The sequence below is a fragment of the Brachycentrus maculatus genome, unplaced genomic scaffold (assembly GCF_059751285.1).
Source record: "Brachycentrus maculatus isolate JH-2025_06_01 unplaced genomic scaffold, ASM5975128v1 h1tg000259l, whole genome shotgun sequence".
NCBI lineage: Eukaryota > Metazoa > Arthropoda > Insecta > Trichoptera > Brachycentridae > Brachycentrus > Brachycentrus maculatus.
In genome coordinates this window covers 3315-291672 of record NW_028281010.1, presented here as the reverse complement: position 1 = coordinate 291672, position 288358 = coordinate 3315, and the positions used below count along the sequence as shown (strand labels likewise).

General features: G+C 38.6%; 15 protein-coding genes across 29 annotated transcripts; 8 read left to right on the top strand and 7 right to left on the bottom strand.

The window, feature by feature from the left end:
- Nucleotides 1–55392: 55392 nt before the first annotated feature.
- Nucleotides 55393–85108, bottom strand: LOC148305867 (uncharacterized). Of its 7 annotated transcripts, none has more exons than XM_088265912.1 (9): nt 85003–85108; nt 79470–79576; nt 77821–77945; nt 76806–76969; nt 76222–76281; nt 60438–61436; nt 58236–58428; nt 56956–57104; nt 55393–55982 (listed from the first exon to the last, which is right to left on the bottom strand). In XM_088265912.1, exons 3-9 carry the CDS (start codon nt 77943–77945, stop codon nt 55648–55650), a joined length of 2025 nt encoding a protein of 674 aa, XP_088122038.1. In that variant the 5' UTR covers nt 79470–79576; nt 85003–85108; the 3' UTR covers nt 55393–55647. The 7 variants fall into 7 exon arrangements, with proteins under 7 accessions (XP_088122038.1, XP_088122039.1, XP_088122037.1 ...); XM_088265913.1 differs by having other exon boundaries at nt 84765–85019; XM_088265911.1 differs by lacking the exon at nt 85003–85108 and adding an exon at nt 84649–84959.
- A 696-nt stretch (nt 85109–85804) lies between these two features.
- bcn92 (LYR motif-containing protein bcn92) lies at nt 85805–87329 on the top strand. The gene is made up of 3 exons (XM_088265918.1): nt 85805–85957; nt 86243–86363; nt 87141–87329. Exons 1-3 carry the CDS (start codon nt 85869–85871, stop codon nt 87201–87203), a joined length of 273 nt encoding a protein of 90 aa, XP_088122044.1. The 5' UTR covers nt 85805–85868; the 3' UTR covers nt 87204–87329.
- Nucleotides 87330–88299: 970 nt separating this feature from the next.
- Nucleotides 88300–91026, top strand: LOC148305865 (uncharacterized). Its single transcript, XM_088265976.1, has 3 exons — nt 88300–88462; nt 89031–89382; nt 90150–91026. The coding sequence occupies exons 2-3, from the start codon at nt 89064–89066 to the stop codon at nt 90932–90934; spliced, it is 1104 nt and encodes a 367-aa protein (XP_088122102.1). The 5' UTR covers nt 88300–88462; nt 89031–89063; the 3' UTR covers nt 90935–91026.
- Nucleotides 91027–91896: 870 nt separating this feature from the next.
- LOC148305864 (uncharacterized) lies at nt 91897–100761 on the bottom strand. The gene is made up of 4 exons (XM_088265955.1): nt 100220–100761; nt 96218–96372; nt 94457–94616; nt 91897–93925 (listed from the first exon to the last, which is right to left on the bottom strand). Exons 1-4 carry the CDS (start codon nt 100551–100553, stop codon nt 93780–93782), a joined length of 795 nt encoding a protein of 264 aa, XP_088122081.1. The 5' UTR covers nt 100554–100761; the 3' UTR covers nt 91897–93779.
- A 5027-nt stretch (nt 100762–105788) lies between these two features.
- Nucleotides 105789–109613, bottom strand: LOC148305863 (uncharacterized). Its single transcript, XM_088265956.1, has 2 exons — nt 109086–109613; nt 105789–107993 (listed from the first exon to the last, which is right to left on the bottom strand). The coding sequence occupies exons 1-2, from the start codon at nt 109447–109449 to the stop codon at nt 106129–106131; spliced, it is 2229 nt and encodes a 742-aa protein (XP_088122082.1). The 5' UTR covers nt 109450–109613; the 3' UTR covers nt 105789–106128.
- A 3284-nt stretch (nt 109614–112897) lies between these two features.
- On the bottom strand, nt 112898–116794 carry LOC148305862 (uncharacterized). Of its 2 annotated transcripts, none has more exons than XM_088265958.1 (3): nt 116777–116794; nt 115664–116079; nt 112898–114941 (listed from the first exon to the last, which is right to left on the bottom strand). In XM_088265958.1, the coding sequence occupies exons 2-3, from the start codon at nt 116028–116030 to the stop codon at nt 113260–113262; spliced, it is 2049 nt and encodes a 682-aa protein (XP_088122084.1). In that variant the 5' UTR covers nt 116031–116079; nt 116777–116794; the 3' UTR covers nt 112898–113259. The 2 variants fall into 2 exon arrangements, with proteins under 2 accessions (XP_088122084.1, XP_088122083.1); XM_088265957.1 differs by lacking the exon at nt 116777–116794 and adding an exon at nt 116238–116517.
- A 1333-nt stretch (nt 116795–118127) lies between these two features.
- LOC148305861 (uncharacterized) lies at nt 118128–123189 on the top strand. Its single transcript, XM_088265910.1, has 3 exons — nt 118128–118184; nt 120338–120728; nt 121625–123189. The coding sequence occupies exons 1-3, from the start codon at nt 118128–118130 to the stop codon at nt 122797–122799; spliced, it is 1623 nt and encodes a 540-aa protein (XP_088122036.1). The 3' UTR covers nt 122800–123189.
- A 17321-nt stretch (nt 123190–140510) lies between these two features.
- Nucleotides 140511–179039, top strand: LOC148305860 (uncharacterized). 4 transcript variants are annotated; one of them, XR_015838085.1, is made up of 17 exons: nt 140511–140884; nt 152474–153148; nt 154160–154241; nt 155089–155511; nt 155766–156624; nt 156888–157021; nt 157808–157982; nt 158717–159345; nt 160050–160208; nt 161829–161897; nt 164559–164655; nt 165216–166084; nt 166614–166690; nt 167726–167942; nt 170762–170819; nt 171130–176864; nt 176914–179039. XR_015838085.1 is itself a non-coding variant. In XM_088265924.1 (16 exons), exons 2-16 carry the CDS (start codon nt 153075–153077, stop codon nt 171177–171179), a joined length of 3972 nt encoding a protein of 1323 aa, XP_088122050.1. In that variant the 5' UTR covers nt 140511–140884; nt 152474–153074; the 3' UTR covers nt 171180–176877. The 4 variants fall into 4 exon arrangements, 2 of the variants coding, with proteins under 2 accessions (XP_088122050.1, XP_088122051.1); XM_088265924.1 differs by lacking the exon at nt 176914–179039 and having other exon boundaries at nt 171130–176877; XM_088265925.1 differs by lacking the exon at nt 176914–179039 and having other exon boundaries at nt 167729–167942; nt 171130–171330.
- A 180-nt stretch (nt 179040–179219) lies between these two features.
- On the bottom strand, nt 179220–191439 carry Bap55 (Brahma associated protein 55kD). The gene is made up of 7 exons (XM_088265923.1): nt 191110–191439; nt 188897–189036; nt 188408–188567; nt 186924–187108; nt 185490–185588; nt 183238–183625; nt 179220–181440 (listed from the first exon to the last, which is right to left on the bottom strand). Exons 1-7 carry the CDS (start codon nt 191315–191317, stop codon nt 181337–181339), a joined length of 1284 nt encoding a protein of 427 aa, XP_088122049.1. The 5' UTR covers nt 191318–191439; the 3' UTR covers nt 179220–181336.
- Nucleotides 191440–194026: 2587 nt separating this feature from the next.
- qsm (Zona pelucida superfamily protein qsm) lies at nt 194027–238321 on the top strand. Its single transcript, XM_088265994.1, has 10 exons — nt 194027–194174; nt 204308–204507; nt 231964–232059; nt 232144–232250; nt 233013–233155; nt 233614–233694; nt 234035–234184; nt 234687–234834; nt 235419–235551; nt 236151–238321. The coding sequence occupies exons 2-10, from the start codon at nt 204429–204431 to the stop codon at nt 236381–236383; spliced, it is 1170 nt and encodes a 389-aa protein (XP_088122120.1). The 5' UTR covers nt 194027–194174; nt 204308–204428; the 3' UTR covers nt 236384–238321.
- Nucleotides 238322–238808: 487 nt separating this feature from the next.
- Prosbeta7 (proteasome subunit beta type-4) lies at nt 238809–245212 on the bottom strand. 2 transcript variants are annotated; one of them, XR_015838103.1, is made up of 6 exons: nt 244968–245212; nt 243288–243494; nt 242538–242673; nt 241223–241530; nt 239985–240335; nt 238809–239631 (listed from the first exon to the last, which is right to left on the bottom strand). XR_015838103.1 is itself a non-coding variant. In XM_088265993.1 (5 exons), the coding sequence occupies exons 1-5, from the start codon at nt 245111–245113 to the stop codon at nt 238859–238861; spliced, it is 801 nt and encodes a 266-aa protein (XP_088122119.1). In that variant the 5' UTR covers nt 245114–245212; the 3' UTR covers nt 238809–238858. The 2 variants fall into 2 exon arrangements, 1 of the variants encoding a protein (XP_088122119.1); XM_088265993.1 differs by lacking the exon at nt 239985–240335 and having other exon boundaries at nt 238809–239021; nt 241382–241530.
- A 1148-nt stretch (nt 245213–246360) lies between these two features.
- On the top strand, nt 246361–248834 carry RpL23 (ribosomal protein L23). The gene is made up of 4 exons (XM_088265947.1): nt 246361–246409; nt 246618–246701; nt 247661–247788; nt 248572–248834. Exons 1-4 carry the CDS (start codon nt 246397–246399, stop codon nt 248767–248769), a joined length of 423 nt encoding a protein of 140 aa, XP_088122073.1. The 5' UTR covers nt 246361–246396; the 3' UTR covers nt 248770–248834.
- Nucleotides 248835–249941: 1107 nt separating this feature from the next.
- Nucleotides 249942–254353, bottom strand: CCT5 (chaperonin containing TCP1 subunit 5). Its single transcript, XM_088265908.1, has 5 exons — nt 254128–254353; nt 252231–252857; nt 251516–251662; nt 250820–251429; nt 249942–250731 (listed from the first exon to the last, which is right to left on the bottom strand). The coding sequence occupies exons 1-5, from the start codon at nt 254233–254235 to the stop codon at nt 250598–250600; spliced, it is 1626 nt and encodes a 541-aa protein (XP_088122034.1). The 5' UTR covers nt 254236–254353; the 3' UTR covers nt 249942–250597.
- A 1014-nt stretch (nt 254354–255367) lies between these two features.
- Nucleotides 255368–257863, top strand: Nacalpha (nascent polypeptide associated complex protein alpha subunit). 2 transcript variants are annotated; one of them, XM_088265928.1, is made up of 5 exons: nt 255368–255417; nt 256318–256472; nt 257011–257132; nt 257247–257627; nt 257698–257863. In XM_088265928.1, exons 2-5 carry the CDS (start codon nt 256364–256366, stop codon nt 257710–257712), a joined length of 627 nt encoding a protein of 208 aa, XP_088122054.1. In that variant the 5' UTR covers nt 255368–255417; nt 256318–256363; the 3' UTR covers nt 257713–257863. The 2 variants fall into 2 exon arrangements, with proteins under 2 accessions (XP_088122054.1, XP_088122055.1); XM_088265929.1 differs by having other exon boundaries at nt 255368–255699.
- A 2385-nt stretch (nt 257864–260248) lies between these two features.
- LOC148305853 (acyl-CoA-binding domain-containing protein 5) lies at nt 260249–275187 on the top strand. Of its 3 annotated transcripts, none has more exons than XM_088265922.1 (8): nt 260249–260414; nt 269157–269268; nt 269569–269650; nt 270176–270320; nt 271170–271249; nt 271863–272004; nt 272210–272322; nt 272557–275187. In XM_088265922.1, the coding sequence occupies exons 1-8, from the start codon at nt 260354–260356 to the stop codon at nt 272680–272682; spliced, it is 861 nt and encodes a 286-aa protein (XP_088122048.1). In that variant the 5' UTR covers nt 260249–260353; the 3' UTR covers nt 272683–275187. The 3 variants fall into 3 exon arrangements, with proteins under 3 accessions (XP_088122048.1, XP_088122047.1, XP_088122046.1); XM_088265921.1 differs by having other exon boundaries at nt 271170–271255; XM_088265920.1 differs by having other exon boundaries at nt 271170–271336; nt 272557–275181.
- Nucleotides 275188–288358: the final 13171 nt, after the last annotated feature.

Below are 288358 nucleotides of genomic sequence, written 5' to 3'. Positions count from 1 at the left end.
TTATCCTACAGCTGGCAAGACCTGTGATATTATCTTCTTCTTCCTGGCTACATCCCAACTATGGTCTTATGGTCTTTGTAGACTGCTGGGGTCAGCTCTCCTCGTCCTCAAGCTGTAGGACCTTCTGTCATGGACAACGTCACCTAGGCCATGCCTTCGAATCATGTTATCTCTCTGCAGCATCCATGAATTTCTGGTCTTCCTCTAGATGTCTTTCGAGGAAGATCCATGGCGATTGCCTGGTTCACAATATGATCAGATTCTCTGCGTCCTATGTGCCCATACCACCTCCAATTGCCTTTCCTCTACCTTACTATTGATGCCTGTTACAGCCAGGCTTCCACGAATGCGTGAACTCTTTATTTTTTCTCTAAGGGACACTCCAGCTGACCATCTGAGCATTCACATTTCAGCAGTTACTACAGCAGTGCCTAGAGCAGGGTAACAACCATCTTATCATTTCTTTCAAAATGCTTGCTTTGAGTGGTGGAATTGTCAATCATGGATAGAATCAGTGAATGTAACACGTGTGTAAAGTGATCACTTAAATCAGTCATTTTCATCTTCATCTATGTTAAGATGTCAAAAAATAATATGATAAAAAACTTTATTATTTTTTTATGAACTATACACATCCACAATCATTTTTAAGGCATATAAACTAAAAATTCTACGAAACCTTATACATTTTTGCAAAGAGAATTTTCTAAGGCAACTAATATATAAATATATATAGATGTATTTTTAAATAAAAATATAAAAATACGCATGTTTTAGAGTCCCCCAGTCCGATTTTCGTAAAATTCAATTTACGTCGGGTGTCTCGAAGAACGTAGCGAGATTTATGAGTCGTGTACGCATGTTGGGGTTCTCGTTATTTGTATTAGCACAATGCCGTGTAAAGATATGACATTACGAACATCTGTTGCCTTCTCTGTATCTATTCTTCCGCGTTCTGCGGTCTCATCTCTCAGATTCTATTCGCGACGGGGTCGTAGCCAGGGGTTCAAAATCCTAAAATAATAAATGGCAAAATACAGTTAGATGCAACAGAATCTTGGATCGTCTCAATCCAGAGTGTAACAGTCACAATGTAGCTTAGAACGGTTTTTATTTAGAGTGTAACCGTCACACTGTGGCTTAAAATGGTATCAATATAGAGTGTAACAGTCACAATGTAGCTTAGAACGGTATCAATATAGAGTGTAACAGTCACAATGTAGATCAGAACGGTCTCAATTTCGAGTGTTGCAGTCACAACCTAGCTCAGATGCATTCAGCCCACTTTCATCCTTCACGCTACACTCCCGCATATCGCATTGAGCACCCCTGACTCGGCTGGGTGCAGACGCCTCGTCCTCCCTATCGATCCGGCATCGCGGAGCGCTGGAGTACCCCCCCCTGCCCCCCTACCGGCCCCAGCCTAGAGGAGGGGTGACGCGTGACGTCACATGTTCACAGCTACGAGCCCATTCAAATGCTCCAAGGAGGTACTCAGCGGGACGGTTTTTCAAACTAATTCTGACACTAACTAATTAACCATCACGCTGCTTCCCCGCAGGGGCAGGCAGAGAGAATAGAATACACTACACCACTCTGTCTTTGCAAAAAAATCGCCTCTTCCGGGTTCATGCATTTCCTCATACATCTTCTTCTTCTTCTTTATGAGCCCTCTGACCTCCACTGCTGGATATAGGCCTCATCCCCTTCTTTCCATTTCCTACAAAATCGTACACCTAAGTAACTTCACTGCTAACTTAGAATCAATGAAGTGTATAAACTCATGCCTCTAGCGAGATTTTTGCCTAGAATTTTAACCCGCCTATTATTTCGACTCCTAACCTGACCACTTTCAAGTATTTGGCATACCTGACCTGGCCAAGTTTTTTTCGGTCTTCCTCTGCTATTTTTGCAACTACATTCGCCTCATAGGGTAGGTCAGGTACCAGTCCAGGGTAATATTGAATATATATTAGAGTGAAAAAACACTTATCGCTCAATCCTTTTAAGAACGTCATAAATCAAAAATTGCAAATTTTCAGTTGTGCATGTTTTCGGAATGCCCAGAAAATGTGCTATATCCCAGCAAAAAAGGTACACTTTCAACTTAATATTTACCCGCTACAGGGCAGAAAGTGTTGTTTTTGCATTTTGAAGAAAAGGTATTGTTTAATTTTTTTTTTAATAAACTAAATATTTTTCAAATGGAGAAAAACCTTGAGGTTTTACCTAAAAAGATCTGTTGCACAGTAAAAAGTTCAATAAGTGGCTCGATATTTATTTTTAATACATAGTATTATATTTTTAAACTTTAAAAACGTTCTCCTGAAAAATCAAGTTTTTTGATTTATGACGTTCTTGAAAGGAGTGACCGTTATATTTATTTGACCCTCCCTGGGAATCGAGCCCGGGACCTCCAGCACCATTACACTACGGAGGCGTACTAAATAAATAAAATAATTTAAAAATAAAAATAAATAAAAATTAATAAACTGTTATTGATAAAATGACCTAACGCGACATCTGCTCCTTGCGCTAATATTTACCCCCCCATTGTGACAAATGACACTTTCTTGCTGTAAACTTGAAAAGAAACATTATTTCTTGTGTACATACATTTATTGGGTAATGTGGGACATACCACGCTCTGCCGGAACGCCCCCGACGCGTGCGGCTGTTGACAAAACCGCGTATGTCATCTCTTCCGGCACAATGCACATAATTGGGTCCATTTAAAGGTATTCATAATACACATGGTTTTAAGACGTACCAAGAAATAGGTGTGTTTATTTCATATATTCATATAGATGAAGAAGAATATGGCAGTCTGGGCATTTACGGGGCTTACGACCGTCATACGCTGGTTTAACGTGTAACATTCACCTAAACTAACTAACTAACCATCACGCCGCTTCTCCGCAGGGGTAGGCAGAGAGAATAGAGCGCCACACCACTCTGTCCTTGCAAACATTCTTCGCCTCTTCTACGTTCATGCATCTCCTCATACATACCCGCCGATTGTTACGACTCCTAACCTGACCACTTTCAAGTATTTGGCATACCTGATCGTGCCATGTTTTTCTCGGTCTTTCTCTGCTTCTTTTCCCGCTAACATTCGCCTCATAAATTTGTTTTACCATTCTTTCCTCACTCATTCGTTCTACATGTCCAAACCATCTCAACACACCTTTCTTAATTTTATCGATAATGCTTATCTCAGCTTTGCATTCCTACCTTATTTCACTATTCGCACATCTATCATACATCGTTTTGTTACACATTCTTCTGAGAGATCGCATTTCGACTGCATTCAGTCTACTTTCATCCTTCTTTTGCCAACTCCATGTTTCACTTCCATACATTAGAGTTGTAACCAGGACTCCGTTGTGCACTGCCAGTTTAGCTTCCGCTGATAGGTTTTTATTTGCTATAACTGATTTCAGTGCACCGTTCACTTTGTTCCCAGCATTCACTCTCCTTTCTATATCTTTATCAATATTTCCATCCCTAGAAAACATACTACCCAAATACACGAAATCATCTACCTGTTCCTAATTTCAGTCTAATTTCAGTGAAGACATCTATTGGTGATTTTTTTATTCAAATTAAACTCTTGAATATACCACTTTAATGAGATTTATTTATATTTACGACTAGTTTCGACAGATGTTTTCATCTCCTGGTACAAATTAAAACAATTTTAGAAGATGAAAGCTTCTGTCGTTTTCGAAACTAGTCGTAAATATAAATAAAACTCATTAAAGTGGTATATTCAAGAGTTTAATTTTGATAAAATAATCATGTCACTCCACAAAGTTAATGCCGAACCAATAAATAATCTATTGTCGACATGAAAGAAGCTTTTTATTGAGCCAGAAACTCTTTTTTTTGTATGTGATCACTTTACACACGTGTAACATTCACCAATTCCACTCATTATTGACAACCACACTACTCAAATTCTTAGAAGTTCTATATATATGAACCAAATTAGAAACATTGTTCTTGAATCACTAGAACTTCACTAGAGACATCTATTGGTGAGATGAAAAGAAGCTTTTTATTGAGCAGAAACTTTTTTATTAGTATGTGAGGTCCGAATCCTGGATTATAATTATAGATGGATTATAGTTCTATATATATGAATTGGTTCATATATGTAGAACTTCCAAGAATTTGAGTAGTGTGGTTGTCAATAATGGGTAGAATTGGTGAATGTTACACGTGTGTAAAGTGATCGCTTAGACCAGATTATGACGGTCGTCAGCCCCGTAAATGCCCATACTTCCATATTTTTAATTAATTGGAGATAATCCAGATTTGTTAACAAAGTATTTGGACATACTCAAAATGTTGTAGATAAGGAGAGTGTTATATTACCATACCACAAACTTAACAAAACTTTTAATATAGAATACATAGATACTTATATATTTTTCAATGGGAATAAAAAAACTTACGAAATATCATTTCTGACCCGAAAATACAGATATTTCATGAAATGATATCTATTCATTCTGTGATTGGTTGTATCTGGAGACCATCTGTCGCATTTCGACCAATCGGGAGGCTCAATCTTCACCCCATGGTATGTACAGGGTTGTGAAATCACACACAAAGCAACATATATCTTGTCTCATACTAAATTTATTACAACATTCTGGCGTTTTTCATGTGTGTGATTATAATCCAGGATTCGGACCTCACATACTAATAAAAGAGTTTCTGCTCAATAAAAAGCTTCTTTTCATCTCACCAATAGATGTCTCTAGTGATGTTTTAGTGATTCAAGAATAATGTTTCAAAATTGGTTCATATAAATAAATTTCCAAGTATTTGAGTAGTGTGGTTGTCAATAATGGGTAGAATTGGTGAATGTTATACGCGTGTAAAGTGATCACCTAAACCAGCCTAAAACCACTTGAAAATCTGTGTTTGACTTAACATTTAATACATTCATTAAATGGAGTTATTATTTTTTTCCATCTCATCAAAGATGAAGAAGAATATGGAAGTCTGGGCATTTACGGGGCTGACGATCGTCATAGGCTGGTTTAAGTGATCTTTTTACAGAAGTGTGACATTCACCAATTCTACCCATTATTGACAACCACACTACTCAAATGTACTATGATGGTCGTAAATGCCCAGACTTCCATATTCTTCTTCATCTTTGATGAGATGTCAAAAAATAATATGAAATTAACTGCTGTAATTGGAGATAATCCAGATTTTGTGAACAAGTATTTGGACACACTCAAAATGTTGTTAAAATGTAATTCTTAAACAAATTAAATGCAAAATCAAAATAAATGAAAATACCCTATTTGATCTTTCAGTGTGAAGACACCCTGCTTGATCTCCCTTCATACAAAAAGCCACTTCATGTAAAAAACCAATAATCTCCGATAATGGTGTTAATGTTTCTCCGCTCGTCGCTAGATGGCGCCAGGTGCCGCTAAGTGCGGCGGAAGGGCGGCCATCTTGGAGGATTTATTGGCGGGAAAAGTGTCCGCACTATCTGTCAAATTTCTCACGGCGGCCATCTTTGACTCGGCGGAAAACTCATGTAACCTCAAAGTCGATTTTTTTATTTTAATATTTCAACCCCATGGTAGACGACTCCCGGGCAGACCACCAAAGAGATGGGTGGATAGCTGGGAATCGACGTCGCAGGAGGCTAATCCCTCTTAAAAACAGGCCGTAAGGCCTACAATAAGAAGAAGAAGAAGAAGAAGAATATTTCTTACTACTCCGCCTCCGTAGTGTAATGGTCAGCACGCTCGGCTACCGTTCTGGAGGCCCCTGGTTCGATTCCCAAGCCCCACCCCAACTTTTATACACATACGTATTCAACCTCAGTGAATAAAGTAAGTTATAAACGCAGTGTTATCTTGATCGTTATCACATGAAGGAAATGTGATCAGCCCTCCGCTTCAGGTACCAGCCCAGGGTAATATTGAATATAATATTAGAGTGAAAAAAAAAACACTTATATTTATTTGACCCCCCTAGGTATATTGAAAGCTTTTAAATGTCACATTTTCAGTAAATTTACTTAGTTAAAAGAAATAGCTTAGCAAGAGCAGATCTGTCAGGAAGCCCAGATGCTGTATCAGATCTGGGCATGCGGTGGGACAGCTTTCAATATATATACGAGAAATATATGTACCTACACAAATATTTATATATATATTATATATATATATATATATATATATATATATATATATATATATATATATATATATATATATATATATATATATATATATATATATATATATATATATATATATATATATATATATATATATATATATATATATATATATATATATATATATATATATATATATATATATATATATATATATATATATATATATATATATATATATATATATATATATATATATATATATATAAATATATATATATATGTATAAATAGAACTTAAATAGAGCTCCCCGGTAGGCAGAGAGAATAGAGCGCCACACCACTCTGTCCTTGCAAACATTCTTCGCCTCTTCCACGTTCATGCATCTCCTCATACATACCCGCCGATTGTTACGACTCCTAACCTGACCACTTTTAAATATTTGGCATACCTGATCGTGCCATGTTTTTCTCGGTCTTCCTCTGCTTCTTTTCCCACTGACATTCGCCTCATAAATTTGTTTTTCCGTTCTAAAAACCGTTCTTTCCTCACTCATTCGTTCTACATGTCCAAACCATCTCAACACACCTTTCTTAATTTTATCGATAATGCTTATCTCAGCTTCCTTATTTCACTATTCGCACATTAATCATACATCGTTTTGTCGCACATTATTCTGAGAGATCGCATTTCGACTGCATTCAGTCTACTTTCATCCTTCTTTTGCCAACTCCATGTTTCACTTCCATACATTAGAGTTGGAACCAGGACTCCGTTGTGCACTGCCAGTTTAGCTTCCGCTGATAGGTTTTTATTTGCTATAACTGATTTCAGTGCACCATTCACTTTGTTCCCAGCATTCACTCTCCTTTCTATGTCTTTATCAATCTTTCCATTTTTTAAGGATTTTCTAGGGATGGAAAGATTGATAAATATATATATATATATAAAACAAAGTGTTTTCTTTAATTATTATATATATATATATATATATATATATATATATATATATATATATATATATATATATCTGATGTTTTTCTGCGTTTCTCATATCTATTAAGATTTATTGTTTGAGATGTACAGTTGCGGTCATAAAAGTGTTATCAAAAAAGTTTATTACTTCTAAATATTGGATTTTGTGCACACTTGCGGATGTGGTTTTTGCACCCTGTTACCAGGAGGAATCCGGGTTGATACGCGATATATCGAAGCGAAAAAACAATCCCCAGCACTTCTCCCAAAGCGATGAGCAAGCAGTGAAGGAAATATTATATCACGGGTGTACTGGCAAAAAACTCTAAGTCAAAAATATGCAATTTTGACTTCCCTTCACTGCATGACTTTTTTTGCATGGCTGCATGTCTGCATTGACAGTTCGTCTTCGAGAGGCAAGTTAAGTTAATATTTTGGCGTTCATAGCGCGTTTTTTGTCTAAATTATGAACTATATACGTGAGATATGAGTTATGTATCCTATCAGTAACAACAAAGAATGATTGCTTATATTTTTAAAGACCATTTTAACACTAACTTTCTGGTATGTATCAAATTTGACACACTATGCAGTGAAGGGTTAATGATGCATATTATAAGATTTTCAACGTTCTATAGACTGGCAAAATACACTAAGTATGTAGTTTGAAATGTTATATGTGGTATAGCTCACTCCTTTCAACAATGTCATATATTTAAAAAAAAAACTGGATTTTGCAGGAGATCGTATTTAAAATTTGAAAATATAATTAAATGTATTAAAAATATATATCAAGCCACTTATTGAACTTCTAACTGTGCAACAGATCTTTTTAGGTAAAACCTGAATGTTTTTTCTCCATTCGAAAAATATTTAGTATATTTAAAAAAAAATAATTAAACAATACCTTTTCTTCAAAATGCAAAAACAACACTTTCTGCCCTGTAGCGGGTAAATATTAAGTTAAAAATGTGCTTCTTTTGCTGGGATATAGTACATTTTCTGGGCATTCCAAAAACTTGCACAACTGAAAATTGACAATTTTTGATGTATGACGTTGTTGAAAGGAGTGAGCGATATATGTGTTTTTTTTTAAAATAAATTCAACTTCAAGTTTAATAGCGGGTATTTTGTTCAGGCTAAAAGCTTTAAAAAACAGGGATTATTCAAACGGGGATTTTAGAGTTAACGTTTTTTGTCAGTATACCCACTATATACGTCTAATTCGAAAAATGTATCAAGTTCATTTAATTAATACATCAAATATAGAGAAGAAGAATATGAAAGTCTGGGTATTTACAGGGCTTATGGCTTGTCAAATGCTGTTTTAATCTAATCTTTAAAGACGTTATATGTAGGACTCAAAATACTTTTGCTGTCGGCTGTTAGCTTTTACTGTTAGGCTTTTATTTGCTATATATAACTTATTTCAGAGCACCCTTCACTCTCCTTTCTACATCTTTTTCAATCTTTCCATCCCTAGAGAACAAATATTATACACGAAACTTCTCTTACACGAAATCATGTAAGCATATTTATTTTTTTTTATTTTGTATTTATTTTTTTAGTTAGCTTATATTACATTTATTACATTATTAAACTATTAAGCTGAAATAAGCATTATCCATAAAATTAAGAAAGGTGTGTTGAGATGGTTTGGACATGTAGAACGAATGAGTGAGGAAAGAACAGTAAAACTAATTTATGAGGCGAATGTTAGCGGGAAAAGAGGCAGAGGAAGACCGAGAAAAACATGGCACGATCAGGTATGCCAAATACTTGAAAGTGGTCAGGTTAGGAGTCGTAACAATCGGCGGGTATGTATGAGGAGATGCATGAACGTGGAAGAGGCGAAGAATGTTTGCAAGGACAGAGTGGTGTGGCGCTCTATTCTCTCTGCCTACCCCTGCGGGGAAGCGGCGTGATGGTTAGTTAGTTTAGTTTTTTATTTTATTTACACTTAATTTACATCATATTTATATTTACATCTTCTTACACATTTATCTATTTTTAAACGTTTGTTTTTAAATTCTCTCAGACTCTTTTCATTCTTCATACATACAGGCATCTCATCATACATTTTCAAACTGTTATACACTAAAAAAAATTGCGAGTCTGTTTTTTTTTGTAAAATGGCAATCATATTTTATCCTTATTTCTAGTAGGTACTACAATCATGAAAATTTTTGTTGCAAACTATTTTATCCCTAAATCATTTGGGTTACATTTTAAAAAGTTACAAAAGTTACATTTCCAATATTGCACAAAAAATCCTTTAAATGCAAATCTGTTCTGTTGACTGTATTCTATCGAGATCTAAATTAAAGTTGCGACAAAACGTGACCAATCCTGTGTTAAACCAATATGAAATCATTCAATCGCACCAAAACGTAACAATTTTACAAACTAGAATTCCTGATTACTTCAAATCACTTATAATGGAAATGTACGTTTTGGTGAGGACCTCCACATATCGTAGTCATACAGGAGAAAGTGACCAAGTGCATTGTTTTACAAAAACGTGATCATTGACTATTTGATATCTTACTAGCTTAATATTGCCCTGAAAACATCCCAAAGGATTTTAAACTTGTAAGTATAATATATTGACTTGGTAAAAATGACTAACTGCATTGGTGTTTATTTTGTTGCCAAGCTAAAGTGACTTAAATGGCCCTCCTGAACATTTTACACTTTGTTAGTTGGTCACTTTCTCCTGTACGACTTCGATATGTAGGTACTATATAATATATCTGAAAACATGGGTGTTGCCCGGTCTGGCGCTAAATTGAATTCAGGCAGAGCTAAAAGGAGAGATATTGTATTATCCCAACATCTGGCAACTCTCCCTTGCCACGTCACAGGATCCATTAACAGGGAATGAAAATGCTTTTTGATAAATCTTATTCATAAAAAAATCTCGCCACCGTAGCGCGATGGATAGCAGACAGTAATAAATGCCAGTGGCGGTACGTGTATACAAGGGGATAATTCAATGCTTGCCTACCACTTTATTTGACAGTCAAAACGTAATAAATTGTATTTACAACATTTTGAGTGTGTCCAAATATCTTTATTCTTTAATCTGGTAATTTAATGTGGTTACAAAAGTTTTTTTTATATTTTCTTTCATTTTCTAAACATTTCTACTTGCAATCTTAAAATTAATAACGCAGTTCTCTCCAGTAAAGAGACTAAGCTCTTGTGCTTGGAGAGGAACTTACACTTGTTAGTTATATTTGTTGGTAATACAGCTTTTTTTTTTTTTTTTTTAGATTATTATTTATAAAATTCATTGAATTTATTTTTTAGTATTTTAATGTCTGTGGGAAAGTTGTTAAGTACTTGGTTTCCTAATATTTAAAGTTCTGTTGGAATTTTTTTGTATTGCATTTTGGTATTGTAGAGTCATGTAGAATCTGAAAGATGAATTGAATAAATAATCTTATACAAAGCTTTAAATTAATTATCCTATACAAAGTTAAAATTATTATCTTATACATTTTTTAAATTAATTATCCTATACAAAGTTATCCTATAAATTAATTATCTAATACAAAGTGTTGAATTAATTATCCTTTACAAAGTTATGATTTAATTATCTTTAAAAAGTTATGAATTAATAATCCAATACAAAGTTTTGAATTAATTATCCTATACAAAGTTAAAATAATTATCTTATACAATTTTTTCATTAATTATACTTTACAATGTTATCCTATAAATTAATTATCTAATACAAAGTTTTGAATTAATTATCCTTTACAAAATTATGATTTAATTATCCTTTACAAAGTTATGAATTAATAATCCAATACAAAGTTTTGAATTAATTATCCTATACACAGTTATAAATTGATTTTTTTACATCGTTATACATTGTTTTAAATTAATTATCTTATGCAAAACTTTGAATTAATAATCCTGAACAATGTTTCGAATTCATTTTCCTATACAAAGTTATGATTAAATAATCGCATACAAAGTTTTAAATTAATTATCATATTCAAAACGTTTAATAAATAATCTTCTACATGATATTCAATCAATAATCCTAAACAAAGCTATGAATCAATTATCTTATACAAAGTTTTGAATTAATTATTCTATACAAAGTTATGAATTAATAATCCTAAACAAAGCTTTGAATTAATTATCTTATACAAAGTTTTGAATCAATAATCTTTAACAAAGTTTTGAAATGAATATCTTATACAAAGTCTTGAATTAATAATCCTATAAGTATATAAACACAAATTCAACAACCTAATCGATAGTGCAATTCAAGCTGTATATTATTGTACATAGACACAATACGCCAGCATGGACTTTGTCATTTTTTTCCACCTGCATGCACAATAACAATACAAGGGTTTCTCGGCGATAAATCTGTCAATGAAATGAATACATACGCACTTTGTTGCGGTTATAAGCCGACAGACGACACTGGCGACTCAGGTGGGAACCTCTGACAATGTCGTCCAACCAACCACCACGCCGCTTCTCCGCAGGGGTAGGCAGAGAGAGTAAACGTCATACTACTATGTCTTTGCACACATTCTTCGCTTCTTACGCATTCGTGCGTCTCCTCATACATGTTTAAAAAAATTCTAATCTGCACCCGATGGTGCATAGGGCACTGCATCATAAAAACGCAGTGTTATCTTGATCATTAAAACAGCACCCTGGTCAGCACCCTAGGATACCGTTTAAAGTTTACAACAATACATCAATAAAGTGCAGACGTACCGTTTTGATTACCAAAGCAAACTTGTGTAAAAAGTGGTATTTTCTTGCCAATTGTCAAAAAAACATAGTCGAATACCTTCATATCGACTCTTCTTACCGGATACTCGTTAAACTGTGACACGGAACTGTGCAATAATAACATAAAAACATCATTTCGAAAAATATATAAACAAGCCATATCTAGTGTTCCTCGCTGATATTAAACGAAACTTCCGTGTGATTGGTTAACGATCGATCGTACCTACCAATACGCCGCTTCTATCAAATTGGACTTTGACCGGCAATTAGCGCTGAATATATCCAGGGGTACTCAACCTGAACTTATTTTAACTTTATTATGGAAACTGCTAGAAGTACTCGCCGCCAAGAGAGCTCAAGCTCAGAGGCAAATATGTCCAACTCTAATTTTAAGAAAGAAATTAATAATATAAAAAATGAACTTATGGGAGAGATGAAAAAAATCTTTGTTGAAATGAAAGAAATTAAATCTAGCATAGAATACTACCATGCCAAATTAGAAGACGTAACAAGCAAAGTCTTGATTCTCGACGAAAAGTATAAGGACGTCGATAGTATCAAGAGTCGCGTCGTAATATTAGAGAATACAATAACCTCGATGAAAAGGAAGCTGGAGCAATCGGAACAAACTAATTTAAACAAAAATATTGAAATTATTGGTATTCCAGAGAAAAATAATGAAAATCTTCCAAGAATAATAGAAATGCTTGCCGGAAAGATAGGCTCGAAAATAACTTCGTCAGACATTATTTCTGCTAACAGGGTGCGTGTAAAGGAAATACCTAAAAACCGCCCTAGTTTCACCAGGCCTATCATTATTAAATTCGCCTCACAGAAAACTCGCGACCATGTCCTGGCAGCAGCTAAGAAGAAAAAGGATATAACCTCTGGGGACCTTGCTCTTCCTGGAGATACTAGGATTTTTGTAAACGAACACCTGACTTCAACAACCCGCGCCCTCTTCAAAGAAGTTCGCAGTATTTGCAAAACAAAAAACTACAGATTTGCCTGGGTGAAATATGGCCAGGTGCTTGTTCGTAAGAGTGAAACTAGTCCTATTATTCCAGTGATGGCGGACTCTGTATTAAAAAACATTTTTTTATAATTTCTTCAAAATGCTTTCCATTTTTATTGAATATTTTTCTCAATTTTTACATTTTTTTCAATTTCTGTCTCACATATTGTAGTTTTGCAAAATATTTTTTTATAATTTCTTCAAAATTATTTTCATTTGTATTGAATACTTTTCTCAATTTCTACACTTTTTTAAATTTCTGTCTCACATATTGTAGATTTAATCTAGATAGTAAAACAGGGCCAAAGCTCAAATAAGGACTTATTACCAGAATGTTACTGGTCTGCGTTCGAAAACTAATGAATTTTACCTCAATGTAACTATCAACGACTATGACGTGATCCTTATAACGGAAACATGGCTTCTTGAAAGTATTAATAACTCTGAACTATTCGATGACCGTTATCAGGTTTACAGACGGGATCGAGAGAACTCTAGACGTGGTGGGGGTGTGATGATTGGATTGAAGAAGGAATACAAAGTTTACCATCAAATTTCCTGGGAATCTTCAGCTGAAGACGTTTGGATTACGTTAACAGTAAACAATAATGTTAAAATTAATTTATGCTGTGTCTATATTCCACCAGGAGGAAACCACTTATTAAACACTTACAATTTTTTTGATAGACTAAGTGAACTTAGAACCGCGCATCCTAATGAAGAATTTATTATTATAGGCGATTTTAACTTGCCCCAAGTTTCATGGTATCAAAGTGTCGATGGAATTATGTCTATTTTGAATAGTGATCAATCAATTATAGCAAAATTTTCAGATACTTTGTCATTTAGTGGTTTATCTCAATACTGTTCAATACCAAATAGTAATAATAAATACCTAGATCTTGCTTTAAGCTCTCTAAAATTAATCGTCACTAATTCTTCTCAAACTTTAATCCCCGAATGTCGTCATCATAAAGCTCTACTTATCGATATAGAACCTTTGGTTTATACTCCAATGCCAAGGCAATCCCGTACAATTAAATTGTTTAGAAAAGCCGATTATAACATCATTAATGAATGCATGAGGAATATTGATTGGAACAGTGAATTTTTGAACCTCTCAACCAATAAGGCCGTAAAACTTTTTTACTGTCATTTAAGGGAAATTATAGCTATTAATGTTCCCACGAGAGAGTGCAATGAACATAATTCTTATCCAGTGTGGTATAGCCCTGCTTTGATTAAATTATCCAGAGAAAAACTAAAAGTATTTAGAAAATGGAAGAAATTTAACAATCCTCTTGATAAATTTGATTTTGATATTTTACGCGCAAGACAAAAAAGAATGGCCAAGAACTGCTTTAAAATTTTTGTTAATAATGCCGAGTCAAAAATAAGCCAAGATCCTAAACAATTTTGGAATTTTGTTAAAAACAAGCGTAAAAATAAGGGTTTGCCGCAAACCATGACTCTTGGTGACAGTATAGCAGATGATCCCAAGGAAATATGTGAGCTCTTTTCCGAACATTTTGTTTCTTCATTCAATCATCATATCCCTAGTTTACCCTTACCTTATACAAATTTACAAATAAACAATGAGGTTATATCAATATCTACTATCTCCGTCTCTTTAAAAATGATTATTAGTATTATTAAAAATCTTTCTAACAATGCAAGTGGAGGAAGTGACAATATTCCTTCATATTTTATAAAAATGTGTTGCTACGAGATTGCAAAACCTCTTTTATTGCTTTTTAAAGTTTCGTTAAACGAAGGAGTATTTCCAGACCTATGGAAATGTGCAAACATAACTCCAATATTTAAATCTGGTTCAAAAAACGACATCAAAAATTATCGCCCTATCTCTAAACTTTGTATTATGAGTAAAATTTTTGAAAAAATTATTTACAATCAATTATATAGCGCTGTTAAGGGCTCAATAATAGAGAATCAACATGGCTTTGTAAAATGTAAATCTGTGACATCTAATCTCACGGTTTTTTTGGAGTTTGTGTTAGGGGCAATGGACAAAAGAAACCAAATAGACGCAATTTACACAGACTATTCCAAAGCTTTTGATAGCGTTGTACACAAGATACTATTAACTAAACTGTCGAGTTTGGGTATCCATGGTGATCTCTATAGTTGGTTGGTTTCCTACCTTAGTGACCGACTCCAGTCGGTGGCAATAAATGGGTTTGTCTCAGAGGTTGTAAGCGTACCCTCTGGAGTACCACAAGGATCACACTTGGGGCCCTTACTCTTTTTAATTTTTATAAACGATATTGGCCAATGTTTTAGATTCGCTGATTTTTTGCTCTTTGCCGATGACATGAAAATATATTTTGAAATTAAATCACTACAAGACTGTATTAAACTCCAAAGTGACCTCGAGAGACTTAGCGAATACTGCAAACTTAACCATTTAAAATTAAATACTAACAAATGCTTTGTGTTGACATTTTCTAGAAACAAACTTAAAATTAATCACAATTATAAGCTAGATAATCATATTCTCTCTAGAGTCACCGAGATCCGCGATCTCGGTGTTATATTGGACTCTAAATTAACTTTTGAAGCTCACGTCGACTCGATTGTCAAAAAAGCTTATCAAATGTTGGGCTTCCTGTTTCGTTTAGGCAAAGAATTCACCAATATACATACTCTTAGATTATTGTATTATACTTACGTAAGGAGCCATTTGGAATTTGCTTCCCCCGTTTGGAACCCTCAATATAAAAAATACATCGATCGAGTTGAATCTATTCAATCAAAATTTATATCATACTGTAAATTTGCGATGAAAGTTCCAGAAAGTGAAGCAAGTGACTTTATTACTAAACTTAACCTAAAATCACTTAAATTCCGACGAAGCATGGCCGATATTATATATATTTACAAAATCATTAATAATCTTGTTGACTGTCCACAGCTTTTGTCACAGATTGGGTTTAGGGTTCCTGGGACCCAGACAAGAAACAAAAGTATTGTTCACGTTCCGAAATGTAATACCAAGTCATATCAAAATTCTTTCATTAACAGAACCTGTTATTTAATTGATAATAAATACGAGAATACAGATATATTCAATATTACACTACAATCCTTTAAGAAAGAAATTGAAGAATCCTTTAATCTTGAAAATAGTATGTAATTATTATTGCTTATTTGTATATATATATATGTATGTGCACCGTGTACCTATGTGCGCATGCGCATGCATATCACGTTCATGAAATTTAATTTAATTATGTTTATGAAAAAATAAGTTACACTACTTTTCATTTAAGGCACTATCATACCAGTGAATGGTGTATGCATTTCTACATGTAATTATGAACATTGGTATGTATGCGCACAGAAACAAAAAGGTACCGCACTTATTTGTAACAATTATGTTAAAGCCTGTAATTGGACATTACAAATATTACTTAATTGAATGTATATTTATGTTATACTAAATTGTCTGTTGGCCTTACAATAAATAAATAAAAATAAAAAAAAATAGAGGTCCCGGGTTCTATTCCCAGGGAGGGAGTCAAATAAATATAAGTAATTTTTCACTACAATATTTATTCAATATTACCCTGGACTGGTACCTGAAGCGGAGGGCTGATCATTTTTCCTTCGTGTGTTAACGATCAAGATAACACTGCGTTTATATAATGCAGTGCCCTATGCACCACGGGGAGTCGAATAGGGATTAAAATAAATATACTAGAGTATTACTTCTTCGTAGCTGTTTAGATATAGGTAAAAACTTATATTTTTCAGTTTTTTTTAGTTTGTTTTAATAGCCTGACGTCTATTAATCATCCAATGTACAGGGGGGGTACAAAAAATCGTGTCGTTTTTATTTATTTATTGAAAAGCCTTACGTCACATAATAGATGGCGCTACAACAAAGGTGGCTGGTGCTTTATCTGAAATCTATCCTCAGTAAGTGGCATATTAGCCCCAAAGTGTCCAGCAGGGAGCCTGCGAGACATCGTCTTTTGACTAGGCCGCTGGACCACACACATCTGTAGCAGATACGGCCATGCTTTACGCCAATTATTCGCAAGGTAAATACTTCCTCTTCTTCTTCTTACATGTATGATATTTGCTCACTCCTTTCATGAACGTCATAAATCAAAAATCGACTATTTTCAGTTGTGCATGTTTTTTTAGAATGCCCAGAAAATGTACTATATCCCAGCAAAAGAAGCACATTTTTAACTTAATATTTACCCGCTACAGGGCAGAAAGTGTTGTTTTTGCATTTTGAAGAAAAGGTATGGTTTAATTATTTTTTTAAATTTCCTTAATATTTTTCAAATGGAAAAAAACCTTCAGGTTTTACCTAAAGAGATCTGTTACACAGTAAAAAGTTCAATAAGTGGCTTGATATTTATTTTTAATACATTGTATTATATTCTTAAACTTTAAAAACGTTCTCCTGAAAAATCATGTTTTTTGATTTATGACGTTCTTGAAAGGAGTGAGCGATATGTCGTAGTCGTACAGGAGAAAGTGACCAATGCGAGTGTTTTTGCCTAGAATTTTCACTCATGAATTACATGAAATTATAGTAACTTTAAACATAAAGAGTAAATCCACTCACGAGTAGGCATAGGCTATGAAACTTATAAAGTTGAAGCCTGAGTAGGGACATGATAAACGGTGTTGCATAAGCCGTAGCTAGATTTCCGAGTCACTTGGACGTTAGGTAAAAAAATTATATAAATAAAGATGACCAACTAAAAAAACGTAAAATGTTCAGGAGGGCCATTGAAGTCACTTTTGCTTGGCAACAAAATAAACATCAATGCAGTTAGTCATTTTTACCAAGTCAATATATTATACTTCCAAGTTTAAAATCCTTTGGGATGTTTTCAGGGCAATATTAAGCTAGTAAGATATCAAATAGCCGATGATCACGTTTTTATAAAAAATGCACTTGGTCACTTTCTCCTGTATGACTGCGATATTTATATGTATGTCCGCCTCCGTAGTGTAATATGGGTCAGCACGCTCGGCTACCGTTCTGGAAGTCCCGGGTTGAATTCCCAAAGGGGGTCAAATAAATATAAGTGATTTTTTCACTGTAATATTTATTCAATGTTACCCTGGACTGGTAACTGAAGCGGAGGGCTGATCACCTTTCCTTCATGTGTAAACAATCAAGATAACACTGCGTTTATATAAAGCAGTGCCCTATGCACCATTGGGGTGCAGATAAGGGTTCTATACTATTGTTATATAGTTAGTAGTTTTGAAATGGCCTCGAAATATTCCTCGCGTCAAGCGACGAACTCTCCGTTAATTTATTTTCCTTTGTCGAAAACCACAGTCGTGTTTTCGAAATCAATAACTCACGCCGAAAAGTCAAAACTTTCCACAAAAAAAAATCGGCACGCCTCAAAGACGTGCCGAATCGTAAACTGCACGAAAAAAATCCTCCCCCCCGCTATTCATACGGGGTGTATAGAAATATGAGTTTTTTCACGAGGGATTTTCGGGTACTATAAATATCCTCACATAAATAGACTTGACCATTTGATACCTTAAGCTTTTAATGCTTTTAAACATTGACAAAACCATTCGTGAATTCCGTGTTACCTTTATCTTCGATCTGTCACAATATTTGCCGCGCTTTTGACTGCGGGCGTTTACAAATTTGCCGACTGGCAACCTCGGTGGTCCTATTCGCTCTTGTTTTTTGTTTTGCGCGGCTGACAACACCGAAACCGCCATTGTCACGACAGGATAATGCCGTGTCGCGCGTCAGGGGAGTCGTTCAAACACCGATGCCTACCTGACGATTGAAAATAGATCCCGTTCAGGTTTTTATAAACATTCAACCCCGATTTTATCAGCCTAAGAATAATTGCTTTGCGATAGACGAAAACCAAAATAAATTATTGTAATCTAAGACCTTACGATACGTATTTTATATTAAATAAATCTTTTAAGACGGAATCACTATCTAAAGCTTCATAAAAAATGCTTCTTCAGCATTATCGTGAGATTACACAAAACACAATTTAAACCGTTTAAAGTCCTCCAATTTCACTCTAAAATAGGGACCTTTTTCTAACGTTAAATACTACAATACAGTGAATACGCGCGGAGCAGGTTACTCGTGAAACTATGCAATAAATTAGAGTACAATATTATCTGTGTTCCTATGTCTTATAACTATTGTAGAAACAGAATTATAATCATTTAAAGTCCTCCAATTTCACTCTAAAATAGGGACCTTTTTCTAACGTTAAATACTACAACACAGTGAATACGCGCGGAGCAGGTTACTCGTGAAACTATGCAATAAATTAGAGTACAATATTATCTGTGTTCCTATGTCTTATAACTATTGTAGAAACAGAATTATAATCATTTAAAGTCCTCCAATTTCACTCTAAAATAGGGACCTTTTTCTAACGTTAAATACTACAATACAGTGAATACGCGCGGAGCAGGTTACTCGTGAAACTATGCAATAAATTAGAGTACAATATTATCTGTGTTCCTATGTCTTATAACTATTGTAGAAACAGAATTATAATCATTTGAAGTCCTCCAATTTCACTGTATTCCGCCTGACTTGTGCAGTATAGACACAGCACGGTAATACAAGCATGAGAGTCTAGGCAATCTGAGGGTTGATCTTTATACTTGATCGTTGGGTCATTACACTAAATGGCCTCTTCTATTGTTCTATCAGCGTCTAATATTTCATCCCTCGGGATAATATTGAGGATGCATTATCCCTTTGTACTGCATAATGTCCCAATGCTCCTAGAACAACACGTCACGCTAATCACTGCGTTCAGCTGACACTATCGTAATCTTGAAAAACGACGTCATTGTTTCGACGACGGATGGATTATCGACATCGATTGTTTTTCAAATTTGATTTAAAGCGGTAATTACTAGACACGTGAAGTTCGTTCGATTTCCGGAGATTTTTATTCAATTTAGGTGTTTTTTACATGATAATTTTTCAGTTTTTTCTTTTTCGTTTTGTTCAGTCCTTTTTACGCTAAATTATCATTTAAAAAGAGCCCAAAATTTACATAAAAGGAAACATAAAAAAAGACAAAATTATTCTTAAATAAAGAGAAAAATATGAAACTAACTAACTAACCATCACGCCACTTCCCCGCAGGGGTAGGCAGAGAGAATAGAACGCCACACCACTCTGTCTTTGCAAACATTCTTCGCCTCTTCTACGAACATGCATCTCCTCATACATACCCGCCGATTGTTACGACTCCTAACCTGACCACTTTCAAGTATTTGGCATACCTGATCGTGCCATGTTTTTCTCGGTCTTCCTCTGCTTCTTTTCCCGCTAACATTCGCCTCATAAATTTGTTTTACCGTTCTTTCCTCACTCATTCGTTCCACATGTCCAAACCATCGGTAAATATACCTGTCTCAGACAAAATTTTAAAGGAGAGCAAAAACAAACTTGTGAAATTAAATAACCCAGTTGTTTTATGTATTTTTTATATTCATTTCTTCAAAAAAACTATAAAGTTGGAGTTGGCAAAAGAAGGATGAAAGTAGAGTGAATGCAGTCGAAATGCGATCTCTCAGAAGAATGTGCGACAAAACGATGTATGATAGATGTGCGAATAGTGAAATAAGGAAGGAATGCAAAGCTGAGATAAGCATTATCGATAAAATTAAGAAAGGTGTGTTGAGATAGTTTGGACATGTAGAACGAATGAGTGAGGAAAGAACGGTAAAACGAATTTATGAAGCGAATGTTAGTGGGAAAAGAACCAGAGGAAGACCGAGAAAAACATGGCACGATCAGGTATGCCAAATACTTGAAAGTGTTCAGGTTAGGAGTCGTAACAATCGGCGGGTATGTATGAAGAGATGCATGAACGTGGAAGAGGCGAAGAATGTTTGCAAAGACAGAGTGGTGTGGCGTTCTATTCTATCTGCCTACCCCTGCGGGGAAGCGGCGTGATGGTTAGTTAGTTAGTTAATTATAAATAATATGAATAAGAATGCTGATTCTTTATCGTGAGGAAATGCATTCACAGATTAGTGAAGTACAAATCGAACCACAATTTTGTTATTGCTGTTTTTGTGTGACCACGTCAGTGATATATTGTGACTATCATTTTACACCCTTCCTGGCAGCACTGGACGCCACAGGGTGCGGGTGTTTAACGCACATTACAACATCTCACAATGGCCCGATCGGTTGACAAGCTCCAGGTTTTATATACAACAGATAAAATGCTAATTCCCGTCATATAAAATAGACTCTATTCTCAAAGCAATCGAAGCGATGAGTCGAAAAACCCTGGATATCAAATTATCGATTATCATTTGAATTATTAATTATTTTGAATAGAGCATTTAATATGTGGATCATTGTAATATATTATTTGGATTCAAAATTGGTTCATATATCGCTCACTCCTTTCAAGAACGTCATAAATAAATTAAAAAATTCATTTTTCAGGAGAACGTTTTTAAAGTATCAAAATATAATACAATGTTTTAGAAATAAATATCAAGCCACTTATTGAACTTTTTACTGTGTAACAGATCTTTTTAGGTAAAACCTGAAGGTTTTTTCTCCATTTGAAAAATATGAATATATTTCAGAACATAATTAAACAATACCCTTTCTTCAAAATACGAAAAACAACACCTTCTGTCCTGTAGCGGGTAAATATTTAGTTAAAAATATGCCCTTTTGCTGGGATATAGTACATTTTCTGGGCATACCGAAAACATGCACAACTGAAAATTTACAATTTTTGATAAATGACGTTCTTGAAAGGAGTCATAGTCCTGATGACCGTCATAGGCTGGTTTAAGTGATTTGACTTGTGATGTGATTTCAAAAATATTTATTATATTTTTGAAAATAATTAAACAATACCTTTTCTTCGAAATGCAAAAGCAACACTTTCTGCCCTGTAGCGGGTAAATATTAAGTTAAAAATATGCCTCTTTTGCTAGGATAAAGTACATTTTCTGGGCATTCCGAAAACATGCACAACTAAAAATGGTCGATTTTTTATTTATGACGTTCTTGAAAGGAGTGAGCGATATATAGAACTTCCAAGAATTTAAGAAGTGTGGTTGTCAATAATGGGTAGAATTGGTGAATGTTTCACGTGTGTAAAGTGATGACTCAAACCGTCATAGGAAGGTCGTCAGCCCCGTAAATGCCAAAAAGATGTCAAAAAATAATAGTTTATATCGATTAGCGTATAATGAATACAATTTGTATTCATTAATACAATATTCATAACAATTATGTACCTACAAGAATTTATTTAGAGTAAGTTTTATTTCCGCCTCCGTAGTGTAATGGTCATCACGCTCGGGTTCGATTCTCAGGGGGGGGGTAAAATAATGATAATGATTTTTTCATTGTTTTATTTATTCAATATTACCTTAAACTGGTACCTGAAGCGGAGGGCTGATCACCTTTCCTTCATGTGTAAAACGATCATGATATCACTGCGTTTATAAGACACAGTGCCCTATGCACCATTGGGGTGCGGATAAGGGTTTTATATATATTTATATAAGTTTTATTTAATATTATACATTGAATTAGTTCCTTTCTGAATCGACCGATTGAAATCAAACGCACATATTTTTGAATCGGTCATATGCGTTACAAAAAAGGGTCTAGGTTATAAAATTCAGATCCGTGTAGTTTTTTCTGGAATAGGCTTTTAGGTAAATTAATAGCGGCTCTTATGTTGTACATATCTTTTATTAGGAATCTCGAACCATCCCCTCGCAACAGGGTTAGGGTGATAAATTGGAGTTTTTTCTTATAATTTATTCCTAGTTTCAATAAAATGGGAAATAAACGCTCGTTTAGTGTCAACTGGAGAAAACAGCGTGTGGTCGAGACTGTGCTAGGCAAAAAAGTACTAACTAACGCCGTGATTTATGACAATTTATGTATATATATATATATATATATATATATATATGTATATATATATATATATATATATATATATATATTTATATATATATAAATATATGTATATATATATATATATATATATATATATATATATATATATATATATATATATATATATATATATATATATATATATATATATATATATATATATATATATATATATATATATATATATATATATATATATATATATATATATATATATATATATATATATATAACGTGGTAATATTTTCCTTCGTAAATTGGGTGTAAATAATATGTAAAGTGGGTGTATAATAATAAAATAAACAATGTGTTGCTTTCTTATTAAAGAAACGACAATAAAAGTTTATTCTTAATTAATATTTACAATAATTTTCTATCTATTTGATTCTGACAGTTAACAATATTATATATATATATATATTATATATATATATATATATATATATATATATATATATATATATATATATATATATATATATATATATATATATATATATATATATATATATATATATATATATTGAAAGCTGTCCCACCGCATTCCCAGATCTGGTACAGAAGCATCTAGGCTTCCTGACAGACAATTTCTTGCAAAGAAATTTGAAACACAGTAAAAAACTGTTTTTTTTTCAAATTTTTTTTAGTAGTTTTCCCATGAAATGAAATTTTTTTCATTCATTGATTCGTCACTTTGTGGTAAAATCTATCCATTTTTAATTAAAGTTTTACTTGGTAAATACCACTATTTCTTGAAATCTACTGTGACACGTGTTTCGATGCATTTTCCATAATTTTCGAACACTGTATGTGAATATTATTATTTATTCTTTTGACATCTCAACATGGATGAAGAAGAATATGGAAGTCTGTGCATTGCGACAGCTGTCGACCGTCATAGGTTGTTTTAAGTGATCACTTTACACACGTGTAACATTCACCAATTCTGCTCATCTATTGGTGAGATGAAATAAGCTTCTTCATCTATGGTGAGATGTCAAATATAGTCAAATATATAATATAGTAATGTGAAAAATAACTCATATGATTAGAGATAATCCAGATTTGTGAACAAGAATTTGGACACACTCAAAATGTTGTTCTCAAAGAGCTCACTCAGTCAATACGAGTAAGTATCCGCCTATAAATTTAGAGTCTAAGCAATAAATATAGTCCCTTGCTCGCCGCTGGTTGGGCGCAGGCCGCAGGTTGGGCGCGGGGGGAGTATAAACATATTTGTGTAATTTCCCCGGTAAAAAGGCGCGGCAAATAGGAAAAACTGCTCGCTAATGAAGACGAACGCGCGCCGGACTTCCGGTTCCTACTCTGGCCGCCTTTTCTCGTCACGTGACAGCGCGATAGCCCAACCCCAGTGGACTTGCGCCAGACATGCCATTTTTAAAGGTGTCTCATTTTTTTTTTATTGATTTGGCGTAGTCATAAAAATCTCGGTGAGTGTTTGTATCAAAGCAATATTACTAACATTTTCGTAAAAAATACAAAAGTAAAAATGACTAACCACAAAGTAAATGCTTTATATATTTATTTATTTAAACTATATGTACAGAAAATAAATACGTACATTGGCGGGCTTATTGCTAAAAACCAATATCTTCCAACCAACCAAAAACAGACTATGTAGTGATATTGGTCAAAACGTTTGATACCATATATAGCCGTTTGTAATCAGAGGGTAGATAGTGATAGAACATTAAAAAAAACATAAATTACAAATTGATGATAATAAGGAGGGCAAAGGAAGAAGGGAGTTTAGGGAAGGAGGTAGAGGGAGGAGGTTTGATAGACAGTTAGGATGCTAATGACAGATAGTATTGTCTCAGACGTTTCTTGTTATTAGAGAAGGTGCATTTTTTACAAGGAGAGGCCAATATTAATATTTTTGAGAATACAAAAACCCATTTGTTCTCTGAATCATTTCCACTTTCTCTTTCTCCCTTATTCAATCACAGTGAAGCGTCCTTGAGTAAGTATCCGTTCCGTAATGTATAAAGGCAACTAGCCGTAACTCAAGTTGCAGCTGTTTGGCGTAACATGGCTCAAAGCATTCTTACAACTGACCTCTATCATATACAATCGGAGATTTTTCTCTGTCTATTTCCTTTACCGAGATATTCATTATCCAAATAGCCGCAAAATTTTATTAATTTGATTCATGTGTTGGCAAAAAGCATCATTTTAAGGTAGCTATACACCCGTTTATCTCATAACTACTATTTTTAACATTCGGCTATTTGGCTTTGGACATTAGTATATACGGTTAATTATATATTTATTGATTATTTTGTAAAGATTACAAACTTTTGTGTTAAGTCGCACAAGTCCACTGGGCTGCGCGCGCCGCGGCCGCCATGTTGGATCGGCTGTCACATTTCCCGCCGTTATTGCGAGCTGGCACGAGATTCGTGTTCCCGCGGATTTATTAGGCCGGGATTACTTCTTCTGCGTATTATTTTATATTTAGCTTTAAGTACTTAACTACGCGTTGCCTCGACTTGCCAGTAATTCCGCGGCGCTGCCTTATTATTAGCAAATGAATTCCCCGCGTACAATGTCGTTGTTTATGGTGCTATTCTCGAAGGGAAGGTTCGGAGGTGTATTTGTCGTGTGGTGGGTGCAACACACTAGAAGAGAAAGGGCAAATATGGGGCTTTTTTTGAGGTATCCAAATTCAAATTGATGGTGGCACCCGCCGTGTGTCATGTTGGGCCATCTCGTTGACACCACAGCTCTGTCACATCGATGACCATTCAACTGAGGAACGGATAAGTCAGTAATCATGGTTCTGTAGCGCTCTAAATTGACCGTAACATTCTGGCCGGTATGTATTTAAAAAATATGGGCCAATGATTCCACCTGCCCATAAAGCACACCAAACAGTGACTTTTAATGGATGTAAGGACATCTTGACTTCCGGGTTTTCTAAAAACACAGGGTGCAAGGGTAAGATGAGCATTATCCAGCAAATTAAGGAAGGTGTGTTGGGATAGTTAAAAAATTTTACGGAGGCGAACGTAATTGGAAATAGAAGCAGAAGAAAACGTGAAAAATTTAGCATGTTCAAATACTTCAAATACTTCAAAGGTAGGTAAGGAGTTGAAATAATCGGCGGGTATGAATGAAGAGATACATGAATGTGGAAGACGCCAAAATTGTTTGTAAATACAGTTTTTTGTGGCGTTCTATTCTCTCTGCCTACCCCTGCGGAGGAGTTGTGTTTGCTTCAACAAAAATCACGAAATTTTCAACTACGCAAGGCTAAAATTAGAGTAGTGTGGTTGTCAATCATGGGTAGAATGGTGAATATTACGTACAATTAAGAATAATGTTTCAAAATTGGTTCATATATATATAGAACTACCAAGAATTTGAGTAGTGTGGTTGTCAACAATGGTTAGAATTGGTGAATGTTACACGTGTGTAAAGTGATTAATTAAACCAGCCTATGACGGTCGTCAACCCCGTAAATGCCCAGACTTCTATATTCTTCTTCATCTTTGATGAGATGTCAAAAAATAAATAAAATTTTATACATCAAATTTTCGGTACATTTTGAGAATTCGTGCATTAAAATAATTACTTTAAAAAAATATAGCTTTAAACCTGACGATTCACACTCCTCAATAATAAATTAGGTTTTTTTTCAAAAGATAATGAAATTCGTCTTCCGTTTCACTTTTTCTTTGGTTAATTTAGTGCCTCGATAATTCCGCGTTTCCGCTTCCCGTCGCTGTACGTCTGCGGGCCGCGATCCAACATGGCGCCTTCCGCCCGCCGCCATCTTGGATTCTTTGCCGCCTTTTTTGAAAGAATGACGCAATTTACCGCCAATTAGGAGATTATACAAAGAAATACTTCGTTACTGAATTCATGTGCAAAGGTAAATAAATAGCCGCAAGTTAAAAACAGTAGTTTTGAGATAAACTAGTTTATAGTCAACTTAAAATGATGCTTTTTGCCAACACATGTCGCTCACTCCTTTCAACAAAGTCGTATATAAAAAAAACTTGATTTTTCAGGAGATCGTTTAAAGTTTGAAAATATAATAAAATGTATTAAAAATAAATATCAAGCCACTTATTGAACTTTTTACTGTGCAACAGATCTTTTTAGGTAAAACCTGAATGTTTTTTCTCCATTGGAAAAATATATAGTTTATTTTTAAAAAAATAATTATACAATACCTTTCCTTTAAAATGTAAAAACAACACTTTCTGCCCTGTAGCGGGTAAATATTAAGTTTAAAATATGCCGCTTTTGCTGGAATATAGTACATTTTCTGGGCATTCCGAAACATGCACAACTGAAATTTGACGATTTTTGATATATGACGTTGTTGAAAGGAGTGAGCGATGTATCAAATTAATACAATTTTGCGGCTATTTGGATAATGAATATCTCGGTAAAGGAAAGAGATGGAGCGAAATCTGTGATTGCATATGATAGACGCCAGTTATAAGAATGCTTTGAGCCGTGTTACGCCAAACAGCCGCAACTTGAGTTACGGCTTGTTGCCTTTACACATTACTGAAGCTCTGAGGTCTTAAATTAACTTAAAATGAAACATTTGTTATTATTTCTACTATCAGACAATGGATCATTGACCCTACGATGATATATCTATATTGTAGGTGTCTCGACTTGATATGAAGCATATATTTTGACAGAATGTCGTCATCTTGTCGACATTCTGTCATAATTTTGTCATCAACATATCGTCATTTTGTCTTCATATTATCTTCAACTTGTTATCACCTTGTCGTCGTTTTGTCATCATCTTGTCATCTTGTCGTCATTTTGTCTTCATCTTGTCATAATTAGTCGTCATCTTGTCGACATTTTGTCCTCATATTGTCATCACCTTGTCATCATCTTGTTGACATTTTGGCTTTATCTTATCATCATCTAGTCGTCATCTTGTCGAAATTTTGTCGTCATAGTGTCATCACCTTGTTATCGTCTAGTCGTCATCTTGTCGACATTTTGGCTTCATCTTGTCATCATCACCTAGTCGTCATCTTGTCGACATTTTGGCTTCATCTTGTCATCATCACCTAGTCGTCATCTTGTCAACATTTTGTCTTCATCTTGTCGTAATTAGTCGTCATCTTGTCGACATTTTGGCTTCATCTTGTCATCATCACCTAGTCGTCATCTTGTCGACATTTTGTCTTCATCTTGTCGTAATTAGTCGTCATCTTGTCGACATTTTGGCTTCATCTTGTCATCATCACCTAGTCGTCATCTTGTCGACATTTTGTCTTCATCTTATCATCATCTAGTCGTCATCTTGTCGAAATTTTGTCGTCATAGTGTCATCACCTTGTAATCATCTAGTCGTCATCTTGTCGACATTTTGTCTTCATCTTGTCATAATTAGTCGTCATCTTGTCGACATTTTGTCCTCATATTGTCATCACCTTGTCATCATCTTGTTGACATTTTGGTTTCATCTTATCATCATCTAGTCGTCATCTTGTCGAAATTTTGTCGTCATAGTGTCATCACCTTGTAATCATCTAGTCGTCATCTTGTAGTCATCTTGTCGATATTTTGTCAACATTTTGCCTTCATTTTGCCATCACCTAGTCATCATCTCACCATATCATCATCTCGTCATATCGTCATCTCATTTTATCGTCATGTGTTGTCGTTATCTTGTCACCAGTTTTTCGTCATGTGTCGGGTTGTGTTAGAGTTTCCTACTCTACCACAATTTGATACCCATTTCTAATAATGAGCCGCTTAGGCTCAAAGAAATTATTTTTTTTTGCAAATAATAAAATACACAAATACCTATTTAAAAAAATCTTTTCGTCATATCGTCGTCATGTTTTTTGTCATGTCTTTGGAACATTATTTTTTGACATCTCATGAAAGATGAAGAAGAATATGGAAATCTGGGAATTTACGGGGCTGACGGCTGAGCATTTGCTCAGACTTCCATATTCTTCTTCATCTTTGATGAGATGTCAAAAAGTGATATGAAAAAAATACTCATGTAATTGGAGATAATCCAGATTTGTGAACAAGTATTTGGACACACTCTTTGGTGTCATTAAAATCCTCGCACTTTAAAGTGTGACATGATTGATACGACCACAACCCCTATCGCCTCGCTCCCGGTTCAATTGCAGCTAACTGCAAGGCAGAGTGATGTGCGCCCAGTGGCCGGGAGGGGCGGGGAGGGGGCAGTGTGTAATTATGACACATAATTGTATCAAATTGTACATCCCACATTCACCGTCGAGCTTATTACGCGTGTTCCAGAGCTTCCCAAACGGTGACAACCAAAGTTTCCCATATTAGTTTTTTGACATCTCAACATGGATGAAGAAGAATATGGAAGTCTGGGTATTTACGGGGCTTACGACCGTCATAGGCTGGTGTAATTGATCACTTTACACACGTTTAATATTCACCAATTCTACCCGTGATACTACACTACTCAAATTCTTGGAACTTCTATATATCGCTCACTCCTTTCAAGAACGTCATATATCAAAAACCGACAATTTTCAGTTGTGCATGTTTTCGGAATGGCCAGAAAATGTACTATATCCCAGCAAAAGCGGCATATTTTTAACTTAATATTTACCCGCTACAGGGCAGAAAGTGTTGTTTTTGCATTTTGAAGAAAATGTATTGTTTAATTATTTATTTTAAATATATTAAATATTTTTCAAATGGAGAAAAAACCTTCAGGTTTTACCTAAAAAGATCTGTTACACAGTAAAAAGTTCAATAAGTGGCTTGATATTTATTTTTAAAACATTGTGTTGTATTTTTAAACATTAAAAAAGTCCTCCTGAAAAATCATGTTATTCGATTTATGACGTTCCTGAAAAAGAAGTGAGCGATATATGATCCAATTCGAAACATTGTACTTGAATCACTAGAAGTTTCACTATATAATATAAATTAATATTTAAAGTTCTTTTTTTTATTTTTTTTGTAAAACCTGTACTTAACACTATAACAAATATTTATAATAAAAATGTTTACGCTATTGAAAAGTCGCAACGTTTGAGTACCGCTGGTATTGTCTCCCCTCGAATTGAATTAAATACATTTTATATACTTGTAATTATGTCGGTATTCATGGATTATCATATTAGCTGAACCCTTATAGTGGGTAATAAACATTCTAGGGGTTTGTCATTTCACAAATTATTACTTACGCCAGATGTGTCGCCGAGTACTGCAGTAGGGGTGGGGGACTCTCCCAGGGGACACCCAGGAGCAGTAGGAAGGTCGCGGACTGGAGAGAGTGGCAGCACTTGCCAGGGAGGCCCATAGTGGATAGATAATACTGTCGGCTGAGATACAATACGAGTATGAGGACGTCCGGATGGGTAGAGGAGACTCCCGGAGCAGTAGGAAGGTCGCGGACTGGAGAGAGTGGCAGCACTTGCCAGGGACGCCCATAGTGGATAGATAATACTGTCGGCTGAGATACAATACGAGTATGAGGACGTCCGGATGGGTAGAGGAGACTCCCGGAGCAGTAGGAAGGTCGCGGACTGGAGAGAGTGGCAGCACTTGCCAGGGAGGCCCATAGTGGATAGATAATACTGTCGGCTGAGATACAATACGAGTATGAGGACGTCCGGATGGGTAGAGGAGACTCCCGGAGCAGTAGGAAGGTCGCGGACTGGAGAGAGTGGCAGCACTTGCCAGGGAGGCCCATAGTGGATAGATAATACTGTCGGCTGAGATACAATACGAGTATGAGGACGTCCGGATGGGTAGAGGAGACTCCCGGAGCAGTAGGAAGGTCGCGGACTGGAGAGAGTGGCAGCACTTGCCAGGGACGCCCATAGTGGATAGATAATACTGTCGGCTGAGATACAATACGAGTATGAGGACGTCCGGATGGGTAGAGGAGACTCCCGGAGCAGTAGGAAGGTCGCGGACTGGAGAGAGTGGCAGCACTTGCCAGGGAGGCCCATAGTGGATAGATAATACTGTCGGCTGAGATACAATACGAGTATGAGGACGTCCGGATGGGTAGAGGAGACTCCCGGAGCAGTAGGAAGGTCGCGGACTGGAGAGAGTGGCAGCACTTGCCAGGGAGGCCCATAGTGGATAGATAATACTGTCGGCTGAGATACAATACGAGTATGAGGACGTCCGGATGGGTAGAGGAGACTCCCGGAGCAGTAGGAAGGTCGCGGACTGGAGAGAGTGGCAGCACTTGCCAGGGAGGCCCATAGTGGATAGATAATACTGTCGGCTGAGATACAATACGAGTATGAGGACGTCCGGATGGGTAGAGGAGACTCCCGGAGCAGTAGGAAGGTCGCGGACTGGAGAGAGTGGCAGCACTTGCCAGGGAGGCCCATAGTGGATAGATAATACTGTCGGCTGAGATACAATACGAGTATGAGGACGTCCGGATGGGTAGAGGAGACTCCCGGAGCAGTGGAGTAAAGAAACATATTAGATATATAATAATAGAGACTGAATTCCTTTTCTGTTACACCCTTCAATAAAGAGGGTAGAAAATGAACGAAGTGAATTAAAAAAACCACACCCCTAACGCACTCTAGGGGGATGAATGTTTTGACGATACTATTTTGTATATATTACTAATACTTATTTACATAATCTCCCCTCGAGCGGACACACACATAATCCCCCTTACACGTGATAATAGAATTCCTAGAATATTTTGACAGTAATATCGAAATTTGAAGCCAGCCAGCCACAGTAGACTACATAATTTACAACATTTTGAGTGTGTCCAAATACTTGTTCACAAATCTGGATTATCTCCAATTTTAGGAGTTATTATTCATATTATTTTTTTGCCATCTCAACATAGATAAATAAAAATATGGAAGTCTGGGCAAGTATGAGTGTCGGGTTGTGGTCCCGTGGTTAGTGTTGCGGACTCTTGAGTCAGAGTTTCTCGTTTCTAACCCACTCTACCACTCTACCACAATTTGATACCTATTTCTAATAACGAGCCGCTTAGGTTCACAGAAATAGTATGAAATTGAAATATTTGTGTAAATAATAAAAACACAAATATTTTTCTTTGTAAAAAAAAAGAAAAGGATATTTTGTGGCGTTTCTCATGTATGTGATTATAATCCAGGATTCGGACCTCACGTACCTACAGATGAAAGAGTTTCTGCTCAGTAAAAAGCTTCTTTCATCTCGCCAACAGATGTCTCTAGTGAAATTCTAGTGATTCAAGCACACTGTTTCGAAATTGGATCGTATATATGTAGAACTTCTATATATAGAAGAATTTCGTAGATGGTCGATCATGGGTAGAATTGGTGAATGTTACACGTCTGTAGAGTGATCTTAAAATAACCTATGACGGTCGTTAGCCCTCTAAATGCCCATACTTCCATATTCTTCTTCATCTTTGTTGAGATGTCAGGGACTAATCCACGGTTATATTTAATAAATATTAGAATGTAAAATCGCTATCGTACTTATTTCCCCCCTGGGAATCGAACCCGGGACCTCCAACACGGTAGCGGAATATACATATATATATATATATATATATATATATATATATATATATATATATATATATATATATATATATATATATATATATATATATATATATATATATATATATATATATATATATATATGTGTATAATTAAAATTTTAAATTCAGGGTATAATTGGGTTTGGTCGACGGTCTGAGCCCCTAATTTGATTTTTTCGTACATCCAGCCCCATACACAATGGTGTATAAATGATTGGAGATGTCATTTCAACATCCTTCTTTTAATGGAGGTTACACGGGAAACCATGAATATCCCATATTGTATTGTAAAGACACGCCCTACGAATAATGTCGTATCTCTGAAAACCACGAAAAAATTAGTTATTTGTAGATAATACTGATAACATTTTGCGTGTGTCCAAATACTTGTTCACAAATCTGGATTATCTCAAATAATAGGAGTTATTTATCATATTATCTTTTTGATATCTCAACAAATGTGAAGAATATGGAAGTCTTGGCATTTACGGGGCTTACGACCGTCATATACTGTTTTAAGTGATCACTTTACACACGTGTAACATTCGCCAATTCTACCCACGATTGACACCCACACTACTCAAATTCTTTGAAATTCTATATATACTAACCAATTTTGAAATATTGTACAAGAATTACTAGAATTTTTCACTAGTGACATCTATTAGTGAGACGAAGAAGCTTTTTTGTTGAGCAGAAACTCTTTTATTTGTATGTGAGGTCCGAATCCTGGATTATAATCACCTAAGTACCTACATGAGAAACGCAAGAAAATATCATTTTCATCTTATTATTTTAGCTTATATTTGACCAGATAATTTATTAACAGACTTCCATTTTCTTCTTCATCTATGTTGAGATAAGTATTTTTTTAGATATTGCTGCACGATGAGCGTCATTTCGTACATTGGAAATATTGATTAGTTTCTTTCATTTTTTTATATTGAAACATGAAGCATTTCTTCATTATCCAAGGTGGGTACAGTAACAAACCTTCATATGTAACAATAATATTACCTAAGCGACCTCTGCCTACCCATGCAGGTACCTAGATCCAGGATATAAGACACTTATTACATAATTTAGGTTTGAATAAGAATTTTTTTCCGGACCATCTGCTTATTAAAACTAATCCCAGTAGACTTGAGGAAATAAATGTTTTTTACCAAAATTATGGCAGAATTTCTACTGTAGTAAAGAGTGAAATTGGAGGACTTTAAATGATTATAATTCTGTTTCTACAATAGTTATAAGACATAGGAACACAGATAATATTGTACTCTAATTTATTGCATAGCTTCACGAGTAACCTGCTCCGCGCGTATTCACTGTATTGTAGTATTTAACGTTAGAAAAAGGTCCCTATTTTAGAGTGAAATTGGAGGACTTTAAATGATTAAAATTCTGTTTCTACAATAGTTATAAGACATAGGAACACAGATAATATTGTACTCTAATTTATTGCATAGTTTCACGAGTAACCTGCTCCGCGCGTATTCACTGTATTGTAGTATTTAACGTTAGAAAAAGGTCCCTATTTTAGAGTGAAATTGGAGGACTTTAAATGATTATAATTCTGTTTCTACAATAGTTATAAGACATAGGAACACAGATAATATTGTACTCTAATTTATTGCATAGTTTCACGAGTAACCTGCTCCGCGCGTATTCACTGTATTGTAGTATTAACGGTAGAAAAAGGTCCCTATTTTAGAGTGAAATTGGAGGACTTTAAATGATTATAATTCTGTTTCTACAATAGGTATAAGGCACAGGAACACATATATATTGGACTCTGGGGTTCTGCATAGTTTCGTGAGTAACAGAAGTCCACTGCGGGTAACTGATTGATGGTATGACGAGGGCTGTCAATGGGCGTGGTTAGGTAACAAACCAATTCTACCTCCCGCCCCCCGTGCGCCCCCTACCGCAGCCGGACAGTACCTAAACTATGTAGTCCCTACTCTCTACTGGTCTGTGATCCATTATCTAGTCATAAGGGACCTTCAAATAATTCATATAATAATTATATATATATATATATATATATATATATATATATATATATATATATATATATATATATATATATACATCTCGCCGCATTCCCACAGGGGTAAGAAGAGAGAATAGAACGCCACACCAATCTGTCTTATCCACAGCCTCCTCAACACACCTTCCTCAGTTTGATGGATAACGCTTATCTCGAAAATGCTTATTCCGACTCCAGACCTGACTCCGAAGTTTTTGAAATACCATGCCAAGTTTTTCTCGGTCATCCTCTGCTTCTATTACCAACCACATTCACCTCTTCACCCATTCGATTCACATGCCCAAACCATCAAAACACACCTTCCTAAATTTTATCGATAATGCTTATCGTAGCCTTGCATGCTTTCCTTATATCACCATTAGAACATCAATCATACAACTTTTTGCCGCACATATCGTAGTCATGCAGGAGAAAGTGACCAAGTGCATTTTTTACAAAAACATGATCATTGACTATTTGACATCTTACTAGCTTAATATTGCCCTGAAAAAAATTCCAAAGGATTTTAAACTTGTAAGTATAATATATTGACAACTATGGAGAAAAAAAACGGAAAAATATAATGAATTTTAACCGAAAAATACACAACATGGGTAAAGGTAAATTGAGAATAAGTATGATGAAATGTAGAGAAAACAATCGTACATCGGATGCGGTATTCCTGCGGAGCTAGCTTTTCAGGAACACTGAGATGAATAAAGATGAACGGCCCGAGGGAGAAACCTTGTCAGGTTAAATTTTTAGTGATGTCAGAGGCGTTTGCCAAATGACTAGGTGTAAACTTGTAAAAAATGACTAACTGCATTGATGTTTATTTTGTTGCCAAGCAAAAGTGACTTAAATGGTCCTCATGAACATTTTACGTGTTGTTACTTGGTCACTTTCTCCTGTATGACTAAACTAACTAACTAACTAACCATGATTCCACACCACTCTGTCTTTGCAAATATTCTTCGCCTCTTCCACGTTCATGCATCTCCTCATACATTCCCTCCGATTGTTTCGACTCCTAACTTGACCGCTTTCAAGTACGACTATATCTGTACGACTTCTATATATATATATATATATATATATATATATATATATATATATATATATATATATATATATATATATATATATATATATATATATATATATATATATATATATATATATATATATATATATATATATATATATATATATATATATATTTTTTAGTATAAACAATATGATATCTAATTTATTATTAGATTAAAACCAATATTTTTAGCTTTTCCACTTTTTTATTTGACCAGCGACCGGGTTTCGTCGTTACCGACATCATCAGACTGGATGATGTCTGATGATGTCGGTAACGACGAAACCCGGTCGCTGGTCAAATAAAAAAGTGGAAAAGCTAAAAATATTGGTTTTAATCTAATAATAAATTAAAAATGCAATTCCATCACGAAGTGTCAGTGGATAATATAAATCTATTAATATGATATCTGTTCGAACACCCCTCAAGTAATCATCTGCCGGCTAGGAATATAAAACATATCCCATTTTTTGTATGCGTTTCTAATTCTCGATTCTTTTTTTGAGTACGCCCACAGCGATTGGTCGACGCCGGGTCGTCCATAGACAACGGAGTAACGTAGATGGGAGATGTCTGTATGTAGATAAACATCCCAAATCCCCGCGGCGAGAGGTAGGTACCTAGTACCTACCTAATAACAGCTTTTTTATTATTTCCATTTGAAATCGTTGAAACTCAATGACGTTTCTGATATTGTACTGTTTTATTCTATGACATATACCTTAATGGCGACTTTATTAATATATTATCGATGTTGCAAGTAAATTTTCTTGTCAACCCAGATAACATATAAAAGAAGTTCTAAAAGTTTTAGTAGTTTGTCAATCATGGGTAGGGTTGGTGTATGTTACACGTGTGTAAAGTGATCACTTACCCAGCCAATTCCATATTATTATGACGCTCACTCTTTTCAACAACGTCATATATCAAAAATCGTCAATTGTCATTTGTTCAATTTTCGGAATGCCCAGAAAATGTACTATATCCCAGCAAATGCGTCATATTTTTAACTTAATATTTACCCGCTACAGGACAGAAAGTGTTATTTTTACATTTTAAAGAAAAGGTATTGTTTAATTATTGTTTTTAAATAAACTTAATATTTTTCAAATGCAGAAAAAACCTTCAGGTTTTACCTAAAAAGATCTGCTGCACAGTAAAATGTTCAATAAGTGGCTTGATATTTATTTTTAACATATTTTATTAAATTTTTAAACTTTAAAAACGATCCTGAAAATTCAAGTTTTTTTATATATGACGTTGTTGAAAGGAGTGAGCGATATATAGGTACTTTCATATTCTTCTTCATCTTTGATGAGATGTCAAAAAATAATACATGAATAAACTCAAAAACTGGTATTATACAAGTGCCCTATGCACCCCAATGGTGTTATCTTGATCGTTAATTGCACGAAGGCAATGCGATCAGCCCGGTAACCGTCCAGGGTGATATTATAAAAGTATGAAAGTGAAAACCACGTATATTTTTGTTGGCCCCCCTGGGAATCGAACCCGGGTCCTCAAAGCACGGTAGCCAGATGCGCTGACCGCTACACTACGGAGACGGACTAGATTTATGACGACTGGACTCTTAAAATCGTGCGTCTGATCCGGTTTTGTATATGTGGGCTCAGCATACATACATATGTAGGTACGATTATTTGGGAATGATTTTGAAGGCGTTCACGATTTGAACCGTTACGAGAGAGAAAATAATGAATGCTTTTAATGAAATAATTATTCATTCTCGTAATAATTATTACTTCGATATTTATTTATCATTATCACTGACGGTTCTCCATTTACGAAACGTTTTATTACGTATATATATATATATATATATATATATATATATATATATATATATATATATATATATATATATATATATATATATATATATAGGTGCAATAATTTTTATACCTGGAAGCATGTTGGTTAGGACATGTAGAACGAATGAGTGAGGATAGAATGGTAAAACAAATTTATGAGGCGAATGTAATTGGAAAAAGGAGCAGAGGAAGACCGAGAAAAACTTGGCATGATCAGGGATGCCAAATACTTGAGAGCGGTCAGGTTAGGAGTCGAAACAATCGGCGGGTATGTATGAGCAGATGCATGAACGTGGAAGAGGCGAAGAATGTTTGCAAAGACAGAGTGGTGTGGCGTTCTATTGTCTTTGCCCACCCCTGCGGGGAAGCGGTGTGATGGTCACGATACACACACAAGGAAGCATGTTCACAATGGATGGAAAAGTGGATAAAGATATTGAGAGAACAGTGAATGCAGGGATTAGAATAAATGGCGCTTTGAACAGAGTGATTGCAAATAAAAAAAATGTCCATGAAAGCCAAACTAGCGGTTCACAACGGTGTGCTGGTACCGACACTAAGGCATGTATGACTAGATGTATGGATGTGAAGGAGGCGAGGAGTGTATGTCAGGACAGAAGAGTATGACGTTCCATCCTTTCTGCCTACCTCTGCGGGGAAACGGCTTGATGGCAGTAGTACCTAGTAGTCATAAAATGTAATAAAATACCTACCTATAGATTTTATTAAGTACCTACATATAGTACCGACACTCAATATTGTGACAGTCGGTAAAGCAGATCGCGCAAATCTACCACCAGATGTCGCCATGCGTCGCACTGGGAAAAACAAGAGAATCAGATGGATAGAAAAATATTGTGTTTTGTTGAACAGCCAAATTATATGTAATTTATAAAAGATGAATTAAGAATAAACTTTTATTGTCGTTACTTTAATTACAAAGCAACACATTATTTATTTTATTATTATACACCCACTAATTTACAAAGAAGAATATTACCATGTTATTATAACCATATTACCATATTACCAATTACATATATATATATATATATATATATATATATATATATATATATATATATATATATATATATATATATATATATATATATATATATATATATATATATATATATATATTCTTGGCACAATCAGGTATGTCAAATACTTGAAAGCGGCCGGGTCAGGAGTCGTAATAATCGTCGGGTATGTATGAGGAGATGTATGAATGTGGAATAGGCAAAGAATGTTTGCAAAGACAGAGTGGTGTGGCGTTCGATTCTCTCTGCCTACCCCTGCGGGGAAGCGGCGTGATGGTTAGTTAGTTAGTTAGTTAGTATATATATATATATATATATATATATATATATATATATATATATATATATATATATATATATATATATATATATATATATATATATATATATATATATATATATGTGTGTGTGTGTGTGTGTGTGTAAAAATACATTTGAATATACACATTATCTCTAAATTGATAAGTTTTCTTGTATATTTTAATTAAAATTTGGAAAACCGGTTAGTTTTTTATGCCCGAAACGTTTTTACAGTCCCGATAATATTACTCAATTATTCCCGCGCAGGCCGCTCGGCCTATAGAACCGGTCTTGTATTTTTTCACGAGTAATTCCATAATTATGAGTTTCGGAATAAATGTATACGAACACGCCCGCCCGGGCACTAACGACATAATAAGAGAAGCCATTATATCGCCCGAGAAGAGGAAGAAGAGGAAAATAAAGAAAACAAAATGAGCGCGTTTGAAATTTGAAGTTTGATGGCGGCTCAGCGGACTTGCGTTTCCTTACCCCTGTCAGATCTAGAGTCCGGATAGCTTATTTTATTATGTCCGCCTCCGTAGTGTAATGGTCAGCACGCTCGGCTACCGTTCTGGAGGTCCTGGGTTCGATTCCCAGGGGGGGGGGGTAAAATAAATTATAAGTGATTTTTACACTGTAATATTTATTTAATATTACCCTGGACTGGTACCTGAAGCGGAGGGCTGATCACCTTTCCTTCATGTGTATAATAATAATAATAAATAATAAAATCCTTATCCGCACCCCAATGGTGCATAGGGCACTGCGTCATATAAACGCAGTGTTATCTTGATCGTTTACACATGAAGGATCAGCCCTCCGCTTCAGGTACCAGTCCAGGGTAATATTGAATAAATATGACAGTGAAAAAATCACTAATATTTATTTTACCCCCCTTGGGAATCGAACCCGGGACCTCCAGAACGGTAGCCGAGCGTGCTGACCATTACACTACGGAGGCGGACAAAAATCATGTGTATACGATCAAGATAACACTGCGTTTATATGAAGCAGTGCCCTATGCACTATTTGGTGCTGATAAGGGTTTTTATTTATTATTATTTTAACTTCATGTACAGGAATCTCAGGATCTTTAACAACTATGCTTCTCTGCATTGTATGCAAGTCTCTACTAGAATCAACATCACACGCACACCCTTTTACAAACTTTACGCAATGTATGGAAGCGAAACATGGTGTTGGCGAAAGAAGGATGAAAGTAGACTGAATACAGTCGAAATGCGATCTCTCAGAATAATGTGCGACAAAACAATGTATGATAGATGTTCGAATAGTGAAATAAGGAAGGAATGCAAAGCTGAGACAAACATTATCGATAAAATTAAGAATGGTGTGTTGATAGGGTTTGGACATGTGGAACGAATGGGTGAGGAAAGAACGGTAAATGAGGCGAATGTAATTTTAAAAAAAGGAGCAGAGGAAGATCGGGAAAAACTTGAGACGATCAAGTATCTATGCCAAATACTTTAAAGCGGTCAGGTGAGGGGTCGAAACAATCGGCGGGTATGTATGAGGAGATGCATGAACGTGAAATAGGCGAAGAATGTTTGCAAAGACAGAGTGGTGTGGCGTTCTATTCTCTCTACATACCCCTGCGGGGAAGCGGCGTGATGGTTAGTTAGTTACGCATGCACATTTTCTCTCATAAATACGTGTTCTATCATGATCTACACTAAATATAATATTTTGTACTAATCTTTATGTTTCTGTGGTTAGCTATAATTGGCTTGTTTAATGTAAATCTTTTAATTGTTTTGTTTTACATATGTTGCTGTTGTCAACCCAAACAAATATATAAAATAAGATAATAAATACCGGAAATAAGTATATTATTAGAAAGGACACTTTCCGTTCCTCGCCATAACACATCATTCTTCAGCAATTCCTCCTCTGTCCAAGCGGCCAGACTATGGAATGAATTACCTCTCCGCGTAAACAAATGCACCTTCTCTAATAACTTTTAAGAAACGTCTGAGACATTACTATCTATCATTAGAATCCTAACTGTCCATCAAACCTCCTCCCTCTACCTCCTTCCCTAAACTCCCTTCTTCCTTTGCCTTCCTTATTATCATCAATTTGTAATTTATATTTTTTTAATGTTCTAGTACTATCTACCCTCTGATTGCAAACAGCTATATATGGTATCAAACGTGTTGACCAATATCACTAGTCTGTTTTTGGTTGGTTGGAAGATATTGCTTTTTAGCAATAAGCCCGCCAATGTACTTATTTATTTTCTGTACATGAAGTTTAAATATATAAATAAATAAAGATCAACGTTCGCATCAATGAAGCAAACATTAGCATAGCATATCGCTCACTCCTTTCAAAAACGTCATAAATCAAAAATCGTCAATTTTCAGTTGTGCATGTTTTCGGAATGCCCAGAAAATGTGCTATATCCCAGCAAAAAAGGCATACTTTTAACTTAGTATTTACCCCCTAAAGGGCAGAAAGTGTTGTTTTTGCATTTTGAAGAAAAGGTATTGTTTAATTATTTTTTTAAATATGCTAAATATTTTTCAAATGGAGAAAAAACGTTCAGGTTTTACCTAAAAAGATCTGTTGCACAGTAAAAAGTTCAAAATGTGGCTTGATATTTATTTTTAATACATAGTATTATATTTTAAAACTTTGAAAACGATCTCCTGAAAAATCAAGTTTTTTTTATTTATGACGTTCTTGAAAGGAGTGAGCGATATGTACAGCTATATAAATTATCCAAAATTATTATCATGATCTGAACGGTTTTGATACAGGAAACACGTCTCGATTTGGTGGGTAGCTAGCCCGACCTACCTGTAATACCCATAGTAATTCATAATGACTCTAGGAAACATCACAGACCCGCCATAGAAAAAACATATACATTAAAGGACTACATGTTATTTATCGGTACCTACTTTCCCGCGTTTGTTCGTTTTGGAACACGCAACAACAAAAAATATATAAATTACAATCTATTATTATCGTTTTTTCTATGGCCGGCGAGCCTACGCCTTCCGTCTCCCTCCGCCGCGTCTCCGGCCAGATAAGTGCGTCCCTCTCTCTCCCGTTACGCTTTATTTTTTCACGGTTCGGGGCGAGATCCAACATGGCGGCCGTCCGGGGATAATTTCGATTCGAGACGGACCAGCCGAGATGACTTTACGCGGCCTACAAGGACTATCTGTCTTTATCAACATCATCCTCCCATGGCCCGAGGAATACTCGGAAATATGACAGGCAAAAATACTCAATTTGTTTTAGAGAAATAGAGTTTTTCAAACTAATAAAGCAGCTGCAACGTCCGGATATCTTAGTAATATTGTCTGGTGCAACATATACGTGAGAACTGAGATGAAACCTTCCCTTGGAGCGATTATGTACTTACTACATGGAATTTTACAGTTCAGCATGCCGGACGGTAAAATGATTGGCTTGGATTGAATTATTTGTAATGTCATTATTTCAAACCTCTTATCCGCACCCCAATGGTGCATAGGGCACTGCAGTATATAAACGCAGTATTATGTTGATCGTTAACACACGAAGGAAAGGTGATCAGCCCTCGGCTTCAGGTACCAGTCCAGGGTAATATTGAATAAATATCAGAGTGAAAAAATCACATTTATTTATTTAACCCTCCCTGGGAATCGAACCCGGGACCTCCAAAATGGTAGCCGAGCGTGCTGACCATTACACTACGAAGGCGGACAAAATTATTTCTAATCTATTCATAAATAATTTCTTTGCCGCGGCAGTCCGGTTTTTTTTTAAAATAATATCGTACGACAGTTTATCGTATTCGAATTTACGCGCAACGTGTTCACGCACCGATCAAGAGCTCCGATCCGAAGAAAGATGGACAAAAGCACAAGCCAATCCAAGCCAATCATCCAGACGTGCCAGACGGTAAAAATCCGTGTAGTGCTCAAACCCTAACGGTGCTAAAAATTTTCGCGACCACGTAATAATTTAGATTTATTTGCTGTAAACATTAGAAAAACATCTGGCAACACTCATGGAACAAGCATAGGTCCACTCTTGTCGGAAGCCCAAAAGCTGCTGCCGCTAGCTCGCTAGCTAGCCAGAGAACATTGAGCTTTGAGCTCCTCACGCTTGCACAGTGCAAGTATGCAAGAGTGAGATGCGAATATAGTGTCGCGCTTCCCGCGCACGCGCTGTATAAACAGCGCTGTAAAAATTTATTTCCGATATTCACAAAATACCTCCCATGTACCCGATTAATTCTGATTATTATTAATATTATTTTTTTTAAAACTAACTAACTAACCATCACGCCGCTTCCCCGCAGGGGTAGGAAGAGAGAATAGAGCGCCACACCACTCTGTCCTTGCAAACATTCTTCGCCTCTTCCACGTTCATGCATCTCCTCATACATACCCGCCGATTGTTACGACTCCTAACCTGACCACTTTCAAGTATTTGGCATACCTGATCGTGCCATGTTTTTCTCGGTCTTCCTCTGCTTCTTTTCCCACTAACATTATTTTTAAATGAATGCGTAAATATGTTATGGAGAAATACCTAAATACCTTTGGACTAAGTAGAGTCTACTTAGTCCATAAATGCAAAAAAAACCTACTACAAAAAATGTCCCTTACTGTGTTTTAAATTTGGACAGCCGTACTAGTTAGCTGTTTATTGACTTTGTTAATACCTGTTATTTATATGTAAGAAGATGTGAACAGAAGAACGAAGAGAGCCGAAAAAGACTTGGCACGTTCAGATCAACCAGAACCTAAAAGCTGGTGGTGTCAAAAGTCGGAGGGTATATATGACTACATCGATGCATAGATGTGAAGGAGGCGAGGAGTTTGTGTCAGGACAGAAGTGTGTGGCGTTCAATCCTCTCTGCCTACCCCTGCGGAGAAACGGCATGATGGTAGTTGTAGTATTAGGTACATGTAAGTAGACGCCTGAAATATTATTTCCATTCTTCCACCGGAGACCATCGGAGAGGTCACAAGTCTCTTCACGCCCGATTTTTTTAAAGAATTTATAAATTTTTTCAAGAATATGAATGGAAATAATATTTTTTTAACTCTTAACCTTTAAATAACTCTTTCCTTTTCAAAACCATATAATTATTTAGAAGAAAAATTATTATTTTCTTTACCTGAATTTAGAGAAGATTAAATTGCGACTTAACGAATACTGGGCCTTAAACGTTATTTTTAAAACCATATTTCTATCGCATATAGTTTTCTTAGTATACAAACATATGTATGTGAATATAATCCAGGATTCGGGCCTCACATACAAATAAAAGAGTTTCTGCCCAATAAAAAGCTTCTTCATCTCACCAATAGATGAATTAGTGAAATTCCAAGTGATTCAAGTACAATGTTTCGAAATTAGATCATATACTTCCAAGAATTTGAGTAGTGCGGTTGTCAATCGTGGGTAGAATTGGTGAATGTCACACGTGTGTAAAGTAATCACTTAACCAGCCAATGACGGTTGAAAAAATGCCCAGACTTCCATATTTTTCGTCATTTATGTCGAGCAAAAAATAATAGTTATCTTAGTATTTATTATGTACAGACTGTTAGTTGTTTTTCTGAAATTAAATGGAATAAAATTATAGTTTATCTTTATAATTTTTAGTCTATCATATTTTATAATTAAGAATTCAATTAACTTGACATTGGCAAATGCATTGTATTACATGTGCAACGCCATTCCATATTACAATTCATTCAAACCCTTATCCGCACCCCAATGGTGCATAGGGCACTGCGTCATATAAACGCAGTGTTATATTGATCGTTTACACATGAAGGAAAGGTGATCAGCCCTCCGCTTCATGTACCAGTCCAGGGTAATATTGAATAAATATTACAGTGATAAAATCACTAATATTTATTTTACCCCCCCTGGGAATCGAACCCGGGACCTCCAGAACGGTAGCCGAGCGTGCTGACCATTACACTACGGAGGCGGACTATATATATATATATATATATATATATATATATATATATATATATATATATATATATATATATATATATATATATATATATATATATATTTATATATTGTAAGAAATCTCCATACTACCGCTATCTATATGTAAGTAGGATTAATATTTTTGAAAACAAATTATCATAATAAAAACTTATTGTGTTATAGCACCTTGTCAATAGATGGCAGTATAAAAATGTTTCAATTTAAATTAATGTAGAATTGTTTAATTGGCTTTATTATTATTAATGTAACTATTTTTGAAAATGTAACTATTTTTTTTATGTAAAGCTGTACAATAAAATACTTTTTGGAAAGATATATATGTGTAGTGTTTAGTCATATTTTCTTATATTGTTTTTACCTTATGTTATTTTAATTTTCTCATTTGTTTATTTTAAATATGCTTCTTACCTTATGTTTTTCTCATTTATTTCTTTTAAATGTGCTTCTCATGCCTCTTTATTATACCTGTTTATTGTTTTATATTTTGCCATGTATTAGTATTAGTTTTGGTTATTTAAAAAAGAACTTTTTTGTAATTTTATTATTTGTGTTCCAGTCTTGTTAGCCTTAATCCCATGTCCCAAAATGAGAAATACAAATTACTCATCGAGAATATTATATGTATGTATATATATGACTTATGTATGTAATATGTTTTAAAAAATAAATAAAATAAATAAATTCCGGAACAAATAAAATAAAATAAACCTTGGGTGAGTTTGACTGGGACCAAAATGGACTAGCAGCATGAAGCATTCCTTCACTCATTTAAATTTACTGCCAAATGGAGCGTTTAGTTTTAGCAGTTTCATTAATATGAAGTAATCTTTTTGACATCTCAACATAGATGAGGAAGAATATCGTGGGTATACTGGCGAAAAACGTTAACTCGAAAATATGCAATTTTGACTTGATGATCTTCTTCTTCTTCATCTTGAGGGATTAGCCTCCTGCGATGTCGATTCCCAGCTATCGACCCATCTCTTTGGTGTCGCCCGGGAGTCGTCTACCATGGGGTTGGCCGTACAGTGCGAAGTGGGGGATTCTGGATGGTGGATTCTCCTCACACTCGCATACCATTGTCTCCTTCGTTGCCTTCCCCACCTAACGACATCTTCCATCTCACATATTTCCCTTATCCTGGTGTTCCTTACTCTATCCCTACTCTTGCCTGATATGCTTCTTAGTCTTTATTTCTGACACTCTAAGCGCGTTTTTTGTGGCAACGGTGTCCGCTCTACTTTCGATTCCATACGCCATGATGATGATGATGCATATTATAAAGGTTTCAACATTCTATAAACTGGCAAAATACTCTAAGTGGTTTGAAATGTCATATATATGTGGTTTTACAAGTAAATTCAACTTTGAGTTTAATAGCGGGTATTTTATACAGGCTAAAAGCTTTAAATAACAGAGATTATTCCAACAAGGATTTTAGAGTTAACGTTTTTTGCCAGTATACCCACGATATGGAAGTCTGGGCATTTTTACGGGGCTTACGACCGTCATTGGTTGTTTTAGACGCGTGTAACATTCACCAATTCTACCCATGATTGACTATTGACATTACTCAAATTCTTGGAAGTCCTATGTATAGCTCACTCCTTTCAACAATGTCAAAAATCAAAAAACTCGATTTTTCAGGAGATCGTGTTTAAAGTTTAAAAATATAACAATGTATTAAAAATAAATATCAAGCCACTTATTGAACTTTTTACCGTGCAACAGATCTTTTTAGGTAAAACCTGAATGTTTTTTCTACATTTGAAAAATATTTAGTATATTTAAAAAAATAATTAAGCAATGCATTTTCTTCAAAAAGCAAAAACAACACTTTCTGCCCTGTAGCGGGTAAATATTAAGCTAAAAATATGGCGCTTTTGCTGGGATATAGTACATTTTCAGAACATTCCGAAAACATGTACAACTGAAAATTGACGATTTTTGATTTATGACGTTCTTGAAAGGAGTGAGCGATATGTATATGATCCAATTTCGAAGCATTGTACTTGGATCACTAGAATTTTCGCTAGAGACATCTATTGAAAACAAAATAAGAATATGAAAAATAACTCCTATGATTGGAGATAATCCAGATTTGTGAACAAGTATTTGGACACATTCAAAATGTTGTTAATATGTATTTTAATTTAAAAAGAATAATAAAAACATATCTGTAAGAAACTGAGATAATAAAACAGCAAAATAATAGTATTTTTTTATTTATTTATTTTAGAGATAATAAAACAGCAAAATAATAGTATTTTTTTATTTATTTATTTAATACTTTTATGAACGGGGACAACAATGGAAGTAATAGTCCCCAATGTCATTATAAGCACTCGTTTTCATTGCGTATACCTTCCCGACAATATCCATCAACGTTTTACTACAAAAAATAAAGAGAATCGCAAGATTGCCTAGAAAATTGTGTCTTATTATCATAAATGGGTGACTGAATTCATCGGATAGGTGGGACTATCAGGCAGGCAGGTTGAAGGCATTTGAGTTGTGGTGCTACAGGCGCATTTTGGGCATTCATCGGTCAGAGCATGTATAGACACAACGAGCTTGATAGCTGGGCTGATAAGTCTAGATGTGTAATATATTATGTATGATTTAGGAATTAATTATAAATACATATATATTCTTCTTCCTTCTTCTTCTTCTAACCCTTATTTGCTCTCAAAGGTGCATAGGGCACTGCATTATATTGATACAGTGCTATCATGATCGTTAACACATGAAGGAAAGGTGATCAGCCCTCCACGTCAGGTACCAGGTCAGGGTAATATTGAAGAAATAATATGGAGGAATTATTCACTTAGATTTATTTGGCCCACCTCCTGGGAATCGAACCCGGGACCTCCAGAACAGTGCTGACCATTACACTACGGAGGTGGACATATGGAAGTAAATTTTGTACAGATGGGTATTGGGTTTGCGGTTATTTGTGATTAGTATATAGGTTGATATCTGTCCGCCTCCGTAGTGTAATGGTCAGCACGCTCGGTCACCGTTCTGGAGGTCCCGGGTTCGATTCCCAAAAGGGGTAAAATAAATATAAGTGATTTTTTCACTGTCATATTTATTCAATATTACCCTGGACTGGTACCTGAAGCGGAGGGCTGATCACCTTTCCTTCGTGTGTAAACGATCAAGATAACACTGCGTTTATATGACGCAGTGCCCTATGCACCATTGGGGTGCGGATAAGGGTTTCATTATATAGGTTGATGAAAATACTGCCTTACAGCAATGCGTTAATATACAGAATGACACATTTTTCTAGGCAATCTTTAAAAAATCTCCAAATATTTACATCGAAACAATGTGTGAGTGTAAGAAACCCGCTTTGCGGCTAGTACAGCAGTCCACAAAGACGAGTATTATTTGATTTTAAACAAAAACTAATTTAAAAAAAAAGATCACATATTAATCCAATCATATCACGCTACACATATAATTAACGGAGAGACGTTTACAAACTTAATTCCGGACAGTTGTGAGTACATTGTTTCAACATTTTTAGAACTAATTAATAAAAAGAATGAAAAAAACAATTTGTTCGTATAAAACTAAAGGATTTTGAACATTTTCATTCTCTTTTTTTTAACAACTCTTAACAATTTGGTTCCAATCTTTCTTATATTTATATAATGTTACAACATAGGAGAATTACAAACACTAATTTGCTCGTGAATGTTCCCTTGTGCCAGCACGGTGACTCTTTTCCCACATCGCGGTTACCTAAACCACCGGTAAGGTGACTCTTTTCCCACATCGCGGTTACATAAACCACCGGCAAGGTGACTCTATTCCCACATCGCGGTTACATAAACCACCGGCAAGGTGACTCTTTTCCCACATCGCGGTTACATAAACCACCGGCAAGGTGACTCTATTCCCACATCGCGGTTACATAAACCACCGGCAAGGTGTCTCTTTTTCCACATCACGGTTACATAAGCCACCGGCAAGGTGACTCTTTTCCCACATCGCGGTTACATAAACCACCGGCAAGGTGACTCTTTTCCCACATCGCGGTTACATAAACCACCGGCAAGGTGACTCTTTTCCCATATCGCGGTTACATAAGCCTCCGGCAAGGTGACTCTTTTCCCACATCGCGGTTACATAAACCACCGGCAAGGTGACTCTTTTCCCACATCGCGGTTACATAAACCACCGGCAAGGTGACTCTTTTTCCACATTGCGGTTACATAAACCACCGGCAAGGTGACTCTTTTCCCATATCGCGGTTACATAAGCCTCCGGCAAGGTGACTCTTTTCCCACATCGCAGTTACATAAACCACCGGTAAGGTGACTCTTTTCCCATATCGCGGTTACATATACCAAAGGCAAGGTGACTCTTTTCAAACATCGCAGTTACGTTAACCACCAGAAAGATAACTAAACCATCGGCAAGGTGACTCTTTTCCCTCATTGTGGTTACATAAACCGCCAGCAAGGTGACTCATTCTACATTGTGGTTACATAAACCCCCAGAATGGTGATTCTTTTTCCATATTGCGGTTACATAAACGACCGTCAAGGTGACTCTTTTCCCACATCGTGGTTTCATAAACCACTATTTAGTAAGGTGACTGTTTTCTTTTTGTTACCTAATCCACCCATAAGGTGAGTAATTTGCCAACATCGCGGTTACATAAACCACCAAAAAGATAACTAAACCATCGGCAAGGTGACTCTTTTCCCACTTGGTGGTTACATAAACAACCAGAAAGGTGACTAAACCATCGGCAAGGTGACTCTTTCCCCACATCATGGTTACATGAACCACCAGCAAGGTGACTCTTTCCCCACATCATGGTTACATGAACCACCGGCAAGGTGACTCTTTTCCCACATCGCGGTTACACAAACCACCGGCAAGGTTACACAGAGGAACATCCACTAGCCGTATAATGAGAGCGATCAAAGCACTTTTTAGTAAACCTAGCTACTTAGAACTACGGTAATGGAAATATATATTCTGCACAATACATCTATCGTCATTAAACTATGCACATATTTACAAAGAATTTAAAAAGTCTAGTGCAAATTACAGCCTCACCAATAATAAGAAAATATCTCTGGAATTTTCTTCTTCTTCTTCAACCCCTCGCGGTGCATAGGGCACCAAATTTGGTGTATCGAATAATGTGATGAATCATGACATGACATCAACGCGGTGATGAATTGATCATTTATCATGATCAATATGAAGGCAAGGCGGATCAGCTCTGCGCTCTAGATCCTTAGATCTAAGACAGGAATATATCTGATGTGATAAGTCAAGGGGCTCAAAGATAAAACTCCTACACGGGAAAGGAAATGGAGGATGAATAATAGGCTGGAAAAGGAAAACAGCAGCATTGCAAGGACACTTGAGGTTGCATACCCGTACTAGTACACGCTTAAGTACACTGCTAACGCATCTAGGAGCGGAATATATTTGACGGGATACAGACGATGCGAGGAAGAAACTGTCACACGGGTTATGAAATGGAGGAGAATCAGCAGCGTAAGTACAATGACAACAATGGCTAAATAGCGCTCGGGGTTGCATACCAGTGTAAGAATGAATCTGCTCAGAGACAATTTACATTATCCTACGCTGATCACCTTGCCTTCATACAATCAAACGCTGCATTATCTGTCCTAGTGCCCTAAGCGCCGTTCGGCGTTATAACAGAGAAAGAGGAACTTTCTTATTAGTGGTTAGCTCAGTGTGAATGTTACCAAGTAAATAGTCGTATATCCATGCAGAAAAAAAAAACAAATATACACATATCGTAGTCATACAGGAGAAAGTGACCAAGTGCATTTCTTCCAAAAACGTGATCATTGACTATTTGATATCTTACTAGCTTAATACTGCCCTGAAAAATACCCAAAGCGATTTTAAACTTGGAAGTATAGTATGTTGACGAAGAATTGTAAAAATGACTAACTGCATTGATGTTAATTTTGATGCCAAGCAAAAGTGACTTAAATGGCCCTCCTGAACTTTTTACGTTTTGTTAGTTGGTCACTTTCATTATTTATTTTATTTTTTTACCTAACGTCCAAGTGACTCGGAAATCTAGCTACGGCTTATGCAACACCGCTTATCATATCCCTACTCAGGCTTCAACTTTATAATTTTCATAGCCCATGCCTACTCGTGAGTGGATTTACTCTTTATGTTTAAAGTTACTATGATTTCATTTCTGTCCGCCTCCGTAGTGTAATGGTCAGCACGCTCGGCTACCGTTCTGGAGGTCTAGGGTTCGATTCCCAAGGGGGGTAAAATAAATATAAATGATTTTTTCACTGTCATATTTATTCAATATCACCCTGGACTGGTACCTGAAGCGGAGGGCTAATCACCGATCCTTCATGTCTAAACCATCAAGATAACACTGCGTTTATATGACGCAGTGCCCTATGCACCATGTTTTGTTAGTTGGTCACTTTCTCATATTAACACAGACAAAACCTTTCTAAAAAATACCATATAATTAAATATTTTTAAAATTAACAGATCTTTTTAAATTGGTGTATAAGATATTAATTTGTTCAATTGCTATAACAGTAACATAAAATTATACATTTTCGAGCGAGATGTCTTAAAACTGTGTCCCAAAGATGATATATAGATATATATAGATATATATATATATATATATATATATATATATATATATATATATATATATATATATATATATATATATATATATATATATTTTGTTATTATCTAATATAATCAATGGAGACGGCATCCCATTGCACTCAAAATTCTAGTGTGCCTTTGGCAAAAAGCCGCCATTGGCACATGCCGAAACAGCCGTCACCAAAATTAAGTATAAATTGTAAATAGTATTCTTTAAAATTTAAAAAAATATTGAATAATTAAAAGTATACGCCGCAAAATTGGAATGCATATATATATATATATATATATATATATATATATATATATATATATATATATATATATATATATATGCCATTTTTTATTCGATATATGTAAGTTCTATAAGCACCTATGAAAAGAGTCGAATTTTTCATCCGTATTGGATTTCTAATACTTACGCTAAATATACTAAAAAAATTCAATAACAAATCTCTCAACCCAAACTCGGTAGTATTATTCTCAACTGAGTTGACAAAATTACTGCATCTTTTATCTATCACTAGACGCACCCGGCCGCGCGTCGCGGTGGCTCAGTCTGGTCAAATGGAAAAGAAAGAAATCAGACAGCGCACGTTTCTAACATGTACGATTCCGCGAGGCTGAAGCAATGAAAATCTACGAAAGAGACGGCAGCTATCAAGAAGCGCTCCGTCCGCCATGTGCAACGTTTAGAATCGCGTGTGTTGCTGTTACTTTCAACAGATGGCGCTGCCGTTGCGGTCAATAAAACTGGTTAAATAAAATCATGATTTTGCCTATTACAGATAAAATGATATAAAAATATGCATGTAATAAAATTCAACATTTTATTGAAATTTCAAAGCTAGGAGATATTCAAGCTGGCACACACTGCGTGCCGGAAGCACGGCCTACATTATCCGAGCAGGCGCAGACCGCGTGCCAAAGGCGGGTAAAGATTTTAAAATTTCAAACTTAAGAGCTGTTTTCAACGAATTTAAAATCCGCATATTCAAAAAAGCTAACTCCAGCAAAATATATATTTTTACCCTATTTTAAAATTATGTCAAAATATAATAAGGCGAATTTGACAAGGTTTAAAAAAACCTGTTTCTTTAAAACTAGAATTTATTTTAATAAATATATATATATATATATATATATATATATATATATATATATATATATATATAAATATATAACTATAGTATGATTATAGATACTACGTATGGACATGTTTTTTTAAAGATAAAAACTTAAAGCATAATTAAATTAAATATCAAATTGTAATTAAAAATTGTTTTATAACAATAATTGTTTTTCTCTTCGTTCCTTGAAAAGTGGTATTCATCCACCGAATAATTACACTCATGTTTGTGAGAATTGTCAGTTATGTGATTATTCATATCCATGTGGATAATCATACTCGCGGTGGATAATCATAATGGTGTGGATAATCATACTCGTGGTGGATAATCATACCCATGTGGATAATCATACCAGTGTGGATAATCATACTCGTGGTGGATAATCATACCCATGTGGATAATCATACCCACGTGGACAATCATACCAGTATGGATAATCATACTCGTGGTGGATAATTATACCAGTGTGGACAATCATACTCGTGGTGGATAATCATACTGGTGTGGATAATCATACTCGTGGTGGATAATCATACTGGTGTGGATAATCATACTAGTGGTAGATAATCACACCGGTGTGGACTATCATTCTGGTGTGGACAATCATACTGGTGTGGATAATGAAACTGGTGTGAATAATCATATTGGTGTGATAATTATACTGGTGTAGATAATCATACCGGTGTGGATAATCATTCCCAAGCGGATAATCATACTCGTGGTGGATAATCATACTGGTGTGGATAATCATTCCTATGCGGATAATCATACCCATGTGAATAATCATATCGATATAGGTAATCATTCCCGTGCGGATAATCGTACCCATGCGGATAATCATTCCCATGCTGATGATCATACCTATATGAATAATCATTCACTTGCTGATAATCATACCCGTGCGGATAATCATACCCGTGTAAACGGGAAATATAGAATCTTGTGATACATCACACCCATGAGAATAATCATTGTGATCTGAATACCATCCTTCACTTAATATTGTTTATATAATAGTTTGTAAATATATATTTATAAAATAAAAAATAAAAAGATTTATATATGAGTATTCCAAGAGTATTCGATAGTGATAGTAAATTTTATATTCAATAAAATATATATGTACAAAAGAAAATTCTTAAAAATTCTATCATAAGAAAAAATGTGACTTTTAAATATCACAAAATAAATTCTAATAAAATACCTATATAACTAAATATAACATGCTCTCTTAAAATATAGAACTTAAATTAGCTAATAGACACTTTTCTGGGTGGATGTTCATAGCCATGCGAATAATCATACTCGTCATAACACTACCACAAGTTGTCATAATCGTGTCAAAAATCATAATGGTGTGGCTGATTAATCATACCCATGTGAATGATCATAGTCATGTGGACAATCTGAATATTTGTAATCTCTTCTGAATAACCATACATGGGTATAAATATTCACGTGGGTGAATGATCATAGTCATGTGGACAATCATACCCATGTGAATAATGATAGTCATGTGGAGAATCATACCCATGTGAATAATGATAAGTAATGTGGAGAATCATACCCATGTGAATAATGATAAGTAATGTGGATAATAATACCCATGTGAATAATCATAGTCATGTGGACAATCATAACCATGTGAATAATCATAGTCATGTGGACAATCATACCCATGTGAATAATCATAGTCATGCGGACAATCATACCCATGTGAATAATCATAGTCATGTGGATAATAATACCCATGTGAATAATCATAGTCATGTGGACAATCATACCCATATGAATCAGTCATTTGGACAATCATACTCATATGAATAATCATAGTCATGTGGACAATCATACCCATGTGAATAATCATAGACATGTGGACAATCACAGTCCTTAGAGTATTTAAAATCACTTCTGAATAACCGTACACATGTGGACAATGCTACATCCGAGTATCGCAAATCTCTTACGAATAATCATACCCATGTTTACACGGGTATGACTGTTGATAATCATACCCGTGTGGATAATCAAAAATATTGGGAAAATACCGATCGAGGACATTTTTCTATTGCACTCATCAGGCCCTGGTATACATTTTTAAAAATGTATACAGAATCCAATGTGTATTTTTTGCTATAAATAAATTTTATTTAAAATCAGATCATTGCAAAATAAAATTAAAATTATAAAAAAAAAATAATTCTCTTAGAAAAAATCCCGCAAAAAGGGTAAAAAAAGAATATGTACAAAGTACATAAGGTTATCAATGGAATAACCCGATCTCACATATATAGACCAAAAGACCTCATAGATGAAATTCATAAAATTTCCGTCAATCATTAGGTATGTGAGAAAAAAAAATTAAAAAACATGATTTAAACGGTAAAAATATTGCATTCACATATTTCTCTGTCATCTCCTGGTAAATCCGAACCAATATTGCAGTTCTTCGGAAAAAAATAAGAGTAAAGTTGCATTCACGTGTTTCATTAATCACTTTTTACTTAATATTTTAGTATTTTCAGGGAAGAAACTGAGCAATTAGTAATAAATTGCATTCACAGGTTTCTCTATTCTCTTCTTCCTGGTATATTAAAGAATGAATAACATATTTCAAAAAATTGCATTCACGTGTTTCAAAATACATAAATTGCCTTCACGATTTTCTCTACCCTCTTCTACCTGGTATATCAAAAAATGATAAGCAGGGACTGCGTATTTTTAAAGCTAAATTGCATTCACGTGTTTCACGATAAATAAATTGTTTTCACGAGATTCACTGTTCTATACTTCCTGGTAAATCAAAGAATGATTAACAGGTATTACATATTTTTTTTAAAACAAACTTGATTTTACGTGTTCCAAAAAAAAAATACTTCACCATTTTCTCTTCTTCCTGGCATATCAATCAAAATTTACAAATGAGTAATACAAAATGTTGCATTCACGTGTTTCAAAATAAAGAAATTGCATTCACGGGTTTCAACATACATAAATTGCATTCACGTTAATGAATTTATTTACAAAATGAATAAATTGAATTCACGTGTTTCAAAGTGAATAAATTGTATCCACGTGTTTCAAAACGAATAAATTGCATTCACGTGTTTCAGCATGGATAAATTGGTCTGGCGGGTTTCACGAGCAGCCGTTGTTGGCCTTCTTGAGCTTCCGGCGACGGGCGTCGGCGTAGCCGTAGCCGGCCAGGCCGGTGATGATGCTCTTGGGGCTGCCGAGCAGGCCGGCGGCGCGCGCCAGCAGGCCGGGCGCGGCGCCCAGCCGGCGGCGCGCCTCGCACGCCTCTAGCGCGCGCGCCGGCCCGGCCAGCGCCGCGTGCACGGCGCGCATCTGCGCCGGCGTCACCTGGTGCGCGGTGATGAGGCGCGCGAACACGCACAGGCCGAGCTTGCGCGTCGCGTACGAGAAGCCCGGGTGGTCGGTCGGCCGGACGCCTGCCTTGCGGGAGCACATGCCTGCCATTGAGAAAAATCATTAATTTATACGTACATCTCTCAAATTCCTCATAATTCCTCTCCTTTCCTTTTCCTTCCTTCATATTCCATTTTATACCATAGCCTTACCCTTTTACTCGTACCCTCACCCTCAAACACACACGCACGCACACACACACACACACACAAACACACGTGCGCGAGCACACGCACACACGCACACGCCACTTTACTATGTACACTAATTAATACCTTCATTAATTGATTCGGCAGTCACTTTGTGGTAAAATGTATCCATTTTTAATTAATGTTTTACTTAGTAAATACCACTATTTCTTAAAATCTACTGTGACACATGTTTTGATGCGTTCCGCATCATTTTCAAACACGTATGATGCAGAATGCAACGAAACACGTGTCACAGTAGATTTTAAGAAATAGTGGTATTTACAAAGTAAAACATGAATTAAAAATGGATAGATTTTACCACAAAGTGACTGCCGAATCAATTGATGAAAGTATTGTTTGGTCTTGATAAAGAAGCGGTTAGCTTGGAAACCGGTAGACATTATAATTTAGTTATAATAAAATATTTATAGTTAAAACAAAGTTATATTTTCTTCAGACGAGATATGGTCTCATTAATGGTGGACAAGAGATGGTCTCATTAATGGTGGACGAGAGATGGTCTCATTAATGGTGGATGAGAGATGGTCTCATTAATGGTGGACGAAAGATGGTCTCATTAATGGTGGATGAGAGATGGTCTCATTAATGGTGGATGAGAGATGGTCTCATTAATGGCGGATGAGAGATAGTCTCATTAATGGTGGACGAGAGATGGTCTCATTAATGGTGGATGAGAGATGGTCTCATTAATGGTGGATGAGAGATGGTCTCATTAATGGTGGATGAGAGATGGTCTCATTAATGGTGGACGAGAGAGATGATCTCATTAATGGTGGACGAGAGAGAGAGAGAGAGGGTTGGTTACCGGTGATGAAGACGTCCTCAAGGTGGAAGAGGGGCGTGCTGAGCGCGGCGCGGTAGAGGAGCTCCGCGGCGCCCCGGGACATGACGTAGCCGGACCCGGAGAGGTAGCGCGGGTACACCTTGCCGCTGTACATGTACGTGGGGGAGTACCTGCCCGCAACACACAATTATAATAATAAATTTAAATAATTTATATAGTGCAATTTTCGTAAAATACTACCTAACAACACCTTGTCTAAAATGAGATTGTCGGAAACGGTATGAAGCATGCACGCGTACTCTAAGAAACGATTCTTTCCCCAGTTTTTTTTCAATTGATTTATTTCTGTCTCTGCAAATAAATAACTTTATACATATTGTAATACTTTTATTCAATAAAATGCGCAATGTCTGGGACTCACTGCAATACTCGACAAAAACCAGGTGTCGTCTCTTTAACGCCTGCATCCTAACAGTGTTGCGGTACGGATGTGAGTCGTGGCACCTCACCAAAGCTCAAAGCAAGAAACTAGCAAGTTTTGAAAATAGGTGCCCGAGGCGAATACTGGGTATAAAGTGGTATGACTTGGTCAGGAATGACGATGTGAGGAGAAGAACTCAACAGCCCCTCATACTGGAAGTCCTGAAGAGGAGAAGGTGGATATGGTTGGGACATGTCCTTAGAATGCCGCCTGAGGGCATCAACCCCTCGCGTCTCTTCTTCCAACCTTGAGAATTCCGGCGCCCATTCACCGACTATACTCAGCGGAACTTCCAGACGCCGGACTGACCTGGGAGGAAGCCAAGGAGATGGCGCGTGTTGGCCATATGCTCCACCTAGGGAGCGAACATGGAAAGAAGAAGAAGAAGATAATACTTTTATGTAACACGGAAAAGCATTACGGAGGAATACAAAAATTGTGAGCCCGTATCTATTATTTTTTGACATCTCATCAAAGATGAAGAAGAATATGGAAGTCTGGGCATTTACGGGGCTAACGACCGTCATAGGCTGGTTTATGTGATCACTTTACACACGTGTAACATTCACCAATTCTATCCATTATTGACAACCACAAAACTCAAATTCTTGGAAGTTCTATATATATGAACCAATTTACAAACCTTGTTCTTGAATCACTAGAACTTCACTAGAGACATGTATTGGTGAGATGTAATATTATATTTTATATTGATATTCTCATTTCAACTCAAGTTATAGTAAATACATATCACCGGGAGCGGAAGGTTAAAAAAAAAACCCTGTCAGATCCGACTAGGTTTACGGAAGTAAAAAGTTACCATTTGCTCTGCGTGTCGGATATGGGTCGCGCGTCGCAGATGAGGTCTCCCATGAGCAGCTTCTCCGGCTGCCTCTTCGCGGGCGGCAGCTGTCCCTGCGCGCGCTCAAACTCCCGAGTCTTGTTTTGTAGCGCGTCAATCAGCCGCGGGATGTTCACAAACATGTCGTCGTCTGTCTTCATGATGTAGCGCACTGAAAAGTCGCAATCCCCATCAAATCAATATATATATTTTATTAAAATATTTTGAGTGTCCAAATACTTGTTCACAAACCTGGATTATCTCCAATTATATAAGTTTTTTTCATATTAAATTATCTGGTCAAATTATAAGCTAAAATGATAAAAATGAAAATGATATTTTCTGGCGTTTCTCATGTGTGTGATTACAATCCAGGATTCGAACCTCACATACTAATAAAAGAGTTTCTGCTCTATAAAAAGCTTCTTTTCATCTCACCAATAGATGTCTCTCGTGAAGTTCTAGTGATTCAAGAATAACGTTTCAAAATTGGTTCATATATATAGAACTTCCAAGAATTTGAGTAGTGTGGTTGTCAGAATTGCTAGAATTGGTGAATGTTACACGTGTGTAAAGTGATCACTTAAACTAGCCCATGACGGTCATCAGGACTATGACTCCTTTCAAGAACGTCATATATCCAAAATCGTCAATTTTCAGTTGTGCATGTTTTTGGAATGCCCAGAAAATGTACTATATCCCAGCAAAAATGGCATTTTTTAACTTAATATTTACCCGCTACAGGAGAGAAAGTGTTGTTTTTGCATTTTGAAGAAAAGGTATTGTTTAATTAATTTTTTAAATATACTAAATATTATTCAAATGTAGAAAAAACCTTCAGGTTTTACCTAAAAAGATCTGTTGCACAATAAAAAGTTCAATAAGTGGCTCGATATGTATTTTCAATACATTTCATTATATTTTTAAACTTTAAAAATGATTTCCTGAAAAATCAAGTATTTTTGATTTACGACGTTCTTGAAAGGAGTGAGCGATATGTGATCCAATTTTGAAACATTGTACAAGAATCACTATAATTTTCACTAGTGACATCTATTTGATTTTTGACGTTGTTGAAAGGAATGAGCGATATGGGTAATTCCATAAATGCAGATTGTAATAGATAAAGATTGAAATGAAAATGTGGAGGTCCTCACCGAAATATTATAACAGTAATAATAAAACCCTTATCCGCACCCCAATGGTGCATAGGGCACTGCTTCATACATATGAACACAGTGTTATCTTGATCGTTTACACACGAAGGAAAGGTGATCAGCCCTCCGCTTCAGGTACCAGTCCAGGGTAATATTGAATAAATATTAATAATAATAATAATAATAAAACCCTTATCCGCACCCCAATGGTGCATAGGGCACTGCTTCATACATATGAACACAGTGTTATCTTGATCGTTTACACACGAAGGAAAGGTGATCAGCCCTCCGGTTCAGGTACCAGTCCAGGGTAATATTGAATAAATATTAATAATAATAATAATAATAAAACCCTTATCCGCACCCCAATGGTGCATAGGGCACTGCTTCATATGAACACAGTGTTATCTTGATCGTTTACACACGAAGGAGAGGTGATCAGCCCTCCGCTTCAGGTACCAGTCCAGGGTAATATTGAATAAATATTACAGTGAAAGAATCACTTATATTTATTTGACCCCCCTGGGAATCGAACCCGGGACCTCCAGAACGGTAGCCGAGCGTGCTGACCATTACACTACAGAGGCGGACATTACCAATATTGCACAAAAAAATCCTTTATTCATGATTGTAAACATATTTATTTAACTGTTCTGTTAAATGTTAGGTCTGTTAGGTGTGTTGAGATGGTTTGGACATGTAGAACGAACGAGTGAGGAAAGAACGGTGAAACAAATTTATGAGGCGAATGTAATTAGAAAAAGGAGCAGAGGAAGACCGAGAAAAACATGGCACGATCAGGTATGCCAAATACTTGAAAGTGTTCAGGTTAGGAGTCGAAACATCGGCGGGTGTGTATGAGGAGATGCATGAATGTGAAAGAGGCGAAGAATGTTTGCAAAGACAGAGTGGTGTGGCGTTCTATTCTCTCTGCCTACCCCTGCGGAGAAGCGGCGTGATGGTTAGTTAGTTGGTTAGTCATCTGTTAAATTTTCAAATAAATAAATTAATTAAAAAAACTTACCGTTTTTTTCGCAGTGCGTCACCACCCACTTGAGCAGCATCACGGACTTGAGGGTCAGGTTGTTGTACGCGTCCACGAATCCCTCTTGAATGATATCGCCGTGCATCGCGGCTTCCTCGTCGATCCGCGACTGCAGATCCGTCTCGTTGTCGTTCCCCGCCTGCCCGAGTAGAAAGAGAAACTTGATCTTGACAAAGCCGTCGTCGGCGGTGTCCTCCTCTCTGTGCAGATACTTGGACTCCGTCGCGTCGTCCGGCCTGTCCTTGGAGGACAGCTTTCGGGCGCTGGTGGTCGACTGGGAAAGAGACATCAGCTCCCTGGCGTCTTCCAGCGCCTTGTCGGAGACCTTGGCGCCCCGCGGCGGAATCCTCATGATGTTGGACTGCTCAGTCTGGTACTCGTAGTCCTGGAACGTCTGGTCTTCGACATCGCTACCTTCGAAGTTCCCCAGAATGTCGTCGGGGTTTTGGCTATCGTCGTAAGTCACCGCCGCCTTTCCGTTGTCAAAACGCGGGTCGTCCGCATCGGATCTTTTGCGCCTATTTTTTAAAAATCTACCTAATTTGGAAGCTACTATCCTAGGGTTAAACTCATCGCTAGAACTATCTTTAGAAGTTAAGGCTTTTTTATCCCTATCGCGGTTGATCGCGTCGTCCCGGTTCGGCGCCGCGTGTCGACGCACGCGCGTCTCTATGGCTGACAGATTGTCCCGGGAGTACCCCATCTCCGCGTACAGGTCCTCGGTCATGTTGAGGCGGGCCAGCTTGCTGGAGACGCTGAGGAACCTCTCGGCCAGGCGGCGGTAGCTGTCCCGCGCGGCCCAGGTCTCCCGGATGGCCGCGCGCCGGTCGAAGTGCGCCGTCGCGGAGCACACGACCACCAGCAGGAAGAGGTCGCCGCCGCAGCCATGTGACGGCTGGTTCAGCAGCGTCACGTTGTCGGGCAGCACGTACGTCCTCGTGTCGCGCGACGTGTTGTACGACCAGCCGACGACGGATCCTAAATGCCAAATAGAACAGTCACAATTTTACCTTATTTTAAAAAAAATATTTGGGTAATATATCAAAAATTAAACAAGGTCATTGGATTGAATTCTACTTTTATTTACATATATATGATAAGACATTATCAAACACTGTGTTAGCGAGATAGTTAGTTAGTTTAAAAATTTGAGAGAATCCACAGTCAATTATAAGAATTATATTACTTACTACATATTTTGAATAATCAAAATTCACAGTACATATTGGGTCCTGGTTCCACCCTAATGTATGGAAGCAAAGCGTGGAGTTGGCAAAAGAAGGATGAAAGTAGACTCAATGCAGTCGGAATTAAAAAAAAACAACAAAAAAAAGTCCGCCACACTAACCACGGGACCACAACCCGACACTGCATTCTCTCCGTGTATGGTAGATGTTGGAATGGTGATATAAGGAAAGGGTGCAAGGCTGAGATGAGCCCTATCCAGCAAACTAAGGAAGGCGGCTTGGGATGGTTTGGGAAGGATGAGAGTAGACTGGATGCAGTCGGGATGCCATCTCTCAGTGCGGCAAGACCATGTATGGTAGATGTTCCAATGGTGATATAAGGAAAGGGTGCAAGGCTGAGATGAGCACTATCCAGCAAACTAAGGAAGGCGGCTTGGGATGGTTTGGGAAGGATGAGAGTAGACTGGATGCAGTCGGGATGCCATCTCTCAGTGCGGCAAGACCATGTATGGTAGATGTTCCAATGGTGATATAAGGAAAGGGTGCAAGGCTGAGATGAGCACTATCCAGCAAACTAAGGAAGGCGGCTTGGGATGGTTTGGGAAGGATGAGAGTAGACTGGATGCAGTCGGGATGCCATCTCTCAGTGCGGCAAGACCATGTATGGTAGATGTTCCAATGGTGATATAAGGAAAGGGTGCAAGGCTGAGATGAGCCCTATCCAGCAAACTAAGGAAGGCGGCTTGGGATGGTTTGGGAAGGATGAGAGTAGACTGGATGCAGTCGGGATGCCATCTCTCAGTGCGGCAAGACCATGTATGGTAGATGTTGGAATGGTGATATAAGGAAAGGGTGCAAGGCTGAGATGAGCCCTATCCAGCAAACTAAGGAAGGCGGCTTGGGATGGTTTGGGAAGGATGAGAGTAGACTGGATGCAGTCGGGATGCCATCTCTCAGTGCGGCAAGACCATGTATGGTAGATGTTCCAATGGTGATATAAGGAAAGGGTGCAAGGCTGAGATGAGCACTATCCAGCAAACTAAGGAAGGCGGCTTGGGATGGTTTGGGAAGGATGAGAGTAGACTGGATGCAGTCGGGATGCCATCTCTCAGTGCGGCAAGACCATGTATGGTAGATGTTCCAATGGTGATATAAGGAAAGGGTGCAAGGCTGAGATGAGCACTATCCAGCAAACTAAGGAAGGCGGCTTGGGATGGTTTGGGAAGGATGAGAGTAGACTGGATGCAGTCGGGATGCCATCTCTCAGTGCGGCAAGACCATGTATGGTAGATGTTCCAATGGTGATATAAGGAAAGGGTGCAAGGCTGAGATGAGCACTATCCAGCAAACTAAGGAAGGCGGCTTGGGATGGTTTGGGAAGGATGAGAGTAGACTGGATGCAGTCGGGATGCCATCTCTCAGTGCGGCAAGACCATGTATGGTAGATGTTCCAATGGTGATATAAGGAAAGGGTGCAAGGCTGAGATGAGCACTATCCAGCAAACTAAGGAAGGCGGCTTGGGATGGTTTGGGAAGGATGAGAGTAGACTGGATGCAGTCGGGATGCCATCTCTCAGTGCGGCAAGACCATGTATGGTAGATGTTCCAATGGTGATATAAGGAAAGGGTGCAAGGCTGAGATGAGCACTATCCAGCAAACTAAGGAAGGCGGCTTGGGATGGTTTGGGAAGGATGAGAGTAGACTGGATGCAGTCGGGATGCCATCTCTCAGTGCGGCAAGACCATGTATGGTAGATGTTCCAATGGTGATATAAGGAAAGGGTGCAAGGCTGAGATGAGCACTATCCAGCAAACTAAGGAAGGCGGCTTGGGATGGTTTGGGAAGGATGAGAGTAGACTGGATGCAGTCGGGATGCCATCTCTCAGTGCGGCAAGACCATGTATGGTAGATGTTCCAATGGTGATATAAGGAAAGGGTGCAAGGCTGAGATGAGCACTATCCAGCAAACTAAGGAAGGCGGCTTGGGATGGTTTGGGAAGGATGAGAGTAGACTGGATGCAGTCGGGATGCCATCTCTCAGTGCGGCAAGACCATGTATGGTAGATGTTCCAATGGTGATATAAGGAAAGGGTGCAAGGCTGAGATGAGCACTATCCAGCAAACTAAGGAAGGCGGCTTGGGATGGTTTGGGAAGGATGAGAGTAGACTGGATGCAGTCGGGATGCCATCTCTCAGTGCGGCAAGACCATGTATGGTAGATGTTCCAATGGTGATATAAGGAAAGGGTGCAAGGCTGAGATGAGCACTATCCAGCAAACTAAGGAAGGCGGCTTGGGATGGTTTGGGAAGGATGAGAGTAGACTGGATGCAGTCGGGATGCCATCTCTCAGTGCGGCAAGACCATGTATGGTAGATGTTCCAATGGTGATATAAGGAAAGGGTGCAAGGCTGAGATGAGCACTATCCAGCAAACTAAGGAAGGCGGCTTGGGATGGTTTGGGAAGGATGAGAGTAGACTGGATGCAGTCGGGATGCCATCTCTCAGTGCGGCAAGACCATGTATGGTAGATGTTCCAATGGTGATATAAGGAAAGGGTGCAAGGCTGAGATGAGCACTATCCAGCAAACTAAGGAAGGCGGCTTGGGATGGTTTGGGAAGGATGAGAGTAGACTGGATGCAGTCGGGATGCCATCTCTCAGTGCGGCAAGACCATGTATGGTAGATGTTCCAATGGTGATATAAGGAAAGGGTGCAAGGCTGAGATGAGCACTATCCAGCAAACTAAGGAAGGCGGCTTGGGATGGTTTGGGAAGGATGAGAGTAGACTGGATGCAGTCGGGATGCCATCTCTCAGTGCGGCAAGACCATGTATGGTAGATGTTCCAATGGTGATATAAGGAAAGGGTGCAAGGCTGAGATGAGCACTATCCAGCAAACTAAGGAAGGCGGCTTGGGATGGTTTGGGAAGGATGAGAGTAGACTGGATGCAGTCGGGATGCCATCTCTCAGTGCGGCAAGACCATGTATGGTAGATGTTCCAATGGTGATATAAGGAAAGGGTGCAAGGCTGAGATGAGCACTATCCAGCAAACTAAGGAAGGCGGCTTGGGATGGTTTGGGAAGGATGAGAGTAGACTGGATGCAGTCGGGATGCCATCTCTCAGTGCGGCAAGACCATGTATGGTAGATGTTCCAATGGTGATATAAGGAAAGGGTGCAAGGCTGAGATGAGCACTATCCAGCAAACTAAGGAAGGCGGCTTGGGATGGTTTGGGAAGGATGAGAGTAGACTGGATGCAGTCGGGATGCCATCTCTCAGTGCGGCAAGACCATGTATGGTAGATGTTCCAATGGTGATATAAGGAAAGGGTGCAAGGCTGAGATGAGCACTATCCAGCAAACTAAGGAAGGCGGCTTGGGATGGTTTGGGAAGGATGAGAGTAGACTGGATGCAGTCGGGATGCCATCTCTCAGTGCGGCAAGACCATGTATGGTAGATGTTCCAATGGTGATATAAGGAAAGGGTGCAAGGCTGAGATGAGCACTATCCAGCAAACTAAGGAAGGCGGCTTGGGATGGTTTGGGAAGGATGAGAGTAGACTGGATGCAGTCGGGATGCCATCTCTCAGTGCGGCAAGACCATGTATGGTAGATGTTCCAATGGTGATATAAGGAAAGGGTGCAAGGCTGAGATGAGCACTATCCAGCAAACTAAGGAAGGCGGCTTGGGATGGTTTGGGAAGGATGAGAGTAGACTGGATGCAGTCGGGATGCCATCTCTCAGTGCGGCAAGACCATGTATGGTAGATGTTCGAATGGTGATATAAGGAAAGGGTGCAAGGCTGAGATGAGCACTATCCAGCAAACTAAGGAAGGCGGCTTGGGATGGTTTGGGAAGGATGAGAGTAGACTGGATGCAGTCGGGATGCCATCTCTCAGTGCGGCAAGACCATGTATGGTAGATGTTCCAATGGTGATATAAGGAAAGGGTGCAAGGCTGAGATGAGCACTATCCAGCAAACTAAGGAAGGCGGCTTGGGATGGTTTGGGAAGGATGAGAGTAGACTGGATGCAGTCGGGATGCCATCTCTCAGTGCGGCAAGACCATGTATGGTAGATGTTCCAATGGTGATATAAGGAAAGGGTGCAAGGCTGAGATGAGCACTATCCAGCAAACTAAGGAAGGCGGCTTGGGATGGTTTGGGAAGGATGAGAGTAGACTGGATGCAGTCGGGATGCCATCTCTCAGTGCGGCAAGACCATGTATGGTAGATGTTCCAATGGTGATATAAGGAAAGGGTGCAAGGCTGAGATGAGCACTATCCAGCAAACTAAGGAAGGCGGCTTGGGATGGTTTGGGAAGGATGAGAGTAGACTGGATGCAGTCGGGATGCCATCTCTCAGTGCGGCAAGACCATGTATGGTAGATGTTCCAATGGTGATATAAGGAAAGGGTGCAAGGCTGAGATGAGCACTATCCAGCAAACTAAGGAAGGCGGCTTGGGATGGTTTGGGAAGGATGAGAGTAGACTGGATGCAGTCGGGATGCCATCTCTCAGTGCGGCAAGACCATGTATGGTAGATGTTCCAATGGTGATATAAGGAAAGGGTGCAAGGCTGAGATGAGCACTATCCAGCAAACTAAGGAAGGCGGCTTGGGATGGTTTGGGAAGGATGAGAGTAGACTGGATGCAGTCGGGATGCCATCTCTCAGTGCGGCAAGACCATGTATGGTAGATGTTCCAATGGTGATATAAGGAAAGGGTGCAAGGCTGAGATGAGCACTATCCAGCAAACTAAGGAAGGCGGCTTGGGATGGTTTGGGAAGGATGAGAGTAGACTGGATGCAGTCGGGATGCCATCTCTCAGTGCGGCAAGACCATGTATGGTAGATGTTCCAATGGTGATATAAGGAAAGGGTGCAAGGCTGAGATGAGCACTATCCAGCAAACTAAGGAAGGCGGCTTGGGATGGTTTGGGAAGGATGAGAGTAGACTGGATGCAGTCGGGATGCCATCTCTCAGTGCGGCAAGACCATGTATGGTAGATGTTCCAATGGTGATATAAGGAAAGGGTGCAAGGCTGAGATGAGCACTATCCAGCAAACTAAGGAAGGCGGCTTGGGATGGTTTGGGAAGGATGAGAGTAGACTGGATGCAGTCGGGATGCCATCTCTCAGTGCGGCAAGACCATGTATGGTAGATGTTCCAATGGTGATATAAGGAAAGGGTGCAAGGCTGAGATGAGCACTATCCAGCAAACTAAGGAAGGCGGCTTGGGATGGTTTGGGAAGGATGAGAGTAGACTGGATGCAGTCGGGATGCCATCTCTCAGTGCGGCAAGACCATGTATGGTAGATGTTCCAATGGTGATATAAGGAAAGGGTGCAAGGCTGAGATGAGCACTATCCAGCAAACTAAGGAAGGCGGCTTGGGATGGTTTGGGAAGGATGAGAGTAGACTGGATGCAGTCGGGATGCCATCTCTCAGTGCGGCAAGACCATGTATGGTAGATGTTCCAATGGTGATATAAGGAAAGGGTGCAAGGCTGAGATGAGCACTATCCAGCAAACTAAGGAAGGCGGCTTGGGATGGTTTGGGAAGGATGAGAGTAGACTGGATGCAGTCGGGATGCCATCTCTCAGTGCGGCAAGACCATGTATGGTAGATGTTCCAATGGTGATATAAGGAAAGGGTGCAAGGCTGAGATGAGCACTATCCAGCAAACTAAGGAAGGCGGCTTGGGATGGTTTGGGAAGGATGAGAGTAGACTGGATGCAGTCGGGATGCCATCTCTCAGTGCGGCAAGACCATGTATGGTAGATGTTCCAATGGTGATATAAGGAAAGGGTGCAAGGCTGAGATGAGCACTATCCAGCAAACTAAGGAAGGCGGCTTGGGATGGTTTGGGAAGGATGAGAGTAGACTGGATGCAGTCGGGATGCCATCTCTCAGTGCGGCAAGACCATGTATGGTAGATGTTCCAATGGTGATATAAGGAAAGGGTGCAAGGCTGAGATGAGCACTATCCAGCAAACTAAGGAAGGCGGCTTGGGATGGTTTGGGAAGGATGAGAGTAGACTGGATGCAGTCGGGATGCCATCTCTCAGTGCGGCAAGACCATGTATGGTAGATGTTCCAATGGTGATATAAGGAAAGGGTGCAAGGCTGAGATGAGCACTATCCAGCAAACTAAGGAAGGCGGCTTGGGATGGTTTGGGAAGGATGAGAGTAGACTGGATGCAGTCGGGATGCCATCTCTCAGTGCGGCAAGACCATGTATGGTAGATGTTCCAATGGTGATATAAGGAAAGGGTGCAAGGCTGAGATGAGCACTATCCAGCAAACTAAGGAAGGCGGCTTGGGATGGTTTGGGAAGGATGAGAGTAGACTGGATGCAGTCGGGATGCCATCTCTCAGTGCGGCAAGACCATGTATGGTAGATGTTCCAATGGTGATATAAGGAAAGGGTGCAAGGCTGAGATGAGCACTATCCAGCAAACTAAGGAAGGCGGCTTGGGATGGTTTGGGAAGGATGAGAGTAGACTGGATGCAGTCGGGATGCCATCTCTCAGTGCGGCAAGACCATGTATGGTAGATGTTCCAATGGTGATATAAGGAAAGGGTGCAAGGCTGAGATGAGCACTATCCAGCAAACTAAGGAAGGCGGCTTGGGATGGTTTGGGAAGGATGAGAGTAGACTGGATGCAGTCGGGATGCCATCTCTCAGTGCGGCAAGACCATGTATGGTAGATGTTCCAATGGTGATATAAGGAAAGGGTGCAAGGCTGAGATGAGCACTATCCAGCAAACTAAGGAAGGCGGCTTGGGATGGTTTGGGAAGGATGAGAGTAGACTGGATGCAGTCGGGATGCCATCTCTCAGTGCGGCAAGACCATGTATGGTAGATGTTCCAATGGTGATATAAGGAAAGGGTGCAAGGCTGAGATGAGCACTATCCAGCAAACTAAGGAAGGCGGCTTGGGATGGTTTGGGAAGGATGAGAGTAGACTGGATGCAGTCGGGATGCCATCTCTCAGTGCGGCAAGACCATGTATGGTAGATGTTCCAATGGTGATATAAGGAAAGGGTGCAAGGCTGAGATGAGCACTATCCAGCAAACTAAGGAAGGCGGCTTGGGATGGTTTGGGAAGGATGAGAGTAGACTGGATGCAGTCGGGATGCCATCTCTCAGTGCGGCAAGACCATGTATGGTAGATGTTCCAATGGTGATATAAGGAAAGGGTGCAAGGCTGAGATGAGCACTATCCAGCAAACTAAGGAAGGCGGCTTGGGATGGTTTGGGAAGGATGAGAGTAGACTGGATGCAGTCGGGATGCCATCTCTCAGTGCGGCAAGACCATGTATGGTAGATGTTCCAATGGTGATATAAGGAAAGGGTGCAAGGCTGAGATGAGCACTATCCAGCAAACTAAGGAAGGCGGCTTGGGATGGTTTGGGAAGGATGAGAGTAGACTGGATGCAGTCGGGATGCCATCTCTCAGTGCGGCAAGACCATGTATGGTAGATGTTCCAATGGTGATATAAGGAAAGGGTGCAAGGCTGAGATGAGCACTATCCAGCAAACTAAGGAAGGCGGCTTGGGATGGTTTGGGAAGGATGAGAGTAGACTGGATGCAGTCGGGATGCCATCTCTCAGTGCGGCAAGACCATGTATGGTAGATGTTCCAATGGTGATATAAGGAAAGGGTGCAAGGCTGAGATGAGCACTATCCAGCAAACTAAGGAAGGCGGCTTGGGATGGTTTGGGAAGGATGAGAGTAGACTGGATGCAGTCGGGATGCCATCTCTCAGTGCGGCAAGACCATGTATGGTAGATGTTCCAATGGTGATATAAGGAAAGGGTGCAAGGCTGAGATGAGCACTATCCAGCAAACTAAGGAAGGCGGCTTGGGATGGTTTGGGAAGGATGAGAGTAGACTGGATGCAGTCGGGATGCCATCTCTCAGTGCGGCAAGACCATGTATGGTAGATGTTCCAATGGTGATATAAGGAAAGGGTGCAAGGCTGAGATGAGCACTATCCAGCAAACTAAGGAAGGCGGCTTGGGATGGTTTGGGAAGGATGAGAGTAGACTGGATGCAGTCGGGATGCCATCTCTCAGTGCGGCAAGACCATGTATGGTAGATGTTCCAATGGTGATATAAGGAAAGGGTGCAAGGCTGAGATGAGCACTATCCAGCAAACTAAGGAAGGCGGCTTGGGATGGTTTGGGAAGGATGAGAGTAGACTGGATGCAGTCGGGATGCCATCTCTCAGTGCGGCAAGACCATGTATGGTAGATGTTCCAATGGTGATATAAGGAAAGGGTGCAAGGCTGAGATGAGCACTATCCAGCAAACTAAGGAAGGCGGCTTGGGATGGTTTGGGAAGGATGAGAGTAGACTGGATGCAGTCGGGATGCCATCTCTCAGTGCGGCAAGACCATGTATGGTAGATGTTCCAATGGTGATATAAGGAAAGGGTGCAAGGCTGAGATGAGCACTATCCAGCAAACTAAGGAAGGCGGCTTGGGATGGTTTGGGAAGGATGAGAGTAGACTGGATGCAGTCGGGATGCCATCTCTCAGTGCGGCAAGACCATGTATGGTAGATGTTCCAATGGTGATATAAGGAAAGGGTGCAAGGCTGAGATGAGCACTATCCAGCAAACTAAGGAAGGCGGCTTGGGATGGTTTGGGAAGGATGAGAGTAGACTGGATGCAGTCGGGATGCCATCTCTCAGTGCGGCAAGACCATGTATGGTAGATGTTCCAATGGTGATATAAGGAAAGGGTGCAAGGCTGAGATGAGCACTATCCAGCAAACTAAGGAAGGCGGCTTGGGATGGTTTGGGAAGGATGAGAGTAGACTGGATGCAGTCGGGATGCCATCTCTCAGTGCGGCAAGACCATGTATGGTAGATGTTCCAATGGTGATATAAGGAAAGGGTGCAAGGCTGAGATGAGCACTATCCAGCAAACTAAGGAAGGCGGCTTGGGATGGTTTGGGAAGGATGAGAGTAGACTGGATGCAGTCGGGATGCCATCTCTCAGTGCGGCAAGACCATGTATGGTAGATGTTCCAATGGTGATATAAGGAAAGGGTGCAAGGCTGAGATGAGCACTATCCAGCAAACTAAGGAAGGCGGCTTGGGATGGTTTGGGAAGGATGAGAGTAGACTGGATGCAGTCGGGATGCCATCTCTCAGTGCGGCAAGACCATGTATGGTAGATGTTCCAATGGTGATATAAGGAAAGGGTGCAAGGCTGAGATGAGCACTATCCAGCAAACTAAGGAAGGCGGCTTGGGATGGTTTGGGAAGGATGAGAGTAGACTGGATGCAGTCGGGATGCCATCTCTCAGTGCGGCAAGACCATGTATGGTAGATGTTCCAATGGTGATATAAGGAAAGGGTGCAAGGCTGAGATGAGCACTATCCAGCAAACTAAGGAAGGCGGCTTGGGATGGTTTGGGAAGGATGAGAGTAGACTGGATGCAGTCGGGATGCCATCTCTCAGTGCGGCAAGACCATGTATGGTAGATGTTCCAATGGTGATATAAGGAAAGGGTGCAAGGCTGAGATGAGCACTATCCAGCAAACTAAGGAAGGCGGCTTGGGATGGTTTGGGAAGGATGAGAGTAGACTGGATGCAGTCGGGATGCCATCTCTCAGTGCGGCAAGACCATGTATGGTAGATGTTCCAATGGTGATATAAGGAAAGGGTGCAAGGCTGAGATGAGCACTATCCAGCAAACTAAGGAAGGCGGCTTGGGATGGTTTGGGAAGGATGAGAGTAGACTGGATGCAGTCGGGATGCCATCTCTCAGTGCGGCAAGACCATGTATGGTAGATGTTCCAATGGTGATATAAGGAAAGGGTGCAAGGCTGAGATGAGCACTATCCAGCAAACTAAGGAAGGCGGCTTGGGATGGTTTGGGAAGGATGAGAGTAGACTGGATGCAGTCGGGATGCCATCTCTCAGTGCGGCAAGACCATGTATGGTAGATGTTCCAATGGTGATATAAGGAAAGGGTGCAAGGCTGAGATGAGCACTATCCAGCAAACTAAGGAAGGCGGCTTGGGATGGTTTGGGAAGGATGAGAGTAGACTGGATGCAGTCGGGATGCCATCTCTCAGTGCGGCAAGACCATGTATGGTAGATGTTCCAATGGTGATATAAGGAAAGGGTGCAAGGCTGAGATGAGCACTATCCAGCAAACTAAGGAAGGCGGCTTGGGATGGTTTGGGAAGGATGAGAGTAGACTGGATGCAGTCGGGATGCCATCTCTCAGTGCGGCAAGACCATGTATGGTAGATGTTCCAATGGTGATATAAGGAAAGGGTGCAAGGCTGAGATGAGCACTATCCAGCAAACTAAGGAAGGCGGCTTGGGATGGTTTGGGAAGGATGAGAGTAGACTGGATGCAGTCGGGATGCCATCTCTCAGTGCGGCAAGACCATGTATGGTAGATGTTCCAATGGTGATATAAGGAAAGGGTGCAAGGCTGAGATGAGCACTATCCAGCAAACTAAGGAAGGCGGCTTGGGATGGTTTGGGAAGGATGAGAGTAGACTGGATGCAGTCGGGATGCCATCTCTCAGTGCGGCAAGACCATGTATGGTAGATGTTCCAATGGTGATATAAGGAAAGGGTGCAAGGCTGAGATGAGCACTATCCAGCAAACTAAGGAAGGCGGCTTGGGATGGTTTGGGAAGGATGAGAGTAGACTGGATGCAGTCGGGATGCCATCTCTCAGTGCGGCAAGACCATGTATGGTAGATGTTCCAATGGTGATATAAGGAAAGGGTGCAAGGCTGAGATGAGCACTATCCAGCAAACTAAGGAAGGCGGCTTGGGATGGTTTGGGAAGGATGAGAGTAGACTGGATGCAGTCGGGATGCCATCTCTCAGTGCGGCAAGACCATGTATGGTAGATGTTCCAATGGTGATATAAGGAAAGGGTGCAAGGCTGAGATGAGCACTATCCAGCAAACTAAGGAAGGCGGCTTGGGATGGTTTGGGAAGGATGAGAGTAGACTGGATGCAGTCGGGATGCCATCTCTCAGTGCGGCAAGACCATGTATGGTAGATGTTCCAATGGTGATATAAGGAAAGGGTGCAAGGCTGAGATGAGCACTATCCAGCAAACTAAGGAAGGCGGCTTGGGATGGTTTGGGAAGGATGAGAGTAGACTGGATGCAGTCGGGATGCCATCTCTCAGTGCGGCAAGACCATGTATGGTAGATGTTCCAATGGTGATATAAGGAAAGGGTGCAAGGCTGAGATGAGCACTATCCAGCAAACTAAGGAAGGCGGCTTGGGATGGTTTGGGAAGGATGAGAGTAGACTGGATGCAGTCGGGATGCCATCTCTCAGTGCGGCAAGACCATGTATGGTAGATGTTCCAATGGTGATATAAGGAAAGGGTGCAAGGCTGAGATGAGCACTATCCAGCAAACTAAGGAAGGCGGCTTGGGATGGTTTGGGAAGGATGAGAGTAGACTGGATGCAGTCGGGATGCCATCTCTCAGTGCGGCAAGACCATGTATGGTAGATGTTCCAATGGTGATATAAGGAAAGGGTGCAAGGCTGAGATGAGCACTATCCAGCAAACTAAGGAAGGCGGCTTGGGATGGTTTGGGAAGGATGAGAGTAGACTGGATGCAGTCGGGATGCCATCTCTCAGTGCGGCAAGACCATGTATGGTAGATGTTCCAATGGTGATATAAGGAAAGGGTGCAAGGCTGAGATGAGCACTATCCAGCAAACTAAGGAAGGCGGCTTGGGATGGTTTGGGAAGGATGAGAGTAGACTGGATGCAGTCGGGATGCCATCTCTCAGTGCGGCAAGACCATGTATGGTAGATGTTCCAATGGTGATATAAGGAAAGGGTGCAAGGCTGAGATGAGCACTATCCAGCAAACTAAGGAAGGCGGCTTGGGATGGTTTGGGAAGGATGAGAGTAGACTGGATGCAGTCGGGATGCCATCTCTCAGTGCGGCAAGACCATGTATGGTAGATGTTCCAATGGTGATATAAGGAAAGGGTGCAAGGCTGAGATGAGCACTATCCAGCAAACTAAGGAAGGCGGCTTGGGATGGTTTGGGAAGGATGAGAGTAGACTGGATGCAGTCGGGATGCCATCTCTCAGTGCGGCAAGACCATGTATGGTAGATGTTCCAATGGTGATATAAGGAAAGGGTGCAAGGCTGAGATGAGCACTATCCAGCAAACTAAGGAAGGCGGCTTGGGATGGTTTGGGAAGGATGAGAGTAGACTGGATGCAGTCGGGATGCCATCTCTCAGTGCGGCAAGACCATGTATGGTAGATGTTCCAATGGTGATATAAGGAAAGGGTGCAAGGCTGAGATGAGCACTATCCAGCAAACTAAGGAAGGCGGGTTGGGATGGTTTGGGAAGGATGAGAGTAGACTGGATGCAGTCGGGATGCCATCTCTCAGTGCGGCAAGACCATGTATGGTAGATGTTCCAATGGTGATATAAGGAAAGGGTGCAAGGCTGAGATGAGCACTATCCAGCAAACTAAGGAAGGCGGCTTGGGATGGTTTGGGAAGGATGAGAGTAGACTGGATGCAGTCGGGATGCCATCTCTCAGTGCGGCAAGACCATGTATGGTAGATGTTCCAATGGTGATATAAGGAAAGGGTGCAAGGCTGAGATGAGCACTATCCAGCAAACTAAGGAAGGCGGCTTGGGATGGTTTGGGAAGGATGAGAGTAGACTGGATGCAGTCGGGATGCCATCTCTCAGTGCGGCAAGACCATGTATGGTAGATGTTCCAATGGTGATATAAGGAAAGGGTGCAAGGCTGAGATGAGCCCTATCCAGCAAACTAAGGAAGGCGGCTTGGGATGGTTTGGGAAGGATGAGAGTAGACTGGATGCAGTCGGGATGCCATCTCTCAGTGCGGCAAGACCATGTATGGTAGATGTTCCAATGGTGATATAAGGAAAGGGTGCAAGGCTGAGATGAGCACTATCCAGCAAACTAAGGAAGGCGGCTTGGGATGGTTTGGGAAGGATGAGAGTAGACTGGATGCAGTCGGGATGCCATCTCTCAGTGCGGCAAGACCATGTATGGTAGATGTTCCAATGGTGATATAAGGAAAGGGTGCAAGGCTGAGATGAGCACTATCCAGCAAACTAAGGAAGGCGGCTTGGGATAGTTTGGGCATGTGAATCGAATGAGTAAAGAAAGGATAGTAAAAAAAAATTATCTGGCGAATGTAGAAGCAGAGGAAGACCGAGGAAAACTGGCATGATCAAGAATAACAATTACATTGGGCGTGGTCAGGTCAGGAGTCGAAATAATCGGCGGGTATGTATGAGGAGATGCGTGAATGTGAAAGAGGCGAGGATTGTTTACAAAGACAGGTAGGTGTGGCGTTCTAATCTCTCTGCCTACCCCTGCAGAGAAGCGGCGTGATGGTTAGTTGATCACAATAGTGTAAATATGTTATGAAAATTGCAAATTTGTGCATAATGTGTGTGCGAATGTTATTAACCGTATGGCAATTAGGTGATTGCAATATTTTGAGTGTGTACAAATCATTATTCATATAGATTTTTTTTTTTATTGATATCTCAACCTATGCTCATCTATATAGAAGAAGAATAAGATGAAAGTCCGGGCATCTACGGGGCTTACGACCATCATAGGCTGATTTAAGTGATCACTTTACACACGTGTAACATTCACCGATTCTACCCATGATTGACAATCGCACTACTCAAATTCTATATATATATGTGATCCAATTTTGAAACATTGTACAAGAATCACTAGAATTTTCACTAGTGACATCTATTGAGTGAGACGAAGAAGCTTTTTTTATTGAGCAGAAACTCTTTCATATGCCTGTGAGGTCCGAATTCTGGATTATAATCACATACATGAGAAACACCAGTAAATATTGTTTTCATTTTATTATCTTTTTATAAAAAAATTCCCTTTTTAACGGTCATGAACCCTGTAAATGCCCAGACATCCATTATCTTCTTCATCTATGTTTAGATGTAAAAAAAAACAACATGATAAATAACTCTTACAATTTGGAGATAATCCAGATTTGTGAACAAGTATTTGGACACACTCATGTCAATAAGATAAACGCCAAAATAACCCAGAAAAACGCAAATCAACCCTTGAATAGATGTGGAGTGGCGTGCGTGTTAGGTAGGCACATGTAGATGTAACACTCTCCTTATCGTTCATGAAGATGTATGTATATGTAACACTCTCATTATCATTCATGTAGATGTATAATTAATGTAGATGTAACACTCTCCTTATCATTCATGTAGATGTATGTAGCACTCTCCTTATTATTCATGTAGATATATCATTCATGTAGATGAATCACTCTCCTTATTATTCATGTAGATATATCATTCATGTAGATGTATCATATTATATATGTAGATGTATCATTCATGTAGATGCATAATTCATGTAGATGTATCATTCATGTAGATGTATGTAGATATAGATATAACACCCTCCTTATCATTTATATAGATGTATGTAGATATTGATGTAACACTCTCCTTATCATTCATGTAGATGTAGTATGTAGCGGTATGCGTGTACCTGTTTGGAAGATGCCCGCCAAGTTAGGGTGGGGGGGAGGTGTCATGCGATGCGTGCCATCTATGCAAAACCACAAAATAAACTCTACAAACCAAAGTATAAGACATGCAATCCAGACAAGTGCTATTTATATTGCGGAATGGATTCGCTTTACCCGAAAGATAACCTAATTTGGGTTTGTCGGCACACAGTATGTGCCAGCTCGAACAGCGCACGTCGCGACTTTGGCACACAGTCTGTGCCAGTCTGGAGTTTTACCGAGTTACCGAGTACGAGCTTTACTCGGTTTTATGTTTGCCCAACCGAGTACTCGGCCTGATAACTCGGTTCAATCAGACAAATGCTTTTGCATAAATAATTGAAAAGTAACATTGTTTTAAAATCACAATAAATATTTTATTATAACTTTATTAGTCCAGAGTAATATTGAATAAATATTAGAGTGAAAATATCACTTATATTTATTTGCTCCCCCCCCCCTGGGAATCGAACCCGGGACCTCCAGAACGGTAGCCGAGCGTGCTGACCATTACACTACGGAGGTGGCATCCACATATAAATTATATTAAAATGTGTGAGGTTACCTGGACCGATCCCGGAAGGCTTGTAGGTGGAGGAGTAGAGGACCATTATGCAGACGCAGGCGCAACAGAGGATGAAGAATTTCTGCATGAACCGGGGGTTCCTTCCCGGCGCCCATCTTGCCGATGACACGTCGTAGGGAACATCCATCGGGATCTTCTCCAAGCTGCGGAAAATAATTGCAAATTGCAAACATAGGAAATATTATTACAGATTACAACTTGTGACAGTTAAGCATTGTTGCGCGGTATGATGGATAAGCCTGAAATTATCCAGAACATTGGTCTGCATGTTCCCGATAGTTACCTAAGACGTAAGCATAACCTAACTATGAGTATTTCAATGTTTTAGAATTAGTACATAAACCCTGATGATGACAAGGTTCTTGTCGAAACCGGTTGGATAAAGTGTACCAATAAAAAGTGGTTAAAACAAATTGTTTCATTTTATAAAGTTTATAAAATGTGCCACAAAGTATCTGCGAAAAACATTCAAGAAATAAAATTCATGTGAAAAAAAATAAATAGTTCCACCAAGAAATGTCAGAACAAAACTTAAATTGTCACAATATTAATTTTTATGTGTTTTTAACAATAAAATTCAACTTGGTAGACTCGAAAATTCTATATTTGATTTTACAATTAATTAAATTCAAACCCTTATCCGCACCCCAATGGTGCATAGAGCACTGTATTATATAAATACAGTGTTATCTTGATTGTTAACACGAAGGAAAGGTGATCAGCCCTCCGTTTCAGGTACCAGTCCAGGGTAAGATTGCATAAATATTAGAGCGAAAAAATCACTTATATTTATTTGACCCCCCCTGGGAATCGAACCCGGGACCTCCAGAACGGTTGCCGAGCGTGCTGACCATTACACTACGGAGGCGGACATACATTACATAAATTAAAATGGAGTTCTATAAATTAAACGCCAAAACAACAAATAAATTGACTGGAAAAAATGAAATGATGACAAGAGGAAGATTGGCGAATATATTCCGAAGGGTCTCACCGGTCCGCGTCGTTGTCGTTGCGAGCGCGCCCTCTGCCGTCGCTGTTGTGGCGGTGCTCCGCCTGGCAGCGCTGCGAAGACGCCAGCAGCGGGACCAGCTCTCGCCCGGCGCGGTCCAGCACCATCTGACCATAGCTAACTTCAGTATTGCAAACAACGACCTCAACTACTCTCTTATGGTAGAGAAAGTCCAAAAGAATATGGAAACTTGTTATTTATTGTAACTGCAGACAGTTGGTAGAATACCCTTTTGTCACAATGTTTGATTATCCGGAACATTGGTCTGTATGTTCCCGATAGTTACCTAAGACAGCGTCGACATAGATTGTTTCACATTCCTATACACAGGCTTGACTCTGGCCAATATCTGTACCTGACGGATTCTCCAGTTCTTTGGACACGTTGCGCGTTGCAACGAGGATAGCCTGGAACGACTAATTGTGATCGGTAGCCTGGAGGGAAAGAGAGGGAGAGGAAGATCCCCCACACGATGGACCGATCAAATTAAGGCAGCAGCAGGCACCTCGGTGGTTGGAGCGCTACGTGCAGTGCAGTCAAGGGATAACTGGAGAAGAGTCATTGCTTCTGCAAGGGTCACAACCCTCAGCAATGAGAAATAAATCGGAGTAGAAGAAGAATACACAGGACCAACCTGCCGATGGTTATGCCTGTAGGAAGAGCTACCGCTATGTTGAACAATATCTCATTGGATATGGATCTGTTCCATGTGTCTGAAGGAGTTTTCCGAAGCGGGATTCTTCTACACCTTTAGCAATAGTATTCTTGCTTATTTTTTATTTTTGTTAATGTATACGATTTTAATTTAATTTACTGCCATTTACCGCATTTATCGTTTGAATTAAGCTGCATATTTGATACATTTTGTCTGTTTTTTTACACATTTTTTACATTTTCAATTTTCTTACATTCTACGGCAACTTATGGAATAGAAACTATCGAAAGCTTGTGTACCCGATAGCAGGAGAGGTCAATATTGATGAAAAGGAGCCGCTGCCTGTACCTGCATTTCCAGAAGCGTGTACACTCTTTGAAAGAAAACTTTTTACAACACACATTCAATAACCGATGCTGAAAACATACAATTTGCAAAGCCGAAAATATACTATTGACTTAAATTTAAAAATAAAACAGTTAAAATACAAAACTATTTTTTTTAAATTCTATTCAGGTTCGTATTTTTTTTAAATAAATACATTTGCATCTGAAACATGTATTCTTCTTACAATTTTAGCCTACGAATGGTTATGCAGATTGGGAGGACGGTACCTTTACTCGGTCGTATCTATTTGCGTATTGACCTCTTAATCCAGCATTCATTGTTTTCCCGCATTCATAGTTTATTTTAATAGGTCCCTTTAAAAACGATAGATAGAGGTTTCACTGTATATGATAATATGTGAGGCGTTTCCTCTTATTAAGACATTAGATGATGAAACGCATATTTATTTTAATTTTAAGTAAAAGACGCTGCGGATATAACACTGCGTTTATATGATGCAGTGCTCTGTGCACTATCAGGTGCGGAAGAGGGTTTGAAGAAGAAGAAGAAGAAAAGACGCACCCGAATTATGAGGATTTTTTTAAAGAAAAAATGCATTTTATAATCTGTAAATACAGCATTTACTTACTTCGAGTTGCCGTGCTGGCGTTGTATTAGTGGAAAGGTGTCAAAAAGGCGGTCGCCTTCCTATGCGGAGTCTTCGCGACGCCTCGGTGTAGAAAGGCGTCCGGCATTCTGCAATACAAACAATCTCATAGAAATAGTCCAAATGAAATACAAACTATCTCACAGAATAGTGCAAATGAAATACAAACTATCTCACAGAATAGTGCAAATGAAATACAAACTGTCTCACAGAATAGTGCAAATGAAATACAAACTGTCTCACAGAATAGTGCAAATGAAATGCAAACTGTCTCACAGAATAGTGCAAATGAAATACAAACTGTCTCACAGAATAGTGCAAATGAAATACACATTCACATTCTTTGAAAATGCCATAACTAGGCGAAACAATTGTCACAATATCAACTTTTATGTGTTTTTTTAATAAAATACAACTTAGTAGACTCAAAAAATCTGTGTTTAATTTTAAAATTAATACATAAACCAAGTTCTTGACTAATCTTCCTACAGACTCAAAAAATTGAAGACATTAAAATGCTAAAAAATGAATTGAATGGATTTTATACATCGCTCACTCCTTTCAACAATGTCAAATATCAAAAAACTTGATTTTTCAGGAGATCATTTTTAAAGTTTAAAAATATAATACAATGTATTAAAAATAAATATCAAGCCACTTATTGAACTTTTCACTGTACAACAGATCTTTTTAGGTAAAACCTGAATGTTTTTTCTAAATTTGAAAAATATTTAGTATATTTAAAAAAAAATTAAACAATACCTTTTCTTCAAAATGCAAAAACAACACTTTCTGCCCTGTAGCGGGTAAATATTAAGTTGAAAATATGCCGCTTTTACTGGGATATAGTACATTTTCTGGGCATGACGACCATCGTTCGGGAAGTCGTCCTGCTCAACACCTTGGTCATTCTCCAGCCCATGGGATCAAGAGGAAGGCGTTTTAATGTGTCGGCTCATCTTTTCCCCGCTCCAGACTCGAAAGCCCGAGATCGATTGACGACGTTTTAATCCATTTTTTTTTTATATCATTATCATCATAATCTTATTATTATTATTATTATCCATGTCTTTATAAGCGCCCTTGAGGTAGTATTTTACGAAAATGGCGCTATACAAATTATCCAAATTATTATTATTATTATTATTATCCCGAAAACATGCACAACTGAAAATTGACTTTTTTTTATATATGACGTTGTTGAAAGGAGTGAGCGACATGTTTTACATGTTAATGAAAGAAAAAAATATATACTAAAAATAAATTGTATTACCAACAAACATAAATAATAAGTGTAAGTCCCTCTCCAAGCACAAGAGCTCAGTCTCTTTATTGGAGAGAACTGCGTTATTAATTTTAAGATTTTAAGTAGAAATGTATAGAAAATTAATTGCAAAAACTTTTGTAACCATGTTAAATAAAAATAAATAAAAAGTCTAATTAAAATATAGGCAGGAGTTTCGAAGTAACCTTCAATATACAGTCGCGGTAGAGCACTTAGTTACGCCTGGTTTAGCAGGCGAACCACGGCTTACTTCTAGCGATAATAGTCGAAAATGTCTACTCACATCTGATTTGAGCGAATGCGCCGTTAAAATGTCCAATTTTTATGTGTTATTTCAAATCGGCGACGCGAGAACGAAAAACCGGACACCGCCAAGTGACAGTTCAAAACAGAAAACTGCAGGAATCTGCTTTACCGACGTGGCTTGTAATTTTTCGCTTTACCGACAGATTGGAGGGAATTTAAAAAAAACGGGGACGTATACGGTTTTATTTCATTATTTTAAATTCTTTGGCATTTCACAACATAATATAAATATAAGTACAAAAAAATATAAATATATTAATACAAAAAAAGATTCCACAAAGGCATGGACTGTGTGTGGGTATACATAAACTGACCCATTATTTTTGTCCTCAAAACGGGACATATACCAATTTTTACGTAATAGTATGTTTATTCACAGAAAAGCCTGGAGACAGTTTGTGGACTCCATACGCTCCACCTAGGGAGCGGATATGGTTTAGTAATAATAATAATGTTTATTCAAGAAAACACGTATTTATTCATATTTTTTTATGTAGGTATTAATAAAAAGAAAAGCAAGGTTTATAAAGAAAATAAGAGGCATAAATAATACAAATATGAAAAAATTATGTTGTTTTATATTTTTCTGAAGAACAAATTAATTTTCTTGAATCTTTTATAAATTTTATTAAGTGGGTTTTTCTTTTATAAATTAGTAAGTCTTTGCACATGACTCACCAGCCACCTGCTGCAGCCATATGCACCGAAATCCCGCTAGGATTTGTTGAAAAAACACATTTTGCTTGGCAAGAAAATAAACATCAATGCAGTTAGTCATTTTTACCAAGTCAATAAATATATTCTACTTTAATCCAAGTAATACCAAGTTTAATCCTTTAGGATGTTTTCAGGGCAATATTAAGCTAGTAAGATATCAAACAGTCAATGATCACGTTTTTGTAAAAAATGCACTCGGTCTACCAAAAATCGAAAAACATGGCAAGGGGTCTACGAAAAAGTTTGAGAACCTCTGTTTCAAATGAATGATCAAACAATTTGTTAGAATTTGTAAATAAAATTATGGGGGCTGTATCATACATCATTCCATTACGCTTATCAGACAGTTCAAAATACTAGTTTAATGGGACAAACTATATAAAATATTCAAATTTAAAAGGCAGAATGATAGGGGAAATGTATTATTACAGTTTTTGCATTTATTATATTTATATAAGTAAATGCTTTTATTATTTACCTTGCTTATTATGTACAAGGTTTATAGATCATTAAAGAATTTTCGTTTCTTCTAACTAAATAAATATGTTTTTTTTACAACATTTTGATTGGTCCAAATACTTGTTCACAAAATCTGGATTATCTCCAATTACAGGAGTTATTTTCATATTATTTTTTGACATATCATCAAAGATGAAGAAGAATATGGAAGTCTGGGTATTTATTTGAGTTTCTGCTCAATAAAAAGCTTCTTTGCATCTCACCAATAGATGTCTCTAGTGAAGTTATAGTGATTCAAGAATTATGTTCAATCGGGAACTTGACAGCATTTGCTCATTGCTGGGGGGAAACCACGTTGCACTCCTCAAGAGAAGGCGGACTGCTGACTGTCCTCGGCAGACCTACCGTTCCACTAGAAGAGGGTTAGACATTTGTATCCTATGTTAGTTTATCTTACCAATATCCTTCACTAGTTTTATCATGTGTAATTATAGTTATCTGAGAAACAGTTTATTTAGTATGAAGATCTATGATAGACGTTTGAATGGTGACATAAGGAGAGAATGCAGGCTGAGGTAAGAATAATCCATCAAGCTAAGAGTATGTTTCATATTATTTTATGAACGTGTTGGACAGTTTGGACACGTGGAATGAATGAGTGAGGAAAGAATGATAAAACAAATATACATTTACAACATTTTGAGTGTGCCCAAATACTTGTTCGCAAATCTGGATTATCTCCAATTATAGGAGTTATTTTTCATATTATTTTATGAAAAATAATAATATGTAATGTAACTCCTAATTGGAGATAATCCAGATTTGTAAACATGTATTTGGACACACTCAAAATGTTGTAAATAAATTGGCCAAATTATAAGTTAAAAATTAAAAGGATATTTTCTAGCGTTTCTGGGGTATGTGAATATAATCCAGGATTGGGACCACACATTCAAATGAAAGAGTTTCTGCTTAATAAACGGTTTTTTCCATCTTATCATGGATGTCTACAGTGAAATTCTAGGATTTCAAGCATTTTGTTTCGAATAGAAGGAGCCATTTCTTTGTAATGTAACATGTTACGATGCGACCATTCGTCTGTAAAGTCAGTACAGCAAGCCAAGTTGTCCATTCATAGTCGGAGGGCTCGCCGCAAACGATGTTATGATGAATAACTTGGTCAAATAAATATTAGAATATTATTTATATAGAAGGCAATATATACAAAAAAATATTGAAAAGGATTTCATTAATATTCATTCAAACATATATTTTTTTAAAGAGAAATATTTGTGTTTTTATTATTTACAAAAGTAATAAATAAAATAAATAAAAACCCTTATCCACACCAAATGGTGTATAGGGCACTGCTTCATATAAACGCAGTGTTATCTTGATCGTTTACACATGAAGGAAAGGTGATCAGCCCTCCGCTTCAGGTACCAGTCCAGGGTAATATTAAATAAATATTACAGTGAAAAAATCACTTATATTTATTTTACCCTTCCTGGGAATCAAACCTAGGACCTCCAGAACGGTAGCCGAGCGTGCTGACCATTACACTACGGAGGCGGACGAAATACTTCAATATAATACTATTTCTGTGAGCCTAAGCGGCTCATTATTATAAATAGGTATCAAATTGTGGTAGAGTTGGTTCGAACCGAAAAACTCTTGACTCAAGAGTCCGCGACACTAACCACGGGACCACAACCCTACACAAAGTGTTTGAAAGACGTTTTAGTGATGGAAAGAATTTTGCAAAATAAAATGGGATTAACCCTTACTGGTCCAATGGGGAATCTCATTCGACATGGATTTTTTCCTCTTAGGTCCCATGTCGGATGTTATTGGACATTTTTTTCATCTTAAGTATTATTTTTTTAAATTCCAAGCTTACATTTTTGTCACTCGTATCTAATACAACAGTATGTGGAGCAGAGGACAAAAGATTTTTTCCAATTGGATTGTAACTGAATACCTAGATATATTTTTTTTAATTTTGGGGGATTAATAGATTAATTTTTTTAATCCTGTCCGCCTCCGTAGTGTAATGGTCAGCACGCTCGGCTACCGTTCTGGAGGTCCCGGGTTCGATTCCCAAGGGGGGTAAAATAAATATAATTGATTTTTTCACTGTCATATTTATTCAATATTACCCTGGACTGGTACCTGAAGCGGAGGGCTGATCACCTTGCCTTCATGCAATTAACGATCAAGTTAACACTGCGTCACTACGATGCAATGCCCTATGCACCATTGGGTGCGGATAAGGGTTTTATTTTTTGTATTAATTTTGGGGGACCGGAAAGGGTTAAAAATAGGATAAAAGTAAGTTTTTGAAGAATTTTCAAGCTAGATAAATATAGGAATAATTTAATATTTTCGACTCACCAAGATTCATTGGGCTATCGCATTATTCCGAGTACATACTTTATATACAAACGAAACGGTAGCGAAAGTACGGTTATGGATACTTTATACTGAAAGCATTCAAAGTTATGACTTACTGAACAATCACAGAACACACTAGACTCAGATTACTAAGTCTATTGTTGCCTCTGCATAGTAAAATATACCAATTTAAATGCAAATTGCGAGCCAAACAGTGAAACTTTTAGCTATCAAAATGAATCCGCGGCCCGGGCGTCACGCAATTCACGAGGTGTTCCATACAATTAACACATTTTTCTATAAAACAAACTGGTTTTTATTCCGCAATAATTTAAAACATAACATAACACATACCTTTTTAAATATTTACTACCAATACAGACATATCGATGACAGATGACAGCCGATCGTGAATCATTACGCACACATACACAGACACATATTGCACATCATCCATGATACACATGCATCGTACGTTGAGTGCTACCAGTAGTAAAATTAGATCATATTCAGGGAAACAAAAAGCCACTTTTGTAATTTTTAATTCTAAATTCGAAGTAAGGTATTTTCACTTTTTTTTTTAAATAGAAATGTTAATAATATTAGTAAATAACCACTCACCGAGATTTTTATGTCTACCGGTTTCGAGACGTACCCGTTTCTTCATCAGGACAATCACTACCACAGCATGCAAACAATACTACCCTTCCCCACCAAAGCACCATTTATACACTTAAAACTACACAAAATGTTTAACACATGCGATTTTTGGTCGACCCGAAGACCAACATGCACTAAATGTTTCAGCACAAACATGCGTTACGAGCCGAGGTTAAACATGCAAAGTATTTTCATTGAGAAAAAATACTGAATTTGACATACGAACCGACTTTTTTTTACATACTCTTCGTTTTGATAAAATCAATCCTTTCATACTTTTTATTTTCAAAATTTGCTATATTTCTATAAACATACAAAACCACAGTTGGGACAAATTTTCTGCTGAGCTATCTCTCTTTGGCTTTGAACTAGGCTTTTATTAATTTAACACAATGCTTCAGCTTAAATTTGTGCCCGTGATGCGACAACAATATCAGCTTTGTCACCAAGATTGAGAAAGCTGGAACAACTGAGTAGGTACTAACATTAATAAAGTAGGGAAAAAATTCCCCACCACAGGTAGCCCCATTTTGACAGAAGAAATCGGAACAATAATAAAAATGGCGGCTTCCTCAGCGCGGAGTCAGGCGCTCTCGTTATACAAATTATTACTGAGAGAATCGGAGAAAATATCAGCTTATAATTTTCGGTAAGTTATCGAAACGTTATTTTCCAGATGTAGGAATTTCCTCGTCACCTTTTGTTGTCATTTTCATCGCAATTTTTGCGTCCGACTCGACAGTCAATTTGTTGCCTTTTCATAACATCGGCGGTAAATTTGAATTAAAAGTGTATTAATTTTTTAAGAACTAGCTTTTGATATTCCATTTTATGACTTATGTAATAAATAAGGTTAAAATCACTTAAAGTGTGTTGTTTAGTACGTTATGTACTTGTTTAATATAAAGGTTTTTTTGTTTGTTAATAAATACAGGATGTACGCAATCAGGAGAGTCCGCGATGGCTTTAAAGATAATAAAGAAATATCTGACGATGAAATTATAAGAAAACAAGTCGATTTTGCTCAGAAAAATCTAGAACTGATAAAAAGACAGGTTAGTATTGTACAAGTCTTATCTAAACAATAAAGATGAAATATTTTCAGTTAACTTTGTAAATATTTTTATATTCTCCATATTATTAATATTTAAAGCATTTACTTTGTGGTTAGTCATTATTACTTTTATATTTTTGAACAAAATATTAGTAAATATACACAGTGCATGTTTGACCTCGGCTCTTGATGCATGTTTATGCTGCAACCCCTAGTGCATGTTGGTCTTCAGGTAGACCAAAAACGCATGTGATACACATTTTGTGTAGTTTTAAGTGTGTAAATAATGCTGTCCGCCTCTGTAGTGTAATGGTCAGCACGCTCGGCTACCGTTCTGGAGGTCCCGGGTTCGATTCCCAGGGGGGTCAAATAAATATAAGTGATTTTTTCACTGTAATATTTATTCAATATTACCCTGGACTGGTACCTGAAGCGGAGGGCTGATCACCTTTCCTTCGTGTGTAAACGATCAAGATAACACTGTGTTCATATGAAGCAGTGCCCTATGCACCATTGGGGTGCGGATAAGGGTTTTATTATTAATAATGCTATGGTAGTGAAGGGTAGTAGTGTTTGCATGCTGTGGTAGTGATTGTCCTGACGAAGAGACGGGTACGTCTCGAAACCGGTAGACATAAAAGTCTCGGTGAGTGGTTATACACTAATATTTCTATCATTTTTGTGTAGTAAAAATTCAAAGTAATATTTTTTAATAAACGATATATTTGTTTGGAAAATATTTTATATAAATAAATGAATTATCTATTTTTATTTTCAGGCACTGATTGGGAACATGTACTCCTCGAATAAACTAGTTGTAGAGAACGAAGCAAAGAACTAACAAATTATTTTAAAAAATTAAAAAAGTTATGGTATTTCAAAAACAATTAGAAAATTTTGATATTTTTCAAACTAACACCATGAAATAAATGAAATAAATTAAATAAATCTAGTTATGTAATTAAAATTGTTTTTTTTATTTGTGTACAATATTTTAAGTGTGTCCAAATACTTGTTCACAAATCTGGATCATCTCCAATTATAGGAGTTTTTTTCGACTTCTCATCAAAAATGAAGAAGAATATAGAAGTCTGGGCATTAACGGGACTGACGACCGTCAGGCTGGTTTAGGTCATCACTTTACACGCGTGTAACATTCACCAATTCTACCCATTATTGACAACCACATTAGTCAAATTCTTGGAAGTTTTATACATATGAACCAATTTCGAAACGTTGTTCTTGTATCACTAGAGACATCTATTGGTGAGATGAAAAGAATTATTTATTTATTCTATCAACATCTTTTGTTATCATAACGTCATAAATCAAAAATCTAAATTTTCAGTTGTGCATGTTTTCGGAATGCCCAAAAAATGTACTATATCCCAGCAAAAGCGGCATATTTTCAACTTAATATTTACCCACTACAGGGCAGAAAGTGTTGTTTTTGCATTTTGAAGAAAAGTTATTGTTTAATTATTTTTTTAAATAATCTAAATATATTTAAAATGGAGAAAAAACATTCCGGTTTTAGCTAAAAAGATCTGTTGCACACTAAAAAGTTCAATAAGTGGCTCGATATTTATTTTTAATAAATTTTATATTTTTAAACTTTTAAAAACGATCTCCTGAAAAGTCCTTTTTTATGTATAATTATGTTGAAAGGAATGAGCGATATGTGCATTCGCGCGAAAATTAATTCTATCTGTTTTAAAAGTAATAGTCGAGCGCAAGAAAAGCCTCTAGATTAGGAATCTAGCAAAGTTCCTACCTATTTTTGTACCTACCTACGTACGCACGTTGGTAAGATAAAAAATTATCATCATAGACAAATAATGATACAGTACCTACGTCACAATATTCTATTAGCCTATGGTACACATTTTTTCCATGGCTAACTTTTTATTGACTGTCAATAGCAAATGTCAAAACATCTGAACGTCAATGTTGATAAAGTTCTGTATTTGTATTTTTTGTAGCGGTTTACGGTGTTATAATTGTTTGAATCCTAGAAAAATTCATATTTAAACATTAATTTACTTACGTAAACGGTACATACATAGTTAACGTCAAACAACTACTTTAGTAATGCCTAAGGTATAGTTTGAATTCAGTCTGATGCATGTTTAATATTTTGTACCGTATACGAGCGTTTCTTGTTTTAAAATTAAAGATTTTTTAAAAATAATTAATTAAAAATACGAAACAGCTTCTACCCCCTCTTCAACCTTCAACGTCCCAAGGACCCAACTCAAAAATTTAGAATCAGCTTCACATACGGTGTTTGAAAATGATGCGGAATGCATCGAAACACGTGTCACAGTGGATTTTTAAAAAAAAAGTAGTATTTAATCGGCGGGTATGTCCAATTCCGCAGTGTAATGGTCAGCACGCTCGGCCACCGTTCTGAAGGTCCCGGGTTCGATTCCCAGGAGGGATCAAAGAAAGAAATAAAATTGTTTTTTCACTCTAAAATTTATTCAATCTCTGGACTGATACCTGAAGCGAAGGGCTGATCACCTTTCCTTCATGTGTTAACGATCATGATAACACTGTGTTCATATGATGCAGTGCCCTGTGCACCATTGGGGTGCGGATAAGGGTTTGAAGAATTATTATATAAAAATTGTGATGTTTATATTTAACAATTAGTTTTTATTTCAAGGTCTTATGTTGGTAATCCAAGAAACAGGACACCATGAATTTTGATTATCCGGAGGTCGCGTTTATTGACTGTGGCTTGATGAAAAAGAAGTACAAAACTCAAGAAACCCAGACTGCACTAGTCGGAGATGTTACTAAGGCTCCTGCTGTTAAAGCGTTTTGCAGTATTGAAACCCAAACTGACGATATACTGGACTTTCCCTTCCCGGGTATCAAATGCCTCAAATCGGAACCGAGTACTAGCGGCGGAAGCGATAATAAGGACTACTATGATGATTCGTTCGGTGATGATTTTTTCTCTTCTTCTTGCGTAAATATCAAAGAGGAAGTCCTGGAAAAATATTCTACACATGGTAATATATTAGCATTTTTTAAATAAAATTTCCATAAAATAAAACGTTGTATACTAGATATTCGAATGGTGGTGTATGGTAAGGATGCAAGGCTAATAGTGGGGACTGACCGGAGCATTTCGTCGTAACATCGCTCGCAGCGAGCATCCGAAACTATGGACGGAGCGCTCGGCTCGCTGTACTGACTATACGAATGCTCGCATCGTAACGTGTAAAATTTAATCTATTTTTATTATGTGATTGGAAATAATCCAGATTTTGTGAACAAGTATTTGGACATACTCAAAATGTTGTAAATAAATTATCTGGTCAAATTATAAGCTTAAATAATAAAAATAAAAATCATATTTTCTCGTGTTTCTCATGTGTGTGATTATAATCCAGGATCGGACCTCACATACTAATATAAGAGTTTCTGCTCAATAAAAACCTTTTTTTTGTCTCACCAATAGATGTCTCTAGAGAAGTTCTAGTGATTCAACAATTATGTTTTTAAAATTGTTTCATATGTATAGAACTTCCAATAATTTGAGTAGTGTGGTTGTCAATAATGGGTAGAATTGGTAAATGTTACACGTGCGAAAAGTTATCACTCAAATCAGCCTATGACGGTCGTCAGCCCCGTAAATGCTAAGGCTTCCATATTCTTCTTCATCTTTGATGCGATGTCAAAAAATACAATTTATGCTGTTAGAAATTCGATGTACGCTGATAATAAATAAAGATTGCACATTTTGTCATGTAAGTGAATAAATATTTTTTTACAGATGAATTCGAGAATAAAAAGAAACGAAAAACGAAAAGAAAAATCCTCCTGAAGCCGCGGTCTAAAATCAAGGTCACGGAGGATAACCCCAACCCGTACAAGTGTGCCGATTGTGACTATTTGACTAAGAAGAAAAGCCGGCTAACGAGACACATGCTCATACACAGCGAAGTCAAACCGTTCCAGTGTTCGGTGTGCTCTTACAAATGTAGGCAGAAAGGCAATCTGACGCAGCACATGCGCCTGCATACGGGTGAAAAGCCCTTCCTGTGCTCCGCTTGTCCATATAAAAGCCTAACCAAAGACTCGCTGAAGAATCACATGTTGTCTCACACCGGCGAGAAACCGTTCCCCTGCTCTGATTGTACTTTAAAGTTCAAGACAAAATCGCAGCTCAAAGGACATTCTCTAACTCATCTAGCCGAAAAACCCTTTGGTTGTTCTATGTGCGCTTACAAAACCATCAATAAAGTCAGTTTAAAGTACCACACGCTCACCCATACTGGAGAGAAGCGGTTCGCCTGCGCCATTTGTCCTTACATGTGTATCACCAAGAGCAAGCTGAAGATACACCACAGCACGCATACTAACGACAAACCATTCGCTTGTCAGATTTGCTCAAAGAGGTTTATCATCGAAAGTTTGTTGAAAAAACACATGGTAACACACACTGGCGAAAAACCGTTCCTCTGTACGTACTGTCCGTACAAATGTTCGACCAAATTTTCATTGCAAAGACACATGCAGATGCACGAAAGAAAGAAAATGGCAGAATGTAATTCTTGATCACGTTTTTAATTAGTTTTAAGTCTGATTCAACTTCTTAAGACCCGTCACTATAAATCTACACAGGTTGTAATAACGTAACATAGTACTGACCTTCAACTTTTAAATATATATATATATATATATATATATATATATATATATATATATATATATATATATATATATATATATATATATATATATATATATATATATATATATATATATATATATATATATATATATATATATATATATATATATATATATATATATATATTTACATAAATTTATATATTTATGTGTGTAATATACAGTCACAAAAACCCCCTTTCTCTTATAAAAATAGATTTATTGTACTTGTGTTATTGTTATAAAAAATATTTCGTAAACTGTTTTATCATTTCAATTTTTCTATTTTTTTTTTGTTTCAATACTTTCCACTTATTATCATGCGATTGTTTTAATACAGTGACCTCCGCGAGGATGTAATCAAGATATTTTGAAAGTTTCAAACATTTCCTATGCTTAGCAATGCAACAAGTACCTACAAACAAACAAAAGGATGGGACATTTTTTAAATGTTTATTTATTTATATGGATTGGAGCCTGAAGCGGAGGGCTGATCACATTTCCTTCATATGTAAACGATCAAGATAATACTCCGTTTAAATGATGCAGTGTCCTATAAACCATCGGGTGTAGATGAGTGTTTGACAAAGAAATTGTTTATCTTTTTGTTATTCTAAACCATTTCAGCGTTGTGAGTTGAATTCTACAAATTTTACGATGTAATATGCATGTATTATAGTATATCAATATCACATTCAAATCTCAGCATATGTGAGGAAGCGTATTGAGAACTAAGTATTTAAGTTAGGGTGTTTACGACGTATCATTGGCTAGCCTAAGTGATTACTTTATACAACGATAAGTAAATACTTATTTTATATATATAAAATAAAAATAAAAACAACTAATTTATCAAATAATTTATTGTATAAACAGAAAAATACTTTCCAGGAAATAAATAAATATTGTAACAAGGATTTTGTTCCTTGGTTTTATCATTTTGCTAGCTAACCTTCTCCGCCACTTCACCGCAGGGGTGAGCAGAGAGTAAAGAATGCCACACCACTCTGTCTTTGCGTTCTTCGCCTTTTTTACATTAAAATATCTCATACATGCCCTCAGATTATTTCGACTCTTGGCTCGTCTACGCCAAAGTATTTGAAGTCCTTGATCATGTCAAGTTTTCCTCGATCTTTCTCTGCTTCCATTTCCAAATATATTTGACATATATTTATTTTACCGTTCTTTCCTTACTCATTCCTTCTCATGTCTAAACGATCGTAATACACCTTTCTTGATGAGATGGATAATGGTTATCTCAGCCTTCTTCTTCCTTCATTCACATTCTTTCCTTATTTCACCATCGTTCATACATCATACATCTATCATACATCGTTTTGCCGCACATTCTCATCGCGAGGTTTAACGTCAAAGCTTTAGTAACAATTAAGATGAGCTTTGAATAAAATATTCTCAATATTATTAACATTTTTTTTACAAGAATGTTAGTAATTTTAGTATATAACCACTCACCGAGATTTTTATGTCTACCAGTTTCGAGACGTACCCGTCTCTTCGTCAGGACAATCACTACCACAGCATGCAAACAATACTACCCTTCACTACCATAGCACTATTTACACACTTAAAACTACACAAAATGTTTTATACGAATATTACTAACATTTTTGTAAAAAAATAATTGATTTAAGTATTTCACTAAATCGTTTTTATGCATCTACCCACTCTTGGGTGAAGATCCTCTTCATTGCTTAAAATCTTTATGTTCCGAGTCATGTTAGCACTTACAATTGATCATAGTTATTCTATATATATGAACCATTAGAACTTCACTAGAGACATCTATATGAAATGTCTAGAAACGCCAGAATTTTCTGGCGTTTCTCTAGTGTGTGATTATAATCCAGGATTCAGACCTCACATACTTATAAAATTGTTTCTGCTCAATAAAAACCACCAATAGATGTCTCTAGATCATAGTTATCCTTACAATATAATTGTCGTAGTTGCTTAAATAAGAGTGGACAGTTACAAAATATAAGTCTTTATTTTTTAAGTAATATATAATAAAACTAACTACTTTATCCAATGGGATGGGGGCATTCATCCAAGATAAGTAGGTACCCTTACCCCCTCTACAAGACATCAAGCTTTATTCTAACTGTCGGTACACACATACACACAAACACACACACACGCGCGCACAAATGCATGCTACAGGACAAATTTTACGAAATTGCAACCTGGCAACGCTATTTTAATAATTCGTGGATCATGGGTAATGCGAAGACTGCCAGCCAAGGACTTTGTAGAAAATTCACTTCGGCTTTTTTTTAAACAAAAAAGGTCCCGGAACACACTAAAATGAAAATTAAAATATTATTTAAATATTCATTACAAACCATGTTTTATCATTTTGGCGAATTATGTGATTGTAATTAATGTCCGCCTCCGTAATGTAATGGTCAGCACGCTCGGCTACCGTCCTGGAGGTCCCGGGTTCGATTCCCAGGGGGGTCAAATAAATATAAGTGATTTTTTATTGATTGTTGGAAACAAAAAATGAAAAGACGCGACGGATGATATATGGTATGACAGAGACAGACTGATTTCCTGCATTTTGATGTGCGACCGAAGATCGATAGTGAACGGATCGCCCCAAAGTGCATGGCTGACGGGAAACACCATTGACAATTCCAAAAGATGGAGCGATTAGTGAGCCATGTGCACTCGTGAAGACATTCTCTTGTGTGTAGGAGCGAGACTGTTATTAAAATCCGGAAGTAGCGGTGGGTCCTCCAGTTCTGACATAATGTCCGTACGGGGTGTTTATGACCCCAGGCCCGGCGTGCGCTTCAGCAACGCTTGCAGCGATCCCGATAGGGTCTCTTCTACCCCATCCGCTAGATATGTCACCTGTAAGAAAAAAATAAACGATGAGTATTTTACTACAAGTTAAGCTTTCCCATCCAAAATTTAAACGTGAAAAGACCCCAGTTCATATTTGTATGAAAATCGTAGTGCGCAGCTCGCAACTCACAGAGTCACTTATTCTACGTCCTCTACAACGCGCCGCGGCGCGCCGACTGATAGCAGCCGTTTGATTAGTGACAGGCTGGAAATCGTATCAAATGGAAGCGTAGTAATATAATTGATCATTATCAGACAGGAAGATTATCTAATTTAACATACAAACCTATAAAGGATTGTGTTTGTAAAGACTCGTTTTGTGTTTGTAACAGCCGATATAATCAATATTTTCATTCATAATTTTCTTTTGGAAAATTCACCTTCGTAAATACGTTGTTTTCGTGAGTTGGTAATGAATGACGTCACAAAAACGATGGACTTATTTTAATATTGGTAACATTGCTAAATTATTGGTGGCTCTATTTGTTGATGTCTGTCGTCCATACAAACATATTAAAACGCGTACACAATACATACCATAGTGCTGTGGATTGCTGTATGAAGCGTAGCCCCCTCCACCGTGCGCCGAGACGGGCGTGTTGTGCAGGTGCACGTGGACTTGCTTTTGGCCCGACCACTCCTGTTGGCCGTGCCCTTGCTCCTTCAAGAAGAACAGCTTCCCGAACGCAGTCGCCAACTGCGAGAGGACAATTTATAACATTAGTGTTTTTATTGAGGCTGTTACGCGCTAGGTTGGGACCGTCACATGTCAGGTTGGAACCGTCACATGCTAGATTGGGACCGTCACATGCCAGGATGGAACTGTGATGTGCCAGGTTGGGACCACCACATGCCAGGTTGGGACCACCACATGTCACGTTGGGACCGACACATGCCATGTTGTAACTGTGACATGACAAGCTGGAACCGTCGCATGCTAGGTTCGAACTGTTACATACCAGATTGAAACTGTTATACGCTAGAACGACACTGTAACACGTTAGAACGATACTGTTACACGCTAGAGCGATACTGTTACATATAAAATTCACACTGCTCGGTAGGTCACGAGTATTTTGTTTATTACTTAAATACATTTTGAACACAAAAATGTTCTCTCAAAGACGCACTAGACCAGAGGTGCCAAACTCAAAAGGCACCAAGGGCCGCATAGGTATGTTGGGTACGCCGGCGGGACAAAAAACTCAAAAATCTCATTTTCATTTTTATCTAACTTTAAGTGAATAATTTAGTATCAAAGACAGTCACATGAGGTGCAGTAGATCCAACTTAATGACTTTGTAAAAGAATATCATATATTCCTGTACAAAAAAATGAATGATTTCAATGAAAAATTAAAATAATTAAAAAATATAACCGCGGGGATCCGCGGGCCGCAAAAAAATACTCGTGACATAAAATAGATGACATACTTGTACTAGACGATCATATGAGAAGGAAATAATTTTTAATGCGTATTTAATAGGGTCTTTAACCCTTAATTACTCGCACGAAGGATATAACTAACTGCTTATTATTTATTAAATACATATCGCTCACTCCTTTCAAGAACGTCAAAAATCAAAACACTTGATTTTTCAGGAAAACGTTTTTAAAGTTTAAAAATATAATACAATGTATTAAAAATAAATATCAAGCCACTTATTGAACTTTTTACTGTGCAACAGATCTTTTCAGGTAAAACCTGAAGGTTTTTTCTCCATTTGAAAAATATTAAGTATATTTAAAAAAATAATTAAACAATACCTTTTCTTCAAAATGTAAAAACAACACTTTCTGCCCTGTAGCGGGTAAATATTAAGTTAAAAATATGCCTCTTTTGCTGAGATGTAGTACATTTTCTGGGCATTCCGAAAACATGCACAACTGAAAATTGACGATTTTTGATTTATGACGTTCTTGAAAGGAGTGAGCGATATATAAGACAGTAAAACTTGCTTATTATTAAAGTGCTTTATTGATTTTATCATATTTAAAAGAAATAACATGAACTAAATATCAAATGCGGAGCAGAAATTGCTTCATTTTTTTATGCGAAATTGCTTTGACCCCATGCGACTAATTAAGGGTTAATAATGGGAGATTCTTCACCAACTCGATAAAACGTTTGCCAGTCAGTGGGTGACGTAGGTTTATCAAAGATTTTTTTAAATTGATATTTCAACATAGAGACAAAGAAGACATTTACAGGACTTACGACCTGTCACAGGCTAGGTTAATCGATGCATTTCGTCTTCATCTATGTTAAGATGTGAATTGATTGACCATGTTCCATACCTTCAGCATGAGCAGCATTTTACCGATGACGACCGCCTTCAAGGAGAGTAGGAACGTGAAGACGATCAGAGTGGATAGAATGCCAAGCTTGAACATAAGTGGAATCATCATGGCCTGCAGCTTCTTGATGGGACGACCGAAAGTCCGGCCCGATTCTGAAACATGAAAATATTTTTGCAATGTTCCTTCCAACGCTTCGCTGGATCCGAATGGATGCCAAGAGTTTCTATAGGACCAAGAGTTTCTATAGGACCAAGAGTTTCTATAGGACCAAGAATTTCTTAGGACCAAGAGTATTTAGAATTTCTTAGGTACCTGAAGCGGAGGGCTGATCACCTTTCCTTCATGTGTAAACGATCAAGATAACACTGCGTTTATATGACGCAGTGCCCTATGCACCATTGGGGTGCGGATAAGGGTTTTATTTATTTAGTAATTAACATTTTTTGTTTAAATTACCTAACGTCCAAGTGACTCTAAAATCTAGCTACGGCTTATGCTACACCGCTTGTATAATGACCCTACTCAGGCTTCAATTTTTTAAGTTTTATAGCCTATGCCTACTCGTGAGTGGATTTACTCTTTATGTTTAAAGTTACTATAGTTTAATGTAATTCATGAGTGAAAATTCTAGGCAAAAACACTCGCAGGGCCGTAAAACACTGTGTTGACTATGTTTTAATATTCGACTACCCCGGATTTTCACCGAAGTGATTCGGCTTTTAATCCGGTTTTTTGACCGAATCACTTTGGTGAGTCGGAATCACTGATGCGGATCTTTTTAACGACCGGATCTCTCCCCCACCTCCACGCCCAGTACCCGCCGCTACAGTACAAGAGATGTACTTAATAACTAACCTTGACTTTCTCCGAAAAGGAATTCGTAATCCAACTAAATTACGGTGAAATCGACGCTTGGGGCTCGTCTTTTAATCTTTGCCCAAAATTAGAAGCATTATAAATAATAAGTCGGCAAAAGAAGGGTGAAAGTAGACGGAATGCAGTCGGAATTCGATCTCTCAGACGAGTGTGCGGCAAAAAGATGTATGATAGATGTTCGAATGGTGAAATAAGGATAAAATGCAAGGCTGAAATAAGCATTATCGATAAAAATAAGAAAAGTGTGTAGGGATAGTTTGGGCATGTGGAACGTGTTTATAGTGTTTTTTTTTAAAAACATGTGTTTTTTTACAATACAATACAACTTAGTAGACTCAAAAAATGAGTGTTTAATTTCAATATTTAATAAATAAATTAAAATGGACTTCTACAAATTAAACGCCAAATCTTAAATAAATTATCCAGCAAACTAGGGAAGGTGCGTTGAGATGGTTTGGACATGTGGAACGAATGAGTGAGGAAAGAACGATAAAACAAATTTATGAAGCGAATGTAGTTGGAAAAAGCAGCAAAAGACCGAGAAAAACTTGGCGCGATCAGGTATCTCAAATACTTGAAAGCGGTCGGGTCAAAAGTCGAAAGGCGGGTATGTATGAAGAGATGCATGAATGTGGTTCCTCCGCGAAGAATGTTTGCAAAGACAGAGTAGTGTGGCGTTCTATTCTACGGACGTCTATCGTACGCCGTTTAGCCGCAAATTCGTCTGATAAATCGCATTTGTGAACGAATAATTAAAATAATCGTTTACAACTACTTTTTATAGTGTTGGGTAATATACCCAAAATTAAACTAGGTTATTGGATTGAATTCTTCTTTTACTTACATATATATATGATAATACGTGACGCGTTTCGTCTTATTATCATTTTTATGTAAATAAAAGTAGAATTAAATCCAATCACCTTGTTTAATATGTTACCCAAAAATTTTAAATGGAATTCTAAAAACTGTCTACAGTTACAATAAATACTTTTTGTAGGATTGGCCCACAAATCGTTTGGTCAATTCATTGGCTAGCTTTGAAAAACTGAACCAAGTAACCAGCTTCTCTTGACCGATATATGAAATTTTACTGGGCCGAGACGCACTGTGTGATTTCAAGTTCGTGAGCAAGAACACTTATCTCTCTCGTTATTATTAGGTGTTATGTTGTTTTGTTGTTAAGCCATCATTACTGAGTGTTATATGAGATTACCTTAAATAACGACGCTATCATTACTGGTGTTGTATGAGAAAACATTAAATAACGACGCTATCATTACTGGTGTTGTATGAGATTACCTTAAATAACGACGCTATCGTTACAGGTGTTGTATGAGAACACCTTAAATAACGACGCTATCATTACTGGTGTTGTATGAGAAAACATTAAATAACGACGCTATCATTACTGGTGTTGTATGAGATTACCTTAAATAACGACGCTATCGTTACAGGTGTTGTATGAGAACACCTTAAATAACGACGCTATCATTACTGGTGATGTATGAGAATACCTCAAATAACGACGCTATCATTACTGGTGTTGTATGAGATTACCTTAAATAACGACGCTATCATTACTGGTGTTGTATGAGATTACCTTAAATAACGACGCTATCATTACTGGTGTTGTATGAGATTACCTTAAATAACGACGCTATCATTACTGGTGTTGTATGAGATTACCTTAAATAACGACGCTATCATTACTGGTGTTGTATGAGATTACCTTGAATGTGGTCCCCACTAAAACGTTACATTTCCATTATAAATGATTTTGAGTAATCAGGAATTCTAGCTTGTAAAATTGTTACGTTTTGGTGCGATTAAATGATTTCATATTGGTTTAACACAGGATTGGTCACGTTTTGTCGCAACTTTAATTAAGATTTCGATAGAATACAGTCAACAGGACAGATTTGCATTTAAAGGATGTTTTGTGGTAAATTTATGTTTTAATTTTTAGATTTTTCTCACAAATTGCCATGTCAATAGATTCTTCCTTTCCCAGAAAATAAACATAAGTGTACGTACTTACATCGGCTGTCCAAATTTAAAACACAGTAAGGGACATTTTTTTGTAGTACATTTTTTTTGCATTTTTGGACTAAGTAGAGTCTACTTAGTACTACAAAAAAAATGTCCCTTACTGTGTTTTAAATTTGGACAGCCGACATGCCCCATTAACTATTGTCGTCTCCCGTAAATTATTACTGCACATGTTAAAACTATTACCTAAGTACCTAGAATTGTATAGCTATTTAAGGACCGTCAGTCCATTTAATCTTCACACGTTTGCCTAGAATTTTCACTCACGAATCACATGAAACTATAGTAACTTTAAACATAAAGAGTAAATCCACTCACGAGTAGGCTATGAAACTTAAAAAGTTGAAGCCTGAGTAGGGTCAGCTAGATTCCAGAGTCACTTGGACGTTAGGTAATTAAAAAAATAATCATCATCACATTCGTTTGAAAATGCCATAACTAGGCGAAACATCTGTCACAATATAAATTTTGATGTGTTTTTTTTAATAAAATACAACTTAGTAGACTCAAAAAATCTGTGCTTGATTTAAAAATTAAGGCATAAATTAAAATGGAGTTTTACAAAGTAAACCCAAATAAATAAATAAATAAATGAAAAATACACAGATAAGTCGGCTGTCCAAACTCAAAACACAGTAAGGGACATTTTTTGTAGTATATTTTTTTTTAGTAGTATAGTTTTTCTTGCATCTTTGGACTAAGCAGATTCTCTTTTTCGTTCGCCTCCGTAGTGTAATGGTCAGCACGCTCGGCTACCGTTCTGGAGGTCCCGGGTTCGATCCCCAAGGGGGTAAAATAAATATAAGAGATTTTTTCACTGTAGTATTTATTCAATATTACCATGGACTAGTACCTGAGGGCTGATCACCTTTCCTTCATGTGTAAACGATCGAGATAATACTGCGTTTATTTAACACAGTGCCCTATGCACAATTGGGGTGCGGATAAGGGTTTTTTATTATTATTATTAGATTCTACTTAGTCCAAAAATGCAAAAAAACGTACTTTTATAAAGTGTCTCTTACTGTTTTAAGTTTGGACAGCCGAAGTGTTGCAATATAAAAATCAAACCTTCTCCGGGGTACGATTCCAGCTTTCCCTCCGAGAGACCATCTTTAAAATCCGCAAAGACTCCAGAAAAAAGTTGAATGATACTTTTCCCCAGATCGGCACTCATCGTATCATTTTTGTCATCAGTCTTTTGCGAAAAATAGCGAGGCACTGCGGAAAGGTCCCATTCCTCAGATCCATTTGACAGTTCACTTTGACATTTGCAGGGCGGGAAAGCCGAAAAGACCGCCAAAACAAAAACCATAGAAAAACACACTTTCGAACACTTTTTAAAGGACTTTATCTCTGGCTTTTTGATTTGAAACAGCCACTTGACTAGTTCTCTCACATCCATTTTGGTTTTTTATCAGTTTTTACCGTTGCATCTGCATGTATGATCAGATTTGTAACTGTAATTTCGCCAGCGATGTTGCTAAGCCAAGTTTTCAGAGAAAGCGAGCTACATTAGTCAGCCGTTTATACGCGAAATATTTATTTATTTATTACTTTCATCGGGTACGGTCGTCAATACGAGCTCTCTGGTTCGTGTCGAGGAAGTGACTGCTTAAATGGAAGCAAGAAGATAATAACGCGGGCATTTCTTAAGGTTTTTGAAATGTGAGAGTTCTTATCGGTTAGGGCTGTACGAAAATCTATAAAAAATGTTTTTATTAGTTTAATCTTTTAAATATATGTGTATATATATATACATATATATATATATATATATATATATATAAATATATATATATACATATATATATATATATAAATATATATATATATATATATATATATATATATATATATATATATATATATATATATATATATATATATATATATATATATATATATATATATATATATATATATATATATATATATATATATATATATATATATATATATATATATATATATATATATATATATATATATATATATATATATATATATATATATATATATATATATTTATATTTATATATATATATATATATATATATATATATATTTATATATATATATATATATATATATATATATATATATATATATATATATATATATATATATATATATATATATATATATTATATATATTTACATATATATATATACATATGTATATATATATATAAATATATATATATATATATATATATATATATATATATATATATATATATATATATATATATATATATATATATATATATATATATATATATATATATATATATATATATATATATATATATATATATATATATATATATATATATATATATATATATATATATATATATATATATATATATATATAATATATATATATATATATATATATATATATATATATATATATATATATATATATATATATATATAATATATATATTATACACATTATACATATGTAAACATTAAAAAATACATTTTTTAGAGCAAGTGTGGGCAACCCTGCTTCAAGTTTACCAAAAGAAATGCCGGAATGGAGGTCAGACTCCCACATCCATACATTATGTATGTATGGACTCGTTCACGAGTCGTAACAGCGACTCATCTTCGTTCAGCTGCCTGCCAAACCCGCTCTACGTGACTCACGCCATCTCTCCAAACTCATCCGTCATCAAATACACCTACCTACCTACATATCGGCAGTGTAAAGACAAAGGGGTATATCTGTCTACTTTTTTAATTTCTTTTATTTGTATACATTTATTTAAATCACAATTTATACATATTTATAACTTTTTTTTGTAGAGACCCACCAAGCCACCTTGTGTGTCTTGTCGGTGGAGTTCTTTTTTAATACATTTTTATTGTTTTCAACGATTTTAACCTAATATACACACAAAAAAGAGAAAAAAATTAAGAATATAAACATTTTACAATTTTCATAAAATTACCTCTTGATCCCATTCCTTTATTTTGCCTTTGTTCCATATTTTATTTTGACCTCTAACCTCCGTCGGCAACAAATTAAAAATGTTCGGAACGATATATTGCAGTGTTGGACTCCCATATTTACGGTTAATTCTTGGGACTATCAAACCTTCGTTGTGGGTAAATCGTGTATCATGGTTGTGTACTAGAAGATGTGGATATTTTTGTCTAGTTTGTTGTTCAACGATGATACTCATCCACAATATTCCGCGTACCGGCAGTAATTTTAAATGTTTATATATCAAGATTGGATTGTCCCTTTGGTTATATATATGACAGGGCACAATTTTTTTGATTATGGGATATTACAGATCTATGAACCGCATACAGTGGAACCTCTTATAACGTAATTCGTTCCAGCATCTTACTCGTCAGCCCTCCCTTCCCGGTGTTGTGTACCTAGTACACATTTTTATTTTTTTTTTATTGATTTTTTTTAACTAAACACGTTGGAAAACCCTTATCCGCACCCCAATGGTGCATAGGGCACTGCGTCGTATAAACGCAGTGTTATCTTGATCGTTAACACACGAAGGAAAGGTGATCAGCCCTCCGCTTCACGTACCAGTCCTGGGTAATATTGAATAAATATTACAATGAAAAAATCGCTTATATTTATTTGACCCCCCCTTGGGAATCGAACCCGGGACCTCTAGAACGGTAGCCGAGCGTGCTGACCATTACACTACGGAGGCGGACAGATACAAATATAGTGATTTAATATTATTTTTTGAAGTAGAATATAGAAATCTGAACATTTACGGGGCTTACGACCGTCATTTAAACCAGTCACTCAAACCAGCCTATGACGGTCGTCAGCCCCGTAAATGCCCAGACTTTCATATTCTTCTTCATCTTTGATGAGATGTCAAAAATAATATTAATATTTTCTCCTTATAATGTAGTCATACAAGAGAATGTGACCAAGTGCAATTTTTTTTTTACAAAAACGTGATCATTGACTATTTGATATCTTACTAACTTAATATTGCCCTGAAAAACATCCCAAAGGATTTTAAACTAGGAAGTATAATATATCGACTTGGTAAAAATGACTAACTGCATTGATGTTTATTTTGTTGCCAAGCAAAAGTGACTTAAATGGCCCTCCTGAACATTTTACGTTTTGGCACTTTTTTCTGTACGACTACGATATGTAGATTATTTTGGCCCCTAGCGCGGCCGGCCGCGTTCTAAATTTGAACGTTTGAGATCTGAGCCTTAACATGAACAGTTACTAGTTTTCCCATGTTTTGAGATAACAATAGTACCTACAAACTCATAATGGGAGTTCATCGTCTTTACTGAATAATTATTGCGTTTTTTTTCTCAAACTCTTTGTTCATATACGGGTACCTACTTTTAACCCTTTGAACTCGAGTTTTTTTTTGTATGGCATACCAGTATTGACAGTCGAGTGTATTTTTTTGCAAATTTGAACAAAAATATGTAGTTGATTTTAGAAAAAAGTCTATAAAATACCTGGAAATGGGTATTATGCAAATGTCCAAATACTTGTTTACAAAATCTGGATTATCTCCAATTATAGGAGTTATTTTCAAATTATTTTTTGTTTTTTTTTTAGTAATCAAGGATTCAGACCTCACATAGTAATAAAGAGTTTCTGCTAATTCAAAAGCTTCTTTTCATCTCACCAATAGATGTCTCTAGTGAAGTGCTAGTGATTCAAGAACAATGTTTCAAAATTGGTTCATATAAGATGATTTATTTACAACATTTTGAGTGTGTCCAAATACTTGTTCACAAAATCTGGATTATCTCCAATTACAGGAATTATTTTCATATTATTAAATAATACGAAAATAACTCCTTATTATTTTCATATTATTAAATGATATGAAAATAACTCCTGTAATTGGAGATAGTCCAGATTTTGTGAACAAGTATTTGGACACACTCATGATGTTGTAAACATAACGGTACAGAGTGGCGACATATAGTCGCCAACCCATTTACTGAGGAATTTACCATGTCGACATATTGTCGCCATTCGAGTGCAAAGGGTTAAGTCGTCAATGTCTTAATGATAGTCATTAGTGATCTGCGAGATAATGAGGACACATCATCAAACCGTATCCATTCTCTGACGATTCACAATGTTTAGATTGTGTCCAAATCGTTGTCCACAAATCTGGATCTCTTCGTTCAGTTCTTCTTCTACTTTTTGGCTTGTGGCCTATTTTTAACCTTCCCATCCCGGTGATATCGCTCACTCCTTTCTGTCCTGTAGCGGGTAAATATTATTTTATTCCTCACTGCCAAACACTAACAACGCATTCTTCTTCTCTTTCACTAAATCTTTAACCTTATCATCCCACCACGCATCGCCTCTTTTCCTTCCTTGTACCGCTGTACCACACACTTCCTTTGCGGATTCACACACACTACCTTTCAGATGTTCCCACATTTCATTAATACTAAGTTCATTTACATCTTCCGCAATCAACCTGTTGCATACGTCTGTTTCAAACTTAACTCTTATGTCTTCATTCTGTAGTTTTTCTACTTTGACTCTAGAGGGAGCCGCCACCTTGTTCGTTTTGGCCCTCCACCCTTGGAACAGAATCACTCTTGAAACCAACAAAAAGTTATCTGTTTCCGTTTCGCCCCCCCTGAACACTCTTGTGTCTACTGTGGCGGATCTCAATCTAGAGTCAATGACGACATCTCTCCCCGATAATAGACCTTTCATCACATCTCTCCCAATTGATGGATTCCCTTGTGTGCAAAAACAGTATTTGACACAAAGAGATTCCATTCCAGACACACCTCTAACAATTCTTCCCATCGTTCACTCTCGCATCTCCATACAAACCGAGCGCTGATTCAAAACCGTCTCTCCTTGTACCAACCCAGCCATTCAAATCACCGGCCAGATTCACCTTTACATTATTCATTTTTCCATTCATCACACTCATTACATTCAACCAAAACTCATCCTTCTCAGACTCGCTGTCGGAGTTGACGGGAGCATATCCTATTAAAACAAGTAGCTTTGTTAACCCGACTTTGAATCTGACAAACATGAGTCTTGCGTTGACGAACAGATACGCTTTCATACATTCTACCATCCTGGGTGATAGAAGCGCGGCGACGCCCCGACAGACTGTATCTGACTCCGGGAGTCCAGACCAGAGAATCAAAGTGCCGTCGCGTTCCATCGATCCACTACCTTTTTTTCAGCTTTCAGTCACACATAATAAATCCAAACACCTACTTTCCATTACATCACACAGTTCATTCATTTTTTCATCTAATGTAACTATTTTTTATTATATACTTTTACAAAATATAAAGCTGTACTATACCCGAATAAAAAAAAAATAAAGGTGCCGCGTTGTATATTTATAATGCACCAGTGAAAAAAATGATTACCATATTCCATATCCATATCACAGCCAAGTGCGCATGCACTGGGCTCTAACGGTTGTATGAAGCGAAAAAATGCCTATTTCTATCGGCCACAGGAAGGAAAAGCTGCCAAATGATGTTTTAATCACACAAACAAAATTTCAAAAACATCGAACATCGTCGTTTGCCTCCAAACCGACGTAAAAACAGTTTTTTTCAAAAGCTGAAAAAGTTTTTTTTTAAGTGTAGGTATTAAGAAAATAAATGAAAAAGAATAGTAACATTTATTTACAATATTTGAAATATACGACAATGCCAAAGTATATATCATTTACAATTTATAATAACAGGTTTTTATGTTGAAAAAATGTCCGGATGGATTTCACGGCCCGAAAGCACGTCTTTGTGAATCGACATGTGTATCTTTTAAAACCCTAATGTAAACCTTGTTCATCTCTTAACAAGAGAAAGATCTCTTGTTAAGAATGAGATTAGATCTCACTCTTAAGTGTCAGTGGACATGTGAGTATTTAGAAACTTTTTACGTGAATAAGAGAAGGGATTCTAACGTGTAAGAGAGTGAACATGTGAATTCTTAAAGACCCTTAACATAAACATTTATAATCACACATTGAACAAGAGAAGGGTTTCTCACTTGTGTGAGTGGACAAATGAATCTTTAAATGCGATTTCTGTGAACATTTGTAATCACACTTTGAACAAGAGAAGGGTTTCTCATCTGTGTGAGTGAACATGTGATTCCTTAAATGCGATTTCTGTGAACATTTATAATCACACTCTGAACAAGAGAAGGGTTTCTCACCTTTGTGAGTGAACATGTGATTCATTAAATGCGATTTCTGTGAACATTTATATTCACACTCTGAACAAGAGAAGGGTTTCTCACCTGTGTGAGTGAATATGTGATTCATTAAATGCGATTTCTGTGAACATTTATAATCACACTCTGAGCAAGAGAAGGGTTTCTCACCCGTGTGAGTGGACATGTGATTCATTAATTGTGATTTCTGTGAACATTTATAATCACACTTTGAACAAGAGAAGGGTTTTTCACCAGTGTGAGTGAACATATGATTCATTAAATGCGATTTCTGTGAACATTTATAATCACACTCTGAACAAGAGAAGGGTTTCTCACCCGTGTGAGTGAACATGTGATTCATTAAATGCGATTTCTGTGAACATTTATAATCACACTCTGTACAAGAGAAGGGTTTCTCACCCGTGTGAGTGAACATGTGATTCATTAATTGCGACTTCTGTGAACATTTATAATCACACTCTGAACAAGAATACGGTTTCTCACCTGTGTGAGTGAACATGTGATTCATTAAATGCGATATCTGTGAACATTTATATTGACACTCTGAACAGGAGAAGGGCTTCTCACCTGTGTGAGTGAACATGTGATTCATTAATTGCGATTTCTGTGAACATTTATAATTACACTCTGAACAAGAGAAGGGTTTCTCACCCGTGTGGGTGGACATGTGATTCATTAATTGTGATTTCTGTGAACATTTATAATCACACTTTGAACAAGAGAAGGGTTTTTCACCCGTGTGAGTGAACATGTGATTCATTAAATGCGATTTCTGTGAACATTTGTAATCACACTCTGAACAAGAGAAGGGTTTTTCACCAGTGTGAGTTAACATATGATTCATTAAATGCGATTTCTGTGAACATTTATAATGACACTCTGAACAAGAGAAGGGTTTCTCACCTGTGTGAGTGAACATGTGATTCATAAATTGCGTTTTCCGTGAACATTTATAATCACACTTTGAACAAGAGAAGGGGTTCTCACTTGTGTGAGTGTACATGTGATTCTTTAATTGAAATTTCTGTGAACATTTATAATTACAATCTGAACAAGAGAAGGATTTCTCACCCGTCTGAGTGTACATGTGATTCTTTAAATGAAATTTCTGAGTACATTTATATTTACACTCTGAACAAGAGAAGGGTTTCTTACCTGTATGAGTGGACATATGAATACTTAAAGACCCTTGATGTGAACATTTATAATCACACTCTGAACAAGAGAAGGGTTTCTCACCGGTGTGATTGGACATGTGTTTCTTTAAAGAACCTTTCTGTGAACATTTATAATCACACTCTGAACAAGAGAAGGGTTTATCACCGGTGTGATTGGACATGTGTTTCTTTAAAGAACCTTTCTGTGAACATTTATAATCACACTCGGGACAAGAGAAGGACTTCTCGTCTGTATAATTGGACATGTGTTTCTTTAAAGACCCTGTACTTGAAAATATCTTTTCACACTCTGACCAAGAGAATCGTGCCATTCCTGTGTGTACAGACATATTACTCAACCCTAGATTCCGTTTCTTAGAACACGACGGTGTGATTTCTTGGAGACCATTAGGTGTAAAGTGCTTAATATTTGGTGAACGAGTAGATTTCATATCACTTTTAATTAAATCTGAAAACAAAAGAAAAATCAATGCACAAAATTTCAACAATAACACAGATGTGATCACCTCATCATCTCCATGTAATAAATGATCGAGTTACCTGTGCACCATTGTGGATAAACTCCAAAAAGATTTATGAAACAAAAAAATATATGCCTTCACTGGTTTTATGTAGTTATTATAAAGGCGATTCAGTTGGCTTGGTCACGGTACTCCGCATGCTTCCCGAGAGCCGCCATCAAGCTTTTCTCTTTTACAAGGCATCAGGTTCACGCCACCGAGGACAAACACTGCTGACAATTCGTCGGAAGTTCTCGTCAGAACTTCGGAACGCGTATCTGACTTGGGAGGACGCAAAGGAGCTGGCAGCCGACAAAAAAGTACTTTACCGAGGGAGCGGATATGGTTTAATATAAATAATCATGTTGGTAGGGAGAAGGTAGAAAGTGATTTGATTAAAGCCCAGGTATAATAATTTTTTTGTAAGACCTTTATACTGTAATTTGTAATTGTATCTGACAGTATTGAGCTTGGTTGGTTCAGTCGTGAACTATCGTGCTTCAAGTATGGAGGTCTCAAAGGAAAAAATTCGCCATATTTTACATTAATACTATCTAAAAGGGAAAAACGCGTCGACATTCATTTTTTTGTGTATGCGGGGTCGATACTCTTAAGGTTCGTGCTGCACAACAGTGGATCGAGCGAATTCATTCAGGTGTTGTAGCTTTGAATGATGCACCACGCTCTAGCAGACCTGTCGTCGAAAATGTCGATAAAATCATGGAAAATATCGAGATACACCACCATGTTAGCAGTCGTAGCATCGCCCTTGAGTCAAATATCGATCGTAAAACCATTTTTAACTTTTTGCATAAGACAGGGAATACTCTTTATAAAGCATTGAAACAAAGCTAAAAATACGAAATCACTTTTTACCCAACCCAATATTACTTCAGTTGGATGTTTAAGAGGTAAAAATGGTAGCCAGTTTTGAACAAGTCCTCCAGCATTGAAATGCGCTATGCTCGGCATCTCTCTCTGGAACCGCTTCATAAACGTGGAGATTGTGTATTTACTTATACTACAAGATGTTAACTTACTAGATTTGCCTTCGAGTCTGCTCGAGGATTCCGCGCATTCTTGTTTGATGTCAGGATGATCAATATCTATCTCAGTTATTATCGTGATATCGCTAGATATTACTTTGTAGTGCAGATCAGCAGCACCCGGTGCAGCTGGCTCCTCGTTCAGGCATTCCCCAGTATGGAGAGTATCATCATCACTTTCCGGTTCCTCCTTGATTTTAGGGTCATCTGGGCAAATAATCCCGGAGTACGAAGAGTCGACGTAACAATGTTGTAAATTGTAGTAACCCTCGAGAAGTGCCCCTTCTCCAGCAGAGAGGAGAGTATCCCCTTCTGCATCTCCCGGTTCAGCCTTGGAGGGAGCTACAGTGGGCTCCATCTGTTTTTCAACCTTCGAGGCCAGTTTTGATAGAAAATATTCGTTTATTTTGCAAATATCATAACAAAGTACTAGTTTTAAATTGTCAATAGTAAATATATAATTATTACGGCTTACTTTTCATTTTATTAATAATTATTGGATTTATTACCTTCAAGGCACAGAACGACGCAACCGATAGGTTAACATAGGCAATAATATGATTCATAGACAACATATTGGGTTTCAAATAGCAACGACTAAGTACTTACCATACCTTCGGCCAGCCGAAATCGATTCCGCTCGACTGCTCGGGGTTTGAGATTAATCTCGAGGAATTCCGTCAAACCGACCCGGAGGAGATGAATCTCTGTTCCCCCGCAGAGCTCGCACACATCATTAGGAATCTGCGCATTTATTAGGAGCATACATAAATGGAAACAAATATCATTGTATTCAAAATGCTTATTTTAGAACTAATAGCTCAATGAAATCTTTTAATTTTAAATGCTTATATTTATATTTTGTTAACTATTGGACGACGTGTTTTTGCTTTGTATTTTCACTTTGTATAAAGCGAGGCGGATTTAAACAAATTTACTTGATATGCCTACGAACCTTACTTTTCTTATATACCTATATACTACACTTGTACTCAACACAAACAATTCTAGTTTTCTTATTTTTACTACACACATCGTCTTAACTCACCAAACATCATTTAATCTAATATATATATTCATCTTAACCAAGAGGTTAAGATAAAGATGTCTTATACACTTATATCCCCAAAATCCAATCGTTTATCGTATACTCCTTCTTCCTTAATAACCCTTCCAACCTCATGTGCGAACTATTTAATAACGCAACTAACTATCTCATCACGGGCGCTCTGAACATTTACTACCAAAATGTGCGCGGCTTAAGAACCAAGCTTCTTAAATTTACATATAACTTACTTAGTAACGATTTCGATATTGTCGCCGTTACGGAAAGCTGGCTCACCGATGACATTGGTGATGCTGAAATAGTGGACGAGCGGTATGATCTGTTCCGATGCGACCGCAATATGTCTACTTCTGGTCGATCTCGCGGAGACGACACCTTTATCGCGGTGCGACGAACAATGCGCGCTAAGCACAACGTTAACTGGTTATGCGAAGCTGACAGCACTTGGATAACCATACCTTCTAATAATTTCAACCGACGTAGTCAACTCCATATAGCGTGCGTTTATATACCTGGAGGCCCTAGTCATACTGCTGAATTGCAAAATTTCTGCGATATGTTGGGCCAGCTCTCTGTAGACTATCCTGATGATCATTTTCTTATAATGGGAGATTTTAACCTTCCGCATATTGTTTGGAAATATAATCCTGATACATTCTCTCAAATGCCTCAAATTAGCGGTCATACTAATTTTATTTTAACTGAGTGCATGTCACTCTCTGACCTGCGCTAGTACAATGACATAACTAACGTAAACGGTCGTATACTTGATTTACTGCTTAGTAATAATTTGCAACTCAGAGTTCAGCACAGCGACGCCACTTTAGTAAAAGAGGACGGCCATCACCCAGCTCTTAAAATCGAAACAAATGCTCTGATCGTTTCACCAATACCTGATGTAGAGCACGTAACGTATAACTCTAAACGCGCACAATACGAACTTGTCTTTCTATTATAAACTGGGAACAAAAATTTTCTAACTGCAATTCTGTAAATTCTGCTCTTAACGAGTTTTATTTGTCTATTAAGGGTACTCTTAAAGCATTTTCACCACTTAAAATACTAAAAAAAGTTCTTACCCTCGTTGGTACAGCTCATCACTGATAAAAATTATTAAAGAGATTTGGAAATATCATTTTTAAAAAACAGAAAAATTACAATAACGCTCGTGATTACGAAACCTTTGCCTTACTCCGAACTAGACAAAAAAAGTGCAAAAGGAATGTTTCCAGAAATTTATTCTTGATTGCGAACAAGCTATACCTAAGTCTTTTTGGTCCTACGTGAAAAGTAAACGCAACTCCAACGATATCCCATTAAACATGCAATATCAAGTATCTCTTAATGCCCAGGAAGTCGTAGACAATTTTTCTAAATAGGTACTTCAACTCTGTCTATGCTGAAGGTGATTCAACTGAATAATGAGAAATGCATATACCTTTACAACAAACATGTAATTCTTTTGAATCTTCTATTACGATTTCTAGTACTGACGTTCTTGAAACTTTAAATTCTGATAAATGTATGAAAATATCATTTAATAGAAAGGTCAACACTATTGATTACAAATATAATCTCAATAACAGTAACATCAAATCTGTACAAATGGTTCGCGATCTAGGCATCCTTCTTGATAGTAAACTTAATTATACCTACTAGAAACATTGAAAGCATCACTAATAAATCATATAAGACACTTGGATTCTTACTTCGAACCTGTCAGCTTTTTCTAAAAACTCTTTGAAACTACTTTATTTTTCATATGTGCGTAGTATTCAAGAATTTTCGTATGTGCGTAGATCCACCTAAATTTTCAGGATTAACGTGAAGTATGCGCTTTTAACAACTTGCAAACTCTTTTAGATAGACGAACCGTGGCAGACTTCATGTTGCTCACCAAGATCCTTTCCAACAAAATTGATTCCCCCGACCTAGTAGCCCGTATTAATTTTAAGGTACCCCAAAGACGTACGCGTCCTACTCACCTTCTTCATGTACCAAAGTGCAACACAATCTTATTACAAAATACCACCCTAAACAGAATCATGGACACTTACAACATTTAATGACATTGATATTTTTGGAAAAAAACATGGCTACAATTAAAAACGAGGTTAGTAGAAAGTTGTCATGCTCTGTTTACTCTCCACCAATGACCTAGTTAGGTTATGGGTGGGGGGGTGAACCACTCTCATTAATTCCTGTCCTTTCCTTCTCCTTCCTGCAAAATCATACCATACCCTTACCCTTTTACTCCCTTCCTCACACACACACACACACACTCTTTTTTTATTTTATTTTTTATCCAGTGATATTTTTGATCGTTATTATAACATAAATGTGGAATTGTGTAATTGCCTTTTCTTATGAATGTAAAGATTTTTATGATATACTTTTACTAAATGTAAAGCTGTACAATTCCCGAATAAATATAAAAAAGGTGCCGCGTTGTATATTTATAATGCACCAGTGAAAATATGATTTCCATATTCCATATCCATATCCACTAGGATCTAACGGTTACAAGAAGCGAAAAAATGCCTATTTCTATCGGCCACAGGAAGGAAAAGCTGCCAAATGATGTTTTAATCACACAAACAAAATTTCATAAACATCGAATATCGTCGTTTGCCTCCAAACCGACTTGAAAACATTCATCGTTAGATTATTTTCTTGTTGAGTAATTTCAGTAAAGCTAAAAAAGTTTTTTTTAAAGTGTGGGTATTAAGAAAATAAATTAAAAAGAATAGTAACATTTATTTACAAAAAAATGAAATACAGGACAACGCCATTTTTAAAAATAGTATATTATTTACTTCATCATACAATTTATATTAACAAGTTCTAATGGTGAAAAAATGTGTCCGACTGGATTGCCCGGCCCGAGAGCACGTCTTTGTGAGTTGACATGTGTAACTTTTAAAACCCTTTATGAAAACCTTGTTAATCTCTTAACAAGAGAAAGATCTCTTGTTAAGAGTGAGATTAAATCTGTGTCAGTGGATATGTGAGTCTTTAAAAACTTTTTACTTCTCTTAAGAAGGAATTCTAACGTGTAAATGGGGACATGTGAATTCTTAAAGACCCTTAACATGAACATTTTTAATCACACATTGAAAAAGAGAAGGGTTTCTCACTTGTGTGAGTGGACATGTGATTTTTTAAAGAAGTTTTCCATGAACATTTATAATTACACTCTGAACAGGAGAAGGGTTTCTTACCTGTGTGAGTGAACATGTGTTTCATTAAATTCGATTTCTGTGAACATTTATAATCACACTCTGAACAAGAGATGGGTTTTTCACCCGTGTGAGTGAACATGTGTTTCATTAAATGCGATTTCTGTGAACACTTATAATCACACTCTGAACAAGAGAAGGGTTTCTCATCTCTGTGAGTGAACATGTGATTTTTTAAAGAAGTTTTCCATGAACATTTATAATTACATTCTGAACAGGAGAAGGGTTTCTCACCTGTGTGAGTGAACATGTGATTCTTTAAATGCGATTTCTGTGAACATTTATAATCACACTCTGAACAAGAGAAGGGTTTTTCACCCGTGTGAGTAAACATATGATTCATTAAATGCGATTTCTGTGAACATTTATAATCACACACTGAACAAGAGAAGGGTTTCTCACCTGTGTGAGTGAACATGTGATCCCTTAAATTCGATTTCCGTGAACATTTAAAATCACACTCTGAACAACAGAAAGGTTTCTCACCTGTATGAGTGAACATGTGATCCTTTAAATACCATGTCTGTGAACATGTAAAATCACACTCTAAACAAGAGATGGGTTTCTCACCCGTGTGAGCGGACATGTGATTCATTAATTGCGATTTCAGTGAACATTTATAATTACACTCTGAACAAGAGAAGGGTTTTTCACCAGTGTGAGTGAACATATGATTCATTAAATGCGATTTCTGAGAACATGTATAACCACACTCTGAACAAGAGAAGGGTTTCTCACCCGTGTGAGTGTACATGTGATTCTTTAAATGAAATTTCTGAATACATTTATAATCACACTCTGAACAAGAGAAGGGTTTCTCACCTGTGTGAGTGAACATGTGATTCATTAACTGCGATTTCTGTGAACATTTATAATGACACTCTGAACAAGAGAAGGGTTTCTCACCTGTATGAGTGGCCATGTGAATACTTAAAGACCCTTTATATGAACATTTATAATCGCACTCTGAACAAGAGAAGGGTTTCTCACCTGTGTGATTGAGCATGTGATACTTTAAATTCCATTTCTGTGAACATTTATAATCACACTCTGTACAAGAGAAGGGTTTCTCACCCGTGTGAGTGGACATATGAATCTTTAAATGCCATTTCTGTGAACATGTATAATCACACCCTGAACAAGAGAAGGGTTTCTCACCCGTGTGAGTGTACATGTGATTCTTTAAAAGAAATTTCTGAGAACATTTATAATTACACTCTGAACAAGAGAAGGGTTTCTCACCTGTGTGAGTGGACAAATGAATCATTAAATGCGATTTCAGTAAACATTTATAGTTACACTCGGGACAAGAGAAGGACTTCTCGTCTGCATAATTGGACACGTGTTTCTTTAAAGACCCTGTACTTGAAAATATTTTATCACACTCTGACCAAGAGAATCTTGTCATTCCTGTGTGTACAGACATATTACTCAACCCTAGATTCCGTTTCTTAGAGCACGACGGTGTGATTTCTTGGCAACCACTAGGAGTAAAGTGCTTATAATTTGGTGAACGAGTAGATTTTATATCACTTTGAATTAAATCTGAAAACAAAAGAAAAATCAATGCACAAAATTTCAACAATAACACAGATGTGATCACCTCATCATCTCCATGTAATAAATGATCGAGTTACCTGTGCACCATTGTGGATAAACTCCAAAAAGATTTATGAAACAAAAAAATATATGCCTTCACTGGTTTTATGTAGTTATTATAAGAAATTCGCCATATTTTACATTAATACTATCTAAAAGGGAAAAACGCGCCGACATTCATTTTTTTATGTATGCGGGGTCGATACTTAAGAGTATCGATACTTAAGAGGTTCGTGCTGCACAACAGTGCAGCACGAACAGTGGATCAAGCGGTTTCGCTCAGGTGTTGTAGCTTCGAATGATGCGCCACGCTCTAGCAGACCTCTCGTCGAAAATGTCGATAAAATCATGGAAAATATCGAGATAGACCACCATGTTAGCAGTCGTAGCATCGCCCAGGAGTTGAAAATCGATCATAAAACCACTTTTAACCATTTGCATAAGGCAGGGAATACTTCTTACGAACCATTGAAATAAAGCGAAAAATACGAAATCACTTTTTACCCAACCCAATATTTCTTCAGTTGGATGTTTTAGAGGTAATAATGGTAGCCAGTTTTGAACAAGTCCTCCAGCATTAAAATGCGCTATGCTCGGCATCTCTCTCTGGAACCGCTTCATAAACGTGGAGATTGTGTATTTACTTATACTACAAGATGTTAACTTACTAGATTTGCCTTCGAGTCTGCTCGAGGATTCCGCGCATTCTTGTTTGATGTCAGGATGATCAATATCTATCGCGGTGTAGCTCTCGATATCGCTAGATATTAACTTGTAGTGTAGATCAGCAGCACTCTCCGGTGCAGCTGGACCCTCGTTCAGGCATTCCCCAGTATGGAGAGTATCATCATCACTTCCCGGTTCCTCCTTGATTATAGGGTCATGTGGGTAAATAATCCCGGAGTGCGATAAGTCGACGTAACAATGTCGTAAATTGTAGTAACCCTCGAGTAGTGCCCCTTCTCCAGCTGAGAGGAGAGTATCCCCTTCCGCATCTCCCGGTTCAGCCTTGAAAGGAGCTAGAGTGGGCTTCATCTGTTTTTCAACCTTCGAGTCCAGTTTTGGCAAATTATGTTCGTTTATCCTGCAAATAGAAAACCTCAAATAAATTCAGAAAAGGACATGGTAATATGCATACGAGCTGTGGGGCACACATGTAGTGCCCACCCTTCCTTAATTGTACTACAAATATCACTTTATTTAAATAATAAAATGTTTTTATCGACAATCCAAGAAATTTACCATATCAAATAATTATTATAAGATACTAAAGGTATACGTTTTTTTTCGTCAAAGTCGTTTATAAAGATTATTCAAGAAATTCGACCAAAAATCGTTGAAAAATCAGCACGCGTGAAAAAGAGCATTCACATGAGAACATGGAAGTCTGGGCAAATGCCCAAATGTAAGGATGACGCCCTAACAAAGTCTTCCTTAGGCGATCACTTTATAAACTGCATGGCATTCGCCATTCTACCCATGATTGACGGACACATCACTGAAATTTCGAAATGTTCTTCAAGTTGCAAGTGACCACACACAACGCTCTCCCGTCTCGGTTATCACGAATCGTCTCCCCATTTTCTATATTTGAAACGTGAGAAATACACTGTTTCAATTTTGACAGCTCTAACTGTCATCACCAATTGTCGTTAAGGAATCACTTACTTTACCACGAATACTCATTATTATAACAAACTACTAGTTATAAATTGTCAATACTACATATATAATTATTACGGCTTACTTTTCATTATATTAATAATTATTGGAATTATTACCTTCAAGGCACAGCACGACGCCACCGATAGGATAACATAGGCAATAATATCATTCATAGACAATATATTGGGTTTCGAGGAGCAACGACTAAGTACTTTACCCTTCCTGCCGATACATTCCGTAAATACGTGTCCAAAATAATCTTGCAAAAAATATGTCCGATAAAATAAAATAATAACTTACTAACCATCCTGCTGCTTCCCCGCAGGGATAGGCAGAGAGAATAGAACGCCACACCACTCTCTCTTTGCAAACATTCTTCGCCTCTTCCACGTTCATGCATTTCCTCATACATACTCGCCGATTGTTACCTGATGGTGTTATGTTATTTGAACATTTATCATACATAATTTTGTCGTAAGACATATGAGTAGACTGAAGGCAGTCGAAACGCGATCTCTCAGAAGAAGAAAAGGATGTATGATAAATGTTCGAATAGTGAAATAAGGAAGGAATGCAAAGCTGAGATAAGCATTATCGATAAAATTAAGAAAGGTGTGTTGAGATGGTTTGGACATGTAGAACGAATGAGTGAGGAAAGAACGGTAAAACAAATTTATGAGGCGAATGTTATTGGAAAAGGGAGCAGAGGAAGACTGATAATAACATGGCTCCATCAGGTAAGCCAAATACTTGGGAGTGGTCAGGTTAGGAGTCGTAACAATCGGCGAGTATGTATGAGGAGATGCATGAACGCGGCGAAGAATGTTTGTAAAGACAGAGTGGTGTGGCGTTCTATTCTCTCTGCCTACCCTTGCGGGGAAGCGGCGTGATGGTTAGTTAGTAAGTTTTTATTTTATTTTATCGGACATACCTTTTGCAAGATAATTTTGGACACGCATTTATGGAATGTATTAACAACAACGCTCACTATTATGGTTATCTAATTCGACATAGAGGAGGGGTTTGATCGATAATTTCGGAGGTAAATTATACTGACGGCTGTGTTCCGAAGATAATGACGAGATCACCATGGATTATCTCGGAGGCGGCGAATTATGCGATTACTCGAAAGGGAGATAAAACACAATCTATCTCTCCATGGACCATGGGGCCATGAAGATATCCGGCAATCGTGAACTTGATTGTTCGCAAAAAAGCGCCTTGTATACCGCAGTACGCCGTGTTACCCCGATATGAATATCGCGCTTGTTTTAAAAAGAAGAACCCGCCGTTATTTTCCTGTGATAACAAACAAATGATGTGCGCGCCTAGAAGTGAAAATTTCTAGAAGGAAGTTTTTTTTTAATATTCTAAACATCCAAGTTATGGGATATATCAGTATCAAGTTCGGCAGGAAGGGTAAGGTAAGTACTTATTCGTTGCTCTTCGAAACCCAATATATTGTCTATGAATGATATTATTGCCTATGTTATCCTATCGGTGGCGTCGTGCTGTGCCTTGAAGGTAATAATTCCAATAATTATTAATATAATGAAAAGTAAGCAGTAATTATTATATATTTAGTATTGACAATTTATAACTAGTATTTTGTTATGATAATGAGTATTCGTGGTAAAGTAAGTGATTCCTTAACGACAATTGGTGATGACAGTTAGAGCTGTCAAAATTGAAACAGTGCATTTCTCACGTTTCAGTTATAGTAAATGGGGAGACGATTCGTGATAACCGAAATGGGAGAGCGTTGTGTGTAGTCACTTGCGACATGAACAACTTTTCGAAATTTCAGTGATGTGTCTGTCAATCATGGGTAGACGGCGAATGCCTTGCAGTTTAAAAAGTGTTCGCAAGACTTTGTTAGGGCGTCATCCTTACATTTGGGCATTTGCCCAGACTTCCATGTTCTCATTTGAATGCTCTTTTTCACGCGTTCTGAATTATCAGCGATTTTTGTTGTTGTTGTATTTCTTGAATATTCTTCATAAACGACTTAGATGAAAAATAACGTATATCGTTAGTACGTTACAATAATTATTTCATAAATTTCTTGGATTGTCGATAAATGCATTTATTATTTTTTCAAGTGATATTTAGACTACAATTAAGGAACGGTTTATTTTGTTCAATTTTTTTTCTTAGCCGTGAATTACATTTATTATTTACCTTGCTTATTATGTTGAGGTTTGTAGATCAATAAGTGGATTTTTGTTTCTTTTAACTAATTCAATATATTTTTATTTGAATCTATGTTGGGAACAGGAGGGATAATCTAGTGTGGGCCAATCGGGAACTTCTCAGCATTTGCTCATTGCTGGGAGGAAACCACGTTGCACTCCTCGGGAGAAGGCGGACTGTTGACTGTCATCAGCAGACCATCCGTTCCACTAGAAGAGGGTTCGGCATTTTGTGTCTTAGCTTGGTTTATGTTACCAATGTCCTTCACTATTTTTATCATGTATGATACCACCTCTCGTGACAGTTCCTTATGAACTATCACGGATATGATGTTGGATAGGTCCTCACTCAGGCTCCTGCAACGCGCCTCCAGCGGACAGGTCGCTGGTTTCGTTCAAATATCGATTGTCCCAGAGTTGGAGGGTCCTGCTTCTAATTTCCTTTTGGAAAAACTTAGCGGGAAGTTGGCATAGTCGGTGGCAGTGTTCTTGGGTGTTGCCTCCCGGGCCTTTTCATCCGCCTTTTCGTTGCCTAGGATACCGCAGTGACCCCTAATCCAGCATCGGCTGGATTAGGGGTCACTGCGTACATGTGTACATCGGTACACATTCTGGTGTCTGCATCTTAACTTTTGAATATCTGTTCTGATGTCCATGACAATAGGGTTGATCGAGTTTCGGTCCGCTATTGCGTGGACGCCAGATATACAGTCTGTCAGGATCGTTATCTGCTTCCATCTATTTGGAGGTTTTTTCAGGACATAAAACAAGGCTTCTTTGATCGCATAAAGTTCCACCTTGAACAAAGAACAGGAGTCGTCGAGTTTCAACTTCCACGACGGCAGCTCTCTCACGCCATCGAAGGGTACAAAAGCTGCACCTACTTTGCCGTTCAAGAGACTACTATCGGTGAAGATCCTCAACACCTGCAATGTCCTGATGTCCCAGGTAGAGTCTGGTCACCGTAGCCGTGATCTATGGAAAGTCGTTCAGCTAGATGAGGGAGGGAGAAGTAGTCTCCGCCTCCCTGGTAAAATCTGTTTTCCGGCAGGTCCTGCAAGATAAGGCTTTTCTTGCCTGTGTATGCCTCAGCAAGCGCCATGATCCTCAGTTCGTCATAAATCCACTCAAAACCTGAGCCGAAACTAGGGAGAGTATCCTGTAACCTTTGCGCGACCTGATGGCTATATGTCTTTGCATGGAGTCCAGTTTCTTTCTGATGACTTTCTTCCGAACCGCTTCCACCCACACGCTCGAGGCATATGTTATCAGAGGTTCTATAGCGCCTTTATATATTTGCTGCATAACCTCCGGTGACGCTCCCCGTGTCGGTTTGGCGGTTCTCAAGAGTTTATTCGTAATGCCAGCGGCTTCTTTACAAACGTTGTCAACGTGTTTAGACCTATTCAGGCTGCGGTGTATGGTGAGGTAAAATGTATATTACCACGTTCTTTACTAAATTTAATTCAGATTTTCTATTTCCAGGATAAACGAAAATTTTCTTCCAAACTCGACTCGAACGTTAAAAAACAGATGGAGCCTACTCTAGCTCCTGTCAAGACTGAACCGGGAGATGCAGAAGGGGATACTCTCCTCTCCGCTGGAGAAGGGGCACTTCTCGAGGGTTACGACTTGTCGCGCTCCGGGATTATTTACCCAGATGTTCCTATAATCAAGGAGGAACCGTTAAGTGATGATGATACTCTCCATACTGGGGAATGCCTGAACGAGGAGACAGCTGCACTGGGTACTGCTACTGATCTACACTACAAATTAATACCTAGCGATGTCGCGACACTCACCAAGATAGAGATTGATCATCCTGACATCAAACAAGAATGCGTGGAATCCTCGAGCAGACTTGGAGCTGAATCTAGTAAGTAACATTTTGTAGTATGAAGTAAATAATGTCCACATACATGACGCGAAACCGCGTCATGAATGTGACAGAGAGAGAGAGAGAGAGAGAGAGATGCCGAGCCTAGATTGAACCACGCTCCATCATTTATTTATCTTTCGCCGGACATTTCCATCTCAAGTCCATAATTGTTTGCTTATCTAAATATATTGTGATTGATGTCAACATCAATATCAATTTTGAACGATGACAAGTTATAATTTTATAAAGATAAGCTCTTAACTGATAAAAGATAACATTCATATAGCAATGCGGGTCCCGAGTCGGCGTGGTATATTTCAATGTGCGACACACGAGGCAGTTCTCTGTGTTAGTGCAACCCTTGAGGGTACGTTACGACCATAGTGTATTCATCCGAAAACCCTAGCTTCTCAAAGCTAAATATAACAACAATGCGCAATACACAATAACGATCCTAGAACATATGCTTAAACGGTTAAATTATATGAAATAGAACTACAAGTATCCGTTGGCAGAATTAGGATTTAAAATTTAAATAAAACAAAAAATAAACTGCAAAGAAAATACATTTATTTCAATAACTTTTACAAAGACGAAAAGTGCGGATTTTATTTCTTAAAAATTATTGCGTCTAAATATAGACGTCACGTCAGTCACACTCTTGGAATCTGGCGTCAGTATTCTGCGCCACTCGCTGGAGAAGTGACGTCGAGATGCCATTAACTTCGCGGACGATATTTTCTTTTAGTGCAGAGATGGTCGCGGGGTCGAGGTTTTGTCCATCCACACACAAATGGTACATTGATCATTTATTATATGAAGGTGATGAGATGATCACTTTTGTGTTGCTATTTTATTGTAGTTTTGTGCATTAATTTTCTTTTTCGTTTCAGATTTCACTAGAAGTGATATAAAATCTACTTGTTCAGAGAACACTAGGCACTTTCCTTTTAACGGTCTCGAAGAAATTTCATCATCATGTTCAATGAAACGGAAAATAGGGTTACGTAATGTGCCAGCTCATTTAGGAAAGACACGATTCTCTTGTTCCGAGTGTGATTATAAATGTTCACAGAAAAATAAATTAAATAATCACATGTCCACTCACACAGGTGATAAACCTTTCTCTTGTTCAGAGTGTGATTATAGGTGTTCATGGAAAGGTTCTTTAATGAATCACATGGTCATTCACACAGGTGAGAAACCCTTCTCTTGTTCCGTGTGTGATTATAAATGTTTCAAGAAATCAATTTTAAAGTATCACATGTCCACTCATACGGGTGAGAAACCCTTCTCTTGTTCAGAGTGCGATTATAAATGTTCACAGAAATCGTATTTAAAGATGCACATGTTCACTCATACAAATGATAAACCTTTCTCTTGTTCAGAGTGTGATTATAAATGTTCACAGAAATCGAATTTAAAGAGACACATGTCCACTCATACTGGGGAGAAACCCTTCTCATGTTCAGAGTGTGATTATGAATGTTTACAGAAATCAAGTTTAAAGAAACACATCTCGACTCATACAAGTGAGAAACCAAACAATCATACAGGGGGAAAACCCTTCTCTTGTTCAGAGTGTGATTATAAAAGTTTACATATAGGGTTTTTTAAGAATCACGTGGCCTCTCATACAGTTGAAAAACCCTTCTCTTGTTCAGAATGTGATTATAAATGTTCACGAAGAGGATCTTTAAAGTTTCACATGTCCACTCATACAGGGGAGAAACCCTTCTCTTGTTCAGAGTGTGATTATAAGAGTTCACATAAAGGGTTTTTAAAGATTCACATGTCCGCTCATACAGGTGAGAAACCCTTCTCTTGTTCGGAGTGTGATTATAAATGTTCACAGAAAGGGTCTTTAATGGTTCATATGTCCACTCATACGAGTGAGAAACCTTTCCCTACTTCAGAGTGTGATTATAAGAGTTCACCTAAAGGGAATTTAAAGATGTACATGTCCGCTCATACACGTGAGAAACCCTTATCTTGTTCAGAGTGTGATTATAAATGCTCTCATACTGGGTCTCTAAAGAAACACATGTCCACCCAACACAATCACTAGACTACGGAGTGTGAAAACAAATGGTCAGAGACTACTCCTGGTGGAGCTTTCACTTTATGAGAAGAATCACTAATGGTCAGCACGCTCGGCTACCGTACTGGAGGTCCCGGGTTCGATTCCCAGGGGGGGGTCAAATAAATATAAGCGATTTTTTCACTCTTATATTTATTCAATATTACCCTGGACTGGTACCGGAAGCGGAGGGCTGATCACCTTTCCTTCATGTGTTAACGATCGAGATAACACTGCGTTTATATGATGCAGTGCCCTATGCACCATTGGGGTGCGGATAAGGGTTTGAATGAAAAAATGAATTACCAGTTCGCTTAGATTGTATGTGTTAGAGTTTAAAGATGGGTTTTTAATAAATTAAGATTTTTCCACTAACCTTTCCTGTACTGATTATTTAAAACGCAAACTCTTTCTATCCAAGGTACATCTACGAAATTAAACAATTTCAGAGATGCATGTTTACCATATTATGGTAACATATTTAAGATATTATGTTTTATGCGAAAATGAGCCTACTTAACTGAGCGCAGGCAATCAAAATTTGGAGCAATTGTGTTATTTTCACAAAAGATGTTTTTTCCGTGGCAAACTAATCACCGCGGTACACCAGCGTGCCGCGGCACACACTTTGTGGAACAATGATTTAAAAGAATAGACCTTATTAGAAGGGCGATACCAAAAGACGCCATTTGTATGGAAATTTTAGTACTAACTCACTGCCAGCTGAGTCTTATGACTTATGGCACTTATGTGCCACGTCCGTCCCAACGCGCTGACTGAATGCGACCATCCGATAAGCGAGAGGCCAGAATGAAAGCTGAGTAGTCTAGTTTCTCGCTCTCTCCTTACGACGGTACCACATGTCTCGTGGTACCTACTGATTGTGCTCATTTAACAATTTGAAAATTTAAAAATCAAAAGCGTAACATTTTATTTTATATTTATTGTCAAGATAACAAAAAATATAAATTAAGTAGCATATATAATACTAAAGTTATCGAATTAAAATTTATATATGGGAGATTTCAATCTCCCTGTGAGATCCGGCTTAGGTATTTTAATGGAGTTGGAATAAAAGACAAGAGGACAGGCATCGACATACTGAGTACCTACCTTTGCCGGCCAACACGCTCACCCACGCTACGGGTAGATGGGTGAGCGCAGGAAAGGCATTCGGATGTGGATACCCGCTTCAAGTTCGGCACTCGGAGAGACATATTCGGACTCGAGGTGGCTCCCGACGCCGCTTGTGTACCACAGCGGAACACACACCTTCACAAGGCACTACGGATTTCATAAAGACATCTTTTTTACGCCATTTAATGCGCCATCAGCAGTAAAAGGGATGCCTCATGCAGCTATGCGTGCATACATGGTACCCAAAATGGATACCGTATGTACACTAGTGGGTTATCTATATACACCCATAGCAGCTGTGCGTGCATACAAGGTGCCCAAATGGATACTGTATGTACACTAGTGGGTTATTAATATATATACAGTCAACATTTAACGTAGGTAATTGAATTTATTTCTTAAAACACCGTTTTGATATTGAAAAAAAAAATTTTTTCTTCAAAATAAATATGTGGAACATTTTGAGTGTGTCCAAATACTTGTTAACAAAATCTGGATTATCTCCAATTACAGGAGTTATTTTCATATTATTTTTTGACATCTCATCAAAGATGAAGAAAAATATGGAAGTCTGGGCATTTACGGGGCTTACGACCGTCATAGGCTGGTTTAAGTGATCACTTTACACACGTGTAACATTCACCAATTCTACCCATTAATGACGATATGACGGTCGTAAGCCCCGTAAATGCCCAGACTTCCATATTTTTCTTCATCTTTGATGAGATGTCAAAAAATAATATAAATATTTGGTATTAAATATTTTTTCCATGTCTTCTTCAAACCCTTATCCGCACCCCAATGGTGCATAGGGCACTGCATCATATTATTATGTTATGTTATTTTGATCGTTAACACGTGAAGGAAAGGAGATCAGCCCCCCGCTTCAGGTACCAGTCCAGGGTAAGATTGTATAAATATTTAAGTGAAAAAGTCACTTACATTTATTTGACCCCCCTTCTGGGAATCGAAACCGGAACCTCCATAAAGGTAGCCGAGCGTGCTGACCATTAAACTATGGAGGTGGACAAATATATATTCTAAAAATAAAAAATATCCAATATACAGTTTTTTTAATTGTCGCCCTGAGTGCGACTAGAAAAATACCACAAAAAGACGAAATAATTTTTTAAAATTAAAATCAAATCAAATTTATTGACTTATAATTAATATATACATAACAAAGTAAAATTTAAAGCGCATACATCAAAAACTAAATAAGAAAGTAAGCAAGAACCTCTTGTTAAAGATGTAGAAGAATCCCTTACGGGAATACCCCCTTCGGCACATGGAACAGGTATTGTTCAGCATATCTTCCTACAGGCATAACCGTCGGCAGGTTGCTCCTGTATACAGGAATGGGAAACAATCTATACCTACGCTGTCCTTAACAGACAGACCGATGCTCCGGATAATTTGAGGAAGCATACTTGTGTCTTGAAACGGTCTTGTGTGTGGCTTGTCGGGATATACAACTTAGCCTCTGACAGGCTATGTCTGAGTATCGCTATCGCTTCTGCTCGACAGACAAAGCCTAGGAGAGGCTAAGCCCAGATCCCAAATGTAGATCTGCCTGTAGATCTTCCTGTTGCTCCTACAGATTTGATTCCGTCTCCTGGATTTCTTCTGTCTTCCTTCTAGCTTCCCCATCATGATTTGTAGACGGTAGTAATTGTCAACGAATGAGAGCAATTGATCGGGAGATCCAGTTTACACACAGCTTGTAACATAAATATATCGTTAATGTTTTCATTTTTAAATCAAACACGGAGTTTTTGAGTCTACTAAATTGTATGTTATCAAAAAAAACACGTAAAAATTCATATTGTGACGATTGTTTCGCCTAGTTATGGCATTTTCAAACAAATATTTGTGTTTTTACAACTAACTAACTAACTAACCATCACGCCGCTTCCCCGCAGGGGTAGGCAGAGAGAATAGAACGCCAAACCACTCTGTCCTTGCAAACATTCTTCGCCTCTTCCACGTTCATGCATCTCCTCATACACATAGCCGCCGATTATATTATATCTAGCTTATTCTTTCATTGCAATCAGTTTATTACAGTACGCTGTAGATGAACTAACTAACTAACCGTCAATCCGCTCTCCGCAGGGTAAGGCAGGGAGAATAGAACGCCACACCACTCTGTCTTTGCAAACATTCTTCGCCTCTTCCATGTTCATGCATCTCCTCATACATACCCGCCGATTGTTACGACTCCTAACCTGACCACTTTCAAGTATTTGGCATACCTGATCGTGCCATGTTTTTCTCGGTCTTCGTCTGCTCTTTTTTCCACTTACATTTTTTATAATAAAATAAAACTTGGTAGACTTAAAAAATCTGTGTTGGATTTAAAAATTAATACATAAATTAAAATGGAGTTCCACAAACTAAACGCCAAATCAATAAATAAATATATTGTGACATTACTTACGATCCGCTGCTTTTATTCATATGTTTAATGTTTTTGTTCGTTTAAATACCATTTCTTCTATTTCTCTTTTTTTTACACTAGTTTTAAGATATTTAATTTTATTAATTGATTCGGCAGTCACTTTGTGGTAAAATCTATCCATTTTTAATTTAAAGTTTTACTAAGTAAATATCACTATTGTGTATTTAATAATAATAAATCCCTTAACGCACCCCAATGGTGCATAGGGCACTGCTTCATATAAACGCAGTGTTATCTCGATCGATTACACATGAAGGAAAGGTGATCAGCCCTCCACTTCAGGTGCCAGTCCAGTGTAATATTGAATTAATATTAGAGTGAAAAAATCACTTATATTTATTAAACCCCCCTGGGAATCGAACCCGGGACCTCCGGAACGGAAGCTGAGCATGCTGACCATTACACTACGGAGGCGGACAAAAATTGTGCATTTACTAAATAAAATTATATATTTTTTATTATATATAAATACTAGAGAATAAGTCTTGCTTAGCTCCTTTATCAAATATATGTAATTTAGAACATACTCTTAGTATAGTCTTTCTACGGATATTATGTATTTTAATGTACTACCGTTATAATCGGTGGCAATATACATACCCAGAGGAGATGCATGAACGTTGAAGAGGCGAAGAATGTTTGCAATGACAGAGTGGTGTGGCATTCTATTCTCTCTGCTTCAGCATTCAAGAAATTATCTTTATTTGATAAATATATATTCACATAAATGCCGAATTTACTAATATAATTCAAGTAACTGAAAAAACATAGTTTTCAAATACAGAAAAGCTTACAGTAGTTAGTACATACAAACTAAGTAACCATCACGCCCCTTCCCGCAGGGGTAGGCAGAGAGAATAGAGCGCCACACCACTCTGTCTTTGCAAACATTCTTCGCCTCTTCCATATTCATGCATCTCCTTATACATACCCGACGATTATCACAACTCCTGACCCGGCCGCTTTCAAGTATTTGACATACCTGATTGTGCCAAGTTTTCCTCGATCTTCCTCTGCTTCTTTCTCCAATTACATTCGCCTCATGAATTTGTTTAACCGTTCTTTCCTCACTCGAACGTTCCACATGTCCAAACCATCTCAACACACCTTTCTTAATTTTATCGATAATGCTTATCTTAGCCTAAATGTATATCTAGGAATGTCATATTATCATTTATGTATATGTAAATAAAAGTAGAATTCAAGCCAAAGACTGTGTTTTTTTTCAATATTTTACCCAACAATTCAAAATGGAATTCTACCAACTGTCTGCAGTTACAATAAACATCCATAATAACACTCTGAAACTGTCAATATCCATTGCTTTACTCTAAATACTAGTAAAAATTCCGTATAACACCGCTGTAACAAAACACGCTAAGAGTAGCAGAAATGGAGACTCTATCTGGCAAGAGTCTATGGGACAGAATAAGGAACGCCAGGATAAAGGAAATATGCGAGATGGAAGATGTCGTTAGGTGGGGAAGGCAACGAAGGAGACAATGGTATGCGCGTGTGAGGAGAATGGACCCATCCAGACTCCCCCACGTCGCACTGTACGGCCAACTCGAGGCAGACCACCAAAGAGATGGATTGACAGCTGGGAATCCACATCGCAGGAGACTAATCCCTTTTAAAAACAGGCTACAAGGCCTACACTGGTGTGTATAAGCATATCTCTGCATGAAATATCTTAGATATTTATTTATTGAACGTCTAATGCCTTTAACATAATACATATATACAGTATATAATATAAAAATATAATATAAGAGTTTCTGCTTAATAAAAAGCTTCTTTACATCTCACCAATAGACGTCTCCAGTGAAGTTCTAGTGATTCAAGAAAAAGGTTTCTAAATTGGTTCATATATCGCTCACTCCTTTCAAGAACGTCATAAATCAAAAAACTTGATTTTTCAGGAGAACGTTTTTAAAGTTTAAAAAGAAATCACAATGTGTTAAAAATTAACATCAAGCCACTTATTGATTTTTTTACTGTGCAACAGATCTTTTTAGGTAAAACCTGAAGATTTTTTCTCCATTTGAAAAATATTTAGTATATTTGAAAAAATCATTAAACAATACCTTTTCTTCAAAATGCAAAAACAACATTTTCTGCCCTGTAGCGGGTAAATATTAAGTTTAAAATATGCCACTTTTGCTGGTATATAGTACATTTTCTGGGCATTCCGAAAACATGCACAACTCAAAATTCACGATTTTTGATTTATGACGTTCTTGAAAGGAGTGAGCGATATATATAGAACTTCCAAGAATTTGAGTAGTGTGGTTGTCAATGATGGGTAGAATTGGTGAATGTTACACGCGTGTAAAGTGAGCACTTAAGCCAGCCTTTGACGGTCGTAAGCACCGTAAATGCCCAGACTTTTATATTCTTCTTCATGTACATATCGGCTGTCCAAACAAAGCACAGTAAGCGACATTTTTTGTAGTACGTTTTTTTGCATTTAGGACTAAGTACTACTTAGTTCAAAAATGTAAAAAAAACGTAATAAAAAAAAATGTCCCTTACTGTGTTTTAAGTTTGGACAGCCATATTTAAATATATGCATATAATTTTTTTGTCTAGAGACGTCAACAGCTTTAACTGTAATCAGAATTATTTTTTAAATGTAGAGAATTATAATAAATATAATAAATGCTGATGTGTTGTTTATGCAAAGTTGAAACGTTGAAAATTGGGAAGATCTAATCGCCATTCCAATGTAGGCACAATTTGTTTTTTTTTTTTCATAAACGGTGACGCAAAATGAATCACTTTTTTTTTAAATTACCTACATAAATCGTTTACATATGTAAATAACGATTATAAACATATTTCAAATATTTTTTGCAGAGACCCACCAAGCCACCTTGTGTGTCTTGTCGGTGGAGTTCTTTTTACATACGTTTTTTATTGTTTTTATCCATTTTAACCTAATATACACACAAAAGAGAGAAAAAACTATTTAAAAATTTCATAGAATCAACGCTTGATCATTTACCCATTCCTTTATTTTGCCTATGTTAAATATTTTATTTTGACCTCTAACATCCGTCGGCAACAAATTAAAAATGTTCGGAACGATATATTGCAGTGTTGGACTCCCATATTTATTGTTAATTCTTGGGACTATCAAACCTTCATTGTGGGTAAATCTCGTATCATGGTTATGTACTAGAAAATCTCTATCGGAAGATGTTGTAATTTTTGCAAATGGTGTCGTACGTCAATCGTATTTGACATTTCGCTCACTCATTTCAAGAACGTTTATAAATAAAAAAACTTGATTTTTCAGGAGAACGATTTTAAATTTTAAAAATATAATATAGTCTATTAAAAATAAATATCAAGCCACTTACTTACTGACCTTTTTACTGCGCAACAGATATTTTTAGATAAAACCTGAAGGTTTTTTTCCATTTGAAAAATATTTAGTTTATTTAAAAAATAATTAAACAATACCTTTTCTTCAAAATGCAAAAACAACATTATCTGCCCTGTAGCGAGTAAATATCAAGTTAAAAATATACCTCTTGGGCATATATAGTACATTTTCTGGGCATTCCGAAAACATGCACAGCTGAAATTTGACGATTTTTTATTTATGACGTTCTTGAAAGGAGTGAGCGATATAAGTTAAGTTTGAAAATGGCTGCCGCTCTTCCTGAATGTGTGGAGTTTCGACAGTATGTGAAGACAGAATCCGGCAGATGACGCAAGTTGGTAGCTACAAGTTACAAAGGTCACACTCAATGCCAGCGGAAGGACTGTACCGCATTACCATACGGTCGCGACGCGAAGTCGCTTCTGCTCACTCACTTCCTCCCCGTGACAGTGGACAGACTCCTCCCTCTTGGACTTGCGCAGTTCTCTGCTGGACTCTCTTCACTCTCTTCACTCTCCTGAAGCCACGGGACCATCTTGTCTGCGGCCTTCTAGGCCTCCAGTCGAGCACCCGCTTCCTCCATCTATCCTCAGACTACCTGTGACCTGCCCAGCATTTCGCAATATATTATGGTTATAAGTACAAAAAATTTATGTTAACACAAAAAAATATCCCACAAAGACATGGCCTGTGTGTGGGTATATTATATTATAGGTTATAGTAAAGGGCACTGGCAAGAATACAATAGATACCAGAAATAAAATTAGATAAAAAGCGCTAATATTTAATTGTAATTGAAAACGAAATTCAAAAAGATGAAAATAAAAATAAAATTCAGCAAATATCGCTCACTCCTTTCACAACGTTATATAAAAAAACTTGATTTTTCAGGAGACGTTTTTAAAGTTTAAAAATACAATCAAATGTATTAAAAATAAATATCAAGTCATTTATTGAACTTTTTACTACGCAACAGATCTTTTTAGGTAAAACCTGAATGTTTTTTCTCCATTTGGAAAATATTTAGTATATTTAAAATAAAATAACAAAATAATATCTTTTCGTTCGTAAAAACGTTGTTTTCGTAAGTTGGTAATGAATGACGTCACAGAAACGATGGTCTTATTTTAATATTGGTAATATTGCTAAATTATTGGCGGCTCTATATGTTGATGTCTATGGTCCACCCTCCCACCCCCCCCCCCTCCCCTCATATTTGTATAAATGGTAGTGCAGTGGTAAACGATCTACACTACTACTATGACAGCTCTATAAAGCAGATACATAAAGGGATACGCCCCATAACACACCCGACGATTAGCGAGTGTTTTTGCTTAGAATTTTCACTCATGAATTACATGAAATTATGGTAACTTTAAACACAAAGAGTAAGTCCACTCACAAGTAGGCATAGGCTATGAAACTTATAAAGTTGAAGCCTGAGTAGGGCCATGATAAGCGGTGTTGCATAAGCCATAGCTAGATTTCAGAGTCACTTGGACGTTAGGTAATTTAAAAAACACACTCACACACCCGATGACGTATAGCGGTGTCCGTTTTTCGTTTTATCAAAAATATCTCAAGTTAAATCCATATCTCCCCTAGTTCCCATCAGATTTCAATAAGAATGTTACCGATAGTCTTGTGATTTTCATATTTATTTATTAGCCAATAATCACATCGTTAAATTTGTCCATTTGGATAGGCGGTAGAGGTAGGTAGTAAGGTAAGCTGGCACTACTTAGTAAGGTAGGGTAGGGACTGGTTGCGTTTTTATATCGCTCACTCCTTTCAAACAACGTCATTTATCAAAAAACTTGATTTTTTAGGAGATAGTTTTTAAAGTTTAAGAATATAATAAAATGTATTAAAAATAAATATCAAGGCACTTATTGAATTTTTTACTGTGCAACAAATCTTTTTAGGTAAAACCTGAAGGTTTTTTCTCCATTTGTAAAATGTTTAGTATATTTAAAAAAAAAAAATCGCCTCTGTAGTGTAATGGTCAGCACGCTCGGCTACCGTTCAGGAGGTCCTGAGTTCAATTCCCAGGGGGGTCAAATAAATATAAGTGATTTTTTCACTCAAATATTTATTCAATATTACCCTGGACTGGTACCTGAAGCGGAGGGCTGATCACCTTTTCTTCATTTAAGTAACAAGATAACAAGAAAACACCGCATCAATACGATGCAATGCCCTATGCACTATTAGGTGCGGATAAGGGTTAGAATATTTAAAAATAATAATTAATCAGTACCTTTTATTCAAAACGCAAAAACAACACTTTCTGCCCTGTAGCGGGTAAATATTAAGTTAAAAATATGCCGCTTTTGCTGGGATATAGTATATTTCCTAAAACATGCACAACTTAAGGTTGACGATTTTTTTATATATGACGTTGTTGAAAGGAGTGAGCGATATGTCACGCGGGTAAGTTAGGAAGGCACTGCTTTTCTGCCTATACGAAAGGCACGCCCCTGGACCACAGACACCCACACGCGCGCAAAATCTCCTTTGCTTTTTTATTTTTTTCCTAATTGGTAATTCAGTCCACGGCTCGGCTGTTTTTTTTAATCGTCTTGTAAATCCAGCTCCTAAATTAGAATGCAGTCGAAAAATGTCGCTGGACGTGTCGTTTTTTAATGTAAGAATATTTAAATATTATTTTATTGTATTATGACGAATTATATTATAATGAGATGTCCGCCTCCGTAGCGTAATGAAGAAGAATATGGAAGTCTGGGCATTTACGGGGCTGACGACCGTCATAGGCTGGTTTAAGTGATCACTTTACACACATGTAACATTCACCAATTCTACCCATTATCGACAACCACACTACTCAAATTCTTGGAAGTTCTATATATACATGAAATTTTTGAAACATTGTTCTTGAATCACTAGAAATTCACTAGAGACATCTATTGGTGAGATGTAAAGAAACTTTTTATTAAACAGAAACTCTTATATTAGTATGTAAGGTTCGAATCCTGGATTATAATCACACACATGAGAAACGCCAGAAAATACCATTTTCATTTTTATTATTTAAGCTTATATCAAATTATTTTTTGACATTTCATCAAAGATGAAGAAGAACATGGAGGTCTGGGCATTTACAGGGCTGACGACCATCACGGTGTAAGGTCAGCACGCTCGGCTACCGTTCTGGAGGTCCCAGGTTTGATTCCCAAGGGGGGTAAAATAAATATAAGTGATTTTTTCACTGTCATATTTATTCAATATTACCCTGGACTTCAATATACCTGAAGCGGAGGGCTGATCATCTTTCCTTCATGTGTAAACGATCAAGATAACACTGCGTTTATATGACGCAGTGCCTATGCACCATTGGGGTGCGGATAAGGGTTTTTGTTATTATTTATTATGTTATAATGAGATGTCAAAAAATAATATGAAAAATAACTCCTATGACCAATCCACATATGATAATCCAGATTTGTGAACAAGTATTTGGACACACTCAAATTATCTGGTCAAATTATAAGCTAAAATAATAAAAATGAAAATGGTATTTTCTGGCGTTTCTCATGTGTGTGATTATAATCCAGGATTCGGACCTCACATACTAATAAAATAATTTCTGCTCGATAAAAAGCTTCTTTTCATCTCACCAATAGATGTCTCTAGTGGTGTTCTAGTGATTCAAGAACAACGTTTCGAAATTGGTTCATATATGTAGAACTTCCAAGAATTTGAGTAGAATAGGTTGTCAATAATGGGTAGGATTGGTGAATGTTACACGCGTGTAAAGTGATCATCTTAAACCAGCCTATGACGGTCGTCAGAGTCCTAAATGCCCAGACTTGCATATTCTTCTTCATCTTTAATGAGATGTCAAAAAGCAATATGAATTATTACGATGGATGTAAGCCACGCCAGCGGTAGACGCCTCGACTGACATGAAGCATACGAGCATTCACATCGCTGATTTGAGTAATTATTTTGTATATTTTGTCATCTCAACATACGCAGATGAAGAAGAATATGGAAGTCTGGGTATTTACAGAGCTTATGGCCTGTCACAGGCTGGTTAGGTTATCATTTTGCGCACGTACGACATTCACCATTCTACCCATGATCGACCTGTTTTAATTACTTTGAATTATTTAATACGCTTTGTAACGTTTACAATTTTACCCGGACTAACTAACTAACCGTAATGCCTCTTCCCCGCAGGGGTAGGCAGAGAGAATAGAACGTCTCACCGCTTTGCAAACAGTGTTATTTTTGCTTCTCTTCCGCATTTTTCTATCTCGTCATATATTTTTATTTGTTTTTTAACAATTATTGATTTGCTCGAAAAAAAAACAATTAACTTGACAATGTTCTGAATTATAATCGGCTTTCTCTCTGCCTACCCCTTTTTACTGTGCAACAGATCTTTTTAGGTAAAACCTGAAGGTTTTTTCTCCGTTTGAAAAATATTTAGAATATTTAAAAAAATAATTAAACATTACCTTTTTTATTTCAAAATGCAAAAACAACACTTTCTGCCCTGTAGCGGGTAAATATTAAGTTAAAAATATGCCGCTTTTGCTGGGATATAGTACATTTTCTGGGCAATCCGAAAACATGTACAACTGAAATTTGTCGATTTTTGATTCATGACGTTCTTGAGAGGAGTGAGCGATATGTGAATAATTAATACCTTTTTTGATAAAGTTATCCAAAATTAGTTTCACAGGTTCTGCAGTCGGAACGTCGCACTGGTCACCTTGATCACGACATCTCTGAATCAGTTTAAAGTACGACATTTCACAATTTTTCGACACATTTTCCTCGTCGGTTTGGCGGCTGCCTTAAAATGCACGGCCCGGTCGTGTTTTAGTCGTTTTTATAAGGATTTCATCCTAGACATAACCTTTGCAAATTTGAAAAACCAGTTTGGGTGTTTTATCGGTCAGGCGAATTTGCCCGCGGTACGAATCGACACTCACAGTACACTAGGACGACGGGACCGCTTGGTATTCGAACCGCGTACCGCTGGCTCGAGATGTGCGCGGGAAATGGTGATCCAATCGCGCATTGTTCGGCGCGACCTTTATTAGGCGTCGTCCTAATACAACGCGAAAAGTAGGTGTCCTAATAAATAGGCTTAGGGCGCTTGTCCACTACCCGGAATCCCGTGGGATGACTGACCATTTTCTGTAAATGTCTGCACTGTTCCGTGCCTTCTGCTGTGCTGGTCGGGGTTGAGGGCGTCTGTGTACCGGCCAACGTCGGGTAGGAATCGGATCTAGCTGACTAATTGAACTAAACACTAATTCCCTTTCACTGCCTACACCGAGGTAGGTACTTCTAAAAAATATGGCGATGGACTTACAATCTTGTATTTATTTAGATTGGCAGTGACAGGTATATTGAAAGTTTTTAAATGTAAATTCGCAGTAAAATCGGGAAACAGTTTTATATTGTTTCACATTTTCAATAAATTTCGCAACTTAGTTTAAAAAATTGCTTAGCAAGAACAGATCAGTCAGGAAGCCTAGATGCTTCTGTATCAGATCTGGGCGTGCGGTGAGACAGCTTTCAATAATCCCGTGTGATTCCGTGTAATTTTACCGTCCGGCACGTCAGTTAGCGTTTTAAAACAACAATTGGCTTGTGCTTTTGTCCATCTTTCTTCGGATCGGAGCTCTTGATCGGTGCGTGAACACGTTGCGCGTAAATTCAATCACGCTAAACTGTCGTAGTCGTTTTCGTTTTTCAAAACCGGAATGTCGGACGGTGAAATCCCGTGTAGTGGACAATCGCCCTTATCATATGTCCCGGTTTGACCGGGATCGTCCCTGTTCCAGACACGGGTCTCAGTGTCCCGGCCGGGATAGATGTTGTGGTTAAGATTATGAGAACAGTTTCGGTAGCGCAGAGATTTAACTATTTGGCTTAACGAGTAAGATAGTGGAACGAATTATGCTCGTTATAAGAAGTTCGACTGTATTTTTTCCACTACTTTTTTTAGAGTTTCATAATGGATCTTTATCAAACGGGAGGATAGGTCCTATGTTGGATGTTATTCGACATTTTTTTCATAATTAATATTATTTATTTAATTTCCAAGCTTACATTTTTGTCACCCGTATCTATTACAACAGCATGTGGAGCAGAGGACATTTTTTTCCAATTGGAATGTAACTGTCTACCTAGTTTTTTTTTTGGGTACCAGAAAGGGTTAAACCTTCATATCTCCCTAAGTTCCCTACAATAATCCAACATCCTGATTTGTCAGGCCTATTACGGTAAGCCTACTAATGGATATACAGTGGCACCTCTTGTAACGAGTAATTCGCATAACGAGTAACAGAGGAAGGTCGAGTAAGACAGTAACGACATTAACTTGTGGACCGCGACTTCCGCGCCGGTCAAAACAACAAATGACGAGCGTTTTGTTCAACTCATTCGAGGTCTGTTGGTTTAATCGGTTGTATTGGGACGACGCCTTACATGCTACCAATACGCATCAATCTGCGACAAAATCTATTTGGAATTCCGCGCGTGTACGGTCGCCTAATTCTCAATTTCAGTTGCAGGAACAACTTCAAATTTCGTCATTGTATAGTAGGTTTTTTTTATGGGTATACAAATTCAAATTCAACTAACTAACAAACCATCACGCCACTTCCCCGCAGGGGTAAGCAGAGAGAATAGAACGCCACACCACTCTGTCTTTGCAAACATTATTCGCCTCTTCCACGTTCATGCATCTCCTCATACATACCCGCCGATTATTATTCAGAACATTTTTTAAACCCTTATCCGCATCCGATGGTGCATAGGGCACTGCATCATATGTTATCTTGATCGTTAACACACAAAGGAAAGGTGATCAGCCCTTCGCTTCAGGTACCAGTCCAGGGTAATATTGAATAAATATCAAAGTGAAAAAACACTTATGTTTATTTGATTCCCCCTTGGTAATCGAACCCGGGACCACCAGAATGGTAGCCGAACGTGCTGACCTTACACCGTGATGGTCGTCAGCCCCGCAAATGCCCAGACTTCCATATTCTTCTTCATCTTTGAAGAGATGTCAAAAAATAATATGCTTAATAACTCCTTTAATTGGTATTTGGACACACTCAAAGTGTTAATTGTTTTTTCGAACCAATTGGTAAGAAACAAATAAAAATATGTGAGGAGATGCATAAATGTGGAAGAGAAGCATAAATAAGGCTGTTTGCAAAGCGGTGAGGCGTTCTATTCCGGCGAATCTATGTGTGAGTTTATCAATCTATCTGCGTGTGATCACATCGCTCACTCCTTTCAAGAACGTCATAAATAAAAAAACGTGATTTTTCAGGAGATCGTTCCATATTCTTCTTCATCTTTGATGAGATGTCAAAAGATAACTCCTGTAATTGGAGATAATCCAGATTTTGTGAACAAGTATTTGGACACACTCAAAATGTTGTAAATAAATTATCTGGTCAAATTATAAGCTTAAATAATAAAAATGAAAATGTTATTTTCTGGCGTTTCTCATGTGTGTGATTATAATCCAGGATTCGGACCTCACATACTAATATAAGATTTTCTGCTTGATAAAAAACTTCTTTACATCTCACCAATAGATGTCTCTAGTGATGTTCTAGTGATTCAAGAACAATGTTTCGAAAATTTCATATATACATATATATAGAACTTCCAAGAATTTGAGTAGTGTGGTTGTCGATAATGGGTAGAATTGGTGAATGTTACATGTGTGTAAAGCGATCACTTATATCAGCCTTTGACGGTCGTCAGCCCCGTAAATGCCCAGACTTTTATATTCTTCTTCATCTTTAAAGTATTTGAACACACAAAATGACGAATTTTACTGTATTTCGATAAGTTTAAAAAATGTCCGATGCTGTTTCGATACCCAATAAACATCACATTAAAAATTCCTTCCCGTCATAAGAATAAATTATCTTAGCCAGTCTGTTCAACCAATTTTATTTATTTAAAATAATCCTATACCGGTTTTTCGCAGTGATTCTCAAACTGCCTTCAGTCTTGTCTCGGAGGGGCCGACAATACATAAAGCGAGTGTTATTCAATATTCTATCAACGCGAGTGTCTTTGCCTAGAATTTTCACTCATGAATTACATGAAATTATAGTAAATTTAAACATAAAGAGTAAATCCACTCACGAGTAGGCATAGGCTATGAAACTTATAAAGTTGAAGCCTGAGTAGGGACATGATAAACGGTGTTGCATAAGCCGTAGCTAGATTTCAGAGTCATTTGGACGTTAGGTAATTCAAAAACAAACAAAAAATTATCATTAGCATATGTCGCTCACTCCTTTCAAGAACGTCATGAATAAAAAATCGTCAATTTTCAGTTGTGCGTGTTTTCGGAATGCCCAGAAAATGTACTATATCCCAGCAAAAGCGGCATATTTTTAACTTAATATTTACCCGCTACAGGGCAGAAAGTGTTGTTTTTGCATTTTGAAGAAAAGGTATTGTTCAATAATTTCTTTAAATACACTTAATAGTTTTCAAATGGAGAAAAAACCTTCAGGTTTTACCTAAAAAGATATGTTGCACAGTAAAAATTTCAGTAAGTGGCTTGATATTTATTTTTAATACATTGTATTATATTTTCAAACTTTAAAAAGGTTCTCCTGAAAAATCGAGTATTTTGATTTATGACGTTCTTGAAAGGAGTGAGCGATATGTCGCTCACTCCTTTCAAGAACGTCATAAATAATAAATCGTCAATTTTCTTTTTTTTTATAATTTGATTTACATCTCACCAATAGATGTCTCTAGTGAAGTTCTAGTGATTCATGAACAAGGTTTCTAAATTGGTTCATATATATAGAACTTCCAAGAATTTGAGTATTGTGGTTGTCAATAATGGGTAGAATTGGTGAATGTTACATGTGTGTAAAGTGATCACTTAAACCAGCCTATGACGGTCGTAAGTCCCGTAAATGCCCAGACTTCCATATTCTTCTTCATCTTTGATGAGATATCAAAAAAAATAATACGTCAATTTTCAGCTGTGCATGATTTCGGAATGCCCAGAAAATGTACTATATCCCAGCAAAAGCGGCATATTTTTAACTTAATATTTACCCGCTACAGGGCAGAATGTGTTGTTTTTGCATTTTGAAGAAAAGTTATTGTTTAATTATTTTTTTTAAATATACTTAATATTTTACAAATGGAGAAAAAACCTTCAGGTTTTACCTAAAAAAATCTGTTGCACAGTAAGAAGTTCAATAAGTGACTTGATATTTATTTTTAATACATTTTACTATATTTTTAAACTTTAAAAACGATCTCCTGAAAAATCAAGTTTTTTGATATATGACGTTGTTGAAAGGAGTGAGCGATGTGTCCTCTTCGCATTAAAAGTGTACAATTTCCAAAAATATTCAAAATTGAATTAATATGCGGAGACGTTTAAAATCTATCAGCGAAAGCTAAACTGGCAATACACAACGGAGTCCTGATTCCAACGCTTATGTATGGAAGCGAAGCATGGAGTTGGTAAAAGAAGGATGAAAGCAGACTGAATGCATTCGAAATGCGATCCTTCAGACGAATGTGTGGCAAAACGATGTTTGATAGACGTTCGAATGATGAAATAAGGAAAGAGCTGAGATAAGCATTATCGATCAAATTAAGAAAGGTGTGTTGAGATGGTTTGGGCATGTGGAACGTACGAGTGAGGAAAGAACGGTTAAACAAATTTATGACGCGAATGTAGTTGGAAAAAGAAGCAGAGGAAGACCGAGAAAAACTTGGCACAATCAGGTATGTCAAATACTTGAAAGTGGCCGGGTCACGAGTCGTAATAATCGTCGCGTATGTATGAGGAGATGCGTGAATATGGAAGAGGTGAAGACAGAGTGGTGTGGCGTTCGATTCTCTCTGCCTACCCCTGCGGGGTAGCGGCGTGATGGTTTGTTAGTGTACGTTTGGTATCACCGTATGCTTCTCTTAAATATTGACAAACGAGCGTAGTTCAACAAACGCTCGCTTTGTTGCAAAGTTTCAGTCCATAATATAATAAATTAAATATTCATGTTTACAAAAAATAAATGTTGAAAATATGGTTATTTTTAAAAGTATTACACGTTAAACCTTTATACGCTCTCTTGTAAAATTTTACCGATTTTGCCATCGTTCAAAAAAACCGCTAATATTTTTTACTTTTTCATATTAGTTTACTACTTTTCCCAACAGATGGTGGTTTTCATCCGTGTGTTCGACTAAAAGTCACTTTTATGTAAATTTCGGATGTAGAAAAGGACAACAAATAAAACTTCTTATCTCAAGTGAGATTATTCGTGATTTTTTTAGTAGTAGCTTGCAATCTATTAAGATAAAAAGAGACACAAGTCGTTTTGTATTGCGCCATCTCCCACCTCAGTCAATACAGTTTGTCGAAAATAAAATATATCGCTTGCGACCTATGGATATTAAAAAGAGATAAGAACAACGTGTATTGCTTTATCTCTTTCTACAAATGAAAATAGTCGAAATCAGAATTTAGTAAATCTTGCCATCTATGTAATGAAAAAGGGAGACGGAGAGCGTTTTACTTGTAATTGAATGTAACAGCTTGCAAGTTTAGTTATGTTAAAAAGAGAAAGAGCATTCTTTGTATCGCGTACTCTTTGTATGACGAAAAATCGCCGAGATTCAAGTGAGCTTGCGACCTATATAGTGCGATAGGTGCCGCCAGGTGGCGCTGGTGTACGAAAATATTAGGCGCGCGCATGTCAAATGACGACTTGTCATTTTATTTTTATTATTACACCGAAAGAGAAAAGTGTGAAATCCGCTCGCGATATCCCGATTATTACCAATTTATAATTAGAAATACATCATCGCCGCCGCGCCCGATCGCCGACCGCCGCGCGCTCGCGAGTGGTTCCCGCGCGATTCCCGCGGGTCGGATCGCACGGCCCAGTCATGGCCCTCTCGGTTTATCGTCTCCCTTCCGAGTGCTCCGAGTGATTGGTTTTTCCCGAGGAAAATGAAGGATTACGGCGAGCGCACACCCCGTCGAGTTACTCGTCAGTCCGTCAGCGAAAAGGACTCCGCAATATTGCGTAAGTCGAATTTATTTTTACCTTTTTATTTATGTTTTACGCGATGACAGCTTGCTTAGACGGCCTACCTATATAATATAAAAGCGTTATACACGTTTCTCTGACGTAGAAAATAGATGTACATATACAAATTGGCATCGAATCGCTATTCTTAATGACATTTTTTATCTTTCTGGCGAAACGGCAATCTTTTCGCGAGTAGTTTTTCCAATTTCCACGTCTTTGCCGTGCTGAAATTTCGTTTTTATTATGTACCTCCGTCAAATCTGAGGCATGCGAACAAACATCATTCTCATTTCTCGTTTGTGTTCGCTGAAACGCTTTCATGAATTCATCTTCGCTCAAGTCTCGTTAAAAATTCGCAATTTTTTTTAATAATGGGATTTTTTCTCAATTTGACGTTAAATTCAGTGTTGCCAGAATCGGAACGTAATCGATACTTTTTTAATACAAATTAATTTCGCACGTCAAAAAATGTCTGAGATTTACAATTTTTGCATTATTGCAATAGACTAATATTTAAATATATCAAAATTTCAGGAGATCGTTTTTAAAGTTTAAAAATATAATAAAATGTATTAAAAATAAATATGAAGCCACTTATTGATCTTTTTACTGTGCAACAGATCTTTTTAGGTAAAACATGAATGTTTTTTCTCCATTTGAAAAATATTCAGTATATGTAAAAAAATAATTAAACGATACATTTTCTTCAAAATGCAAAAACAACACTTTCTGCCCTGTAGCGGGTAAATATTAAGTTTAAAATATGCCGCTTTTGCTGGGATATAGTACTTTTTCTGGGCATACCGAAAACATGCACAACTGAAAATTGACGATTTTTGATATATGACGTTGTTGAAAGGATTGAGCGAAATGTGAGAATAGTGTTAGGATATACTTGTTCGACTGTCAAAGTTGTAATTTGTTGAATACTTCCTGTGTGGGGGTTTGTATTACAGTGGAACCTCTTATAACGAATAATTCGTATAACGAGCAAAAAAATATGTGAAAAAGTTGCTCAACATTTTGAGTGTGTCCAAATACTTGTTCACAATTATAGGAGTATTGTTTATATTATTTTTTGAGATCTCATCAAACATGAAGAAGAATATGGAAGTCTGGGAATTTACGGGGCTGAGAACCGTCATAGGTTGGTTTAAGTGATCACTTTACACACGTGTAACATTCACCAAATCTATAATTCAATCTCACCAATAGATGTCTCTAGTGAAGTTCTAGTGATTCAAAAACAATGTTTCAAAATTGGTTTATATATTATATATATAGAACTTCCAAGAATTTGAGTAGTGTGATTGTCAATAATGGTTAGAATTGGTGAATGCTACACGTGTGTAAAGTGATCACTTAAACCAGCCTATGATGGTCGTCAGCCCCGTGAACGCCCAGACTCCCATATTCTTCTTCATCTTTGATGAGAAGTCACAGCAGTGAAGGAGAACTTCTTAATTTATTTTATTTTATTTGGAAATTTAACCGAACAGTTTGATAAATACATTTCCAGTAATGAGTAACAAAAAAACAGGTAAGTATAGTAAAAAAACAGGTAAGTATAGTAAAGTTATAGTAAAAATTTTAGAGATTTTAAAACAAAGTTACATTTTAATTGTAAAATCGAAAATCACAAAGTTGGGGCTTCAAATATAAATTAAAGTGATTTATTGTTAACCCGTAAGCTGCGGATCGCATCTATTGTCGTTTTTTTTTATAGAAGTACCGTTGACTGCGGATCGCATGCATAGTCGTTTTTTAACTTAACGTACAACACCTATGGATAATTTTTTGCACTTAAATTTGGTTCGAGGCATGGATAAATTAGTTCTCTTTGATTTACTGTCATAAAATATCAAAATTATTTTAATTTAGTGTCAACTTTATCGTGAATACTTCCGGTCGGCTCGTGCTCCGCAGATACGACAGCCGCGTCTTCTATACAGCCGCCATACTTTAGGCCGCGAGTCCGTAAATGTTAATATTTTTGAGTAAATACACCATAAAAACATAATAAGTAAAGTGCATTGTGTACTGTGAACATCTATGATGGATATCCGAAAGTTTCACTACAAAAATAGGCAAAAATATGCTTTATTGTCAAAAATATTGTAATGTAAAATAATCCAGCACGGGACGGAAAGTTTGACACTCGAAATCGAGCAGCTTAGAGGTTAAATGTCTCTTACATTCATTCCTAATACACCAAACGTAAGTGCCATGTAACCAGTTACTATTTTTCATAAATATTTTTTTTAATTTTCACGTTTTTAATTGCGTAGTCCGCCTGACGATTGTTTAGTTACTATGTATCTACAATGTACAAATATAGTTTAGTTATTTAGGGGTAAGCAAACAAATTTGATGAAAAATTGGCACGATCAAGTACCTATTATAGAAAAAAATCCTAACTAACTAGTTAGGAAAATTTTCTAACTAACTAACCATCACGCCGCTTCCCCGCAGGGGTAGGCAGAGAGAATAGAGCGCCACACCACTCTGTCCTTGCAAACATTCTTCGCCTCTTCCACGTTCATGCATCTCCTCATACATACCCGCCGATTGTTACGACTCCCAACCTGACCACTTTCAAGTATTTGGCATACCTGATCGTGCCATGTTTTTCTCGGTCTTCCTCTGCTTCTTTTCCCAATAACGTGCGCCTCGTAAATTTGTTTTACCGTTCTTTCCTCACTCATACGTTCCACATGTCCAAACCATCTCAAAACACCTTTCTTAATTTATCGATAATGCTTATCTCAGCTTTGCATTCCTTCCTTATTTCACTATTCGCACATCTATCGTACATCGTTTTGTCGCACATTCTTCTGAGAGATCGCTTTTCCTTGTTACCCCAAAAAAAATTACCCTATTTAGGGTAATTTACCCCGACCGTTGTTGTACACAGTCGGTAATCTAGTTCCGATTATGATTCGAGAACGGCCCATATTCGATAACGTGACGCACGTCCAAGGTCAGCAGTCGGCTGGGGGAGTTCCGAGAAGTCGCTCGACCTTTCAAGCAGCCGGCTGCAGACTATATGTACCCGCACAAGTAAATATTAACCTGTAAGTTTGTTTCGATTTCAAATTTTACCTAAATTACACTGGCCAACAATTTAAAACTTTTATTTAGTAACTGGCTTGAAAATACCTGATCTTTATGCACTTTGCAAAGCTGAATTCAAATACGAAAGCAAAAAAATTAGCACGTCAGATTTTTTAGTTTTAATTCTGATAATGACTAATAATAATAATAATAATAAAGCCCTTATCCGCACCCCAATGGATGCATAGGGCACTGTGTCATATTAACGCAGTGTTATCTTGATCAGTGTTATCGGCGGGTATGTATGAGGAGATGCATGAACGTGGAAGAGGCGAAGAATGTTTGCAAGGACAGAGTGGTGTGGCGCTCTATTCTCTCTGCCTACCCCTGCGGGGAAGCGGCGTGATGGTTAGTTAGTTAGTTAGTTAGCTTGATCGTTTACACATGAAGGAAAGGTGATGAGCCCTCCGCTTTAGGTACCAGTCCATGGTATTGAATAAATATTACAGTGAAAAAATCACTAATATTTATTTTACCCCCCTTGGGAATCGAACCCGGGACCTCCAGAACGGTAGCCGAGCGTGCTGACCATTACACTACGGAGGCGGATAGTGACTAAAGTCTATCTTATTATTTATGTATAAATATATATGAACATACAATGCTATCATATTATTTTTTGACATCTCATCAAAGATGAAGAAGAATATGGAAGTCTGGGCATTTACGGGGCTGACGACCGACTGGTTTAAGTGATCATTTTACACACGTGTAACATTCACCAATTCTACCCATTATAATAGAATAATATTCGCATACAAATGAAAGATACTCTGCTCAATGAAAAGCTTATTTCATCTCACCAATAGATGTCTAGTGAAATACTAGTGATTCAAGCACTACGTTTCGAAATTTGAACCACATACATACTCTGGGCATTTACGGGGCTGACGACCGTCAAAGGCTGGTTTAAGTGATCACTTTACACACGTGTAACATTCACCAATTCTACCCATTATTGACAACCACGCTACTCAAATTCTTGGAAGTTCTATAAATATTATATGAACCAATTTTCGAAACATTATTCTTGAATCACTAGACATTCACTACAGACATCTATTGGTGAGATGAACAAGTATTTGGACACATTAAAAATGTTGCATATAATGCTAAAAAAAAATTATAAAAAAATGTCCGCCTCCGTAGTGTAATAATGGTCAGCACGCTCGGCTACCGTTCTGGAGGTCCCGGGTTCGATTCCCAGGGGGGGTCAAATAAATATTAGTGATTTTTTCACTGTAATATTTATTCAATATTACCCTGGACTGGTGCCTGAAGCGGAGGGCTGATCACCTTTCCGTCATGTGTAAACGATCAAGATAACACTGCGTTTATATGACGCAGTGCCCTATGCACCATTGGGGTGCGGATAAGGGCTTTATTATTGATGCTATCGTTTGCAATATCAATTAGTTAATGTATTTCCGCTGTTACTCCATAATTATCAACAGTTTTTGTTGAATCTTTTAAATCTCTTTTATAAATATTAATCTAAGAAAGAAAAACATAATAATAATTTCAATAAAAATAAATTTTGGATGGAAAGATTGATAAAGACATAGAAAGGAGAGTGAATGGTGCACTAAAATCAGTTTTAGCAAATAAAAATCTATCAGCGGAAGCTAAACTGGCAGTACACAATGGAGTTCTGGTTCAAACCCTTATGTATGGAAGCGAAGCATGGAGTTGGCAAAAGAAGGATGAAAGCAGACTGAATGCAGTCGAAATGCGATCCCTCAGACGAATGTGTGGCAAAACGATGTTTGATAGATGTTCGAATGATGAAATAAGGAAAGAATGTAAGGCTGAGATAAGCATTATCGATAAAATTAAGAAAGGTGTGTTGAGATGGTTTGGACATGTGGAGCGTATGAGTGAAGAAAGAACGGTTAAACAAATTTATGGAGCGAATGTAGTTGGAAAAAGAAGCAGAGGACGACCGAGGAAAACTTGGCACAATCAGGTATGTCTTGAAAGCGGCCGGGTCAGGAGTCGTAATAAACGCCGGGTATGTATGAGGAGATGCATGAATGTAGAAGAGGCAAAGAATGTTTGCAAAGACAGAGTGGTGTGGCGTTCGATTCTATCTGCCTACCCCTGCGGGGAAGCGGCGTGATGGTTAGTTAGTTAGTTTTAATAAATTTTATTACCAACAAACATAACTTACAAGTGTAAGTCCCTCTCCAAGCACAAGAGCCCAGTCTCTTTATTGGAGAGAACTGCGTTTTTAATTTTAAGATTGTCAGGAGAAATGTTTTGAAAATGAAATAAAATTATACGAAAAAAACGTTTGTAACCATATTAAATTAAATTAAATACATAAAAAAAAATCCACCTTCAAGAAGTACCTTTGTGTAGGCAGTGAAAGGGATTAGTATTTAGTGTATGAATGTGGAAGAGGCGATTTATTTATATATTTTTTTGTATTACTTAACGTCCAAGTGACTCTGAAAACTAACTACGGCTTATGCAACACCGCTTATCATGACCCTACTCAGGCTTCAACTCTTTAAGTTTCATAGCCTATGCCTACTCGCGAGTGGATTTACTCTTTATGTTTAAAGTTACCATAATTTCATGTAATTCATGAGTGAAAATTCTAGACCGAAACACTCGCGGGAAGAGGCGAAGAATGTTTGCAAAGTGGCGTTCTGTCTCTCTGCCTGCCCCTGCGGAGGCGGCCGGTCCGGGTATCGCCGCACTTCCTAAAGGTCATATTCGCGCGGCCCCATATCGCTCCGGCGTGTGACGTCACCGTACCTCGCACCGCCTCTCCGCACGCGACTGTGAGCCTTACGGACTCGCGTGCTCGGCGCTTTGATTCTGAATCACGGGTAGCGGATAGCCCGGAACGCGTGACGTGGACCGCGAGTGTTTTTGCCGAGAATTTTCGCTCATGAATTACATGAAATTATATATAATAATAAATACCCTTATCCGCACCCCAATGGTGCATAGGGCACTGCATTATATAAACACAGTGTTATTTTGATCGTTAACACACGAAGGAAAGGTGATCAGCCCTCCGCTTCAGGTACCAGTCCAGGGTAATATTGAATAAATATTGAAGTGAAAAAATCACTTATATTTATTTGACCCCCCCTGGGAATCGAACCCGGGACCTCCAGAACGGTAGCCGAGCGTGCTGACCATTACACTACGGAGGCGGACAAACAGGAATTACATGAAATTATAGTAACTTTAAACATAAAGAGTAAATCCACTCACGAGTAGGCATAGGCTATGAAACTTATAAAGTTGAAGCCTGAGTAGGGATGTAATAATCGATGTTATACATACTCAACCTTTATAGGTTGAGTATGTCAAAACATACTCAACCTATTAAGGATTGTATTAGACTCGTAAAGTGTTTATAACAGCCGATATAATTAATATTTTCATTCATCATTTTCTTTTGGAAAAAAAATCCTTCGAAAAAAACGTTATTTTCGTAAGTTGGCATTGAATGACGTCACAGAAACGATGGAGTTATTTAATGTTGGTGTCATTGTTAAATTATTAGCGGCTCTATGGTCCCCCCTCCCCTCATATTTGTATAACACAAATGATAGTGTAGTGGTAAACAAACAATCCACACTACTACTATTACAGCTCTAGACAATAAATCATATGACGTCATAAAACGTTCGACGACGGAAATTCGATGACGTATGCGAACGCACGTTTTTCGTTTTATTCAAATATGTAAAGTTTAAACCTTCATATCTCCCTTAGTTACCTACAGATTTCAATAAGAATGTTATCGATAGTCTTGGGATTTTTCATATTAATTTATTAGCCAATAATCCAACATCCCGACAAAGGGCTATTCTGAAAATGCCGTGTGATCAGCCAAGTCATTCGTGTGTATGTACCGCCAAAAACATTTCATGAATGAATGAATAAGTGGCGTGTTTTTTCGCACACCGTGTACCAGTTCCGATTGCAAATTAGTTTTTTGTTCTTTCCTTGAAATGTTGATAAGTTTGAAGGTTTTACAAATGTAATGGCATCCTTGCTCAGTGGGCTGAACTAACATTAGGTCCATAATTCAGAGCTTTAGGCCGTATATGCACCACCCTTCCCGCTGATGAAAGTGTACAGAGAAGGCGATCTCTTGGTGTGGAGATGAGGGCTGAAGGATGCTGCGTTATGTGGAGGAATGGAAGGTGTTCTCTCCCGAGAAGTGGATAGAATATCTTCTTCCTTTTGTAGATCCTAGGGATCTGTACCTCCACATCTCGCTCTTGGGGTGTCGACTCCCAGCTTTCTTTTCATCTTTTCGGAGACCTGCCTGGGGGTCTGCGTCCTTCAGGGATGCCTTGGAGGGCGATACGTGGAAGTCTGTCTTCTGACATTCTGTTTATATGTTCCTTCCAGTATCGCCTTCGTTGTCGTCCCCACCTCACGATATCCTCCGTCTTACACATGCTCCGGATGTCGGTATTTCTTACTCGGTCTCGCAATGCGTTTCCGGTTATGGATCGGAGAGTCTTCATCTCGGAGGTTCCAAGTCGAGATTTAGCTCTGGAAGTATCTGGTCTTGCCTCAATCCCATAAGTGGCTATTGGTCGAACACATCGCTCACTCCTTTCAAGAACGTCATAAATCAAAATATATGATTTTTCAGGAGAACGTTTTTAAAGTTTAAAAATATGATACAATTAATTAAAATTAAATATCAAGCCACTTATTGAATTTTTTTACTGTGCAACAGATCTTTTTAGGTAAAACCTGAAGGTTTTTTCTCCATTTGAAAAATAACTTGTTTATTTCAAAAAATTAATTAATCAATACCTTTTCTTCGAAATGCAGAAACAACACTTTCTGCCCTGTAGCGGGTAAATATTTAGTTAAAAATATGCCGCTTTTGCTGGGATACAGTACATTTTCTGGGCATTCCCAAGACACGCACAACTGAAAATTTACGATTTTTGATTTATGACGTTCTTGAAAGGAGTGAGCGACATGTTTTGTATATTTTCATTTTACTTTCTATTCTCGTGTGTTTGTTCCTACACGGATAGAACTGTACTGCCTCATGGATAGAACGTAATAAATAAAAATACTGCAGAACTCATTTATAAAACAATCATTATTCCACACATAGACTACTGCTCAACGATATTAATTTTAGCAAATGTAGGAAATTTAAATAAATTAGAAATTTTACAAAATATAGCGATGAGTCAAAAATAAATCATTCAAAAAAATGAGAGAAGAACTTAACTGGTTTTCTATAAAAAAGAGACTTAAATTTAATATGCCTAGAAGCCTAGATGCTTCTGTATCAGATCTGGGCATGCGGTGGGACAGCTTTCAATATATATTTATATAAAAAAAAAAAAATCCTTATCCGCACCCAAATGGTGCATAGGGCACTGCATCATAACGTAGTGTTATCTTGATCGTTAAAAAATTAAGGAAATGTGATCAGCCCTCCGCTTCAGGAACCAATCCAGGGTAATATTGAATAAATATTTGAGTGAAAAAATGAGCTTTCAATATAGACTCAAAAAATCTGTGTTTGACTTAAAATTGATACATAAATTATGGAGAATATTATAGAATAATGAGAGAGATTACAGGAAATTAAGTCGTAAATCGTGTTTTGATGTATATTGACAATACAGGATTACGGAGTTTTCAATCAAAAAGATACGTCGGATAGCGAAAGGGGCGGTGCGCGCCATTTTCCATCAAGTCCTCGCGTGTCCGGGAGACGTTTGCCTCTAAGTGGATGAACCATAAAGTGGATATATTGTACAAGCATGTAGCTAACGGTGAATCGCCGTTGACCCTATGGCCGCTTGTGCACTACACGGAATTTTACCGTCCGGCAGTCCGGTTTTGAAAAATTAAAGCGACTGCGACAGTTTAGCGTGATGGAATTTACGCGCAACGTGTTCACGCACCGATCCGAAGAAAGATGGACAAAATCACAAGCCAGTCGTTTTAAAACGCTAACTGACGTGCCGGACGGTAAAATTCCGTGTAATTTCACCGTCCGGCACGTCAGTTAGCATGATAAAACGGACGATTGGCTTGTGATTTTGGCCGTCTTTTTTCGGATCGGTGCGTGATTGCGCGTGAACTCGATCACTTTTTAACTGTCGTAGTCGCTTTGATTTTAAAAAAATGTACTGCCGGACGGTAAAATTCCGTGTAGTACACAAGCGATCTATCACGAAATGACTGAATCTTCTTTCCGGCATACTAGGGTGAATCGGAACCTTAGGGGTGAATCGAAACGTCGAGGGGGGTAAATCGAAACGTCGAGGGGGGTGAATCGAAACGTCGAGGGGGGTGAATCAAAACGTTGAGGGGGGTGAATCGAAACGTTGAGGGGGGTGAATCGAAACGGACACTTACCACCGTGAATTACTTTACGAGATTTAAGACTGATAAATTGTCGACGAATGTGTGGCAAAACGTTGTTATTGCGAATATTGTTCGTAAAGACGCAGTGGTGTGGCGTTCTATTATCTCTGCCTACCCGCGTGATGGTTAGCTAGTTAATTATTATAAGTCACATTATTTTTGACATCACAAAGATGAAGAGGAGGAAGTCTGGGCATTTACGGGGCTGACGACCGTCATAGGCTGGTTTAAGTGATCTCTTTACACACGTGTAATATTCACCAATTCTACACATCACACTACTTAAATTCTTACATTTTGAGTGTGTCCAAAGGTGTTGTTTAATAATTTTTTTAAATATACTAAATATTTTTCAAATGGAGAAAAAACCTTCAGGTTTTACCTAAAAAGATCTGTTGCACAGTAAAAAGTTCAATAAGTGGCTTGATATTTGTTTTTAATACAGTGTATTATATTTTATACATTGTATTATCAAGTTTTTTGATTTATGACGTTCTCGAAAGCAGTGAGCGATATTGCACATTTCGAACGAAGCCGGCTGCGTTCGCTAGCGCTTTTTTGACAGGCGGGCCGGCGTTGCGAGAGGGGTCACGTTGGGACAGTCCCCCCCCTCCCCAGGGCTCCAGATTAGGTCGAGAATCGATCGCGTGAAACACCCGGCGATGACGTCACGATGACCTTTGCCGGCGCTACTCCGCGTGACGTCATCAAGTCATCGGTTTCGGCACTTAAGCCTTTCCGGTCCCCTGATATCAAAAAAAAAAATCTAGCTAGACTGTTACATTCCAATTGGAAAAAAATGCTTTGTGTCTGCTCCACATACTGTTGTAATAGATACTATCGACAAAAATGTAAGCTTGGAATTCAAATAAATAATACTAATGATGAAAAAGGTACCGCCTCCGTAGTGTAATGGTCAGCACGCTCGGCTACCGTTCTGGAGGTCCCGGGTTCGATTCCCAGGGTGGGGTCAAATAAATATTAGTGATTTTTTCACTGTAATATTTATTCAATATTACCCTGGACTGGTACCTGAAGCGGAGGGCTGATCACCTTTCCTTCATGCGTAAACGATCAAGATAACTCTGCGTTTATATGACGCAGTGCCCTATGCACCATTGGGGTGCGGATAAGGGGTTTATTATTATTATTAATGATGAAAAACCATGTGGAATAACATCCGACATGGGACCTAAGAGGAAAAAATCCATGTCCAATGAGATTCGATATTGGACCAGTAAGGGTTAAACATGTCATAAACCAAGTTTGCCGTTTCGTGTTTTTTTTTGTTAATATATTTTTTTAATGTCATTAAAATGCTCCTTCTTCGTCTTCCGACCCTTGTCCGCACACCGAATGGTGCATAGGGCACTGCGTCGTATTGACGCGGTGCTGTCTCGATCTTTGTAATGTTGAATAAATGTTAGGGCGATTATATTATCACTGATAATTATTTAACTCAGCGGAGGGCTGATCACCTTTCCTTCATGTATAAACGATCAAGATAACACTGCGTTGCCCTATGCAGCATTTGGGTGCGGATAAGGGTTTTATATATTTCTATATAATTATTTAGAATCGAACTTGGGATCTCCAGCATGGCTCGATTCCAAAAGAGATTCAATAAACTAATTTTATATTCAAACCCTTATCCGCACCCCAATGGTGCATAGGGCACTACATCATCTATACGCAGTGTTATCTTGATTGTAAACACATGAAGGAAAGGTGATCAGCGCTCCGCTTCAGGTACCAGTCCAGGGTAATATAGAATAAATATTAGAGTGAAAACATCACTTATATTTACTTGACCCTCCCTGGGAATCGAACCCGGGACCTCCAGTACGGTAGCCGAGCGCACTGATCATTACACTACGGAGGCGGACAAATTATCTGCCTTTTTATATTACACACTTTAAACTACATAAAATGTTTGACGCATTTATATATTATACACTTTAAACTACATAAAATGTTTAACATATGCGAATTGTCGATCCGAAGACCAACATGCACTAGAAGTTGCAGCACAAACATGCATTAAGAACCGAGGTCTAACATGCACTTTATTTCCTTTGTTCGCAGGTTTCACATCTCGTCAATAGATGGTGCTGTCCTCGCACTGATATATCGACAAGGGAGTATATATATACACATTAAAAAATTCGACTGCGTCAACTATACGTCCTTCACCGTCCCATCATCAATATCAAAATTTGAGATTGCATTTACACCGCAACGATTGAACTTATCGGCAGTGACTGAAAACCCCCTCGGATGAGATGCGATGCGGTCTGACTGAGTCGCGGCGGCCGTCTCGGACGGAGCTGGTGAGATGAAGATCAGAGAGAGGCAGCGGAGGCTGGAGATGGACCACGGAAGAGAGAGGAACCTCGGACAAAGAGAATACTAGTCTTCTTAAACCAAACGCACTAAGGAATTTCCAAACTAATTATAATACAAATAGTACTTTAAAGAACTGAGCTTTAAAATTATCGGCCCTTTTACTCGTTGCCTTCGAAACTATACAATGTCTCCCGGAAAGTCAACATGATATAATTTTAGGACAATAATTTTTGTCGGTTTTGAGTAGCGGGATTTGGACACTTATCTATTCTAGTCGGATTTAGTCACTGGAGAGTCGGGGACGGGCGCAGGATGAGCTGCTGAGGCCTCCTGGTCCCCGATGGATCCCCACAAGGACTGGCGGGCGGCTAGCATGAGGAAAACCCACGGGAACGGCACTTCAGGCAAAGACAAGTGAGTCCAAACTCTCCTTGTCATTCTTTTTCAGCTTGGTCATTTTGGATCCCTGACTGGGTTCTAGTTTATTTTTATTTTATTTTATTATATTTAAACTTCGTGTCTAGTCCGCCTCCGTAGTGTAATGGTCAGCACGCTCGGCTACCGTTTTGGAGGTTCTGGGTTTGATTTCCAGGGGGGGGTGATTTTTTCACTCTTATATTTATTCAATATTCCCCCTGACTGATACCTGAAGCGGAGGGCTGATCACCTTTCCTTTGTGTGTTAACCGTCAAGATAACACTGCGTTTGTATGATGCAGTGCCCTATGCACCATTGGGGTTCGGATAAGGGTTTGAATGAATAAACTTCATGTACAGAAAATAAAAAATACATTGATGGGCTTATTGCCAAAAAGCAATATCTTCCGACCAACCAAAAACAGACTAGTGATATTGATGAAAACGTTTGATACCATATCGCTCACTCCTTTCAAGAACGTCATAAATCAAAAAACTTGATTTTTCAGGAGAACGTTTTTAAAATTTAAAAATATAATACAATGTTTTAAAAATAAAATCAAGCCACTTTTTGAACTTTTTACTGTGCATCAAATCTTTTTAGGTAAAACCTGAAGATTTTTTCTCCATTTGAAAAATATTTAGTATATTTAAAAAAATAATTAAACAATACCTTTTCTTCCAAATGCAAAAACAACACTTTCTGCCCTGTAGCGGGTAAATATTAAGTTAAAAATATGCCTCTTTTGCTGGGATATAGTAAGTTTTCTGGGCATTCCGAAAGCATGCACAACTGAAAATTGTGGATTTTTTATTTATGACGTTCTTGAAAGGAGTGAGCGATATGTTATTCATAGCTTCGACTATGATATAAAATTATAAAATGTAAACAAAAAAACTGACTCCCCAGATACAGTTTTGTCCGCAGAAACTCACTCAAATTCCTCCATTGTGTGAATCGATCATAAATGTAAAAGAAAAGAAATAACCTTTCCCATTGTTGTTCCAGTTGGAGTATCCCTGACAGTTCCGCCTTCTCGAGCCTCCGGCGACTGAGCGACAGCTCTCCAGCTCCGTTCAACAGAACCAGGGTAGGCCGTAGCAGCGTTACTCTAACTGTATACACATACAGTCAGAGTAACGGTCTAACTGTACACCTATACTGTAAGAGTAACGGTGTAACTACACCTATACAGTCAGAGTAACAGTCTAACTACACCTATACAGTCAGAGTAACGGTCTAACTGTACACCTATACAGTCAGAGTAACGGTCCAACTGTACAACTATCTAAAGGTCTTAAGTCTAAAGTATGCAATATTGGGACTTTTTTCCGCAGATACTAAATAAATGAAAAATGTCACCTTTGAAATTGTCCAGTGGCATTTGTTATAGATGTTTCTTTGTATCTTGAAATAGATCCATTATTTTGGGTACTCGTTATATAATGCATCACCCTCTGTCGGTGTGATCAATGACTGATCACCCTTTGTCGGTGTGATCAATGACTGATCACCCTTTGTCAGTGTGATCAACGATTGCGATGTAGTTAACGACTGATCACCCTTTGTCGGTGTGATCAACGACTGATCACCCTTTATCGGTGTGATCAACGACTGATTTCCCTTTGTCGGTGTGATCAACGACTGATCACCCTTTATCGGTGTGATCAACAACTGATCACCCTTTGTCGGTGTGATCAACAACTGATCACCCTTTGTCGGTGTGATCAATGACTGATCACCCTTTGTCGGTGTGATCAATGACTGATCACCCTTTGTCAGTGTGATCAACGACTGCGATGTAGTCAACAACTGATCACCCTTTGTCGGTATGATTACTGACCAATCACCCGTTGTCGGTGTAATCAACGACTAATCAACTCTGCAGGCGCAGAGACGGCAGTCGCAGGAAGCGTAACGTGATCTTGTCTCGGCAGAGCTTCAAGAGCAAGCAGCTGGTGCGCAGCCAGGCCATCCGGGAGAGCCAGTCGCCGCCGCGGATGAAGAAGGAGTCCGGCGCGGACACGGAGGGCCGCCCGGCGGAGGAGGCGGCCCCCCGGGCACCGCCCGGCCCCAAGGGCGCCGCCGGAAGGGGCGCGGAGGCGGCGGCCAACAACAACGACGGCGACCGCAGCAACATGAACGTGGAGGGCGACAAGGCCGGCGGCGAGCCGTGCGCGGCGGACTGCAAGTGCTACGAGTGCCTCGTGGCCGGCGGCGTCAGGTGCATCCGCCTGGACGTAGGGGACCCCCGCGGGCCCGGCGAGGGGCTCCCGGAGGCGCTCCCGGGGGGGCTCGCGGAAAGCGACGGGAAGCAGAGCCCCGCGTTGAAGGTGGAATTTCAGCAGGTGGAAATTCAGGTGAGACGAAAATTGTTGTTAGATTAAATTTTGCACTGACATTGTGGAATTGCATTTTATGTAATAAAATAACAACCACGAGGTCTGTTCATAAGATATCGCAAATTTTGTGTTTTTTCAAAAATTATTATTTATTCACACACTGCGCGCCAAATGCACGGTGGGCACTTTCTAAGCTGGCACAGACTGTGTCCCAAATGCACGGCGGGCACTGTCTAAGCTAGTTCTGAACTGCGGGTGTTTGTGAGTTCCAGGTGACGTCGGGAGCGCCGCGGGAGGAGGAGGAGGGGGGGGCCGGCTGCCCCTGCAAGCAGGAGCCGGGCGTGTGCTGCTGGGAGCGCTGCGCCGGCTGCGGGCGGCTGTCCCCCGAGCTGCGCAAGCAGCACTCGGGCGGCAGCGCCGACAGCGGCCAGCACTCGGCGCTCAGCCGCGACAGCAGCCTAGAGGCGCCCGCCGAGCTCGACCTGGAGCGCTTCGTGCGCGAGACGCTCAACAAGAGCCCGCGGGACCGCGCCGCGCTGCTGCAGCTGGAGCGCGAGATGCTCGCGCTGCTGCGGGACCCCGCGCGCCGCGAGCTGCGCTTCCCGCAGGTGTCGTCCTACGGCCGCCTGCTGGTGCACCGCTGCGCCGAGCTGTTCGGCCTGCGCCACGGCCTGGACCACGCCGCGCGCCAGGTCGTGTTCGTCAGCAAGCCGCCGGGCGGCGGGCGCGTGCCGGCCGTCTGCCCCTTCCGGCGCTGGTGCGCGCCCGACGCGCCCGCCGCGCCCGCCGCGCCCGCGCCCTCCATCCTCAAGCGGGACGCGCTCTCGCTGGACGAGGAGGCGGCCGGCGCCCCGCGGCCCGCGCGCCCCGCGCCGCGCTCCAAGAGCTTCGAGCAGCGCGAGGAGGAGTACTCGCGCGCGCGGCGGCGCATCTTCGACTCGGAGGGCGGCGGCGAGCGCGCGCGCCTGCTCAAGGTGCAGTCGCTGGAGGGCGCGCCCGCCGCGCGCGCGGCCGTGTGCAAGGCGCACTCCTTCGGAGGCGTGGGCGCGGAGGAAGAGGCGCGCCCGGCGCCCGCGCGCGCGCTCTCCCGCAAGGGGGAGGCGGCCAGCCAGAACTGGAGACTGTCGCCGGGTGAGCGCCTTCTTCCATTATTACTACACCCACCCCCACCCTGTGCGCGGTCACTTGCTTGTTCGACACTCACACCACAAAGTGACGTTCTCCTAGAGCGCGTTCCTATAGCGCGTTCCAAAGAATGGCATCTTATTTTTATTTTAGATTAGTTTAATGTCAACTGTCACTCTGAATCCCGTGTGCTTGAAGAGCAAGCGTCCAGTCGTCAGTGCGTACCTCCTGAAGGGCCCCTAGCTATGTGAAGTGTGCGTGCGTTGCAGGCAACTCCTCGGGCTACCACACGCTGAGCGCCCGCAGCGACTCCATGGTGCAGTCGGCCCCGCCCACCGGGGTCCTGTGGGCCATCACGGACATGGCCGCCGTGCCGCCCGGCGCGCTCATCATACATCCCCAGGTGAGCTGTATCTCCCGCTAATAATCTAATAACATGATTTATTTATTTAAAATTCATGTACAGAAAATAAATAAGTACATTGGCGGGCTTATCGCTAAAAAGCAATATCTTCCGACCAACCAAAAGAGACTAGTGATATTGGTCAAAACGTTTGATACCATATATAGCTGTTTGCAATCAGAGGGTAGATAGTACTTGACCATTTAAAAAACATAAATTATAAATTGATGATAATAAGGAAGGCAAAGGAAGAAGGGAGTTTAGGGAAGGAGGTAGAGGGAGGAGGTTTGATGGACAGTTAGGATACTAATGATAGTAATGTCTCAGACGTTCCTTAAAAGTGATTAGAGAAGGTGCATTTGTTTACGCGGAGAGGTAATTCATTCCACAGTCTGGCCGCTTGGACAGAGGAGGATTACTGAAGAATGATGTGTTGTGGCGAGGAATGAAAAGTGTCCTTTCTTGGGAAGAACCAAGTGATGATCTGAAAATTACATAAAGTTTTCAGACTAGACTCTTTACACGGTACACCAGTGTGCCGCGGCACACGCGGCAGTACACTGATCTAAGCTCCGCCCTAAAAGCGTTATTTGTTTTTCCAAAAAAAATTATGGTCGGACACTTTTTAAACTGACCTCGTATAAGTTATTAGGAGCTCCGAGTGAGTGAACGCTTTTAAGGAGAGACTATTCTAGAACAACGATCACCAGACCATGTGGGTGTTATGTGCGCTTGATTGCGGGATATTGTTGTTACTGTTGACACCAACGAGGGACCTGCTTGCAGAGTGGGCAGCCGCTCACCAACCTGGACGGCTCGCTGTACTACTACGACCCGGCCAACCCGCCCACCCCGGGAGGGCGCGAGGTGCGCGTGCTGTGCAACCCCGAGCGGCGCCGCTCCCGCCTGGAGAAGCAGCGCGCCACGCTGAGCCCCGGCTCCGAGGGCCCTGCGCCGCCCGGTGAGACACGCATCCGCGCATCATCCCATACGAACCCCCCCTCACAATACAAATATGTACTGCTATTTACCAAATATTTGAATACTTGGTAAATTGCAGTACATATGGCAGTATTTGAATGGATACATCGCTCACTCCTTTCAAGAACGTCATAAATCAAAAATCGTCAATTTTCAGTTGTGTATGTTTTCCCAGAGATGCCCAGAAAAGTACTATATCCCAGCAAAAGAGGCATATTTTTAACTTAATATTTACCCGCTACAGGGCAGAAAGAGTGGTTTTTGCATTTTGTATTGTAATTTTTCTTTTAAATATACTAAATATTTTTCATATGGAGAAAAAAGGTCTGTTGCACAGTAAAAAGTTAAAAAAGTGGCTTGATATTTATTTTTAACACATTGTATTATATCCTTAAACTTTAAAAACGATCAACTGAAAAGTCAAGTTTTTTGGTATATGACGATGTTGAAAGGAGTGAGCGATATGTGCTTTTCCGCGAACATTCATCCTATCTATACTAATAGTAAAAGCGAGTGTTTTTGCTTAGAATTTTCACTCATGAATTACATGAAATTTTAGTAACTTTAAACATAAAGAGTAAATCCACTCACGAGTAGGCATAGGCTATGAAAAATTATAAAACATAATGTGTAATTGTGTAACTGGCTTTATATTTATTAGTGTAACTATTTTGAATAAATAAATTTTTGAATGAATGATTTTTTAAATTTCAGTTCAATCGGAGCAACCTGCTGAAGAAACCGCCCAAAAAACCATCGCCAACATGACCAACGGAGAAAACGAGGAAAAACCTCCCAACTGCGCCTGCACAGAGTGCCTAGACAAGGTGAGCCGGGCGCAGGAGGGCGACGCGATGCAGCCCGCAGCAGACCCCGTCGCGACCAAAGACATCTACAGCCAGTGCGACATAGAGAAGGAGGAGGTCGCGCAGTACGCTGAGGTGTCTCTCGAGCCGACTGGCGGGGCGTCTGGCCAGCAGATCGGGCAAGCGAGCGCGAAGGCGGCCGAGGCCGTCGCGAGCGCCCCGGAGCCGCCGCCGGCCCAAACCTTCCCGAAGGTCCAGACTGTCGCGGAGGCCCCCGCCTTCGACTACCGGCAGTTCCACAAGACCAAGGCCGCGATGCAGAACTCGCAGGAGGCGCTGCTGGAGAACCTGAACAAGAACTGCTTCGACTACGGGCTGCCGGAGGCCGTGGCGCCCAAGGAGTGGAAGGAGGAGAGCTACGCGGTGAACGTGCAGGACAGGAGGCCGAACTACATGCAGCCGTACGAGGGGTTCTACGGCAACGTGCCCATGGAGCCGTTCTACCCGCCCAATTCCTACCAAGACCCTAATCAAGAGGTCTGTGTCAAGTATATATGTATATCATTTATGTATTGAATGTCAAGCCAAACACTGATTTCTTCAGTCAACTAAGTTATATTTTATTGTTTAAAAATCACACAAAAATTGATTATGTGACTAATGATTTGTTTTCATTTGTTTGAAAATGCCATAACTAGGCGTAAATTTTTCCCTTTTTTATTTTTATATTTTCAAATTGTTAAATGTTTCAAAATATTGTTTTTGTCAATACCGTGAGTTCTACTTTCTTATATATCAGCACCTTAATTTTTTGTTTTTTGTTTCTTTCACTCTAATAAAGTGCTATTACCACAAGGAGAGAGCGAGACAGTTAGACTACTCTGATTTCGTTTGATCCAATTTGACACCGACCTAGATAATTATCGGGAACATACAGACCGATGCTCCGGATAATTTCAGGATTATCTATCATACCGCGCAACAATGGATACAAATGCCTTATCAATTGCCCATTCCTTCCAGTCTCTAGACTGTTGTAGCCGAGCATACCCTGGAGGGACTGGGTCGGGTAGAACAAGGATAATAGCCGCACTCTCTCATGTAGAGATACCTCAGGACTTTCTCTACCATAAGAGAGTACTAAGCTCGTGTGGCCCCCAGTTCAATGCATTACTTGCCCGTGAAATGTCAGGGTGTAAATTATTTTGATGTTTTTCTACGGTTATATAACGGCATTGCAGCTGCAGGCGTACCAGACGGCGCTGATGCGCGTCCCTCCGGGGTGCCCCCCGGGCTGCCAGCCCTGCGCCCCCTGCGGGCCCCCCGCGCCGCTGCCCTACGCGCCGCACATGCTGCCGCAGATGCAGCCGCAGCACGCACCCGCGCCGTACAACACACAGGTAGGGACAATCTAGTGCGGGCCAATCGGGATCTTCTCAGCATTTCCTTAAATCTATATACAATATCATAGTTGTACAGAAGAAAGTGCCAACTAACAAAATTTAAAATGTTCAGGGGGGTCATTTAAGTCACTTTTGCTTGGCAAAAAAAATAAACACCAATGCAGTTAGTCATTTTTAACAAGTCAATATATTATACTTCCAAGTTTAAAATCCTTAAATCAGGGTAATATTAAGCTATACCATATCAAATAGTCATCATGATCACGTTTTTGTTAAAAATGCATTAAGTTACTTTCTCCTGTATGACTACGATATACGATATACATATATATATATGTCCGCCTCCGTAGTGTAATGGTCAGCATGCTCGCCTACCGTTCTGGAGGTCCCGGGTTCAATTCCCAGGGGGGTTTAATAAATATAAGTGTTCTCAATATTATTAATATTTAAAGCATTTACTTTGTGGTTAGTCATTTTTACTTATTTATTTTTTTACAAAAATGTTAATAAAATTAGTATATAACCACTCACCGAGATTTTTATGTCTACCGGTTTCGAGACGTACCCGTCTCTTCGTCAGGACAATCACTAACACAGCATGCAAGGGTAGTATTGTTTGCATGCTGTGGTAGTGATTGTCCCGACGAAGAGACGGGTACGTCTCGAAACCGGTAGACGTAAAAATCTCGGTGAGTGGTTATATACTAATTTTATTAACATTTTTGTAAAAAAATAAATAAGTAAATATAAGTGATTTTTTCACTCTAATATTTATTCAATATTACACTGGACTGGTACCTGGAGTGGAGGGCTGATCACCTATCCTTCATGTGTAATCGATTGAGATAACACTGCGTATAAACGATATAAATGATACAGTGCCCTATGCACCATTGAGGTGCGGATAAGGGTTTAAAAAATATATATATATCGTATATCGTAGACTCCGTATGCTCCACCTAGGGAGCAGATGTGGTTTATTTAATTAAATTGATTAATTTAAAAATGTCCTGTCTGCCTGTTTGTTTGTACTTGACCCATTGCTATACTGCTTTCCGGGAGTGTGGACGTAAAGGAACGTCGGTGCGAATTTTCCTCAAAGGAGTATCCGCGTTAATGAACGTCCAATATGATGTAATTTGTACAGTAATGACATCTGTGGATATTTGTATTTAACTTTGTCATAAAATAAAACCTAGAGATGGTGAATTTTAGTTTTTATTTAAATTATTTTTATATAATTTCTATCTTCATAATACAAAGATTATTTTTTTTTTAAATATATATTTTATGTGAAAAAAACCTACTGCCCGGAGAGGGTCGGACATTAATTATTGTACTCCTGGAAAGGTTAAGCGTAGGAAACGTTTGAAACTTTCAAAATATCTTCATTACATCCTCGCGGAGGTCACTGTATTAAAACAATCACATGACAATACGTGAAAAGTATTTTAACCATAAAAAAACTCCGTACGAATCTGTGAGCAACATAAATTACAAATTAATAAGGAAGAAGGGAGTTTAGGGAAGGAGGTAGAGGGAGGAGGTTTGATGGACAGTTAGGATTCTAATGATAAATAGTAATGTGACTATAGAAGATTGGTTTTTTTCTTCCAGGGGGATGATGTACAGCAGTACCAGGTGTCCGGACCCCCTCCCGGATTGGTTCCGCAGCAAATGTTCCAGGTGGGATATAATCATTTTCTTCTTCTTGGTGTAGGCCTTGTGGCCTGTTTTTAAGAGGGTTTAGCCTCCTGCGATGTGGATTCCCAGCTGTCAATCCATCTCTTTGGTGGTCTGCCTTGGGTTGGCCGTACAGTGCAATATGGGGGGGTTTGGATGGTTCCATTCTATACCATTGTCTCCTTCGTTGCCTTCCCCACCTAACGACATCTTCCATCTTGCATATTCCCCTGATCCTGGCGTTCCTTATTCTATCCCGAAGACTCTTGCCTCATAAGCTTCTAATAATAATAATAATAAATTTGGATAATGTATATAGCGCCATTTTCGTAAAATACTACCTCAAGGGCGCTTCACTGTGAATGAATTGGGGAAAATATTATGGTGGAAATGATTTAGCAAACAAATGTGTTTTCATATTATTTTTTGACATCTCATCAAAGATGAAGAAGAATATGGAAGTCTGGACATTTACGGGGCTTACGACCGTCATAGGCTGGTTTAAGTTATCACTTTACACACGTGTAACATTCACCAATTCTACCCATTATTGACAACCACACTACTCAAATTCTTGGAAGTTCCATATATATGAACCAATTTAGAAACTTTGTTCTTGAATCACTAGAACTTCACTAGAGACATCTATTGGTGAGATGTAAAGAAGCTTTTTATTAAGCAGAAACTCTTATATTAGTATGTGAGATCCGAATCCTGGATTATAATCACACACATGAGAAACGCCAGAAAATACCATTTTCATTTTTATTATTAAGCTTATAATTTGACCAGATAATTTATTTACAACATTTTGAGTGTGTCCAAATACTTGTTCACAAAATCTGGATTATCTCCAATTACAGGAGTTATAACTCCTGTAATTGGAGATAGTCCAGATTTTGTGAACAAGTATTTGGACACACTCAAAATGTTGTAAATGTGTTTTCAGTTTTCATTCCAAAGATTATCTTATTCTCACTATTTGTAACCACTGGTGGAAGAGCATTCCACGCCATCGGGCCTGCAACAGCAAATGCGCGCTCGCTAAATTTAGTACTATTGGTAGAGTGCGAGAGACGCCAAGAAACATTGTACAGACGGGAATTGGACGTTGCGGCTACTTTGATGAGTGTACTAATTAGGGCCAGGCTTGATGAAAACACCGCCCAAAACAATAATTAATATATTTTTTTCTTCTTACACCTGTCGCAGGCCAAAATATTTTTTTTGAGCAACAGCCTTGTTTGACCGCAGTGGCAGCGCCATCTGTTGAACGTAACAATAACACTTAACTTTGTTCATGGCGGAAAAGATTACAATTACAGAAAAGTATAAAATGTTTATACATAAAAGATCCCACAAAGGCATGGCCTATTTGTGGGTATACATTATATTTTGGGTTATAGTAAAGGGCACTGGCAAGAATACAATAGATATTACGAGAAGTAAAATTAGATTAAAAGTGCTAATATAAATTACAAATATTTGATTTTAACAGAAAACAAATGATTAAAAAGATGTAAATGAAAAAGTTAGCAAATATCGCTCACTCCTTTCAAGAACGTCGTAAATCAAAAATCGTCAATTTTCAGTTGTACATGTTTTCGGAATGCCCAGAAAATGTACTATATCCCAGCAAAAGCGGCATATTTTTAACTTAATATTTACCCGCTACAGGACAGAAAGTGTTGTTTTTGCATTTTGAAGAAAAGGTATTGTTTAATTATTTTTTTAAATATACTAAATATACTAAATGTTTAAACGTCTGAGACATTACTATCTGTCATTAGAATCCTAACTGTCCATCAAACCTCCTCCCTCTACCTCCTTCCCTAAACTCCCTTCTTCCTTTGCCCTCCTTATTATCGTCTTTTGTTAATTGGTAATTGGTATATTAATATGTAATTTATGTTTTTTTTAAATGTCAATTTGTAATTTATGTTTTTTAAATGTTCAAGTACTATCTACCCTCTGATTGCAAACGGCTTTATATGGTATCAAACGTTTTGATCAATATCACTAGTCCGTATTTAGTCGGTTGGAAGATATTGCTTTTTAGCAATAAGCCCGCCAATGTACTTTTTATTTTCTGTACATGAAGTTTAAAATAAATAAATAAATACTTGATATTTTTCAAATGGAGAAAAAACCTCTAGGTTTTACTTAAAAAGATGTGTTGCAAAGTAAAAAGTTCAATAAGTGGCTGGATATTTATTTTTAATATATTGTATTATATTCTTAAACTTTAAAAACTATCTCCTGAAAAATCAAGTTTTTTGATTTATGACGTTCTTGAAAGGAGTGAGCGATAGTACTTTACGAGTTATACATTTAAAAGAAGACGGTACTTAGATGTGTTTTTTCAATAAATAATTTAAGCAAAATTTCAAATGGAAACAAATTTAGTTACTGAATGTCTGACATATAGTCTTTGTGGAATGAATTAAACAGTTTTGGAGCTATGAAAAATAAGTGTATTTGCGGGAATCTGGATTTGGGAACAGGGATTTCTAGTAAATTATTGATTCTTTGGCTAGATCTATTAATATTTTTTTATGAAATAAATGTTGGCACAAAAAACATATTTTAGACACTGTCGGCAATAGATTTCTCGCAGCTCCAAAAGTTCAGCTTCCCAAAATAATTGGTTGAAATTGTTTCCAGGTGCAGAGTGCCGGGCCGTGGGGCTGGCCGCACATGGCGTTGTACGGAGCGCAGCACCAACACTTGCCCGACGTCTCACAAAAGATGCCGCCGCACGGTGAGAATACCACCGCACATTTTTTTATACTAACTTACTGCATCCTTCTCGTTTCCGGTATTGAACAAACCCCTCCCTCTTGGACTTGCGCAGTTCTCTGCCGGACGCGACTCTCCTTATACCATCGGACATTTTTTCTGGGGTCTACCCGCGCTTCTAGGCCACCAGTCCAGCGTCGCACTTCGTCCATCTATCCTCAGTTCTATTTTTGTCCCGCGATTCTTTGAGCCACATCTGTTACCTCGGTCTTTTTCCTTATCCAAACATTATACATTGTTAACATTTGTTTTTCGGTTCCTAAAGGATGTGTTAATTTTTTTTTATGTATTTTAAATATAGTTGCTTCGAACGCATGCTGACTTTTGCTAGACCTAATCTTGAATCATCCTGCGAATTGCGTCCTGTGCGCGATCGTTCAAGTGCGCAGTTTTGTGAGCTGTTCTGTGCGGTTTTTGGTACATTACTACTTTCTGCGGGTAGGACGCGAGACTGAGCCCTGCGGTATTCCTCGGAGCTGCACCTTTCGATCTAATTTTGTTTAATGAAATGTTGTTTTGCAGGCGCCTTCATTCCGCCGCACGCGGAGTCGCCTCTCAACCCTCCCGGGTTCTACCCGCAGCCCGTGATGGTGGCTCCCGGGCCGCAGTACTACCCCTACCAGCCGCCCCCGCCTCCCCCGCACTACCCCCTGCTGCAGCCCTTCCCGCGGCCCCCGGAGCCCGCCTACGCGCCCCCCTACGAGCCCCCGCACGCCAAGTTCCAGGAGAGCGGCCGGAACAGCGTCCGCTCGCCCTTCAAGCACCTGCTCTCGCGGGCGCCCTCCAACTCCGGCTCCTCGCGGGCCACGCCCTGCGCCAACTACCAGGGCTACCTGTCCAACGACGCTACTTTCCAGGGCGCAGATCACGGCTTGGCCAACACGATCTACGGGCAGAACCATCTCGGTTACGGGGTGCTCCCGTTCACGTACCGAGACACCGCGTCCCAAAACTTGGACCGGAGGAACGCGGTCAACCAGATGGAGAGGAACATGGACGCCATCCAGCGCGCCCACTCCTTGGCGGACGACAACCGCAGCGAGCGCGGCGGCCGCGAGCGCCGGAAGCCCTTCCGGGGCGGCGTGCGCTCCATGAGCCGGCAGGGCAGCCCGGAGCGCGCGTCCCGCGAGCTGGCGGCGCGCGCGGCCGGCAGCACGCTGAGCAACGAGGCGGAGGCCTTCGTGCCGCGGCTGGCGGAGCGCCGCCCGGCCTCGCGGCCCGCCTGGGGCCGCGGCGGCGCCAGGACCTACCAGAACTTCCCCAAGAACCTGAACCGGCAGTACCGGAGCTCCCCGGGCGGGTTCGCGGGGAGGTCGGAGCGGGAGCGCAGCGTGGAGAGGAACTTCAAGGGACTGTACGGCAGAGAGCCGCCCGTTTCACCCGCCACTCAGGTACCTTTCAACTGTCCATATGTTTCATCTCTGCTACGTATTTATTTCATGGAAAATCAATTAAATATTTACAAAATATAATGAAAATATAATTTATATTTGAATCACTAACTGTATGATTTTCCATTTTATAATCAAAATGTACCTTTTTTTTTTAAATCACTATAAATATTTTATTATAACTTAATTATAATATCTACCGGATTCCAAGCTAACCGCTTCTTTATTAAGATTAATCAGTATTGATGAAGAAGCGGTTAGCTTGGAAACCGGTAGACATTATAATTAAGTTATAAAAAAATATTTATAGTGATTTTAAAACAAAGTTACATTTCAATTATATATTTAAAATAATTAAAATTCAAATAAATAAAAAAATCCCCCCATCCAACACTGCCATACAGTGGTAAGGAGTGAACAATGGCGTAGTACACTCACTTTAAGTTTAGCTTTTTAGCACCTTAAATGTTATATATAAGAGGCATCGCTGCTGTGTTGTCCCTGTAGTAATGATGTGCGCTTGTCCCAGGCCCGCACGGCTACAGCGGCGTGGATACAGCGCAGCATGGACAGCCCGGCGACCAACTACCGCTACAGCAACGCCAGGTACGTGTATATATACATATATATATATATATATATATATATATATATATATATATATATATATATATATATATATATATATATATATATATATATATAATAATAATATATATATAATAATAATAAATTTGGATAACTTATATAGCGCCATTTTCGTAAAAAAATACCTCAAGGGCGCTTCACTGTGAATGGATTGGGGAAAATATTATGGTGGAAATGATTTAGCAAACAAAAAGATCATCTCACTCTCACTATTTCTAACCATTGGTGGAAGAGCATTCCACGCCGTCGGTCCTGCAACAGCAAAGGCACGCTCGCCAAATTTAGTGCGTTGGTTGCGAGCTGGTAAGATAACTTTGCCCATTGCAGATGTTGTAGCCGATGGAAGCGTGAGACGTCTATCGACCAATTCATCTGGAATACTCAGCTCCTTAAGATACTCTGGAGCCATATTGTGTATTGATCTATACATGAGTAGGCAGAGTTTATACTCAACCCTTTGGGGAAAGCGTAACCAGTGGAGTTTGTGAAGTAGTGGGGTGATGTGACTGAATTTAGAAATTCCAAAAATTAATATATATATATATATATATATATATATATATATATATATATATAAAAACCCTTACTTAACCTCTCTAACCCTTACCCGCACCCCAACGGTGCATAGGGCACTGCATCATATAAATGCAGTGTGTAAAAAAATAAAAAAGCATTTTTGTTTTGTAAAAACCTTTTTTTTATCCCCCTTCATTCCACTTCATTTGAAATGATCCATTATCGCAAACAAGCTTTCAACAATTTTGAATATATTATATGAATAAGTGTCAGGTTGTGGTCCCGTGGTTAGTGTCACGGACTATTAAGTCAGAGTTTTTCAGTTTGAATCCACTCTGCCACAATTTGATACCTATTTCTAATAATGAGCCGCTTAGGCTCACAGAAAAAGCATGAAATCGAAGTTCTTTTGTAAACGACAAAAACTCGTAGTAGAGGGAGCGCATTTTATTATTTATTATTGGATAATCCCCGCAGCAGCGCCAACCCGAGCCCCGCGCCCGCGCTGCCCAACCTGGCGCGCCCGCCGCCGCCGGGCGCCGGGCGCGGGCCCCCGCCCCCGCAGCGCGCCGCGCCCTGCCAGCGCGCCCGAGCCCCGCTGCTGCAGCATCTGGCCGTCGGGCAGCACGCGCTGCACCGTGGCCAGCTGCTCGGCCTCGTGCAGCCGCCGCAGGGCGCCCTGCTGCTGCGACAGGTATCTCTCTAACTAACTGATAATAATAATAATAATAGAATCAAATCACGTCTTCAAAAAGACTTCTTCTCCGTCTAATTCCTCATTGCTGAGGGTTGTGACCCTTGCAGAAGCAATGACTCTTCTCCAGTTATCCCTTGACTGCGCTGCACGTAGCGCTCCAACCACCGAGGTGCCTGCTGCTGCCTTAATTTGATCGGTCCATCGTATGGGGATCTTCCCCTCCCTCTCTTTCCCTCCAGGCTACCGATCACAACTAGTCGTTCCAGGCTATCCTCGTTGCCACGCGCAACTTGTGCAAAAAACTGGAGAATCCGTCGGGTACAGATATTGGCCAGAGTCAAGCCATCCAAGCGTAGTTCCTGGTGAATGGACTCATTGGTGCGTCTAGCTGTCCATGGAATTCGGAGCATGCGCCTCCAACACCACATTTCGAAGGCATCAATTTTTCTCCTTTCTGCTGCTTTTGTGGTCCATGTTTCAGCAGCATACAGAAAAATGGAATGGACCAAGCTCCTGACAAGCTTCATCTTGGTGTTGTTACTCACACACCGGTCTCTCCAGATTTTGTCTAGCTTAGACATGGCACTTTTGGCAATGGCGATACGACGTCTAATCTCTCCTTCACAAGTTCCTTCATTGCTGATTCTTTGATCAAAAAAGACACAAGAGTAAAAATATCAAACACTTAATTTATTTATTTAACTCTTACAATAATAAAGGGTTAAAATTAAATAATGTGGAGATTTTTCATGCAAGGAAAGCACTTAAAAATAATGTTCCTCTAATTAACAACCGAATAAATTTTACTTATAGTCCATTATTTGATTCAACATCGGTTAAGCACGATTCGTCAATATCCAATTCAAACCCCGCCCACTCCTTTCATCCTACGAGTATATAAGCTGGTTTATTAATACGTTTAACCCTATTGCATATTTAACCTCGGCACGTAATGCATGTCTGTGGTGAAAACAAAAATCGCATGTGTTAAATATTTTGTGTAGTTTTAAGTGTGTAAATGGTGCTATGGTGGTGAAGGGTGGTATTGTTTGGACGCTGTGGTAGTGATTGTCCTGACGAAGAGACGGGTACGTCTCGAAACCGGTTGACTTAAAAATCTCGGTGAGTGGTTATATACTAATATTATTAACCTTTTAACCGCGTTAACTTTGTTCCTGAAAGACGCCCGTGCGCGGCGGTATTTCGCCGTTTTTTAAATGATTACTTTTATCATGTATTTAGTTAAGAAACGATTTATTTTCCTAAACAAAAACGTTCAATGGGATTCATTGTGCCTTTTTGGTACTCTATAATACACTTGTGACACATTATTCTTGATATATATCGTAATATAAACAAATAAGATCGTAACATAAATAAATCAAAGCACGCATCGTTTGTCACTCTTACTCACTGGCGATGCGTAGCGTTGAGAGTGAGACAGATATAGGGCATGATTATGGCGCGGACTAATTACAGACCGCAAGAAAAATCAGGGATCTGTTCTTTTATTTAACCTTGTGATGTTACAAATTATTAGTCAGATATTTCAACAGATGTCATAAGGCCAAGGATTGGCGTATTATTTTATCCAATGTTCCACACCATGGAAAAATCCCTCCAAGTTAAACTGAGGTTGGAAACTTGGAGCAATGTAAAAACACAAACGCTTATGACTTATGAGCCGCGTGGATCTGGTTAACATTTTTGTAAAAAAAAAATAAGTAAAAATGACTAACCACAAAGTATGCTTTAAATATTAATAATATTGAGAATACAATAATAATAAATTTGGGTAATTTATACAGCGCCATTTTCGTAAAATACTACCTCAAGGGCGCTTCACTGTGAATGAATTGGGGAAAATATAATATTATGGTGGAAATGATTTAGCAAACAAATGTGTTTTTAGTTTTTTTCTAAAGATCATCTAACTCTCGCTGTTTCTAATCACTGGTGTAAGAGCGTTCCACGCCATCGGCCTGGCAACAGCAAAGACACGCTCGCCAAATTTAGTGCGCTGGTTGCGAGCCGGTAAGATCACTTTGCCGCAGTTGTAGCCGATCGAAGCGTGAAAGGTCTATCAACCAATTCATCCGGAATACACAGCTCTTTTAGATACTCTGGAGCCGTATTGATGTTAGGTTAGGTTACATACTTGAGTAGTATACATAGTATACATGATTGTTAGTATACATGAGTAGGCAGAGTTTATACTGTACCCTTTGGGGAAAGCGTGCCCAGTGCAGTTTGTGAAGTAGTGGGGTGATGTGGCTGAATTTATAAATTCCAAAAATCAGTCTGGCTGCTGCGTTTAACACTGATTGCAGTCGAGCCATTTTATTGTTTGGTAGATCCAACTAACTAGCCACCACGCAGGGGTAGGCAGAGAGAGTAGATTGCCTGGTTCACAATATGATCAGGTTCTCTGCGTCCTATGTGCCCATACCACCTCCAATTGCCTTTCCCCTACCTTACTATTGATGCCTGTTACAGCCAGGCTCCCACGAATGCGTGAACTCTTTATTCTGTCTCTAAGGGACACTCCAGCCGACCATCTAAGCATTCACATTTCAGCAGTTTCTAGTTGCCTAGAGTAGGTGTTATACATCACACCACCCTGTCTTGCAAACATTCTTCGCCTCTTTCACATTCACGCATCTCCTCTTACATACCCGCCGATTATTTCCACTCCTGACCCGGCCGCTCTCAAGTATTTGATATACCTGAGTGTGCCGAGTTTTCCCCAGTCTTCTCCGCTATCCCCAAATACATTCGCCTCATAAATTTGTTTGAACATTCTTTCCTCGTTCCAGATCCCGCACTGGCTGCGCCGGGCGCAGGGCCCCGGTCTGTATGGCGCCCCTCCTCAGTGTAAGTACACCCCTCATTATGGAGACGCCTAAATTGGTTCATATATATAGAACTTCCAAGAATTTGAGTAATGTGGTTGTCAATAATGGGTGAATGTTACATGCCCAGACTTCCATATTCTTCTTCATCTTTGATGAGATGTCAAAAAGTAATATTTTATTAATATTTATTTGATATATCATACTATAGTACATAAGTTAGCAAATATGTACCATACGAGTTATACGTTTAAAAGGAGAGGGTATTTAGATGTGTTTTTTTAATAAATAATTTTAAATTGAACAAATTCTCATATGCGTTTTATTTCCAGACGGCCAGAGAGCTCCGCGCCTGCCCCATCCGCAGTCGGGCAGGCTGTAGGCAGGCGCGCCGGGCGGGGTGCGGCCGGCCCCGTCGCACCGCGCCCCGCCCGCACACCAACGCCAGCCGGTGCGACGCACACCAACCGACGTCTTGTACCGATACCCGTATTCTTAACGCTCGGTTATCCTATAAACGTTTAAACTGACCAACTTAATTGTATACCTATCCTAACCGGAGTGAGCGACGGGATCGACATGCGGGAATCGTAGTATCTCAACAGAGACGGAGAATTTATTCGAAAAGAGAATTCGGGAAGTCCGGGTGATGCAGTATTTGATTTGTATTGCCCCAGATTCGAAATCGGCTTCTTCTATCCGTTGTCGGCACCCAATGGTGCATAGGGCACTGCGTCATATTGGCACATTACTGTTAAGTACGCAACAACGTATTCCATATGATTATTGTTTATATAGTACATGTATTAAATGGCGATGTCAAATAAATATTTGATTGGGAAATCGCTGATATTTATTTGATCCTCGCTGGGAATCGAACCCGGGGCCTTCAGTGCGGTAGCCGAATGCGCTAACCACTACACTACAAAAGCGGATGGATATAGGAGAGGAATATGTTATTTATCGATTTGGCATCAATTTTGTGAAAAAATGTGATGAAAATAAAAGACTCGTATAAGACAAGTTTTGAGTTTATGAATGTGAACACGGCTAGTTTCGAGAACTATAAATGTTCTCAAAACTAGTCGTGTTAACATTAATATACTCAAAACTGGTCGTTTATTAGTGGAATATGCTTTACGAGATGCAGAGAACGCGAGGGAAGGGCACCACTGCTAAATGGGAAGGGAAACGGAGAAGACGCTTAGACGAGAAGGAGAATACGTAGCAGCGATGGTTGTGGCACTCGGGGCTGCATACCCGTACGATTGTGCTTATGTGTACTAGTCCCTAGTGGATAGAGGTAGTCAAAAATTACTCGGAAGAGTGTTAATACAGGAAAACCTCGATATAACGCAGTACTTGGGGTGAGAGGGTGTCCGTTTTATAAAAATAGGCTTATAATAAATGGAAAAACTTTTTTTTATATGAACACGTTATACGTCTTCTTCAAACCCTTATCCGCACCCCGATGGTGCATAGGGCACTGCATCATATAAACGCAGTGTTATCTTTGTCGTCAACACATGAAGGAAAGGTGATCAGCCCTCCGCTTCAGGTAATATGGAATAAATATTAGAGTGAAAGTCACCCATATTTATTTTGACCCGCCTGGAAATCGAACCCGGGACCTCCAGCACGGTAGCCAAACGCGCCGACCACTACACTAGTCGAGGTGGAGTGCGTTATATCGAGGTTTTACTGTATAGAAATAAGAACAACCAACAGAATATCGTCCAGAATAACAGAAGTTGGGACGATGTTGTCTTCCACTTTGTTGTATACTCCGGTATTTGAGATGATGGAACCGCAATGGATACTTCTAGGTTTGCATTGTGCCCGCGACTGTGAGAATTCATTTAAAAAATGAAGAAAGTTAAAAGAGGAAAAACTGTAAAGGCGGAGACTGACCGGAGCATTTCGTCGTAACGTCGCTCGCGGCGAGCGCTCCCCTGCAGATGGAGCGCTCGGCTCGCTGCGCTGACTGCCCGAATGCTGACATCATAACGTGGTACGTTACCACCAAATGCTCCGGCCAGTCTCCACCTTAAGCTAAGCTAAGGATATATTATATTATATTATATTGAAAAACGTGTGATTCTATAGTTAGTGTATACATATTAATTATCGTATTTATTTATTTTCTCTTTTACTACTTTCCATTTATGTGTTTATATTTAAATTTGCGTAGGAAGTTTAACTGTCCGCGTACTCGCAAAACTAATCTACGAGGCCGCCGGGCAGTTCCATCCCTAGCTTTGTGCGGTCGTCCGCACCCGATGGTGCATCGGGCACTGCATCATATAACGGCTGCGTCATCTCGATGGATATGTACAAAAGGGAGGGGTGATCAGCCCGGCACCCTTTCAGGCACCAGTCCAGGGTAATATTCGATTTTTAATTAATATTTTATGCCGAATGGATCGGCCACAAGACAAGAGGGTTTCCTGCACCAAATAGTAGAGGGGACGATCGTGGGAATAAACGCCAGAGGACGCCCACGCCGCCAATACCTAAGTGACTTATACCAAGGCATGGGCTGCTCCACGTATGAGGAGCTGAAGAGGACTTCCGAAAATAGGCGAGAATGGCGAAAGAGATGTCATCTGTTGCTACAGACCAATCCGCAGGATTGAGACCTTCTTCTCCGTCTTAATCCTCATTGCTGAGGGTTGTGACCCTTGCAGAAGCAATGACTCTTCTCCAGTTATCCCTTGACTGCGCTGCACGTAGCGCTCCAACCACTGAGGTGCCTGCTGCTGCCTTAATTTGATCGGTCCATCGTGTGGGGGATCTTCCTCTCCCTCTCTTTCCCTCCAGGCTACCGATCACAACTAGTCGTTCCAGGCTATCCTCGTTGCCACGCGCAACGTGTCCAAAGAACTGGAGAATCCGTCGGGTACAGATATTGGCCAGAGACAAGCCATCCAAGCGTAGTTCCTGGCGAATGGACTCATTGGTGCGTCTAGCTGTCCATGGAATTCGGAGCATGCGCCTCCAACACCACATTTCGAAGGCATCAATTTTTCTCCTTTCTGCTGCTTTTATAGTCCATGTTTCAGCAGCATAGAGAAAAATGGAGTGGACCAAGCTCCTGACAAGCAAGGATTGAGACCAGAGAGAGATAATTAATGTTTTATTTAGTAAATACCACTTTTTATTAAAATCTGACCGCATACGGTGTTTGAAAATGATGCGGAATACACCAAAACACGTTTCATAGTAGATTTTAAGAAATAGTGGTATTTACTAAGGAAAACAATAAATAAAAATGGATAGATTTTATCACAAAGTTACTGCCGAATCTATTAATGTAATTAATATTCAATTATTTCATTCATTGATTCGGCAGTGACTTTGTGGTAATATCTATTAATTTTCAATTTGAACTCGGTAAATGGAGGGTCCACGAGGTGTGGGCAGGAGGCAGATCTCCCGGCTCCGGAATATACCAGACTGGACGGGGATCAGGACTGTCTAGAGCTGGAGAGACGAGGACAACTACTCTCGAGCGATAGTCGACGTCAGGGGGACTGACATGACACGAACAAAAGAAGAAGAATCGCCACTATTTTTAACTCTGCTGTGATACGCGTTTCGATGTTATCAAACACAGAATGCGTCGAAACACAGGTCGCGATGAATTTTAATAAATAGTGATTTTGCACTTACCCCACACAATGGTGCATAGGGCACTACGTCGTATCGACGCAGTGTTATCTCGATCTTTGCTGGACTGATCACTCGCTTGAATGCTTCCAAGAATTTTGATGATTTGCAAAAAAGACCGCATCGTGAATACAGTGGAAGTTGCCCGGCGATGCCCTCAAATTTCTGTGTTTAATTTTAAATTATTGGTACATATACATATTGAGGTTTGTAATATACCAAGTTCAGGTGTAGATATGTTTGCTTGTACGCGGATATTTAAAACATTATAACATATAATATAACTGTAACGCCTCCGTTCAAACACAAATAAACCTCTTTCGGCTTCAAGTATTCGCAAATCATCATCTTATTAACACATTTCGGACAGGTATTTTTTTACACCTGCGGTCCGCTGGCGACGGAAATTGATAATTGTGTCCAAATAGACTTTAACCGGATCCACGCAGCTCGCATAACCGTATTTGTTTTAACAAAACATGCCCCATACGCGGCTGACATAAGCGTTTGTGTTTTTACATTGCTCCAAGTTTCGAACCTCAGATCAACTTGGAGGGATTTTTTCATTTGGATAAAATAATACGTCAATCCTTGGCCTTATGACATCTGTTGAAATATCTGACTAATAATTTGTAACATCTCAAGGATAAATAAAAGAACAGATCCCTGATTTTTCTTGCGGTCGGTAATTAGTCCGCGCCATAATCACGCCCTATATCTGTCTCACTCTCGACGCTACGCATCGCCAGTGGGTAAGAGTGACACACGATGCGTGCTTTGATTTGTTTATGTTACGATCTAATTTGTTTATATTACGATATATTTCAAGAATAATGTGACACAAGTGTATTATAGAGTACCAAAAAGGCACAATGAATCCCATTGAACGTTTTTGTTTAGGAAAATAAATCGTTTCTTAACTAAATACATGATAAAAGTAATCATTTAAAAAACGGCGAAATACCGCTGCGCACGAGCGTCTCTTAGGAACAAAGTTAACGCCGTTAAAAGGTTAACCTTCCTCTCCCGGTAATATGTATTCAAACTTGACTTCAAAAATGAGAATATCAATATGTATAATATAATAGATACGGGCTCACAATTTTTGTATTCCTCCGTAATACTTTAACGTGTAATATAAAAGTATTATAATATAAAGTTATTCATTTGCAGCGATGGAAATAAATTGTTAAAAAAAATCAAGGATAGAATCACCAATACACAAATGTTTCTCAGAGTATGCGTGCGTGCCGCACTTTACGTACACGCGCACTCAACTTTATACTGTTTCCGATGATCTCATTTTAGTTGCGCACAAGTCGTCGTTCAGGGTGGACGTGCCGCTACGCTAGCTATGGCGGCTATTTGCGATGTATTTTTTTAAAATCTTTTTAAGGTGCTTACCAGAGCTGCTAACATTACAAAATTGATACATTTCCATCCCAACTATGCTCAATAAAACCAACATTTAGGAATATTTTCATTGTTCCTGTTTTTCCTGTTTTTAAATCACATTTTCATATGGTGTACAAAATACATATCACGGGGAAGATTTTAGCATCGTAAGGGAAGAGTTGACGGAGAGATTGGTACATTATATTCATATAAAAACATTAAATGATTCCTTCTTTAGGAATGTTTTTGCCTAGAATTTTCGCTCATGAATTACATGAAATTATAGTAACTTTAAACGTAAACAGTAAATCCACTCACGAGTAGACATAGGCTATGAAACTTAAAAAGTTGAAGCCTGAGTAGGGTCATGATAAGTGGTGTTGCATAAGCAGATTTCAGAGTCACTTGGACGTTAGGTAATTTTAAAAAAATATATCTTTTCTGCCTTTGAAATGAGGCCAGCGCGGAAGGTAAAAATACCCTTTCCGACTGTTGTGTGTCGATATTCTGAAACTGAAGGAATTGGATGGAGAACGAGGCGTTACGAAAAATAGTCAATTTGAACTCGATATTAACAATATTACCCTTAGATTATAAAGAATAAATATTAAAATACGTGTCTATAATAAAGTAGTCTTACCCAAAACCTGCCTTCCTTATTAATAAAAATTATTTATATTTTAAAATCTTTGTAACGTCGCATATAGATTTAAAAATGTAACCGAATTTGATTCGTTTTTAATTTTTTTCTATGTAACACGCGTCAAACGTTCGGCGCAAACTGATTTCTGATAAGCGAGCGCACAGTTGTGAAAGTGTGCGCATAGTTACTAAAGTGTGCGCCAATTTAAGAAAGTGTTTTTATTTGTGAAAGTGAGCGTATATTTGTGAAAGTGTGCGCACAGTTGTGAAAGTGTGCGCAAAATATTGTGAGTACAAGCTGACAATTGTACAAAACTTGAAATCGCACAAAAATGTAGAATGGGTAACGAAGAGGCATCTCGTTTACACCGATGCTTAGGCATCGGTGTAAACGAGAAGATGTAAACGAGTGCCCTAAGGCACTGTTCTAGATTGTTTCCGGGGAATCTAACTCATTATCTTACCAGTATGAAATTGCATCCCAATCAGTTCATTTTTGCCTGCATCATCGTCATGACGTGTTACATAGATTTTTCAAAATAAACTTCTCTATTATAAATATGTCAAGTCATAGACAATGTAACTCGTGAGATAAGACCATAGCTGATATAAATATTGTGTATTTAAAAAAAAACATAATTTCCCTGGTGATGAGTGGTTGAATGTCTCACGAAATTTACATAAAACACCTCCTGTATACATATAAGAATACTGGGTCATCTGGAATGTTAAGTTTGTGTATGATGGTTTGTATTTGATGGTTCGCCCGGAGCGTCTCCTTCGTGGCTGATAGCTCCGGGAAGTTTACACCTCTCTCCTGGATGGACGCACTCTTCCTGCGCTGACATGGGACTGCCAGTGATCCCGTAGTTACCCCTTTTATACTAATGGAGAAGTGACCCGCACAATTAGATACGCACCATACACTAATTGAACCCGGAATCTCCAATTTAAATGTATAAATATTTTTGCATATTTTGTTGTATCATGGGTTGGGTGTGATTTAGTTCCATCGCAAATGGGAGATTTAGGAACCGAGGAAGTCTGACGAGAATGTGGCCGGTTGGATGTATGGAAGTCGAAATAATCCGCGCTGAACAAGCAAACCTGTGCACAAGAATAAACATGGATTCTATCCTCTCTTTCTACCCCCGTTTCTAACACACGACCTTGCTCCTCTGATTGATGTTTTTAAAAAACGTAAAATATCATCATTTATTTCATTTTGAACCCTTTCCACTCTGACCATTTTTCTTCATAACTGATCAGCCACTCTGATAAAAAAAAATGCGACGTTTTTCTACCATTAAAATAAATATTTTGGTCCTCTTATTTTGTGACACCCTGTCTGGCAATTCGTATGACCATGTTAATCAAGATTAACTATATTTATCTGAAATATTTTTTGGTAGGATATAGTCGGGTGATAGAGAAATCAGTGATTAAAGTTATACCTGCTGTGGGCCAGACATTGTGGCCCACGGAGCTGCCTACTAGAATCATACGGGCCAGAATGTCTGGCCTACAGAGTGGTAAGAGTTAAGTATTTTAATTGTTTTCAAACCTCGCGATTACATTTTTGGACCATTATTTTTCTTCCAATCAGAGCTGCGTTGCCGGGGGTTTCTCGGGTTACCACGCCGTGTTTCGGAGTCCATGATCAGGTGGCGCCGGTAGGAGGGGAGTGTGGAGAGGGTTGGAAGTTTGGTCGGATGGTGTCGCTGGAATGTTGTTTTGCAGACCAAAGAAGAGGTTTCTCTGCGCTAGTCATTATCGCTTACTTGTGATGTTAAATTATTTTTAAAATGATCTCTGAATGTGACAACGAAATGTCTTCAACTCAAAAATGTATCGGTAAATATATCATATATATAAAACTCACAATGTCAGTAGAATCACTATGTGTCATATTCCTATACGTGTATATCAAGTGCATTTGTTACCATTATAAGTACACTATCAGTCCGCAACCTTCCTGCTGCTCCGGGAGTCTCCTCTACCCATCCGGACGTCCTCATACTCGTATTGTATCTCAGCCGACAGTATTATCTATCCACTATGGGCCTCCCTGGCAAGTGCTGCCACTCTCTCCAGTCCGCGACCTTCCTACTGCTCCGGGAGTCTCCTCTACCCATCCGGACGTCCTCATACTCGTATTGTATCTCAGCCGACAGTATTATCTATCCACTATGGGCCTCCCTGGCAAGTGCTGCCACTCTCTCCAGTCCGCGACCTTCCTACTGCTCCGGGAGTCTCCTCTACCCATCCGGACGTCCTCATACTCGTATTGTATCTCAGCCGACAGTATTATCTATCCACTATGGGCCTCCCTGGCAAGTGCTGCCACTCTCTCCAGTCCGCGACCTTCCTACTGCTCCGGGAGTCTCCTTTACCCATCTTTACTTTGAAGATAACTTTATATATATATATGTACATATATATGGTAGTGTATAGATGTTGTACGTACGGTATTATATATATTTAGGAGATGTACAGAGCAGAAATAAAATTAATATGAATATCGGAATTTATGTACTAAAATGTGTTTTTATGTATTAGAATATATTGAAATACTTAATACATTTAATAAACACTGTTGTAAAACATATCTGGCTTTATTATTCTTCGTCCCAATTTCAACACATCGCTCACTCCTTTTAACGTCATATAACGTCGCATAAACCCAACTTCTCAGTGATCAAATGAAAACAACAAATTTTCTTAAATAAGTATATATTTCAGCTTTTTATACATTTCAAAGAAATACATTATAATTCGCATAAACCAATTAGACAATCTCAATATTAGTATCTCTCTTGAGGCATCATTTTGAATTACGGCTTATACTAACACCTTAACGACCGCATGTGAATGTATAAGATATACGCCTACAACCGCACCCATGGCAATTTTGTCCAAAAATTCATCTGTAATAAACATAGAGGCAAAACTATCCACATTTTCAGAGTTTTCCCCACACTGACACACTGACGCTCCACAAAGCTCTGTTTTGTGGAGCGTCAGTGTCTGACCAGTCCATGTCATCAACGTCCTCGGCAGAATCATCTTCAGAATCACTCAAAACCATTTGTATAACCCGAGGACCTCTTATAGCTTTTCCAATTATTCAGAACCACTTTCCACTTCACTGTCTGTCACTTCTCTCAATATGATCTTCTGAAAAATATCCAAACCAATTCGGTTGGATAAAAATGATCACAGACACTCGGAGATAAGATTTGAAATGGGCCAATCCAGGTAAAATTTTAGAAATGATATACATACAAACGTTCATAAAATCAACTTGTAGCCGTGGCACAAACCTTTTTAAGTAGCGTGAATTTATTTTCGAGTAAACAAATGTCTCCATTTACTCAATAGATGTCCATTGAGTTTAAAGAAACTACTATTTTTTTAATTTAATTTAATTTGTGTTTTTATTATTTACACAAATATTTCAATTTCATACTATTTCTGTGAGCCTAAGGGCGTTTGTGCACTATACGGAATTTTACCGTCCGGCACTTCAGTTAGTGTGATAAAACGATGATTGGCTTGTGCTTTTGTCAATCTTTCTTCGGATCAGTGCGTGAACACGCTGCGCATAATTCCATCACGCTAAACTGTCGTAATCGCTTTTATTTTTCAAAACCGGACTGCTGGACGGTCGAATTCCGGGTAGCGGACAAGCTACCTAAGCGGCTCATTATTACATTAAAACCCGCCATAACGCGGGACCGGTCGCTAAGGTGTTAGGATTTGTATATTTTGATTTGACCTATTATTACCTATACATATACATATACTTATTAATACTTCCATGAAATAAGCCTAATACACATTTTATACTAGATTTAATATTACCATATTATCAACTCATAGAAAAAGGTTGTGTATTTTTTTACAAAATGAAGAAAAAAAAACATGTTACTGGGTAGCTTAGATTAGAAGTAATACAAAGTATTAACGGTCCCAAAGTTCTCATCACAATCGCGGGTAACAGCGCATTGGGGACAGAATAATATAGTTTGTTTCAGCAAAAATATTTTGCTGTCAGAATGTCGGTCTGTTTGACAATAAAGAGAAGAAAAAGGATGGTGATGCATTAACTCACAATAACACACCACTCACAACTGGCAACCATTCGCAATTACACACAGTCACAACTGGCAACCATTCGCAATTACAGTCACAATTGGCAACCATTCGCAATTACACAGTCACAATTGGCAACCATTCGCAATTACACACAGTCACCATTGGCAACCATTTGCAATTACACACACACAACTGGCAACCATTCGCAATTACACACAGTCACCATTGGCAACCATTTGCAATTACACACACACAACTGGCAACCATTCGCAATTACACAGTCACAACTGGCAACCATTCACAATTACACAAATTTGGTCACATCAACTAGCAACCATTCGCAATAAGACAATCCTTCACAACAGATATTCAAATGAACCATGGTACGTATTCACAAAAATGAATAAGACACATATTATTTTATTTTTTGTTTCGGCATTCACTTTGTGGTAAGACATGGTGAAATAGTAAAAAAAAAATACTTGCTTTTTTACCACTTGAGTTTATTTTATTATGACCACTAGTTTCGGAAGCTACGCTTCCATCTTCAGGTCTAAATATAAACAGTTTATATATACACCTGAAGATGGAAGTATAGCTTGTCATAATAAAATAAACTCGAGTGGTAAAAAAACGAGTGTTTTTCTTTTACGAGACATGCGTTCACAAAAATGAATGGTGCTCGCATGCACATTCGCAACGCCTGCCGTTGGTCTGTGCGCGGGTGGAGGGCTACTAGGGACACTTCCTCTCCACCTGCCCCTTGCCCGCCTCGTCGTACTCCTGCGAGGAGATCCACATCTGCTGGAAGGATCCGATGGAAGCCAGAATCGACCCGCCTGCAAAACAATACGACAATATGTTACAGCGCAATAATTCTAACAACTATGACCCCGTGCACTTGCTAGGTACGCGGGGAATGTTCTTGTTATTTTATGTACTCATTTTAAAACAAACAGATTTTTTGAGTCTACTAAGTAACAAAAACGGATAAAAAAATTATATTGTGTGAATTGTTTCGCCTTGTTAGGGCATTATCGAACATTCCTTTGATAATGCCCTAACATTATCAGTTTTTACAGTCTTGTACGGACAGAAGACGTCTCGTACACCATCCCAACTGTTTCCGTAAGGGTAAGCAGAAAGGATAAAACGCCCTTTTACTCTATCGTTCATAAAAACCACGCTTCTTCAACTTCTTTTTTTCCTTTTTTTTATTTCTTTAATTCGTACATTCGTTTGATAATGCCCTAACAAGGCGAAACAATTGTCACAATAAAAAAATTTTATGCGTTTTTGTTAGTGAAATACAACTTAGTAGACTCAAAAAATCTGTGTTTGATTTAAAATTAATACATAAATTAAAATGGAGTTCTACAAATTAAACGCCAAATCAATAAATAGTGTTTTTGTTATTAGACCCAACCCTTATGATATTGATACAAAGGAAACTGATTGCTGATAAAATAAACCGATTGCATCCTTAGGAGTTATTATTACTGATACCCGACCCCGTAATAATATATGTGGAGGTCCTCACCAAAATGTTACATTTCCATTATAAGTGATTTTAAGTAATCAGGAATTGTACCTTGTGAAATTGTTACGTTTTAGTGCGAACACAGGAGTGGTCACATTCTGTCGCAACTTTAATTAAGATTTTGATAGAATACAGTCAACAGAATAGATTTGTATTTAATGGATTTTTTGTGCAATATTAAAAAAGTAAAAGTCCACATATCATTCCAGCAACGGAGAGAGAGCCCTAATCTAACAACTGAGTATATTATTGAATTGTGGTCTAAATAGCGCCTTTGAGCAAGTTTAGAGGCCATATAATTATTATGCTAGAAAGAACCGTCTCTAAAATTTGGAATGTTTACAAAAAAATTATGAAAGTCCATTTTTTCTCGTTTAAAAAAAAAAACAAAAACAAAAAGCAACTTAACCGGTTAACTGCCAAAAGCGTCTTAAAGTGCATAAATTTTAGTGAACGGAGCGCCGCTCATACAAAAATTACATTTTAAGGCGCGCCGTTTTAAATGGGCTTTTACTAAAGATAATCGATTATTTAAAATGTACAAATATATTGAACGCACAGTGACATCTATTGAGAATATCTTTGCATACTTACATACTACATAACAGAATTTGTTTTTACCACTTTAAACGTAAATTAAAGAGAGCTTTGTCATCGGAACAACTAATGGCGCTCAGGGTTGTCCAATAATCCCCGAGTTGCCGTCACTGCCGAATCTGATGACAGTGATTTTAGTGTCGATTCTGATGATTTTTAATTTTTTTAAATCATAGTGTGTATGTGTGTATACTTTTGATATTAAACTAACATAAACATTTTGACATATAATTTGTGACAAATTTTGTGACAACCCTGCACCACGAACAATTAATTTTATGATTATGGATAAATGACTGCACGACTGGCGCACTCTTCATTTATTTGGTAAGTTTTATAAATAAACGTTATTACACTTTCAATAATGATATGTTTAAAAGGTTTTATTTTTGTCGTAAAATTCGCGTCGTGCTGTGTACCGCCATACGTGTACCTGACGGCAGTTAAAAGGTTAAATAAAAGAAAATAAAGGCAAAACATTGTGTGGGAAGGGGCTCACCGATCCAGGCGCCGAAGCGGCGCTCGGCGCTGCCGTTGGCGGCGATGGTCTTGAGGCGCACGGAGGAGGGCGTGCGCGAGGCGAGGTCGCGCGCCAGGCGCTCCGCCCAGCCGCCGGCCAGCGTGCCGCCGCCCGTGACCACCACGGAGCCCCACATGGCGGGCCGCATGTCCATGTCGCACATGCCCACCGCCGTCTGCACCAGCTGCGAGGCGCCCATCATCTGGTGCTCGAACAGCGTCTCCGCCAGCCGGAAGCGCTCCGGCCCGAAGTCCTGGTGGTAGCCGCACGGCAGCTCGTAGTGCAGCGCCGGCGACCCGCCCGCCACGCGCTCCTCGTACGGCGCCTCCGACACCTGCACCACCGTGCTCGTGAAGTCGTTCAGCACCTGCACAACCTTCATTTTACTTCTAACCCACATAGCCGGCAAAATGCGTCCAAAAAGCATTGGAAGAGGCCTGCATCCGGCAGCGGACAGATGGCTGATAAGAAAAAGATAGTCATATCCTTCACTCGCATTGTCTAACTAAATATAAACCGGGCTGCATTAAATATAAACTATGCTGGCCCATCTGTGCAAACAAATTTTGCGCAAAAAACTTTTCATTCCTTGCACCAAAGATATTTAATTTGCTGCCCGAAACCATTGAGAATTCCAGTAGTGATCGTGTCTTTAAGAACAGTGTCCGTCGATGGTTGCTTCTCGTTGGAGGGGACAAGGTAGAAAGTGAATTAATTGAAGTCCAGGTGTAATTATTTTATTGTAAAACCTTTATACTGTAAATTGTTATTGTATGTAATGTATATAATCTAATAATTAAAAAATAATAATAATAATAATAATGAATTGAATTAACGTGTTAGTATTTTGGTTCAACACAGGCCATGCCTAAAGAGCCGTAATACATATAGTAAAAAAAATTTATGTATCTGTGAAATAAATATTTTTAAAAAAAATGAAAAAAACTACATTCTCCCCATAAATTTGTCTTTCTTCACTCATTCATTCCACATGTCTAAACTACCTCAACACAACTGTCTTAATTCTATCCATAGCGCTCATCTCAGCCTTGCATTCTATCCTTAATTCACCATTTGAACATCGATCATACATTGTTTCTCCGCACATTTGTCTGCATTGTTTATATCTCATCAAATATATACCACTCCTCTAATGTGCAAAGGCAAATAGCCACAAGTTAAAAATAGTAGTTATGAGATAAACGAATTTATAGTTAACTTAAAATGACGCTTTTTGCCAACACATATATCAAATTAATCCAATTTTGCGGCTATTAGGATAATGAGTATCTCGGTAAAGGAAAGAGATAGAGAAAAATCTGTAATTGTATATGATAGAGGCCAGTTATAAGAATGCTTTAAGCCGTGTTAAGCCAAACAGCCGCAACTTGAGTTACGGCTAGTTGCCTTTACACATTAGTCCTGGACCCCACAATTAACACCGGACTGACCAACTTGCATCGAGTGAACGCTGCATAGATCTGGTGCAGTGACCTCTGCACCAGGGTCAAAGAAATGTTTTATTAACACATTGTTGTCGGGAGGTTTTGTCCATCAACCCAGACCCTAATTATACTCTGGCAGTCTGCCGCCCGACCCTCAGTATACTAATCACAAGTAGCCGCAACACCCAATTCCCATCTGTACAATGTTTGCAGGCGTCTCTCGCGCTCTACCTAAAGTAAGCAAATAGAACGCTCGCAAGCGTCTCCCACTCTCTACCAACAGTATAGAAAAGACGCTTTCAAGCGTTTTCCGCAAGCGATGTGTTAAAGTGTGTCACTATTATTTTGTCATTTAGTATAGGAAATATAATATGTAATATCGCTCACTCCTTTCAAGAACGTCATAAATAAAAAATTGACAATTTTCAGTTGTGCCTGTTTTCGGAATGCACAGAAAATGTACTATATCCCAACCAAAAACGACATATTTTTAACTTAATATTTACCCGCTACAGGGCAGAAAGTGTTGTTTTTGCATTTTGAAGAAAATGTATTGTTTAATTATTTTTTTAAATATACTAAATATTTTTCAAATGGAGAAAAACCTTCAGGTTTTACCTAAAAAGATGTGTTGCACAGTAAAAAGTTCTATAAGTGGCTCCAAATTAATTTTTAATACGTTGTATTATATTTTTAAACTTTAAAAACGTTCTCCTGAAAAAAAAGTTTTTTGATTTGTGACGTTCTCGAAAGGAGTGAGCGATATGCATTATATAGGAGTGTCACCTGTCTGGTCATGTACTCCTGCCAGGAGGCCGTGAGTCCGGCGGGCATGGGGCGCATCGTGAAGCGGGCCTTCTCCTTCTCCCGCACTTGCTCTTTAGTCTGGAATTCAATCAGCAAACTGAACATATAATACTACATAATCCAATTTTGTGCACTTCCTTGAAGCTAATTCTTATTAGGCTGTGTGATCTCAAAGGCTATTTCTATTGCGGATTATTTCCCCGGGTGTGGATAGTACGAAGAATAGGCCAGAAATCATGTTGGGTGCCGGCACGCGGTTGGTTCTCCCTATTTAACCTATTTTATTTATTGATTTGGCGTTTAATGATGGTAGAATTCCAACTCCATTTTATGTATTAATTTTTATCAAACAGATTTTCGGAGTCTACTGAGTTGTATTTTATTACTAAAAAACACATAAAAATTCATATTGTTACAATTGTTTCGCCTAGTTATGGCATTTTCAAACGAATAATAAAAATAATAGTAATTTGGATCATTTTTATGGCGCCATTTTCATAAAATACTAACTGAAGGGCGCTTATAAGGACATGGATAATAATAATATAATAGGATGATGATGATAATGATATATAAAAATTAAATGGATTAAAACGTTATTGAATAAATAGAATGTTATTCGTATTAACCCTTTAAGTGGCAAGAGATAATAGTAAGACTGTTCCCGGTAGGCCATAATATTTCGACAAAAGTAAAATATAACTAGATTATATTTTTCGTATATATGTTTAAGGGATATTATAAAGACTTGCCAAATACGAACACTGTGTGAAATATGTACATATGTATAAGCATCAACTTTGTGGATCATTGTAATATATTACTTGAAGAAATAAAAAATGACTGTTTTTTTATCCACTCACATTTTTACTAAAAACCAACTAGTTTTGGCAACAACCTGTTGTAACAACTAGTATAATAAAAGAAAGTAGCTATAAAATAAGTAATAATATAAGTAGGTGGTATGGACATGTGGAGCGAATGGATAGCGAGAGAATGACTAAGAAAATATATGTGAAGAATGTGAGAAGGAAAACAGAACGTGGATGACCGAAAAAGACTTGGCACGATCAGATCAATCAGAACCTAAAATCTGGCGGTGTCAAAAGTCTGCGTAATCGGAGGGCATGTATGTCTAGATGTATGGATGTGAAGGAGGCGAGGAGTGTATGTCAGGACAGAAGAGTGTGGCGTTCCATCCTCTCTGCCTACCCCTGCGGGGAAACGGCGTGATGGTAGTAGTAGTAGTAGTAGTAAGTAGCTATAAAATAAATCCTGAAGAGGGCAAGAGGTTGTTGCCGAAACTAGTAGGATTTTAATAAAAATGTGATCAAAAAACAAAGTCATTTTATTTTTCCAAATAATATATGTACACGTGTTCCAAACTTGGAATGATTAGAAATAGTGGCAGACCTGTATGTGCGTGGCGGGCGTGAGGGGGATGGCGAGCGTGCTGAGCAGCGCGCGCGCCTGCTGCGCCAGGTGGTCCCCGCCCAGGGAGCTGCGCACGGACGCGGCGCCCAGCGCGTACCCGTCCAGCACCGGCACGGCCGACGTGTGCGTGGCGCCCGAGTCCACCACCAGCGCCGTCGACTTGCCTGCAACGTCACCACACACCTTGTTGTCAACCTTCCTATAGAGCGCACAAGCACTACACCGTCCGGCAGTCCAGTTAGCATGATAAAAGGGATGATTGATCACGGTGCGCGTAAATTCGATCACGCTAAACTGTCGTAATCGCTTTTATTTTAAAAAAATGGACTGCTGAACAGTAAAATTCCGTGTAGTGCACAAGCGCCCTTACGGTGCTAAGAACTTCCACATGCAACGGTGATACGTATTTTGTACACTGTATGAAAATATCATTTAAAAACATGAAAAATGTGAATATTCCTAAATGTTGCTTTTACCGACCATAGCTGAAGTTGAAATGTAACAATTATAGTTCTGGTAAGTATCTGAAAACGAGAAAAAAAATACATCACAAGTAGCGGCACGGCCACCTTGAAGGACGACTTGCGCGCTACTAAAAGGAGATCGACGGAAACGTATAAATATAAATCATAACAATACGCGTGTAAGCGTAGCACGGCACGCTCGCACACACTGAAAAACGTTTGTGTATTGTGTATCGTTTATATCTGTCGCTGCAAACGAATAACATTACATTGAGAATAGTTCTTAAGAAAAATAAATATAGCAATGTAAAAAAAATGAGAGATGAACTAAAATGGTTATCTGTAAGAAGAAGACTTAAATTTAATATGTTGATATTTATACATCAATTTTTTCACAATAAATTACCAAAATATTTTAAGGATAAAGTTGTCTTAAACAAAAATTGTCACGAATATGCTACTAGACAAAAGGATAAAATAAGACTACCATTATTGAAAAGAGCTGAGTTGCAAAATTGCTTGATGTATAAGGGTTTAAAAATGTATGATGAGATGCCTGAATGTATGAAGAATGAAAAGTGTCTGAAAGAATTTAAAATAAATGTCTAAGTTACTGTAAGGAAATGTAAATATATAAAGATGATGTAAATGTATATAATAGTTTATATTAGTTTTAATATAAGCTAACTTAAGAAATAAATAAAAAAAATTAAAAAATTAAAAAATTACATTATAAAACATTTATGTGTAATTATATTACAGAGGAATATAAAAATTCTGAGTCCTTTCTCCTTCTGCTTGGTGAAGGCCTTGTGACCTTTTTTTTGTTACTGCGGGATTTGGGCATTGGGGATTAGGGTGGTGGAGGAGGAGGAGGTATAGTAAGGGGTGACTGACAGTTGGCAAAGGCGGCGAGCACGTTGTACTTACACAGCACATACTACAGCGTCGGGTGGTGCTAGACAGGAGGAGGAGGAGGTATAGTAAGGGGTGACTGACCGTTGGCGAAGGCGGCGAGCACGGCGTTCTTGACGAGGAAGAAGGCGGGCACGTTGTACTTCTCGAACATGAGCTCCGCCAGCCGCTCGCGCGCCGGCCGCGAGGCCCACGGCGTCTCCGAGAACAGCGTCGGGTGGTACTCGCTCGACGACTTGATCACCTGCACACACACACACACGCATTTAGGGTTTTAAAAGCACTATTAACTTTGTGCTGTGGTAATATAACCACTCTCCTTATCATTTATTGTTCACTTCATGTAATAGTGCATTTTGGCGGTCAAGCTTTAAGGAGATTGTGGCGACACATTATGTGCGCATTTTTAATTAGATCCCATAAGTCATGATGGGTCGGACACAAGTAATGAGACAGAAATATCGTTGAAAAATAAACAGAACAGACATAGGAGTGCATCCATACTCTCAGACAAGCTGATATAATGACAACAGAGATAAACTGAGTGAGTGTTCTAGGATTCCTAGTTCCTACCTTGGCGTAGGAGTAGTCCAGAACCTTCTCAAACAGGTCCCAGTTGTCCACGCTGCCGTCCTTCATGTAGGACACCACCTCCATCCCAGGCCGCGGCACATTCAGGAAAGTCGTGTCCACGTAGTACCGCATGCTGCTTCCTGCAAACCACACCTCTGTATAACTATGCTGGACATATCAACACATTGTTGTCCTGTTCATCAACAGCCTGCCGCCCGACCCCCAGTATACTAATCACAAGTAGCCGCAACACCCAAGTCCCATCTGTACAATGTTTGCGGGCGTCTCTCGCGCTCTATCTAAAGTAAGCAAATAGAACGCTCGCAAGCGTCTCCCGCTCTCTACCAACAGTATAGAAAAGGACCCTAATTATACTCTGGCAGTCTGCCGCCCGACCCTCAGTATACTAATCACAAGTAGCCGCAACACCCAATTCCCATCTGTACAATGTTTGCGGGCGTCTCTCGCGCTCTACCTAAAGTAAGCAAATAGAACGCTCGCAAGCGTCTCCCGCTCTCTACCGACAGTATGGAAAAGGACCCTAATTATACTCTGGCAGTCTGCCGCCCGACCCTCAGTATACTAATCACAAGTAGCCGCAACACCCAATTCCCATCTGTACAATGTTTGCGGGCGTCTCTCGCGCTCTACCTAAAGTAAGCAAATAGAACGCTCGCAAGCGTCTCCCGCTCTCTACCAACAGTATGGAAAAGACGGTTTTAAGCATTTGCCGCAAACAATATTTTAATGGCCATGAGGAACAAAGCGCAACTTTAAAGAAAGCGCAAAAAGATCTTTGTGTTTTGGAAAATGTAAATGCTTGTTTATTCAAAATCCTTAATCTCCTTTAATTATTCACTGATTCCTTGAAAATATCCAAACAACATTGCGTTCAAATATGCTTATAAACATATCGCTCACTCCTTTCAAGAACGTCATAAATCAAAAATTGACAATTTTCAGTTATACATGTTTTCGGAATGCCCAGAAAATGTACTATATCCCAGCAAAAGAGACATATTTTTAACTTAATATTTACCCGCTACAGAGCAGAAAATGTTGTTTTTGCATTTTGAAGAAAAGGTATGGTTTAATTATTTTTTTAAATATACTAAATATTTTTCAAATGGAGAAAAATCCTTCAGGTTTTACCTCAAAAGAATTGTTGCACAGTAAAAAGTTCAATAAGTGGCTTGATATTTATTTTTAATACATTGTGTTATATTTTTAAACTTTAAAAACATTCTCCTGCAAAATCAAGTTTTTTGATTTATGACGTTCTTGAAAGGAGTGAGCGATATAACAGATGACAGTATACATTTTTTTTTAAATACATTTTTTTTTCCTGCAATAACAGAGCCATCTGTTGAATGTAACAACAATTAACGAATTCTTAACATTGCTCATAACCAACAGAGTGCTTTTTGACATTTTAAATGTGTTCAATTCAATTGTTGTTTCATAGACTCAATATTTTTGTTGCTTCACAAGCATTGTAAAATTGAACATATACAAAATGTGTGCTTTCTGTGTTCTTTCTTTTCTAATTAACCAGACTGAGTCACAGCAACGCGTGGCTGATTTACAGCCACATGATGTGAACATTCTCTGAAGAGAAGTAATTCAAAATTTGATGGAACGGAGAAAACACTCTATAACCTTTGTGAGCGAACGGTTTTACATATTGCTCACTCCTTTCAACAACGTCATATATCAAAAATCATCAATTTTCAGTTGTGCATGTTTTCAGAACGCCCAGAAAATGTACTATATCCCAGCAAAGCGGCAGATTTTTAACATAATATTTACCCACTACAGGGCAGAAAGCGTTGTTTTAACATTTTGAAGAAAAAGTATTGTTTAATTATTTTTTTATATAAACTAAATATTTTTCAAATGGAGGAAAAACATTCAGGTTTTACTTAAAAAGATCTGTTGCACAGTAAAAAGTTCAATTAGTGGCTTGATATTTGTTTTTTATAAATGTTATTATATTTTTAAACCTTAAAAACAATCTCCTGATTTTGGTTATGTGACGATGTTGAAAGGAGTGAGCGATATGCTCTTTTCTCGAGATGGTTTTATGGCGGCAGACATCGCGTCGGAGCATACTGGGCAGCGATAATAATACATTCTTAACTTTAGAATCTAAAAGCTGAGTGCAGTTCCCATTTTTGAGGTTACGTTGTTCGCGACATTGGTGTGGCACTCACCGGCCTGCGTGATGTTTCCGTCGGGCGCCTTCTGCTCGGGGTCGGGCAGCACGGAGGCCGCCTCGGGCCCCACGCCCACCACGGCCGGGATCTCGGCCTTCGGGGTGTCCTCCTGCGCGTAACCGACCCGCAGCGTGTGGTGTCCCGGGTCGAACACCAGCGCGCCTATCTCGTCCCCGCCGTACAGCATCCCGTTGGGACCGCTCATCGCGAGATCGGCACTGAAAGCGCTAAAGTTGCGTATTTACTTCGTTAGGACAGCGCCGGAGAACGGCATCAGGACGCGGGACTCTAGGTATTGTATCTTTGACAGATGACGTTTGTCTATGGTCGAGAATTAGACGCTGCCATAGACAAAATAGTAAACATATATTGTCTATTTTTTAAGTACCTACTTTAATCTCCTTAGGTCTCAATCTGTTGATCGGTCTACAGAAACAAATGACATCTTCGCCATTCTGGTCTATTTTCCGATACTCTCTTCAGCTCGTCATACGTTGAGCAGCCCGTCTTCGTATAAGTTACTTGGGTACTTTTATAATTAGCAAAAATAAATGCCAAAAAAATATAAATATTTATTTATAGAATTTTTGACACCCCATACATGCCGCATGAAAACATTAATCGAATAAGAAAAGGGCCTTTGACAAAAACCCTTATGTTAGGTTAGGTTACCGGGTAGCTATGCCGGCAAACAAATTTTGTTAGCGTGCAATTTTTTTTCATTTATTATTTTTTCAATTCTTCGCTCTGAAATATTTTTTTACGACGATCTAATATTCTCTTTTATTTGTTTTTATTATCAATTGCTAATCATTTGAACTCGTTCGTAACAATAACTTTTAAAATTCAAATATTATTCTAACGAATGAATTTAACGACACTAGAAATAATTTATTCCTCAACTATCTGGATACGACTAGATAATAATATTTTACGTTTTCATCGGCGGAGGGAGAGAAAATCCTAAATTGATCATTTTAGACGTACGGCACCTTTATTTGAGCACACGACAGTCGAGCGACTAGCTGTCACACGTTTATAAGTACACTAAGAAATAATAATACAATAAAATATAAAGCGTTCGTAAAATATACACGTGTTTGTGTACAAAGGTACGTCTGTTCACAGTTATTTTACCTCGAGTTTTTTTTTAATTATTTATTTGGCAGTATAAAAAAACAACAACTAGTATATAATCTTTGGCTACAACTGCAGTCGCTAGACTGTTGTTCTGACGATTTAATAAGAATTTTCCATAAAACATTTTCCAATTAGAATATTGGACTTTTTTGAGTTTTTTTTATTCTGCAGTAAATATATCATAAAATCCTCTGGTCCCTATCACCCAAGTGGTGCATAGGGCACAGCATCGAAGCGAAGCGGCGTTAGCTCGAAATAAGAGTGGAATACTCTTACGTGCATGAATTGGGATGCAGATGACGTGAGTGAAGCAGTTCAGGATGAAGGCAACTACTGCTAAATGGGAAAGGAAATGGTGGAGGAATAGGTACTATGGGAAAAGACAAGGAGAAAAGCTGCTACCGCTAGGGCACTCGATATTGCATACTTGTATTCGTACAAGCTTTTGTAAATAGTACACTCCTAATGCCCTTCAAGCGCAAGACTATTCACCTTGCCTTCATGCAATTAACGATCAAGATAACACAGCGTCAATACGATGCAGTACCCTATGCACCATTAGATGCGGATGAATGTCCAAGATGAATGAACAAGAAGAATGTCCTTTAAGAAATCAGCGAGATTAGAAAATACTTTGAAGTTTAGTCTCGAACACATATTGCATTATGTATTACATAGGGAACCTCTCACAACGATTAATTCGCATAATTAGCAAAAAAAGTGGAAAAGTTGCTCCCTTAACGAGTGAAATTTAACATAACGAAAGGGCCTTTTTCACGACAAAAATGTTTCGCATAGCGAGTGTTTCGCTTGACGAGGAAGATTCTGGAACGGATTATGCTCGTTATGAGAGGTCCATTGCATTCTTCAAACATAATCTTCATTATTCTTAGAAATAATCGGCGGCTATGTATATGATGAGATGCATGAACGTGGAAGAGGCGAAGAATGTTTGCAAAGACAGAGTGGTGTGGCCTTCTATTCTCCCTGCCTAACCCTGCGGAGAGCGGGTTGACGTTTAGTTAGTTAGTTCATCTACAGCGTACTGTAATAAACTGATTGCAATGAAAGAATACGCTGAAAACCCACAAAAGTGGTTCAATTATAAAGTGCTCTACCTATTTGAATTTATTTGTTTATTTAAACTTCGTGTATAGAGAAGAAATAAGCACTTTGGCGGGCTTATTGCTAAAAAGCAATATCTTCCAGCCAACCAAAAACAGACTAGTGATATTGTTCAAAACTTTGATACCATATATAGCTGTTTGCAATCAGAGGGTAGGATGGTACTTGAACATTAAAAAAACATAAATTACAAATTGATCATAATAAGGTAGGCAAAGGAAAAAGAGAGTTTAGGGAAGGAGGTAGAGGGAGGAGGTTTGATGGATAGTTCGGCTGTCCAAACTTAAAACAAAGTAAGGGACATTTTGTTCGTAGTACGTTTTTTTGCATTTTTGGACTTAGTAGAATCTACTTAGTCCAAAAATGCAAAAAAAATGTAACACAAAAAATTATGTTTTGAGTTTGGACAGCCGACTTAGGATTCTAATGATAGATAGTAATGTCTCGGACGTTTCTTGAAAGTTAGCGGATAAGGAAATATATTCCATAGTCTGGCCGCTTGCACAGAGAAGTATCATATTGTAGAAGAAAAAAAACATTTTCTACTACTGCACCCAAATTTCCTGCACGCAGAAATGTAATCACTTTATTCGTGAAACCGCGTCTCGGGCCAGAATAGCCTCCGACCAAGATGAGAGACCACAAAACCAGTCCGAGACTAGCTGCGGTGGTGAGTGGTCGCGTCACACGTCTCCGGTAGGTGTGGGATAGTGACATTTAACAAGAAGAAAAAAAACACAAAATGCATACATAAGTGATCTCATAACCTGGCTCTGGATAACAAATTTGGATAACTGGTTTGTTTGTTTTTTTCTAAATACATTTTTAACCGTTATATCGCAAGGATATTCTTGGCCAAAGGCTATATACTATATATATATATATATATATATATATATAATACGTGCATGTGTTCAATTCAAGATATGCGTCAAAGCCTGTAGACGTTTAGATCGTATATATAATATATATGTGCGAAGTTATATAGATATTTGTTGATTTATTGCATAATACGCTTGAATGATAAATGTAGTATCACACTAGCGATGGGGTGAATAGAATTAAAAATGATCACGTATGCGTTCGAATCATTATTCGATTATGAACGTAATTCGTTTTAAAAAATACTTATTGCATATTGTAATGAAATATTACATAAATCTATACAAATAAATGTAAATGTTCGTTCGTTCAAAATCTTACACCTCCTAAAATTATCCACCGATTGCTTTAGAAAAGTAAGTAATTACGTAGGATTCGAATACCTGTGACGGGTAAAAACGTGTTTTTTTACCGCATTGGCAGCGCCATCTGTTAACATTACAGCTACACACCCGATGCTTAACATTTATTATGGCGGACAGCGTGCTTCTTGACACCTGCTGTCACTTTGCACTTTCAATGTTTTCGATTACACATTAATACACACAATCATTGTAAAATTAAACATATTGGAAATGTGTGCATTCAGTTTTCTTTCTTTTCCATTTGACCAGACTGAGCCACAGCAACGTGTGGCCGGGTACAGCTAGTAGCTTATATCATATTTGCTTTATTTTATATCAAATTGATGTCTTGTTGAACATTGTGCACATTCTCCCCATTTATGTATTTCAATATTTCTTTTTTCATCCACGCACTTTCCATGCCAATATGGGATTTTTGTTTATATAACTTTAAAAGATGCATATATTTATATAATTATATTTATTGAGAAAAAATGTACGTAACAAAAAAATACGTTTAGACCGCCCCTGGATGGGACAATCTGTCATTCTGACAGCTCGGCTGTCCAAACTTAAAACACAGTAAGGGACTTTTTTTGTAGGAGGTTTTTTTTGCATTTTTGAAATAATTAGAGTCTACTAATAATAGTCCAAAAATGCAAAAATACGTACTACAAAAAAATGTCCCTTACTGTGTTTTGAGTTTGGACAGCCGAGCTGTCAATTTGAAAATAATAAAAAAAGGTTTTCTGACGCCACAAATTCGCCCTACGTAACTGCGCCCCTTGTTAGAAACATCATCGATTCTCCATTGTTGGCCAAAACAAGCCAATAATCTCTGCCGTTATAAAGTTTTATCTATTTATGACATCAGAAAAAAGCTGTTTTTAAGATAATCTTTTTTTGGCGAAAGGATTCATCTTAGTAATAATAAGTCATGGACTTGTAATTAATTCCATCATTATTTTAGCACCCACTACATAATACAAAAATTCAATTTTATCGACCACTTGAATCTAACTTCCCACTTAAATATACCATATTTGTTAATACCGAAGAAAACTTGGCACCATCGAGTCAGGAATTGGAATAATCGCCGGGTAGGTATGAGGAGATGCATGAACGTGGAAGAGGCGAAGATTGAGTGTAAAAACAGAGCGGTGTGGCATTTTAACTTTTCCGGGAGTGTGGACGTAAATGAACGTCGGTGCGAATTTTCCTCAAAGAAATATCGACGTTAATGAACGTCCAAGTCTATCTATCTGTCAGTTGGTATGATGTTATCTGTATAGTAATGACATCTGTGGATAATTGTATTTAACTTTGTCATAAAATAAAACCTAGAGATGGTGAGCTTTATTTTTTAGTTTTTTATAATTTCTATCTTCATAATGCAAAGATTTTATTTAAAAAAATTCATATTTAATGTTTTTAAAAAAACCACTCCCCAGAGAAAGTCGGACATCAATTATTGTACTCCTGGAAAGGTTAAACTCTCTGCTTATCCATGCGGAAAGATGCTTGACGGTTAGTTAGTTTCTGAAACGAGCTCGAAACATCGCTCGACGTGACGTTATTTTTGATCAAATGTTAGCAGACGATGGCAATCACTCTGGCGAAGGCTTCCCTATCTTAAAAACCCAACATAATCCATAATAATACAACCATTCAATGTCCAAATTTTATTACCTGCAAGCTGAGAACTCTTTATAACTCTATAGTGAGAAGAAAAACTATGGCACGATCAGGTATGCCAAATACTTGAAAGCGGTCAGGTAAGGAGTCGTAACAATCGGCGGGTATGTATGAGGAGATGCATGAACGTGGAAGAGGCAAAGAATGTTTGCAAAGACAGAGTTGTGTGGCGTGTGTTGGTTAGTTAATTTTAGCGCGAAGTAGTCTCGAGAGTGGCTCCATGATTTGGGGGCCACACGAGCTTAAGTACTCTCTTATGATAGAGAAAGTCCAAAAAAAGTTTCTGAGGTATCTCTACATAAGAGTGCGAGTATTATCCTCGGCTTTACCCGGCTAAGTACCTCCAGGGTATGCTTGGCTACAACAGTTTAGAGACTAGAAGGAATGTGTATTTGATGAGGCATTTCTACCCATTGTTGCGCGGTATGATGGATAATCCTGAAATTATCCGGAGCATCGGTCTGTATGTTCCCGATAGTTAGCTAAGGACAGCGTCGGCATAGATTGTCTCCCATTCCTATATACAGGACCAACATGCCAATGGCTATTCCTGTAGGAAGAGCTACCGCTATGCTGAATAATATAACGCCGGCTATTGATCTGTTCTATGTGTCTGAGAAGGTACTCCGAAGCGGGATTCTTCTACATCTTTAACAAGAGTGTTCTTGTTTACTTCATAATTTTTGTGTTAATATATAACGCTTTATTTTTTTTATTTGTAATGTACAATATATGTTATTTTTTACCGAATAAATTGAATTGAACTGAATTAAAAACGTATTTTTACAACTACTTTTTACAGGTAGTTACAACTGAATTAACAGGCTGAATAAGTCGAAATTACCGCAAAAAATCACGATTCATTTACGAAAAATTAAAAATAGCTATTATCGGAATGCGTAACTCATTTCCGTGGGTGACTGGAATACGTTTCCACGCGAAACCATCTGCCAATGTTGATTCACCGCGCGCAGGTCGGCAGGTTGGTAGGTTCTCAGCCACGGAGAGCCGCCTCCCCGCGGACTCCGAACAGCTGCTTCTCCTACTATTACATTTAATATGCGCATTGTTTTATTACCTCAGTCTATTACATATTTTGGGGTCACCGTGCGTTTATTTTCCCCGGACAAGTCCTCTTGCTAGCTGCGTAGACTGAACTCCCCCAATACACGGTAGACAAGTTCCACGAGATACCGTGTAAAAATATTATTCTTCATATTATTTCTGACATCTCAAAATATATTAATAAAAATATGGAAGTCTGGGCATTTACGGGGCTTGCGGCCGTCTTAGGCTAGTTTAAGTAATCACTTTACACATGTGTTACATTCACCAATTCTACGCTTTTCCCCTTTTCCTCCTTCCCGTTCCTCTTACAGGTATTTTTATTAAATTACATATCGCTCACTCCTTTCAAGAACGTCATAAATCAAAAATCGTCCATTTTCAGTTATGCATGTTTTTGGAATGCCCAGAAAATGTACTATACCCCAGCAAAAGCGGCATATTTTTAACTTAATATTTACCCGCTACAGGGCAGAAAGTGTTGTTTTTGCATTTTGAAGAAAAGGCATTGTTTAATTATATTTTTAAATGTACTAAATATTTTTCAAATGTAGATAAAACCTTCAGGTTTTACCTAAAAAGATCTGTTGCACAGTAAAAAGTTCAGTGAGTGGCTTGATATTTATTTTTAATACATTGTATGTATTATATTTTTAAACTTTAAAAACGTTCTCCTGAAAAATCAAGTTTTTTGATTTATGACGTTCTTGAAAGGGGTGAGCGATATGTGAAATTTTGTAACTGGAATATTATATATACCTGTATATTACAAACACCTGTTTTTTGTTACTTATTAATGTAAATGTATTTATGTAACTGTTCTGTAAAATTTCCAAATAAAACAAATGATTGAAGTACGGTCACCCTAACATAGCCGCCTTTATCGTTAGCTAAACTGGCAGCCGTCTATTTTCATTTTTGCAAATTGTTGAAGTTATTATACGAATAAAAAAATAACAGTTGAAATTTTACAGCGGTAATGAATTTTTAATGCTTTCCACTGCTATTTTTCTTATTATTATTATTATTATGCTAGAAAGAACCGTCTCTAGAATTTCGGATGTTCAGATGAAAAATAATGAATGTCTATTATATTTTCTTTAAAAAAAAGCCATACTAAATAAATTGATATAAAGGAAAAACCTTGTCTGCCAGTAGGAGTGGGTGTATGGAGGATAATGAAAAAATAAACATACTTATATCAGAACAAAAACGATATATAACATATCGCTCATTCCTTTCAAGAACGTCATAAATCAAAAAACTTGATTTTTTCAGGAGAACGTTTTTAAAGTTTAAAAATATAACACAATGTATTAAAAATAAATATCAAGCCACTTATTGAACTTTTTACTGTGCAACACATCTTTTTAGGTAAAACCTGAATGTTTTTTCTCCATTTGAAAAATATTAAGTATATTTCAAAAAATAATTAAACAATACCTTTTCTTCAAAATGCAAAAACAACACTTTCTGCCCTGTAGCGGGTAAATATTAAGTTTAAAATATGCCGCTTTCGCCGGGATATACGTTTAAAATATACGTTTTCTAGGCATTCCGAAAACATGCACATCTGAAAATTGTCGATTTTTTATTTATGACGTTCTTGAAAGGAGTGAGCGATATGTTCAATGGTGTAATAAGGAAATAACGCAAAGCTGAGATAGGTATTATCGATAAAATTATGAAAGGTGTATTGAGATGGTTTGGAAATATGGAACGAATGAGTGAGGAAGAACGATAAAATAAATTTGTTCGGTGAATGCAGCTGGGGAAATGGAAGCACAAGAAGACCGAGGAAAACTTGGCGTGATCAAATACTTGAAACACTTGGGCGTGTGTAGTTGGTATAATCGGCGAGTATGTTCATACGTACAACTTCTCATGAAGATCCATGAATGCGGCAGAGGCGAATACTGTTTGCAAATATAGGGTAGTGTACCGTTCTATTTTATCTGCCTAACCCTGCGGGAAAGCGGAGTGATTGTTGGTTAGTTACTAAACAAATTATAATAAATGTACACTCGCGGAAAAAAAAACCTTCATGTCAATTTTATCGACAATACATGTTTAAAACGTTGACTTCCGTATGTAATCGATATCCAGGGTTAGAATTTAGTGAGAAGATAACTAAGAAACTATTTTTTTTTAATTTTTCAAAAATTCAGTAAAAAGCAAGTATTCATTAATTTTAGTTTCCGTATCATTTACTTCCAGACAATACTGATCGACAGCCGCTTTTAAAATACCCAAGTCATTAAAAATAAAATCAAAGCTAATATTTTTATTTATTTTTATTTATTTGGCAGTCAACCATTGAGAGGATGTGTCCGCCAGTGTCAAGTCTTATTTTTATTTACAACTACTACTACTACCATCACGCCGTTTCCCCGCATGGGTAGGCAGAAAGGATGGAACGCCACACTCTTCTGTCTTGACATACACTCCTCGCCTCCTTCACATCCATGCATCTAGTCATACATGCCCTTTGATTACGCAGACTTTTGACACCGCCAGATTTTAGGTTCTGATTGATCTGATCGTGCCAATTTCTTTTTTATTCTGCAGTAAATATATGGATAGTCGTACGTTTTTTTAACAATAAATATTTTATATAAGTACCCTAATAATACAAACTAGATCATAACTGTTGTCTGATGTCCACATTATATGATAGATTAGCCATTTTGGCGAACATGGATCGGCCTTCGGGTCTCCTTGATTGCATTTATGAAAATGTAAAGAAAGCGTTCTTCTTTCATATTTTTTGTCAGACTGATAATCTTAAAACATACCATCCGAAAAAAAAAAATTTACCTCATTTTGTAGCTTTGAAGTAGCTACTGCATTTTGTAAAAACGTTTTGTTCATAAAATCTTCTGGTCCCTATCACCCGAGTGGTGCATAGGGCACAACATCGAATCGAAGCGGCGTTAGCTCGAAATAAGAGTGGAATACTATTTTCCAGTCTTTTTCGGTCGTCCTAAGGGAAAACAGAACGCTGTTTTCCCTCTCACATTTGCCACATATATTTTCTTTGTCATTCTCTCGGTATCCATTCATTTATTTTATATTTTTTTATTAAGAAACAAAATAATAATAACAATTAATAAAAAAATCTTTATGTCCACCGCGTAGTCAACGTTTAATACCTTGGACAGAAGACATTGACGCGCGGTCAGCACAGAACCCAACGCTTACAGTTTACAAAGCTAAAAAATTCCATTATCGCTTTATTTATCGACTTCGTAATAACTATTATTTTTGAAAACTTTATAAAATAAACTAGAACTTTGTTTTTAACCACTTTTTTATTGTTACTTTTCTCCAACCGTTTTCTACAAGAACCTTGTCATCATCAATGGGTTAAACACGTACATTCTTGTCGAAACCGGTTGGAGAAAAGTACCAATAAAAAAGTGGTTAAAAACAAAGTTCTAGTTTTATTTTATAAAGTTTATAAAATGTGCCACAAAGTATCTGCGAAAAATATTAAAGATATAAATTTAGGCTTTATATATAAAAACAAAACACTTGTTTCGAGTTTAATAGTGATAATGTGACTAGTTTACAGAACTGCGTGCTCATCAGCAGTTGAACATACAAACTAAATAACAGAAAAACGAAAAATCAATCAGGTTTTGTATTTAGTTATGTAATTTTTACAGTAAAACTACAAATGTTCTCCTCAGCAGTTGAAAATGCAAACTCAATAACAGAAAAACAAAAAATCAGTCAGGTTTTGTATTTAGTTATGTATTTTCTACAGTAAATCTACAGATTTTCTCATCAGCAGTCGAAAATGCAAACTAAATAACAGTAAAATGAAAAATCAGTCATGTTTTGTATTTGGTTATGTATTTTCTATAGCTATGCATTTTCACCTGATGATGAGTACATCTATAGTTCTCGAAACTGGTCGCGTTTACATTAATAAACTCAAACGTGGTCTTATACAAGTGTTTTATTCTTATATTTAAATTCATGATTGTTGGTGTGCACCGTACACAGTACACAGTACACTGTACACGCAGGTACCTACTTGCATAATGAAGAGGGATCTTATCTCCTCAATTTACAAAGAAAACAATGCACTAATTTGAAGGCAAATATTTGAAAAAGAAACCATAATAGTCGTCAGAATTGCTTTAAGTAGTTTAATAATTATGCACAGGGTGACCATAGTGTTATAGAGTCGTGTGCTCATATTGTTGGATATCGTTGAACGAGTTCGTATTTATTGATTTGGCATTAATTTTTTTCAATTTTCTATTTTATTCTATTTTATTCAAAAACAAAAAATATATGTACCTACATAACAAACAATACTCAAGGCGTATATATATTAAAAGTAAGCAAGAAGACTTAAAGGTGTAGAATAATAATTATTTTGTGGAATAATAATTAAGAAAAAACAAAACATTTGTATAAGACCACTTATTTTGGTAGTTTGTATTTTCATCCGTTGATGAGAACATATGTAGTTCTCGAAACTAGTCACGTTTACTTATAAACTCAAAAAAGTTGTATTATACAAGTGTTTTTTTTTTTAATATAGATATTTAAACTGATTTTTTATTGCTGCGCACAGAACAAATATACCGCTGGTAATCCCCGTGGTATATGCCTACCTTCGTAGCGCAGTGGTTAGCGCTTTTGGCTGGAGGTCCCAGGGGGGTCAAAATAAATATAAGCGATTTTCACTCTCATATTTATCTAATATCACCCTGGTCTGGTATAAGAAGTGCAGGACCGATCACTTTGCCTTCGTGCAATTAACGATCAAGATAACGCTGCGTCGATACGATGCAGTACCCTATGCACCGTTGGCTTCGGATAAGGGTTAGAACAAGAATTAGTACCCGAAGCGCAGGGCCGACCAGCTAGTCTTTATTTAGTTAATAATTAAACGACAATGTTTCGATGCGTTTTGCAGTGCCGTATGCGCTATCGTGTTCCGATGAGGGCAAGAAGAACACGATTCAATGATTACGTTTTACCTCTCTGCCTACTCTTTTCCCACAATTTCTATGCGTTGTGCACACAGCAGCGCTGCACAGGATGTAGGAACGAGCGATGTTATATAGGATGCACCATTTACGGGTTCAGTGGCGAGCGGCGTATTTTCAAACGCGTCAACCAACTGGATAACTTACGATCTGCGCTCGGAAGGAGTATCGGATTCAACGTACTATTATTTACTTATTTATTTACACTGCATGTACTGAAAATAAATAAGTACATTGGCGGGCTTATTGCTAAAAAGCATTATTTTCCAACCAACCAAAAACAGACTAGTGATATTGGTCAACACGTTTGATACCATATATAGCTGTTTACAATCAGAGGGTAGATAGTACTAGAACATTAATAAAACATAAATTACAAATTGATTATAATAAGGAGGGCAAAGGAAGAAGGGAGTTTAGGGAAGGAGGTAGAGGGAGGAGGTTTGATGGACAGTTAGGATACTAATGACAGATAGTAATGTCTCAGACGTTTCTTAAAATTGATTAGAGAAGGTGCATTTGTTTACGCGGAGAGGTAATTCATTCCATAGTCTGGCCGCTTGGACAGAAAAGGAATTACTGAAGAATGATGTGTTATGGCGAGGAATGGAAAGTGTTCTTTCTTGGGAAGAATTCTCGTAGACCTTCCAAGAATTTGAGTAGTGTGGTTGTCAATAATGAGTAGAATTGGTGAACGTTACACGTAGGTAAAGTGATCACTTAAACCAGCCTATGACGGTCGTCGGCCCGGTAAATGCCCAGACTTTTACATTCTTCTTCATCTTTGATGAGATGTCAAAAAATAATATGTTAGATATTTAATTTAGAGGACTGGTTCTTGTTTTCTTCGGTGTTTAGAGAGAGGTGGATTGGTCGTCTGCGTTCATTTGGGGACGGAGGACGTATCTCGAGCTATGAATCTAGTTCGATCATGTATGTATTGTACATTGTATCCATCCCATTGCGGGGTAATCGATTCGCGATCCGTCGTACGCCCGCCGAGTGCGTCCGACCGGTACTCCCAATATGGCGGCGTGGCGCGCTGTCAGCCGCCGCGGCGGCCTCTGACGACACCGCCCGCGGCCCCCGAGACACACTGTTCGCGGCCAGCTACCCGCCGCGGGTACCTACCCACCCACCCACCTACCTACCTACTGCCTGCCTGCCCGGGAAGGCGTCCCGAGGGTCTCTCGGGAACCTCGTCTGGACGCAGCGCCGCGTAGGGTGCAAATCTTGCGAATCTTGTAAAGTTGGAGGCTGTTTGGCGTAACACGGCTCAAAGCATTCTTATAGCTGGCCTCTATCATATATGTACAATCACAGATTTTGCTCCATCTCATTTCTTTACCGTGATATTCATTATCCAAGTAGCCGGAAAATTGTATTAATTTGATACATGTGTTGGCAAAAAGCATAAATTTAAGTTAACTATAAACTTGTTTATCTCAAAACTATTGTTTTTAACTTGCGGCTATTTGCCTTTGCACATTAGTGCTAACTTGATTAAGCAAATCCTCGATGAGTGGACTTTTTACATTGAAAAAGAGCAGTTTATTGGAGAAAATCATAGCGAAAGTGCAAAAATTATAGAGTTTTTTTAAGTTTCCCCTTATTGGCGTTGGGAATTCGTCGAGCTTAACGATATTAGGCTGCGTTTGCATTGATTTTATGCACATGCGTTACCAAGATATGGTAATTTGCTTGTAATGTCTGTACCTACCTACTGGATGATAGCGGGATACAGGAAGTGTGGTTCAGCCTAAACTCTTTTTCAAATGGACTTTTCGGTTAAAAGTCAAATATTAACAGGATTTTTGAATACGGATATGTCAGTATGTTAAATCCGAAAAAAATTAAGCCTGAATATAGTAAAAATAGCCTGTTATTTGTTTTTTCTCGAATTAAAATAAATTATTTCCTGTTCTGTTTTTCCAGGTGTCTTCGCATTGCTCGTCGCTCGAGGCCGCTACCAAGTGACGAAGTGATAGTGTGACGTAGTTCTAAGTTAGTGACAGTGTCGTATTCGGCTATCTTCGGCTCCTACACCTTAGACAAAATGACGAAGCTACGAAGCATCCTCCTGACGGCAGTTTTCACTGTTTGCCTCGTCCTTCCCTCCTGTACTGACGCGAAAGGTAAGTCCATTCTGCGTTACGTATAATTATTGGCATACGTACAGTTGTTGTCGAATTTCCAATTATTGGCATACGCTATCTTCATTACCGGTTATTGACAGTCTAGAAATAATTTTTCAAGGGATTCGTACACATTAGAAGGAGCTTTTCCACCTTGTACAAGCTAATGCGAGTACGGGTTTATAACCCCGAGTGCCATTGTTGCTACTCTCATTTTCTATGTCTTTTACCATGAGTTCCTTCACTTACGTGATCTGTATACCATTAGGATCTAAGACCGTCGCGTATGAATAAAGGTTTCAAGAATTAATGCATTATGGATGTTCAGTAATGGGCAGAATGGTGAACGTTACACAAGTGTATAAAGTGATCGCTTAAGCCAGACAAATGCCAGGTCGTAAGTCCTGGAATGTTTAGTCTTTCATCTTCTTTTTTATGAAAAAGAGGAAGAATAATACACTTGTCATATCAATTTGAGACACCTTTAAAAATAATAATTGTTAATCTAACAATTCTTGGCGTTCTCCTAATTCTGACTGCGTACAGTTATTGATAGTCCAGCACTTATTGACAGCATACCTGTTTTTGACACTCTACAATTATTGACAGCCTACCTACTGGTCTACTGTATTGTACAGTCACCGGGGTATTTCTAGAAAATTTTGTGACGGATTTACAAACTTGTATATATTTAGATTGGCAGTGACAGGTATATTGAAAGCTTTTAAATGTAAATTCACAGTAAAATCGGGCTACAATTTTATATTGTTTCATATTATTAATAAATTTCGCAACTTAGTTTTAAAAAAATTGCTTTGCAAGAGCAGATCTGTCAGGAAGCCTAGATGCTTCTGTATCAGATCTGGGCATGCGGTGGGACAGCTTTCAATGTATTGTACAGTGTACAAGACAGTAGACTAGTAAGTAGTACTTGTACAATGCACACGATCGGTAGCTACTGTCTGCAAATAGGTACAGGAAAAAAAACATGGCTGATTGTGATTTTGCAAACATCTATTCAATGCAAATCCGCACAAAAAACCTCCAAGCGTCAGTGTGTTTTCAATTTTATGCCTTTCTTACTTTTTCTTCTATGGACTTTTTTTCATCTAATTCTTGAAGCGATGCTGGTCCAACCCAATTCCCCCATTGTGTGCTTACTGCTTCCATTCACTAATAATAGAAGCAGAACGTTCCGAGATCGATCCGCTAAGTGGGTCACTCCGACTCTAGATGAAAGAAAAAACGCGATATAACTAAACAAACAAACGTCCGCCTCAACTTCGCGTCACTTTCACAATTAGGTTACACAACATTTCCATTTCAATAAATGAAAAAATCGAGTGGAGTGCTGGAGGCGCCGGGTTCGATCCAGGGGAGGGTCATAATAGATAAATAACTAACTCACAGAGTAGGCAGGGAGAATAGATCGCCACACCACTTTTTGCAAACATTCTTCGCCTCTTCCACGTTCATGCATGTACTCATATATATATATATATATATATATATATATATATTATTGTAGTCGTACAGGAGAAAGTGATCAACTAACAAAACGTAAATTGTTCGGGAGGGCCATTTAAGTCACTTTTGCTTGGCAAGAAAATAAACATCAATGCAGTTAGTCATTTTTACCAAGTCAATATATTATACTTCCAAGTTTAAAATCCTTTGGGATTATTTTTAGGACAATATTCAGCTAGTAAGATATCAAATAGTCAATGATCACGTTTTTGTAATAAAATGCACTTAGTCACTTTGTTCTGTATGACTACGATTTGTATATACATATCATGCCCGCGTGACATATGTTTATAAACACAACCAGTACCTTCGCTATATTACTAAGTGGTACCTAGCTTACCTTACTACCTATCTCTACTGCTTGTCGTAATTAATTATCTGTGCGAGCCACTGTGTATCATATAATTGACACGTTCTTTCATATGAATTCCAAAAATTGAGGAGTGTGGTTGTAAGTAATGGGTAGAATGGTGAATGTTACTTGTGTACAAAGTGTTTTAATTAAACCAGCCTATGACAGTAAGAAATAATATAAAAATATCTCCCTAGTGGAGTAACCTAGATCTGTGAGTAAGGATTTGGACCCACGAAAAAGATGACTGTAATTCAGCCGTTCTGAGATAGAAAGAGAGAACGTCGTATGATTGGAATGCAGCCGAGAGAGATGAAGTGCTGCTGTAGTGAGGAGTCGGTGGAAAGTGTATCTATTCAGTGTTATGGATATTGTACGTTAAATGGATATCGGAGACTGGAACTGAGACCTTGGAAGATTGTGTAATCGCCTTCGAGTGATTGGAAAGTCAGCCTTTGTTCAGGATGCTGTTTCAAATCTGGTGTAACGATTCTAAGCGATTTTTTTTACTATTCTAATATAGATTCTAATAATGTTAGAACATGTCGCTCACTCCTTTCAACAACGTCATATACATATGTATCATAAAACTTGATTTTTCAGGAGATCGTTTTTAAAGTTAAAGAATAGAAAGAAATGAATTAAAAATAAATGTCAAACCACATTGAACTTTTTACAGTGCAACAGATATTTTTAGGTAAAACCTGAAGGTTTTTTCTCCATTTGAAAAATATTTAGTATAATTAAAAAAATAATTAAACAATACCTTTTATTAAAATAAAAAAAACAACACTTTCTATCCTGTAGCGGGTAAATATTAGGTTAAAAATATGCCGCTTTTGCTGGGATATAGTACATTTTCTGGGAATTCCGAAAACATGCACAACTCAAAATTGACGATTTTTGATATATGACGTTGTTGAAAGGAGTGAGCGATGTGTCTAAGGGATTTTTTTAACATCCCAATATAGATGAAGAAGAATTTGGAGGTCTGGGTATTTACAGGGCTGACGAACGTCGTAGGCTGATTTAAGTGATCACTTTACACACATGTAACATCCAATTCTACCCATGATTGACAACCATACTACTGTGAGTGAGTGAGGAAAGAACGGCAAAACAAATACATGAGGCGAACGTAATTGGAAATAGAAGCAGAGGAAGACCATCATTTTTTGGCAAAGTCTTTCTAATTTTTTAACGTAGACAAGTCAGGAGTTGGTATAATCGGGTGTAGGTGTGGGAGGGCGTGAGAGTGGAAGAGGCGGAGAATGTTTATAAAGACAGAGCAGTGTGGCGCTGTATCCTCTCTGCCTGCTTTGCAGAGAAACGGTTTAATGGTGAGCCACTTATTTGGAAGATGTGTTTGATGCAGAAAAATGTAGTATTCCGGGTTTCGTTACAGCCACTCGTTGATTTCTCCTTACAAATACAGAAATGAGTGAAGAAAGAATTATTCAAACCTTTATCCGCACCTTAGTGGTGCATAGGGCACTGCATCATATAAACGCAGTGTTATCTGCATCGTAGACACATGAAGGAAATGTGATCAGCCCTCCGCTTCAGGTACCAGTCCAGGGTAATGTGTAATAAATATTACAGTGAAAAAATCACTTATATTTATTTGACCCGCCCTTCTGGGAATCAAACCCGGGACCGCCAAACCCGAAGAAAGAATAGTAAAAATAATTTATGAGGCGATTGTGGTTGGAAATAGAAATAGAGGAATACCGATAAAAACTTGGCATGATCAAGTTTGTCAAATACTTGGACGTGGTCAGGTCAGGTGTCGGTATAATCGGCGGGTGTGGATGAGGAGATGCATGAATGTAGAAGAGGCGAAGATTTTTTGCAAAGATTGCAATTAGTGTGGCGTCCTATTCTCTCTGCCTAACCCTGCGAGAAGCGGCGTGACGTTAGCAGTTAGTTTTTCAGTGAATAATAAACAATGAGGCAAAATGCATCCGCTGCGCTTCGTGTGCGTTCCGAGGGCATAAAAACGCATTGCGTCAACCGATTGTAATGCAAGATGGCGCCGTCTGCGAAGGGATCGTCTCCTCCATTGTGCGAGCGGCCGAGTGTCGAACCGGCGACCTTGGCGTGACCGGTCGGCGCTCGGCGACGCGACCACATCCCACACGAGCGTGCAAACGAGAAAAACAACCGTCCAGGGAAGTTAAAACTAAAACACAGAAAGGCAACCGTCTTCTCTTCTATTTGTCTCCCGTAAGCGCCCCGGGAACGATCGATAATATTGTCAATATTTACTCCGATGCGACGAATCAAGCATCGAGTGAAGAAATTTTGATATTATTTTTTGAAATCTCAACGTAGATGGAGAAGAATATGGACATAAGTCTGTACATTTACGGGGCTTACGACCGTTATAGGCCGGTTTAAGTGATCCTTTAGACGCTGTAACATTATTCTTCATCTATGTTTAGATTTTTAAAAATAAAATGACAATTATAATAAAATTTAAAAAAAATAAAAAATTAAACAAAACTAACACAGGACAAAATATAAACCAATAAACGGGTATAGTAAATAGCCATATAAAAAATATAAGGTAAGAAGCATGTTTAAGCTTGGCTGGCATTTTTGGGTCACAAAGTGCTCCCTTCGCGGATCGGAACCTCATTCGGATGTAAACCTTACGGATTTCCCCTAAGCTAGGGTTATTCCTTCACATTACACAAGTTCCTGCTTACTTTTTAACACAAATTGCGAATTAGCCCGAATAAAGAGTCATTATTCGGTGTGGGTGTGATGGTCCGCAGTGGGTGATGTTTGCCAGTGCCTCGACCTCGGAGTGTGGCCGGAGTCCCACGCGCTGAGTCACCGTGTGACGTTACCATTTCAATATTTCGCGTGCCTAATAAATACTAATAATCTTGACATATTTATCATAAAAGGCACTGCCTTACAGTCTATGGAATAACGGTAAAAAAATTAAAAACTAAACCGTATCGTTGCCTTAACACACTAAGGACTGAAAAGGTATTTCCATCAGTGCTGTGGATTGATGCTTGAGGACGGCAAGGGTATTTTTACCTTCTGCGCCGGCCTCGTTTTAAAGGAAGATTGGAAGGAATTATGCAATGTTTTTATGTGAATATAACATACCAATTTCTTTATTAAGGTCTAACTATATGTGCATAATTATCAAATCCCGTCGCCAGCGGTCCGCGGGCGTAAAAAATACCCGTCCGAAATGCGTTACGTACGCGATCGAAAGGCAAACTGCCAAACGTTGGAGGCTTGAAAATATCGCGATCCTATGTAAAAACCAAATCGAGTAACTATTTTTTTTTTAAATCCCTTACCGCACCCTAATGGTGCATAGGGCACTGCTTCATATAAACGCGGTGTTATCTCGATCGATTACACATGAAGGAAAGGTGATCAGCCCTCCACTTCAGGTACCAGTCCAGTGTAATATTGAATAAATATTAGAGTGAAAAAATCACTTATATTTATTAAACCCCCCTGGGAATCGAACGCGGGACCTCCAGAACGGTAGCCAAGCATGCTGACCATTACACTACGGAGGCGGACACTAAATTAGGGATCCAAAATGAATGAACTGAAAAATTGCTTTATGGAAAGATATTGGTGTTAGTCATTAGTTATATTTTCTCATTTGTTTCCTTTAAGAAAAAGTCTACCAAACAATTGTCAGAACCTCACTCCTCTAAAGCTGCGAATGCTGGACGATGTATAACACCTACTCTAGGCAACTAGAAACTGCTGAAATGCGGATGCTTAGATGGTCAGCTGGAGTGTCCCTTAGAGACAAAATAAAGAGTTCACGCATTCGTGGGAGCCTGGCTGTAACAGGCATCAATAGTAAGGTAGGGGAAAGGCGATTGAGATGTTATGGGCACATAGGACGTAGAAAACATGATCATATTGTAAACCAGGCGATCGCCATGGATCTTCCTCGAAAGACATCTAGAGGAAGACCAAAAAAGTTTAGAGCGGCTGCAAAGTGAAAATTTCCATGATCGTTAAGATATAAACAGTGAAACCTCTATCTATCGTTACTCGAGTAATCGTTTTCCCGGATGTGTCGTTTATTTCTTAAACCCTAAATTAATTTCACACGCAAATAGATCGCATCGATCGTTTCTATCCACCATTTTACCGCATTCATCGTTTGAAATATGATTTGATTTGATTTATGTATTAATTTTAAATCAAACACAGATTTTTTGAGTCTACTAAGTTTTAATTTGATATAATTTGTCTGTTTTTTTACATTCTTTTAAATTTTCTCAATTTTGTTACATTCGATGACAATATTCCTATGTGCGGGATACAGACTATCGAAAGCTTGTGTGATGGATACAGCAGAAGAGGTCTGAAGATCTTCGGGTTCTGTTCAACTTCGTATATTTTTTGTTTAATAAATACATTTATTGACATCTAAAACTTGTATTCTTAAAATTTCAACCTACCAATGGTTATGCAGATTGGGAGGACGGTATTTTTACTCGATCGTATGTCTTTGCGTATTGACTTTATCCCGCATTCATAGTTTATTTCACTAGGTCTCTTTAAAAATGATAGAGGTTTCACTGTATTTAACATATAACTGTATACGTTAGAGCAGTTCTGCATATATTTGGATGGCGCCACGTGAAGATCAGGGTAACAGCGTATGGAAGAGTAAACAATGAGTACAGTTATATAATAACATGAATTATTTATAATATTACGGAAATTTCGTGTTTATTCCGCTGGCCGTGAAATGGCATTCCGCTACTTCCGCGGTCAGCTTTGGGCGCTAATTACTCTCCTCTCTACTGTAAACCTGCTGCTCGCCACTGGCCGTGAAGCGCCTGGTCTCTGCACACCCCGTCACGGTGCATTACCGCCGGTAGAGCCGGAGAGCCGGAGACCTGGTACAGAGGGAGCATGTTGCATCATCAACAAGACGGTAATTAATTAGTCCGTTGTGTAACGGAGGTTTTATGAAAATTAAGCGATGACAATGAAAACACAATGGCATCTCGTTCGGTTGCGTTTGGTTCGGGTTTGTAGGACATGGGTCCCGAATGCCTGCCGCGTTTTTTTTTAAATTCGTAGGGCATATGCCCTACGAATTTATCCTTAATATAGGAAACTTTTAATAGTTTTTTTTTATCGATAGTATAGGTGGAGCAAATCTAGAATTTGTGAACGAAAATTTGATAAAATATTGTGAACATTTAATAGGTTCACAATGTTCCATATATAAAGAGAGAAATGAAAAGATGTTACAGAAAGAGAACACAAAATTTTGAGTGTGTCCAAATACTTGTTCACAAAATATGGATTATCTTCAATTACAGGAGTTATTTACGTAATAATTTTTTGACAAAAAAGGCGAAGTTATAATGATTCAAGAACAAGGTTTCGAAATTAGTTCACATATGTATATAGAACTTCCGAGAATTTGAGTAGTGTGGTTGTCAATAATGGGTGAAATTGGTGAATGTTACACGTGTGTAAAGTGACCACTTAAGCCAGTTTATGACGGTCGTCAGCCCCGTCAATACCCAGACTTCCATATTCTTCTTCATCTTGGATGAGATTACAAAAATAATATGAAAGATAACACGATTCGAAGGCACGACCTAGGTGATGGTGTATATGATAGAAGGACCTACAACCTGACTCCAACAGTTTACAAAGACGAAGTCGGGATGGAGAAAGGAAGAAGAAGACAGTGTTCAATATACACTAGAGGAGCGACTAATGGGAAACCGTTACTTTATTATTACCCCCATAGAATGGAACTCATTACTATTTCGTGGTTTATACAAATTATCTATTCCTTTCCAGCTAAAGTTGTTGGTGGCAAATGGAGGAGATATAAATACGCAATACGTAACCAAATATGTGCACTGATTGGCGTCATTAGCTTTGATTAATCTATTATTTTTTGACATCTCATCAAAGATGAAGAAGAATATGAAAGTCCAGGCATTTACGGGGCTGACGACCGTCATAGGTTGGTTTAAGCGATCACTTTACACACGTGTGACATTCACAAATTCTACCCATTATTGACAAACACACTACTCAAATGCTTGGAAGTTCAACATATATATATGAACCAATATTGAAACATTGTTCTTGAATCACTAGAACTTCACTAGAGACATCTATTGGTGAGATGAAAAGAAGCATTTTGTTGAGCAGAAACTCCTATATTAGTGTATGTGGGGTCGGAATCCTGGATTATAATCACACACATGAGAAACGCCAGAAAATATCATTTTCATTTTTATTATTTAAGCTTATAATTTGACCAGATAATTTATTCACACATTTTGAGTGTGAACAAGTATTTGGACACACTCAAAATGTTGTATTAGTTTAAAGTATTCGGCACCTACTTAAATCGATCTCTCTTAATTTGATCTAGTACACCATATTCCCATAAGTATAAGAAAAGATCTTTCTCGCGTCGCGCACATCCAAGGAGCGAGTCACGCGAGGTCCATGTCGCTATTGGCTGCCGCCGCTGAATGGACGGAAGTCAATGTTGGCTGTTCATGGTGAGATGGACACATTGTTACAAGCCGCGGGATTCCATTTGTATTCCGAGCACCTGACCGACTCGACGCGAGTACGTTGACCACAAGAGCCATTCCGGTAACTACGCATTGTTCGTCTTACACACACGTTTTTTTGGCAGTCTTTGCAATTCTGTAATTATCATTATAACCGCTATTACTGGAATCTATTCCTGAGAGGATGGAACCACCACACGCCATACTGCCATATATACTGGGTACTCTAACTATTCTCTCCACATGACCAAATCATCTTAGAGACCCTTTCTCTTAATCTTTCTAAGTATACCTGACTCAGCTGCACATTCCTTCTGATGTCTCAATTCCTAATCCTGGCATACAGTCCTAGCTTCTAGTCACACATGTTATGTAGACTCTTCTCTGTCTCTGGTTTCAATCCTGCGGATTGGTCTGTAGCAACAGATGACATATCTTTCCCCATTCTCGCCTATTTTCGGAAGTCCTCTTCAGCTCCTCATACGTCGAGCAGCTCATGTCTTCGTATAAGTCGCTTAGACTCTTACTCTCCCATATATATATATATACTGCTCTAACCGTTCTATACATGGTCACACTATCTCTTCCAATCATGTCTGTCTCAGCTGCAATTTTTTTTAATTCTTTTGCATTATACAAATATATAAATATAAATATAAAACCCTTATCCGCACCACAGTGGTGCATAGGGCACTACTTTATATTAAGGCAGTGTTATCTTGATCGTTTACACATGAAGGAAAGGTGATCAGCCCTCCGCTTCAGGTACCAGTCCAGGGTAATTGAATAAATAATAATTGAATAAATATTACAGTGAAAAAATCAATATTTATTTGACCCCCCTGGGAATCGAACCCGGGACCTCCAGAACGGTAGCCAAGCGTTATTATACAAACGTGACATAAATTCAAATACAAAAAAATATGAATAAAATATAAATACAAAAAAGATCCCACAAAGGCATGGCCTGTGTGTGGGTATACAATATAATTTAGGTCATAGTAAAGGGCACTGGCAATAATAAAATGGGTATTATAAGAAGAACTAGAATAATAGTGTTAATATAAAATACAAAAAAATACTTGACTATCAGAAATCCAATAAAAATAGTTAAAAACATAAAAAAGATGAAAAATTAAAAAGTTAGCAAGCATGTACTACATGAGTGAAACGTCTACAAGAAATAGGAGCTGAAATCTGTCTCTTCAATCTATTATCGAAGCAAAATTTTAAATCTACACAAACTTAGGCAATTAACATCTAACAAATAGTCTTTATGGAATAAATTGAACAGTTTTGGAGCTATGAAAAATGAGTGTCTTTGCGCGAGTCTGGATTTACAAAAAGGTATTTCTTATAAATTATTCATTCCTTGGCTAGATCTATTATTATTTTTAGGAAATAAATGTTAATAAATCCCTTCTGATGTCTTCACTCCTGACCCTGGCATACAGTCCTAGCTTCTAACCATGCATGCTATGTAGATTCTCGGTTCTTCTCCCCCATATATACTGCTCTAACCAGACTTCTCACCCATATATACTGATTTAACCATTCTATCCACATGGCCAAACCGTCTTGGAGACACTTGAAGTTCCTAATTATATATTTCTGATATAATTAGTTAGTTAAAGTGTCTCCAAGAAGGTTTGGCATGATGGTATGATATCTCCGTTCCTAAGCCTGGCGTTGTAGTCTAAACCGAGGAATGCCGGTTTTGAGTTGCGTGCACCCTTTTCCGACTCGCTCCAAATGTAAAACTCGATATTCTCGTTGTTTATTGTTTATGCGGCGCTTTAAAAAGGTTTAAAAAGCGGTTGCGACAGCATTTCAGTGTGACGGAGCAGCTGCCGACTGGTTGCTGCATCACTTAGGAATCAAGTTTTTTCAAAGAGGTTTCAAATTGTTTGTGATTCCCCATTGTCTCTGGTTCATCGGTGCAAGTCGGACATGAGAACGCGGTGCTAATTTATTTTATTTAAATATTAGGAATGTGTTGAAAAGTAACGAATAAAATGCCAGATTCACGCGAACGATGAACGGTTGCAATAAGTGATTCTTCTTCTTAACTAACTAACTAACCATCACGCCGCTTCCCCGCAGGGGTAGGCAGAGTGAATAGAACGCCACACCACTCTGTCTTTGCAAACATTCTTCGCCTCTTCCACGTTCATGCATCTCCTCATACATACCCGCCGATTATCACAACTCCTAACCTGACCACTTTCAAGTGTTTGGCATACCTGATCGTGCCATGTTTTTCTCGGTCTTCCTCTGCTCCTTTCTCCAATTACATTCGCCTCATTTTTTTTACCGTTCTTTCCTCACTCATTCGTTCTACATGCCCAAACCATCTCAACACACCTTTCTTAATTTTATCGACAATGCTTATCTCAGCTTTGCATTCCTTCCTTATTTCACTATTCGAACATCTAACATTCTTCGACTCTTCCACGTTCATGCATTTCCTCATACATACCTGCCGATTATTACGACTCCTAACCTAAACCTTTAGGTGGTTTTTCTCAGCTTTGCATTCCTTCCTTATTTCACTATTCGAACATCTATCATACATCGTTTTGCCGCACATTCTTCTGAGAGATCGCATTTCGACTGCATTCGGTTTACTTTAATCCTTCTTTTGCCAACTCCTTGTTTCACTTCCATACATTACAGTTGGAACCAGGACTCCGTTGAATCTATTCTTAAGTATCAGGACTTCAGGAATCTTCTTCTTGGAATTAAAGGGATTAATTAGCCTCCTGCGATGTCGATTCCCAGCTGTCAATCCATCTCTATCCTGGGGTTGGCCGTGCAGTGCAATGTGGGGGAGTCTGGATGATTCCACTCTCCTCACACGCGCATACTATTGTCTCCTTCGTTGCCTTCCCCACCTAACGACATCTTCCATCTCGCAAACACAGACAAAAGTCTGCAGTAACTCACTCTCCGGATAGGATAAATGTGTGGCATTAACTTTATTAATCAATGTTTTGAATATTGAAAGCATTAACTTTGTGGATCATATTGATATATTATTTCGAGAAATAAAAATACTTTGTGTCCTGATCCACTCACATTTTTATTAACCAACTAGTTTCGGCAACAACCTGTTGCCCTCTTCAGGGTTTAATTTATGACTTAGTCATAAATTAAACCCTGAAGAGGGCAACAGGTTGTTGCCGAAACTAGTTGGTTAATAAAAATGTGAGTGGATCCTAACAGCATTTTTATTTCTCGAAATAATTTATTAATCAATGCTATTTTCTTGTTTTAATATTCCATAAAACCTCTGAGGTTATTTCTAGAAAAGGATTAGAAGAAAAGGAGTTCGCGCCATATTTTTGCTTTGATTATATACACATTGCACTATTTTATTTTTTCTCGTGATGTCAGTCCACGCAACTCGTTAGCAGTCAGCAATCAGGGACTAGAATTGCGTGACATGGTTTTCTAATAAGCGATCACTTTCCTCCGCAATGCCTTTTATAGGTACAAGAATGGAGGCCTTATTGAAGACTGTAATTCTTAGAAAATGAGCTACTATTTCATAAGAATTACAGCACATAAATTAAATACAGTTTTACTTTTTCGATAAGTTTGTTCTATTAAAAAAACGTAGAAATCTATTTTGTACTCGTATTGTAGTATTGTTTAAAGGTCCTTTTATAAGTTTTAGCGTTTAAATGATTATAATTCTGTTTCTACAATAGTTATATGGTAAGACATAGGAACACAGATAATATTGTACTCTTATTGTTTAGTTACATAAGTAATCAGTAATACCGTTTATTGGTCGTGATTACGGTAATTACCGCTTAATTTGGTATAACACAATAAGGTTATGAAGCGTATAGCGCATGTACGGTACGGTAATGCAGTAGCTCTGAGCTCCGATACTCGTCCACGGTATCCGCCCCTCTAACTACGTATAATGTCGTCCCATCTTGTTAGCATTTGGTCGACTTGCAGTAAAGTGCGTTGTAAGTCAGTCTCACGGTGGCTGGGTATGAGATACGTGTCACTGGGTAGGTACTCATCGATTAAACCACTGATCCATATTCCGTAGTGGCGGTTGCTATAGCCGAACTCCAGAGGTCACTAGTTGAACAGTATTTATTGAGCAGAAACTCTTATATTAGTATGTGAGGTCCGAATCCTGGATTATAATCACACACATGAGAAACGCCAGAAAATAACATTTTCATTTTTATTATTAAGCTTATAATTTGACCAGATAATTTATTTACAACATTTTGAGTGTGTCCAAATACTTGTTCACAAAATCTGGATTATCTCCAATTACAGGAGTTATTTTCATATTATTTTTTGACATCTCATCAAAGATAAAGAAGAATATGGAAGTCTGGGCATTTACGGGGCTGACGACCGTCATAGGCTGGTTTAAGTGATCACTTTACACACGTGTAACATTCACCAATTCTACTCATTATTGACAACCACACTACTCAAATTCTTGAAAGTTCTATATATGTGAACCAATTTAGAAACCTTGTTCTTGAATCACTAGAACTTCACTAGCGACATCTATTTGTGAGATGTAAAGAAGCTTTTTTAGAATTTATATATATTTTAATATATATTTTAGAATTATCTTGTATTTTAGCGTTGATTTTGCTCTTGTGAAGTCTCATTTAGCGATTGTTCCTTCAGTTGTAGTTTTCGCGAGTAATATGGTTCGGTGTAATTTGAAGTTAAACACTGAATATATTGTCTGCTGTGGACGTGGGATGTGTGTCAGAGGGCGTCTTCACATGCTCCATGTGCGCTCCATGTACACTCACACAATACTAGCCTTTCTAACTTCACGACAAACTTTATGAACCAGAAAAAATATAATATCAGCGACTACACTAATGTGCAAAGGCAAATAGCCGCAAGTTAAAAACAGTGGTTTTGCGATAGACGAGTTTATAGTTAACTTAAATTGATGCTTTTTGCCAACACATGTGTCAAATACAGTTTTGCGGCTATTGGGATAATGAATATCTCGGTAAAGGAAAGAGATGGAGCAAAATCTGTGATTGTATATGATAGAGGCCAGTTATAAGAATGCTTTGAGCCGTGTTACGCCAAACAGCCGCAACTTGAGTTACGGCTAGTTGCCTTTATACATTAGTTAACAGTCGAAGCTGGATATAAGAAACCAAGACATAAGCGACAGTCCGCCTCCGTGGTGTAATGGTTAGCGTGTCTAGCTGCCGTGCTGGAGGTCACGGCTTCGATTCCCAGAGGGGGTTGAAAATAAATATTAGTGATTTTACCCTCTTAAATTTATTTAATATTACCCTGGACTGGGTCCTGAAGCGCAGGAGCTACCTCGCCTTCATGTAAGACACGATCGAGATAACACTGCGTCAATACGATTGGTGCGGATAAGGGTTAGAAGAAGAAGGACATAAGGGAAACCCCTTTAGAAGAGAGATGGCCTTGCGTCCTGCCATTTTATCCCTGTGTATAAAGCATGGATATAAGGGAAACTTTTTCCAGTCCCTTGGGATCCTCTATATCCGGGTTCGACTGTATTTTGGAACATCAACTTTCACGTTAGAATGCTAAATATGTATTCTTTACCCATTCAATATTCCAGAATGACGGAATTCCATTCATCTTCTTCCAACCCTTATCCGCACCCAAAGGTGCACAGGGCACTGCATCATATAAACGCACTGTTATCCTGATCGTCACTTACTGACCACTACACTACGGAGGTGGGTAAATGTTGTAGGATAGAGCATTGTTCCGGCGCGTGTGTGCCGCGGCACACTGGTGTACCGCGGTGATTAGTTGGTGTGCCGCGGAGAAAACGTCTAGTTTTGTGAAAATAACACAATGGATCTTTGTCAGACGGGAGGAATATCTAATTTAACATACGCAACGTATAAAGGATTGTATTAGACACGTGAAGTGTTTATAACAGCCGATATAATCAATATTTTCTTTCATCATTTTATTTTGGAAAATTTGCTTTACAAAAAACTTTATTTTCGTAAATTGGCAATGAATGACGTCACAGAAACGATGGACTTATTTTAATATTAGTAACATTGCTAAATTATTTGTTGATGTATATGGTCCACCATCCCACCCCCCCCCCCCTTCCCTCATATTTGTATAACACAAATGTTAGTATAGTGGTAAACAAAAAATCCATATTACAGCTCTATAAATAATAGACAATAAACCATATGACGTCATAAAACGTTCGTAGACGGAAATTGGATGACGTATGCGAACGCACGTTTTTCGTTTTATTCAAATATCTAAAGTTTAACCTTTAATATCTCCCTTAGTTCCCTATAGATTTCATTGAGAATGTTACCGATAGTCTTGTGATTTTCCATATTAATTTATTAGCCAATAATCCAATATCGTGACAAAAGCCTATTGCTCCAAATTTTGATTGCCTGTGCTCAGTTGAGTAGGCTCACATTTCACATTAAACACACCCTGAATAGAAAAAGTTAGAGCAACTCTGGGTTACACCATCGTTATCGTATTTTTTTCATAATAACTATTACCAAAAAGACGCACGATGCAAATCACCATCTTTCGCTGATTGTTGACTTCCGACCTTATGTTTTTAGCTTTTCGTTGTACCGCCGGACAGTGGTGTAGCGTACCTGTATGTGTGTGCGGCAGGAAAATGGGAAATAATAACCACATGTGCTGGAATCCCACACTGAACGTAGCGTCTGTGTTTGTCTGACCTTTTGTCGTTATGTTCTCCTGGTAACGGGACTCGGCCGGCCACCATATTCACAATAAACTAACTTCCGATAGTTATGCGTTATTCGCCGAATATCCTACTAACCATCGCGCCGCTCCCCCACAGGGTAGCCGGAGATGATAGAACGCCACGCTACATTGTCTTTGCAAACATCTTTAGTCTCTTCTACGTTCACGCCCTCCTCATTATCTTCTTCTGTAGCCTTTTGTTCTCCACTGCTGGATATAGGCCTCTTCTGTATCCTTTGTTTTCTCGTTCTGTTACTGCTTGCAGCCTATTTCATATATACCCCGCCGATTATTCCGGCTTCTGATCAGTCCACGCCCAAGTACATGAACTATGTTTTCCTCGATCTTCCTCTGCTTCTATTTCTAACTACATTCGCCTCGTATATATGTTAAACCGTTCGTTCCTCACTCATTTGTGACACATTCCCAAACCATTTGAAGAAGTTTTTCTTAATTTGCTGGATAGTGCTCATCTCAGCCTCGCATCATTTCCTTATTGCACCATTCCAACATCCACCGCACATCGTTTCACCGCACATTCGTCTGAATAACCTCATTTAGTCTACCAAACTATCACATCCTTCCATGCTTACTTCCATTTCTAGTTTAGCTTTCATTTGCTACAATTGGTTTCAGCGTACCATTCACTGCGTTCTTGGTATTAACTCTCTCATATCGCTCATTCCTTTCAAGAATCAAAAAACTTGATTTTTCAGGAGAACGTTTTTAAAGCTTAAAAATATAATACAATGTATTAAAAATAAATATCAAGCCACTTATTAAACTTTTTATTGTGCAACAGATCTTTTTAGGTAAAACCTGAAGGTTTTTTTTCCATTTGAAAAAAATTTAGTATATTTAAAAAAATTATTAAACAATACCTTTTCTTCAAAATGCAAAAACAACACTTTCTGCCCTGTAGCGGGTAAATATTAAGTTAAAAATATGCCTCTTTTGCTGGGATATAGCACAATTTCTGAGCATTCCTAAAACACGCACAACTGAAAGTTGACGATTTTTTATTTATGACGTTCTTGAAACGAGTCTTCATCACCGTTTCTATCCCTAGAAAACATTGTTCCAATTAGTGAAATTTCTCTCGTTTCACCTGAATGACCTCGGATACAAAGAAGTTCTCAAGGTTCTCGGGTATTGTTTGTGTGGCAGGCGCTAGAACAGCGTGTTGAATGGGCCATTGTGTGCTGCGCTGTACCACTGCAGGCTGGAGCGGCTGTCGTGGGAGGTGTCACCGCGGCCTTGTTCGAGATGCCAGATCGTGTGGGAAGGAAGCAATCAGATGGCGTTTACAAAATCTCAACTATCTCTCGTAGTTCTCTATCTCTTCCTAGATATGAGGTTCGATTCCTAGGCTAGTCAAAATAAATTATTTGATTTTTCACAATATTTTGTGCGTGTCTGGACTTTTAACTAACCAACTACTGCTTCCTTTCACTGCCTACCAAGGGGCACTTCTAGAAACTTGGTGGTGGTTTTACTAATTCGTATTTAAACAGATTGGCATTTACAGGGCTTACGACCTGTCATAGACTAGTTTAAGTAACATATTCTTCTTCGTCTATGTTGATTTATCAATATTGACTAGTCAAATTATTAGCTAAAATAATAAAAATGAAAATGATATTTTCTGGCGTTTCTCGTGTATGTGATTCACGATTCGGATTCGAATCCAGGATTCGGACCTCACATACAAATAAAAAGAGTTTCAGCTCAGTTAAAAGACTCTTCATCTCACCAATAGATGTCTCTAGTGAAGTTCTAGAGATTCAAGAACAACGTTTCGAAATTGGTTCATATATATAGAACTTTCAAGAATTTAAGTAGTATGGTTGTCAATAATGGGTAGAATTGGTGAATGTTACACGTGTGTAAAGTAATCACTTAAACCAGCCCATGACGGTCGTCAGCCCCGTAAATGTCCAGACTTTCATATTCTTCTTCATCTTTGATGAGATGTCAAAAAATAATACAGAATAGACGTACCTAATATGTATAATGTTTTACTATTTTGTAAATGAATTTATTTTACAATTCAAACGCTTATATCACCATACTCGTAATTTACAAAGCCTGGCAAGTAAATATTTGTAACATATTGAGAAATACTTGCTACAAAATTGTGTTTAATTTTATCCTTTTGCAACTGAGTAAACACACATTTCCTGCCAGACATCTCTTCTAGCTGTAGCAAACATACCTCCTCGTCCATCGCTCGTTATTATTCATACACGGCACTTCCTATGTAGCAAGTTAGGATGGAACGCCACATGGCAATTTGATCGAGGAAAATAAAATTATGGAAATGATTCAGCAAACAAATGCGTTTTTAGTTTTTTTCTAAAGATCATTTCACTCTCACCGTTTCTAACTGCTGGTGAAACAGCATCCTATGCCATCGGTCGCGCAAACAGCAATTGACCACACCAATCAGTCTTTGAAAACAATCTTCCCCACTTCTACATTCATTAATCTCCTTATATATACTCGCCGATTATTCCGACTCCAGACCTATGGATAAAGACATTGTATACCCATAGGCATTGTAAAATTCAACATATTCGAAATGTGAGGTTTATAATTTCTTTCTTTTCTATTTAACCTGACTAAGGCACAGCAAAGCGTGGCCGGGTACAGCTAGTATTTGATAAAAAAACAAATTTGAATAGAGAATACATATATCGTTGTCATACAGGAGAAAGTGACCAAGTGCATTTTTTACAAAAACGTGATCATTGACTATTTGATATCTTACTAGCTTAATATTTCCCCGGATTTTCCAAAGGATTTTAAACTTTGAAGTGTAATATATTGACTTGTTAAAAATGACTAACTGCATTGGTGTTTATTTTCTTGCCAAGCAAAAGTGACTTAAATGGCCCTCAAGAACATTTTACGTTTTATTAGTTGGTCACTTTCTCCTGTACGACTACAACATCTACTACATATATGTACTTTTACAATAATAGATTCTAGATACTACCAATTGACGGGCAGCATCAACTGGCAAAATCTTACGAATGCTCTTAATTTGCGTCAGCAATACTCTTCCTCGTGTCTATAAGGATGTTGCTTTTGACTTTTAAATTTGTTTTGCTGTGATTTGTGCTATGGTGTTATAAAGAATGAAACGACACGTCTCCAAGCCAGCTAGACACAAAATAATACTTTAATCACTTTCGTGTAGGCACAGTGGAACCTCTCATAACAAGTTTAATTCGTTCCAGCATCTTACTCGTTAAGCGAAACACTTGTTCAGTAGTGAGGGTCCTCTTGGTAAACCTCCTTCCCGAGCCGCGAAAGTCCCGGTTCACAAGTGAAGATCGTGAAAAAGGGACTTGCCCTTCCTCTGTTACTCGTAATGCGAAACATCGCTAAGAGAGCTGCTTTTTCACATTTTATTTGCTCGTTATGAGAGGTTCCACTGTATACTGAACCAAAAATGCTAACAGTTGTTATGATACATATGAATAATAAAATAAATGTAAACACATTTACAAAGTCGACAAGGACGTCTGTTATTGCCAACATGTGTTTTTTGCATAGCTTAAATATTTCCTGAAAAAAACGGAAAATTATCCGCAGAACGGAGGCCAGACTTGTCCCTGAATGGTAGAACAGTGTAGGGTAGATGTACCTGCAGTCGGAATGGGTGCAGAATATAAGGGAGCATTATCCATAGTATAAGGGTTAGGTTAGGTTACTTCCTGAATGGTAGTAACCTAACCTAACGGTCTACTTCCTAAATGGTAGAACAGTGTATGGTAGATGTACCTGCAGTCGGAATGGGTGCAGAGTGTAAGGGAGCATTATCCATAGTATGGAGGTTAGGTTAGGTTACTTCCTGAATGGTAGTAACCTAACCTAACGGTCTACTTCCTAAATGGTAGAACAGTGTATGGTAGATGTACCCGCAGTCGGAATGAGTGCAGAGTGTAAGGGAGAATTATCCATAGTATGGAGGTTAGTCTACTCCCTGAATGGTAGAACAGCGTATGGTAGATGTGCCTGCAGTTTATATAATATAAACAAAAGATGCAATCTAGCAATAATGAGTATCTAAATAAGATAGCGTGACGTGGTAACCTTGGAGATATGAGCAATGATTATAATATCTATTAGTGTTAATGTGCTCAGATATGATGTCAGAATTACTTCATAATTCTTGTAGTAAGAACAAGGAAATAATGAGTGAGAGAACAAAACCTTGAATCGAAATTCACGATTAAACGCGCGTATATTATTCTCCTATAATACATCCCATTCCTCCTCCGTTTGCTTTCCCAAATATCAGTCATGTCCTCGACTTGTCACCTGCATTCCATCACACTTACATAGGAGTGCCTATATCTATGGATCTGGAGCGCAGGACTGATCACCTGGCTTCATATAATTAATGATCGAGGAAATACAGAAAAATATTTCGTCGCATTGTAGTGGCCATTTAACGTTAGAAAAAGGTCCCCATTGTATGTAGATTGAAATTGGAGGACTTCAAATGACTGTAATTCTAAAACACCATAATAATAATAATAATAAAACCCTTATCCGCACCCCAATGGTGCATAGGTCACTGCATCACATAAACGCAGTGTTATCTTGATCGTTAACACACGAAGGAAAGGTGATCAGCCCTCCGCTTCAGGTACCAGTCCAGGGTAATATTGAATAAATATTAGAGTGAAAAAATCACTTATATTTATTAGACCCCCCTCTGGGAATCGAACCCGGGACCTCCAGAACGGTAGCCGAGCGCGCTGACCATTACACTACGGAGGCGGACACCATAGACATAAAAAATAGAGCCGCCAATAATTTAGCAATGTTACCAATATTAAAATAACTCCATCGTTTCTGTGACGTCATTCGTTGCCACCTTACGAAAATAACGTTTTTTTAAGGCGAATTTTCCAAAAGAAAATGATGAATGAAAATATTGATTATATCGGCTGTTATAAACACTTGACGAGTCTAATACGATCCTTTATAGGTTGAGTATGTTAAGTTAGATATTCCTCCCGTCTGACAAAGGTCGATTCTGTTTCTACAATAGTTATAAGACATAGGAAGACAGATAATATTAGAATCTAATTTATTACACCAATATATTAATAAAAATGGTTTTAATATTGATTTAGTCGCCATTGAGACGTTTCCCAACGAAGGCCAAATTGAGTTTGAATGAAAAGTAATGTGTGTTTTAAATTAGCATAATTTAGTTCATCAGCAGGTGTTCATTTGTTTCCAATATTTGCATAAATGAATTAAGTCAGCCCAATTTATAAATACATATTTCCTTCAAATGTTATCTATTTTATTTTATCACTATTCCCACGAAGCAATATCTTTAAACAAAAAAAAACAGACTTGTCCTAATGGTCAAGCTAAAATAGCTGTTTGAATTATTGGGTATATAGTACTTATGCATATTCTTTGACAGAAGTTACAGTAAAAGTTCACAACTACAATTTGATGATCAGGAAAGGAGTTGAGGAAAGATAGGGGATCTAAAAAGTTTATTAAATGTGTACGGAGGAGGTCACACTTCCGCACGCGGAGAGGTAATTCATTCCAAAGTTTAGGAGCTCGTTGAGCGCAGGAATTAATGAATAATGTTGCGGTATGGCGAGGAATGGAAATTATGACATTCTGAGAAGAGGAGAGCGATGGACCATCATTAAAAGTTCTTTTTTTATATCAAAGAATTACTAAACCATTTTTCAAATCATTTTTGCTTTGCTTTGCAATTTGAGTGGTGTGGTTGTCAATAATGGGTAGAATTGGTGAATGTTACACGTGTGTAAAGTGATTACTTAAACCAGCCTATGACGGTCGTCAGCCCCGAAAATGCCCAGACTTCCATATTCTTCTTCATCTTTGATGAGATGTCAAAAAAATACTGTGTAATTTTCATGTAATTTATTTTCCAAATTATTAACGTTATTTTAAAGCAAAATTAAAAAAAATGCGCATATATCACTCACTCCTTTCAACAACGTCATATATATAAAAAAAACTTGATTTTTCAGGAGATCGTTTTTAAAGTTTAAAAATAAAATAAAATGTATTAAAAATAAATATTAAGCCACTTATTAAACTGAAGCGAAGAATGTTTGCAAGGACAGATTGGTGTGGCGCTCTATTCTCTCTGCTTACCCCTGCGGGGAAGCGGCGTGATGGTTAGTTAGTTAGTTTTTTATTAAACTTTTTACTGTGCAACAGATCTTTTTAGGTAAAACCTGATTTTTTTTCCATTTGAACAATATTTAGTATATTTAAAAAAATACTTAAACAATACCTTTTCTTCAAAATGTTAAAACAACACTTTCTGCCCTGTAGCGGGTAAATATTAAATTAAAAATATGCCGCTTTTGTTGGGATATAGCACATTTTCTTGGCATTCCGAAAACATGCACAACTGAAAATTGCCGATTTTTGATTTATGACGTTGTTGAAAGGAGTGAGCGATATATTGCAGCAAAGGGCAGATAATCGCGTCTCCATTTTGTTGTTTAGTTGAATCGAATTATCGTGTAACTAGTTGTTTTCTCATTTTTGAATAATCGGCTATCGTAAATAGATGTAATTCCCCAACACGCTACACTGCGAGTAGGGAGAATGTTAGCCTAAACTTGACAATGGAGAACTTCGTCCATGAGAACTGGACCAATTGTTTTTAGGAAATATAAACATGAGAATGTGGAAGAGAAATCTATACCGATGAAGCTGTGGGAAAGAAATGTGTACTCGTATATAAACATACGATAATTCCTACCCATGTTTCCATAAAAACTATAAAAATAAATACTCTTTTTTTAAGTACATATTGTACTGACATTTCTAGGTGGAACTGCATTTTATAAAATAAATCGACAACTATATAGTTTTTTCCACTCTTAATTTATTCCACTAGACCGGGTGTCATCATTACCGACATTATCAGACTGGTGGAAGGGTTGACCAAATAGGATATTATCATTCGGGAGGAATATCTAATTTAACAGACTCAACACCTATAAAGGATTATGTGATACTCGTTTTGTTTTTATAATAGCCAATGTGATCAATATTTTCATTTATCATTTCTTTTGCAAAATTCGCCTTGTTGTCGTAAGTTGGTAACGAATGACGTCACAGAAACGAATCCACACTACTACTATTACAGCTCTATAAAGCAGATACATAAAGGGATACGCCCGATAACACCCGATGACGAAAAAAATTTATAAAGTTTAAACCTTCACATCTTCCTTATTTATCTACAGATTACAATAAGAATGCTACCGATAGTCTTATGATTGTTCATATTAATTTATTAGCCAATAAAACAACATCATGAGAAATCCCTATTCTTGTTATACATATCGCTCACTCCTTCCAACAACGTCATATATCAAAAATCGTCAGTTTTCAGTTGTGCATGTTTTCGGAATGCCCAGAAAATGTACTGTATCCCAGCAAAAGAGGCATATTTTTAACTTAATATTTACCCGCTACAGGGTAGAATGTGTTGCTTTTGCATTTTGAAGAAAAGGTAATGTTTAAAAATTTTTAACATACTAAATATTTTTCAAATGTAGAAAAAACCTTCAGGTTTTACCTTAAAAGATCTGTTGCACAGTAAAAAGTTCAGTAAGTGGCTTGATATTTATTTTTAATACATTTCATTATATTCTTAAACTTTAAAAACGATATCCTGAAAAATCAAGACAGGGGTTGATAACCATGGTTTTATATAATTTTTCTGGCAAAATGAATTAAAATTGGATTAATGTACGCAGTGGATTATAATAATAATTACATTTAAAATATGGTTTTAAAAAATTATGGTTTTAAGTAGGAATTCGTATAAATGTTTACTATAAGTCGTGGATGTCTTTGAAAGAATTTCCTTGTGTGTAATAATCATTCACTAAGAGCATCGCGACAGTTGCAGACTTTGCAGACGAGCGGAGATGGTGAGGTGAGGCTATTCTAGCGCCGTAATTACGGCAATTAGCTGTCCCATTACAGCCGCAGCCGCTGTGGCGTGTGACAGTTGAGGTTATGTGCGAAAATATGACTTTCCTGGTTCAAAGTTCGTCCCGTGAACTGCCAACTGCTGACTGCCGACTGCCGACAGCGTCTCCGCTCTTTCCCCTGCCTGGGTAGGGGACAGCCTACGGTCTCCATGCGTGCACACTTTTTTTTACATTACGCTCACTCCTTTCAACAACGTCGTATATCAAAAAACTAGATTTTTCAGGAGATCGTTTTTAAAGTTTAAAATTATAATGAAATGTATTGAAAATAAATATCAAGCCACTTATTGAACTTTTTACTGTGCAACAGATCTTTTTAGGTAAAACCTGAATGTTTTTTCTGCATTTTAAAAATATTCAGTATATTTAAAAAAATAATTAAACAATACCTTTTCTTCAAAATGCAAAAACAACACTTTCTGCCCTGTAGCGGGTAAATATTAAGTTTAAAATATGCCGCTTTTGCTGGGATGTAGTACATTTTCTGGGCAATCCGAAAACATGCACAACTGAAAATTGTCGATTTTTGATATATGACGTTGTTGAAAGGAGTGAGCAATTTATGATATCTCAACGTAGATGAAGAAGACCAGGACTTACGATGTCATACGCTTGGTTGAATGATCACTTTACACACGTGTAACATTCACCAATCCTACCCATCATTGACAACCCCACACAACTCAATTTTTGGAACCGGAATTTAAAAATGTGTTGTTTGGGATTGTCAATGATGGAATTATCTAGGAAGATATATTGATCAAACTCTCTTAACACGGTACGTGTGAGTTCACAACAAGCATCTATGTGGAATATGGATAGCTTTCATATTAAGCAGATTTTTTCTATTTGTGTGCATCTTTGATCAAATTCACATTACTTGAGACCCTCCTGATAACATCTTCTTCTTCTTCTTTTTGTAGATCCTAGGGATCTGTTTGTGCCTCCACATATCGCTCTTGGGATGTTGACTCCCAGCTGGCTTTCCATCTTCTTGGAGATCTGCGTCCTTCAGAGTTTCCTTGAAGGGCGATACGTGGAAGTCTGTCATCTGACATTTTGTTTATATGTTCCTTCCAGTATCGCCTTCGATGTCGTCCCCACCTCACGATATCCTCCGTCTTACACATGCTCCGGATGTCGGTATTCCTTACTCGGTCCCGCCGCAAAAGCCTCGGACAAAGAACAGATCTGATAACAAGATTTTCATTTTTATGTACCTTATAATACGACCAGTTTTAGAGTGGAATCCTTTTTTGTAATCACGAGCAGTGTTATCAATCGCTTGTAGTTATAATAATCTTAATCTAAGTCTCAACCGCTCTCAGTAGCATGCGTTGACGCGGTGTTATCTTGGTAGTTATATTTTATCTTTGTATCGTTGTATTGTCAGCAAAGCTAATTTTATTGTTAAAGGAAACAAAGTAATTATCTGTGAAAAGCTTGTCTCGAGATATCGTCTACCCCGGCGCCGGCGGTCGCCAACATGGGGCCCGCGGCCCGAACCGTCCCGACCGGCCCTAAAAACAATCCCGATTTCTGCGTATAAATGATTCGTGCGTGATATATTTTTAAGCCTTGATACGTACATATGTATATATTTGAAGAATATCGCAGCTTTACACAATTTACTTTATGCGGAAATAAAATTTGTTTTAATTTGTTTGTTGATAAAAATATTTTTGTAACTTCCATAAAAGTAATTACTCGTATTACAACAAATTTCAAGATACAAAATTAATCGATATTTAGGAAAATAATAATAACATAATAAAACCCTTATCCGCACCCCAATGGTGCATAGGGCACTGCTTCATATAAACGCAGTGTTATCGTGATCGTTTACACATGAAGGAAAGGTGATCAGCCCTCCGCTTCAGGTACCAGTCCAGGGTGATATTGAATAAATATACAGTGAAAAAATCACTTATATTTATTTGACCCCCTCTGGGAATCGAACCCGGGACCTCCAGAGCGTGCTGACCATTACACTACGGAGGCGGAAATTTAGAAAAATATCGATGCAAAACTTATTGAGAGGAAAAAAAACGTAATATGAATCGAAAATTTTAGCACAATCCTGAGGGATCCCTAATATACTGTCCACAAAATGCCTAACCCTCTTCTAGTGGAACGGAAGGCCGGCCTGTTGAGGACAGTCAGCAGTCCGGCTTCTCCTGAGGAGTGCAACGTGGTTTCCTCCCAATTAGCAAATGCTAAAAAATCCTGATTGGCCCACACTAGATTATCCCTCCTGTTCCCAACACTAATAAACTAATAAATATATATTTTTGAATGTTATATGACACAAAAATCCACTTAAAAGATCTTTAAACCTTGTACATAATAAGCAAGGTGAATAATAAATGCAATTCCCATGTAAAAAAATTTTAACACATACTGTCCAAAATGTATCTGATACTTTTATAAATCATGACGTCTTTCTGGTTTTAATAATGAAAGGGTTGAATAATTTAATTATTTACTTGTGAATCCACGGTAGCTATAATAGGAATTTGATTAGTAAGTGGATTTAGAGGACAGTGAAAGTAAAAACAGTAGGATAGTCGGAATAATAATGTTTTTTTACATCCAGCCCCCTAACGTTAAAAAAAACCACAGCCCTTTTTTTAAGTTGGTGAGCACTGGTTTATACAGTGACATGGCATTACGTCATGCCTTGTTATACCTTAATTTATACCTAATTATATCATCAAATATGGGAGGACATTGATTCCCTAACTATTATATGTGTGCGTGTGCTGTGTAGTCAGTCCGGTTGGGTAGAAAAGTAAGAAAATAGAAAGCATATTTTGATATGTTTAAATATATGAAAATATTGGATATAAGAATTAAGGCAGAGACTGACTGGAGCATTTCCTCGTAACATAACGTCGTAACATCGCTCGCGGCGAACATCACCGAGCATCGGCTCGCTGTACTGACTGCCTGAATGCTCGCATCGTAACATGTTACGTTACGACGATATTTGTAGGTCAGTCTTCACCCTTAGATTTTGTAGAAAGAGAATTATAGGTTTATATTATCCACTGACACTTCGTGATGGAATTGCATTTTTAATTTATTATTAGATTAAAACCAATATTTTTAGCTTTTCCACTTTTTTATTTGACCAGCGACCGGGTTTCGTCGTTACCGACATCATCAGACTGGTGAGAGGCTATACAAATTGTTATGTTATATATGAAAGAAGGCAGGAGTTGATAACCATGATTTGATATAATTTTATGAGAAATTAATTTAATTAGAGTGAATTTAAGTATTGTATGATATTTAAAATATTTTTTATAAAGGTTTTTTTTTGTATTGAAAGCACGATTTTATATAAAGTTATAATAGATTTGCATTTTTTGTAAATGAATTTAAATTATGTAACGAGGTATCAGGAAATGCTGGTTGACGGCTCCTTCCACTAAGCTGTGGTTGTCCGGGGGGAGTCCGAAGTTCTCTGAAATGTAAATTTCCCGGCAGTCATTTCTTATCGACAAGACATTAAGGCATCTATTGTTTCTTTTCTAATGGGTAAAGTAAGGGAGAATGAATGTGTGTTACTTGATCATTTAATATGTATTTTGTTGTTGTTGTATTATGTTGTCATAATAAATACATATTAAATGATCAAGTAACACACATTCATTCTCCCTTACTTTACCCATTAGAAAAGAAACAATAGATGCCTTAATGTCTTGTCGATAAGAAATGACTGCCGGGAAATTTATATTTCAGAGAACTTCGGACTCCCCCCGGACAACCACAGCGCAGTGGAAGGAGCCGTCAACCAGCATTTCCTGATACCTCGTTACATAATTTAAATTCATTTACAAAAAATGCAAATCTATTATAACTTTATATAAAATCGTGCTTTCAATACAAAAAAAAACCTTTATAAAAAATATTTTAAATATCATACAATACTAAAATTCACTCAAATTAAATTAATTTCTCATAAAATTATATCAAATCATGGTTATCAACTCCTGCCTTCTTTTATATATAACATAACAATTTGTATAGCCTCTCACCAGTCTGATGATGTCGGTAACGACGAAACCCGGTCGCTGGTCAAATAAAAAAGTGGAAAAGCTAAAAATATTGGTTTTAATCTAATAATAAATTAGAATTATAGGGATGATTTGTACATATTACTTTGTATCGTTGAATACGACAAATGAATATATAGGATTGTGTTTGTTTTCAGGCAAGCAAGCCAAGGTGGTGTGCGACGCCGAGACCATGACGGTGGTGGTGCCGCTCGGCGAGGAAGGAGAGGTGGCGTACTTGGACCAACTCAAGGGTGAGTCCTTTCAGCTTGCGTCATCTCATGAACCTATCCCTTGCATCCCGCCGAGTGATGTGTGGCACGTTGCGCCCGTTGCAGGTTACCCGGTGTGCGCGCCGTCGCTGGAGCAGGGCGCCGCGGTGTTCCGGCTGGACCTGCAGGACGTGCACAAGTGCGGCGTCACCAGGGTCCTGCACCAGCCGACGGTAAATATTGCGCTTTCATTTATTACGATTAGGCACTGCATATTGTGTGTTGATCTTTGGACATTTGATGTGTATAAAATAAAATAACAAATAGTTGCACATACATAGGTGTGTAATTTTTTCCACATGAATTTTATTTGACCAGCAACCGGGTTTTGTCGTAACCGACATGATGGTTACGACGAAACCCGGTTACTGGTCAAATAAAATTGATGTTGAAAAAATTACATTTGTTATTTTATTTTATAAAATGCAGTTCCACCAAGAAATGTTAGTACAAAACTTAAATCTTATGATGTGTATAAAGTTAACATTTGCTGTGTTTTGATGTTGACATTTGTTGTGTGCTAAGTTGACATTTGATTACGTTAAGGAGTCATTTGTTGTGTGCTAAGTTGACATTTGATTACGTTAAGGAGTCATTTGTTGTGTGCTAAGTTGACATTTGATTACGTTAAGGAGTCATTTGTTGTGTGCTAAGTTGACATTTGATTACGTTAAGGAGTCATTTGTTGTGTGCTAAGTTGACATTTGATTACGTTAAGGAGTCATTTGTTGTGTGCTAAGTTGACATTTGATTACGTTAAGGAGTCATTTGTTGTGTGCTAAGTTGACATTTGATTACGTTAAGGAGTCATTTGTTGTGTGCTAAGTTGACATTTGATTACGTTAAGGAGTCATTTGTTGTGTGCTAAGTTGACATTTGATTACGTTAAGGAGTCATTTGTTGTGTGCTAAGTTGACAATTGTCGTGTTCGGCAGGGCAAGCGGGTGTTCTACCACAAGGTGGTGGTGGAGGGGGAGGGGGGCGCCGGGAGGGAGGTGCTGTCGGTGCGCTGCGCCCTCGGCCCGCCGCGCCGCCTGCAGAGGGACCTGGACCTGCCCGCCGGATTCCAGGAACCCGAGTACGTTGCAACCTTCTTCTTCTTATTGTGACACCAGTCGCAGCCCCTCACGGCTCGATATCTGGAACACCTCCCGATGCTCACCCGTTTATGTTTACCAAATATACTCTCTCGTCATCCATTCGCTCCACGTGCCCAAACTATCTCCGTACTTTTTCCAATCATCCCTAACTCAGCTGCGTATTTCCTTTCTAATATCTTCAAATTTAATTCTGTAATACATAGATTTTTCCACACATTCTATCGTGCTATCGTCTAATGGTGGGGACTGACCTCCGCTCTCCGACTATGGACGGAGCGCTCGGCTCGCTGTACTGACTATACGAATGCTCGCATCGTAACATGTTACGTTACGACCAAATGTGGAGGTCAGTCCTCACCATAAGGGATCGCATTTCAAAACAAGATATTTTTTGTTGACAAGATTTCAAGACTTATCTTCCTTTTGTGTACTGCAGGAACCTGGAGATCACGACCAGCTTGACGGGAGAGGCTCCGGTACCAAAACTCGGGGTGGCCGTGAGCCAGGACGGCAAGGAGTACGTACTCATTTTTTTATTTAATTTTGAACAAACATAATTAATGTCACCACATAGTATTTTGTTTATTCTTTTGTTTCAGCTAGAAAATAAGATACTTGACATACATGATTCATAAATAGATGACACACATAATTCATTTTTAAAGTTAATTAAAAAGGCATTTAGTTTCAGTTCAGTGTCAAAAAATGGGCTTTTATTAGAGAAAATAATACCGATTGCAGCAGCGACAAGGGGTATCTAGTATTAACACACTGCTTGCGGGAAACGCTTAAAAGCGTCTTTTCCATACTGTTGGTAGAGAGCGAGAGATACTTATAAGCGTTGTGTTATGTTGCAGAGTGTCGGGGGAGATCTCGGTGCGGCCGGGCACTCCGCTGGCCATGCGCGTGTTCCTGGACGAGGGCTCCGCGCCCGTCTACGGACTCATGGTCTCCCATCTGCAGGTGTCCGACACCGCCACGCAGCAGGAAACTATCGTCTTCAACGGGTAATATATCTTCATGTTCCGGAGGAAGTTCACAACACTAATGCTCCAAAACATAAACAGAAATAGACAAACATGTTTATGCACATTGTTTTGTGAGATATTTGGATTAGACTCGATAATAATTTGATTTAATTGAATTTCACCTATTTTTACCATAAAAAATACATTATATCCTTTAATATATATTTTTTATTAATTTAAATGATTTTACTTGAATATGATCAATTTGCGTATGAGGACCGTGCATCTCGAGCAAAAGGAAGCATTGCAGGTGCCATAGAAGAATTCTTTTAATGGTTGAGAGTGATCCAATTCGAGATATCATAAGGCGCATGGAACTTTTTCCATGCACATATTGAATATGCACTGTAAAGGAAAGGAAGCTAGATACTTTGGTTATTTCGTAAGGGGAGAGAAACATGAAATGAGATTTTTATAGCCTATAGAATGATTACTTCCGCTAGTGTGTATGTTGATAAATAAATGCTGAATTGATGGGCAGCTGTTCGGTGGACCCGTACCTGTTTGACAACTTCGTGACGACGGACGGGGACTCGCTGGAGGCGCGCTTCCGCGCCTTCAAGTTCCCCGACACCACCTACGTGCAGTTCCGCGGCACCGTGCAAGTCTGTCTCGACAAGTGCCAAGGGGTAATCACAAACTCATATATATCTTCTCTCTTTCAAATACGCTCATTAACAAATCTTACTTATCAACCCCCCATTTGATTGTTTATTATATCGGACACTGGATTAGATGTCAATATTATAGTTATTGACATCTAATCCCTACGGATGAGATGTCAATATTATAGTTCAAATGGAATAGCCACATTTCCAAATGTATCAATATTTGTACCAACATTTGAAGAGTTCCACGACCATTGCATATATACAGCCTTCAAGAATTAACAGAATGGTGAATGTTACACAAGTGTTTAAAAGTGGTTGTTTAAGCCAGCCAAATGCCAGGTCGTATACCTCGGGATGCTCAGATGTTCATCTTCTTTCATATAAAGAAGTACTGTAGATATTTTATATCTAGTTGAAATAACTTTATTTACAATATTTTAAGTTAAATTTGAAAGCTTTAGTAGAAATCTAACATGATCCCAGAACTGTCTTGGTTCTAATAAAATAGTTCAATGCCATTCCCATAGGCTTCGCTCCAAATTGATGACCGTAAAATACAATTGGAATGTAGACTTATATATTTTGTGATTTGTTATATCCAGGCCGTGTGCAGTAACGGAGCCACAGGATACGGAAGGAGAAGGCGCGCCATCCGAGACCAGAAGGAAAGCAACCATCTGTACGAGATATCTCTCACCACTTTCATCAAGGTGGAAGATGACACCAACGAAGCCGGTGAGTAGTCCGGAATATTACAAAGTTGGGTATATCGACAAGTTAGCTGACCACCTCGAGCTTCAATTCCGCTTTGTCTGCAGCCGCTCTAAGCAGCGACTCAGCGCTGCAGTGACCCCACTCCATCACCACGTATCTCCGAATATATCACCATCTCTGAATATCCACTCACAAATACTGGATCTAATGATTATGTTGCCCCGAGGAATTGTCATGGACTAACAAGTTTTTTAAGGAGGGAAAATTATTTAAAAGAATGTCACATACATATCAGTGTAGGTGACATTCTTTTAAATTATTTTAAGGCATTAAATGGTCACAGCTATTTAGATTATAAGAAAATCAACAGTTGATCGCTTCTTGCATAGAATATTCTTGTGCGAGCTCAACAACACAAATATGAGCCATATTAGCGAAGAATGTTACACAGTTTATAAGGTAATTATAGACTGGTTAAATTATTCATCTGTCTTCACAGATCCCTAGCTCCACAAATGGCCCGGCTTCTATATTCCCTTCTCAAAAATTATCTGTCTCGTCAAGATATGTCTTGTCGCTACATTTTGAAAATTATTCTATATATTTGAAAATTCTCTCAGACGACATCAGCAAGCTTCTCCGTAACCTGAAGATCGCCAACCAGATGCTGGACGAGCAGCCCTCGGAGAACTCCTCGGGCGAGGTGCTGGCGGCCACCGTGCGCGAGCGCCCGCAGTCGCACCAGGTGGCGCGCCAGGCGGACTCGCACAGCGGCGCCGCCCCCGCCCGCCCCGCCCTCCTACTCGCCACTCTCGCACTCTTCCTCTCCCTCTCGCTCTACCCGAGACACTGATGCACTCCCGACCTCCCGAAGCAGCGAGCAAATCATTCGCTAATTCTGCGCTGACATCCGCCAAGCGGTGCAATTACAACATCTGTTATTTATTATTTTAAATACTTATTTTCTCGACAAACATTCGTTTTACCCTTTCACTTTTTGTTGCAATAACAGATATGTAAGTTACGAGCCATCGAGAAGGTGTAATATAATATGCAGTTACTATGAAAGAAACATTTATATTGCGCTTCTCTCTCACTCTCCGATACAAGTGATCGAGGTAGTATCACGATACGTGGAGCGAGCGAGATGAAGATATATTTTGTCCGAAAATGGCGGCCTCCAAGATTAACATAGCCTAATTTTAACATGTAACTAAACTATACTAAAGGATATTTCACTACGGGATTACAAAACATCCAGAAATCAAGTCAGATTGGCTCTGACAGGCGGTTGGGAGAAGCCGGGTGCCCCGCTGCGCATACTGCATTAACGGCGTGGCCTGTCTGCCAATACTGCGTCGTGTCACGCCGCCTTTAACTAACACTCGAGTTCACCTACACAATCTTTGTTTCATTAAAACTAATAATTAAGTCACTTGTTAAAAGGTGAGCAAAAAGTACATTCAGTATTAATGCCCTCGAATTAATCGAGGGCATCGCATGCAGTTTTAAGAAATTCAAACTACATACTACAGCTTTTAACCTGTAGGATCATTTATGATTTAATATTAATCGCTAACCCCGCCGGGAATTGAAGTTGAGCCCTCGTACTCTTTAACTGAACCTATTGTTCACTGCGCGGGCATATGTTACTGCACAAAAAGAAATTCGTAATTATCGGCAGTTTCAAATATCATTTTTCCAGCACATCTAACAACACGGAAAAACACACTGATGCAACTCATATTGATGGTTCTTTTGTGTCTATATGTATGTGTGAGACACACAATATACTCACATCGCGGCCATGGAAGTGTTGGCCCAGAAAAAACTCTATTTTGATAAAATGTAACAAAATTAAAACTCTATCATCAGCTATAAAACTATATTTTAAGTAGAATGTTAATTCGAGGGCATTAGTAACAAACGCGGCAATCTCCAAATCTTTGCATTGCACTATTCGGACATCTCATTTGCTTACCTGTTATAATAAGGTTATGTTATTGATAATCTGAACAGACCTTTAATTTGTAGCTCGCCTCCATAGCGTAGCGGTTAGCGCGTTTGGCCACCATGAAGATGTCACGTTTGATTTCCGAGGTGGTCAGAATGAACAAATTCCAATATGTATTTATTTCATAATACCATAGACTTGTACCTGAAGCGCAGAACTTTGCCTACCCATATTTAACAATCTGATACAGTGGCTAATGCACTATCGGGTGCGGATAATGGTTAGAAGAATACAGATTGTTACATTTCTCTCTCTAACCCTTATCTGCACCCTATGGTGTATAGGGCACTGCATCATATAGAAGCAGTTGTTATATCGATTGGTAATAAAGGTGATCAGCCCTGCGCCTCGAGCGCCAGTCCGGAGGAATGTTAAATAAATATTGAGAGCGGAAAATGGATTGCATTTATTTTGACCCTTCCCCTGGGAACCATATCCGGGACTTCCAGCACGATAGCCAAATACACTGACCACTGATGGTCAGATGGAAGAGGGGTGAAGTTTGGAGATGGCCGCGTTTGTCACCAATGTACGGAATGGTAGTCTACACCGCTCGGGCAATGCCTCGTCTAATGGTCTAATATAGAAGTGTAAGCGGACCCCGAACCGAATGGCGTCTATTTACTAGTCTTAACAATTAATCGCTACGTTTCAAGTTGGCTATTTTGTTTGAATAACATTCCTTCGCTACGGAACGTCGCTCCGCCGAACAGAGCGATACTAGTATTTAAGTTTTAATGTACTTTTAGGAAATAAACAATTGTTAACAATTACAAACGGGTTTTATTTTACCGCTCGCAGCTTCTATAAATAGCCGGTCGCCACATAACATTCAAAACCCTGAAATCAGACGGCTAATAAATAAAAGATGACATGAAGCCTACGGATGGACCTGCGCAATCAGGATTGACCTATGCAATTAGGATAGAGCTGTGCAATCGTATAACGGGTATGTGAGACTTGTGTAAGTATGCGCTGATAATTTTGCATAGAATGGTTCCGCAGTTGTACACAAGAAATGGTTCTTCTTCTGCGTTACAGTCCATGTCAGATATCTCCAACTTTAATTCAACCATTCGGATACAGTGGAAGCTCTCATAACGAGTGAGATTCGTTCCAGAATCTCACTGCGCGGAAGTCTCTGCTCACAAGTTAATGTTGCAAAAAAGGGACCTAACCTTTCTCTGTAATTCGTTATGCAAAATGTCGCTCATTAAGAGAGCAAATTGTTGACAATATCTCAAAGTAATTAAAACAAACGTTATTATAAAAAGAGCGGTTTATTATGTATAGAATAGGCATGAAATAGTGTCATTAGTTGTATCCCTTGATCATGTGCGCCAGTCCCCAATCGTGGGAGAGCTCCAGCGGCCCCTCCACGGCGCAGCCCGCGGCCGTCACCACGCCCAGCTGGTACCTGGGGAAGGAGCGCGCGTCCCGGTAGAACAGCACCTCCAGGCACTTGGTCACCAGCTCCCTGCCCGGGCACAAAACAACTCATTATTGCCCAATCAAAGCAAAGAACTACAAAATACATATGCGATGCGTTATTTTACGCCCCAATTATTGCACATTGTTTGCGGGAAACAGTTGAAAGCATCTTTTCCATACTGTTGGTAGAGAGCGGGAGATGCTTGCGAGCGTTCTATTTGCTTACTTTAGGAAGAGCACGAGAGACGCCCGCAAACATTGTACAGATGGGAATTGGGTGTTGCGGCTACTTGTGATTAGTATACTGAGGGTCGGGCGGCAGACTGCCAGAGTATAATTAGGGTCCTTTTCCATACTGTTGGTAGAGAGCGGGAGACGCTTGGGAGCGTTCTATTTGCTTACTTTAGGAAGAGCACGAGAGACGCCCGCAAACATTGTACAGATGGGAATTGGGTGTTGCGGCTATTTGTGATTAGTATACTGAGGGTCGGGCGGCAGACTGCCAGAGTATAATTAGGGTCCTTTTCCATACTGTTGGTAGAGAGCGGGAGACGCTTGGGAGCGTTCTATTTGCTTACTTTAGGTAGAGCGCGAGAGACGCCTGCAAACATTGTACAGATGGGAATTGGGTGTTGCGGCTATTTGTGATTAGTATACTGAGGGTCGGGCGGCAGACTGCCAGAGTATAATTAGGGTCCTTTTCCATACTGTTGGTAGAGAGCGGGAGACGCTTGCGAGCGTTCTATTTGCTTACTTTAGGTAGAGCGCGAGAGACGCCCGCAAACATTGTACAGATGGGAATTGGGTGTTGCGGCTACTTGTGATTAGTATACTGAGGGTCGGGCGGCAGACTGCCAGAGTATAATTAGGGTCCTTTTCCATACTGTTGGTAGAGAGCGGGAGACGCTTGGGAGCGTTCTATTTGCTTACTTTAGGTAGAGCGCGAGAGACGCCTGCAAACATTGTACAGATGGGAATTGGGTGTTGCGGCTACTTGTGATTAGTATACTGAGGGTCGGGCGGCAGACTGCCAGAGTATAATTAAGGGTGGGGTTGATGAACAAAACCCCCCGACAACAATGTGTTAATGCGTGTAATTCATTGAACAAATTGCATTGATTGATCAAATCATAATTTACTAAAATAAAGCAAATTCATTGAACAACTCATTAAGAAAAAGTAATTCAATCACAAGTGGAAGCATTCTCCGCTATGAAATAGACCATACGGAGGTTTTTTTATCTTCTTTTAAATTCATTTGCATTTCAATATGTGAAGTATAAATACAAGTACAAAAAAATATATATAAATACAAAAAAGATCCCACAAAGGCATGGCCTGTGTGTGGGTATACATTATACTTTAGGTTATAATAAAGGCATGGCCTGTGTGTGGGTATACATTATACTTTAGGTTATAATAAAGGCATGGCCTGTGTGTGGGTATACATTATACTTTAGGTTATAATAAAGGCATGGCCTGTGTGTGGGTATACATTATACTTTAGGTTATAATAAAGGCATGGCCTGTGTGTGGGTATACATTATACTTTAGGTTATAATAAAGGCATGGCCTGTGTGTGGGTATACATTATACTTTAGGTTATAATAAAGGCATGGCCTGTGTGTGGGTATACATTATACTTTAGGTTATAATAAAGGCATGGCCTGTGTGTGGGTATACATTATACTTTAGGTTATAATAAAGGCATGGCCTGTGTGTGGGTATACATTATACTTTAGGTTATAATAAAGGCATGGCCTTTGTGTGGGTATACATTATACTTTAGGTTATAATAAAGGCATGGCCTGTGTGTGGGTATACATTATACTTTAGGTTATAATAAAGGCATGGCCTGTGTGTGGGTATACATTATACTTTAGGTTATAATAAAGGCATGGCCTGTGTGTGGGTATACATTATACTTTAGGTTATAATAAAGGCATGGCCTGTGTGTGGGTATACATTATACTTTAGGTTATAATAAAGGCATGGCCTGTGTGTGGGTATACATTATACTTTAGGTTATAATAAAGGCATGGCCTGTGTGTGGGTATACATTATACTTTAGGTTATAATAAAGGCATGGCCTGTGTGTGGGTATACATTATACTTTAGGTTATAATAAAGGCATGGCCTGTGTGTGGGTATACATTATACTTTAGGTTATAATAAAGGCATGGCCTGTGTGTGGGTATACATTATACTTTAGGTTATAATAAAGGCATGGCCTGTGTGTGGGTATACATTATACTTTAGGTTATAATAAAGGCATGGCCTGTGTGTGGGTATACATTATACTTTAGGTTATAATAAAGGGCACTGGCAAGAACACTCAAGAATAGAAATTATCAGAAATAAAGTTAGGTTGGTTCAATGTATGAGAGTGTGTGTGTGTGTGTGTACCTGGCCTTGGCCTCGTCCAGCGGCTTGGCGTGCTCCGTGTACTCGCGCAGCAGCGGCTTGGCGAGCTGCGCCGCCATGCCGGTGGCGATGCAGTCGTCCTCGTACGCCGTGCCCAGCATGTCCACCGCGCCCAGGAAGGGCTCCCCGTCCTGCCGCGAGGGACGGAACACTCGGCTCATTACTCATTCGATGCTGGTCGTCAATAACCGGCTGCATCGCTCTCGCGACATCACAGATTGGTACAACTATGTACAGGCAGAGCAAATCTACATGCAGAGGGGTCGAGGCTTTTTTGAGCCCAAGGTCTTTGAAAGCTGTCCCACCGCATTTCCAGATCTGATACGGAACCATCTAGGCTTCCTGACAGACCTTCTCTTGCGAAGCAATTTTTTTTTTTGGAGTTGCAATTTTATTGAAAATGTGAAACAAAATTGTATCCTGATTTTACTGTGAATTTACATTTAAAAGCTTTTAATATCCCCGTCACTGCCAATCTAAGTAAATACAAGTTTGTACATCCATCGCCAAATTTTGTAGAAGTACCCCGGTGTAGGCAGTGAAAGTAATCAGCATTTAGTTAGTTCAGTCAGTCAGCTAGATCTGATTCCAACCCAACGTTGGCCGGTACACAGGCGCCTCCACAATCCCGACCAGCACAGCAGACAGACACGGATCAGTGCCAAGATATTTACAGGAAATGGTCAGTCATCGCACTTCCCACTTGACCATTATGTTAGACAAAGGTCTAACAGAAAATTTTTCACAGATTATACTGTTCAGAATTCAAATAAAATTATGAATGTTTTGAATATTGAAAGCATTAACTTTGTGGATCATATCGATTTATTATTTTGAGAATTATTACTTATAAAGACTTTGTTTTATGATCCACTCACATTTTTACTAACCAACTAGTTTGGGCAACAACCTGTTGCCCTCTTCAGGGTAAAATTTATGACCAAATCATAAATTAAACCCTGAAGAGAGCAACAGGTTGTTGCCCAAACTAGTTGGTTAATAAAAATGTGAGTGGATCATAAAACAAAGTCTTTTATTTCTCAAAATAATAAAAAATTATGAAGACTGTTTTTCCACAAAACACCAAATAGCACTGTGCACTGGTGACGGTGACACCAACTGGGGATCATAGGGTTACCTGCATGCCGGCGATGATGTAGCTGTTCCAGAGGGGGTCGTACTTGCTTCTCCTGTTGTACAGCACCCTGGTGAGCCAGCAGTGCATGGAGCGAGGCTTCAGCAGCATGTTGTCGTCCAGGCACTGCTCGTCGATACTGCAAACACCAACATCATCATGATGATAGTCCCTCTCTCAAATACTTATTACTGCATTTTAGTAGCTGTGCGGCGCTATTACCAAACAAGAATACCGACAGTGCTAAGGGCACATAGGGTTGCATACCAGCAAGTTGCAAGCCCCATAAGAAACATAAATGATGAGCTCAATTGGTAATTAAGTTATAAATCCCCGAGAATCAGGGCTATACGGATGTTCAATAAAGGCCACTCGAGGCAGCTGATGACGGGTCAAAAGCCCCGTGAATGCTTCTTCTTCTAACCCTTATTCGCACCCGATGGTGCATAGGGCACTGCATCGTATTAACGCAGTGTTATATGTTGATCGTTATTTACACGAAGGCAAGGTGATCACTCCTGCGCTTCAGGGTAATATTAAATAAATACTAGTGTAAAATTGCTAATATTTATATTTAACCCCCCTGGGAATCGAACCCGGGGCCTCCAGCAGGGTACCTAAACACGCTAACCAATTACACCACGGGGGGGGGTAGAAAATTTCTACAAAGTTCTTATGCCACGGTATTTATTTGGTATAAAAAGATAGTCAGGGTGTATTGAGTATGTTTGTAGGAGAATGGGCGGGACTCACATCTTCCTCTCCATGATGTCCTTCATGTACTGGAAGTCAGCGTAGTCGCCGCCGGCGGCCGCCAGCATGTGGCGGTTGAGTGCGAGCACGCGCGGGCAGTCGCGGAAGCGCGCCAGCGAGCCGTACGAGCCCAGCGTGTCGGCCGCCACCACCACGCCGCCTGAGAACTTCACGGCCACCACGGACGAGGCCGTCGTGATGGGCGCCCTGCGACACATCAACACGTCAACACGTCAGTCAAATCAACTCTCGGCCGGCATCATACTAAACCTTTGCGGGTCTATTCAACAACATAAATAAAATCAGAGATAAAACTATAAAGGATTAAAACTATATTCTATCGTGTTGTAATATTGCTCAGGATTTAAAGGATTAATGAATCATTTGTACATATCGTAGTCGTACAGGAGAAAGTGACCAACTAACAAAACGTAAAATGTTCAGGAGGGCTATTTAAGTCACTTTTGCTTGGCAACAAAATAAACATCAACGCAGTTAGTCATTTTTAATAAGTCAATATATTATACTTCTAAGTTTAAAATCCTTTGGGATGTTTGTCAGGGCAATATTAAGCTAGTAAGATTTCAAATAGTCAATGATCACGTTTTTGTAAAAAATGTAGGTACTTGGTCACTTTCTCCTGTATGACTACAATGTATATGTATTTATGTATGTATTTGAATTATTAAAAACAAAGTGGTATTTCTTGAATAATAATACCACATTTTCATTTTTATTATTATTTATTTCAATATATTACATACATAAGTCACATATAATATTCCCGATGAATAATTTCCATTACTCATTTTGGGATTAAGGTTAACAAAACTGAAAAACAGATAAGAAAGTAACAAATAAGAAAGTAACAAACAAGAAAACTCAGGGGAAAATTTAAAATAAAGACCAATAAAAGGAACAGTAAATATGCATGTAACAAAACGTAAGGTAAGAAAGTATGTTTAAAGGAAAAAAAGAGAAAATATAACCTAACCACTATTACAAATTCATTTTGGATCCCTGACTGGTTTCTATTTTATATAAATCAGGCAGCTGGTTGATTTGAGTATAGGCAATATATTGTGAGGACCTTACTCCAAGTTTAGTAGTTGTGTTTATCGGGTCCACATGTATTTTACTATTTCCATCTCCATAATAACCACATCTATGTTGAGAGTACAATTATATGTTGATGTAAATAGTTGGTGAGTGGAATGAAAACCAGAATTAGTCCATATACATTTGGTACTCAAAATATTGTGTTTGTAAAAATTAACTAGGATTAACAACGGTGTTCGATGTTACTTGTGAATTTTACGCAGAATTTACTAATTCTGCGTAAACGATAGTAATCGTAAAAATGTGTAACTGATGTGGAACCAATGCGATTCCAAATTATATTAATAATGAAATTACGAAACAAACAAAAAGGTCACGCTAAATATGTGGAATGTAATTACAAAAAGTTAAAACAGAAGATAACAGGGTGAAAATCCCAGAGATTCAACCGACAAATCGTCAGGATTGTAGAAGAACGAATTTTTTTGTCACCGTATGACTGGCATATTTAAGGTTATGTTTTGCACAAAAAAAATTAAAGGATTACCATCATACCTAAATTTTCAATACTAATATTATAAATATCGGACATCATTATTAAAAGCCGCAAGTCCAACTTACTGCGAACGTTTTGTGAAGTCCTGGGTTCCCGAAAAGCTTTTCATGTCAGCCGAATTTGAAACTCCGCCGGGGAAATTATACACGGCACCGGGAGAAGGACCATTGTGCCAGAAAGGAGGAGCTGTGAATCCTGAAGCGAATGCCATTGTTATAATTGTCGTTTACCTAAAATAAATATTCAACTCTTTGCACGATACAATAATCCAAAATCGCAGTAACGGGATGACATCTAAAAATTGAAAACTAATTACTTTTTGTATATGTCTATGGATTTTGTAAATTATTGCCACACGTATAATGTATATAAAATAAGCTTCGTTCTTTTGCAATGGATGCATATCTAAATTTTTATTTTAAAAATTAGGTAGGTACATGGTTACCTGCATAAATAAAAATAAAATAACATAAATTCTTTAAGTCGCGGAGAACTCCAATTCACTTTATCACATGGGTCAGAGTTTTTAAGTTCCCACTTTTCCTACAATAGTATATGCTTTAATTTTCTTTCAAAACAGTGTTTTAAAGTAACTTCAATAGAGCGCTAATGCACATGGCTCAATTACTTGTGTCCCATCAGAAAATAAACAAACATGGAATCAGTAATAAACAAACACCAAACGAATTTTGTTTCTTTCTAAAAATTTTCGGCATTGATTTGAACACTGCACAAAATTGACGAGTTGTTAATTCGATTATACAACAATTAAACAATCTATTCTGTACTCTTTTTAAGGAAATTGATAAAGAAATAAATAAATGTCCATAGGGTGAAGGATGCTGCTTTATGGGCGAGAGAATAAGAGGATGTAGTAAGTAAGAAAATAAAAATTGAACAAACCCCTAGAACACTCTGGTAGGCCAGTTCTGAAAACCTTAAGCATGTAAGCTCATATTTAATGTAATTAAAATTCAACCAATACATTTATACAATGAAATATTTTTTATTTGACGCAACTCAGTCATTCGCCATGTTACTAAAAACATGTCGGCTTAATCCTCGCGATCGAAACTGATGTTTGAGAAAAATTTAAATAAATTTCGCTACAATTTTAATATTAAAAAAATAAAACGCCATGTAGCACTTAATGATTTTTCACAATATTTTATTCTATATTTGGTAGGTTTCTCATTTCGTTGAATGAAACTTGTGAACATAAAAGAGCCACTTGTGATATGCGTATAATGTTTTGCCTAGATATAATGTAACAGCACGTCGATCATATGCAGTCCTCTATGCACCATTGGGTGCGATTAGGGGGCAGAAGAAAAATGTACTTTCAAATAGACTAGTTTTTAGCGCGATAAGCACAGTATTGCCATATAAATAAATTATTTGATCTCCCATAGAACTGTGTTGGAACCGGAAGTTATGAAAAGAATAACATTTCTCGTCCATTTGTAATTTCCTTTTGCTGTACTACACGGCAAAATGGCTAAGAGAGGTAAGTTTTTAGTGAAATCCGTCGTCATCCGCGATAAATACTGGTGAATTATCGGGATACCTTTTCTACGACTCGTCCATATAGTAGATGAGTCGCTAATTTGTGTATTTAACTTCGAAAACTTATTAAACTCGGGTTACTGTCAAACTAGTCAGCGCTCACGTTCGTGTTCTTGTCACTGACAGATGTGTTATTTTCGATTTTTAAGGACGTGGTGGAGCCGCGGGAGCGAAGTTCCGCATTTCCCTGGGTCTCCCTGTGGGAGCTGTGATCAATTGCGCCGATAATACCGGTAAGTTTATTTTCTAAAACTATCTTTCGTATCCTAACCTATAAAACTTATAGCGCGGTTTCCTCGCTCGTTTGTTTTGCGTACTTACTTAAAAATGTCAGTGTATTTTATAAGTTTTAAATGAAAGTTCATTTATAAATTGATAGCAATTATCATGATTGATCGTAACTTAATTGTCAAAGAATAGAACTAGTTTACGGCGACAAATTGTAATGTTGAAAGAAAAATTGTTGTTTATGTTCTTATGCTGTCACGTTCAACGAATGCAGTTGGATCTACAGAAACGTTACTTCGAGCATAGCTACTAGTTATTTCAGCTATTTTTCTCTCGCTATACATGCTGTTTTTGTTCTTCATATATTTCCATTTTAAATAATACTGCGGTTGGGAAAAAGCAATGATGATACCGAGGAGTTTCGCTAAATTATTCGTATGACTCCCGATGTGATTTCACACACCTTGGCAGACTGAGCTTTTTCTGAAGTAAATTATTTCAAAATTAACATTGTTATCAAATTATTATGAAAACGGTGAAAATGAAATCAGTTTAAATTTTATACCGCGGAGCTGGTGTTATATAGCGATTTTGTAACAAAGGGGGTTTGTAAGTTGCGAAATGGAAAATTACAATATTAATTGAATATATTATCTTTATCTGATGTAATTCAGTGGAATTTTCTTACAATCACGGATAATGTTACCAATCACGAACTGTAGCCAGTGTTAGTCGCTCCCATAACTTATTTTTTTACTACGCACCTAATTTTACATAAACACAATCCGTCCATTATAACTCTGGTGAGCGTTCCGTCGTAACTTCCGGATATGCGTACATATTACCAACATGGAGATTTGTTGATTTTGTTATAAACGTTGTGTAGGATTAGTGCAAAGCATCTTGCCGGTTGCCAAATATAATAAAACCTTTTGAAAAAACTACAAATGATGGTTCATTCCAGGTGCCAAGAATCTGTATGTGATTGCCGTACACGGTATCAAGGGGCGCCTCAACAGGCTGCCGGCCGCCGGCTCGGGGGACATGATCGTGGCCACCGTCAAGAAGGGAAAGCCCGAACTCAGGAAGAAGGTGAGCCCCGCTCCTCCGCGCCCCCTTCCGCTCCCCCGCGCCCCTCTTCCTGGGAAACAGCAATGATGAAAGACAAGGAGTTTCGCTAATATCCGTATGACTCCCGGTGTGATTCTACAACCTTGGCAGACTGAGCTTTTCCCATGAAGCAAACTCCTGTTGAACCTTCAACTTCCAGGAGGGACTCTGAATGCCTCGGCTCGCCGTGCGAGTCGTGGCATCACATAGATTTAATTAGCTTTCAATTAAGATCATTTGGGATTAACCCGAGCCGTCATTTGACACCGCTTTTCTGAATGGAAGTTTGACTGCTACCTGTTATAAGTATAGCTTTTTATACTTAAATTTTTTTTGTATCAGAATATAATTTAATTGCAAGTACATAAATATTCCATTATAAAAGATCTTTACAAAGGCATGGCCTATGTGTGGGTACCGTAGAACGGGGCTACGTGAACTTTTATGTGTTACTCGAGCCCAGTACAAGAAAGGGATTTAAATCTGTATTCGGTCTACAATAATGAACGTATCGACATGATTCGTTGTTTCCCTGCCGGGTGACACTTGTTGTCACCAAACTTCGATTGATACCACAATCTTAATATCTTTTGTGTAGCCTGTTCTACGGTATACATTTTATTTTAGGTTATAATGAATGGTATTGGAAAGAATACAGTATCGACATTTCTCGAGTTATTTTTTAGTTATTGCTTTTAATGTGGTGCGTGTATTGCGCTGTTTGTGGAAGTCTAATCTAACCTAACCGATGTGCGGTGTTTCCAGGTAATGCCTGCGGTGATAATCAGGCAGAGAAAACCATTTCGGAGGCGGGACGGGACATTTATATACTTCGAGGACAATGCGGGGGTCATAGTGAACAACAAGGGGGAGATGAAGGGCTCCGCCATCACGGGCCCCGTGGCCAAGGAGTGCGCCGACTTGTGGCCCCGTATCGCCTCCAACGCCAGCTCCATAGCATAACCCCCCGCACTTAAACTAAATGTATTCTACGATACACAATAAACAAAAAAACTACAAACTCACAATGCTCGCCTTTTAATAATCCCTACCCTATTTAAGTACATCTACACAAAGGAAATATTGATGCCAAAGACAATAGCCACAAATCTTCCTTTTTTGAGTTAAATACTGAAACCAAAATATCTGTTTGATTTTTCATTTATCCATATCTTGGCATAAATTACTAGGCGGCAATAGAAAAGCCTTCCACTTAGATTTGACTATCCATATTACATTGGTTTTTGTACAAGGATTATGCCTTATTTATTCCAAAGGAATTTTGACAGAAAGCACTTACTAAATGTCTAGTGTTTTTTGTCAAAAAGATTAAAATAAAGAGATAAATTTGTCACCTGTATGCAGAACTACCCCAAGTCGCACGCTGGTCAATTTTATCTTTACTCATTTGTTGTGTTCTAAATGCTACTGATTTCGTTATGCGGAAAGTTCTTAAATAGATATTCAAATATTATGAATGTAAATATCCAAGAAGAAATATTACTTGACAATTTTCTATGTGCATTTAGGATACTTGCGCATCCGGGTGACGGACTGTTCAATATACAGATTAATGTGGTGGATGTTAGTGAAAAAGAGACCTCTTAAATCAGACAATGACGGGTCAGACTCTTTTCAAGAATGCTTTGTATGTTAATAATCACTCTGGGATCAATTCAATATATGTATTAACAGTAACTACGTGGAGAAAATCCAGAATTTGCGAATGAAAATTAGGATACTCAAAATATTGCAAATAAAAATACTCGTCTAAAAAATGACAATTGTGTTTTCTGGCATCCTAATTAATGTGTGTGAAATAATTTGAGAAGAATCTTGCATACATTTCGTTCGGCTACAAAACAAAAAAACTTACTTATTTCAACCATAGATGTCAGTAGAAGTAGCATTCAGTAGATCTTTTCAACTGAAGCATAAATATGGCCTCTGGACTTGAGTAGTGTAGTTGTCAGAGTGGTGAATGTTACAGAGTGTAAAGTGGTGACTTATACCAGCCAGTAACGGGTCGTAAGCCCTGTAAATGCCCAGACTTCCAGATTCTTCTTTATGAATGTTTCGAGATGTTGATAAAAAAATCTTACAGATGGATACAGGAGGAAAAATAAAACACTAACTAGTTTAAATACGGGCCGTTTTATTTAATACAAATGTACAAAACAAAATACAGTAGGCCCAAAATAAAGCTGGTGTTAATACATAATACATAATGGTGAATGATCGAGTGATGTTTGTGACGAGTGAAATCCATAAGCGATGTTAAAATCATTAAATTAATCATAAGTAGCGAAGTGCCAACACGGCGGAATAACTCAGGCACCGACAAATACAAATGTCTCCATTCAAAAGTATGTAGATCACGTGCGAATGTAAGGAATACATTCTAACATCTATCGTACGCGCGTACACACTAACAGTAGTAAAGTTGGCGGCAGAAAGTCTGGAAATTATACGCAAGCATGACCAAAAATGGTCAAATTCTGTTCCGTAGGCTTCAGAATACAGTCGGACATGTCTACAGCTGATTAGCAAATAGAGTCTGATCCTTCTCACTTTTCCCGCAGCAATTCTAGCAAAATTTCTTACACGGATATTAATTTTTTTCATCACTGTGTACAAAAATGTTAAAAAATATAGTAAAATACACAGTGCGAAAATTATACTCAAAAGCCGATGTGTGGTGTTTTCAATGGACTAGAATTTTATATATATCCTTGGTCAGCCTGCAAATGTTAGGATGAAGAATGTTGAGAAGCTCCGGTTGATGGGGGAACTAGTTGCCGTCGTTGGGCGAGCGGACGTCGTCGATCTTGAGAATCATCTTGACAAGTTGCGTGGCGAGCGCTATCTGCTGCTTCTTGCTGTTGAGAGATTCTATGATGTGCATCGCCTTCATGTCGTTGGTGCCTGAAACACGACGGAACATGTACAATAATGTAATCCCTCCCCGTGATATCTGCACGTAATCTACGTGAACGTCGGCGGGCATACTAACCATTGCTCATGCAGTCGATGCCGAGGGCCGGGTTCTTCTCGGCCAGCTGGCGCGCCTTGATCTCGGAGAGGGCGTCGATGGGGTTGAGGCCGCTGTTCTCGGCGAGCGCCAGCGGGATGGCCTCGAGCGCGTCGGAGAAGGCGCGGAAGGCATGGCGGCGCAGGCCCGCCTGGCGGTCGGCCAGCGCGGCCGCGTGCAGCGAGCAGGCCGCCTCGGCCGCGCCGCCGCCGAACACCACGCGCGCGTCGCGCACCAGGCTGCGCACCACGCACAGCGCGTCGTGCACCGAGCGCTTGGCTTCCTCCACGGCCATGCGCGTGCCGCCACGCACCAGGATGGTGACGGCGCGCGAGTCCCCGCAGCCCTCGATGACGGTCATCTGGTCGCCCGTGGTGCCGAAGCTGAGCTCGCGCACGACGGCGGCGCGCCCGAGCTTGGCGGGCGACAGCTCCTCGAAGCGCGGCACGATGCGGCCGCCGGTGGCGATGGCCACCAGCTCGATCTCGGGCCCGCCCACCCAGCGGATGGCCGGCAGCTCCTCCGACAGCAGCAGGTGGTTGGCCTCGTCGTCGAAGCCCCACTGGCACAGCGCCAGCGTGGCGCCCGCGTCCTGCAACACGAGGCGCTTAGTCAGTCCGCCGGCGCGCGACACACTTCTGTGTGACACCCTCGGCCCACTCGGCCCGCAGCACTCACCTTGACTTGCTTCACCATCTGCCTGAACTTGTCCTGCTCGTACTGCCGCAGCGCCTTGTAGTCCTCCGTGGAGCTGACGGTGAGCTTGTGCTTGGTTTTAGGTTTTGGCGGCTCAAACGGGCAAGTGAGAATGGCTATCTTCACATCCTGGAACCATATTCAATCGAATAAAATAATTAAACATTAAATTGATTAAGAAGTAAATTTGCCAATTGCAAAACCCATAAGGTTACAAGTAATATTAAAATTGATTAAAAGGGGCTATGTAGATCACTGCGGGCCACTTTAATTAAACTGTAAAATATTTATCTGCAATTTTGGAAACAAATACATTTTTTATTTTATTTTTCTAGAGATCATCACTCTCACAGTTTCTAACTGCTGGTGGAAAACCACGCCATCAAGCCCGTAGTGGCAAAGGCGCGCTTGCCAAATTTATTGCGCTGATTGCGAGCCAGTGAGATTACTTTACCCACGCTAGTTATAGCTGATAAAAGCGCGAGACATCTATCGGGAGCTTGTGTAGAACTCCGTATTATGCATCGCTTTATACGCAGGGTTTGTTTAGTACCCTTTGGGCAATTGTTTCAGTGCAGTTGGTAACTCACAAAGAAAGAACCGGCATTGGCTGACTCAAATCCAAGATATTTCTCTCTCTCATAGTTGAGACACTGGTGTAATGGTGCAATGAACTGGGGCGAGGGGTCAGGGTTACCTTGAGCAGCTTGGGCATCTGGGGATGGCTCATGGTCTTGTCCAGCACGACTCCGTGCACGAGGAGCGAGTCCTCCAGCTTGCCGCCGACCTTGCCCTCCACCTTCATGAGCTCGAAGTTCACGTCGCGCTTGTCCAGGTCCGCCACGGCCAGCACGGCCTGCACGGCGATCTCGGCCATCTGGCGGTGGCAGCGGTTGATGATCTTGCTGGCGAGCGTGGTCATGGCGGTGCGCACGAGCGGCTCCGGGTTGGCGCGGTCGATGGGGAAGGGCTCGGCGATGGAGTCGAGGTGCGCGAGGCAGGCGCGCGCCGCCTCGTCGTAGCCGTCGGCGATGCGCGTGGGGTGGATGCCCTTGTCGATGAGCGCCAGCGCCTGCTCCAGCAGCGCGCCCGCCAGCACCACCACGCCCGTGGTGCCGTCCCCGATCTCGTCGTCCTGGCTCTGCGCCAGCTGCGCCAGCAGCTTGGCGATCTCGTGCCCCGCGTCCATGAGCTTCAAGATGGTGGCCCCGTCGTTGGTGACCGTCACGTCCCCGTCGGGGGACACCAGCAGCTTGTCCAGCCCGCGCGGTCCCAGCGACGTGCGGATCATGGCCGCCGTCTGGCACGCCGCATTTATGTGCGACTGGAACCACAACACAACCATAGTCACTCTCCGTCAATCCAAACCTAACCCCCTACCACTCGGGACTAAGTATATTTAAGAATATAATAATTAATTATATACTTAAGTATATAATAATTAATTATTCTCGAGGAAGAAGCTGTTTGGTTGGGACTATATGTAGTGACTTTAAAACAAAGTTATAATTTATTACTTTATTAATAAAGGCAAGTAAAGATCTTAATATAGTGAAAATAAAATGAAAAATACAGCAAAAAATTTATAATAGTAAAAATAATGACAACAGTATGAAAAATCATAAAATATAAAATTTAAAAAAATCGTAATAAAATAAGAACAACTTAACAATAAAAGACTTTCTGGGTAGTCCAACACCACGATGACTTGACCGAAACCACTCCTAATTCAAGTCTCTAGCTAATTCCCACTTGGCCAAGTGTGCCGCCGGCCAATCCACACAATCTGTTCCAGGAGTGCGGAGTTGGTGCGCGACAAAGCGGTTCCTCATTTCTCCAAGAAGTGTCTTAACATTTTTTTCTTTTTCATATTAGTTTCTATGTTAAATAGTTACTTATTGCATTAACCACAATGAGGTATTAAGAATAAAAATACACTTTTCTTTGTGGGACAATTTTGTCACCAGAAACCAGATTAATATGCAATTATTAATGTCTTTGGAAAATAAAAACAAATTAAAAGAAAAAAAAACAAAAATGAAACGGTCGATGGCGAGCCGACGGATGGACAACGGTACCTTCGCATAGACAAGTTCGATCTTTTTAGGAAGTCGTAAATTAATTGTTAATAATTTTGGGCGACTATAAAGGGAAAACTATACTTTTATTTAATTAAAAGAAAATTAGACCATAATTGCACATTTTCCTTTTGAATATAGGGAGTGTTTTATCACATGACTAACTTAACCTAAATATTGTCTTAATAATAAAAGGTTTATTATATTTACAAACAACATAAACGACTATTTCATCTTTTTTATAATGAATAAAATATAAACAGTGCGTGATTATATTTGCAGGTAAAGGATTTCAGGTGATTTTAGAAAAATGTGTGTATACTCCCACTCCTATAAGAACAATCTAGATTGTTGAGATTTTGACAGCTGATTTATATTTCGTTTTTTAAAGGAATATACTAATTAAATTGACACGGGATGAGAAACAATATGAATCGATGGTAGGATATGATTATTTAGGTAGATATTTGTGAGGAATCGATACAATAACACAGTAAATATTTTAATTTCAATTACTTTGAGGGCATCGTTGCCGGTGAGCCTTTTTTGTTGATCTTGGTCCCTTATAATTATAAATGGACGGCCAAATTCGTCAAAGGCAACCGTCCCCGGAAAAGCAGTCATGATGGCGGCCTTTCACGAATTCAGATTTCACAGATGATCTTTGATTACACTCGTTATAAATACTTTCTCACTCGATCCACCATTCGTATTTATAATTTTAAATACTTAAAAGAACACTAACAGTATTGCCCTCTCTCTCCATTTTCGTGTATGAAAAATTGCCATTTATTAAAAAATATATTATCGTACTTACCGTCATAGTTTTGAGAGCTATTTTTTCTAATTGTTATGTTTATATATCTTCTTATTCTATCTCTTATCGTTAATCAATAGTAAACTTGTCAATGTTTTGCATTGACGAAATGATAAAGTGAACCATAATAACATAGGATCAGCCTGTGGCTGTCGGGGGTAACGTATTTATTATTATTTTTATATACCATTGCAGGGCTAGAGTAAATAACTTTATTTATTGTGACCCATAGGAATCATTTTCAGGGCTTGTGAAACACTAAACTATTACACTTGAGAAGCTGATAGAAAAATGCCTGTCAAGTATTAAATTTTAAAATTAATTTATTAAATTTATCCATGAACCTCTGTAAGGGTTCAGGAGGTAAAGAACTTCCGAAATGAGTTATCGGTTCTAAAATCATTTGGTCTATTTGGTGTTGATAAAATTTTGTCATAAATTCCGAGTTTTGCGTATGTACCTAGAGTCCTAGAGAACTTCGATCGAAGTTGTTCAGAAAATCATTGCTTTGCATATGACGTACGGGACAGGACACGCGGCACGTCGATGTAATAAAAAAAATAATCTTAGAAACTAACAAGACATTCGTAAAGATTATTTTTATCACGGCTTCGTAAAAGTAGGCAGAAAGAATAAAATACCACACCACTCTGTATTTGCAAACATTCTTACCTTCTTTCACTTTTATGCATATCCTTATACATACCAGTCGATCGTTCTGGATTGATACCTGACCTGACTATTTTCAAATATTTGGAATACTTTCAAAAATCCTCTTTTCTTTTAAAGATAAAACACTTGTAAAAGACCATTCTTTGAGAACCACAAATGTTTTCATCAATAGGTAAAAAATGCAAACGTTTGTATTTTCATTAGGTAAGTACTTTTCTTGGATATAAAAGTTTATTTTGTTGAATCAAATATAGCAACACCGACGTTCCTTTTTGTCAGAAGTTTTTAGATTTTGTGATTTGTGTGTGTTCTTCGAGGTAAAAATCTTAAAATATTGAATCCATCTTGCTATTTTAATTAGTGTTAGTGATCAATAATTATTTTTCCAACTTTACTCGTGAAATCGTCGTCGCTATTTCCATTATAATTCGGAAAATACCGGGCGAAATTTTAAAAATAATAACATGCTCTGTCGCGAAGTGTCCTTGTTTACATGGAGCTCGAAATATTATATGTGCTTTCTACTGTCTTATATTGAATTTCAGCTGGTTAAAACGACAGGAATTCAAGCTTCATTACAGTGGTTGATTAACCATTAGGTTTTTTTAATTGATTAATTTTCTGCGTTGTTGAATTTTTACCTTTGAATTGCCGCCATTGCCGGTTACTTAGTTTAGGATTTCTTCACATTGCCGGTGTTTTTGGAGTTTATTTTTAACTTTGAACTCTTCTCAATTTCCGCCAGTGTTAATGTTGAAATTCGAATGAAACTTTTATTACTTTCTGAAGATTTATTTAAAATCTTAAAAATTAAACTTGATTAAAAAGTTATTGAATTTGCAGAAATTTGTTTCGTATAGGTTTTATCTCTTAATTTCTTTAATGTTTAAAAACAGGATGCGGTTTTTGTTCAATAATAATTATTATTATTAGAGCTATAATATTAGCTCAGTTATTAATACTTAAGTAGATTGGTTATGTCAGTATTGATTTATAACTCGACCAAACTTCAAATGAATTATTAATTTTTGATTGTATTATGAATAAACAGTTCATTTTCAACTATTACTTATATTCGAAGATTTTATTTTTAAGGAAGAAATTATTGGGAAAATGACTTTCCTGTTCGATATTGGTCCTTCAGTAAAATTAGAGTAGACACGGCAAGGTAGCGGTTAGTGAAGGTCCCTAGTACAGCGGGCGTGTGTGTGTTGCAGCGCACACTTCCTCCCGACGGTCCAGCGGTACAGCGCAGCGCACGACATGCCGGAGCTGGACAAGGCCGCCGCGCCCGAGAAGGTGGACAAGAAGCCCGACACGGCCGAGTCCGACAGTGACTCCGACGACACCATCCCCGAACTCGAGGACGCCGGTACATTCTCCGCCCTTTCCTAGACATTAGCCATTTCCGTTTCGATTCCCGGGAGGGAGTCTAATTAATATTAGTGATATTTCACTCTTATTAGAGTATAGAACTACCCTCGCCTGGTACCTGCAGGACACCGCTCTCATACAATGCCATGCCCTTATACACCACTGGCTGCGCAGCCAGTGGTGTATAAGGGCATGGCAGCGAGGTATGAGATATGCATGCGCGCGCGCATACATATTTAAAAAAATATATTCTAGTGTGAAAAAAATCCACGGGATGTATTTTTAAAATACAAAACAATAACAAAAAGTGTTAAAGTGTTAACAATAAAAAAATTCTAATTATGGACCTTTCTTTTGTATGAGTTTTACTTGTACATAAATTTCCATTACTCTATGGGTGACTTGTACATTTATTGTTGTGTTATTTTTAGTACTTCAAATGCAACTGTGTAAACAATTGAACTTATCGATATGATTTGCGAAACAGCTTGTGGAATTGTTGAATTTTGCGTAAATTGTATGTACTTGTATTGCAGGCGCACCCGGGGCTGATGGCATCGTGAACCCCATCGCCGGCATCGACAATGTATCCAAGGCCAAGCAGTCGCGGGGGGAGAAGAAGGCCAGGAAGATCATGAGCAAGCTCGGACTCAAACCCGTAAGTTACATTCCACTAACTGCAATCGGAAGATAACGCCCGCTCTCCGTATACTTCGGGTCGCATATTTGGCAACGCTCGTTCCAAATACTGTAAAAATGTACGTCGTTCCAGGTGCTGGGAGTGAGCCGCGTGACCATCCGCAAGTCCAAGAACATCCTGTTTGTGATCAACAACCCCGACGTGTACAAAAACCCCATGGTGGACACGTACATCGTGTTCGGCGAGGCCAAGATCGAGGACCTGTCGCAGCAGGCGACGGTGGCGGCCGCGGAGAAGTTCATCGCGTCGGAGGCGGCGCCCGCGCCCGCGGAGCCCGGCGCCGGCGCCCCCGCGGCCGGTCCCGCGCCCATCGCCGAGGAGGAGGAGGGCGTGGACGAGTCCGGCGTGGACGAGAAGGACATCGAGATCGTCATGTCGCAGGCCATCGTGTCGCGCCCGCGGGCCGTGCGCGCGCTCAAGAAGAACCAGAACGACATTGTCAACGCCATCATGGTGAGTACCCCATCCCACCGGGTGCCGTGTATACCGCTGGCAGTTGTATAACGTGTGCTTCTCTCCGCAGGACCTCACCATGTAGCGGGCGCGCAGCGGCAAGTCCTCCCCTCACCGCGTGTATATACTCTACAGAATGTTATGTCCGTCACAACGAGAGCGAGAGATGATTTATCCTTGTATTTTTATTTGATAAAATGTTAATCATAAGACACATTAAAATGAACTAAAAACTTTCTTTGTGTTTAATTTATTCTGTTTTTATTATTATTATTATTTCTTATTTTTAAAGGTTTTTCTTAACTTTGTAAGATAAAAACAATTTAATTTAATTACTTAGTGGAATAAATATTATTTGAATATAAATATGCACACACAATGAGAACATTTACATTTACAGTTCTCAAAACTAGTATTCTTTTAATTCATAAACTTAAGAGTTTAAAGTGCTTTCTTTTTATATTCAAATAAGATAAATGAATTGGGGGAAAAAAATACTGTTTATACAGATTATTGGCCTTCTGTATGTTTATGAATATCTATACCAATAAGAATTTAAACATTTTTGTTTTTTTTTTATATTTGAAGCTCTAACTTTGTGATTTTCCATTTTAATTATAATTTTTATTTTTTTCATGTCTGTTTTCAACATTGGTTAAAATATATATTGGGATTTTTTTAGGAAATTAGTGAAAGATTTGAATCACCTGGCAGAAACATAAAATTTAAACCGAAACAAAAAAATTGATAAAATCATTGATGGTAAAATAAAGTTAGCATTTTGTAACTTAAAAATGGTATACTACATTCAATGTACAGTAAGTCCTCTAAGGTTTTTGTGTAAGTTGAAAAATCACGTAAGTCAAAAACAAATATTTGTGATTTCTTTTATGGATATGGTATGTAATAATATGCTTCAGTTTCAAAAAAAATAAGTGAAAAACTAACTAACTAACCATCACGCCGCTTCACCGCAGGGGTAGGCAGAGAGAATAGAACGCCACACCGCTTTGTCTTTGCAAACATTCTTCGCCTCTTCCACGTTCATGCATCTCCTCATACATACCTGCCGATTATTACGACTCCTAACCTGACCTTTAGGTTTATCTCAGCTTTGCATTCCTTCCTTATTTCACTATTCGAACATCTATCACACATCATTTTGTCACACATTCTTCCAAGAGATCGCAATCCGACTGCATTCAGTCTACTAAGTACATATGTGAAAACTGAATAGATCTACATGCATATATTTAATAAAACATTATTTTTAGTATTTATCATTTATTTACATATGTACATAATTATTTATGTCTAAATAGAGTTACATTTATGTACAAACTGCTTTGAGAGAGGGGGAGGGGGTGCCAGTGCCGTTTCTCTCCTTCTCATTCCAGCAACCAAAAAGTTAAAGTTTATGTAAACAAAAGACTTGAGGAAAAAGAAACATTTTAAAAAAATGTGTAAGTTGGAATTCACGTAACTAGAGAACTTACTGTACTAATAACAGATGTTCAGGGTCTCCCTACGCTGTAACAGACTGGCACCCCCCGCACTCCGGGTCGAGGGTGATAAGTAGGTAAGCGCACGGGTCAAACAAATAAAGTAAGTTATGTCGGGCGTTATTGTAATATATATTCTTTCAATTGTAGAAGTTTCATTCTGTCTAAAGCTTTAATTAAAACAACAGAAGTTGAATAAACAAAACATTTTGCCATCAAATATGACTTGAAGATTTCTTCAATTACCAAGTTACCAGTCAGATTTGAAAAAATACAAGTATGTACATTAATTTCCATTAAAAATGTAATATGAATGACATTCATTTCATTTTTTTATCCTTTTCGTAGAAATATATCCTTACGTAAACTAATGTTTTCGACATAAGGATGTTCAATGTATATTTTTTTGTCGGAAGTATGCATTAAAAAAATGGTATTATTTTTATCCGATTTTTCCTTCACTTTTATCCTATTTGATTGATACTGAAGTACGGGTTGAATGAAAGTTTTATTACAAGTAAAAATTCATACATTTAAGTTTAACTCGTTTGCCTTAAAATAATACTATGTTACCTAGGTGGGTATTTATGTGAAATTATTACATAAGGGCCCGACTAACAAGTTTATCGACTGACAATTTATTAGTATAATCGGTCATAATATTCGCCGCTAGCAACTCGCACATCTCGCCACAGAAGTACATTGCATCACCGAGAAGGCACTATAAGCTTATTGAAAAATAATATGAAAATACATCTCTCCTTATCTCACCCATTGAAACCGGCGCAGATAAAAAGAGACAAAGTGTTAATAACAAACAATTCGCGGAGGTTTAAAATAAAGGACAGAGCGCTACAAAACGCGATTTTTCTTCAACAAATGATTTGTTTATCGGGTTAGTATCATTGTAAAGCAATAAAAAACCATCAATATGTGTGGAGTACGTAAAATTATATTCTCCTCCCTGAGTATACCTCGGGATAATACCCAATGTTCCGAATGTGGAACGTCAGTTGCAGGGAAGAAGGGGGGGGGGGTAGGCTTATATTATTTGAAGCTCGTATATTCTAAGCTTACGATCTATTAATATAATTCTATGGAAACTTATCTATGAAAAATAGTCGCGAGCTGTCAGAAGGTTGGCGGGTCGCATGTTTTGTTGTCGTAAATTTTGCGCATTTGTTGTTGTGAATATATTATCATTAGTGATTGATTGATGCCAAAATGACGACCGAACAAAAATTCCACGCAGCCGTGAATGTCATCAGAAGCCTTCCAAAAAGCGGTGAGTGGAAAACTTTAACTTGCTGGTATTATAAATTGTGTTTGATTTCTCTTTCATTATTGGTAATTTGTTACTAATTTGTTTCAACACCCTTTACCGACGAAGTTGCCTCGCTTTTTATTGAGTAATGACAATCGATTTCACGTTTATCTATTAAATATATCGCAACAAAATGTAAATGTAAGAATTGAAGAAAAACCACATTCTAATTATTTTATTATAAAATACATTAACGTATTATAATATTTCAAAATAAAACACGTAAATACCGATTGATATTACCAATAATTTTCACCAAAATAATACTTACGTTAATACTTCATTGTTGACATTTCTGTGACGTTTGAATGACAATTAAAATAAAACAGGGTTGTCACAAATTTATAAATTTCGTTCAGGGCGTTACTTTTAATGAGCGGCATGGTTAATTGTTTATTAAATCGGTTTAATTTTTTTGGAACGGTGTGATTTAATTGATGCCATTTTGTAAAACACTTTATTTACCGCAAAAGTTTATTTATTGAATGAATGAAAAACTACATTACAATAAATAAATGAAATTCTGCCAAGGATTTTTTTCGGGAATTCATATATTAAGTTTTTCATAGATCAGCGCACATGATGCCGAGTGTGTTATGAAGAAGATCCTCTTGACTGAACCTCAATTATAAGTGGTCTTAGCCTCAAAACTGGAACTGCGCGATGCGATTACTTGTGAAACAACCATTACAAGTATAAAAGTTTCAGAACTCTATATGTACAATTATAAACACATACTTATTGCTATAATTCCATCTGTCAAATGTTCTAGTGATGTGAATCCGCGATATGCTATTACATACTGCGCTTGAATAGCGCCGTTTTTGTTAGGCAACCCTGAAAATTCCTTTGTTATTCATTATCTCACGAAATTAACTGTTCTTTGTTTAAAATACAAATGTACGTTATTATTAATTTATGAATGGTATAAAATATGTAAAGCATCCAGCCAGGTACTTATTTACAATATTAAGTACGTACAATCAACTGGGTACCTTTGGACTCCCGGGGGTAACATTCAACACATTTTAAAAATCCAATTCTATTCCAATCTATCCTAGTCAATAATACAAACATCGCTATATAATTTTTTTTATCATTAACTTATATGTATATATATAATTTTATTTTGATCCAAAACTAATATTTGTCCATTACATATCTTTTGCATTTTAATTTAAAAGTATCTACCCAGTCATAATTAGTTCCTTTTTTGCGCCATCTCTATTTGCTTCGTACATTCACATTTGTTATATGTACATAAGGCAGTTTTGTTTTGTTTTCCTTTCTAGTCTTACATTCTAAGAATCTCTCGTTGTATGGTTATGGAGTAACTCGATTATTTTTTATTTATTCTGGCAGCACCGCGGTATTATCCAACAATTTTGTTTGCTTTATTTGCAACGTTAAATTTAACGCTTCGATTATTCGACATATCATGTAAGAGCTTAATCGGTATCTCAACCGCATCATCCACCTCAATTGACTTCCTCATTTATGGTAATCAAGCAAATCCAGTATAAAAAATACGAAAAATGTCGAAAGTAACCCCAGGTGGGCTGCATATCGACCTGTTCACATCGTAACAATGGTTTCACACGAGCCGGATTTTAACGTTCGGTTAAGTTCATTATCCGCCGTAATTCTAAAAGCTGGTCTCCCCTTTCGGTCGCTCCATATAGCTTCTCTTCCTGTCTTCCTTTTATCGTGTCAGTGATGGGGTTGTCGCGTCGCAGGATTGTATTAAATCATTTTCCTAACTGTCTTCTGCAGTTTCCAATAAGGTCGGGTTTTCGTTCGTCGGGACTCGTCACTCGTCACTCGTCACTCGTCAATAACGACAATTCAGCACCTCCGAGTCCCGACCTCGCGCGACCTATCTTATGTACGTAAATCCCAAAAGTTATACGAGTATCTAAGATTTAAGTTTTGATCTGAGATTTCTCGGTGGAATTGCATTTTATAAAATAAAACATTAACTATGTGTGGCCAGTGACCAGCTTTGTCGTTCAAACTGGTGATGCCCAGTCGAACTCCGTCACCGGTCAAATAATACAAACGTGGAAAAAACTATATAAGTAGTTGTTGTTTTATTGTATAAAGATACTAGAAGTACATTGTAGTGCTACAAAATTCCTTATACAGTATGTATCTTGCACATCGTTTTAACTCCTTTTGTACCTATATAATACTTTTCGTTTTTATTTTATTTCATTGTATTTTTTATCTTTATATATATTTTTTAGCAAAAACGAAAAAATAACTGTAAATAAATAAATACGGAAACAGCCCGTATATTCCCTTCACCGCGTGTCATCGGCAAAAAGAAAATTATGAATCTTAAAGGCCTATAAAATGCTGTAATGCTGAAAACCTGATTATTTAAATAAACCTTTCATTGAAAATATTGATCGTGCAAAATATAATATTGGAAAATGTGGCAGCCCCAAACTTCACTGTCCAGGATATACTGTATATAAATATTCCAAGTATATATATTTTTTCTTTTTATCGTTTTTAAATGCCCGTTGAAGTATCGGGCCATGACATTATTTCAAAATATACTTAAATGGGTTGTAATAAAATAACATCGCGTAGAACTGTTTCGAGATAAATGTGTTCTTCTTGCAACAGAGCAGCGAACTGCCAACTGACAACCAGTCGGAGAGAGGAGTATTTCGTCGCTATGATTTTTTAGAAGCTTATTTTTTTTACTTTTTACGGCTAATTTTTATAATATTCGTAAAAAGTCGAATCTGATCGTTGAAAAGTTGTTCTCATTGACCTTTGGTCCAACTCTTTAGTGGATCTTTACATATTAATGCGATTATTAATAAACGAATATAATATGTATGAATATGAATATGTAGATATATGTGTATATATTATATTACGTTCGGAGTGAACGCTGAAACTTGAAATATTTATTTTAAGTGAAAAAATAAGCTATAAGTGTAAAAATTGTGTTTTTTGTAAATATCTTAGCAGAGGCGGATAACTTTTGTCGAGGAGGGAAGTCGGAAGTCTGGGACCTCCGACAGTCTGGGAATACGGAAGTGTGGGACGCGACTTACGACATTTTATTGGCTGGCTTATCTATGGCTCAGTGGGTCTTCGCGAAACAGGGTTTATATGTTTATATGTGTGTGTGTATGTGTATGTGTCTGCGTGTATTATCACCGAGTGCAGCGTTGCCAGCCCTACTGAAATCGAGTTGATTGTGTCGAATTTTTGGATCGGTGTCCGGCGCCATTTTCTTCTTCTCCAGTAAGACGAGGCATAGTGTCCCGGTAGAGAGACGGGACGGATCCTCGCTCCACCGGCGGCTGCGGCAGCTGGACTGAGAAAGTGAAAGAAAGAGACAAATAAAGCGTTACATCAAGATGAAAGTTGGTGGCGAGCTGCAGTGCCGAGTGCCGAGCGCCGATACCTCTACCGGCGCTACTCCGCCGGCACCCCTTCAACTGCCCGACCTTTCTCCTCTGCCTCCGCACGCACAAGTAAAGTGCCCGCAGAACCGATCAATCAAATCTATAACTTCACTCTTTTCCCCGCTTGTCTTTAAAAAAATACAGGCAGAAATGATCACTCGAGTCAACCTGCGACAGGCCGTAAGCTCTGCCAGTGTTCAACGACTTCCACATTCCGTTCTCATATAATTCCGTCTCGAAACGGGTAAATCTATTTAGACAAATGCGGCAATTCGCATGTAAAAACATGTAATATAAATAATTAATATAAATTTTTCCGTCAATGCGAGACAGACATCTAAATAAACGCACGACGGTTGTGGTCCCGCTCTGGGCGGTTGGAGCTCTGAGCCAGAGTTTCCGGGTTCGAGCCCACTCTACTACAATTTGATACCTATTTTTAATAAAGAGTTACTTAGGTCCCCGACAATAGTACGAAATTGAAATATTTGTGCGTATTATGAATATTTCTCTTTTTGATATTTCAATAAATAAATGCTAAATGCCGAATTCTCACCTCAATCTCGAGGTTATTTGCTAATAATATTAACTCTCGCTAGCGAGTTTCCCCGCTTCGGCTTAAAAAAAACTTAATGATGAAATTCTAAGCGTTAATATCACACTTCTCACCTTTTTTTTGACAGTCAAACAATAACCGGTTCCGAGTCATACGTCTCCCGAGTGTGCAATTCAATTAAGCCGCATTAAAACTGAGAAAATTCAAACCGAGTTGCCTTTTTTGTTGTTGAGGAAATGTGGAAGGAATTTCAAAATGTTCATTTCACAATAACTTACAAAATAATAGATGTATTGTACAATATTATATTAACACGTTCACCGCGTATAAAATAATGTCATACAGATATTTTTTTTTTGGAAACCCATAACTTTATTCAAAACTAAATTCGACTTTCTGTTTAAACATCGTAAATTAAATCGTATTCTTTCGTGTTTTCAAAACACATAAAACTGGCACGAATCCTTATCTGTACGACCCCCGTTCGATGCGCGGCTGCAACATTTGTACGGACACGGGAGCCGTGTTCGACGCACAGAACGTGTTAAGGCCTAATGAAATACGTAGGAAATGATTGATTTTTTTGTTAGGAATTGAATAAAATAACAGCCATTCGACGAAATGTCAAACTAAAGTTTATTGATAGATTTATATTATCCACTGACACTTCGTGATGGAATTGCATTTTTAATATATTATTAGATTAAAACCAATATTTTTAGCTTTTCCACTTTTTTTATTTGACCAGCGACCGGGTTTCGTCGTTACCGACATCATCAGACCAGTCTGATGATGTCGGTAACGACGAAACCCGGTCGCTGGTCAAATAAAAAAAGGGGAAAAGCTAAAAATATTGGTTTTAATCTAATAATATATTAAAGTTTATTGGCCGAACGAAAGAATTGAGATTGTCTATAGTGTGCTTTTCCAAAACGTGTATTTATTGTCGTTGGAAATTTTGTTTAACAAAACGAATTAGGTTGCATCTATATCGATTTAAAGCTCGTGAGAAAAATTAAGATATTAACTGCACGAGGGTAGTGCACAGGGGGAGGGGGAGGGGGAGGGGGATCTGCTATTTTGGTTTATTGGATAAAACCAAGTAAATAAGGTATTTACCATTGCAAGTTACTCGTGTACCGGTTTGGCTAGTTATTGTGAACTCAGAACGAGTTATAAAACTAGAAATACAATATTACACCTAAATTGCGCGAGTTAAGTGATTATGACGCAAGTACCTACACGACGAACGGGTGATGTCGCGGTGCGGGTGAACCCGGGTACACGGCGTGCGGAAAGTATTGCACCCATTCGTGACGCAAGCACTCGACTGCTCGCTCGTCTGCCGCTCTTGGAGGAACCGCTGAGCAGTTTCACACTCGCCTGTCCCGAAACACACTCTAGCTTCCGCTACATTCGTACGTGTAGTCTTATATGCCCTCCGGTTACGTATAATTTTGACACGACCAGATTTTAGGTTCTGGTTAATTTGATCGTGCCGAGTCTTTCTTTGTCGTCCTCGCTTTGTCTCCTATTTAAATTTTCGTGTATACTCTCCAGGTCATTCTCTCGGCATACATTCGCTCCATTCATCCAAAACCACCTTTCAAAACTGCATTATCTGTTGTTTAGCACATGACCATACATGAAAATTATTGTGGATGAAAATTTTATCGACGAATCGCTCCTGTGAAAGGTATATTCGCTTAGTATTCTAAGTACCCGGGTCCCGAGCGGAGGGAATTGACCATTACATATGACAAAGGTGAATATTCGCTCAATGTTTTAGCGTTTCGACTGGACATCCTGTATACATATTATCGTGATAATGACAACTGACTTTTGACTTGTAATAGCTTCGCTGTAATCAGCGATGACAATCAGTGACAATCACCGTGATGTGGTTAGCTAAAAAGGCGTAAACGCCATTAAATATTTACTTGGGATTTTTTAAAATGCAATTCGTTTATCTGGCAGTGCGCTTCATATGCTCCGCTCTCTACTGGTGTAGAGCCGAGCATGCGGAGTGCACTGCCAGCTACTGTACTTCGTGTCGTCCCGAGTAGTTCAGGTTACTGTCGGCAGTGGACGTCCTGGACGGCTCCGGGCACGGCTTGCTGCGTCGGTAGCCTTGTTTCCACGTTGCTCGCATTCTGAGCCTTCGCGAGGTGCCACGCTTGCGGCCGTATGTACGCGAGCGTCGAATTGGCGGCATTTGGCATTTGCCGAGCGTAATTTCCATCTCCAGACATCAACCTGCCGAGCTGGTTGTTCAGCGCCGAGTCTGGGTTCTCGGATGATTACGTATCTTGCGAAACTGAAGACAACAAACTTTTTATGGCAAAAACTGGTCCAATCGTAGAAAGAAAGTTCGCTCTCTGGCGGCACGTACAATGTTTACTTACAGCGCGGTGAAAGGTCAAGCACGTTGCCACGGCGCGCATCCTCGTACCTACATTACACTACACTACGCTACACCACTACACGTACACACGCAATAACAATAGCGGCTAATCGCAAATGACTGATATGCTTGTTGCTCGCGATAAACAAATGTCGAGTGTGTGCTTACTGTGCATATATATGTACGTGGCGAGTACCTTTGCCCGCGATAGGGATTGTTGGGGTCCCAGAGCTGCCCAACCCGCTCGCTTCCGAACGCCCGTGAATTTTCCAATACGACTCTTCGTTTCCTCATTTGAAAATCCGAGAAAACGTTTTGAACTTATCGAGTATTAAAAAGGTCATTCTTATGATTCTTATCTAAATTAATTGAAATGAAGCGATGTTGAAATTGAGTGGGCCTGTTAGTACACAAAAATGTAATTTTTTCCTTATACCTTTGTATACATCAGTGATCGTCACACGGTAGCTCGTGAGCTACCCGAGCGGTAGCTCGCCGAGGCTTTTTCGGTGGCTCGCGTAGGATATTAAATTTGCTTAGTATTTTATTTTATTATTTTTAATCACACCTATTTAGAATTATTATTTTGTTTATAAATAAATATTTAAAGTAAGCATTTTGTGTTTTATTGTTAACCTGATGTATTAATTCATTTAAACTAACATAAAAATATTACGTATGGTACGATAAGGGCCGATGATATAAAAACAAACTATAAAGAGGAAATTTGTGTAGGTAGCTCACCGGACAAGGTCAATTTCTGAAAGTAGCGCACATCCTTATTGAGTTTGGAAACCACTGATATATTCCACATAACTTTTACTAATATGTGTATACATATTAGTATAAGTTATGTGGATATAGTCTAATACAATAACTTACGTTAAAATCCTCTATGCAAAAAACATACGAGTAGAAAAATCTTACTATTCTATATGTTCGTCCAAGATAACACTGCGTCAATACAATGCGGTGCTCTATGCACCACTGGGTGCGGATAAGGGTTAGAAGAATATCCTTTCTAATCGGCATCCAATGTAGCATAGTTCATCGCGTCGACACGGTGTTATCTTGGTCGTTAGTCGCGCGAAGGCAAGGTCATCAGCCCTGCGCTTCAGGTACCGGTCCAGGGTGATATTAAATAAAAAAATCTAAATACGAATATTTCTCCGCTTTAAGTTTAGTATGTATCCATCCCCGAAGAAGATAAGGTGTTTGTCGAAAACGGTCGGAACAATAATACCAAAAATAAAAGCGGTCGAAAATAATGTCTATGTTTTACTAGAAAGAATTATGATATACAAGTGTCGGTGAATAGGACGTGCACTTCGAGCGGCCCAATACACCCGCAGATCCATCGCCACTATCAGCTTTGTACAATAACAGACTTGACCTTTGCTCAATTTCATTTTTTTGCTTGTATTAATGACCTCAAACTTCAAACCCGTTCGCTGTCTTCCTGTACTGGTATAGAGACATCTATTGACGGTTTTAAAACGAGTAATTTATTTATCCAAGACTCGAACCTACAGTAAGCGGCGTATCTACAAATAATGGACAATTGTCACTTTTTTGTTGGCAATTAAATTAACATAAATAGACCCCGATACAATTATGAATATTCTCATATTGTTTATTGATTGTACGTGAATATTGTGGAGTAACATGGTGATTTAAATATAAAAACATAACACTCGTATAATATCACTTTTTTATTTTATTAGTGTAAACATGACTTACTAACATCCTTATCCATGGTTTTATTGAATATTCTCTCTTTTCCATTCAACTACACTGAGCCACAGCAACGCGTTTTGGGGTACCGCTAGTTTAAAATTTAAAAAATGTTTTTACACATAGTAACTTTATTAAAATGGTTGATGTGTGCTTTAAATATTTAAAATGCTATCCCTGTTTTTTTTTAAAATATGCTACTGTTTCTCAGTGTCCAAAATTATAAATTTCAGTTAGTGGATTCACTTCGGAGACTGTACAAGTATATCATTACTATATTCTCGATATTATTAATATTAAAAAGCATTTACTTTGTGGTTAGTCATTTTTACTTATTTATTTTTTTACAAAAATGTTAATTATACTAGTATAAAACCACTCATTGAGATTTTTATGTCTACCGGTTTGGAGACGTACCCGTCTCTTCGTCGGGACAATCACTACCACTAGTGGTACCACCTGACGAAGAGACGGGTACGTCTGGAAGCCGGTAGACATAATAATCTCGGTGAGTGGTTATATACTAATATTTTTAACATTTTCGTAAAAAACTAAATAAATATCATTACTGTTTGCAGGTTCGTATCAGCCGAGCAACGAGCTGATGCTGCGCTTCTACTCCTTCTTCAAGCAAGCCACCGAGGGGCCGTGCACCAAGTCCAAGCCCGCCTTCTGGGATATGGTCAACAAGTAAACACTATTTATTACTCGGAGGCGGACAGACTCAATCCACACACTAAACTGTTCATCCTATTGGTGTTCAGTTAGAGCTGTCTCGGTGATCTTCCCTATTACTGCACTTTCATACTCACATTAAAAGTTATTATTATGTAATAATGACACACACTGTAATACGTTAACCTTACGGTGTTGCGGTGGTGGTCGGCTACCGTACGGGTGGTTGCGGGCTCGAGCCCCGGGGGCGCAGGAGCAGGAGGCGAAGGGGAGAGAGACAGTAGATAGAAAGAGCTAAAATTGGATATTTTTCAGAGCTAAATGGGACGCCTGGAAGAAGCTCGGCGATATGTCCGCCGAGAAGGCCATGGAGGGCTACGTCTCCGAGTTGCACAAGGTAATATCCCCATTTACTCATTTTAAAAACACATCATTGTCGCACTGTCACATGTTCCGGTTATGCCGGTCACTACCGGTGTCGGCGGAGTGCCGAGGCCTTTGTGATAGGGGAGATACACGCATCTACAAGTTACAGCTACCAGTAATACCTATGTAGGTTCACAAATGTACTCGTATGCTACTTACCAATCTTAGAAAAACATGCTACTAGATAGTTCATTTAAAGTGAAAAAATCTTCTTTCTATTCTTACTTCAATAACTTTGGTAAATTGCTTCAATAAGGTCAAAGTTTAAGAGGTAAATTTAACTAAAATAAAGTATAAAAATTGTTTCAATGGGATTCTGTCAGAGCTCAGTGTGCCGCCCTCGGGACAGTTGTCTCGCGCTTGAACGAGCTACACTAGCCGCGCATCGCAGGCGTTTCTAGGTAGATGAAAATAACTTCAGGGAATACTTATCTGTATGGCCAAACTTTAAGCTGTTTTTTGAAAACGAGATGCTCAATGGATGATTTTGTGTCAGATTGTGGAGACCATGTCGTACACGGACAATGTGGCGGCCTTCTTCGACACGGTGGGCTCCGACGTCCCCGTCAACCGGGACGACCTGTACCTCGTGGCTGGCGACGTGCTCGGGGGCTCCTCCTCGTCCCCGCCCACCCCTGCTGGTAAATATATAAACTGCATAGTTGACGCGTTATATATTCATCGTAATCCACCGCAGGATTATATCGGATATCCAGTCTGATTGTTTTATAGCCGCATAAACTCTAGAGCCTCGGCCGGAAGGGTCCCCGGATCACCGGACATGGCGGCGACATGCCCAGTACACTGGGCATGTCGCCGACTAGCCCCGACGCTAGCGCGCCAGTCAGAAGCCGAGAGTGCTGTAGACACGGGAGATGGGAGCCGAGTGTGCGCGGCATGCGGGACTAACTTTATGCCCGATACCCGACCTAACCTAACCTACCCCGGATAACTCAATCCGGACTAACAAGGAGGCTATTTTAATTAACTTAACTTATTTTCGATATACTTGATTTAGTCAATATAAAATAGGCTCTAATCTGATCATACTCTAATCAGAATGACCGACATAACGTTGCGACCACTCTTTGCGGAGCCTCGTGCACCACTGTGCACCACTGGTTGTGGGTAACATAATAAAGAGAGAGGATCCTAGCTCTTTATTTATTTTGTGGGTTATGCATCATATTTATAAATATATTTATGATTGCCCTTAAATTAATCGGTAGGATTTTTTAAAACGCATTATACTTCTGCACTGAGCTCAGAGGGGTATATTTAGACATTTCGCAGCCATTCTTGTCAGAAGTAGTTCCTAATGCAGTATTTCTGTAGTCTGGCTAGAATGTACCGAGAAGCGAGTCTCGGGTCCCTCTGTGCTCGGTGCGCCAGTGTGAGTGCGTACTAACATACATGGGGCCGTGGTCTAGTGGAGGTCTAGTGGAGGTGGCGAGCGGTGAATTCAACGCCTTCCTTTGTAATACTTGCAGGAACTCACGACAAGAGGCCGGAGGGATTGCACAACGGCCACTTCTCCGCCGCGGACTCCGAGGACGAGTATATAGACACGGTAGACGTGGGTATTGATTATTACCAGAGGGACGCTCCCATCCGCACCGACACCCGCAACAGGAGCGCCATCACCCCACCTCGTTCAGTTAACAAACCAGATAACATCCCATTAATCCGGTGCCGTATGCACGAGCTACTGTCTCTTTAAGACAAGGAAGAAGGAATAACCTTTTTACTCCCGGCAAAATAATATTTTAACACTTTTTTAATACTTTAATTAATGTTTTGATGATGGTACTGCGCTGTGTGTAAACAGTATGCCTATTGCGTGTTGGGCACGATTCAACGTGGTGCAGACTGTGTCAACTGCCTAGTGGGCTATATCCGGGCTCGCACAGAATACGTGCGACAGGCACTATCCAAAGTAGCACATACCGTGTGTGAACCGCGAGTAAAGAGTTGACGCATTTTATTAAAAGCTGTTGACTATCCCAGTTTCTTTGTCAAGAACTAAATTCCGTAATTGTGCTACCAAGATTTTATAAAACTGGTTATCCTTTCTTTAAAAAAGTAAAAATACTCAGAATGGCGCTGATTTGATATTCAGCGGCTCGCAAAGAAGTGACGCAGGTGCCATGCGGTCGGGTTGAACAGTAGTGGTCGTGTTGCAGAGTGAAGAGTCGGAGATCCCCCCGCGGCGCGATGAGGCGGCGCACCCCCCCGCGGCCCCCCCCACCTTCCGACACAACGGCCACGCCGTCCTCCCCGCCTCGGAGCACTCCTCCTACGACTCCGCCAAGGCCATGGACACGAGTGAGTAACCTGTAGAGCGAGTGGCACGCAAGCAGTGCTGGATCTAGCGCCCCGTCGCTGAATGACGAGAGATGTGAATGTACGCATCTGTAAATTAGCGAGTGAATGCACATACATAGTAGATCCGGCACTCTGCGTAGGTGTGATTGATATGTAGATGTGTGCGGAAGTTACATATGTTATATAGTTATATGATGGTTTACAGATAACAGAGTACTGGATGAGCTCAGAAGAACCGTGAACTGCCTGGAGCAGGATGTCGCATCACTCAAGGCTAGAGTGTCCGTCTTCGAAAAGGAACGCAAAAGGCTCGAAAAGGTATTTGTTTTTACAGCAAAGCTGTGTCTTATACGAGTACGAGTTATGCTCTTCTTCTTAGGTAGGCCTACTGCTCCCTGTCCGTAATGTTTCCCAGTAATAGCGGTAATGTCATTAACCCCGAGCTTCTTCACTCGCGTCGCATCACTCCTAGATCCGAGGATCCGGAGCGACGCGTGGATCCGCTCTCTCTCGTCACCGGAAGGATGCGACATAATAGTTTTCTCATTGCAGAGCATCATGTGGAGGCAGCCGGGCTGGTGGCCGCTGAAAGACGTAAGTCCGGCGCTGCTGGCGGCCATCCTCGTGTGGCCGCTGGTGGCCAACCGCCTCGCGACCGTCGTGCGCCGGAAGCATTGACGCCGCGCCCGCCGACGCCGTCGCACTCCGTCCTTCCGGCGTGTCCCGCTAGAGTCGCCGCCCCCCGCTCCGGACGAGCCGCGCTATCGGTGGCAATTTGCGCCGCTTTGTCGTATACTGCCCGAAGGTGGAGTGATCACTCGACTACTCCGGTGTGACATGAAACGCAACGATGGAGAAGCGTTGTGTTTTCCGTCTGTTTTTCTTTAGATCAGCCCCGGCGCAGTAGTTCCCCGGTTGCACAATATCATCGTCGCATCAGCATATTGGGAATTTTTTAACATTCACCCGTCCGAAAACCAAACCTCGGTAGGGAACTGCTGCAAACAAATTGAGAGACTGATCACTGCGCCTCGGTGTAATTACTCTAGCCTCGGCAATCTTGAATTCATCGGGATCTACCGAGACAGGAGCTCTACCGGGATGGGGGGTCTACTGGGACTAGGGCTCCAACAGGGTGAGGGCTCTACTAGGACAACGGCTCTACCGGGACGTGGGCTGTACTGGCACAGGGGTTCAACTTGGGAACTGGAATGGAAAATTTTGCTTTTAGTTTCCTCAATTATAGAATATTTGAGAATAAATCCCGAAACAATATATATAGTATTCATTGTGATGTTTAGTCAAATGTATTTCGAAAATTTACTTAAATATGTTGTAAAGTTAACCAGCGCACTGCGCACTGCGCACCATTTGATACAGACATAAGGAAATAAGAAGAAAAATGATGAAATCATTCATACTTTTGTGTGTTCAAATGCATGTTTGTTGGTATGTACGCACGGTACGTTGCAAGAGCTGCCGGTGCGATGTGGTCCTGACGGGGCAACTTCTCCCGCTGCAATTGAATTACCCGGTCACCGGGTCCCGACGCGCCGTGTCCCCCCCATCCTCAACAGTGTACCGGGCATTCCAGTACACTTTCACTAAAGTACTGGGCGAATGGGAAATTCAACGGAGGGGAATAGTGGGCGGAGCATTCGGGGTCACATACTCTTAGAAGCGCACCATTCTGGCTGCGTTGATTCTGGTTCTGCGAGAACGGAATATAGCTTATAATTTTGTAAACAACTGGAAAACGGGTAATTTATTAAATTAATATATGATTTAGTAATTGTCGACTTACTACCCGGCGGAAGCGCCATACGAACTGCCGGGGTTCGAGGCCCGGAGCGGGCGGTCACTGTTATTGTAATCACTTTCTTATTCGTAATTTGTAAAATACACTTTCATCACATTTTTCTCTTTATTACTTTTTATGTTTAGGCTGATGCCGGAACGGGGCGGTCTTTTGGGAAGTATGTACCACCGCCAGTACTAGACTATGATAACTCCAAAAATGCGCATTGTAGGGCTTTTTTAAGCAAATGAATTAATTCTTGTTGTAATCTGCAAAGTAATCAGGGAAACGGAAGGATTTGGCTGTCTATATTTTAGTGCGACGTCTCTAGTCATCCCGACGGCAAGGGTCCCTCGGGACCGCGCCGCTGCGGAGGTTACGTGGGTACGTGCAAGAGGGTTCTTGATGTATCGGAAGCAAAGAACCGAAGGCAGTGGGAACTTTTATCCGCTACTTTAATGTCGTTGTTACTAACTTTACAAGACCATGCATATGCGTAAGGATGTCACGTGTCGCCAACTTACTATATTGCTGCAAGCGAATTTTATTAATAAATATGGATATATTTGGATTTTTATAAATACAAAGAGAAGACGGGTCCCGTGGCATAGTATTTATTAATTTTATAAAAGATAAATATTTGTGTTTTTATTATATACATATTATTCGTGAGCCTTAGCGTCTCACTAAAAATAGGTTTCAAATTGTTGTAGAGTGAGCTCGAGCCCTGAAACTCTGACTCGGAGACCGCAACAGTCACATGTCCCGTCCGGTCGGTTCTAGCAGGCTGAGTAATATACGGGTCATCTTCCGATCCTTACAGGGCACTGCGGTGGATCGATGCGGTATCCGCGTGTGCCAAGTTCACGGTGTAGTGCTCCGTTAATTAAGGCTATTTTTAATGATTTTAACAAATGGATAATGTTTATTTTATTGTTATTTTGTGCCAAAATGTCATGTCAATAAGAACATAACCGCAACTATATGTAAGTGTATTATAAAAGTCACTATATTTTAAAATAATTGCGCACTATCGGGCTAAAATGTATGAATTTGATATGATAAAATTTTTTTTTGACACTCGTAATTTGTACATTCTTTAAAACAAACATAGTCGTCAAATGTTCGCTTAATGGTGAAGACTGACCTCCACATTTGGTCGTAACATAACACGTTACGATGCGAGTATTCAGGCAGTCAGAACAGCGAGCCGAGCGCTCCATCCGTAGATTCGGGTGCTCGGTGATGCTCGCCGCGAGCGATGTTACGACGAAATGCTCCGGCCAGTCTCCACCCTGAGGATGTACACTCTCTCGTATTAAGCACTCGGAATGTGTTAAACCAAGCGATGTATCGGACAAAATATATTATACTTTTCAAATGGACTGTTTTATTATTTTTCACCTCATAAGAAATAAGTGCACTCATCGGGCCGCTCGAGAGAGGCGCTCCGGGCACTGGAGAGGAGCCGGAAGGCCGGCGACTCCCTTCCACGGGAGGGGAGGGCCCACTGATCCCATCACTTGTGGAATTTCACACTCATTCTTAACCTTCCCGTCTCGGTGATATGTATTTACTTTAGGAATTCATTTTTAAATCAAAAAAAGATTTTTTGAGTCTACTAAGTTGTATTTTATTAAAAACACATAAAAATTAATATTGCGACAATTGTTTCGCCTAGTTGTGGCATTTTCAAACGAATGCGAAGATTAAATGGACTGACGGTCCTTATGTAGCTATACAATTCTAGGTACTTAAGTGTCTACTTCGAAAAATCCGAAAATTGATTTAAAAATTAATTCATAAATCAAAATGAAGTTCTACAAACTAAACGCCAAAACAAAAAATTAATTTGTATTTACTACAACTCTACTTTTAAAATGAGAATATCAATATAAAATACAATAAATACGGGCTCACAATTTTTGTATTCCTCCGTAATATAAGAATGTATTACGTAAAATTACTATAACATAAAGTTATTCATTTTTCCCGTTTTCAAACCACATTTTCATATGATGTACAAAATACATATCACCGGAAAGGTTAAGATAGAAGATATATAAAGAGGTTAGGAACCATTTAGATACAAAATAAGCTTTGAAGAAGATAATTGTGAAAAGAAATATCCTTCTATGTATTAGTAACAGAACCATCTGACTTCTCTTATGTTAAAAATAACACTTGAAAACAATAAACACAATTTGGTAGGGCATATAGGCTCTGAATTATACGAGTTTTATTATAAAAAGGCAACCAAATTTTTCATACACTGGAATAATAGGAGCTACACAATATTTTTATGAATTTTTCTTCAGCCACATATGTATACTATTTGCATACAATAAATTCTGTGTACAAGGTGCCCATAAGGCTACCATACGTTCATTCATAGAGCGTGAGCCTCCAACCAGTGTTATTCTGTGTGCATACAAGGTGACCATATGGCTACCATACGTTCATTCATAGAGCGTGAGCCTCCAACCAGTGCTATTCTGTGTGCATACAAGGTGACCATATAACTACCATACGTTCATTCATAGCGCGTGAGCCTCCAACCAGTGCTATTCTATGTGCATACAAGGTGCCCGTATGGCTACCATACGTCCATTCATAGAGCATCAGCCTCCAACCAGTGCTATTCTGTGGGCATACAAGGTGACCATATGGCTACCATACGTTCATTCATAGAGCGTGAGCCTCCAACCAGTGCTATTCTATGTGCATACAAGGTGCCCGTATGGCTACCATACGTTCATTCATAGAGCGTGAGCCTCCAACCAGTGCTATTCTGTGTGCATACAAGTTGACCATATGGCTACCATACGTTCATTCATAGAGCGTGAGCCTCCAACCAGTGCTATTCTGTGTGCATACAAGGTGACCATATAACTACCATACGTTCATTCATAGCGCGTGAGCCTCCAACCAGTGCTATTCTATGTGCATACAAGGTGCCCGTATGGCTACCATACGTCCATTCATAGAGCATCAGCCTCCAACCAGTGCTATTCTGTGGGCATACAAGGTGACCATATGGCTACCATAGATTCATTCCGCCACCGAGAACACCCTGGTCAAATAGGTTTCTTCAAGGTATCAGAATTTAACATAACCTTAACAAAACCTAATCTAGCTTTACAAAAATTACTGAAATCTTACCTAACCCAACAAAATTTCGTAACTAATAGGTTTCTTAGCCAAACTTAACAAGACTTTCCTCCCAGCAATGGCCAAATGCCGAAAAGTCAATGATTGGCTCACACTAGATTATCCCTCCTGTTCTCAGATTTAACCTACGAGTAGAAGTAACAAAAACCCACTAACTGATGTATACATTTCGTACATGATAAAGATAAAAATGCAACTCTCATAAAAAAAACTAATTAAACGAAACTTTACCTTAACTAACATAAAAACACATTACGCTTTATATATTGGAAACAGTATTTGAAAAAATATACATATTTGCTGTTGCATAGATTTGGCAACATTGTAATGGGCAAAATCAATTTGTATCGTCGAAGGCAGCGCGGTGTAATTTTACGTATCTGTGTTTTAACACACTAAGCGGGTGTTTTTTATTCTAATTGTCGATTCTACTTATTTTGTAATATTTTGTTCATTAATAATACACTCTGCTCTTAATTATTTTATTCGTCAATATTTGTCTTTCATTAGGTTTATTTTGTAATACTTTGTCAACAAAAATACACTTTCCTCTTGATTTTTCATAAATTTTCGTAAATCAAAAGTATTGATAAAAAAATCACTACTGATATCAATATAACTACAACACGGGATCGATCCCTTTGGCGCGTCTCTTCGTGATAGTCGCGAGTAGGTGCCTTCTTTCTTCGATTATTCGCAGTGCAATACCTCGTGGTTCGAGATGTGGTCTCTCCAGGATATCTTAACCATTATTCTATATGCGTTAAAGGTATACTACTTTAAGAGGTAATTCACTCACTAGAGCAGACGATTCTGCATCATAAATTTAAAAGCAATTTCCACATCTACTAACGAAAAAGGAAAAGTAAAAAAAAAAATCATAAAAATAAAAATGTAAAAATAAAATACATATATTTTATCACGAATTGAGCTTAAACTGAGGTTATCAGAACTCGTGCTAGGCCAAGACGATGGGACTCGATTGTTCACAGAATGATTTGATCAGCTCTGACAGGAAATTCATAGCGTATTTGCATTGTTGTGAACACAGTTTAATATTCGTATACTCGTATTATAAAGAAATATTTGTCGCAAACGATCTTCCCTCGGAAGTTTTGGGGTTTATATAATCTTAAAAGTCTTTGTTGATTGGAAATAATGGCAACGAATATCGAGACACGGATCAACAACGTAATCAGGTTTTCCTTTTGTTGAAAATGTCAATTAAAAATGTTATGAAGCTTTAGGAAGTCGATACGAAAATAATAACGCGTCTGAAGAAACTGTCAATGATAATAAATGGAAATTGAGGCACTTTGCAAATCGATCCCGAGCAATACAAGTTTTGTTTTGAAAACATAGTAAATTTTTCATGCTGTTATCATAAAATGAGAGCGAAATTAAGTATACAGTGGAATCTCTTATAACGAGCATAATTTGTTCCAGCATCTTACTCGTAAAATGAAACATGTATTCCCATAGAAATTGATGTAAAATACGAGAATGAATTCCATGCCGTAATTATGGTCTTTATTTTTTTTTATTATTATTAACGTTTATTAAAAAAAGATAACTTATAAATTGTTAAGGAGTGTAACAACTTGGAATACAATCAGGTATGAAAAAACCTAAATAAAAATGTAAGTTTAAGACAAATAATTAATTCCTTAAAACTATAAAACCGTCTAAAGACATTTGTTTTTACAGACGCTTAAAAATTTGGCGAAAACCTGTCACATCATTATCATTGAATAAATTTGTAGCACCAATAGCCACCTTAGAATGATGCTTCTTAATATACGATACAACAGTTTCCTATGCTTTCAGCATTTCTCTTATTGTGCTAGAAGATTGTTGATCTGCTACTTCCCCCTCCTCCATAATTTCTTGCTGTGAAACATGATACAACTCCATAAGCTCTTCGGTGGTCAGCTCTTGTCTGTGCTCTTTCACAGGCCCTTCAATATCGTTGTTATCCACCTAGAGTCCCATCATATTGACTAGTGACACAATCTCGTTGACTGTAGACTTGACAGGTACTGTTTCAAAATTACATTCGACAACACTCTCTGGCCAAAGTTTTTTCCAAGCATAAGTGAGGGTCTTCTTGGTAACTCCTTCCCGAGCCATGAAAGCCCCGGCTCACAAGTGAATGTCTTTCTCTGCTCGTTATGCGAAATGTCGCTCGTTAAGAGAGCTCACATTTCATTGTTCGTTATGCGAATAACTCGTTATGTATACGTTCCACTGAAGTTACTATGTGATATTACTGATTCGTGCATTGCTTTTACCCTTTTGCACGTTTATCGTATGTATCATAATATTAGTAGAAACGTGTTTCATTTCAAATAATGATCCGATAATCGCGATGGCATTGTTATTAGTGCTTGCTTTTTAGTTGTATTTATATTTTACCTAATTAATTAATTCATTGCTTGTGTTGTTTTCAGCAATCACAAACTACATAGATGTTACAAGAACAAAAAAAACATTATATTTACATTTTTACGATGTGGTGCACATGGAAGTGAACAATTTCGCACTGGTTACTATTTACATACATAGATCTTCGGTGTGTGAACGTACGTGCATAATGTTTTTAAATAAATATATTGATTCTCTTAATATTATGTGTTTTTTTTATAAATCAAATAATTATTGTTGAGTCAATAATATTCTCGACCATATACTAAAAATACATGTGTAGGTAAACAGTTTCCCCCATCTACCACAACTTGATTCAATTTTTAATAACGGACTGCTTACGCCTCACCATCCATAATTTTCTCGTGGTTTTAGGTAAAGTAAATAGCAAATTCTCCAAATAATATCTGTGTGTGATATTCCTACTTTTATACTACACAACGTAATAAACGCCGTCGAGATATAATATCTATCGAGTATTTCCATACTGAATCTAAGAATATGCATTATGAAAATATTTAAGTATTACATTTCAGATATCGCATTTGAAGTTCAAATATTTTTAGATATAAAAATTAATTCAATTGATGTCACTCAAATAATCAGTTATTTTCTAACATAATACATACTTCTATAAATTTTATTTTATTTATTTATTTAAACTTCATGTACAGAAAATAAAAAGTACATTGGCGGGCTTATTGCTAAAAAGCAATATCTTCCAACCGACCAAAGACGGACTAGTGATATTGATCAAAACGTTTGATACCATATATAGCCGTTTGCAATCAGAGGGTAGATAGTACTTGAACATTTAAAAAAACATAAATTACAAATTGACATTTAAAAAGAAACATAAATTAACAAAAGACGATAATAAGGAGGGCAAAGGAAGAAGGGAGTTTAGGGAAGGAGGTAGAGGGAGGAGGTTTGATCGACAGTTAGGATTCTAATGACAGAGATAGTAATGTCTCAGACGTTTTTAAAAGTTAATACATACTATTGTCTGATGTAATAGATTTTATCAAAAAACTAAAAAACAATTATTAACAATTCGACATAAAAGTATTCTAGGATTCTAATGATAAATAGGTAGAATCAGGTAGCAAGTTTAAGAAAGAGAGGAGGGGTCAGGGGAGGAGGAGATGGACAGTTAGGGTTCTAAGGTAAGATAATGATATTTCAGGCGTTTTTTGAAGGTTAAAATAGAAGGTGCATTTTTTACGTGTAGAGGTAGTTCATTCCAGAGTCTAGCCGCTTGGACAGTAAAGGAATTACTGAGGAATGCTGTGTTGTGGCAAGGAATGGAGAGTGTTCTCTCTCTTGGGAAGATAGACCATGATCAGAAAGGTAAACGAAGTTTTCTACAAGATAAATTGGTGCACTGGGGTCGTGAAGAATGTTATATAGTAGGGCGAGAGATTGTGAATTTATGCGTTGTTTAAAATGAAGCCATTTTAATTCAGTGCGACAGGGTGAAACATGGTCATATTTCCTTATGTTAAAAATAAAGCGAATACCATGATACTGAAGACGCTCCAGACGATTAATAAGTTACGTGCTAGCGTTAAGGTAACATATATTAGCATAACACAGAGAAGATAGGAGGACAGATTGTGACAGATTTATTTTAGCAGTGGGCGGAAGAAAATTTTGTAACCTTTTAAATACACAATACACAATACACACATAAATATTCAATACACACTCGTACATACTGAGAAAAGATTGATCACCTACCACAGACTACAGGTAGATATGTCCGGTCAGTGCGGTAATGATATTAATACATATACATATAACATATTTCGCAACAACAACAAAAACGGGGGCATTTCATTCCTGTCGTCAAATTATAAGTGCAGAACAACTCTGAAATCTTTTCGACAGACTTGGTTTTAAAAGATTAATAATGAAATAAAAAAAATAGATGGCGAAAAGAAATGGCGCCGACGACCTATTTGTAGATGATTTATTATTTCATTACCGTCAAGCAAAACGTCCAAACGGCATACATCGAAATTATATACTACATATAAACCTTAAATACAAATAACCCTTAATGAAACCGGATGGTAAAATATGTCAATAAGTATAAAAGATCAATGCTGTGCCTTGTATTTTCGATTTTGATCGAGGCAATGTTTTTATCTTTTTCTGTGGTCTCTCCTAGCTTAATTTATTTTTCTTCCCAAATGTTGGAGATGTTATTTACGGTTTTTGCAAAATCCTAAATATGTGTCATACGAAATTCAACCTAATAACCTCAAAAATGTTTGCACGGATGCCGGATGTCGTGTTTTGTAAACAATATTTATTTTGACTTGAAATTTATATTACACAATCATCAGCTTACTTATTCAATCGTAAAGGAACTTTCACGTCAAATTATTTTTTCATCTGATATATTATATTCGTAAAACTTATATTGAAAAAGAATGGCATTGTATTTTATTATAGTAATATTATTTGTTTTGACTAACTAACTAACCATCACGCCGCTTCCCTGCAGGTGTAGGCAGAGAGAATAGAACGCCATACCACTCTGACTTTGCAAACATTTTTCGTCTCTTCCACGTTCATGCATCTCCTCATACATACCCGCCGATTGTTTCGACTCCTAACCTGACCACTTTCAAGTATTTGGCATACCTGATCGTTCCATGTTTTTCTCGGTCTTCCTCTGCTCCTTTTTCCACTTACATTCGCCTCAAAAATTTGTTTTACCGTTCTTTCCTCACTCATTCGTTCTACATGTCCAAACCATCTCAACACACCTTTTTTAATTTTATCGATAATGCTTATCTCAGCTTTGCATTCCTTCTCTATTTTACTATTCGCACATCTATCATACATCATTTTGTCGCACATTCTTCTGAGAGATCGCATTTCGACTGCATTCAGTCTACTTTCATCCTTCTTTTGCCAACTCCATGTTTCACTTCCATACATTAGAATTGGAACCAGGACTCCGTTGTGCACTGCCACTTTAGCTTCCGCTGATAAGTTTTTATTTGCTATAACTGAATTCAGTGCACCATTCACTTTGTTCCCAACATTCACTCTCCTTCCATGTCTTTATCATTTTTTTAAAAATGTTTAATGAGGATATTAAAATAATGTATTACTTACTTAGTGTTTTTTTTTTTAATTTGTAATTTATTATATTCATCTCAGTGTTCATCTCCGTGTTCATCTCCGTGCTCATCTACGTGTTCATCTTCATCTCCGTCTTCATCTCCGTCTTCATCTCCGTCTTCATCTCCGTGTTCATCTCCTTGTTCATCTCCGTGTTCATCTCCGTCTTCATCTCCGCGTTCATCTCCGTGTTCATCTCCGTGTTCATCTCCGTGCTCATCTCCGTATTTATCTTCATCTCCGTCTTCATCTCCGTCTCCATTTTCATCTCCGTCTTCATCTTCGTCTTCATCTCCGTGTTCATCTCCGTGTTCATCTCCGCGTTCATCTCCGTTTTCATCTCCATCTTCATATCCATCTTCATCTCTGTCTTCATCTCCGTGCTCATCTTCATCTCCGTCTCTATCTCCGTCTTCATCTCCGTCTTCATCTTAGTCTTCATCTCCGTGTTCATCTTCATCTCCGTGCTCATCTCCGTATTCATCTTCATCTCCGTCTTCATCTCCGTGTTCATATCCGTGCTCATCTCCGTATTCATCTTCATCTCTGTCTTCACCTCCATGTTCATCTCCGAGTTCATCTCCGTGTTCATCTCCTTGTTCATCTCCGTGTTCATCTTTATCTCCGTCTTCATCTCCGTATTCATCTCCTTGTTCATCTCTGTCTTCATCTCCGTGTTCATCTCCGTGTTCATCTCCGTGTTCATCTCAGTGTTCACCTCCGTGTTCATCTCCGTGCTCATCTACGTGTTCATCTTCATCTCCGTCTTCATCTCCGTGTTCATCTCCGTGCTCATCTCCGTATTCATCTTCATCTCTGTCTTCATCTCCATGTTCATCTCCGAGTTCATCTCCGTGTTCATCTCCTTGTTCATCTCCGTGTTCATCTTCATCTCCGTCTTCATCTCCGTATTCATCTCCTTGTTCATCTCTGTCTTCATCTCCGTGTTCATCTCCGAGTTCATCTCCGTGTTCATCTCCGTCTTCATCTCCGTCTCCGTCTTCATCTTCGTCTTCATCTCCGTGTTCATCTCCGTGTTCATCTCAGTGTTCACCTCCGTGTTCATCTCCGTGCTCATCTACGTGTTCATCTTCATCTCCGTCTTCATCTCCGTCTTCATCTCCGTATTCATCTCCTTGTTCATCTCCGTCTTCATCTCCTTGTTCATCTCTGTCTTCATCTACGTGTTCATCTCCGTATTCATCTCCTTGTTCATCTCCGTCTTCATCTCCTTGTTCATCTCCGTCTCCATTTTCATCTCCGTCTTCATCTCCGTCTTTATCTACATCTTCATCTCCGTGTTCATCTCCGTATTCCTCTTCATCTCCGTCTCCATTTTCATCTCCGTGTTCATCTCCGTGTTCATCTCGATGTTCATCTCCGTGTTCATCTCCATCTTCATCTCTGTCTTCATCTCCGTGTTCATCTTCATCTCCGTCTTCATCTCCGGCTTCATCTCCGTCTTCATCTCCGTCTCGATTTTCATCTCCGTTTTCATCTCCGTTTTCATCTCCATCTTTATCTCTTTCTTCATCTCCGTGCTCATCTCCGTGCTCATCTCCGTGCTCATTTCCGTGCTCATCTCCGTATTCATCTTCATCTCCGTCTCCATTTTCATCTCTGTCTTCATCTTCGTCTTCATCTCCGTGCTCATCTCCGTGCTCATCTCCGTATTCATCTTCATCTCCGTCTCCATTTTCATTTCCGTCTTCATCTTCGTCTTCGTCTTCATCTCCATGTTCATCTCTGTCTTCATCTCCGTGTTCATCTCCGAGTTCACCTCCGTGTTCATCTCCTTGTTCATCTCCGAGTTCATCTCCGTGTTCATTTCCTTGTTCATCTCCATGTTCATCCTCATCTCAGTCTTCATCTCCGTATTCATCTCCTTGTTCATCTCCGTCTTCATCTCCGTCTCCATTTTCATCTCCGTCTTCATCTCCGTCTTTATCTACATCTTCATCTCCGTGTTCATCTCCGTGCTCATCTCCGTATTCCTCTTCATCTCCGTCTCCATTTTCATCTCCGTGTTCATCTCCGTGTTCATCTTCATCTCCATCTTCATCTCCGGCTTCATCTCCGTCTTCATCTCCGGCTTCATCTCCGTCTTCATCTCCGTATTCATCTCCTTGTTCATCTCCGTCTTCATCTCCTTGTTCATCTCTGTCTTCATCTACGTGTTCATCTCCGTATTCATCTCCTTGTTCATCTCCGTCTTCATCTCCTTGTTCATCTCCGTCTTCATCTCCGTCTTCATCTCCGTCTCCATTTTCATCTCCGTCTTCATCTCCGTCTTTATCTACATCTTCATCTCCGTGTTCATCTCCGTGCTCATCTCCGTATTCCTCTTCATCTCCGTCTCCATTTTCATCTCCGTGTTCATCTCCGTGTTCATCTCGATGTTCATCTCCGTGTTCATCTCCATCTTCATCTCTGTCTTCATCTCCGTGTTCATCTTCATCTCCGTCTTCATCTCCGTCTCGATTTTCATCTCCGTTTTCATCTTCGTCTTCATCTCCGTGGACATCTCCTTGTTCATCTCCTTGTTCATCTCTGTCTTCATCTCCGTGTTCATCTCCGTGTTCATCTCCGTGATCATCTCCGTCTTCATCTTCGTGTTCATCTCCGTCTTCATCTCCGTGTTCATCTCCGCGTTCATCTCCGTGTTCATCTCCGTCTTCATCTCCGTCTTTATCTACATCTTCATCTCCGTGTTCATCTCCGTGTTCATCTCCGTCTTCATCTCCGTGTTCATCTACATCTTAATCTCCGTGTTCATCTCCGTGTTCATCTCCGTTTTCATCTCCGCGTTCATCTCCGTGTTCATCTCAGTTTTCATCTCCGTCTTCATCTCCGTCTTCTTCCACATTTTCATCTCCGTGTTCATCTCCGTGTTCATCTCCGTGTTCATCTTCGTGTTCATCTCTGTGTTCATCTCAGTATTCATCTCCGTGCTCATCTACGTGTTCATCTTCATCTCCGTCTTCATCTCCGTCTTCATCTCCGTGTTCATCTCCGTGTTCATCTCCATGTTCATCTCCGTGTTCATCTCCATCTTCATCTCCGTCTTCATCTCCGTGTTCATCTCCTTGTTCATCTCCTTGTTCATCTCTGTCTTCATCTCCGTGTTCATCTCCGTGATCATTTCCGCGTTCATCTCCGTTTTCATCTCCATCTTCATCTCTTTCTTCATCTCCGTGCTCATCTCCGTGCTCATATCCGTGCTCATTTCCGTGCTTATCTCCGTATTCATCTTCATCTCCGTCTCCATTTTCATCTCTGTCTTCATCTTCGTCTTCATCTCCGCGCTCATCTCCGTATTCATCTTCATCTCCGTCTCCATTTTCATTTCCGTCTTCATCTTCGTCTTCGTCTTCATCTCCATGTTCATCTCCGTATTCCTCTTCATCTCCGTCTCCATTTTCATCTCCGTGTTCATCTCCGTGTTCATTTCCTTGTTCATCTCCGTGTTCATCCTCATCTCCGTCTTCATCTCCGTATTCATCTCCTTGTTCATCTCTGTCTTCATCTCCGAGTTCATCTCCGTGTTCATCTCCGTGTTCATCTCCGTCTCCGTCTTCATCTTCGTCTTCATCTCCGTGTTCATCTCAGTGTTCACCTCCGTGTTCATCTCCGTGCTCATCTACGTGTTCATCTTCATCTCCGTCTTCATCTCCGTCTTCATCTCCGTATTCATCTCCTAGTTCATCTCCGTCTTCATCACCTTGTTCATCTCCGTCTTCATCTCCGTGTTCATCTCCGTCTTCATCTCCGCGTTCATCTCCGTGTTCATCTCCGCGTTCATTTCCGTGTTCATCTCCGTTTTCATCTCCGTCTTCATCTCCGTCTTCATCTCCGTGTTCATCTCCATGTTCATCTCCGTGTTCATCTCCATCTTCATATCCGTGTTCATCTCCGTCTTCATCTCCGTGTTCATCTCCTTGTTCATCTCCTTGTTCATCTCTGTCTTCATCTCCGTGTTCATCTCCGTGTTCATCTTCATCTCCGTGTTCATCTTCATCTCCGTGTTCATCTCCGTGTTCATATCCGCGTTCATCTCCGTTTACATCTCCATCTTCATCTCTGTCTTCATCTCCGTGTTCATCTCCGGGTTCATCTCCGTGTTCATCTTCATCTCCGTGTTCATCTCCGCGTTCATCTCCGTTTTCATATCTATCTTCATCTCTGTCTTCATCTCCGTCTTCATCTTCGTCTTCATCTCCGTCTTCATCTCCGTCTTCATCTCCGCGGACATCTCCTTGTTCATCTCCTTGTTCATCTCTGTCTTCATCTCCGTGTTCATCTTCGTGTTCATCTCCGTCTTCATCTCCGTGTTCATCTCCGCGTTCATCTCCGTGTTCATCTCCGTGTTTATATACATCTTCATCTCCGTGTTCATCTCCGTGTTCATCTCCGTGTTCATCTCCGTCTTCATCTCCGTTTTCATCTCCGTGTTCATCTCCGTGTTCATCTCAGTTTTCATCTCCGTCTTCATCTCCGTCTTCTTCCACATTTTCATCTCCGTGTTCATCTCCGTATTCATCTCCGTGTTCATCTCCGTGTTCATCTCTGTGTTCATCTCAGTATTCATCTCCGTGCTCATCTACGTGTTCATCTTCATCTCCGTCTTCATCTCCGTCTTCATCTCCGTCTTCATCTCCGTGTTCATCTCCATGTTCATCTCCGTGTTCATCTCCATCTTCATATCCGTGTTCATCTCCGTCTTCATCTCCGTGTTCATCTCCTTGTTCATCTCCTTGTTCATCTCTGTCTTCATCTCCGTGTTCATCTCCGTGATCATCTCCGTCTTCATCTCCGTGTTCATCTCCGTCTTCATCTCCGTGTTCATTTCCGCGTTTATTTCCGTGTTCACTCCGTTTTCATCTCCGTCATCATCTCCGTCTTCATCTACATCTTCATCTCCGTGTTCATCTCCGTCTTCATCTCCGTCTTCATCTTCGTCTTCATCTCCGTGTTCATCTCTATCTTCATCTCCGTGTTCATATCCATCTTCGTCTTCATCTTCGTCTTCATTTCCGTGTTCATCTCCGTGTTCATCTCCGTGTTCATCTCCGTCATCATCTCCGTTTTCATTTCCGTGTTCTTCTCCATCTCCGTCTTCATCTCCGTCTTCGTCTTCATCTTCATTTCATCTTATTCATCATATCATCTTCCATCTCTATCTTCATCTCCATCTCCGTCTTCATCTTCATTTCTTCTTATTCTTTATATCAAAGGTCAAAGGTGAAAGTTCAAAGGTCAAAGTCAAAATGTCTAATATCAAATGTCAAGTTCAAAAGTCAGAGCGCAAAAGTCAAAGTTCAAAGGTCAAAGATCAAAGGTCAAAATTCAAATGTCTTTAAGTTCAAAGTTCAAATGACTCAGTTCAAAGTTCAAATGTCTAAGTTCAAAGGTGAAAGTTCAAATGTCTAATTTCAAAGGACAAAGTAAAAATGTATTAATTTTAAGGGCAAAGGTCAAAGTTCAAATGTCTTAGTTTAAAGGTCAAAGGTCATAGTTAAAATGTCAAACGGAACTGTCAGTGAGTGCGATTACACGTAAAATTACACGTGAAATTACATGTGCGATTACTCGTGCGATTACACGTACAATTACACGTGTCATTACGTGCAATTACACGTGAAATTACACGTGCAATTATACGTGTTATTACTCGTGGTTTTACATGTGAAATTACACGTGTAATTACTCGTGTAATTCCTCGTGCTTTTACACGTGAAATTACATGTTCAATTACACGTGCAAGTACACGTGCAATTACATCTGCGATTACACGTGAATTAACACGTGCATGTACGTGCAAAT

What these genes read in the sequence shown, in the direction of transcription:
- LOC148305867 (XM_088265912.1), bottom strand. Translation starts at nt 77,945, where the DNA reads ATGGTGCTGGACCGCGCCGGGCGAGAGCTGGTCCCGCTGCTGGCGTCT. An exon ending in TCCGACACGCAGAGCAAATG is followed by an intron (nt 57,105 to 58,235) that starts GTAACTTTTTAC and finishes TGTTGCGGGCAG; the next exon opens with GTACTCCCCCACGTACATGT. An exon ending in TGAGGACGTCTTCATCACCG is followed by an intron (nt 55,983 to 56,955) that starts GTAACCAACCCT and finishes TCTCAATGGCAG; the next exon opens with GCATGTGCTCCCGCAAGGCA.
- bcn92 (XM_088265918.1), top strand. Translation starts at nt 85,869, where the DNA reads ATGGCGGCTTCCTCAGCGCGGAGTCAGGCGCTCTCGTTATACAAATTA. An exon ending in ATATCAGCTTATAATTTTCG is followed by an intron (nt 85,958 to 86,242) that starts GTAAGTTATCGA and finishes TAATAAATACAG; the next exon opens with GATGTACGCAATCAGGAGAG. An exon ending in TAGAACTGATAAAAAGACAG is followed by an intron (nt 86,364 to 87,140) that starts GTTAGTATTGTA and finishes TTTTATTTTCAG; the next exon opens with GCACTGATTGGGAACATGTA.
- LOC148305865 (XM_088265976.1), top strand. Translation starts at nt 89,064, where the DNA reads ATGAATTTTGATTATCCGGAGGTCGCGTTTATTGACTGTGGCTTGATG. An exon ending in GGAAAAATATTCTACACATG is followed by an intron (nt 89,383 to 90,149) that starts GTAATATATTAG and finishes ATTTTTTTACAG; the next exon opens with ATGAATTCGAGAATAAAAAG.
- LOC148305864 (XM_088265955.1), bottom strand. Translation starts at nt 100,553, where the DNA reads ATGGATGTGAGAGAACTAGTCAAGTGGCTGTTTCAAATCAAAAAGCCA. An exon ending in AAATGCTGCTCATGCTGAAG is followed by an intron (nt 94,617 to 96,217) that starts GTATGGAACATG and finishes GTCCTCTCGCAG; the next exon opens with TTGGCGACTGCGTTCGGGAA. An exon ending in CAGCAATCCACAGCACTATG is followed by an intron (nt 93,926 to 94,456) that starts GTATGTATTGTG and finishes TTTTTCTTACAG; the next exon opens with GTGACATATCTAGCGGATGG.
- LOC148305863 (XM_088265956.1), bottom strand. Translation starts at nt 109,449, where the DNA reads ATGGAGCCCACTGTAGCTCCCTCCAAGGCTGAACCGGGAGATGCAGAA. An exon ending in CAGACTCGAAGGCAAATCTA is followed by an intron (nt 107,994 to 109,085) that starts GTAAGTTAACAT and finishes TTTTGTTTTCAG; the next exon opens with ATTTAATTAAAAGTGATATG.
- LOC148305862 (XM_088265958.1), bottom strand. Translation starts at nt 116,030, where the DNA reads ATGAAGCCCACTCTAGCTCCTTTCAAGGCTGAACCGGGAGATGCGGAA. An exon ending in CAGACTCGAAGGCAAATCTA is followed by an intron (nt 114,942 to 115,663) that starts GTAAGTTAACAT and finishes TTTTGTTTTCAG; the next exon opens with ATTTAATTCAAAGTGATATA.
- LOC148305861 (XM_088265910.1), top strand. Translation starts at nt 118,128, where the DNA reads ATGAATGATATTATTGCCTATGTTATCCTATCGGTGGCGTCGTGCTGT. An exon ending in CGTCGTGCTGTGCCTTGAAG is followed by an intron (nt 118,185 to 120,337) that starts GTAATAATTCCA and finishes TTCTATTTCCAG; the next exon opens with GATAAACGAAAATTTTCTTC. An exon ending in CAGACTTGGAGCTGAATCTA is followed by an intron (nt 120,729 to 121,624) that starts GTAAGTAACATT and finishes TTTTCGTTTCAG; the next exon opens with ATTTCACTAGAAGTGATATA.
- LOC148305860 (XM_088265924.1), top strand. Translation starts at nt 153,075, where the DNA reads ATGGATCCCCACAAGGACTGGCGGGCGGCTAGCATGAGGAAAACCCAC. An exon ending in CCGTTTCACCCGCCACTCAG is followed by an intron (nt 166,085 to 166,613) that starts GTACCTTTCAAC and finishes CGCTTGTCCCAG; the next exon opens with GCCCGCACGGCTACAGCGGC. An exon ending in GCGCCCTGCTGCTGCGACAG is followed by an intron (nt 167,943 to 170,761) that starts GTATCTCTCTAA and finishes TCCTCGTTCCAG; the next exon opens with ATCCCGCACTGGCTGCGCCG.
- Bap55 (XM_088265923.1), bottom strand. Translation starts at nt 191,317, where the DNA reads ATGAGCGGTCCCAACGGGATGCTGTACGGCGGGGACGAGATAGGCGCG. An exon ending in GCTCGCCGCCTTCGCCAACG is followed by an intron (nt 187,109 to 188,407) that starts GTCAGTCACCCC and finishes GTGACGTTGCAG; the next exon opens with GCAAGTCGACGGCGCTGGTG. An exon ending in CGCCCGCCACGCACATACAG is followed by an intron (nt 185,589 to 186,923) that starts GTCTGCCACTAT and finishes ATTGAATTCCAG; the next exon opens with ACTAAAGAGCAAGTGCGGGA.
- qsm (XM_088265994.1), top strand. Translation starts at nt 204,429, where the DNA reads ATGACGAAGCTACGAAGCATCCTCCTGACGGCAGTTTTCACTGTTTGC. An exon ending in CTCCTGTACTGACGCGAAAG is followed by an intron (nt 204,508 to 231,963) that starts GTAAGTCCATTC and finishes GTTTGTTTTCAG; the next exon opens with GCAAGCAAGCCAAGGTGGTG. An exon ending in GTACTTGGACCAACTCAAGG is followed by an intron (nt 232,060 to 232,143) that starts GTGAGTCCTTTC and finishes CGCCCGTTGCAG; the next exon opens with GTTACCCGGTGTGCGCGCCG.
- Prosbeta7 (XM_088265993.1), bottom strand. Translation starts at nt 245,113, where the DNA reads ATGGCATTCGCTTCAGGATTCACAGCTCCTCCTTTCTGGCACAATGGT. An exon ending in GACTTCACAAAACGTTCGCA is followed by an intron (nt 243,495 to 244,967) that starts GTAAGTTGGACT and finishes GATGTGTCGCAG; the next exon opens with GGCGCCCATCACGACGGCCT. An exon ending in GACATCATGGAGAGGAAGAT is followed by an intron (nt 242,674 to 243,287) that starts GTGAGTCCCGCC and finishes TGGTGTTTGCAG; the next exon opens with TATCGACGAGCAGTGCCTGG.
- RpL23 (XM_088265947.1), top strand. An exon ending in CAATTGCGCCGATAATACCG is followed by an intron (nt 246,702 to 247,660) that starts GTAAGTTTATTT and finishes GGTTCATTCCAG; the next exon opens with GTGCCAAGAATCTGTATGTG. An exon ending in AGCCCGAACTCAGGAAGAAG is followed by an intron (nt 247,789 to 248,571) that starts GTGAGCCCCGCT and finishes CGGTGTTTCCAG; the next exon opens with GTAATGCCTGCGGTGATAAT.
- CCT5 (XM_088265908.1), bottom strand. Translation starts at nt 254,235, where the DNA reads ATGACTGCTTTTCCGGGGACGGTTGCCTTTGACGAATTTGGCCGTCCA. An exon ending in CCGGCAACGATGCCCTCAAA is followed by an intron (nt 252,858 to 254,127) that starts GTAATTGAAATT and finishes TTGTGGTTCCAG; the next exon opens with TCGCACATAAATGCGGCGTG. An exon ending in AGATGGTGAAGCAAGTCAAG is followed by an intron (nt 251,430 to 251,515) that starts GTGAGTGCTGCG and finishes CTCGTGTTGCAG; the next exon opens with GACGCGGGCGCCACGCTGGC.
- Nacalpha (XM_088265928.1), top strand. Translation starts at nt 256,364, where the DNA reads ATGCCGGAGCTGGACAAGGCCGCCGCGCCCGAGAAGGTGGACAAGAAG. An exon ending in CCCCGAACTCGAGGACGCCG is followed by an intron (nt 256,473 to 257,010) that starts GTACATTCTCCG and finishes CTTGTATTGCAG; the next exon opens with GCGCACCCGGGGCTGATGGC. An exon ending in GCAAGCTCGGACTCAAACCC is followed by an intron (nt 257,133 to 257,246) that starts GTAAGTTACATT and finishes ACGTCGTTCCAG; the next exon opens with GTGCTGGGAGTGAGCCGCGT.
- LOC148305853 (XM_088265920.1), top strand. Translation starts at nt 260,354, where the DNA reads ATGACGACCGAACAAAAATTCCACGCAGCCGTGAATGTCATCAGAAGC. An exon ending in CAGAAGCCTTCCAAAAAGCG is followed by an intron (nt 260,415 to 269,156) that starts GTGAGTGGAAAA and finishes TACTGTTTGCAG; the next exon opens with GTTCGTATCAGCCGAGCAAC. An exon ending in CCATCACCCCACCTCGTTCA is followed by an intron (nt 271,337 to 271,862) that starts GTTAACAAACCA and finishes GTCGTGTTGCAG; the next exon opens with AGTGAAGAGTCGGAGATCCC.